This window comes from Tiliqua scincoides, chromosome 2 (assembly GCF_035046505.1).
Source record: "Tiliqua scincoides isolate rTilSci1 chromosome 2, rTilSci1.hap2, whole genome shotgun sequence".
Classification (NCBI taxonomy): domain Eukaryota; kingdom Metazoa; phylum Chordata; class Lepidosauria; order Squamata; family Scincidae; genus Tiliqua; species Tiliqua scincoides.
This window is the reverse complement of record NC_089822.1, coordinates 121,983,887-122,272,244: the sequence shown is the minus strand read 5'-3', so window position 1 is coordinate 122,272,244 and position 288,358 is coordinate 121,983,887. Positions and strand designations below refer to the sequence as shown.

At 44.9% G+C, this 288,358-nt stretch overlaps 2 protein-coding genes and 3 pseudogenes across 5 annotated transcripts; 4 read left to right on the top strand and 1 right to left on the bottom strand.

Moving 5' to 3' along the window:
* Positions 1 to 25,929: 25,929 nt before the first annotated feature.
* On the top strand, positions 25,930 to 26,496 carry LOC136641703 (twist-related protein 2-like). The gene has a single exon (XM_066617696.1). It carries the CDS (start codon positions 25,930 to 25,932, stop codon positions 26,494 to 26,496), a length of 567 nt encoding a protein of 188 aa, XP_066473793.1.
* A 31,346-nt stretch (positions 26,497 to 57,842) lies between these two features.
* Positions 57,843 to 264,922, bottom strand: HDAC7 (histone deacetylase 7). 4 transcript variants are annotated; one of them, XM_066613846.1, is made up of 26 exons: positions 264,834 to 264,922; positions 176,659 to 176,730; positions 110,229 to 110,425; positions 107,979 to 108,069; positions 101,249 to 101,351; positions 95,906 to 96,012; positions 94,661 to 94,783; positions 93,672 to 93,781; positions 91,448 to 91,570; positions 90,342 to 90,525; positions 88,866 to 89,074; positions 88,097 to 88,291; positions 86,614 to 86,842; positions 85,067 to 85,200; positions 81,949 to 82,069; positions 81,328 to 81,377; positions 79,160 to 79,267; positions 76,510 to 76,565; positions 74,705 to 74,792; positions 74,399 to 74,518; positions 69,758 to 69,855; positions 65,863 to 65,981; positions 65,237 to 65,370; positions 63,509 to 63,593; positions 62,405 to 62,537; positions 57,843 to 59,724 (listed from the first exon to the last, which is right to left on the bottom strand). In XM_066613846.1, the coding sequence occupies exons 1-26, from the start codon at positions 264,841 to 264,843 to the stop codon at positions 59,682 to 59,684; spliced, it is 3,042 nt and encodes a 1,013-aa protein (XP_066469943.1). In that variant the 5' UTR covers positions 264,844 to 264,922; the 3' UTR covers positions 57,843 to 59,681. The 4 variants fall into 4 exon arrangements, with proteins under 4 accessions (XP_066469943.1, XP_066469945.1, XP_066469942.1 ...); XM_066613848.1 differs by lacking the exon at positions 264,834 to 264,922 and adding an exon at positions 222,541 to 222,569; XM_066613845.1 differs by lacking the exon at positions 264,834 to 264,922 and having other exon boundaries at positions 176,659 to 177,087.
* LOC136642737 (5S ribosomal RNA) lies at positions 61,639 to 61,756 on the top strand (annotated as a pseudogene).
* On the top strand, positions 159,766 to 159,879 carry LOC136643529 (5S ribosomal RNA; annotated as a pseudogene).
* Positions 183,452 to 183,568, top strand: LOC136643368 (5S ribosomal RNA; annotated as a pseudogene).
* Positions 264,923 to 288,358: the final 23,436 nt, after the last annotated feature.

The following is a 288,358-nucleotide window of genomic DNA, read 5'->3' as shown; positions in this document are numbered from 1 at the left end:
CTCAAGGTAGGGCAATGTTTGTTCCCTTACTTAGGAGTTGCATTGCCCTTATGTCAGTGCTGGAAAGTTGGTAAGAATTGCAGCCTAAGCGTTACATCTGGATTGTGCATGCACTAAAAAGATGGGCCACAAGACAAACTAAGTACTGTACAAAGTAGTTCCTGTGATTACAGTAGGAGAACAAAGCATGTGCTTAACACTCTGTCCTAGTAAATGAATGGGACTTAAAATGCTAACTTTTGGTATGATGATGCCAATAACATGCAATGCAGTTCTAAGGGTGCTTCTGGATAAAGGGATGTTAAAGGTAAAGGCACACAGATTCAGCCAGCCTGCCACATTAAAATATGGGGGGGGGGGGAGAGCAATGCTAATCCCACGTTGATTTCAGTTTGTCCCGATGGCATAAAAGGGATACCAGTACAAGTCCAAAACAGCAACTGTTACAAAAGAAAATCTGTACTAGTTGGTTGGTACCTTTTACAGGAGGAGGGCACTACTTTTTCCCCTCCCACCCATTACCTTTTTTCTAGGGGCAAATCTGTGCAATTGTACAGTAGAAAAAGGAAAAGTGATTGTACGTAGAGGGGAAGGCAAAGGTTACAGTAGTTTTCACAGGCATGGAGAAAATGGGACTTTGGCAGATATGCTTTGCTATGCAGACACCTGCCTCTTGCTCTTGTGGAGCAAAGTGAAGTGGTTGACTTTGGGCACCACTAAGTGGACAGTTATTGTAATGTTGTTGGGTCTTCTTGGCAGGAACACGGGGATAGTGGAATGTTCCACTGCAAAATTTCAGCCTGGCATTGTATGTGGAAAAGAGAGAATCTGCACCTGCTGAAATATTCTCATCCACTCAAGGTGCAGAAGCCCTGACCACTTCTGGCTCTAGTCACCCTGAGTTGTGGGGCAGAACTCACAGGGACTTGCCAGACAGGAAGCAAAAGTCAGATGATGGACGCAGTTCCTTCTAGTCCTTGAGCCCATAGCCTAGGGCTGCATTTCATTTGGGATGGTGAGAAAATCCAAAACAGAGCAAAAGACTTCTAGGTGTTGATTTTGGGGGTAAAAAGTATTGTCTAGGGCCAAGCATTGAGTGGTCAGTAAGCTTATTGAGTGGTCAGTGAGCTTACAAACATTACATTGTCTAGGATTACTAGCAAGAGAGAGCCGAGGGAGACAGTTATACTGATGAACTAGAAAATAGTGGTAGAAATAGAAAGAATTAGAAATGAAAGTGACTTTAATCTCTGCCTCCATAACAGTAAAACCAAAGCTGTAAATGATGGCATGTATCTAAATCAGCCGCTTTTGCCAATGACATTTCATTTTCTTTTGTTCCTGCAGTAAAAATCCTGGTGCATTTCCTTGTCCAGATGTGCTTTTTCTGCCAGAATGACCTGTTCAGCTTTTTTCTTTCTCTGTAATAAATACTTTACTTGTATAATTGCATTTGTGCCCTGATACCCACTCCAGGGAATCTGGCTGTGTTAGACAGGAGAAGAGAATTTGAGAGTTCCCCAGGGAGGATTGATGAGACTGTCCAAAAATGCTGAACGTCTTCATGAAACTGTGATTCTTAGTAGGGACTCTTAGAGAAGCTGGACTATTACATTGGCATTGGCTTCATAATTTAGATGTAGCTTTAAGCTCAGCAAACAACCTCTCTGAAATAAAAGATAATACAATATATATCTTCTACTTTGTCTTTTGTGCTGTACTAAAAGTTCGTTACAAACATTTATGTTTATGCTTGGGTGGACCTCAGGAAAAAGGATACTCAAGAGCAGGGGAGTAAGCCCCAAGAATGATTTTCTATATACCATCACTGCTCTAGGATTGCCAACTGATTAAAAAGATTGACTTGGCTTGCTCTTGTGCCTTAACAATGTGTAGAAATCAGCCTGTAGAAATCAGCAGGAGGCAATGTTTCAGGGCAAACATTATCACCTGCTAACTCCGGCACATGAAGGTACGGTGAAACACAGGGGAGCTGGAGGTGGTAAAAAAAAATGTTGGCAATCTCATACTGTTCTTTGCACTCCCAGATGGGCCAAAAAGACTCAGGAACACAGCTGAGCTGAGGCTAGGCTCCCATCAGGTCTGACAAGGCATTCCTAGTCTTCCTTTCTTACCTTGTCAATCAGCAATTTCCTTTCCATCATCCGGGGAGAGGGGTGCTTAACCTCAGGTCCATTCTCCCACCTCTGTGTATGCCCAGTGGAAACCGTTCTGCGAGAAAAGAAACCTGAAAAAGCAGGTCATGAATGCTACACTGTAGTGCCAAATGGAAACCTGTTCCTTGAATAGGCTTTCTCTCACTGACAATAATGTTTCTAAGTATGTCACAAGCACACATAAACATTCGTTCATATGAAAATTAGACTAAATTGTAAATGAAAGCCAAAAATATCTGCAGGCGCCTGTTTACTAAGTAAAGGAAAACTTAAAATGCCGTGCATTTACGGGGCTGGGGGGGAGGAGAGAATAGTGATAATACAACAACTGTTGTGTGAATATAGGAGTATGGACTGGGATGTTCTGGGTTCAGATCTCAGTTCAGCTATAAATAAAAGTGACATGTCAAAGACACGTTTTGAAGCATGGCGTGCATCCCTATGAAGAGAGATCTACAACTTTGGCACCAGTACTGAGAAGGTCCTTCAGATGGAGAAGCACACAGATCAATGCCTCTGAGTGCCAGTCTAAGTGTGCCCTTTTCTCAGGGCTGGTGCCATAGTTGCTGGGAGACCTAGTGCAAAGCCCTGTACTGCACCCCTGTGGCACTCCCCTCCCCACCCCTTGATGGGGCACTGAATACCCTCACTGCCACCAGTACTGAAAGTTCAATGGTCTGAACCTGGCTGACCCTGATGTTGCCCCCTCAGTAGCCCTACCCGCCCCCTTACTGCTATTGCTGATGACTGTGGTCATTGCTGTATCTCGCACCACTGCCAAGGAGAGAGCAGATAGATGAGCAAATTGGGCGGACAAGGCAGCAGACATTGTTATCAACGGGTTTGCCCGCTCTGAATCATAAAATGGAAGAAAAAGCAGATGGCTGTGACGGTAGAACCCCTGCAGAGTTATGGACCACAGCGAGGACTGTGCCGACTCCTGGCACCAGACCAGCAGATGACCTAGACAACCATCTTGGACTGTCAGGCACCTCAGTCTTAAAATGTAAATGTTCCCATGTGACTGCAGGAAGCAACTGTGTTTGTATGTGCTTATGAATGGCGTGCTTAAATGCAGCTTTACATCGCCACATGGTTGGCAACCTTCCTTCAGTCTCAAAAGACTATGGTATAAGCCTACAGCACCCGGTATTCCCAGGCGGTCTCCCATCCAAGTACTAACCAGGCCTGACCCTGCTTAGCTTCCGAGATCAAACTAGATATACCAATGCATTGTTTCGTATCAATCTGGCATGTGAAAAAAGTAATGAAAGGGGCTACAAATACCATTAAAAATAAATAAATAACGCTCTCAAAATTGGGCAAATGGAGCAGGGTCACCATTTGGCCAAGGTCTGGCTGTGATCTTAACGCACGGGTAGGCGTCTCAAAAGCCAGAAGCCTGTATAGACATTTGAACAGCATGAACTAACAGCCAGATCCTCAGCGCACATCTTTGGACGCCAAGCCTAGAGATGTCGATGGAACTTACATCTGTGTAACAACCACATGTCAATGCCTGAGAGAGGAGAAACCTCTCCCACCTGAATCCAAATTCTGTATCGGTTCATACCTCTGTCCTTCTTTCTCCCCAAAGTCCAGGAGTGCCTCTCTCCAGAGTGGCTCACCAACTGAAAGCCACTTTGGCTTGACCACTGGCTCGGCAATCACACCCCGACATTCTTCCCTTCTCTAGAGAGTCGTGCCTGAGGCTCCGGAAGGGGGCACTGGTGCAGGTTGTGCTCTTTGAGGGGTGCGCGCGCCTGGACAGAGCGCACCAGCGCAATGTGGAACACGTTAAAAAGGAAGGAGACGTTGCCTTTGAAGTGTCTCTCTTTGATGTTTCTCTTTCTCTCTTTCTCTCGCACATAATAAATGGAACCTTATTTTCTCTGTCAGACAAAGGGAATTGCCCCCCCCCCTGCAGCCCCAGGCGCTTATGCACACCCCTCCTCCCTGGTCCACATGCCAGCAAGACCAACCTGGTGGGGGAGAAAGGAGAAAGAAGAGAGGGAGGGCCCACTCTCAGGCTTTGCCGTTGCTTCTTTCCTCCAAAGCCCTGATGGTGAGAAAATGTTTGCACAGAGAACATTGTGGGTGTCAGGCACCCTCATGATTGAATACTTATTATATATTTGCATTCCACCTTCTATAACAGAAGAACGTAAGAAGAGCCCTGCTGGATCAGGCCAAAGGCCCATCTAGTCCAGCTCTCCAGATGCCTCAGGGAGCCCAGAAGACCACAAGATACCTGCATCTTGTTACCACTCCCTTGCACCTGGTATTCTGAGATAGGCTACCTCTAAAATCCAGAGTCTGCATATGATCATAGTGACTTGTAACCTCATAACCTGTAACCAGTAACATTGGCCAGGGCAGATCACAAGCACATAAAAAAACAACACAGTGCCATATCAATAACAGCATGCTATAGCCATGAAACGGTAATTGACCCAAGAAAGTAGTAGTAGTAGTAGAAACCAATTTAAAACAAGATGATAGTCAGTGGGATTGAAAAGGTCTACTCTAAACTAAGGAACAGCCATTTTAAGGAGAGAAAAGAAAAAGGCAGTTGGAAGGCCAAAGAAGATGGACCAGCTTGTATGAGGGAGTTCTAGAAAAGGCCTTGTACTTTGCCAGCTGAACACCATCTCATGACAGCAAGCAGAGGTAGAGTCTCTCTCAGGGGGGAGGGCAGATTGGCACACAAATAAGCAGTCCTTAAGGTATGCCCAAAAATGGCCCGTCCATGAGGCAAAGTGATGCAAACTGTCTCCGGTGTTAGACGTTGGATGGCATTATGTGCAAGAAAGGGAGAAATACAAGTACTGGCCCATGAGACACAACCCACTAGGATGGTGGTTCTTCTGTATCTGACCCACTGAAATCGACAAAAGCTGGGTGCACATCTCTCATTCATTTCAGTGGGGCTTATGGAGGAGAACTCCTGGTGGATTGTGCCATGTGCTGATGAGGCGGAAAGAGGCTGCCTTTTAAACTTCCTACCTCAGGCCCCAAAATGTCTTGATCCTCACTAGTACAAAGTATAGGCTGAAAAATTAGCAAAGCTGGCAGCACAGTCCAAAGGATTCTTATATAACAGCTACAGGGTCTTGCTTCCCAGTGTTCCAGCTTTTCTGGTTCAGTGCTAAACTACTGTTTCAGATTGCCATTCTTGCCTAACTGAGACTCCCTAATTGCCATTATCCCCACCTTCCATATAATGCACTTTCATCTACATGCCCTGAGGTTAAATGATTATTGGTGCAGTTCAGACATCATGCCAAACCATGGTTTGAGCTTCCAAATGTAGAGGCACATCGTGGTTTAAAATAAATTCTCCACTTTTGTTTTCCATCTGCTTAGCAAACCATGATTTAGAGCTGCATGTCAGCTTTCATTTTCCATCCCTTCAGTATTCCTAATTCTGTGATGGTGATATTCTTTGAGGTAGAGTTAAAGCTGTAACTACAGTTTTTTTAATTGATTGATTAGAATATCTACAGTATATTGTGCTTTATCACTTTAAGATCTTCCAGGTCATTTATTTAGAAATCATACCAAGTCAGTGTTTCTCCCCTGGGGGCTGGGGATAAGAATAGGCCCTCAGTTTGGCTGTACTTGTCGTAAGAGGCGACTGAACAGCCACCGGGTAGATGGGACTCGTCAGCCTGGGAAGGCAGCTCATCTGAGAGACGGAAAACTCTGATCCCAAACCTCCACTGCCTTGTGGCTACATCCAGTTATGGAAAAGGCTTCAGGAGTCAACCTCGAGGCAAAATCCGGAGCTGGAGTCCCTGAGGCAGTTCATGGCTGAACACGTTCTGGCAACTCCTGCGACGCCGCTGGAACCAACCGTATTGGCTTCTGCCTTTCCATTGGACCATTTCAGCGACATGGAGAGGGGGGATTTGCTGCATGGGTAACAGCCTATCCTCCATACCTACTTTACCCAGGCTTCGCGCACTGGAGAGGACACTCTGTTCCAGAGCCACCATTCAGAGCGTGACACCATGGTCTTCCGAGACTGAAGGATGCCAACAGTGTTTCCCCAGTTTAGGGTTTGCAAATCCACTTCCAGTTTATTGGGCTGATCGCAAACTAGGGTTGGTTCATTTAGACACTAAATCTTTGTTAACCATGCCTTGACGTGATTTCTGAATTGAGTTGAGAATTGGTTTGAAATGAAACACTGAATGTTAGTAATTAGGCACTTGTTTCTAAAACGGAAATGGTTGGAGTCTCTTTAAAATCAGAACAGAAATAGGCATTTTGTTTCTAGGTTTTGTTGAGATTTCTGTTTCTAGAAGTGTCTGGGCTCATTATAGTTAGGATGGCACTTTTCACATGCTCAGAGATTATGTGTATTCATGTTTTCCTGAAATCAACTCTAGCAGGCTTAGTATTGAAAACAAGTTCTATAGCTGTGTTCCAGCAAGCTTAGATGACAATGTCTAGGGCTGCAATCCTAACCACACTTACCTGAGAGTAAGCCCCATTGAACAAAATAGGACTTACTTCTCAGCAGACCTGGTCAGGATTGTGCCCTAGGAGAAGAAAGAAGAATGATCATCTTCAGTTTAAAAAAATTGGTTTGAATTGTTATTTGTCATAAAATGAAAATTGGTTTCAGTAAAATGTCAAGTATTTTTTGCCCTTTGGTTTTTTTCCTTTTTAAGGATAATTTTCTAAACCCAGGACAGCTGTGTCTTTCACAATGGTTTTAAGGCTCCAATATTAAAAGGATTTTGTGGGGAGGGGAGAGGAAGTTTACATGCTCTGTACGTGCAAATCCATGCACGTGTGGGCAGGCAGACTAGTTAAAATTTGTTATGGGCTATTAAATTTTGTGGACTTACTTGTAAGGCTGATATAAATTGCCTTGGGAATTTAAACTACCAAAAGTAAGATGTGTTGTCCACATTTCTGCCCCCTTCCGATCTCACGAAACAAGTTAGGAGTTCTAGCTACACACGGAGAAAAGCAACTACATAGTCCAGACCTCCTCTTTGACAGCTGAACCCCCATCTCAGCAAGCAGAGGCAGAGTCTCTCTCAAGGGGAAGGGCAGATTGGCACACAAATAGGCAGCCTGAAGGTATGCCCAGGTTGTAGATACCGGATCACGTGTCTGAACACTCCACCACATCACAAACCTTCTGCACATAGAAACAAACAGGCCAAGGAGAAGGCTAAGCTAGAATATTTTGCACATGGATATATAGTACTCTCCTTCCCCAAATATTCTAAAGTGGCATAATCCTGAGAAGAATGCACCATGTTACTTTTCTGAATACAGTACATAGATTGGCCTATAGAGTCCTGTTCCCCAAGGAAGTTATCTTCAGGTCTAGACAATTCTTCCTCCTCCATTGCCATATCCCACTTCCAGTCTCCTCCCAATTCCTCATCCTGCCTTTCCCCCAGGATTCCAAATCAGGGGAGGAAAGGTTAACATTGGACTGGCACACCAGGGAAGTCTTGGTTCAGTATATACTGGTATCTTTCTGAGCAATCCTCCTGCACTATCTTCAGCCGCTGGCCCAGCAGTGGCGAATGACCCAAGGTGAATCCTTACATACACACCTAGGAAGGTAAAGGGGCAGAGGTCGTGTCAGTGCACTTCAGCTGCCTAGCTTATCTGCATAAGCCCGAAGCATGCAGAAGGCTACAGTCTGCGCAGTAAAGAATGCAACAGTGCTTAGAGTCTGGAGGCCAAGGAGATGACACTGCCAGAGTGACCCTATGACTTCCTTTATTGGTCACTGGGGGTGGAATGGGAGGGCAGACTGGGATCACTGCAGTGGGGAAGGTTAACACACCCACCCTTTCAATTTTTCAATTGATTCATTCCCCAGAGCAAGACATTCAGGAGCCTGTATGACTGTCGGTGTGACTTATCAGTAGAAGTCCCCCTGTCAAAGTCAACTTTGTTTACTTCATGTTTACTTGTTGTTCAGTCTGATTTGGGATATACTCAAGGAGGATGGAGCAAAAATGCAGCATGGCTCATTCCAAGGTTTGGAATTACTGCACTTCTCCTCCCAGGCACAGTTGTGCAAAACATCCTGGTTGGCAACCTTCAGTCTCCAAAGACCATGGTATAAGCCTACAGCACCTGGTATTCCCAGGCGGTCTCCCATCCAAATACTAACCAGGCCTGACCCTGCTTAGCTTCTGAGATCAGACAAGATCTGCTACAGCTATGTATCCTAATACATGGATAAGGATGCATGGGTAAAGATATACATGCACCATGCAGTGTCTTTCCTGCTCTCTTTCTCTGTTGTTGTCATCATCATCACTGATTTTCTAAAATGAACTGGATCTGGTACAAAATCCACCACCATCCCCTGAACCCCACTTCTAGGAGATGGTTGTAATGTAACAGCTAAGAGATTGACCTGTGAATCAGAACTTCCTCAGCTGGAATCTTGCCTCTGCCATGAACTCACAAAATGGCCTTAGGCAAGCCATTCCCTCTCATCCTCAGCTGCAAGGGGAGAATAATATGGGGAATATGGGGAGAATAATACTTAGCTGGCAGGCTTGTTGTAAGGACAGCATCAAGGTAATGCCTGTGAAATGTTATGCAAACTCAGGAAGCACCAGAAGTATTACAAAAATAAAATAGAGGATAATCCTTGCCAGCAGGCATACTGTCTGGCTAAGTCACAGGAAGGCACAGGGGCAGAGGAAGGACCGGAAGCAAGTTGTTAATAGGTCGGAAACCAGCAAAGACCACAATAATGGGAGCAAGTAATAGTAGGATGATAAAGCGAGAGTCTTGAGGAGCTTCTCAAAATAGGAACAAGCAACATAGGCTGAATTTGCCATTGCTCTGCTCCAGATCAGTCAGGCCAGTTCTCCAAAGGCAGTAGCATGGGGTGGTCAGAATACTGAGGCAGTTGAGCAGCTTGCAGCACTTCAGGCTACAGGAAGGAGTTCATCTGCTTTCAGTGGCTCTAGGGCTGCCCCTAAAGATGGTGGGCTGCTTCCAGTGGTTGGGGAGGGGTCAGTTTTCAAGAGCAATATGGCAGCCTCCTGGCCCACAAAGAAAGGCAACACAGCACTATGCTTTTTTCTTTTCTTTTTCCTTCTTAATAGAAAAGAGGAAGAGATGTGAAAGGAAGAAAGGAATTGGGGCATGTGATTGCAATAGAGAGAAGAAAAAAGAAAGAAGGGGCACCGCCACAGTCACATCTCTGAATGTGCCCCATATGTACTTTTGCAGGAACTTCTTGCAAGTACAAAACAGTCCATCAGGGAACAGGCAGGGCTATACTTGTTTCTCTGATGTGCTGGCCTTTGAAAATTTTTAAACCTGAGGGAGCATCTCTCCCATTTACAGTCTGTGATGGAATCCTATCTCAGGATTTCTGCCATGTTCATCTACTGCATGCGCAGATAACGCCTGACTCTGGAGCAGTTCCATGCCAGCATCAGACAGATGCTTCTTGGAATGCCTGGCAGTGCTGGGGAAACTCCATATGACTCAAAGAATCAGTTTTCGGTGACATGTTGGCTCAATCATGAGAATGGATGATGGCCGGACCGCAAAGGATCTCCTCTATGGAGAACTCGTGCAAGGAAAGCACCCTACAGGTAGACCACAGCTGCGATACAAGGACATCTGCAAGAGGGATCTGAAGGCCTTAGGGATGGACCTCAACAAGTGGGAAACCTTGGCCTCTGAGCAGCCCGCTTGGAGGCAGGCTGTGCAGCATGGCCTTTCCCAGTTTGAAGAGACACTTGGCCAACAGTCTAAGAGGCAAAGAAGGAAGGCCCATAGCCAGGGAAATAGACCAGGGACAGACTGCACTTGCTCCCGGTGTGGAAGGGATTGTCACTCCCGGATTGGCCTTTTCAGCCACACTAGATGCTGTGCCAGAACCACCTTTCAGAGCGCGATACCATAGTCTTTTGAGACTGAAGGTTGCCAACAATAGATGGTGCCATAAGGTGAGTCCCCAAGCATGAGAGACTTGCTGTGGGAGAAGGTAAAAGGCTGCTGATCATTCCTAAGAAGCTGAACAAGAGATGCGTGCGTGGATCTTCAAATGCCATAAGGTCCAGATATCAAAGGGACATATGTGCTCTGCCTGCTTATGAGCATAGAAGGAAGGCTTCCTGTCGGTCTTCTCTGGGCTGCCTTCCCTTCCAAGAAAGCCACTGAAACCATCTCCAGAGCAAATCATTCCAGCTGCCCTGCTTTTCTTCCTTGGTTTCTGATCCATTTCTTCAATAAAAAGCCAGAGCCCCAACAACTGCAAAAGGAGAGAGAGAGAGAGAGAGAGACCATTTCCCACCCTGCTCCATCCCCCTTCTTCCACATCAAACAAGGAGTAATTGAATGAGAATTTCCTTTGGCGAAAATAAGTAAAATCTGTTGCTTCCTCCTGCAGTCAGGCAGCAGCTCTCCTGACCTGGAGATCCAAGTGCTTTGGATGGTCTTGAAGAACAAGGGTCAAATGCTGAACCATATTTTGCACACATGCATGCAAGTACACATGCACATCCACATGCACATACACAGAAATGGACTGGTTGCATGTTAAACTGAACCCACACTTAGAATTACTTATGTACCACTTTCAGCAACATGCTCAGTGCAACCCTATGAATATCTACTCCGGGGTAAGTCCCCTTGTATTCAATGGGGCTTACTCCCAGGAGAGTGCGTATAGGATAGCAATGGTTTCCTGTTCCAAATGGTCTAAAAAGGAACTGAAGGTGGATACCAGGAAAGAGGCAGTAGAAAGAGCTCTGCTGGTTCAATAGGGACAGTTGCCCACTCCCTGCTCAGAGAGACCCCACTGTATGCCAGTGATGTGCAGTCAGGGTAGGTAGGGACTCACTTAAATCAGAAAGTAAAAAAAGAAAAAAGGACCCAACAAGAAAAAATAGCATGACTTTTGCCCTTCCCAAGCTGCTCCTTTCTGCTCTTGCTCCTGTTAAATCAACACACAAACACAAAGGGAGCAAGGAGAGCTGCCAATCAACTCAGTTGATTACAAAGGACAAAACTGCAGGGACACCTGTGCAAATTAAAGCCACCAGGGAGAGCTACCTCAATTTGCTCAAGAATAAAAAAGACAGTGCTTGTGTCATCAATTGCTGTGGAGGCAGAAGGAAGAGTTGCCTCCAGTAGGTTAGGCTGTAATCAAGGGTGTCTTCCAATCAAAAAATAGCAGCACACCTGCATCAGTAAGCTCTGGGGAGGCAGCAGGGGAGTTGCTTCTCCTCTGATTGTTTGTTAAGCCAGAAAAAAAGCAGAGAGCCTATACAAATGACCACTCTGTATAGCACCAGGAGAGGCAGCTTTTGGGTTGCTTCAAGGGGCCTGTGCTGAGCTCTCCCTAGCTCCAAGTGGGGGGAAAAGAGGTGAGTTGTTTTTTTTAATTTATTTTGGGAGAGGGAAGAGAGAGTGTTTCAGAGACTGAGCTTAAAGGTGGAGGGAGGGGGAGAGTGTTTATTGCTGCCCCTGGCCTGGATCTCACCGCATGTCACTGCTGTATATATATTCTGTTCCACCCAATATATGTATACTGCACACAGATTATTGATCTGTAAAAATTAACCCAGGTACAGCCATTTACATAGAAATGGACACCTGGGTACAGCCATTCTGTACCTGGATACAACATCTTAACAACAACATAATGCACAAACAGCTCTTCTACTGTCTCCAGTTGCGATACACGGCGCACCCCCGGTTTTTATCAGATTTTCTCAATTGTACTGTATTTTATTTATCGTGAGCCTCTTCAGGCGCCTCGACTTTTAAATAGAAAGGCGGCATATAAATATTTCAAATAAGTAAATAAACCCTTGGGACCCTCACTCTATGAAGCAGTGTCTGACCTGGAGGGAAAGAGGGCAAATTATACACGTGCTCTTTAACTGACTTGTCTGTATAAGTAAAAGGAACATGTGCATTCACAGACGCTTCACATGCAAGTCATCCCTTGATGTTGTCATCACTGAGTGCAGAACAGGCATGTGTTTCTTTATTAGTTGGGTAAAGAGGTACCTTCTCGGTGGTGGTTTTCTCCTATTGAGCAGGAGGAGAGCAACGGTTCTGTTCACCCCGCCACTGTGTCTTTCCTTGTGGCTGTCTGCGGGAGTCTCTTGCGTGTCTTTTCCAGATTGTGACCCCTCTAGGGCAGAGAACCTTTCAAAAAAGTATCTGGCTTTATAAATTGTGTTGTGAACATTTGTGTTGGAACGCATGTATAAATATTTTTAATAGTAATAATAACTTGCTCTTAGATCGATTCCTCTGGAGATTCGTTTAATAGCCTCTTTGAAGCCAGGTCTTGCTTTTAATTGGACCTTTTAGTAATACTTTAATATAGTTCAAATTTTTTATTTGTTAGTCATGGCTTTAAAAAAATAGCCTGCGTGTACGAGTGTGGAATTGAGGAGAAGGAATTAAAATCTAAATAAGTTGGGGTTGTTACTGTGTGTCTTGCTGACAAAAATACCTGCTTGCTCTGGCAATTTGGGATGGAACAGCAAATGTGAAAGCCCACCTGCTACTTTTTGTCGTGAAAATATACCACGTCCCTAAGCAGAGGTAGGAATCCCACCTCTGCCATCCTTTTTAAACAGTCCCCTAAGCTAGAGATAGCCTTCCTACTCCAGGAGTCCATTTTAAGTAGGTTCCTGAGTTAGGAGACTCCAGAAAAAGAGGAATCCAAAGAAGTGACAATGTAGCATTGTGGGTTTTTAAGTCACACAGACTCAGAAAACTTCCTGTCGGATTTCAAGAACCACGATCACTTGACAATGAATTTCCACAATCAATAAGTCATTTGAACGTGTTTCCTTCTTTTCCCTGAGGTTGTTGATTGGTACAATTCTTCCGTTTTTTTCTTAAAAAAAAATAAAATCCTTGTGGTAAGAGATATTCAGAGCCAGTGTCACAAGTTGGAAAAAGACAGCCTGCTGCGAGGAGCCTCAATCTATTAAGGGTAACAAATTGCCTGTGTTGCCATCTTTACGTTGGTATAGGGCCAGCTCAGCAGCAGCAAGTCCTGACCTATCCTGATTCGACACCCACAATGAGCAAGCAACAGAGTTCGATGTGATGGTGTCAGGGAAGCCATCCGGACCTGTGCCTCACTTGGTTCCATAGCTCAATGGCTTGTTCTCCACTTCCTTAACGGGCCCTTCAAGGCCAAGCGCCCCTCAGCTTTTGCCTCTTGCAAAGTGGGGGAAGGGGGCCAAGCCAGCATTGTCTGAGTTTCCATCCATTTCGGGCGGGGGGGAGGGGGAGTTCCAAGAAGGTGATGTCACAGTGACAAGGAAATGAATGGCGAGGCCATCATCGATCAGAGCTGCAGGCGCCAGGATCAAAGGGCCGCCACACGCTCAAGTTCCCGTTTACAGCTCGCCTCTCTGGGATCCTGCATGCCCATGTTCCCCAGGGTTACCGGAGCAACAGCACGCTCCGGTGGATGCTTTGCATTTTTATTCACACCACACATGTTTCCACTCTAGGACAGAAATAATAAGAAAAACCTGTGAACCCAAATCCGCTCTCTCTGCCCCCTCCCCCAACACACACGCTCACCTCCCACATGCAAGGGTGGCAGCTATTTCTGGCTTCTTTATGTTCTCAGTTCAAGACGTTCAAGCCGGTTTGGTCATTCCAATCAGGGCATTCCAATCAGCTTCCAATCCCTCATCAGGTGTTGTGAAAATGCTCCTGTTTTGTTCAAAACATCATAAATCTCTTTCCGAAAGGCAACATCTCTTGAATTGACATGGTGTATACTTACACTCCTAAGAATATGACCTTTGTTGGCAAGTTGTTGTTGGCATCCTTCAGCCTCAGAAGACTATGGTATCGTGCTCTGAATGGTGGTTCTGGAATAGAGTGCCCTCTCCAGTGCGTGAAGCCTGGGTAAAGTAGACATGGAGGATAGACTGTTTCCCATGCAGCAAATCCCCCCTCTCCACGTCGCTGAAATGGTCCAATGGAAAGGCAGAAGCTGGTTCCAACGGCGTCGCAGGAGTTGCCAGAACGTGACTGTGTTCAGCCATGAACTGCCTCAGGGACTCCAGCTCTGGATTTTGCCTCGAGGTTGACTCCTGAAACCTTTTCCATAAGTGGATGTAGCCACAAGGCAATGGAGGTTTGGGATCAGAGTTTTCCTTCTCTCAGATGAGCTGCCTTCCCAGGCTAACGAGTCCCATCTACCTGGTTGGCAAGTATGCACAGGTCAAGTCTAGTGTACAAGATAGAGCCACTTTGGTGTGCACTACATACTGATGTGACACCCCCCCCCTTCCGGGTGCCTTGGTATTGTTTTGCCTCTACACCAACGGTTCCCACACTTTCAATCTTTCCACATGGACTCATCCACTGAAGAATTTGTAGCACTTTGCGGGGGGGGGGGCATCGAGGCATGTCCTGGAGCAGTATATACTTAGTTCCTCTGGGGCACTTACTATCTCTATTGGGTTTCCCTGTTGCCTGGATCAAATGGAGGACCTAGTACTCACTGTCAACACTCCCCTGTATCTCCACTTTGCAGGTGATTTGGGTGAAGGTGGGCAGTGGAGGGTAGGCTATCTTTCAGGAAAGTTTCTCCATCATTACTGCTCTTCTCAATGAGGACCCCCGATCAGCTTCGGCAAATCCCCATGGCTCCCTGGATCACAGTTTGGAAACCACTGCTCTGGCCTGTTGAGCTATGGAGTGGGTAGCAACATGACACAGAGGAAGCAAGCAGGAGTGCTTCCCATTTAATGCTATGCTGTTTCTCGGCTCATAGGTCCTGGGTTCAGGTGTGTGACAAACTTCAGCTGCTGAGGCAGAGGAAGTTCTGAAGTCCACTCTCATGTAGAAAATTACTACTCCTTTGTCCTGCCCTGTATAGGGCAGCAAAAACCTGGAACTATTTCTGGCCAAAGTCCACCCAACATTAAACCTGTGACTTCAGCACAGACCCATTGTGTCACAATGGTCATGTGAGTTGACCAATCAGACTCTCTCTCTCTCTCTCTCTGTCTCTTCTGTTACTGTCTCACACCTGGATTAGAACTTAGTACTATACTTAGTACTATACAGTACTAGACCAGCAGTTCCCAAACTGTGTGTCCATGGCCTAGTGGATCACAACCCAATTTTTGGTGGTTCGCGAAACTGACAGGTTAGATTAGGCTATGTTCAAGGGTTAAACAATCTGCTACGGGTGGGGAAAGCATTGCCGCCCGATCACCATTATAGCCAAAGAAGCTTGAGCGACTGGTAAAGTGAAACTTTTTTTAAAGTGGGTCCAGATGCTAAAAAGTTTGGAAACCAATGGCCTAGACAACCTGTTCCTGCCTGGAGGGAGGGAGGAAAATAGCTTCTTCCCCCACCCCCAAGTTTGGCTAATACAACCCAGCTTTAATGGATGTGGATGGCATTGAACCAGCGGTGGGCATAAAACAACAAGAAGAGAGAAGAGCTACTTCCAAGCCTTCTCCAAAGCAAGACGAATGGGCCGAGAACAAAGCATAATGGAAACTGCGGTTTTTGAGATGAGTTCTGAAGCAAAAGCAAACCAAAATGACAAAGCAGCTTTGATGATCTCTGGCATTTGGAAGCATTGGGTAAGGAAGTGGCCAAAAATGATTTTGCTCTGAAAATTCATCATTGGGCCCCAAACAGGAATTCATTCAAAGCCTGGTCCCATCCCATGCTTTTCTAAACAGCATAGACCCATCCCCCTCCGACTTCTTAAACCAAAGCTTCCTCTCCATTCCGCTCCCAAGAGGCCACTGTTAGTTCCCTATCATCAACCTCACTGTTGCAATAAAGTTATTTCGGGGATATGAGCCTGGCTCATGCATTCCTGATGTTGCCCAACATTCATACAGCTGCCTGAAGTGTTTTGAAATTCTAACCAGTTTTCTGTGCCCTGTTGAGGAGCGACATGTTTTTCAGATTTGTCATATAGCTGCATTTCCACGAATGTTCAGAAAGTTTCCAAACAGATCCAGATCCTTGCAAAAAATAAAAAATAAAAAAAATAGCCTTTTAACATGTTCAGCTGTCAAAAAATGGCACCATTTCATAGCTCCCCATTTCCCTGAGTGGTAGGAAGTTCAGATGCAGCCACAATAAGACTGGTTTCCTAGTGAGGATGAAATATGTGGGAGTTATGGTGCTTTTTTTTTTTTTTTTTTTGTATTGGCTACTTATTGGAAAATTATGCACTGTTTGAGTGTGAGCAGGAAAGCAGAGCTTGGGGGAGTAAGAAAAAAGTATCCATACAGATGGCTCTAGTCCTGAAAGCAGCATCCGTTTCCCCAAAAGCAGTGCTTCCCAAGCTGTGAGCCTTGCCCCCCCCCCCCCGGGAACCACAGAAACCAGCCAGACGAGCTGTGGAATCCTGGTGAAAAAACACTGCCCCATACAATGTATAGGATTACAGCCCTAATGGGGAGCTGTGCCCAATGGCCCAGTAGGTCAAGGGAGCCACCTGTCGAAAAAAACTACTGCCCAAAAGCATATGCTTAAAGCCATCCTGCCCCCAGTCGGTTACATAATTCAGGTTTCCATCAGCTACTTCCAACTGTGACTCTGTCACAGCTCCCACAAATGAGGTTCTATGTTCCAGGAATGTGTAGCCATCAGTCATCAAAAGCCATTGAATCCGTATCTTTAACGCTTGGAATCCCTAGCATATATGCACTGCTGAAACAGAAACGCCTGCGTTAGCTCGGTCATGTTGTGAGAATGGATGATGGCCGGATCCCAAAGGATCTCCTCTATGGGGAACTCGTGCAAGGAAAGCACCCTACAGGTAGACCACAGCTGCGATACAAGGACATCTGCAAGAGGGATCTGAAGGCCTTAGGAGTGGACCTCAACAAGTGGGAAACCCTGGCCTCTGAGCGGCCTGCTTGGAGGCAGGCTGTGCAGCATGGCTTTTCCCAGTTTGAAGAGACACTTGGCCAACAGTCTGAGGCAAAGAGGCAAAGAAGGAAGGCCCAAAGCCAGGGAGACAGACCAGGGACAGACTGCACTTGCTCCCAGTGTGGAAGGGATTGTCACTCCCGAATTGGCCTCTTCAGCCACACTAGACGCTGTTCCGGAACCACCATTCAGAGCTCGATACCATAGTCTTTCGAGACTGAAGGTTGCCAACACAGATATTTAAAGCCTAGAGATGGTTATCTTTTCATTTGTAACAATACAGTGGTGTATTTCATGGCCAAATATTCCAATCCAGAAAGGCAAATTTGCACTTCCAGTTGTGGCAAATGCTCATTTGGGTCTCACTGAACTCTATGGATACACCTGTTGTGGCAATGGGGATGTTAACATCTGGGGCAACGCCTTGACTGCACAGCATGTGCCTCAAGGCAAATAGTGCACTCCCCACCCTCAGGAAGATCGGAGGCTCATTCCAGTTTATGGAATGATTCAGAGAGGGGTTGGTTCTTGGTATGCCCTGCTTAATTTGAACCTAGAATATCAGGCAGTGCAATCCTATCAGAAGTTAGTACTATTGAATTTAGTGGGACTTCTTGCCAGACAAGTGGGTATAGAATTGCAGCCACAGTCATATTCCTCTGCATTTATATGCATTAATAGTTTACATTTTGGGATTTTTTGCAAATAGATGGTTTGGGTTTTCATGCTGCTGGTTTGCTGTTTGTAGGTTTTTTTTCTTGTTTAAATGAAATTAAGTACATAGTTTTTCTGATAAAGTTATCTATGAATTATGTTTCTGCATTAAACTTACTGTTTATTGAATTGTTGTTGTTTTTTTACTACTGATGGCTTATTATGTTTCAATATTCAGTTTATGAATATACTGGTACATTGAAATGTTGTGTTACATTTTTTGATAGTGCTGTGAGCTGCACTGAGCTCAATTTTGTTAGAAAAGCGGCATACAAGTAAAAAATAAAATACAGTATGTCTAAAATAACACCGGCCTAACAAAAAAACCAACAATTTTTTTTTTAGTTGCCAAGGTTGTTTGAACAACTTTAGGATATTTTTGGGGTGCTGAATCCAGAAATGGTGTCAGTTTTGCCCAATTGGCTCTAGTTTTAGGGGTATGGCATAGCCACTTCCCTGTGGCTTCCTCACAAGGAAGCTACTTGAATCAGCATATAAGGTGGCTATATGCCATACCCCTAAAACTAGAGCCAGTTGGGCAAAACTGATGCCATTTTTTGATACAGCACCCCACATATAGTCAGGAATAGGTCTAACATTTATGATGGCAAAATATGTAGAGGCCTGTGTACTTTTTGGAGACATTCTCAAAATATTAACATTGCAAAGTTCGGGCCTGATTAAGCGAACGTTCAGCATTCTGAAGTTCCATAGTTCTCAAGAGGTGCATGAAGTATTTGCTGATATCTCTTCCATGGAAATCAAAGAATCTCAGAAGTGCTTAGCTTTGGGTACAACAAGTTCCTTGCTAGTCAAAGGAAACTAGATACTTGTCACAGTTGTTTTTGTTACAAATATTATGGTGACTTGGACAGATGAAAATGTACATTAAAAGAAAAACTGTCAAGCATTGTTAAATAAATGTTCCTTTGTTTAAAAATAAATATAAATGTTCCTTTGTCCTGCTGGAATAGAAGCCCCATGTACATATGACTGATGCATGCACAGGCTTCCTAGTAATGTGCCCCCAACATATGATCGGGAGCTAGATTTGTAGCACACAACAGATGGTCAGCATTGTTCATTTTGACAGCATGCATCACTTTTGGGGGAGGAGGTTATTGGAGTGCCCACAACCGGAGGGCATTTGTTTCTAGTACAGAGGAACTGGAAAGAACACAAGTAATTCACTCATCTACAGCAGGAAAACATACCTCCCCTATATTCTCTCTCTCACTGTGGGAGGATTTCTATAATTTAACTGTATTTTCTAATAGCAAACACTGTTCTATTAACCATATGAGCAAATGCTTTAAAAATATTTTGAACCAAATATCTGAAGTGCATTTTGGAAGATCAGGCTTCAATTATACTCATCAAAGTCTGCTCCAGCCTTGTGCTGTGATAGTTTTATTTCACAAGAACCATTTTCCCCTGACTTCCCAGAACTGACTTTAGTACTGGAATGAGAGACGTTTTCTTTGCTCCCCAAATCTACTGTTAGTATTAAGGCTAATAGAATTAATAATGCATGAGGTCTGGGCAGGAGGGCAGGAGGTCTGGTCTAGAGGGTAGAGCCCAAAGATAACATCAGAAGGTCGCCAGTTCGAGGACACCGGCAGCTCCCTGAACGGCTGAGAATGGTGAGACCTTGAAGCAGCTGACAAGCCCAGCTGAATGATTCCACCTGCTCCTGGTGTGAGCAAGAAGCGTCTTGGCTGCCCTCCATGTGAGAGATGGAGCTGCTTGTCAGCCTGCGTGGGAGAACCGGAGGCCAGAAGTGAGACCAAACTAGGAAGATCCATTCTGAAATGTTGCTGGTTCTTGAAAGACAGAAGCTCTATGATTGTAAAAATCCTCTTGATGGATTTAGAAACGCCTGCCTATGTAAACCGCCTTGAATGAAGTCAGAGGAGTAATCTGATGACCAGAAAGGTGGTATAAAAATACCTAGTTGTTGTTTGTTCTGTATCAGCTATTCCAGTGTTTCTCAAACTGTGCGTCACTAGATGGGTCACAAACCAATTCCAGGTCCCCATTCATTTCAATATTTTATTTTTAATATATTAGACTTGATGCTACCCTGGTAAATGACTGCATTTGGGGAAATGTTACAGATCTGTACCTTTAACAGGCTACTATGTATATGCTTTGAGCAATTATAGTAAATGGAACTTACTCCTGGATAAGTGTGGGTAGGATTGCAGCCTAGGATTGTGAAAAAATTTTCCTGCTTGATGATGTCACTTCTGGTCATGACATCACTTCCAGTGGGTCCCGACAGATTCTCATTCTAAAAAGTGGGTCCCAGTGCTAAATGTGTGAGAACCACTGAGCTACTCCATTGATCTAAGGGCCATGCTCTAGGACCACTAGTAAACCCTTTTGGAGGGTGATGGTCAAATCTAATCCCCTTTCCTCTTTTATTTAGTTTGGGGGGAGAGAAATGTACTTGGATTCAGATCCTGCCCCCCACTTCTTCAAGATCGGCAATTGCCACTACCAAAGCTGACAAAGCTACTGGTTTCCATTAGGCCTGTATATGTTTGGAATTGTGAGTGTTCACTCACTCACTCACTCACTCACAGCATCATAAAAAGCACCCCACTGAGTGTGCAGATCTCTGGACTGAGACAATGAAATTAAAATGATATTGTGATGTATTGCTCCTTGTGGTTCCAGTGGAGTATGTTTTAAACAATTTTACTAACCATGAGAACTAGAATGCTGCTTGTTTTTAAGTTAAAGCTGTCATTTTCCAGAAAGCAAAGCCTGTGCTTGATTTTAGATGCTCTGCTGTATATTGACAGACCTGGAGGTCTGCAAATGTAGTCATGAGAATGTATTTATGGATATTTGCTGCAGGCAAAGTTAGGACTCCAAGACCTCAATGATGCACAGAGTGGAATTAGCTACGCCTTTGCGAACAGGAGGCTGAACAGTGGCTGCAGATCCCCCAAAGGGCTCTCACCTTTCTACTGCCATAACCTTTGTCCTGCTGTGGGTGAATCTCAGGAAGCTGTCTCAACTTTGCAAGCTGACCTAATTCAAGCACGCTCTGCTTGCAAGAGCACGGTACGCTGATGGAATCACGGCGCCTGCTTCCCAAGCCACTGTGTGAACTTTCTGCTGTGCTGCCCTGCCCATTCAGTGGCCTTACTTCCCATTCAGTTCAGTCCTCCTTGCAGCATTGCTCATTCGGATTGTAAATTGTTAATAATGTTCTTTGTGCTCGGCAGCTGCAGAACACCAGATTAAAGCAAGACTACCGTTGCTGAGGTCAGGGGCAGCCCTGCTCCATCTCTCCCTACCACTGTGTTATAGATCCCCTGACATTCTGGAGTAGGGTCAGCCCAAGACCTCCTCATGCCTGAGGTGGCAGGCATAATGCTATCCTCCATACCCGATGATGCGCCAGCCTCTGCTCTTCCCACTGTCCAGTGTTGTAGCTCATCACTCACCTCTCCTCCACATTTCCTCTTCCTCTTTGTCCTTCTCTTCCTTTTCCAATCCTTTCCAGGGATTGGAAGGAGAAGGAGCAGTGGAGGTAAGTAGGGAGACAGAGATGGACCTCCTGAAGCTCACCTGTTGCCTGAGGAGACAGTTTCAGTTGGCCTCATGGATGGGCCATCCCTGTTGTGGGTTAGGATGATGAAAATTCCCCCCCCTCTCTCTCTCTCACACACACACCCCTACCTGCCTCCAGCCCTTCCTGCTGCTTGCAGCTGCTATGGAAAAGAAGAGGTGGCAGCCAAGGGCCACTCCTAAATTTGTGCCCAGTGAAGAAGCCTCACCATCTGCCAATGTCATCTATCAACACAACAACTAAGTGGACCCATATACCAGCTAAGCATGGCAGGGTCAAAAAAAAAAAATTCCTTTCCTTTAATTACATCTAAAAAGAGAGGCAGGTGACTATTTGATTTGTGTTGCTAGTCCAGTGATCTTACTAACCGTGGGTGATGATGACCCATGCAAATCCTGTTTAGAAACACTGACCTTTAATTGCCTGGGTCATGCAGCCCCCTCTTCTGAAATGGAAATGGGGCTTCCTGTATTAAAGACAGGTTGGGCGTAGACTGTCCCACCAGTCGCAAATTTCATCAGCATGCAGTTTCATCAGACATTCGCTGTAAGGTGCTGCTGTAGGTTGCTACCTCGGAGTACAGATAGGGTCACCAGCACTCAAGGATTGACCTGGAGTCTCCAAGCATCAGAAACCATTTTCAGTTGACTCTATTGAAAAGCAAGCCTAGAGATTTTAAGAGGGACTCCAGGAATTTCTAACATCACATTACATCACACAAAAAAGAGTTGGTGACCGTAGGTACAGATAAATAGATGACGGACAGCATCATCATTGAATTAGACATCCACATTCCACACTAGGCTTGCAAGACCACAAACTCACTAGCATGCACACATTTTCCTAGCTCGCCTAATGACATGCACCTATGCAATTCATTTGTGACTTCAGCTCCACCTATTTACGAACATTGTCATGCCTGGTCATCTGGAGTTGATTCATGCTCACTACAGATGACCAGACAAGCAGCCTGCCTTATGCTGAATCACATTTCGGAATCCCAAACATTTACCACATTCTCTGCCACAAAGTCAGCCACTAATAGGATTGCCACAGTTCTCTTAGAGGGAGGGGGCAAGTCCATTTAAGTAGATGCTGATTAAAAACATTTCTCCTTACCCAGCATTATGGCTGAATTGAAGCCCACAAATTAGCCATGGTCTGTGGCTCTTACATTGCCGTGAAGAGTTTGGAAGGTTACTCCAGTACCTGGAGACACCTGTGATGGTGTGAATGACTTTATCCATACAAATCATCATGGGTTGGAAGTCAGTTAAGCCATATTGAGTTTGCCATTAGTTGTGAGCTGCCAGGAGAAGCACCAGGAAGCTTTGGATCTTCACTCTGCTGCACTGTGTAGAGATGCACTTAGGATTGAAGCTCAGAAGCCTCTCTGGCTTACAATGTCCTTACAGGTTCCAGGTGATTCTGTCCACTAGGGCCACCTGTTGTTTTTCCCTAACCTGATTGTGCTATTAAAGCTTCCTGGTTCGGCTTGGCTTTTGCCTGGGCAATAAGCAGCCTTGATTGTGTCTGCTTGGAATGTGTGTACAAGTTTTGTTTTGTTTTTGTTTCATTTAATTTATTTATGTTTCATTGTTACGTTCTTTTTTGTTTGTTTTCCTATTTGTTCTTCTCTTTAAAACATTTTTTTAATGTAAAAGTAAACAGCATTTCCTGGCTTGGATCAAAGACCTCCACTGCACAGCTGTCTCCTTGCAGAAGCCTTTTTTTTTTTTTTTTGAAACCCATGTTCCCCGCAACACAGCTGGAATGACTCCAGAGGCAGCACCCATTTTTTCATGGTGGCGACCCACTTTTTAAACCCACACCACCCTGAAAGGCGCAGGGTTTAAAAAACAAACACACATGCTCAAAATGGCGGCCGCAAGGAGATGGTGGCATTGTGCAACTCTGGTTGGGATCTCTTTATTAGAAGTAAGAACACAGAAGTAAGAACAGAAAGAAAACAAAAATTAACAGCAATAAACGAAAACTGTCAAACCATACCCATGCTCATTTCATTTGTCTTGGAATGAATAGAGATGGATAGATATGGGGGGCTATTCCTATCCACTCTCTGGTTGGCAACATTCAGTCTCGAAAGACTGTGGTATAAGACTACAGCACCCAGCGGTCTCCCATCCAAGTACTAACCAGGCCTGACCCTGCTTAGCTTCCAAGATCAGACAAGATCAGGCATGTGCAGGGTAACAGTTGCTGCACTATTCCTATCCATTTCCATTAATTCTAGAAATAAATACACATGGCTACTGCCTGGCTGGTAGAACTGGTTCTTCTGTCTATCAGAGCTTTTCTGTACTGCCTGTCTCTTTGGCCCCAGTCCTCCTGCTTTCCACACTGCTTTCTCTCTAAGGACCCAATCCTAAACTCAGCCAGCGCTGGCACTGAGCCCTAGCACTGGCCCTGGGTGTCGTAAACTTACTGTAAAGGATGTTGATGGCATCTGGTGAGTAAGGAGCACTGGTGATGGATCTACTAATTCATGACAATGCCTCTGTCAAGCATAAAAAAATCTACCTTTTTGACCGCCTGATCTTCAACCAATGTTAAAATGGACGTACGGCTTATGTAACCTTTTTGCTACTTTTTTGTTTGTTTGTATGTCTTATATGCCAATAAAGGTGAATGAATGAATGAATGAATGAATGAATGAATGAATGGTGTTGGATCTGCCCCAGTCAGGTGCTGGGCCCAGTGCTGGCAGGAAGAGGATGCACCGCCGCAGAGGGTAACTGAAAACTGCCAGGTAGCAGCGCAGCCTATGGGTGGTGTGTGGAGGGCGGAACAAGGGCAGGGGAAAGAATCAGGGCAGGAGGGGAGTGAGACAGGCGGAGCTCTGCTCCACCAGATCCTGAACTCAGTGTTGGGCTTGAAGGCCTGACATGGAGTCTCTCAAGTCTGCTGGCAAAAGAGGTGGCACATACAGGAGAAACCCCATTGCGGGGCTTGGGGCTTTCCTTGGGAAAGTCCCCTACCCCCAGGAGCTCTTCGGCTGATTTCGGGTGCACGCTTGCCGCTTCGGTGCCTCTGCACCAGTGGGCAGCAGGAAGCTCAGGATTGGACTCAGCTTCCTGGAGCGGAGCTTCCCAGCGCTCAGTATGCTGAAGGCCCAGCATCCTGGTGCCAGGGCAGTTTTTCATCCAGGAAACAAACCTCAGCTTTTGTTTGCAACCGTTACCCTGCACATGCCTGATCTCGTCTGATCTGGGAAGCTAAGCAGGGTCAGGCCTGGTTAGTACTTGAATGGGAGACTGCCTGGGAATACTGGGTGCTGTAGGCTTATACCATAGTCTTTCGAGACTGAAGGTTGCCAACCACGTTTGAAACAGACAGGAGGCTAAATTATATTTAAATCAATCTGCATATTCCCCAAGCCTCCAATCTAAGTGCCATCTTTGAGGTCCTGAGGGAAATGGAAGATCTTTTCATCTAGTACATAAAAGCTACCACACATTGTCTGAAGAAAAGGCAATCCTTCCATTTCCTTTTTTCCATTCCTTAGTACACTAACAGGGGCGTTTGGTGGGCTGCTGTGAGATACAGAAAGCTGGACTAGATGGGCTGATGGCCTGATCCAGTGGGGCTGTTCTTATGTTCTTAACACATTGCAACCAAAATAAACTCATGTGCCTTTAACTCGGCCTATTCAATTTAGATTGACCCTTGGTTTAACTGGTTCTATAGGTCCACTAAACTAAGAGTTGCCACAATCCTATGTACGCGTAGTGGGGAATAGGCCCCTGAGCAAACGTGCACAGAATTGAGCTCCAGCACCTATCTTTTCAGTCCATTTGCCAAATGTTTTTGGGTAACCCCAAAGCCCAATGTAGTCAGCCCAATGTAGAGAGCACCTTACCTACTATTTCTGAATCTCTCATTCCCCAAGAGGAAGACAGCAACAATCGCAGCTCTCTGTCTGTATCAATGTCCTTCTCAAGAGCGGCCTGTACCGTGATAACCCCAAAGCATTGGAATCAGTGGTCAAAAGAGGCCGGCCAGCAAGGAGCACTGCACAGTTTTATCTTTGACTGAAAATGAAGGTCCTGAATGGCATCTCATCCACTTTTCAATTTCTATTGACAGGGTTGTGGGCAGGGGTCAGGCCAGCAGACCCCTGTCAATTTGCTTGGTGGGGGAAACATCCTCTGGCATCCAGGCGGCTGGCTGTAGCATCTGTGCCTAAGGGCTGGTGAGGAGGGGGGAAGGATGCAAGGGGGAGAGGAAAGGAAGACAATCTGGAACCCATAAGCTCCCTTGATGTTTTTTGAACGGTTGTATTGGTTTGTGCATGGCCCCTCCTCCAGAACTCCTTGCCCTATCCCGTAAAGGGCATTAGCACACTTTTAACAACGTCCCTCCTCTCGTTAACCCTCAAGGAGGGGGAAAGGGGTGAAGAAGCAGATCCTTGAAAGTTGGAGCAACTCAGAAAGCCTCTGGAGCCCTCAGAACGCCAGCTCTCAAAGAGTCCCATCCTTGAGGTTGCTCGGCTTGAACCTCAGTTGCCTGGCTTGGATGCACTGTGGCCTCCTCGGTCCAAGTCCCCGTGGCTGCCGAAAGGGAAGTGAAACGAGCGCAGAGAGGATGAAAGAGGAGAGCATGTGCCCCGACTCACCGGAGGGCAGCCTGGTCACCAGTGAGGAGGAGAGCGAGAGGATGCCCAAGAAAGGCCTCCGCAAGAGGGGCCAGCTGGGCAAGTCCTTGACCTCCACCCCACAGGAGTGCAGCACCCCCTCCCCTCAGGGCAAGCGCAGCAAGCGGAGCCCCGTGCCACAGACCTTTGAGGACATGCACACGCAACGGGTGATCGCCAACGTGCGGGAGCGCCAGCGCACCCAGTCGCTGAACGATGCCTTTGCCGAGCTGCGCAAGATCATCCCCACGCTGCCTTCTGACAAGCTCAGCAAGATCCAGACACTCAAGTTGGCCGCCCGCTATATCGACTTTCTATATCAGGTTCTGCAGAGCGACGAACTGGACCACAAGATCTCCAGCTGCAACTACCTGGCCCACGAGAGGCTCAGCTATGCCTTTTCCGTCTGGAGGATGGAAGGGGCCTGGTCCATGTCAGCGTCCCACTGAGATCCAGCTGGACGGTATGTCTTGCCTTGAGCTCTGTCTTCTCTTACCTCCTCACTGTTCTTGCTTCTCCTTAGGCTTCACCTGAGACCAGGGCTCAACCAGGGCTTGGGGAGAGACCATGTTTTCAGTGGCAAGAAGGTCTAGATCACTTGTCACAAACGAAAGAGCAGCTTTGGACACGTGCAGAATGTCTTTCCATCACCGCTGTGGTAATCACAAGCTGCTAAACACTTGAAACTAGGAATTCAGTTTTGCAGGTCAGAACTCATTATTCCCATGTTGTCTTGAGATCCTGGCAATTTTAGGTTTATTTTTTTTTTCACATTTTTATACTGCCCTTCCTGTAAAGAGCTCAGGGCACCTGTACACAGCTGCTCCCCTCCTTTTGTCCTCACAACCACCCTGTGAGGTAGGTGAGGCTGAGAGAAAGTGACTGGTTGCCCAGGAAGCTTCATGGCTGAGGAAGGATTTGAACCTGGATCTTCCAGGTCTAAGTCTACCTCTCAAACCACTACACCATCCTTGCAAGGAGACAATCAACTTTACAGATTATTGGAGGTGGTATGAAGGAGGCATTGCTGTGAATGGTGTACAACACGTGCACTTTTTGTCTCGCTGGTCAAATAGGTTTTGCGGGTTTGGGGAGCACGATAAAAAATGGAAAAACCTGCTTACCCAAGAGAAGACTGTGGGTTGATTGTATACAGCGTGTGCAAATTTTGCTTCTCTCACAACACATTGTATGGAAAAAAAAAAATCATCATCTGTCTTCAGCTTTTTAAAAAAAAGTCACCCCTCCTCAAGACTTTGGAAGAGGATATAAAGACAGCAACCCTAATTGCACTTTCTAGGGAATAAGTCCTACCTGAACTCTGTAAGACTTATTTCCTAGAATCATGCTGCAGGTCATGTGGATGTACTTGTGTTGTCATCCTGGGTTTAGGTGTTTTTGTATGTCAGCTCCAAAAGACACCACAGATCCCAGGTAGAGCTTAGATTTGGCCTGGACATACCAGGCTGATGTTGATTCTCTGTAATGAATGCAGGTAGCCAGCTATACTGTTCACTTAGACTCATCTTCAAATAGAAAACTACAAAGTTTTTAAAAAAAATGTATCCATATTCAAATGCCATCTACATTTGGATAGCTGGTATAAGTACACCCAGGGAAGTTAGACATGTAAAGCATTGTATTAATTAGTTTCTAAGAGAAATGCAAAACCCACATTTGCTGTAATGGACGCTTCATTTTTTCCCCCTAAATTCTCTTCCGCGTTCAAGGCATTTGCACATGACACAAAAACCATGATACAATTTCAAATGTCTTTCATAGTGTAACATGCAAAAAGGTCCTCAAATCACACATACATGTGCACACACATCTTTGATTTTCTCCGTGCTGTTATAAGAGAGGCCAGTGTTGTTTGCAGATGTGGAAGCACCCAGTTTTCAAATGTCATTCAGTGATTTAGCTGGGGGATACATACACAGTTTCCTAAGGTTCAGCTTGTGTTAGCTGAATTAAAAAAGGCATTAAATGGATCAATGATGCATTCTTCCCTTAGAAAAGGATCTCCCTAACTGTAAAACCATGTTCTGGAAATAAGTTCCACTCTTTGTTCCATACTCTCAGTCATTGACATGAATTAGACTACACAGTTCAACAGTAAGCATGCTTTTAGCCAAGGATGCCACAAATATCCAGGATTCTTTTGCTCTCAGTAATAAACTATATATTTATTTCAATGAATGTCATGAACAGGCAGGAGGTTTAAGAATATAATCATCAAATTTGCAATAGGAGATAAATAAATAGACGCATAAGCTGGCGCAGAATTAAGTCAATCGTGGGTATGATGTGCAGCGGTGATTCCAATCGGAATTCTATTGCTTAGAGAGGTGTCCATGCTTTTGAGTGGGGAATGGGATGCAGTTACATCTGTGGCAGCTAATAATGCACGTGCAGAGCAGAACAACAATTTGAATCTACATAGCAAAAATGGTATATTTGCTTTGCAGATAAGTGTTCCACATTGCAAATGTGCAGGAAGGCAGAAATAAAGGGATAGTTTTTCAGCATCTCTAAGCTCAGACCTCTGCTGTGTCTAGGAGTTTCGCAGAAGGGGGAATGCTACTTGATCAGGTCCCCCCACAAAATGCACACACATTACACTCTTGCAATGAAGGAGGAAGCTACACCTGGGAGAATGTTTTTCTTCTGTGCAAAATATAGAAGCCCGTGACAAATCGGACCCTGACAGGCAGCAAAAGGATGTTAAGGCATTATTCGTCCCCATTAAGCAGAGCTGCACTTATTCTTAAAAAAAATCTAAAATTTGGCATTATGTTCCAAGTAATGCTATAAAAAGCACAGTTCTGCAAGCTGGGTATATTATGTATGTTATGAAATCTGAATGATTTTATTTTGCAGAATTCATTCTGCAGTTTCTACTCCTTTATATCCGTTATTTGCTTTCTGCTAGTCCTCATGATGAAGCGCAAGGCATTATTACACAGCACCAAAGCCAAGCCTGATGATCCCTGGAAACATTGTTGGGCAATCATAGGGATTTCTTCACAACCGTAGGAGTCAGAAAGCTGCTTTAAAAAAAAGAAAAACAATGAAATTCAAGATTTTTGCAGTCCAATCCCGTGACTATTTACTAGGAAGACAATTCCACTAAATTCAGTGGAATTGATGCAGTCCTAGGAGACCTGTTTCCATAGCTAATGCCACCTTCTGCAACTTTTTTTTGCACTCCAGCACAATCACCACACAAGAGTGACAGTAAGTGAGCCCAAGTATTTTATTCACGCCCCATTTTTGACCTACTGGCCACCAAAGTGGCTAACAATATGTGGTCAGCACGTCCTTATTCAGCCCAGCCCAGCATCCAGTCCAGTGTCTGTTTGCTACTCTCTCCCTTATCTTCGTTTATAGACTGTGATCCCCTTTGGGAAAGGCAATCATCTGCTCTTACTTCTTTTGCCAAGTAAACAACTCTGAGAAATTTTTGTCAAAACGCAGTATATTATTATAATTATTCTCATATTCAATTTAAAATCAAAGCCAACCACCATAAACGAACAGATCGCTCCTTCTAGAAACAGGACAACGAATTCTTAACCCAGTACCTTATGATCCAAAAGCCAGACAAAAACTTTTTCCTGATCTCCTAAAAGCAGTGATGGAACAGATCTGGTGGGTTTCCCTTCTGAAGAAATGCCATAAGCAAGGGGCCACCCCTAAAACATCAACCTTACCTCTAATGGTGGTGGCACCTGGAAAAGACTACACTTAGAGACATCAGGCCAAGCCCACATGTTGGATCAGACCTCCTGCATAAAGCGTTGCACCCAGTACTTGCAAGGGATATGGGACAACACACAATGCTTCAGCAGTAGGAAAGGTGGCCGCTCCCTTGTATCGCTCAAGGCAAAGCAGTGTCCGGAAAGAGAGAGGCAAACGCTGCAGACCTTGTCTGACCTCTGACCTCATGCCTAATATCCTTTCCCCTGAGATGGCAGACTCAAAGACTTTCCTGATGTTCCTCATCTCTCTCTTAAACAGCAGCAATTGCAGTCTTGCTTGTTTCCATATGTTAAAAAAAAAAATGCTGCTCCAGGAGAAAGGGCAAATGAAGACCTAAGGAGTCAAGGACCCTTTCCTTTGGCCCCAACCCCTAAGCTGCAATTAGACTATTAGCTCACATGTAGCTCGGTCAGGAGGATGGTAAACCTTGCCTTGGTCAGTTCACAGTCAGCCTGTCATGCAGCAAGAACTGACACCAACTTGCAGTGCACTCTTATGCATGTCTACTCAGAAATTAGTCCTATTTAATTCAATGGAACTTATTCCTAATATGTGTGCATAGAATTGAAGGCTTAGTAACCTGTATAGATTTTTTTACTAGATTTCGCACAATTGAGGGTTGCCTGCTCATCTTTGTATCTTAAAAAACTTAACAGGCGTTAGACAGCCTGAATCCCATTGATTTAGAGCAGGGGTCTCCAAACTTTTCAGCCAAAGGGCCACATCAAATACCTGGCACAGCGGCGAGGGCTGGAAAAAAAATTAAATATAAAATTTAAATAAATGCATTAGAGATGGAACTTAGATGAATGAATAAATGAATGGGCTCAAATGTCCAGGACTTCTCCAAGCACGAACACAGCCCAAGAAATAAAGCACAAACTTAAATGGACCCCCTTCCACCACCCCAAAAGCACAACTCTGGTTGTGTTTGGTCAACTGGGCCAGAGGCTCTCAGGGGAGCAGAGGCTGGCCGCAGGTCGGATAGAGGCTCTCCATGGGCCACATCTGGCCCCCGGGCCGGGGTTTGGAGACCCCTGATTTAGACCAGTGGTTCCCAAACTTTTTAGCACCAGGGCCCACATTTTAAAATGACACTCTGTCAGGACCCACCTAGGTTCACCAGACTTAAAAAAAAATCTAGAAAGAAATAATATTTTCTTTATTTATCTATTTATTTATAAGTAATAATAACCAGAAAAAGACACTTAAACATTTATCTCCCTATATTTACACATGCTTGCAAACTGAGCTTTATGCAGGGTAACTATAGTATCTGATTTTTGAATAGCCTTAGGACTTGAGGCAATTAGTTATTTGATCTTTCCATCACCCTTTGGAAACCCACCAAAATCAGGTTCCGATTCACCAGTGGATCCTGACCCACAGTTTGGGAACCACTGATTTAGAGGGAGAAACTTGAGCACATGCTGAATTGTAACCACTAATTCCCATGTTGCATGTACTTAAGCCTCCCATAGAAGTCAATAGACCTTTCAGTAACTCAGTTTGGTGGGAAATGTCTAAGCCATGACTCTCATCCCCCAGATCCGTGCACTACAAAAAATTCCTGAATAAGCAAGCCTGATCATAGCCTGAATCCAAGCGTGACCAGGCCATGCATATTTTTGCCCCTTGGTGTGCAGAGCTGCAAATGACTGATGAGCGCAAAGCACTGAAAAAGTCACACTCTAGTCAGACTATGGGGCAAGGAAATGTCCACATAATCTCAGCGTCTGAGAGCTGTCTGAAGTTCTTAGGTTGTTGTCATAATTCTGAAATAAAGGCCTGGATCTGCACACTAAGGGCATAAACCACAGGAAATTTCTCCTGCGCGAGCCCCACTAAAATGAATAGCAACAGCTCAGGTGCATTTCAGATATTGTCTAGGACTTTGGCCGCACTGACTCGCCCATTCACATCCACTGCAAACCGAATTGTCATTAGTCCTGCACCATTTGCACTCTTTCACACAAGATCCCGTTATGTAGCTCTCAGTGCAACTTGTCCAGCAGAACTCCCCAACAACTGGTGCCTTAGGGCTTCTGCTGCACTGGTGGATTTGTGCGTTTCCAGCTCACATCCAGCATTCATCCATCCTGTGGCATCTTCTGTGGATAGTGCATTTATGCCAAATTCACTGCCCTGCATTTGAGATTCAGATGCTGTCTTCTGGAGCAAAGTTAATTTGTAATTGTCACACACCTCATGGTTCCTGCTTAATCAGGGACCTCACAATTGTTCCATTTCCACCATGTTCTGATTATGTTTTTGGAATTTGTATGTTTTGTTCAAACACATAAAGAAGGACAGAAAGAAGCAAAATAGTGCTTTCATTTTTAAAATGAAAACTTAAAATATGGCAAGAAAAAAATGGTAAAACCAGGACAATGTTAACTAACTATAGAGTCACAAAGCCTCTTTGCACTGGTCAATTAAATGAAGAACAAACAAGGATGTTTTCTATCATTCCAAAACACACAGCAAGACAAACAAGTTCCCAAAGGGAAAGCATTCCAGGACAAGATTACAGAATGCTGCACTACAGACGTTCATTTACTTTAATGAGATCAATTTGTATTTGCAACCCACTCTTTCCTGAATAAACCAGATTTTAAAATGTATAACGGAAGTACGGACTTGTGGAAAAAAAAAATTCATGGTGCTTGTGTGTGTTTGTGTGATAATCTTTCACACTGGGGGTGAGAGAATGGACTGATCCCCATTTCCATTGCAGTCACCATTGTAACCTAGTCCTTTTGCAGGGTCAAAAATGGCTCAGCGGCTGCATCCTCACAAGCCAATTCCTTTCCATACCTTTGGGCCCTGAGGTAAAGCAAAACTAACAGCAGTTCACTTGCTTCTCTTTCAGTCTTATTCCCAGCCCTGACTGGCTGGGGGTTCATACCTGCGCATGGACTCTGCTGTGAGTGTTCCATGGCAACATGTCTAGCCCTCTACCCCCACTAGTTGGGGGGGGGGGTTTGCTGGGGAAAGTGGGATTGTTTGGATTCAATATTTCGCTGCAATCTTGTCCCCTTTGCTTCATTTGCTCCCAACACAGCCATGTGGTCACTACTTCCTTTGCCAATATAGCACAAGATTAAAACCCCACAAGCTTGCCCCATACCAACGTGGCTGTTGAAAGCTGTCAGCAATGTACATGCTCGAGTACATTTGTCAAGGATTCAGTCATTTTTAGTCGATTATCCTCTGCACTTTAGTTCATTCATTGACCAATTAATCAACTCCATTTAAATGCGTTGCGTATTCCTAGAATCTTATTGTAGATGCCTTTTTGAGGTACGCCATACACTTCCTCCAGTATGATAGCTTATAGTGTAATGAACAGAAGCTACCTCTTGCTGCTTGAAGGAAACAATGTTACCCTGTTTTCCTTTTCACTCTTTATTAGAGCGAGAGACCAAAATTACCTAAACAAAAAACCAAAATAAACAAATATGCTCTTAATGTGTAGCACATCAGATTAAAGTTTGCCACTGATTAAAAACTGGCCCTCAGCAGTGAGTCACCAAAAGCTTTGCTTGATTAATTGACCAATTGCAGAAGTCTTAATAAGAAGCTTACAATGCTCTTGGGCAATACTTCAATCAGAGCAGTAATCCAAAAACATGATATGTGGACACAGGAGAGAAACACACGCACAACCGTATAGCTTTGCCTGTCTGTTGTACATGCAGCTGTTCTCACTGTCGATTATTTAAGCCATTATTCAGTTTGAGTAGTGGCTTGTCCCTTTGGAATTTCTGACTCGGAAACAAATGCCTCGGTTAAGCCCTGGTTTCTCTCCTGGGAGCAAATGTCACACCTTTGAATCCAGATCCTGGACTTTGGTGTATCTCTGGTGGTTAGGGAAGTTCTTTAGCAAAATGACAAAGGTTGCCAGTGCCCCTCTATATTCCAAGATGAGTATATGATTGCAACACATACCCCCTCATGATATGTATCATGAGATATGTATAAATCTCATATTTACATATGTGAGACATATAGAAGTCAAATACATATGAGATATATACATATATAGATTGGCCTCTCTGATCTGGGCTTGGCTCTTCTCAGAAACTGTGGTGTGCCCAGAATTATGCGGTGTAGACAGTGGCTCATTTCTAAAGAAAGCAATCTGATCGAAGGCAAAACCCTTTCTTTTGAAGTGAAATCCCAGATGTTTGGGAGCTGGTTGTAGTTAATAAGAAAAAGTGCTCTTCATGTGGAATAGACAATCTCATTATGTTTTCCTGGATATATTCCTCTGCAGTCCCCAGACATTCTGAACAAGTTTCAGCAATATGTCATGTGAGCTGCAGCTAATGAAGAAGTTCAGGCTGTGGGGTCAGAATTTGGTTTGATTCACATAGCGCTTAGGCAGGCAAACAATTGGAATGGGAATTTTGCATTGAGTACCAATTTTTGTTTGGTGTAAGTTCTGAATTGCAGAGATGCAGGATCCTGTGCTTCCTGTTGTAACTGACCCGACTACAAGTTAAGAAGCCAGGTCAGAAATTTCTTTGAATGGGTATTGAGAGAGAGAGAGAGAGAGACTAATCTCAGGGACTGGTTGCTGCCCTTTCCATCTCTAGCTGAAATGGGCAGCAGTGGGTCCTTCTGCCCTTTCCATCTGCGCTCATGCTGTCTGCCTTCCTCCCTTACCTGATCTTTATCACACCTGCTCACCACAGCAGAGCAGAAGAAAAATGGGGGAGGAAGGGGGACCATGGAGAGAATGGGCAGGAAGAGCAATGGCTACTTTTTCTCCCCTTCCTTTGGAGATGTCAAGGGCGACATCCAGCACCTGGTGGGGAAGACAGCCACTTTAGTACATGATGCTGTTGAGAGGACAAAACTACAGCACAATCCTATTCATGCCTGCTCAGGCTGCAATCCTCTATGAATTTTCCTCAGAGTAAGTCCTTTTGAATTCAGTTAGGTTTCCTTCTGAGTAGACATGGCTCATCTTGTGCTGCCAGCTCCATTTGGTTGAATGGTACCTACTCCCAGGCTTGCAGCCTTAGTGTGCTCCATGTCCAGAATGTGAACAAACTATTTCTATGAGGCAGAGCAACTGCTGTGCATGAGGAAGATTCTTGAGTCAGTCTCTGGCATTTTCAGGTCGGACTGGGAAAGATCCCTCCTACCCAAAAGCCTGATGAGCCACTGTGAATGAACGTATACAGGTCTGAGCCAGATGGCCTGGGTCAGGCAGCTTCAGATGGTCACATGAGAGATCAGACTATGACCACGTAAAAAGGTGGAGTGGTGAAGAGTCAGGTGGCAGTGGGGTTGCAGGGACAGTGAGGCCGCTTCTAGAATGATTTTGCTGAAGAAGCTGATCTTGAGAAGGAAGAAAAGAAGAGAGAGGAGAAACCTCGTAATGAGAAATTGTGATGCTCTCTCAGGCATTGAACCCAACTGACCGCCTCCCCATCTGACTACTGTTCTGCCACTTTAACTGCCATGGGCTTCCCCATGGAATTCTGTGACTTCTGTTTGTTGAACATTCCATAAGAGGTCCCTAGCCCCCCTTGCAGAACTACAGTTCCCAGGATTCTCACAGGAGAGACGATTACAGTACTGTTCATCTTAGACCTCTTCTATGTCTGTAGTGCAGAAAGAATTAAATACCCCAATCCAGTGCGGACATCTTCCCCACTAAGTTAATAATAAGAATACTACAAATGTCTAGAAGGCTTTAGAGTGCTCAAAGTGCTTCACAGACAGAGTCATCCTTACTAAACCTATAAGGAAGACCAAGGTGATTATAGGATTAGGATTATCCTAATAATGGGATTACCTCTATTTCTGCCTTGAATATTTTTTTGAATTAGAAAGGTGAGATACAGAATTATAAAATCTATTGCAAATGGGAATATGAGGCCGAGTGCATCAGACTTAGTTAAGGCCATCTAATGAATTTGTAGCAGGGGCAAAATATAAACTTTCCGGTTCAGAGCTCAGCCTCTTAAACGTGACACTAGTTTACGGGACCATTCCAAAAATGTACACATAAGGTCACAACCTGCAGACCAAAGCCAATGGCATGTGATTGGAACTCCCCAAGTCTCTTTTCCCCACATATACTTACATACATGCATGTTCCTCAGTTTGGATTGGGGCCCCAGGACACGAGGAAAAGTTTACCCAAGATTCACAGCCCAATAGCAATTGCCCCCAAAGCTCCCCTCAGTTGCTAAGCAAAAATATACAGTTGGAACAATGCTACTATGACTAAATTAGACACCCCATCACATATTTTCTTTCTCTGCTCGAAACACGCTGCAGCTAAGGAAAGATTCTTAAAGAAGTGGTTGCAAAAATATTCAATGCTTCCAGATCCTCTAAGACTGAAACTACTTTTAAGCAGTTTTTGTAAAGGGTGTGTTGTGGACGTGGCCAATGTTGTTTTAATGCAGTTTTAATTTCAAACTTATAGGTGTATATGGCTTATGGGCTGTTGAACGTAATAAGCGTTGACTGTTGTTGCTGAGCAAAAAGCTTACAGATAAGAGTTGGGAGGCTATATCTAATAGCAGCTTCTGCAGGGTGAATTAAATTGAGGACCTGGTGTCAGGGAAAACCGCCTCCCTTCAAACAGTGATCACAACAGAAATCAGAGCCATCCTCTCCCCCTGCGGCTGTTTTTTGAAGAAGAAAAAGATGTCATGAGTTCGAATCACGAAACTTCCCTTCCACGTCTAGCTAACATTTGTCCAACAGTTCCAAAGAGCAGTAGATCTCTTAGCATGGCATTCCTAAAACTGAGCTGCTTAGAAGTAAAAAATGTGATGCTTCATGCAGTGACCAATGACAGTTGGGTGCATAGCACATAACTGACTCCACTGCACATACTGACACCTATTTGGCACTACCACCTTGCTTGCCCTCACTGGGAGAAAGGCAGGATATAAATCTTTTAAATAAATACATAAATTACACATGAACATTACTTCCAAGCAGCTCTGCATCAGGAATGCTATGAGGTGGGGCTCAGATATCTTGAAATGTCCAAGAGCATCTCTCCCCGCCCCAGTTCTGAAATAAAGCCCTAGGTTGGCTCATAGTTTTAACCTTGATAAATCTATATAGAAAATCCCCCTAAATTGGAGAGGACCTCTCTGGATTGGATCCCTTATTTGTGGGTCGGTTTCATTTGAATTTGCAGAACCTACCTCTGGGGCAGGAAGTGTGGTGTGGAGCAGGGGTGTCCAACGTTTTTTGTAGAAGGGCCACATCATCTCTCTGACACTGTGTCGGAGGCCGGGGGAAAAAAGAATTAATTTACATTTAAAATTTACATAAATTAATATACTAGAGGTGGAACTTATATAAATGAATGAAGGTCTTGCAATAGCTCAAGGCCTATAAAAGGCCTTGAACAAAGCAAGGCTGGCCTTTTCTTTGCTGCCGCTACTGCATCACAGATGTGAAACAGCAAGCAGTGGAGGGAGCCCTCATCCCACAGCTCATGCGAGAGGTCAAACAGTCGCCCTCATGCTGAGAGCAGTTGCGTTGGGCCAGTGCAGGCTCCAGCAAGTTTCCGGAGGGCCAGAGGCTCATTGGAGACTGAGGTCTCCCTGAGGGCCGCATTAGGAGTCCTCGAGGGCTGCAAGTGGCCCCCGGGCCGGGGTTTGGGCACCCCTGGTTTGGAGGCTAAGCTGTTGCCTTTCCCGAAAAAGCTAAGTGGGGGGTGGGGAGGCAGTTGGCATGTCTGTGCAGTGGAGTGGAATATGGAGGAGTCAAGTGTCCAAAAAAAAAAAAACCCAAACAGATAACATCCTTGAGAAGCTAGTGTGAAACTTGGTTTGCAGCTGCCCACGAGACCTTGGAAAGCACAAGAGCTGGCAGCCAAGATGACAACTGTACTATGGAAGGAAACACCTGAAGCATTAGAGGTTCTGTGAGTCTGTCTCTTGGAATAATGCATGTAAAAATCTCATCAAAAAATGGATATGTGTTCAGTTCGCTTATGTAAACCACCTTGAGTCTATTAGAAAGACAATACAGTATATAAATACTGTCATACATGAATACTGTGCTTAGATTCCGAGAACTAAACCTGCAACCCATAACTAATTTCCTCCAGAGTAGTTGTGTGTTGACTAATAAAACTTTGAGCCCAGTCCAGCTCTAGTTGTGTTGTAGCTGTGTAATAGCCCTGATGAGGATGTGCACCCCATCCATGAGAAAAGATGTAATCCACCCAATTCAGAGGGGCTTTGCGTGAGCACGCTGTTGTGGCTGTGCCTTTGCAAAAGACGCTGGCCCCAATCCAACTTTAGTTGCATGTGACTCAAGGTTCCAGATGGAGATCCGTTTCAAAAGAGACATTCAGCCAGTTCAAAGGGCTCTGGATGAACATCACAATCTTTTCCCCTTTAGTTCAAATAGTGAGTAAGTTTTGAAAAGAGCTGAATTGTTCACATTTCCTAAGCTTATCGTTACCTCCCTGTTTCAGTATAAAATAGCTATTGTGCTTTTAACTAACCTAAGGTTGGGAGTCATGATTGGGCCCCTATATCTTGGAAGTGCATTATTTCATTTTTTTCTTCCACTTGCTTTAATTAATCCTAACTTTTTTGTGCAGTGCAATTCAGTGGGTCTAACTATGCCTAGAATTGCAGCCTCAGCAACCCACATTAAAATATACAATATACGCCACCTTCCCTGTAAGAAAATATATGAAGTTAGAAATGTGATAGGGTCAAAACAGATGTGATGCAGGAGACTTGAGTTCTGTGCTTTATTTAAAGTAGTTGGCTGGGGGGAGCTTTGATCTTTATTGGAGCAGTGATGCTGAGAAAGATTACCTACATGCTTTCCAACATAATGACAACTTCGAGGAGGGGCATAAGGGGAGAGCAGTTAAACCCTCCCCAGTGCTGCTACTGAAATCACAACTGAAATCCTCTTCAGTAGTCGCTTGTAAGATTTGTTCACAGATCTCCTCTGCTGTGTCTGCTTTAGCCAATGGCTTAGAGCAAGGGTGCCCAAACCCCGGCCCTGGGGCCATGTGTGGCCCTCGAGGCCTCTCAATGCGGCCCTCAGGGAGCCCCCAGTCTCCAATGAGCCTCTGGCCCTCCGGAGATTTGTTGGAGCCCACACTGGCCTGATGCAACTACTCTCAGCGTGAGGGCGACTGTGACCTCTCACGTGAGCGGTAGGATGAGGGCTCCCTCCACTGATTGATGTTTCAAATCTGTGATGCAGCAGCAGCAACAAAGGAAAGGCCAGCCTTGCTTTGTGCAAGGCCTTTTATTGTGCAAAACCTTCATTCATTCATATAAGTTCATCTTTACTATATTCATTTATGTAAACTTATGTAAATTTATTGAAATTTTAAATGTAAATTAATTCTTTTTTTCCTTGGCCCCCTACACAGTGTCAGAGAGATGATGTGGCTCTCCTGCCAAAAACTTTGGACACCCCTGGCTTAGAGGAAAAAGTTCTACAAAATTGTACATCCTTTTGAGTCACTAGTATGCCGAAATGCCGCAACAAAATCATTGGAACTTATTTTTGAATAAACAAGTGGGAGGACTGGGCTGCTGGAAAACAAAGAAGTGGCTTGGCCAACTGATGGGAAAGCTGGACCTACTTTCAAAAGCCATCTTGGGCTGGAAAAAGACCACACTGGAAGGTCCCATCCATCTCTATAAAATTCGGCCTGAATTTTTTTAGATGAAAAGATTGAGAGTTTGGCTCCTCATGCTGGTCTTATTTGATTTTGTAAAATAATATTTATTAATCAAATAATAATAATAATAAAGGAAGGAAGGAAAGATGTTTCAAGATGCACTTTGAAAGATCTTGGCCTGCCCTCCTTCCCCAGAAAGCTGCCTGTTCAACAGAGCAGAGGCAGGTGTGATTTACTGTCACTGTCACAATGTGAGTAAAGTCCTCAGGATAGTAACAAACTACGGTGGAAAAAGTGGCTGAAATGGAGCATTTTCGACAACCCAGACAGGAAATTGATGGGATAAAGAAGAGGGCCCAGAAATAAAAATTATTGGTCTGACTCCTTCCTCTCTCCAAGAATTGCCGTCCAAAAAAGGAGGGTTTTGCCAAGCTTGTGGCATCGAAGCAAGGTTGGTTTAACCCATTAGGTGGTAGAGGCAGCTGTTGGAGGTGTCGGTATTCTAGGAGCCCTTGGGCTAATTGAAAAATCTGCAAGAAGAAACACCATTTTCTGCCTTCCTAATTTGTCTCCAATCCCTTAGGCTTTTTGGATTGCAAGTGCCTTTACTTTGCTGCCCATTGATTTCTACATAGCAGGGACTTTGAATCAGTAGCATAGCTAATGGGAGGGGAAATGGTAAGTACTGCAGATGCCGCAACAAGCTGTGTAAGTGGCCCCGTTGGAGCCATTCCGGGCAGCGATGGCAACATGAAGGAGACACTGATTTGGTGAGCACCTGGGCTTTGCCATCACTGTCTGGCATGGCTCTGATGGAGAGTGGGAGGGGCCACTTACGCTGAGCGTTGTGGTGCCTGAAGCGTTGTACTGCCCCCCCCAGCTATGCTACTGCTCCAAATTAAGAAAACCCTTCAAAGTGGAGGCACAGTCTTCCATCCCAGACCTGTGGTCTTGAAGGTCTAGAACAGGGGTGTCCAAAGTTTTTGGCAGGAGGGCCACATCAGCTCTCTGACACTGTGTCGGGGGCCGGGGGAAAAAAAGAATTAATTTACATTTAAAATTTGAATAAATTTACATAAGTTTTCATAAATGAATATATTAAAGATGAACTTATATGAATGAATGAAGGTCTTGCAATAGCTCAAGGCCCATAAAAGGCCTTGCACAAAGCAAGGCCAGCCTTTCCTTTGCTGCCGCTACTGCATCACAGACGTGAAACAGCAAGCAGTGGAGGGAGCCCTCATCCCACAGCTCACGCCCGAGGTCAAACAGTCACCCTCACGCTGACAGCAGTTGTGTTGGGCCAGTGTGGGCTCCAACAAATCTCCAGAGGGCCAGAGCCTCATTGGAGACTGGAGGCTCCCTAAGGGCCGCATTGAGAGGCCTCAAGGGCCGCAAGTGGCTCCAGGGCCAGGGTTTGGGCACCCCTGGTCTAGAAGGAGGAGTGTGACTCCTCCAGCATTGCCCATGATTTTTGGAGAGAAGCTTGCAATCACAAACACTTCTGAGGAAACAAACTACTACCCCACACATTTTTACTGAGGGCAAGGAAGTAGCTTGAGCCAGCTAGCTGGCTGGAGAATCCAGTGTGGCTATGACTGGAACTCCCAGTGTCTCTTTCAAGAAGCAGTGGAGGGGGAGAAGGGATTTGGGTTGGGCTCTGATGTGTGGAAGGGTCACTAACCAGTTTCCTCCTACACTGTGATCTCGAGCCAAAGAGTTCCCTTCAAGTTGCTATGTACTCCAGAGGGGTCAGGGAAAAGCTTACAGGAAATTTTTCTCTCCACCGGTAGCATAGGGGGGTGCAATTTAAGTCAGGGATCCAGGGCAGGGGAAAAAGGCTAACTCTCCCCCGCACCACACCCCAATCCAAGTCACCTCCTCTCACAGCTGCATTTTGGAAAAGGACAAAGGAGACGGACGTCAGAAGTTCCAGTCATGGAACTCCCACGTCACGTCTCGGTTTGGCTTGAAGACCTTGGAATTTCCGTGCGCCCAAATTAAAATTCATTCTTAGATTCAGAGACTGGAGACGATATCTTTTAAGGGAGAAGGAGGAATGACAGAAGTATAATTTGCAACAGGGTACACACAGCTTGATTTTTTTTTTTGCCATCCCACTCTGATCAAGCAGGTGCTCCAAGTTGTTGAAGCACTGCAGAAATCCAAAAACAGAGGGACCACTCCAACTTGAGGTGGGTATCCGACTTGCTTCAAGGCCCCTGCTGTGGCAAGTTGGATGACTTGCAAAAGCTGTATAATGTCATAGTAGTGACATTGCAGGTTTACTGCTCCGACATTTTACCAATCGCTCCAGTAGACTGTTCAATTGTCAGCCTCTTACCCAGCAGCTGTAGCCCTGCCTTTAACAGGGCAGCTTGCTGTGTTGACATCAGGAGGCAATGTCAACATTCATTTCCACACTGGGTTATACTCCCCAGCGGAAGGAAGGCAACTTTTCAGGATTGGGATTTGCAACATGTTCCATTTGGGAACGCTAAATGTTCTGTGTGTGAAGTGCTGGTGACAAGCATTGCTTTTGACTGGGGCCAAACTAGACTTAATGTCGGAGTTCCGTACTGGGACTTCCAGTGACTTTTGTTAAAGAGCCACAGGGGGTCCATTTCAATCACAGGGGGAAGGGGCGTCAAACCCATTTTCCCAGTGTCACAACCCCAATCAAAACCAAATGATCCCTCTCCAAACTGCAATTAATCATACAAGGGAAAAACTCATGCAATTTGCAATCAGGCCCCTCTGTTGTGGCGGCTTTGTGAAAAAATAAATGAGGCCAGAGGACTTCCAGTCATGAAACACCCATTGGTTGCAACAGAAGAAAAGAGATGCATGCTTCTTAGGACACTTCCAGATGGCTTATTCCTAGCGCCAACCAGTCATTGCTTTCTCACCTGCAGTGACAATTCTTCTACCCAGTCGTAGATACGGCATGTTTTCGGGACACAGGAAACTGACCTTCCCACCTAGACTCCTTCTGTTTCTCTTGAGGTCTTCTGAATCCGGGCATGGAGCTCTCAAAAAAGGGCAGAACAGTAGCACAGACAACCATCCGTGCCTGTGTCGCTGAACTCCTTTTGCATTAACGGATTTCCCTGTTTCAAAAATGGGAGGCTTTAGCCAGGGGTGGACAATGGTGTCATGCGAACAACCCCTAAACAACCCATGGAAAAGTGTGATAAGCCCTTATTATGCTCCCTACTTGGCATTGTCACAAAGAGCGATAGGCAGCAACTCTCCCATTTTTCAGTATCATGATCAAATCATAAGAACTTGGGATCTGCGTATCTAAAGCACTGCTCCTGCTGCATGTGCCTGCTTGATTACCTTAATAACCCTCTGAGGCCCTCCGTGAACAGAAGGCAAATAGTAACTGGGGATAAGACCCTTTTGGTTATAGTGCCCCACCTTTGGAACATTTCTCAAAATTTGTATATCTTTTTATTTGGCTGGCTCTTTAAAACCTTTTCAAATTGTACCGTTCCAGTTATAATGCTATGATCATTTTACTGCTCAGCGGCACTAGTATTATTTTTATTGTTTTGTGTGTGTTTTAAATTTATTGTCAGCTGATGGGAAAAGACTCAATGCTCCAATTAAATCTATTGTGAAGAACAAATAGGCACTGTACCATGGTTTATAGAAAGACAAATATCTGCCCACAGTCTTGACGTCAGCTGGTACAAATGGAAGGGTAGCTATTAAAAAAAAATATTGCCCTTAAAGATGGGCAGTGAGAGAACTTGGAACAAAAAGATTCTGAACCAAGTACTGTATAACAACTTGGGAATTTCCAGAAGCCATAATTTATGGAAGACTTTGGAATTTTTGCAAGCACTTGGCGTAAACAAGCTTCCCACCTCTTCTCTCATTGCCACCTTTAACCCATCCAAGTGCCATGAGCCATGCATCATTTACAGCACAATCCTTATACATGTTGACTCAGAACTTAGGAAGTCCCATTTTGTTCAGTGTTGTTTACTCCCAGGTAAGTGTGTTTAGGACTGCAGCCTTAGATACTGTGGGCTCCATACCACTAGAATAAAGTGTGTGGGCAATTCAGGAGGTAAAGATCACTGGGGGGGCCACTCTGGTTGCTGGGATTCTTAGAGAATATTGGACTTTGGTCAGGCATGCTTACATCCTTAAGCAAGAGGGCAGACTCCGGATTTCTTAACAAAGAGCTAAGCTAGATGTTTGTGGGGATGCATTGTTCAAAAGTTCCTTGGGTTTCTTGCAGAAGGAAAGTTGGATAGAAATATTTCAACTAAACTCAACAAATCCTAAAAGGCAAGCTTCCCACAAGAAAGGGAGAAGTTAACTCTTTTTGCACTATTTTCCCATTGAAAATTGCCTTCTCTGACATCAACCCAACCCTGATATTTGACCCCAAAGGGGCTGTTGTTGCAGGCCAATTGAAAGCACATCTCTTGTCAACACGATCCTGCCAGTGTTAACTGTTAGGTGATCTTGAGTTGATACTCTTGGCTTTGTACATTTCAGCACATTTTGGTGGACCACAGGGATTGTAGTAATAATAATTTTTTTTTAAAGTATTGGCCACACAGGATTGAAGTTAGCCAATCTTTGCTTCAATGCTCCCATGGTGCAAATAATAAGAAGTGAGTTGGTGAACCAATCGGGGAACTGCAGCCAGAGAAAAGTGAAGAGAGAGCCTGAGAAAGTGTGCAGATATTATTGCAAAACCCTTAAAAATATTTTTATATACATGAACGCACTGAAGCCTCTGGGAGAAGTTGTAGCTCAGTGGTTAAATAAATACCTGCTTTTCCAGGCAGAGCTGAGAAAACTCAGGGAACACATTATCAGTCAGTATAGACTATGTACTGTTCTAGGTGGACCAAATATGTCACTTCGCAAAAGATATGACTGTACTGTACTTACTTACCACAGAACTGAGCAAGATTTCCTTCTAAGTAAACATACCACAGAAAGAATCCAGCTGTACCTTTAAATGACTAGCCCTAATTCAGCATAGATACATTGTTCCACACTGCCATTGTGAGCTACAACAGCTACTGACTTCATGAAGGCCATACGCTATCTAGGAGAAATTTCAATTGCTGGGGAACACTCAGGGTGGCCCGACGGTGAACAAGGATCCAACTGGGGTCAGTTAAGTTATGAATAGAATTATTTCTCCTTTAGAATACCAGGGCGCTTAATGAAGCAATAGGTTGTCTATTCAGAACCAAATAAATGGAAGTCCTGCTTCACACGATGCATAAGTGACATGGAATTTGTTACCACAGGATGTGGTGATGATCACTAGTTTACAGATGGCTTTAAAAAAAAAGAGAGGAGGAAATTTAGGGAGGACAAATATTTTTCCCAAGGTTTACTAAGAACTGTTTTGGAATCAGGGTGCTCCCCCGCCCTCACTGAAGCTCTCCATCTGTAGAAGAAAATGAGGTCTAATGGCCAAAGTAACTTGGGCTTTTGCACATTAGCTGGTTCACATCCAGCCTAAGCACGTTTAAATCATATACTGATTGCAATGGGAAAAGTTAATTATCTTTGGCTCAATCATGCCTGCAGTTTTGTTGGATGCAGTTGTAAAACTGGGTTAGGGAGAATCTTGAAACAAATTCTCCTAACTCATCTCGGAATGCAGAGATTTAAACATGTATATGTTCCCTTAATTAGGGTTTTGACAACATTCCCAGTTATTATGAACGCTATTGGGCTGAAAGGCAGGCAGGTGGGAGTAAAATACTCAGGGTATTGGAGAAGTGGGATGCAAAAAGGGAGGTTTAAAAAACACAACAAACATTTCCACACAAGACACGTATGCAATCAAACCACAATAAGAAACATAGCATTAAAAATAGACCTGGTCTTGTGTTATTAACTTCAGTTTAAATGGCACTAGGAGAAACTTTCCAGGACACGAAGCAAAGTACAGTTGTCTTTTGTCTTACATGAGAGTTGCGTTCCTGAGTCAGCATGTAAAGCTAAAATCATGTATATTCAAAATTGCCTTGAAAATCCCTTGCATCTGGAAAATGCATTGTGTCTCTTTAAACATTACAAGAGACTGGTGGGAACTGAAATCAAGCAAGGGAACAGCAGCTTCATTCTCTGATCTCGCTCTTAGGCATGCATTTACTAAGTGAAGTGGCAGACGGAACTGCCTGCATCGTTTGAACTCTTTTAAAAAATTGGTTTGCTCACAGCGTAAAGTTGAATTAGTCAACTGCGCCTAAAATGAGAGGCGACTGTATCATCTCCTGCAACTTTTTACAGATCATGTTGCTATTAAACTACTCGTAGGCACACAAGGAAGGGATGATAAAAATCCAGCAAACCTACCTAACAATGACACCACACTAATAACAATAATTCCAAATAAACTATATATAAATGCTAAATTGAAAGGTTTACAGTTGCCCACACAAAAGCTGATGAAATCAGTCTTCAAAAAAGATATCCCTTCTGGTGCCACTTCTTCATTTCCTCCAAATCCCTCTTCAAAATCTGTCTCACCCGCCCCCCCACTAAAATTTCATCTTAAGTGCACATCATATTACCTTTGTCTTACCTTGTATTTGTTTCTCCACTGCCAAACATTAGATTATAAACTCTGTGGGGGCAAAGACCTTGCCTGAGGTGGCTTTTTGTTTTTTTGCTTATTTTTAAACTTACAAGCACTATGGATGGTGGTGTTCAAATAATTTTCAAGAACAAAGTAATCACAAAGAAACTCTAGTGCTCTGTCCCTGTAAAGAGATTCTCTCAAGAAACTAATGCATCGGAGAGAACCAGTGCATTCATATTAGATAAGAACATAAGAACAGCCCCTCTGGATCAGGCCATAGGCCCATCTAGTCTAGCTTTCTGTATCACACAGTGGCTCACCAAATGCCCCAGGGAGCCTTCCCTAAGGCAGCGATTTTCAATCTTTTTCATCTCATGGCATACTGACAAGATGCTAAAATTTTCAAGGCACACAATCGGTTTTTTTGGACAATTGACAAGGCACACCACACTGCTGGCAGGGAGCTCATATCCATAATGGTCCTACTAATGAATTACCCTGCCCAAAACAGCTGCAGACCATTCTTGGCACACCAGTGTGCCTCAGCACACTGGTTGAAAATCACTGCCCTAAGAGTTTGTGGACTCAAGGTATGTAGGGCTTCAAGGGCAACCATAATCATCTTGAATTATGCCCATAAGTCAATAGGCAGCCAGGGCTACCAACAGAGACCCATATCTTTAGTACTCCTAGCAACAGAGCAGAGCAGGGTATTGAGTGAAGGAAATCAGGATGGGTGACACTGACAAAGTTTTGCCACCACACATCCTATAGCAGAAGAGAGGTTAACATGTGAAGATGGTCATTTGCAATTGTACGCAGCTCTGTGGAACAGTGTTGGCAGAAGGCTCACACTTTACATTGGCTGCATCTGTTCACAGGCAATGTGCTGAAATCTGGAAGGTGAAAATGTTATTGTAATGACCATCATCGACCTTGATTGCCAGGACACTGAATAATGCATTTTCTGTCTTTCCTGCTGCTGGTCTGCATGTGTGAAAGAGGTTCAAAAGCACTTTAAGGGTACAATTGCACATGTCATGGGAGGTCTATGATAGAATCTCCCAGGGTTTTTACTTTACATCAGAGCAGCTGGGTGGTATAATTTGAATGGGAATGTGCTGCTGAGAAAGGAGAAGTTTAAGCCTTGCTCACCATGTCATGTCTTCAACTGAAATTGTCCCTTCCTTAAAGGTGCTATTAGGAATGCTTACCTCAACCCCACCCCCCTGGAACAAATAGCAGCTTGGGGAGGGGGATAATTCTGTAAGGAAAACAGTAATGGAAAAGGGAAAAGTATAACATTTCTTTCCTAGGGCCACTTTCCCAATCAAATGTGCAGCTCCCTCAGGCTGCTCTGAAGTAAAGAAAAAAGACTTCAGGACAGATCCCTTTGCAGCTGTCATTTGGCCCACGTGGCATATGCGACAGGGCTAGCAGCAGCTTATGGGCTGGTTCAAATCCCTGGCACTCAAGAGGGCGCGACTGAGAGCCTTTTGATTTCCACCAGCTGTCTGGGGCATAGCCACAGTGGTCAGGGGGAGGGAGAAGCAACAGGCCTAAACCGGAATAATGCAAGAAAAGAGCATCTTGCCTGATCCTTGATTATGGGATATCATCTGGCTGACTGGACACTGGTGGTGGGAGGGAGTGCAACTGCTTTACTTTGCTTAGTATAACACACACACACACCTTCGGCCCACATTATTGCTACCACCAATCCATCCCTCAGTCCCGTTATCCCTTAGGAATCACCACCAATCCATTGGTGGTGATTCCTAAGGGATAACGGGACTGAGGGCACAATCCTAACCAGGTCAACTCAGAAGTAAGGCCTATTTTGTTCAATGGGGCTTACTCTCAGGAAAGTGTGGTAAGGATTGCACCCTAAGTGTCTCAAAAGGAAACCTGGAAGAGTTCCACTGAAAGGAAATAACTCTCCTGCCCCCATCACACGGCCTAGGAGTTTCAACCAAACATCCTATTTAATTGGGGGTTTTTGTACCTTCCTTTGATGATAGCCTTATATAGTACATTAGCTTGACAGGCAACAGGGAGGATGTGGGGAGTCAAGCCTTATTTTAATGTAAGAGAATGGGCTATACTATAGGTACTTAGCACTAGTTAGGAGTAGTTAAATGTTAAAAGCAAGGTAAAGTTACATAGCCTTTCCTAAGTGATCATGAAAAACAGTATCATCTGGTTTGTGATCCCTAGAAAGAACAAGGATCTCAGCTGCTTTCATTTAAACCAAAAGGAAATGCAGTTCAAAGGAGCCGATCTCCCATCTCAAAGGGTTTGGTGCATTTAATTTCCTTTGGGGAAACATATAAACTGCCCCAGAAGGAGACTGGATTAAAATAAAATAAAATAAAGGTACTGATTGAATATGTGCCAGACTAGCCAATCAGAAACTGCCACTTTTTGATCTGAAGTTTCCAAAAGAACCAAGATCTTCACCAGCAGTTCATCGTTTGGTAAAAGTGTTGCTGTTGTAGCCACTCTTTGACAGTAGTATATCAGCAAAGAATAAAAGCATAATCCATACGCAAACAGTCTTTTGTATCTTATTTTTTTTAATCTCCCTGTCTATAGAAAAGTAGGGAGAGGGCAGGATTCTAGCCTAACCTTTCCCTGGACATAGAAATTATCCACGGGTAGAGTATAATTTTCATGGGAGAGCATTAGAGCATGTGAGCTCCCACTTTGGTATAGTGAGCTGGTTGACACATTTTTACCATGGGCTGAAGTATTTGCCCAGAGACTCTCACTTCAAATGCCACGTCCACTGTTCTTGGCAGGGAGGGGTGGGTGGCTTGGCTGCTGCGGTCTATACCAAGCCCAATAGGAGTGCTGAGTTCTTCTGGATGCCTTTATTTCTCACGTCACATGCAAATTGTCTCACACATATTTAAAATTTACTTAGTACTGATTTTTTTTTAATGGTGTGAATATGTCTTTTCCTAGGTACCCTTGAAAAGAAGGCGGACTTGCCTCTGCCTCAGCCAAGAGCAGCAAAAGATACCTACTCAGAGAACCTCAGGGCATATGCTTCTCCAGCACCAATTTAAAATCAAGCCCACCACCACCATCATGGGAGAAGACAGCCCCAATTTGGATCCAAGGGTAGAGACTCCAGCCTTTCCACAATTGCTCTGGGAAGAACTGTGTATGTAGCAAAGCAGTGACCCCAGCAGGCATAGACTACTTTGCTTGTAACAAGCTGATCTCAACCAATATCTACAGAACTCTTTGAGGAGCTAATTTATTTTTGAATGTTAAAAATAATATGAGGGGTTTTTTTTTTGTGATAGCTTTTCATTTTCTTTGGGGTTGCACCTTTGCCTTCAGTGATCCTTTGGTTTTCTTCTTGGTTTAACTAAAAGATTACGTGGTTGCCAAGTCTTCAGTAAAGTCCCAAACCCACAAGAGCTTTAGCCTTCTTGAAATGACTTGCTCCCTGCCTCTGCTTTAGCCAGAGCTTCAAATCTCTTAAAGGGAGAATTGCGGGGTCACACTGGGGTTCTATTAACCATAGTGCCTTGCTCTCATCTTTCGGCAGTTGTTTGATCTGAGTATGGTTACTCAAAGGCAAAAAAAGTGCATTTTGCACAAGCACTATCTTCAGGATTATTGCTTCACTTCCTGGAAATGGAAAGAGGGGCTACTCAGGGCTCAGGACTTGTGAGCCTTAGTTTGCATCATCTTAGTTTGAGTTTTGGTCAAACAAGACATTATTTTAAGCACACAATGGCTTGGATTTTGAGTGAGTTTTGCTAAATAGGAGAGGGGGCTTGGCCATGGCTTGGGGGAGGGAAGCTTCAGCCCTTTTCTGCGGCAATGGTGCTAATGCACATTGCCCTCACCCCCAAAGCTGCTAATTGACCCCAAATAGGACACTCAATAAGTTTTCTAGTTCAAAAAATTCCAAAAGAGTCAAAGTTGCAGTTCTGGGTCTCATTGGGTATGGCATGTGCTGCCACCTACCCTATCAACTCACAGCCGCTACATGATAATTATAGGCCATTTAAAAAACCAAAACAAAAAATGAAACAACTCTAGAATGACAATTTTACACACACACACACATATCTTTTTGGCAGTGACCAGTTTGGATTTCCCACTCAAAATCCCCCTATCTACTATCTAAAACACAATTCAAGCTGCAATAAATGTTCATCTAGTTGCCAACTCAGACCACTTCCCAGCTCAAATCCAGTCCTCAATCACATGCAGAACAGTTATGCTTCACTGAGCTCCACTGAATGCAGGCACGTTTTGTTTTTTTGCCCCTTGCAAGCATAAACTGAGCGTTCCAAGTCAACCTGGATGCTGGACAGAACATGTGCGTAAGTTGCATAAAGAAAAATATCAATGATGAGAGAATGCTCTTCCGTAGATATATCAACTCTACAGGCTTAAGAGTGGTCATTCCTTCTCCCCTGGGAACCTTGGGAACTGTGTTCTATGTGGGGGTTTTGAAACCTCTCTCCAACAATTCTGAGCATCCTTACCACAATTCCCAGAATGCTTTGAGGGATTTCAAGGCTGTTAAAGTGGTACAAGAAACCTGGTATGTGTGTCATTTTTAAAGATACGCCCTTAGAGAATACAATTGATTCCAGTAAAGGACCAAAAGCAAATTGTTTGATTACTGTGATATCCAATCATTTGTTTTGTGAACAGCATCAGCCTGCAAACGGGCATCTGACCTGTGAAATGTAACTCAGTTTTTATTTGAAGTTAACAACAACAAAAAAATCTTTAGCCTAACCCTTGTCTTATTCACTGATTTTGTAAACAACCTGCAGAACTACAAAGACACCAAGACTTGGGGAACAATGTATAAGATGATGGTGGAATGTGGTAAATATACTCTTTCCAGATGGGATGCTGCTTAAGGGGGCGAGTCATCCTCTTCTAGGGGAAACACAATGAAACCAAACCAGCAAAGCCTGCTCCTGTGACATGAGCGGCAGCTGGGTCAGGACAGGAGAAACCAACATGTGAAGTTTTGCACATCAAGGAGGTAAACAGTAATTATACGAATGCATTATAATTATACCCCACAGGGCTCTTGGCACTTGAGGTAGCATGCCGAATCCTGCTCCCCCTTACCGGGTGGTTTGCCAACTTGGTCTGGAAAAGGAAGAGTGGGACATGCACACTCTAGCCCATCACTCTTCCTCACATCCCTGTTCCATGCCATTCCCTTCTTACTCTTCCAGTCTAGGAAGTCAGAGGAGAAGCAGTGGAGGCAAGTGAGCAAATGGGAGGTGTGTCCTTCCCCATCAATCTCCTGCTTGAGAGGTCACCTCATTTGGCCTCACAGATGGACTGGCCCCAGTATCACTTTTCAGCCAACCAACGCCCTCAGTGTGGCGCGTGACATAATACTAAAAACCATATAAAGTTATGAACAAGATTAAGTAACAGATCCAGCCGAGATCCAGTTTAGAACTAATTATCCCAAACTGAAGGATTGTCTTCAGTCTTAGCTTGTTAGCCCACATTCAGCCCATCACAGCCCCCAAGGGTTACCAGCTTGTCAAAACTGACCCTATTTCTCTGGTATTTTTCTCTCAGGAAGCAAAGTCAGTCTCTGGAAGATGTTGGACCACGGCTGGGCCCTGCCCTGGTACCAGGCAGCCTTCCAACTTCAGTCTTTAAACTTACCTTAGACAACCTTGTCTTGTTTATCATGATGTAGAAGAGATCCAAACAGGCTTTCCCCCCGAGCTGCTCATGTTGGTCCCTCCTTCAAGTAGGAGCTTGGCAGCACAGAAACTATTGTAAGTCATTTCACACCATACACTGAGACCATTGTGTGATGTCACAGGAAACTGAACCAATCAGGTGCATCTTACTTGATGTTACCGTCTCTCACCATGAACAGGTTACAGCTCTCTCCTGTAGCATGACCTTTCCTTCAGGGATGGAAACCTGGAACCACTGCAAGACTCAAGTCAACTCCAGAATCTCTGCCCCCCTCCCACCACAACTTGACTCATGCACGAGTCTGAATGGGCACCCTTTGCTGACTCACTCCCCGAAATTCCTTAGTCATTTTGTTTTGAATCAGTGTCTTCTGGATCAGGCATGCCAGGGTCAGGCTCGCCAGAGCATAGACCAAAAGGGACTGAGAGGTGTCTGAGCTTGGCAAGGCAGGTGACAGTGGGATGGAGAGCAGTGGCAAGCGGGAGAAGGGTTGTGTGGCAGCAGCTTGGAGGCTTAAGACCATGACCCAATCCTATGCAGCTCTACTCAGAAGTAGTCTCATTCTGTCATTCAATGAGGCAGCTTCTTCCTCGCAGGTAACAGCTGCAGCCATGAAGAACCACTTCCTGGCTTCCCTGCCTCCTTTTTTGCCCTCCAGCCAATCCTAAAGCAAGAACCCCCTTGACTGCTCCTGCCTTACAGAGAGAAAGAAAAAAAGACCATCCGTTCCTTCAGAGATGGACAAGACAGCCTGCTCCTGCCTACCACTCCCACCTCTTGCTCCATACAAAATATTAACCCTTTCGTTCCTCCTGGCTGGAACTCCCCTGCTGCTGCTTGCCCTGTCTGAAATATGGCCCCACAAGGTGTTTCACACATCACAAAGAAGTAAGCAAGCACACTCAGACACAGACTTGAGTCTGCACATGTGGGAACTCAGTGGCCTCAGACTCAAGTCAGTGCCAGAGTCATGATTCGAGTGTACACGAGTCAGCAAAAAACACCTGTTTTAGCGATGCTGACTCACCTGACTTGAGTTCCCACCCCTGCTTTCCTCATGCTGCAAAATATCTTCCTCACCCTGCTCCACGTTTGTCACTAAGGGATGGGCAATCATGTTGCTGTTTTGAGAAGTTCTGGGCCTCTACAAGCAAAAATCCAACAGTTACTGTTTTTAATCCTCAGCATAGATATAAGTGCTGGAGAAAAATTGGCCTTGCCAATCCATCTGCCAAGGAAAAAATTCTGATGAATACTGTACTATATGGGCTTCTGGAATCCTGAGGGTTCTGTTGCTGGGGTGATGCTATCAACTGAATGTGGTGGTCCACTACACATACCTTTGGGTGGTGGTGACCTTTGATCTTATCTTCTGGAACTCCTACTATCCCTTTAAGCTCAGCAGCAGCACTCTTTGGTATCTCTCAATTCCCATGTCACCATTGCAAGTTCCTTCCCCCGCTCCCCACCCCATGGCTCTTCCTTAGAACCAACCAGACCCATCTCCCCTGGCAAACCCTTCCTGAAAGCCTCACCATCTGATTAGCAGACACATTTCTGGCCATGCTAGGTTTTCTTATGCTATGCAGATGTAAGGCTAGATGGAAGGAAGTATTTTAGGTAAGCAGTATTGAAAGTGACCAGTTACACAGCCCAATCCTATCCACACTTTACTGGGCGTAAGCCCCATTGACTCTAATGGGACTTACTTCTGAGTAGGCATGCATAGGATTGGGCAGACAATGAGTTACAGAGGACTCCTGGTATGAGGTTTTGCAGTGACACTAGAAGAAAGCCTGTCAGGTGGGATCCATCATGGCCTCCTTGACCTGATGTGCTTTTTAAGCTGAACTGTGCTCCTCCCCTTCCAGAGAAACATCGTTTCTGAGGAAGGGGAGGAGGAAAATGTTTTTCATCAAACGTGAGCCACTCTGAAGGGCTCTTAGGTGTCAGCATACAAGTCAGACTGGCCAACAGTCTGAGGCTAAGAGGCAAAGAAGGAAGGCCCACAGCCAAGGAGACAGACCAGGGACAGACTGCACTTGCTCCCGGTGTGGAAGGGATTGTCACTCCCGAATCGGCCTTTTCAGCCACACTAGATGCTGTGCCAGAACCACCATCCAGAGCGCGATACCATAGTCTTCCGAGACTGAAGGTTGCCAACAACATTACAGGTCAATCAATAAGGCTTGGGCACTGGCTTCTCTTGGTGCCATACCTTGCCCCATTTCCCCCTCTAGTGTGAAGTTGTAAATATGATTAAATATTTGGATTAAATTACTTTTTAGAAAGATGAAGCATGAAGAAAGGTGTGTGAACATGTACACTAATGGACAGGGCTAACAAAAGGGGAATGGGTTAGGCTACAATGAGTTATACATGATTAATGGTCTTGTCATACTACTGATGGTAGTGAACAACATGTGTGTGATGTTCATAAGTATATGATAGTTAAAAGATCATGTTAAAAGATCATGGAACTTGGCACCCCAGATTTCAGCCCTTCCTGATTGTCTGCCCGTGTTCCTTCTGTCCTGGAGCAGTTTCTGAAAGACTTGAGGCTCCTGAGAAAAGAACCCTATTAGCTACATGAAGAGTTAAGCAGGCAGAGGACAAAAACATGCCTCCCCATTGCCCATAGTATATATATATAAGATAGCTTCACCATTCTCTAAACCAGACTTTGCTTTATCACCACCCCCTCCTCAATTCCAAAGGCTAATAACATCAGATTATATTATGCATTCATTGAGAACAGCAGTCTGGAGCCATAGTCACAAGGAGCAATGGATAGAATTATACAGGTATGCATCTCTTAATGACAGGGATATGTTCTACAATCCCCATTGTTATGCGATTATGTTGTTAAGCAAACACTCAGCCCAATCTAGTGCCTTTGTTGTGTAAACAGACACTCCCTGCCAGAAACTAGCTGGCTTCACAGGCTACTGGAGACCAATTGCCTCTTCTTTACATTAAGAGGTGTAAACAGACACTTTGCAGCAGGCTATGGGAGACCTGACTGCCTCATTAAGAGCCTCTGTGTTGTGCTTTGACCACCGTTGTATACGCTGCCTGTTGTAAAGCGGAAAGTTGTTAAGAGACGAATGCCTGTTTTGCCCAACTTTCTTGGACCTCCTCAATAGGTTGCTGATTGATTTAAATATTCATTTTAAAATAGTCTACCCCAGTTTCCCTCCCAGAGCAAGGCACCCAGAATCTCCATTCCTCACTTTGCTAGAAGGCAGCCCAGCAGAGGCCAAACGACACGTGATGTTCCGTCACATGTAGTCCTCTCCCATTTGATCTTTTTGCAAAACGCAGCCACAGACCAATCTGCCACAGAATACTACAGTGCTAGCTTGCGTGTGGGAGGAATGAATCCCTTAACCCTCTCCCTTCCAGCAGTTTCACTGTTCAAGATCGCCCCGCCATTCTCCTGCGGTGAAGCACATATGGCCAGTCGGAGCTTCCCGTGTTGCTTGGCCTCAGCTTTGAAGTGTACCAGATATCCACGACTGTTTTAGAAAACATACGCTGGGGTGACCACCATTTATGTTTTAGTATCTTTTTTGTGATTCTGCGTGGCTTACAGAAATCCCACAACTTTGGCATTTCCAAACACGGAGGCATGGCAAAAAAGCTGCACCTGCCATGGGTGTGTTAAGCTGTTGTTAATGATACAAAGTCAATGGGAAGAATATAAAACAGGCACACTACTCAACAAATGGACTTCAGCCCCCTAAATAAGACACCAGTAGGGACAGCTCACCTTGAAAAGAGGAAGAGGCATCAACTTTCTGTAAAAATTTAAATGCTGCTTTGTGGAGGCCTGTGGGATTTCATGGGCCTTAGGGACCACAGAGTTCACAGGGATAGCGACTGCTTCATGTAGCCTCCCTTTGTGCCACTACTCCTGGGCCCTGAACAGACACAATATGACAGACACAATAATCCTCAGGTGGCCCTCTTTCAGGTCTGATCAGCACTCAACCCCAAGCACTGACAATTGATACACGATGGCAAATTTGCTACCCGTATGCTGCAAATATAATGACTATTGTACCAGCTTGCCTTCTGAAGTGTTAAGCACATGATCCCAAATCCTCCCCAAAGTTGGTAAGTACATGGAAAGTGCTGGAATATTCCTAGACCAACATTTCAGCCCACATGCGGCATTGCTTACTATGAGGCAAAACGTTTGAACATTTCCACTTTCAGACTCTTTTGGTAATGAGGACGTTTTGGGCTCCACGCGCATCAAAGTCCAGCTTTCTAACTAGGGTCAAGGTATCCTAACAATTCTGACAGCCCTGTGAGTCAGTCCCTTGTCTTTATATACACAGTAGGTCTGGAAGCAATTAGCAGCCTCCAAATTCCTTTTCATCTCACTTCCCGTGGTTGCGCTGGTCCCTTCCTCTGAAGGCTGCAGGCCAATCCCTTTTCCACTTAGCCGACAGCAGGATGCCTAATACGGTCTGGCAATTCCCCTGCCCAATTTCAGCACCTGAACCTTGTGACCTCTTCTGAAACAGCCCAATTCCAGACAGGTCATCAGTGAATCAGTGGGTAAGCATATTTGTACATGAGAGCGCCGTTTGACCTAGGAAAGTCCCAGGCTGGCCAAACGCTCCTGTTTGTTGAGCATCCAGGAAACCGTTCTGGTGTTTTTCAGAAATCTGGGAAGTTCAGCTCCTGGAAGGAGAAGGCCCTCCTTAATATGTCAGCTTGGACTATCAGCTGAGGGTGTGGAAGGGCTTTCTCTGTGGTTGCCCCATTATTCGGAAACTCCTTTCCTAGGGTGGTTTGCCAGAGCCTCCAGTTTACTAAATCTTCATAAAGAGATGCAACGCCTTCCCTACCATTTTACACACACAATAACCGACACAGTGTTGACTCTGCTGCTGGAAATGAAGAGCATCTAGGATCAGAGTGAAGATCCGCCATAGAATTCCAGAGACACCATTTCCCATCCTATTCTGCACCACCTTTTCCTGTCACCATTCACCATTCCGGTCACCTGTCACCATTGATTGTGGATACAAATTCAGAAGAGGAAGAGCCCAGGACCTGTCTACTTTCTGAGCAGAACTCCAGTTGTTATAACAACCGACCCTGGAATGAAGCGCACACTCCACACACCCCATCTCACTCTGCAGCACCTCTTCAAAGGCTAGCCACTGAGCACTGCCCTTTTGATGGTTGTTCAAGGCGGATTTTGTATGATGTGGTATGCGGTGCTTGATTTTTTAAAAGACAAATGTGTGTGATGTACTGCACGTTATTTGGAAGATATGGTCAGATGGACTGAGTGTTGCAATTTATGAGCTAAAGGGGAGGGGTTGCAACTTCTTCTGGGGAAGGTAGAATCAGACTGCTGTTTTCTCGTATTTTCTTAATCATCTCTCTCTCTTTTTTTTTTTTAATAAGGGGAAGAACAGAATTAAGCTGCTCAATTACTTACTTTTTTGTTTTTAAAAAGGTATTTTAAACTCAGTTGGCTTCTTTTATCTCCCAAAGCCTTTAACCAATTAGACCACAAGTCCCTTGAGGGCTCATGTGAAAAAACCAGTAAAACCCACTCACTCTGAGCCACGGGACAGAGCAGGATATAAAATCAGGGGTCTTTAAACTTTTAGGCCAGAGGGCCACATCAAATATGGTGTCAAGGGCCGGAAAAACTAAGTTTAAATATAAAATTTAAATAAATACATTAGAAAGCCTAAGGCCTTCAGATGGCCCAAAAAGTCACTCCTGGTTTTTCAGGAAAGCCAGGAAGTGATGTTTTTAGGCCTTTAGAAGGCATTCTGAGAGGAGGTGCATGGCCTCCCCGGCCCTAAGAACACCCTCCAAAGGCAACTGGAGCACAGCTCTGGTCACATTTGGTGGTGCAAGATGCTTGCAGGGGATCAGAGACTTGCTGTTGGCTGGAAAGAGGCTTGTCGCAGGCCGCATCTGGCCCTCGGGCTAGTGTTTGGAGACCCCTGATCTAAATCAATAAAATAATGGGATGTTTTCACTTCTAAGATATTCTGTGTGTTCTTATTGTAATTCCCTCCTATTTTTATAAGAATAAAAATAAAATAAAGTAAGGTATAACAGTGATTTATTTGATAGGAATGATATTTGCTTTTAGCTGTGGATTTTTCCATCATAATTTCTTGGAGTGTACTTAATTAGCTGCCTTGGTTCTGTGTAAATTTTATAAACATAGGTTGTTATTACAAGATGACTCAAGGCAGGCCCTGAATGAAACGACTCCATGCAAAGACAGGTCTTGGGATCTGTATTTTGTGGATGGTGTTTGAAGAATGACAGCAGAGCTCAAAATATGTGAATAGCTTTGCTCTTGGCTACAAAAAAGCAACATACTTGGGCTGCAGCAAAGGCTCAATTTACTGATTGGTTTAGATCCAGCGGTTTCTATACATGGTCTGTACACTGTAACATGTTTCCCCAGTGCTGCCTGGCCTCCAGACAGCGATGCAGCCCCCTCCTCTCTCCAAATCTGGCAGCAGGCAGTGAGATTTAGGACCCTTTCAAATGCAACAAACTTCCTATGTGGAAAGTGCTTCAATGTAGGAAAAAGCATTCAAACTGCGCATGGATCGTTGTTGTGGGTGGCTATCACTCATATGCTGGGAAGCTACAATTGCTCATGCCTTTCCTGTAGACATAGACTGAACGTACACACAGAAATATAGAAGCCTGTGCAAGAGTTGCACATGGGATCTACATGGAATCCGTATGCCTTCCCCCCCCTCAACACAAGTGCTTTTTACTATAGGAAATCTGTCATTCTGACAGCAGCCCCTCAAGTGGTGAAAATTAGCTGCCCCTCCATAAGGCCTTAAAAGGAGTGACAGGCAGTTATGCAAAAGACAGGAACTCTCCCATCAGGGCAAGTGGAGCATTTAAAGAGGCACCACTCGCACATTTTCCAACACACCATGAAGAATGGAAACTTTTTTAAAAATTTAAAAAAAGAAAAAGATTTGCAGGAATCCAAATTCTAAATTTTGCTTGGGGGCATAGGACAAACTGTCCTGCTTATTTTCTCTCCCCTCATCCCTCCCCCCAAGTTTGCTCTTTGGAATGCAGCTCCCTGCTTTCATGGATGAGGGCAAACCAGCCAGCAACAAGCACCGTGGAGTTGTATATTTACATAGCACCTCGATGCTGGAGGAATGGTCATGTCAAGAGCTTGAGTCTACAAGGAGTTGCAATTTGTTCCCATAAGTTCTAAGAAAAGTAGACAAAGTCCATGTCTGGAGGATCTGTATATAGTGCAAATTAGGGAGGTCCTGGACCACAAAAAGGTGGGTTTGGGACAGTGGTTAGTAGGAACTGGTCCGTCTCACTCCTCAAAGATGCTGACAATGGTTTTCCATCAAAGGTCTTCTTCTGAAAGTTCTTGCTTTGTAAAGTCCAGCTCCCATGATGTGGGGGCAATGATGGAATAAGATGACAAGCCTTGCTTAGGAAAAGAGAGAGAGAGAGAGTGAGAGAGAGAGAGATAGAGAAATAGGGACAATAATATTCTGGCTCCTCTCCAGCAGGATCTCTCCACGGGGTGTCTTTGGTTCTGGAGGGAAAAAGGCGCTGTCCCACCGTCAGAGCAAAACACTCCAGTTTTGCAGTCTGCATCCAGTTCCCTGTGTCCCACTGGGCACTTTTGTGACGCAAGTTTATTCTCAGAGTATACAGAGGTTGAGGGTTGCTCCTTGTACGTTGGAGTTCCACATGGGGCAGCCCCCCAGGGCAGCTACTAATCCTGGGTGATCTGCCACATTGCCCCTGCTACAGAGCTTCTGCCTAGTCTCATGGCTCAGGGTAACACAGACTGCACAGTAGGTGGGATCCAGAGCTGTGATGCGAGTAGCAAGCCACGAAGGAAGTGCCTTCCTGTTGGAAGATGAAGCAGGCCTTCACTGGTTCATTGGCTCTTCTTCCATTGGTTCATCCTGCCGCCTAAAGCAGAGGAAACCGAGAAAGGCCAGTTAAGGGAACACATTCATGCAATCATAGGGATGTTGAAGTCCCACAGGGAGAGGTGGGAGAAAATGGTGACAATGAAATAAAACACCCAACACCACATTCTGCACTTCTCATTTTTGTAACAAAAAACCCCCTGAAACCTGCAAAAAGATTAAAACCATTTTATATGGTTTTTGTTTATTATTTAATGGAGGGTGTGTGGATGGGTAATGACTGTGGCTGCATTTGCTGACATTATACCACTTACCTAGTACACTTTTAGAACGATTATAATTTATAATCAGAATGTAACTTTAGAATAAAAAACACCTAACACTGTTTTCTGCACTTCTACCTTTGGAAAACACCAAAATCCATGAAAAAATAAAACGGTTTTCTCACACCTCTACCCATAGGCTTAAAGGCATACCTGCACCTCAGACATTTAAGAGCAATTTCCTTCACCCAGGGAACTGTAGTTCTGTGGACGTGTGTGTGTGTGGGGCTACGTTAACTACAAAATTACAAATTCCAGGATTCTTTGAGGGGGAATAATGACAGTTAAGTTGGATCAGGGAAAATGTAGATATGCCCTGAGATGTCTGAAACTTTGTTATGAGGAGCCTTTTAAAGACAAGCTTAAAAGTGCTGTAGAGAACAGAGACTTGGCAACTGTTATACACACACATCTGGAACTTCAAGGCTTGACTACTGCAATGCACTCCAGGTGGGGCTGCTCTTTAAGACTGTTCAAAGGGTTTGGAATGCAGTAGCGGAGGCTGCTTTGTTCCTGGCTACAGTGGGTCGAAGGTGCACATACATTCTGCATTAAATAATTCTGACACTTGCTAACTGGGCAAAGAGGCACTTTTTCCAAGTGGTGCTCCTCTTATATTTAGAAGAGTATCCCCAGAACAGTGTCTTTTCTAGTGACCTTGCTGGTGTTTCTTCAGTATCTTAAGATTGTGAGCTCTTTGGGGACAAAGGACCATTTATTTTTGATTTTCCTCTGTAAACCACTTTGTGAACTTTTTGTTGTTGAAAGCAGTAAATAAATAAATAAATATTTTTAATAATAATAGTAATAATTTTGAAAAGGCTGCAGAAAATGTAAGTGATAAATTTGTTTCCGGCCCCAATAATGGATAGACAGATGCTAAGCATATGGTCTCATATAGCATACAAATCTATGGTAAGGCCACACCTGGAGTATTGTGTCCAGTTCTGGTCGCCGCATCTCAAAAAAGACATAGTGGAAATGGAAAAGGTGCAAAAGAGAGCGACTAAGATGATTACGGGGCTGGGGCACCTTCCTTATGAGGAAAGGCTACGGCGTTTGGGCCTCTTCAGCCTAGAAAAGAGACGCCTGAGGGGGGACATGATTGAGACATACAAAATTATGCAGGGGATGGACAGAGTGGATAGGGAGATGCTCTTTACACTCTCACATAATACCAGAACCAGGGGACATCCACTAAAATTGAGTGTTGGGCGGGTTAGGACAGACAAAAGAAAATATTTCTTTACTCAGCGCGTGGTCGGTCTGTGGAATTCCTTGCCACAGGATGTGGTGCTGGCGTCTAGCCTAGTCGCCTTTAAAAGGGGATTGGACGAGTTTCTGGAGGAAAAATCCATTATGGGGTACAAGCCATGATGTGTATGCGCAACCTCCTGATTTTAGGAATGGGTTAAGTCAGAATGCCAGATGTAGGGGAGAGCACCAGGATGAGGTCTCTTGTTATCTGGTGTGCTCCCTGGGGCATTTGGTGGGCCGCTGTGAGATACAGGAAGCTGGACTAGATGGGCCTATGGCCTGATCCAGTGGGGCTGTTCTTATGTTCTTATGTTCTTATGTCTCCTTGGTTTTTGAGGTTCTTTTCCTGTGGAGACAGGAGTGGAGGAGTATACATGAACAGACTGTTACCCTGCACATGCCTGATCTTGTCTGATCTCGGAAGCTAAGCAGGGTCAGGCCTGGTTAGTACTTGGATGGGAGACCACCTGGGAATACCAGGTGCTGTAGGCTTCTACCATAGTCTTTCGAGACTGAAGGTTGCCAACCAATTGGTTGCTAATTGGCCACACTTATATCCACCTCCCAAGAAACTCAGGCACAACAATCCTGAAGGGCAGACTTGCCCAGGGCCACCCACTGCACTTCATGTTAGAGTTCCAATTCCCAGGTCCAAAGCAAATGCTGTTTATCTATAGTCCTGCTCTAGATCTTTATTCAGTGATGGCTGCTCCTGGTTCTGAAGAGTCCCAAATGCAGGATAAGAATTTCACTTCTCAATGACTGGGAAGCCTTGATATCTTCCCAGCAGATGCACTGCTGCTCAATCGCTATTCAGGACTGAACGGCTGGAGGTTCCAAAGCATTTAATGGCAGCGGAGCTGCAATGGGAATTGCCATGGAAAAAGTGTCTTTGTTCTATTTGCATGGATTTCTTTGACCTAAAAGTTCCAACAGTCAAATGTCTCTTAGATTTAAAAAGAAAAAAGTTTGGCGTTTCCGTAGGCAGAACTGTTTGCTGAGGCATTCAGCCTATAGAAATAAACAACTCAAATAATTCGGTGTTTGCAGCATGCTTCCAATCCATCCACAATGGGCAGCTTGGACACAATTCTGCAATTTGATTGGTTTTGAAGGCTGGAGGACAAGAGGCACAATCACCTTTTGTCTGTCATCACAGAAAGTGAGGCCAATGCTGTCACAGTCTCCACCTCTTCTGTGTCGTGATGCTGTGCTTTCAGGAACGAATAGTCCAAGGTGGGAGCAAAGCGACGCACAGAGCTCCAGTACTGGCCTGGAAGAAAGAAGCAAGGTGAAAGCTGTCCTATCACGCCGGTCAGAAAGGGGAACTTGGCCTGAGAAGTGCTAAGGCTAGAATTTTACAGGTGTCAGGACCCGTTTTCCAACTCTATAACTTAGGGATGCTGCCAACTGAGTTGGGTAGCCATGCGTGATCACTATGTTCACAACGGGGCTATCCTGAGCATGCTTTTTGACTAACGTCTCGTTTCCCAGACAAGGGATATCCCCATCTGGTTATTCAGTTCATCTCAAGCCTGGTCTATGCAAAGAGCTGATCACAAGGCAAGAACCGTAGCTGGACTGTACCACTTCAGATTACAGATGAAACATTGAATGCTTGGTCATAGGTAGGTAGGTGCGGGAGATAATCCCTGCACATAGCCTACTAGCATATCAAGAAGAATTCAGCCAGTTGACATCTAGCAGTTTAAAAAGCAGAATATTCAAACATGCAATTTCCCCCTCTAATCTGAAGGTGTCATAAGCTTTTGCTTTATTAAAATCAAGGACAAGGCCCTGCTCACAGTCCACAAAAACATGGCAAATGGGATGGGAAGAGAAGCAGTAGAAAGAGGAGGATGAGGGGACTCAGTCCTGGAATGCCTGAGCTTCATAAAGACATGATTGAATCCAGAAACGGTTTTATTGTATGATCTGCCACTTGTGTAGACCACCGTCTCTTACCACTTTGGTCTGTTCCAAGTTTCCACTGTTATGGACACTCTTTCTCTCTTCAGTCCCTTTTACAACCTCCAAGGTCATACTGTGGGTTCTGACAATGTTCTGAAACCCTAGGGATGCTGCTGGCCCCATTACATTAAAGCTATGCATTTCTCCAACTCTAGAATGCCAAATGACTCTTGCAGTAAAAAGGTAAGAAATGGAACCTGCCCCCAGGAATCAGTCCCAATACAGCATGGTGGGACAAGGGTTGGATGGGCGAGTGGCCTCCTCTCCACTTACTCTGCACATGGATCACAGCCTCCAAGGAGCGCACTGCATTGACATTGGGCTTCTGCTGTAGGGTCTCCTCTGGGAAGGGTTCCAGCTGCAGAATAAAACAGGGATGGTTACTTGGAACTATTGTCTTCAGGGCATGCTCTGTGCAATCTGAAATTTAAGTGCGAGTACATGCAGGCCCTGATGATGAGACTGATCAATGTGTAAGACTGGATACGGATTTGCTCAAAGACACCAAAGGTGAATTGCGGGCAACCTTCCAAAGCAATCCATGCACAGTCATGTGCCCAAGTGAATGACCGGACATGCTCCTGCACGCTCACAAATGAAACTGCATGGTGGTCACAAAGGAAAATCCTCAATGCTAAAGTGGTAGCAGCCACAGCCTTGCAACTGGAATCACTGGATTCCTTGCTGTGGAATCACTGTACTGAGCAACTTCCACAGGAACTTATGGTGGGCAATTTTTACCCTTTCAAACCCTAAAGGTTAATATTTTCACAGGTACAAGTAAAGTGTCTCCCCAATTTTAAGCCATTTCTGCCCAAAGTTGCATATACACAAAAGGGATCAAATGTGTACACCTGTGGGCTGGGTAGAAGTGGGTTAATTCAAGAAAAAAAGTATGCCTTATTATCAGAAGTTTGGGAAACAGTGGGAAAGAGTGTCAGGTTTGAACTAAGGAGGTGTGGACTCTAATCCCTTTACAACCATGAAGTAGCCTCCGGGAAGTCACTCACTCACAACCAACCTCAAAGGGTTATTGTAAGAACAAAAAGGAAAGAAAAGCCCTATTCAGAGTGCTCCAAGCTCCATCGAGGAAAGGCAAGATAAAAATGGGATGGACAGATGTGATCCCTATAATGTTAGTCTGCTTTCAGTGGAGAGGTTTTGCATTCTACTGAGCATCTCTTGAGGCACTTCCCAGAACCTTTAGCAATGTGGATTGCAAGAGAAAAACAAGCATGCATTGCCTGCGGCATGGAGGGGGAACTATTTTCCCTCTACCACCATATCTCTAGAGGTTTGTTGTTTGTACAAACCCTAAATTCAGACATAAAACCCTGAGCGCAAAAGTAGGCTCTCAGCGCTCAATTGGGCTAAGCAAGCATTCTGCATAAACGCAGATACACTCTCCTCTACAGTATGCTCTGGCAAACATTCCTCTGTTTCCCTTGCGTCCGTTTTCTATTAGGAACCTCTTGGAACATGGATCTGACTTTCAAGTTTGTAAAGTGCTAAAGGCATAGATGGAATAATAATACAGATGCCCCCCATATCCGCTGGTCCTGTATCCATGGTTGACAAATCCCCACCCATCATGCACCATCTTTGTCTGATTGCAGCCCTCCTGTAGCTGCCTCTTCTATCTCTCTGCTGCTTGCAAATGCTAACAGGAAGCAGGAAGAGCTGAAGGGCTGAAAACAACACAGTACTAAGTGTTGCATTGTTTTCAGTCCTCCAAACTGCTTTCTGTAGTGCTTGCCCAGCACAGGGACAGAGGAGACAGCAACAGAAGGGCTACAATCAGACAACGGTAAGTCATTTGCATGATGGAAGGGAATATCCGTGAATTGCTTCTTGTAGGGTTTCTAGTATCTGCAGCAGCAGCAGGAATCTAACACCCACGGATAAGGGGGGGCACCTGTCCTAAAGCTGAGGGCCTGGCACTGAAAACAAGTTCTACGTGAAGTGAAAAACCCCAGAGTGGCAGGCACAGGTTCCCCATACCTCGTTACCCAGCAGGGCAGACACACAAGCTTCTGAAGCATCACAGATGGCCGTCAGGTCGTGGCCCCCCTCCAGAGCAAGAACAACGGCCCCTCCAGCCAAACTCATCAGCTGCCTAGTCATGTAGCCGAAGCCTATAGGAAGAAACCAAGGAAAACAAAAGTGTTAGCTATAGAGGCCCAACACTGTTGGGGACGGCAGAGCATCAACCTATCCAGACAGGATGGTTTCCCTCTTCCCCCCCTACCACTCCCTGTTGAACAGATCTAACTACAGTCGTCTGTCTGTCTCCCCAAGACTTCTCTCCCCACAAATATGGCCGATTCACATGACTACGGGCATATTTTCAACGGATGGTGACTTACAGGAAATGTGCTTCAGTATTCCACAAATCATCTCATCAAAGTCTTTATAGAGGGATACTATACAGACTCACCCTAATCTTCCACTCCCCCAATTCATGGCCCAAGTCAGCCTGGAATACATGGTTTCATTTCCAGGCCATCATCCGCAACAGTAGTGTTCATAGAATCTGCATATTCCACACTGCTCTTGCCTCTCAGGTGTCGCTGGCTTTTCTGGCTAATGAGCTCCCCACAAACTCCCTGTCACTGAAGATGCCTTACATTTGGCAGAGACTTTGTAGCCTCCCAAAGGGGGAGGGTGGCCATCGGCTGCATCAAAGCCCGCAGACACCAGCACAACGTCCGGCGAGAATTCGTGAGCAATTGGCATCACGACTGTCCTGCAAAAGGGAGAAACCAGAACTGAGCCAACTTGGGTAGCAATTTTGGTATAGTGCTAGTACACTGAAAGCTCCTGGTATTGACGCCTGGCACAAAGCAGCATATTTACAAAGCCGTAAGAGCTGAAAACCTGCTTTTTACAAAAACCAGGCCAAAAACACAACCAAATAAAACAGACTTTCAAGAAGTTAAATTTCACTCCCATTACTGTATCTTGTGCTGAATTCCTATGGTATCATCACATACAGTAAATGCAACCACTGTTCTGCTCCTCCTTTTTCAGATCCTTCGGCATGTTTGAAACAGCCCAGTGAAGCCTCCATCTCCTCTCCTTGCCTCTCAGCTGAACTCAAACAGTTCCTGAGCTTTTTGTCATCTGACCTGCTTTTGAGAGCCATTTCCAGACTCTGTAGGCCTCCGTCTGGATGAAAGCAACCCATAACCTCCATTTCTATGGGGAAGCTATTCCCCAGCACTCCCCGGGGATACAAAGGGAGCAAATGGTCTTGGACCCATGCCCAGCAACGCCAAGGGTAAACTGGCAGAGACTCAAGTTCCTTCTGAGATGCCCTGCTGTGCAAGTCTTTCCCAGCTCTCCTGCAGAGAACCCAACAGGCCCCCCAGACATGCCCACTGGGATGAAAATCCCAGCCTTCTCCAAAGACCCATCCATCAGCTGGGTCATGCTTGGCAAGCAACTCAAAGAGGCACGATATCCGTAGGGCCTGGGAGCTACATTTCTGTGTGCAGTGGGGGGAAGCTATTTATAGAGCCCTTTCAAGTGCAATCAAAGCACATGTGCTGGGCAGCTGTGGGAGGGTGGCCTTTTGCCAAAGCCTAGCCTTGGCATGTCTTGGGTTTGCGATTCCAAGCTGGGGTTGCGCCAAGCGCTGTCAACCTTGCTTATGGGGCCTGAGCCGGGGGGGGGGGGGAGAGGAGAGCTGGCTCTGGCCACATGGCAGAATTAAATTCTTAGAAGCCCTTCACGCAGTCAATCTGCAGCATGAGAACCAATGGCATGCAGCTTCTTCCCATTCTGTGACTGGATCCTGCAGTACAAGTTCATGCAGATCTGCACCAGCAATTTTGGTAGCATAGGTCCGAGTAATCTCCCTAGGATTGTGGAAGCATATCGTCGGGTAAGCGAATGGTTGTCCCCAGAGGAGACCTCCTGGACTGCCCCCCCCCACCATAGGATGCAACTATAGCCATTTTGGCATTGCTGCATGGGGGGAGGGGAAATAATAAGATTGGGCTCTAAGCCACAAATTAAAGAGGTCCTTGCTTGAGCCTGCTTCTGCCATAGACTCAGTAAGTGGCCATAAGCAAGACACTCTCAGTTTCAGCCAACTCCCACAATCTGCAGCATGTGGCTAATAAATACTGATCTACCTTGCAGGATTGTTGTAAGAAATATGAAGAAAACAACGTGCATGATCTGAACACCCTACAAAAGCTACAGAAATGCTAAGCATGAGGATGATGGGAAGTCCCAGGCCCTCTTGGAAACTGGGGCAGTGCTGGCACAAGGAGAACCTTGTGTGCAGCACAGGCTTTTCCCACGTGACCAGTGTTCCCTCTAAGCTGTGTGGCCACAGGGTCACACAGCTCCACCCCAAGCTCAGTGCAGCATGGAGCTGGGCAACCAGCTGGAGCGTGGTGTCTTCACCAAACATCTGGAGACAGCATTGCAACTTTGTTGCAATATTGCACTGGAAGAGAAGGGGTCCCTTTACAGGGAATTCAGCACACGACCTGTGGCTTCTGTCATTACCTGCACAATGTGGGAGGGAGTTATGCTGCAGTAGCTCCCATGACATAAAGAAGAGATTGGACAGAACTAGATAGAACAAAGTCTGTCCAGCTAACAAAAGTTGGACAGAACCTTGACTTGAGGTTCTGCACTTTTCCAGATGTATCACTAAGATCACCAGGGGTGGCCAGAGCTGCCAGCAGAGGTGTGTGTGCAACTTTTCACAATTCAGGGAAGAGAAATTTACAACCCAATTCTACATTTAGCCATATTTACCTGGAACTCTGAAAGGGAGACTCACTTCCAACTATACATGCTCCATCTTACAGCTTTAGGTACCACTGCTGACTCAAAGTCTTTCCCGCCCTCAATCCCACACCATGAAAAGCCAAGAACACTAAAAATGCTTTCACAGTACCTGTAGGAATATTGTCTAACTACACATATTACAAAGTTTCATGTTATAGGGTTAAAATGCAGATTTAAGTTTTTAATGCAGAAACTAAGGCTTCTGTGGCTGGAGTTGTCACCTAATGAGAAATTCATTTTCAGGGTTTCAAGGCCATGCTCATCAAGTCTAGACAGTAACCTGATGTTTCGCCCTAAACTCTGCTGAACATTCTCAATGGATTAAAAAAAACAAAACAACAACTAAGCTGATACTTGGAAATCCTGAAAGCCATTAGGAGCAAGAATATCACAGTCTAATGCATGAAACAAAAAACTAAGGCAAATATCCCTGCCAAAAGTTCAAAAGAACCCTAAGCATAGATCAATTGCAACCTGCCTTCAGCAGAGCCTACTCCCATCTAAAGTTTCTGTTTATATTAACTCCCAATTAAGTTTTTGTTCTACTCAAGCTCGCAGTTCTGAGCTAAGCATCTCTTATGTAGCTTAGACTACTGTGGGCAGAAGGGGCTGGGGCACCTTCCTTATGAGGAAAGGCTACGGCGTTTGGGCCTCTTCAGCCTAGAAAAGAGATGCTTGAGGGGGGACATGATTGAGACATACAAAATTATGCAGGGGATGGACAGAGTGGATAGGGAGATGCTCTTTACACTCTCACATAATACCTGAACCAGGGGACATCCACTAAAATTGAGTGTTGGGCGGGTTAGGGCAGACAAAAGAAAATATTTCTTTACTCAGCGTGTGGTCGGTCTGTGGAACTCCTTGTCACAGGATGTGGTGATGGCGTCTAGCCTAGACACCTTTAAAAGGGGATTGGACAAGTTTCTGGAGGAAAAATCCATTATGGGGTACAAGCCATGATGTGTATGCGCAACCTCCTGATTTTAGAAATGGGTTATGTCAGAATGCCAGATGCAAGGGAGGGCACCAGGATGACTCTTGTTATCTGGTGTGCTCCCTGGGGCATTTGGTGGGCCGCTGTGAGATACAGGAAGCTGGACTAGATGGGCCTATGGCCTGATCCAGTGGGGCTGTTCTTATGTTCTTATGTCTACAGTTCTAGCCTTGAACACAGATTGCAGGAACTGATCTGAATACTGTATTCTAACATGGCTTGGTAAGTCATGATCTACTCTCCTGTGGGCAGTCAAGAACAAGCACAGGAGCAGAAATCTTGCAAGACTCAGCTCAGGTCCTGAAAGGCTTATTTAAATCTGACTTGCAGAGGACTGTACTCCCTTGGGTACATGCTCATTCTTTCTCTGCCCCCTGCTGTAAACTGCTTAGGGCCAAGATCTTTCTTTTGGTCACACTGTTCTGGAAGTCCGCATGGGCTGGCTGGCTGGCTGGCAGGCAGCATGTCCAGCCAGCAGAGATTCTTTACAGCTCCTGGTACCATCCCATGGAGATGAAGACATACAGATGTATCTAGATTAACTGCATGTTCCACTGAAAGTTTAATTACCAGCAGCGTAAATAGAAAGAGAAATTTCTGAAATACCACAAATTTGATCCCCAGGTTCTTGCCAAGGGTTATTAGAAAACAGACACTATTATCTGCTGGCACTAGAAAACAGACACTGTAGGCAAGGCTGAAGAGGCAAGGCATACCGGAATGCAGTCAAGTACTCCGGGTCCCCCATGGGCGGATCGAGGCCACCTGTCCAAGCAATGTTGACAGTGAAGCCCTCACCAGCACCAGACCCCACCTGAAAGAGAAACAACAGGGACTCCTTAGGCAGTGTTTTCCCCCCTTCTGTTTTCCCAGTCCTATACAGGCACATGAAAGCAGTTTTCACCCAAAACATCACAGGAAATGTCAGTCTTTGAGCCACACCTACTGCATTAAGCAGCTGTAATGTGAGGAGCATTCATGACTGAATACCAAGGCTAGAGCAACTGAAGTGCTTTCATGGTAGCCATGCTGAATTTCCTGATGGACAAGATAAAAATGCTCTCTGGGGACTGAGAAAATCCGATACACTGTCAAGAGTGGATATATGGACTGCTTACAATAACAGGAAAATAGTAGTACCAACAATTGCTGCTCTTAAACCCATTTTTCTGTCCTTTGCTGCTGTACTATCACATCACAGTGGCTTGGGTAGTGGATAGCCAAATGTTAATATTTTCGCATTCTTCGAAATGCAACAATTCCAGAAATGTCCTAGGGTGGGAGAAACCAGGAAGACAGCCCAGACACTGTTTTTCACTGTGACAAGAACGGGGATCAGGAACAGATCACATGTGTCTTTAAAGATCCCACAACTGTTCAGAGGGATATTAAACACACACAGAGACCATATGTGTCAACCAGACTGTTGGAATTAAACTGCCACGTTTCGAGAGGGTGTCATCCTTCTTCAGAGAGAGCCCTGCTCCCAACTTTCCTTCTCATACCAGAACCCAGGATGGGCTGTGCAGATAAGAGCCTGCTTGATTCTCAAGAGCTGGGGGTCCTCAAGGGCAGGGAATAAGTTTGGACCCCAACCCACTGATGCCTTTGAGTGACCCCTTTACTTTCTCCCAGTGGCTGTCTATGGGGAAAACTAAAGCACTGCAGATGGGGACACTACTGAGGTAAAGCAAATGACTTCCACCCTTCTTCTAGGTGGCCTGGGCCTTGACAACAGGTATCCCACAGTGTGCTGTACCCTTCCTTCCCCTGAGTTCTCGCAATATACAAGCTTTCCCTCCCTCCCATGCACACAGCAGCACATTTTTTTTAGCTCAACTTAAAAATGGCTATTTCCTGCCTAGCGTGGTGCATGGAGCCATATTTGTAGGTTCAATTCAAACTAGAGACAAAATGTTCTAAAAGTCATGAGTGAAAACAGCCTTGAAAACAAGTGGAATATTCATGTATTTTTAATATACCTTTCTAAATAGGGACACAATGTTAAGAAAGAAGCAAACATCCTTGGAATGGCAAACAATTACAGGGTATCCAAGAGCCTACTGCAGCAATATTTCAAAAAGCTTGGGGAAACAAAAAGGTCGTGATAAAACTTCGAAAGTCAATTCTTTAAAAAAAATATTATTTTATTTATTTATTATAGATACAGGTGAGGAAAATGGGTTAGCCTTGAGGCTGGGACTACACAAGTTGCACGTGGGGGTATTGGCCACGGATTACAAGCTAATTCATAGAGTGACATGGTGGGCCTCCGGGGGGTGGGGTGGGTGGGCGATGCTGGTGCCTTAGCATCATAAGAGCTAATGTTCTCCAAATGGTGGAACCTGGAGATAGGCCTCCCAAAAGATCTGAGGGACTGGCAAAAGGTTGTATGGGACACAGCTTGCCTTATAACACTTGCCAGGAGCCTTTCTGTAATCATCCAAATTAATGTACAAGAGTGTTTCAGAAAGCAACAGCAAATTTTGGCATACAATGTGGGTAACTTACTTTCTGAAGACACAACTACATGATGTGATATGCTACAAATAATTACAGTGGGTTTGCTATTTCGTACACTCTGCTTGACAATATATTCTGTGTTTCTTTCTACAGGGGTAACAGTGACTCCTTTTTCTTAACCTTGCAAAGAGGACCCAACAGGACTCAACACCAATTGGTGCTGCCAATACCATAGAAGGTTCTAGAGATCCAGAGGTGCACACAAGCCTAAAAGCACACTCGCCATACCCAGCATTTAAGCCATTTCTGGCCAATGTTGCGTATATGCAACAGGGACCAAATGTGTACACCTGTGGGCTGGGCAGAAATGGATTAATTGTTTAATGCAGGGCAAACACAACCTTTGGCAAAACCAAAGTGTGGCCTACATTAATTAATAATAAACCATACCTTTGATTCATTGGCTCATTTGATTCATTGGCTCGTAACTTGGCTCATTTGTTTGACTTAAACATTTTTAACCTGTGTCATTTGTTTGCATATTGATTGTTAGAAATGAGAAATTCAAAAGGTTTTTTTTTAATACAGGTGTGCGATGGGGATACAATCTCTGATCCCTGCTGTTATGCGATCTGATCATTAAGTGAACATTCAGTTCAATCTATTGCCTTTGTTGTGTAAACAGACACTCCCTGCCAGACAGGCTGCACAGGCTACTGGAGATAGATTGCCTCATCTTTGCATTAAGAGCCTCTCTGTTGCGCAAACAGACACTGTGCTGCAGGCTATGGGAGACATAAGTGCCTCATTAAGAGCATCTTTATAGTGCTTTGACCACCAATATATATGTGGTCCCTTCTTAAGTGGTGCGTGCCTGTACATATTTTTTTTTAAGAAAGCAAAGCAGTCCTTGTAGTTTTGGGAATTTGTGCACTTCTGATCTATTATTATTTATGCATCTCCCATGTGCTGATCATTTTACAACTAATTGTAAGTAAAAAAAAGAAAAAACACAAGGGAGACAACAAAGGAAGGGGAGAAAGTGGAAGCTTTCAGATCCATGTATTTAGACTTTATGACATAAAATCTAGGCAAAGTCTTGCCTTTGGAATGGAGACCCCCCCCCCTACCATTATCTTTTGGGTATACCCTGGGACCCTGCCAGTTTCACATATGAAAGCAGCTAGCAGGCCCGGATGATAAGGGAAAGGAGTGGAATTTTACATATTTCTAATATTGCTAGAAAAATAATAAGATTCAGGTGAGTGGGAGAAGATGATCTTTTAAGTGTTGCCCTTTTGCAGATCATGTCACGTATACAGGGTGAGCGAAAGAGATTTATGCCAGAGGCTCTGAAAAATTTGCGCCGACCCTTCATTTTGGCAGAGTTGCAACATCAAAATAGACAGTGAAGCAGATGAAGGGTGGGGGAAAACAGCTCATAAAGAGAGGTGGGGGAGCCTCCAGTGATATGCCACAGTCTCACAAGGATCCGTGCAGCATCATAAACAACCCCTCAGCCCCTTTGATATCTCCTGCTTGGAGTGGAAGATGAAAACCAGATGGGAGCCAATTCCAGCTCTGGCCACTCTCAGCGCTAAGCCTCTTTGAAAGCAGGTTGTAAAACATGATGGATTTGAAACGACAAAGAGTTTGGCCTCGTCTCCCCACCCTCCCAACTAGGAGCCCTCCCCATCTCCTTTTAGAGCTGGGAGTTCTCCAGTTTTGGTACAATGAGTCTCCCCTGAGAGCACTAACAAGCAACTCAAAGGAGGCATTTTTGCTTCTAATGTGCATTAAAAAAAATCCCAAAACAAGACTTGTGAATATAGTTGATGGAGTACATACAAACTGGAAACAGTCATTTCTTTGAATTTGGATGCTAGCTACAAACACGTGAAGATATTAAGCTGTGTTACATTGAGTCAGATCACAATGATCCATCTGGGTCAGCAAGTCTAGCCATGTAACCCTCTCCAGGGTTTCAGGCAACTGCCTTTTCCCATTTCTTCCTGGAGATGCCTGGGATTGAACCAAGGACTTTCTTCAAGCAACACAGATGCTCTACCACAGTCCCCTCCCTAACATAAGAACTACCAATAACGCGTTGCCCTTAAAATGGGAGGGGTCAGTTTTCAGATTAGAATTGAAGCCTGCCAGAAGTGCTGTGGGAGAAGAAGCCTCCCACGGCTAAGGGCTGGAAAGCTGATGGGAAAAGGAAACCTTAACAAGTAGAGGACCTAAAGATCAGAGGCAACCTGGTTAAAGATAAGGGGGCAGTAGGTAAAAAAAAAAAAAAAAAAAGGCAAGGTGAGGGCAGGTGGAATAGGAAGAGGCTTCCAGACTGTGTTTTAGGAAGCCTAAGGAGTATGGGGACACTAAGTCCAGGTTCCACTGCCCTTAAGCACTGTGTAGAAGGACTACACAGAAGTTCCAGTACTGCAGCATTGTGCCCTACCAATTCTTATGAGGCAGTGAGGACCAACAGAGGGGAGTGTTCTGACTTGGGCAGATTAATTTGAGCTAAATAAGCCACTTCTTTGGCTTCCCCTTTCATCTGAATTATCCAATGGATGCATGCCTTCCTTCTCCTGTAAACAGAGGCAGTTGTTCATGATTTGCACCATCAGTCCCTTTTGTGGCCATAAGAACACAAACCACTGGCAGAGCCAGTAGCCAGCCTGAGGCCTACTGACACAGCGACTCAAGTGTGTGTATGCATGGCTAAACTGGGGTTTAAACCCAGGTCTCCTCAGGCAAGCTTGTACTCCATTGTGGCTGCAAAGTGATGCTACTTGCATCCTTTTCCAGGTGGATGCACCTTCTGTCTCTTGCCCGTTCTTCCTGCAACCTCCTCTAGGGGAAACCAGAGACTCATTGAACGAAAGCTTTACCTCACTGGCCGCTCCGCTTCCAGGGAAGAAGTTGCCATCGTCATGGCGATGCAAGGAAACATAGAGAACATTCGGATCCCTGTAGAACACCTGCTGTGTTCCATTGCCATGGTGAACGTCCTGAGAACAGAGGACAACGGTAAGGCTGAGGAAATGATTGAGGCCTATTAGAAGGTGTGAAGACCTTGGCCACCCAGATTTGTCTGGTCCCCTCAACCTCAATATGCATACTCTACACCTCTGTAAGGATACCACCTTCAAGGATGGGAAGCCACCTTCAAGAATCAGGTGGGGGAAAGGACTCACCCAGTCTACAATGAGAATTTTGTTGATTTTTCCTTTCTGCTGGAGCTGCCTGGCTGCAATTGCCACTGAGTTGAAGAAACAGAAGCCCCTACCAAGGAGGGAAGAAAGGAAGTTGGTCAGTATCTAGAACCGGATGCACTCAGAGGTACCTCAACCATTCCCCCACCCCCAAACACATTCACACAGGACATTAAAGTCCTCCACAGTAGCACAGAAAGCTGCCTTTGCTCTAGTCAGGTCATTAATCAACCTTCCCTACATTGGCTGGCTGCAGCCCCCTCAGGGTTTGGGCAGGGATCTTTCCTAGTCCTACCTGAAGGTATTGATGCTTTGAATCAGGGTCCCGCAACATGCAAAACACATGCTCTACTACTAAGCTGCCCTTGTGTACCACTGCATCCGCAAGATCACCGTCTTCCTTCCCTTGCGCAAAGACATAATATGTACACAAGGGAGCCATTCCTCAAGTCCTATACAAACATATAGGACTAGATCTCAGGTAGTAAAATGCATGGATTGCATTTCGGCTGTTCTATTGCTATACCTCACTTGGACTCAGCAGAGGTATGCATAGATGCAATGAGAGAACTGCTACTACCGGTAACACAGGCCAACACACATTTTGCATCCTTAAACGTTAGCATCCCAAATATACCCAGGAATTGGTGTGATTCCAAAAATGGCATCCGTTTTGCCCTATCACGTCTAGTTTTGGAGACACGGCATAGCTTCTTTAGTGAATGGTTCAAGCAGCTTCCTCATAAGGAAGCCTACACCATGGCTGCTTGAACCATTCACAAATGAGGCTATACTATAACTTCAAAACTAGATGCAAAACGGATGCCATTTTTGGAATCGGCACCCCAAATTCATATCAAACCATCATAAAGTTTGGGAAAAACTTTTCTGACCCTCAATTTTGTAGGCCTGTGTAACTTGCCAAGCTCAAAATTCTGTGATCACTTTGCATTTGGGGAAGTTCTGGTGGGGCCTTAGAAAAGCATCTGTTCATACTGTACATCACCTCCTCACTGCAGCCAACAAAGGGTGAGTTACAAGTGTGAATGAGCAATCCATGACTAATCAGATCCTTCACATCATCTCAGAGGCAATGCTTTTTCATGTGTTTCAATTCACACATTAAGCCGAGATCAAACACATGTTGAATAATGATCTGAAGCGCATGCAGACCAGAACCAATGCTAAATCCTTTGCTGCATAATATTTCCAAAGTCTTTTTATTTTGTACCATTTTGATAGATGTACTGCCTACTAAGAATTTTATCACATCCTGACAGCTTGGTACAAGGTGGAAAGGAGAGGGACATACTGCCCTGTTGTCATCCTGTCTAGCAGTTGTTCCACATGGCTTTCTTGAGGGCAGCGGCTCTCACAGTAATTGAGACCCAGTTATTGTCCAAAAAGCTGCTGGCCAGGGTAAGGACAGAGCAGTGGACGCAAAGACAGCAGCCACTTCTCATCCTCCACCTTAGCCAAGGAGCAAGTGAAGCAGTTCATCACTGTCCCTGCAAGCCTTTCCTTCCCTCTCTATTTGAGCTGATTGTTCCCCCCCCCCCCAAATGGTTTTGGAGTCTTGCAGTAGAGGAGAACTTGGCAACACATGGTGTGAATTTAAGATATACAATGCTCAAGCTGTACACTTTATAGATCCAGATCAGCATCTCAAGCTGTTCCTGCAACGGGACAGGGAAACAGACTAGAAGCATGAATGCGATGAGCTTCCAGGGGCACATCACCATCAGAGAGTTGCACTGTGACCCAGGAAGGAGAGGGGTTGCCCTTACATGGCTGTTGAGGGATCCGCGTGGTGTCCTGGTGGCCGTACGACAGCAAAGCCATTCTGCAAGGTGAAAGAGATACCCACTGGGTGAACAGTGTAATGGACAGCATGGCAACATTACTGATAACAAACTAAAGGCTTCATAGCTATTTAAAAAGCTCTAAAGACAGAATGATACACATATTTGACAGTGGATTAGTCAACAACATGCATTAATGGTTTTTGAGCTCAACATATGATAGTTAAGCTGAGGAACTGGATTCTCCCATATACCATTTTTTAAAATCCCCCCATCATACTTTGTCCTTTGTTAAGTAACATAAAAGCTGCTTCTGCTCTGCTTACTTCTCTTACAATATAAGGCAGCTCACAAGATCAATTTAAAGAAAAACCCAGAGGAAAACCAGTCAAATCTTGCTGTCCCCGCTACTAAACTATATAGCTACAGAACAAATAGCAAAGTCACATAAAAACAATCTGATACTAAGAGATGCACAGCCCCAGTGAGGATCAGAAGTAGCTTCTGAGCTGAAACAGCACAGACTTTTTCAGTAGTGCCAAAATGCCTCCCCTTCCACAAATGTTTTTGGGATTGCTCTGAAAGAGGGTGGATTGTTTGTTCTGCAAAGTAAGGGCAATCAATCTGCATGTACTGTATTACTCTCACTCTCAGCTGGCTGAATTTCTTCTCAGTGATGTCGTCACCCGATCTGGCTACACAGCACTTTGACACCATTGCCACCATTACTACATGTCTACTACATGTTCTCTGATTGGTTGGTATCCCTCCATGGAGGAGAGAAGGAAAATGAACAGTTGTAAACAGATCTGGAATATGTGGCCATTAAGAGGTTGCTTTTTTGGGGCGGGGGGAGGTTAAGGACACATCCAGCTGAGCGATTTATACAACCTGAAAATCAAAACAGGTGAATATTTGTGCAGTCCTAGTTAAACTCACGCCACAATTCAGCTGCCAAAGGTATGGAAATACATGGGCTTTCCTGACAAAGAGGAATCTCTTCTGCAGCTGATGCTAAAACCTTACAATCCCAACTGAAAAAGCCCTGCCCCTTGCAACTGGGGGTCTGACTTCTCTAGAGGACACAATTTGCATGGGAACCTCCTAGAACTACTTAACAGGCCAGGCTGTTTCACTGCAAATCTACTAAAACATTCCTCCTTGTCTTCAGACCTGAACATGCTGTTTTCAAAACAAATCTAAACTCAGCTCTAGGGAATTCTAACCATGCTCGTCAGGATCAGTGATGTGAATCATATCTTTTTCTATACAGCTGCTCAGTTTTGCATGTGTCATTCAAAATTCAGGTATATTAAATAATTTGAAAACACGTGACTAGGAGAAAATATAGGGAAAAGAAAGACACATAATAGTGCTCAAATTATGAGAAGGAGGGGAGTTATACCCTTAAGAAAAGCCACAAGTTCCATCCTGACTCCCATCAATTTTAGCTAAGCTCTGCCCTCTTGTAGCCTAAAAACAGTAGCGCAGGTGGCTGTCACAAAAACTAAGGATGCTGAACCCCATCTGGCCCCCTGTCCTTTCAGCAGTGGCATGACACACTACCACTGTCACAATATGGACTGGAAGCATGCAAGACAGATACAGTCAGTCTATATATCTGCGAGAATTATCTCCTGCCCACTCTGACAAGTTTCACAGGCATAATGTGCAATCTGTGTCACATTCCACTCTCCGCACTTGCTCTTCATGCACATCTCTATGCAATCACACATGGCCCGAACAGGCACACTCCCATGCATGTGACTTCATGCAACCCATGAAGAGCCACCTCTGACATTTTTCATTTTTCCCTCTGTCACCAGTAAGCAGACAGATCTGTTTTCCACTACATATACCTGAAGGGGACAACCTTACAATGAACCTCCAATATCTACAAAGCAAACAGTGTTGATATAAGGGTATGAATTGCAAAAAGAGGCTCTAGACTACAAGGTAAAGCAATAGATAGCAATGGATGTCCACAGGCTGTTTACTATAACCTTACACAGAAACTCCCTTAACATTTCCATGAGGGCTAGAAACTTTTTTTTGCTAAATGGAACGGTTAAGCTGAATTAAACTATGTGTTACAAAACGGCCAGTGTGAGGGGGCAGGCGCTTCATAGGAGAACTGGTGAATGGGAGCAGGCTCATAACCCTCTTCCCCATCTGCTGACTTTCCCTAAGAAATATACAGCCTTATTAAAAAAAAAAATTGTTATCCCCAACTAGGATCCTGAACTAGAAGTAAACCTGGCTAGGAGAAAAATTAGCAAGTTTGCGGGGGGGGGGGGGCATTTGCAGGGAGGAATTCATAGATATATGTGTGGGATAAAGTTAAGCACCCTCCTCCCATCACCACTGCTTGCTCATGCCCCCTATTTATTTTATTTACAAATTTATATCCCATTTTATCTCCCTCCCAGGCATTCAAAGCAGGCATTCAAACACCCCCAATATTTTCATTATCTCAGCAAACACATCCTTGGGAACATGGTGTTTGCCACGATCATGCGTTTTTTGTCCCAAGGTTCTCAGAAATCCAAGTTTTGCAACAGGTACTGCATATTACTTGCTTGCCCCCCACCCCTGAAATGATGGAACAACCCTGCCTTACACTATCACCTCTTACCTTGAGTTGCCTACTGGCCACTTTGAAAGCCAGTTCAGTGACACTGCCAGCGGCCCAACGTGCAGCATTGCTGGAATGCAGCTCGTTCCATATGGTGTCACTGTCAACCTGGACACAGGAGACGACAAGCCAAGGTTAACCAGCACTGCATTTCAAAGGGGCTCCTACTGCCAACTTTATATGCACAGTAACCAATATCCCAAAACACGGCAGCGTGTGTTTGCACGCACACACAAGCAAAGGAAGGGCTTAGAAGGCTACAGTGCCAGTGGAAAGGGCAATGGACAGAGCATGAGTCTTGGACCTGAATTCAACCCAGAACACAGTGTGGGGTTCATGGGAAGGCTTTGGGCAACTTATCCTTCAGATGCCTTCTCCATTTGTTAAATGGAAATTTAAAAATCTACCCTCACTGCATTGTTGTGAGGGAGAATCACACAGCACTCTGCATGCAACAAGTGCTAATTAATCAAACAATGACAATATGGCCAGAAGGCAGCATTGCCCCCCTGCACAACAGTCCAGGTTTTGTGGGGCTTTATAGAAGAAACACCAACCCCATGTCACAGCAGTGCTTTATGCAACTCGCCTGTTATGTCCCCCCTCTAGGCAACAGGGGCTGGGAATAAGTGGGGACAGGAAGAACCCATTCTTTTTACCTTCTTGATTCTATTTGATTTTTCAAAAACAAACATCTTGGTTTGATCAGGATCACGTCATCGGCAAAGTAAGAGCCGGAAAACCTCAGAGATTCTCTTCTGATCAACTCCATGTGTGAGCAGAGCCCCCCTTCTGCCTTACTGCTCCAGGCGCGCTCGCTCGCTCGCTCTCCCTCTTTTCTCTCCGGGTGCAGGGGAAGGGGAAGAGAGGCGCCAAAGCCCATCAGTAAGGGCAAGGAAAGAAAAAAAAGGGATGAAGGTAGAGAGAGCAAGAGGGAGAGAGAGAGAAAGAGGTGAAGAGAAGGAGGACAGGGATGGGCTGGGAGGCAGAATCCTGGAAAAGAGAGCGAGAAAAAAAAAGAGAGAAAGAGAGAGAGAAAGGCACGCAGGAAGGTGATGAACGAAAGTGAACATGGCAGAGAGCCCAGTTGGGAGGGACACAAGAGACAGAGAGGAGGAGGGAGTGGGGAGATCCCCCAACCTAAACCTATTTCCATCCTGAACATGTCTCCAAATTCAACCTGGTAGCCTCTCCAAAACTGGAGAAAGCTCCGAAATGGTTCTTAGCCCCAGAGTTACTGCAGTGACATGATGGATGACCTCACAGATCACCTTGAGGTAAGGGACATCAAGGAAAAAATGTAAGGCAGACAACTAGGCTAGAACCCTTCTCCTTGACAGGCTAGCTTTCTGCATTGGGGGTGGGATTACATTTTTTCCTAGGCCCAATCATGCTATCACATGAGTCCCCATCTGCAAACTGGGGCGGCACAGGTGCCCCACTTCAGTGGGAAGTCAGCCTTGGAAATCTGGGAAAGGGAATGCATCAAAGGAGGGAAATGCCACTTTGGAGACTGGCCTCTGCAATGACCAAATCATTTGGCTCTGACCTAGAAACATTTGGGTTGAACCAGATTCGTTTTTATACCAACACTTTGGGAAGGATTCCTGAATCAATACTGCTGGCTCTGAAACCGAGTCAAGGAGGACTGCCAGGTCTCATCAAACATGCACCGAGGCCTCCAATATGTTGCAGTATAAACAAGGAAATAAAACTGATTGCAAAACACTGGGCTACTCTGCATATAGCCAAGCCCAGCATGGGGTTTTGCATCTTTTTGGAGGATGCTCTGCCTTCTCACAGATTGTTCCAGCCCACTTCTGGTCTAGAGCCAATTCTACCTGAGCTGAAAAGCACATAATCCAGTGACAATTCCTGTTGGGATGGAATTTGCAGGTATTTCTACACTTGCCTGCAATGGTTCAGCTCCCTGGATCCAGTTTAGACCACTGACCACCCTGGTGAGGCATCGCTAGATCACTGAGAGACTGACAAGGCTGCAATTCTCTCTGCGACCCAAACCTTCCAACTATTTCCCTGCGAGTTTTAATTGGATTTTTCTCCCTGCTATCCCAGTACAGTAGGTGAGTTCAGAATGAAGGGCCCCTGGCTGCTTTTGTGGGCATCTTTGACAGGAACAAGCCTGCCTTCCACAAGAAAGTGCTTACCCCAACTCCACCACAGGGCAGCATGACAAACATCCGTTGGGACAGGATTCCTGCAAGAGAGGGAGGAGAAAATGAGCAAAAGGCATGGCTGAACTTACAGGAGGGTCACATTATGTGTACAGCTATGTTATGAAATGCAAAGCATTTGAACTGTGGAAGCTTATCTCCAGGAACCCTAGGTATTATAATCCTTTGAGGAAGTCATGGGATTTACGGTGACAGATAACTCTCAGAATCAAAAAGTACAATTCCCAGGGTTCCTTGAGGAAAGTTGCGATAGTCAAATTGGTTTAAATCCAGTTTATTCCCTTTTGGTGGGCACAGCACCCAGAGGGCGTTTTGTGAGGTGCCTCCTTCCAAAATAACAGTTTTTCCCCCTACTTGTCCTCTTGTAACAAAAAGATTGAGAGCCAAACATCTGTCCACCTGCTAGCATTGGGCCTACGGAAGGCAATTATCAGTGGAGTAGATCTCTGAGTGATTGATGGGGTGGAGAATATTCCCCCTTCCCCCCATTAGGGTACAGGCAGAAATGTCTCTGCCAACAGAGACATTTTCCTCTCCAGTTCCTCCCAGTCTTGGACAGTGGAGACAATGGGACAATGGTGAACAGCTGCCTACCTGCTAGTTTCCCATTGTCCAATTTCAGGCGGCTGAGGGGGTTGGTGCCATACAGCAGCACATGGCGTTCAGTGTGAACTGACTGCAGCTCCTCCAAAGTGGCCTTGCGTCCCCGGAGACACTGGCAAAGAGACAGAGTCCACAGGAGTCAGAGAGAGCCAAACCATGGAATCACCCTTGTCCTCAATATTGTAGGAGAAGCTATGATGAGACCTCTGGGACTATTTTAAGAAGCAGAATGTGATAGAGGACTTTATACCCATGGCGACAGGAGCACCTTTAATGCTTGGAGTTCAACACCAGTATCCTGGTCTTGCTTTAGGACCATTCTGTAGCTTGCTCTAGGACTCATGGCTCTCCTCACACTCGTTCCGATTCCACAGAGGTGGCCCTATTGCAAGGAAGCCACTGCAGGTTGCAAATTTTTGGTGCCGTTAGAGTGGCAGAGTGGGACAGAAACCAATATGGCTCATAGCACACAGTCTACTGGGGAATTCTCCTGCAGAAGCTCTTCTGAATCAGGAACTGCACAAGAGTAGCACCAAAACTCTCTGTCTCCACCTCCCTCCCAACACTGGTCCTTGTGTATTTCTACTCTTCTTCTCTCTCTCTCTCCACTTCACCTACTACCAAACCCAGCTGGCCATCTTTCCCATGCCTGGAGCATGGAGAAAGCACAGTGCCGTTGCCCAGCAACCACAGAACACACCCAACAACCAGCTTTGTTTGATTCGGAAGCATGTACCACAGTTGCTAGGCAGCCACATCTCCCTGTCTACTCCCCCACCTGGGAAGGGCAAGAGTCCACAGCACCTGGCAAATCTTCGGGAGCAAATTACAGAAAAGATGTTGGGCTTTGCCTTGCAGTGACCAGAACTTAAGGAAGGGGGTAGCAAAGAAAAGGGTATGTGTGTGTACACACGTACATATGATCTATATGAAGATCTAATTGTTTGAAAAGAAATGACTGTTCATAAATTTCTCAAGATGTGTAAATACTTTGGTGAAATGAAATGCACATCTGCCCAGCATCTGCAAAAGGGGTGTCTTCATAAAATGTGGTGTTGACTACAGTGCAGGATTTACAGGGCAAGGGAATGTGAGTTGCGCAATGAGTCAACAACCTTTAAATTAACAAGGCTGTTCTGTGACACTCAACAATTTTATGTGCACACTGGGGAACAAATGTTTAATTGTGGAAAAATGCAGCGTTTTAAACAGCATCCTTAGTCACTGGCTGCCATCCACATGACAGGGAGGAGAGGGCAAGGAGCTGGCATGGATGTGAAAAAATGTAAGCGCTGTTAGGACACATGGGGCCGTACTGTACCACAAATGCCTATGTGAAGAGTGGGCCATCCATCTATCTTATCGGGTAGGTTTCCTCCAAAAGAGAGGTTCTTATATGCTCATCTGAGTTGGCTCAGATGCTACATTTTCACCCAGCCTGGCCCCATGTGATAAAAGATGTACTTTATCACAACATGTGCATGTTCTGATGCCTCTCCTCACATTGAATTCAGTCTAGTTTCCTTAAATGTGTGTGTGTGTGGGGGGGGGAGCAGTTAATCCAGATCACCCCTCTAAATGCACTGAGATCCTCACCATGACTTGGGAATGTTGGCCATACATTTCTGTATGCATTTCTGAATGTTTGCACAGGGCTTCCCTCTCTTTCAATGAGTCACTGGGGGTTAGAAAGTGTGTACACTAATTCAGGATGGGATATGGATTTCTATATGTTGTAGCTCAATTGTCAGTCAAACTCTGTAAGTTTAAAACCAATACAACCTTATCAATTAAAAAAGGAAGGGATATTTTTAACATAGGCTTAAATAGCTTTGACAACGGGCAGTTCTCCCTAGGCAAAATGGGAATTCTGTGAAAGGATGACAAGGGTGGGAAACAGTAGGGATCTTAATCAAATAATTCTCATAAACTTAGCAAATCACAATGTCCAGGATTCTTTGCAGAAAGCCATGGCAGATAAACTAGAGGATAGCCAACTGATCAGGAGAAACAATATGCTCTACTCCTGTGCTTAAACAGCACCCTGATGTACTGAACTGGTGAAGTTCTTAGCATGGTGATCTGCATTATCACCTGCACATGTCTGCATATCAAGGTACAGTTATCAGCACAGCTACAATAGCCAGTAAAAAGCTGGGAACCCAAGTTAAACTGGCACAGAACCAATAATCAGTAGTACACAAATGCCCTTTGCTAATCTGTGGGTCACTGTTCCGGTTTGCTGCTTCTTCGTAGCCCAACACATTTTCATCCCTACAACTGCTGTATGAACGAATGGTTGAAAGGCTTCCAAACTGAAATTTGACTGTAGCTTTTGTCTGCTGAGATGATAATCTAACAAAGTCATATGAAGAAGTCACTGGAAGAGCCAAGCACACAATCAAGGTTTCACTACAGTCACTAGGATAGCAGAAGAGGCAAGTTGCTTTTAGGCTTGCATTTCAAACTGAAAAGCGGGTTGCTTCTTCAGCCTGCAGTAGCAACTTTTAACAAAGCCTTCCCTTCAGCTATTCAGTATATTCCTCTATTGCTTCTATTGTGATCTTCTGTAACCAAAAGTGCACTAAGCACCGGTAGTAGTGGTTCCCAAACCACAGTTCAAAAACTGCTGCTCTACATTTTCTACACAGAAAATGGGGGCTACTCCTTCATGCCAAGATCATAGATTAATAGCTGTACAGAAACTAAAGATACTGAGGTAAAAAAAAAAAAATTTGCTTACGCAAGTTATATGCTTTAAGTTTAAACAACCCAAGTTTCTAGCTCTCATGGGTTGTGGAAGATTGCCTACTTTCAACAATTCCAAGACCTCCTTTGTTGCTTTACTGAACATTCAACAACAAAGCCTGAAACATTTAAACTGAAAATCACAATCAAGAAAGCAGAATAAATTATGAAAAGCTAGGTAAATACATTCATAACACATAAACTGGGTTTTTTTGTTACAAAACTCCCCCTCTCCCATGCAAGTGATGCAAAAACCATGCAAGTGATGCAAAAACCTGCTCATGATTTTTTGTGCCATGCAGAAAAACAGCCTGTGAAAAAAAAACTGCTATTATTGTTCTTGGATTGCACTGCCCCCTACCTCACACTGGCTGCGTAGGCCACGTTCTTGCAGACGAGACCAGATGCTCTGGATACGGCCTGCGTGTTCAGGATGATTGCTGTTGTCCCCACACGAGCACTGGTGTTTCAGCATGACAGAGTCGTACACAATTCCTGCAACCGAAGGACAAGGAGGGACTCTAATAAGCTTCTGGTTTTCTCTGGGCTTGGCGAGCACCCATACAAATGTACAGAAGTAGAAGAATGTGGTACAGCCCTTCCAGGACTGTACTTCTTCAGATATCATTTGAAGAACAGCATATCTGAATGTTTGTTCATCTTAAAAAAAAAAAAAAAAACCCATCCAGAAGTTGAAAATCTAGGGAGAAGAGTTTTAGACTAACCTTCCCTTGATGTGGTAGTTTCCCTGTGAACAGGAAGTTTATTTTTCTCTAATGTGGGGGAGCATTCAATAATGTGGGGGAGCACACATGGCTCACCCACCTGCAGCCTGGAGTAGTACAGTCTAGCATACTATGCCTCCACTTTTAAAATCAAGCTTGAATTAGCTGTAGGTATAGATTAGCTGAGGCCATACACATCACAGGAAACCACCTTAGCCTACCCCATGAAAAATTGGAGCTCCTCACACTAGCATCGACAAACAGCCAGATTTCCATTCTCTTTCATCCCAGGGTCTTTACTTGTATTTTTCAGAGCCTCCCAGATTAAGAAGCCCTGTACCATCCACCCGGTCATCCACCTTAGCAGTGGTCATGCACCTTGGGGCACACACCTATAGCCAAACAGATTGATGCAGGATGACTGCTGAGAACTTGAAATAATGTGTGACAATAAAAATCACATACAGGTCCAGCCTATTTATAAACGGATTTTTTATACACGGATTTGACTCAACATGAATGGCCATTGCAAATGAGAAGGAATGTGCTGATCACTGGAGAAGGGGAAAAATGCATCCCTTTAAAATCAGTTTAATAAACTGAACAGTCCTTTAACAATAACCTCCTTAATGAGAGAGAGAGAGAGAGAAGGCAGCTGGCTGACAATCCATCAATCCTTCTCTCTCCAGTGGACCCCTCCCTTCCCCCTGAGCAGTGAAAGAAAGGTGATCCCTTTGCATTGGTGAAGGAAGGGGCTGAGTGTAAGCTCTCAGCTCTTTGTAAGATCTTGGAGGAGGACTGATTGATGGATTGTCTTCTTAATGACTCTTATCTTACATCACATTGGTCAGCAAGGCTGTTTTTAAATCACCAGAACGAAGAAACTTTGTTTTTTAAATGGATTTGCTAAAGTGCATTTTTTTGGCCATCCACATGAGTGCTTGGAAAGGAGCCCATGTGAATAATTAGTCTCAACCTGTAGTAACTAATGAAAACAGTACTCCTGGGTGGACTTTTGTCAGCCCGTCCTGAAAATATTGCACAGGAAATAAATGTGCAGTATGGGTGACACGGAACATTACAGAGGTAGAAAAACTCTGCATGGGGCTGCTGCGGCTGGCTGTACCCCAAAGGTTTGTCACACGGGGGATGGAGGAACTCAGGGAGAATCCCAGGATGCTACCTGTGGTAAAGCAGGGCTTGGAGGATTGCTCCTGCACCGGTGAAGGGATTGCCTTGGAAGACGAGTCCTGTGTTGGTAGGGATGCTGGTGCCGCAGCAGGTGATGACTGGGCCCTAGTGAGTGGTCGATGGCTTCCTCGGGCTGCTGAGATAAGCGGTGGGTCAGCAGGAAGCTGTCTCCGGAGGAGCTGCTGCTGCAAGCGTTGTTGCTGCTCCCAGAGGTACTGCACCTGTTGGCAGAGTGACGAAGGACACCACATCAAACAGAGAACCCCCCTTATAAGAACATAAGAAGAGCCCCGCTGGATCAGGCCAAAGGCCCATCTAGTTCAGCTTCCTGTATCTCAGGAAGCACACAAGACAACAAGAGACCTGCATCCTGGTGCCCTCCCTTGCATCCCTCGTGCCTCAAAGTTCTGTTGGGGGATACTCTCTCCCTAGCATTCTCACCGCCACCCCCCCATGCCGCACCAAGTCTGCACTTTGGTCGTTGCTGCCCTCTAGTGCATCTCTGTGGCACAGTCATTCACCCCTTTTGGTGCCCAGAAGCATGGGGGGGGGGAAGGAGAAAACCAGAAAGCCTCAGAACACAGCCAGGTTGCCACAGAAACTTGTGAGGCAAATTAAAAAGATCTGAATATCTCCCCTGCATATTTTGTTGATTTCATTACATTTTAATTCCACCACTCTCCCAAGACTATCAGAATAGTGTATTCTCTATACTCCCGCTCCACTCCATTTTATCCTCATCACCGTTCTCTGGGGTAGGAGCAGACTAAGATAGTGACTGGCCCAAGGACACCCACTGAGCTTCACAGCTGAGCAGGGATTTTCCATTCGAGGATATGGCTAGTCTGCACAGACTAGCCAAGTCTAAGAAGGCTGAACTCTCCACATCAAAAAGTGACAGCCCTGCAGTGTTAGCAGCTCCCAAGCAGTTGGAGTCCTTGATGGTTGCCACACAGTCTGGAACGAGGAAGAGGTCACTAAAGGTGATGGACAGATGGAACTACGACTGAGTTATGAGATTGTCTCATAGGGGTGATGGAAGGCTTCCAGACCTCAGATATCAGGATAGAAGAACTCCAGGGAACAGATAATACGGATGGTGGAATTTGTTTATACAGTCAATTCAGATCTATCTGTTGGGGTAGGTTCCTGGAAAACCCAGGGGATACAACAGATAGCAAATCATTGATTATATGGGATCAATGAGGTTAGGGAAAGGAATAGCCAGGAATGCCAGCAGCCGATAGCTTCAGAATAGCCACCACGGATATCCAAGAATAGGCAGCAAATGGTGCGATGCACGTCACACTTTTGTTAGTGCGGATAAGAGAATTTGCGGGAATGGAGTGCATGGTTACCGAGTATTTACTGTTTATATTGTAAACCTGTGTTGCATTTTGATTTTTGCACAACACTCAGAATATACCTAACATTTTTTTTATAGCTAAGGCAGCATCTTCCCCCCACCCCAATACCTGTGGAAGGACATGCTCTTCTTGAGGCTGACCCAGCCTGGAACTCCCTTCTGCCTCTTTGGTGCTGCCCCCTACCGGGGAAGGCTCCACCTGGCTCTGAGACAGGTCATTGTGATCTCCTCCTGCTTCGGCCTCCATGTCTTCTGAAGAGGGAATCTGTTGCAGCCGAGGCTTCTCGCTGGACTTGGTCATACGCTATGGGAGAACAGTGTGGGGAAATGAGATGATGTCAGATTGCACTCAACAGAAGTCAAATGTAGGAACCTTCACAGATTACGCAAACTGCAGTGAACTGCAAAGCATTTCGTATCGTGCAAAAGTTTATTCTGTGTCTGCAAGTCTTGGCCCCAAAAAGTATTCCTTGCAAATAAATGTCTGGGGAAATTTCTTCAGCAGCTTGCCTCTAGGAAAAGCACAGTTGATTTGTTGCTGCTATCTGTTATTTAGCTTTGTTGCTTATTTACCGATTACATTTTTATTCCACCCTTTTCCCAGCGAGCCCAGGGTGGCATTCATGATCCTACGTTGTTTCACGGTGGTCCTGTGGGGTGGCCACTGAGCTGGAGCCACCAGGGAGGCTTAGGGTTAGGTGGGTATTTCAGCCTGGGTCTACCCAGGTATGGTCTGGTACTCCAGCCAGAACACCATATTGCTCCTTACCCACCCCACAACTCCACATTACTGCAACCGCACACTCAGGAGTATTGCCCTGGGGCATACAAGTGACTATGCTCCCCAACACCTGGAGGAGGCCCCCACAAAAGCTCACCTTGCCCAGTTGAGTCTGCTGCTTAAGCCGCTCAAGGAAGAGGGCATGGTGCTGTTGGTAGGCCAATTGTTGCTGCACAGCCCTGGGGCTGGAGGGCAGGGGCTCCGAGCGGGTCCGTCCCAAGGGCTTGTGGGGCCCAGGCATCGACAGTCGCTCTGGGGGAAGCAACGGCTGACTGAAGTGGAAGGGGACCGTGCCCAGCCCTGGAACTGCAAAGGGAGAAGGCAGAAGGGTGAAGGCAAGAACAGGGAAGCTGTTGGGGAAACTGAAGAAGCTGAAGTGCATGTTCACAAGTAATGCCAAAAATGCCTTTTAATCTGGAACGTGTCACTTGTGAAATGCTGCGAATGCATCAGAAGAAAGAAACTTTTTAAACCAGATGTACATCCTAGCTAATGCAGACTATAAATGGACAAAATATAAGAAAGGGATTGAAAACACCCAAGTTTTCAAACTTCTGGTCCACTATTCAAGGACTGTGTCTGGCTTGATCCAATTCCCCTCCCTTCAAAAAACTACAGTTACAATTTCTGTATCTTTTATTTTTGGAAGCCCCCATTGTGAGGATGAAAAGCTAGGGAGTTAAACAGGAAAAAAAAAAATTAAACATCACCTCCAAAACTGCTAACAACTTCTGGAAGGAGTGGAAAACATGAAGACAAGGTCAACATTTATTTATTTATTATTATCCAAACAAAAAAGCAGTTGCTAGACACCCTTATTCCAGGGCAAAAACCTGTGCAAATTAAACATTTAGTGGATTCATGGCTTAGATTAACCAGTTAAATTTCTTTCAATGCATTAAAAAGGTCCCCTTATCAATAGGACAGCACAGTGTCAAAAAAGCTGAATTTATTTTTAAGTACAAATCAGTATAAATAAGGAAGGTTATATGTGCCATCCCAGTAGAGGCCTTTCAACTTTTCCATTACACAGGAGGGAATGTCACTTCTAACATGACACCAGCTGTGAAGACTGTATTACCTCAAAACTAAGGAAGGAAGTTTTCCATCTTCAGAACGGTTTTATTCACTCACAAGTGTATGTGAAATCTAATTAAATCAATCAACCCTCAAACGATAAAACTAACCAAGATTTCTTCAATCAGGTAACAATCCTCAATTCAACGAATTCATGAGGATTTGCCTATTGTGGACAATATCCAGTTGCAGAATCGGGTATAGCACTCATTTTGTTTTTTTGTTTTTTAACGTGCAGCTCTTACTTGGGTTATGTTGAAATAATGTCACCAACTGCATTTGTTTTTACTCAGGCAGGAACTGCCATTTTTTTGACATAGTTTTTTGCTTCTCTTATCAAAGGGGGATTTGAACCTGGCTCTCCTGGATCCAAGTTCGGTATTTTAACCAATTCTTCTCAGAGTTCCCTTCTGTCTACGTGAACAGAGTCCTAAATCTTGCTAAACAAGCCTCTTCGCTGCTCTTTTTCCACAAACACAAGGGGTTGGATACACACCCGTCACGAGTGGAGCATGGGTGAGTGAGGGCTCCAGGATGATAACTGGCTGAAGCCGAGTAGACAGGGGGCTCCCGGGCTCATGTTGTTCCAAGCTGGTTGGCAGGAATACGGGTGCGTGAGCGCCAGTCAGGACGGGCACTTTGTGTGCCAAGCCTGGGAGTGTCCTGTGTTCTCCATCCCCCTGCAGAAAGAAAAACTGGAGGGGGTCAATAAGGCTTTGAAGTAACCGACTCAAAAATTCTCAAAAGGGTGAGCTGGAAACTAACACTCAAAATATCAGGATTCCGATCATGGTTGGGCAGAAGGTAACCACTCTTCCTTGAAATTTGCACACACACTCTCCAGGTACCCCACACACCCCCAAAGTGGAGTCTGTTTTTTTCAGAGCCCTGAGGACAATTTGAAGGAAAGATCGCCATTTGTGGCATGTACCCCTCATCCCATTTTGGCCTTTAATAAGCAGAGCTTGTAGTTTTTGCAGCATCTTCAAACTTGTTTGACCAGAGGTGGCAATGGGTCAAATGGGGCGTGTGTGTGTGTGTGTGTTATACATATACATGCAAGAGGGGAAGTGATGCCTCTCTCAAACCATTCCATTCTATTTAAGCTATTGTCTGTTCCTAGCTTAAGATTTCATTAACTATTGCAGTTCTCACTATCTAATGTGGTTGCTGTTTCTGTCAATCTAGATAGGAAAGGATTCGTTCTGCTTCAGGAACAAACTGTCACATTAAAAACAACAACAGAAAACTACCCCGAGCCTTTTGCCAAAACATACAAAGTTCCTTCTGCCAAGTCCTTGGTCCAGCTGATTGAGTGCTGTCTACACTGACTAGAAAACGCTTTCCAGGGCTTCAGACTAGTGTTTTTCCCTGTTCTACCTAAAGATGTCAGAATTGATCCTGGAACCACCTGAATACAAAACAGGTGGTCTGCCCTGAGTTACAGCCCATCCCCATGACCCTGAGTAAGCCCAATCACTGCAATCTACCAATAAGCCTACAGCCCCTCAGTAAGCCTAGACGCCACAGTGAAACATGACATTCAAACACCAAGTCCTTGCATTGTTCCCTTGCCCTTTGCCAAAGCTGCTTAAGACCTACCCTGGTGGATGCCGCAGAGGTGGCCGGTAGCCCAAGGGTGAGAGCCGGGAGGGAGCCAGTGGTCTGAAGAGCAAACTGGGCCAGTGAGCTCTCCTGCATTCTCAGGCGCTGAGCTAGTGGGGTCTGCACCAAAGAGGAAAACATCAATTGTAGGCACTGAAATTCAGGGAGCCCTTTCCACACTGACTTGTTTGTCAAAACTCTTCCCATCTGCTGTGGAACCCTGAATATCGCAGAGGACTTTGGTAAGTCTTCTGTATCACCAGCTCATGCAGGGTACACGGACAGACACATTTTCTGCATGAACTGAATGCGCCTTAGAACACTTCCCAAAATCCTCTGCATGCAAGGGTTCTATGCCAGACACACAAGCAGATGCAGAAAGGATTTCTCGAAACTAGAAAGTGTGGCCTGCATGGATACATATCCTAACTGAATGTCTTGGCTCCACCCTTTGAAGTAATTCTGCCAAGATGACAACACATGGTGCAATTTAGCATTTGCATATGTAACTTGGACCTGAATGTAGAATGAGGCATTTTCCTCAATCTCCCCACTCCAGCTTTTCACCAGTTTGGTCACCAAAAACACACAAAAAAGAAACTGCCATTTTGCCATGTACTTAAAACCTACAAAATTGCCCACAATTACAGGGTGAATATGATGAAATTTGGGAAAATTATATGTTTGTAGGAGGGTGTGGGTGAAATTGAGCAATTCTTTCAGGATTAAAGCAATCAATGTAGAGGCAAAGAAAGCAATGGCTGGGAGTGGGGAGACTAAGACAACACCACTTTGTGGGATTCATGTAAATAGAGGCCTGTAGAACTCCGGGTTGGCAGAGGGAAGCAGAAATTACCACCACTGCAACACATCCCCAAGCAGGGTGTTTAACCTTTTCTCCCCACAGAAATGAATGGCAGCAAATAATGGTGTGCGCCTGAAGGTACTCTGGGGTGAAGGCTAATCACAAGCCTTTGTACTGGCTATCCCAGTTTCTGGAAAACAATTTCTTCCCAACTATGCCCCAATTTCCAGCCTGTTGCCTTAGTCTTACAGAACTCAATGGGAGCCATCAAGAGCCCAGTCCATCCGCATAGTCCCATCATCCACCTTGTTAGAGCATGACAAAATGATTAAACCCAAGAACTAGCTAATGCCCATAATTGTGATTGGCAGAAGCAGGTGTGAAAGAAGGACCCCTGTATTATAAAAATCATCACAGGTGCAGTACATCAAGGTGAACATAGCCCACTTGTGGGATATCTTTCAGTGGTGCCTGGCCAGAGGCCAGGTTTTGTCTCCAAGAGCAGTGCTGTACTTTCCCCCTCTCCACATAACTGAATATCAGGCACTCAGGATAGACTAAGCAACACCACTGTGCTAAAGGCTCCCAGTTTCTGGTAACCTCTGGACCCAGGACAAGGAGTAGGTTTAGTCTGCTTTCAACTACATTCCAAACTGCAATCCACAGACTTCATCTAACAGACTGAATGGAAGTCACAGAATCAAGCAGGCTCCAGTTTGACTGGTAGCCATTCTTGGAGTCGGTGTCTTGGCCATGCTAGAGTGATGGAGCTTTTGGAACTTGATTTTATATGGAGAGGATGATCTTGCTTTAGCCTGAAGGAACATGGAGGATTGTAGCATGGATTCAGAAAAAAAAGAAGCATGTGTAACTAGACAACTAAAATGTAATAGACAGAACAAAATTAAGCTCACACTAAAACCTTAGCCAGGAGCACAACATCCTATCCTAGACAACAGCACCGCATCATCAGTCCCTTCTCAAAGAGGCTGAATGAGGCTCTCAGTGCGTGGCCTAATGCTTCAGCTGAAGGTAGCATTACTGTGGGTTTTATGCGTTCTTTGGATAGGAGATTCCTTCAAGCCCCATGTAAACGTTTGTTCAATCAATCGTTCGGGGGGGAGGGAGGGAGGGAGGGAAGAAAGAAAGAAAGAAAGAAAGAAAGAAAGAAAGAAAGAAAGAAAGAAAGAAAGAAAACCAATGTTACGGCAGTCTTAATAAAAACATATTATTTCTCTCTTAACTGAGAGCCAATGTGCTTCTTCTTTACAAACAGTTGCCAAAGCTGGTTGCCTAGAGCGAATGGCTCTTTGCAAGCAGGCTGCTGCTATGGATAGTGTGGGCTTTCTGATCCCACAGGACTGAAGCACAGAGGTTACATGGCCTTCCCTGTCTATGGTCCTATGGGGCCCATACCTCTTGTGCAAGTCCTGGGACAGGTGGCAGAGCCCCATGCTCTGGCACCAGGCTGTCATTGGGCGAACTGCACCCTGACACTGGGGTGCTGCTGCTGCTGGGAGATGAATCTGCAGGGAACAAAAAGAAACAGGTGGCTTTGGATATGGCAAGCAAAGCAAAAGAAAATGGTGGGAGTTTTGTCAGTGATGGGAGGACTCCTAGACATATACATAAGCCTGGTCTGTATGTCAGTGCATGCCTCTGTCAATTCACCATGCAACTACATGGTGTCGGTTCACCATGTAGTTGCCATTCCACTGTGCAACCAGACCCATCCCATCTTAATCCAGTTTCATGGCACACACATATTTTCTATCTACTGTTTTGATGATTTGGGGTTTAAGCCAGCAGGTCAATGTTGTCATATAGTGCAGTGCAGTAATGTCCCTGAGTATGTGGGGGTTCCGTTATTGGGCCCCCTGAGGAAGGATGAACCTGACCCAGTTCGGGAACACTTTCTGTAATATGTATAACATCATTAGTGAGCTTTTAAGAAGTTCGCCATATGTAAACATTTCAGCATCCCTTTAAGCAAATTTGCCCAACCAATACACTAGTTGAATTTTTAACTTAACAGGTCCGCATAAAAATGATTGAAAAGTTATATGGATATAGAGTTTAGATACAATAAATAAGTGCACTGGATGCTGGGTTGGCAGTTTCAAAATGTCACTGAATATCAGGAATCAGGTTCTTTGGGCATGATCGCAACACTGCTCGAGGCCACTCAAGTGCAGGGTTGCATACTCTGGGATCAGTGTACTCAGAAGCATTACTGCAATTAAGAAATGGGTGCCAATTCCTCCATATGTGGTGGATGCCACACTGTTTCCTGGCTACCCCTTCCCACCAGTCTAGTGACAATGTGTGCAGGTGAAGGAGAGGGTCGTGGTTGCTTTCAGGAACCCACTGGCATGGAACACCTCCCACCACAAAAATTTTCTTACCAATAGTTTCTGTTGGGCGCCTCTTCAAGGAGGGGGGTGCACTTTCCTTGCGAGTCAGAGGGTTTTTACGCCTGTCACCAGCCTTCTTGGCCTTATAGCGCAACTTCAGGTTAGGCTCAGATGCTGAAGCAATACAGATAAGAACATAAAGTACCAGAGTGTGGTTTGAAGGCACAGGAAGGAACAACCTTGCTGAAGCTAAGCAGCTCTGGATCTGGCTAGTGCCTCCATGTGAGACTCCCAGAGTCACCCCCCCCCCCACTCACACACTTTGAGTTCCATAATGGAAGGAAGGTGATACATGCAATAAATAAGAACTGTCATATTGGTCTGAGCAAAGGTCCATCTGATGCAGCACTGGGTTTTCAAGCGCGGTCAACAAGCTATTTGGGGACATGCTATTAGGGGATAATCCTATGCATTCTAGAATAGGAAGTAAATTAGTAGCAAGTTCCCAATGGACCACCTAGTGTCCATTGGTTGCTAAGATGTCTTGCAAGAATGCTGGACTTGTGGGCCTTAGCTTGATCCCTCAAGGCAAGGTGTATATCAGCTTCCTAAACAAGAGTGCCTACTAAGGATCACTTAATACCAGATTAAATATGCCTCAGAAGAGATACAAAGTATGTATTTTCAAAATACGTGGGTCATTGGTGGGCCACTGGGACTCTAGAAAAAAAGGAGACTCTGCAAGATTAAGTCATTTTGCCCAATGTTGCATATAAGCAACAGGGATCAAATGTGTACACCTGAGGGCTGGGCAGAAATGGGTTAAAGCCAGCCCACCCCAGAGTGTTTCAGCCATAATCTCTTCGATCACCATCTCCAATTGTTCCCATGCCCAAGGGCACTTAAAGGGAATTCTGTGTTCCTCTGAAGAGGTAAGAACTCTGCTACTGGTTGCTTATCCATTCCCCAACAGAATGCAAAAGATGAAGAGGAGGAACCTGAACGTGCAACTTGGGAAAAGGCAGGTTGCTCTGCAGTCCAAAATTCTGGGAGTTGCGGCCAAGATCATACTCTTAGCCCTGCCACACTTTTGGTGCTAAGGAACCGTTTTTAGTAGGGTTGCCAATTTGTCAACCTACACCTGTTCTTGAGCCTTCACAAGACAGGCAGGCCAGTGATGATGTCCATGCCACGAAAAGCTTCACCTGCTGATTTCTGCAGATCAGAAAGGTCATGCCAGTTTTATCCCCAGTCAGTTGCTGAATAACGCTTTCCAATACTACTGGTCCCCCTCACCTGTTTTCCTTAGTGGGAAGTGCTCTGGAGAGTCTCTGGAACTATTGGAGATGGAAGGGAAGAAACTGGGGAGTACTGGTGCTTCAGGTTCCATTGGCTCCAAGGACCTGCATGAAAGGAGGACAGCAGAAAAAGGTTTACCATTTGTGTCCTTTGGCCAATATAGCATAGTGGTTAAGAGAATGAGCTGTGAGCCGGAAAGTCCAGTTCAAATCCCACTTAGTTGCGTACTCGCTGTCTGGACAATGGCAAAGGGTCATGGAAGGGCATATCAGACAATGAAGTTATGCACCCCTTATTATCAACAAAGCATCTGGTTTAATAGACAGTATCACTTCATGTGAGGCACAGAAGGCCCCTCCCTTCACAGTCTGCCATCACCTTAATCAATATTCAATGCTATTACTAATAGCCCTAGTGATGGAGCCTGAGGCCTGATTATATCTGAATGAATAGCGTAAGAGCTAATTTAATAGACTGCATTCCTGGAAAGTGCAGACAAAATTCTAATGTGTGACATCCAATTCCTATCTCAGATGCACTTGTTCAATCAGAAGGTAGAAAGAGGAACTCCATGGTTCCTAGCAGTGGTGGAAGTTCTGGACATTCACCCACTGCAGATAGATAAAACAAATATTCATTTTTTTAAAGCTTCTGTACAACCCTTTCCCCACAGGAATCAAAGCAGTTTCCTAAAGGTAATTGGTTCTACAAACAAAATAATCATAAGCAATCAAAACAAAGGCAAACCAGCAGCTACCAAAACAACAGAATGAGATCACACAAGGTAGAAATGGGTCCAAAAAAGTCCCAGCGTCTACCAGCACTGACAACCTTTAGGAAAGTTGCCTAAAGGCGTATAATGTGGGTGCTTGTCTGGATTGTAGAGGAAAGGCTTTCCAAGGCTGGAGTCACCACTGAGAAGGCACTGCTTCTTGTGGACACCTGTCAAATTTCTGATGATCCAAAGTAGGACCTGGGATCATAACTGGATCATACATGGAAGCACATGCTGGAGACAGTAGCCTTATACTACGGTCCCAACTGCTTAGGGCTTTCAAGGTTAAAACAAGGATCATAAATTGATCCTGGAAGCATACATGAAACCAGTGTACCCCACACAGTACAAGTGATTGGTGCTTCCTAGGAAGCTGCTCCAGTTAACAGTCCATCAGTTGCACTTTGAATCAGCTGAGGTTTCTGAGTGATCTTTATAGGGAGTACCTTGTAGAGCATGTTACAGTAATCTAATCTAGAAGTGACCACAGCATGGATTACTGTGTCCAGATCTGACATTTCCACTGATACTTGATCCTTCATAAGGAGGCCCAAGTCCAGGTGCACCCCAAGCTATAAACCTGGGTAAAGTTTGACCCCATCAGGATCTAGTTTTAAGTCTATTTCTGGCTCTATAAAACTACCAAGCATGGTGCCTCATCTAGTCAGCTGCCAAACAATGATTCAGAGTGTCTACCACCCTCTAAAAGCTGTCGAGCACAAGCAACAGAGAAGGGTGCCATCGTCATAATGATGACATCTCAACTCAAACCTTACTTGTATTTCATTTCTGTAATTATTCAACGTTTCTTTATATAATACATAGCAGCACACATGATTGGACTGTATTTAAACAAAATGAATATGTTAATAATTGTTTCTCTTTTGTTGGGAGAAGGGGGAGACGACATGTCAGCTGAGTCTAGTTAGACATGCAACCATGTATTCAACCACCATGCCCAAGAATACTAGACACTAGTCCAAGGGTGTCAAACCTAAGGCCCGGGTGCCAGATGTGGCCCACAGAAGCTTTTTATCCGGCCCTCAGGCTCTCAGCTGCTGAGCAGTGCTAAGGAGTTACTGCTGAAAGGGCAGCCCACGTGAGAATTGGGCTCTCCCATATCTTGAAATATGATCAAGATTTGCGTATTTTCTCTTCTGACATTTGCAGCTAATGAGTTCCTAAGTGAGAAAAAGTGCTTATTTTTGGTTAAGACCTGTTTAATGACATCACTACCTGCCTAATCACATCACTTCTAGCCCTCAGAAGGCGCCAGGAATGCTATTCGGCCCTCTGTATGAAACGTGTTTGACACCCCTGCACTAGTCAATAGTTAAAATAAACCGAGAGATCCTGGCTTTAAAGAAACAAACTACTGCCTCCTTTAAGACAGATGGTACATTTCCCTCCTTCAGTGTCTAGGTCATAAGTCAGGACTGAGCCTGCTCTCTCAGTCAGTGCAGGTGATCAGTCTAATTAATACAGTCCTATGCATGGTCAACATAGGAGTTAGCCTGTTAAACTCCACTGGGGCTTAATTCCGAGCAAGGCTAATAGGATCAGCCCACATGTATTCCTGGAGTGCTTTTCTAAGAGCTCAAAGCACTTAACATACATTATGTCAATCAGCCTTATAGGACCCCTGTCTTGATCTGAGTAATTGCTAGATTTTTGTTTTTTAATGAGGGAACAAGCTCCTCCTCTGGCTCAAACTAAATCTGTCTTACCACTAACAGAGCCTAATATAATTAAGTCTGAACAAAATCATCTGCATTCCATCTTAAGACTGACAAATGACAGAGTTTGGGGTTTTTCCATCATGCCCAACTTTTTTGGGTTCTCCCACTCACTTTGCTTGACATCCAGTCAAACAGAGCTGTGCAGAATTCAAAAGCCTGCCACTTTGTGATATTCTGGTTAGCTTTAATAAAGGTATTACCCCACCCTGGCTTTTTAACTCGAGTAGTCTGCACAGAAGTAAGAGGCCCAAGACTGATTCTGGCTGTCACTTCCTGGAGATTCTTCCAGGAAAAAAGGCCCTCCTCCTGATTTGGCAATGTTATTTCATCGCTTGGCTTTGCAATAGCTGCATCAGCAGTTTGTGGGTGAATTTTGTAATATCACTGTGGCAGTGACGGGGGGCCAAAAAACCTTGCTTTTCTATCACCGTTGTGCCTGCACAACAGGCAGAACAGAATCATCCAACAGAATTGTTTTGAGTGGTTTGGGACAGACTACGGTTGGGCTCACAAAAAGATCTACCAGAACCTTCAGCAGTCCACTATGATTAGTTAGCTAAACACTTGGTAGATAAAATAGTCTGTATATGACACAACACAGACTCCAATTCCTCAGTAATGGTGGTAGCTCCTAGACCTCTTGCCGGTTTTTCTGACAAGAAACTTTTCAGCTTATTTCACCTAAGGAAGTGGACAGGATTCATGGATCAATAAGTGACATTAGTGTTGATACAAATTAAATACAGTACGCTTACTGCTTCTTCCAGCTATGGAGTCCATCCACTCGGATGGAGGCTCCTCCTTGTATTATTATTCCCCCTCAGCTGAGCTGTGAAGAGAGGCGCTATTTTCCGACAGACCGACCTGACTAGGGTGAGAAATGAAAATTTACTCATAGTGTCTTTGGGCTATATGACGAGCTCCCCTTTTATGATGCAACCCCTGATGCTGTAATTGGGTCAGCTAACCTTATGAAAGGGTGTAACGAAAGGCATAGCTGGCTCACCTGCATGGTACAGGCAAGTTCAGTGCCCTGTGGGTACCAAGGGCCCGAACACTGCACTGCACAAGCCAAGATGCCAGAGCGGTTAACAGGAACAGTTTTATTAGCATACTGCACGCACAGGCAATTTAGGCTTGTTCTGCCAATCATCTTCATTCAAAATTAATGGTGGAAAACAAAGTGCATTAAAAACTACTCTAACCATTCAGATTTATGAAGTATCAGAAAAGCATCACCTTACAGGCACATGCATGCATAATCCGTTTTAAGAACAACTTGCCCAGAACTCCACAAAGCACTGAAAAGCCTAAGTGCTCAGATGGAGAAAGTGGAAACCGCAGCAGCTCTCAGAGAGAGAGAGAGAGAGAGAGAGAGAGAGAGAGGGAGGGAGGGAGGGAGGGAGGGAGGGAGGACAGGTTACAGACCCAGGAAGAAGGGAAAGAATGATGCATGAAGGAACTGTTGGGGGAAAGAATGAGGTACAAACAAGTAAAAGAGTATAGAGACAAACAGCACGGCTATAACACCGAAGTGCAAAGGTCTTATGCCAGTTGGTCATGCCTTTCCCCCACAGAATCCTGGGAATTTTATTTTAAGAAGCTGTTGAGAATTCTCCGGCTCTGGTGTACAAGTTTAGCAAGCTCTCTTTCTCTTTCTTCCAAAACCACAACCAGTGTACCCTGGGGAAAGGGAAATTACCATTACACTAGTTTAATTCTGTGGCATAGATATGACCCAAAAGAGCTTTTGTGCAATAGCAAAATGCCTATTTCGCTCTCTCGTACGCTATTTGTGTGTCGGACCTGGAAGAACTATCATCAGACATACTGAAATGCAACCAGAAATTCAATTAAGTTCAAGCTCAATTGGGCCTCTTCAGCCTAGAAAAGAGGTGCCTGAGGGGGGACATGATTGAGACATACAAAATTATGCAGGGGATGGACAGAGAGATGCTCTTTACACTCTCACATAACACTAGAACCAGGGGACATCCACTAAAATTGAGTGTTGGGAGTTAGAACAGACAAAGGAAATTTTTCTTTACTCAGCGTGTGGTTGGTCTTTGGAACTCCTTGCCACAGCATGTGGTGATGGCGTCTGGCCTGGACACCTTTAGAAGGGGATTGGACAAGTTTCTGGGGGAAAAATCCATTATGGGTTACAAGCCATGATGTGTATGTGCAACCTCCTGATTTTAGAAATGGGCTATGTCAGATGCAAGGGTGGGCACCAGGATGAGGTCTCTTGTTATCTGGTATGCTCCCTGGGGCATTTGCTGGGCCCCTGTGAGATACAGGAAGCTGGACTAGATGGGTCTATGGCCTGATCCAGTGGGGCTGTTCTTATGTTATGTTCTTATGTTCTTAAGTGTAAGCTACAGCTTTTCATTAAGTAACATTAGTGTGTCATGTGAAATGCTGCCACTGTAGGATAGAAAGTAGGAGACAGAACTTTCTCAAAAGGAGGGTCAAGGCAGGTTTCCTTGTTTAAGAGCTTTCACAGAGGGTTTAGCACGCAAAATGTGAAGTCTGCTTCATCACTGGTATTACAAACATTGGAAGCTGTTGCCTATGTCCAAGAGGTGTGCCATTCCCCATTCTTGCTTCCTGTATTAGGCAGGCTGCCCATTTAGCTTCACGTTTGAAAACATAACCCAAGTGCAGACCATCATCACCTGGATAAATCAGTGCACAATCTAAGGTACAAAAACAACACATCCCAGGGGAGAACAGTAGACAAATCCCTTACACGTCTTAAGAGCTTGGGGCTAAAGTCTGGCTCTGACGGCTGCTACTGCAAACATGCATCTAAAACCAAATCACCTATATGGCATGACTGGAGCATTGGTCCTTTCCAGAGCAGCCTGCTGTTTTTTCAGGATGACCTCTGCCAACTTCTGCTTCACGACCATACTTGCTACAGCACCTGTTGAACAAAAAGGCAGATGTTATCCAACATTCTTCAGACATGATTCACCATCAGTATTCCCAACAGGACTAGGGACCATTTTCCTACAGAAAAAAACCTCAGACCCTCAGAAGAACTATCACTGGACATAATGAAATGTAACCAGAAACTCAATTAAGCTCAAGTCTAAGCTACAGCTTTTCATTAAGTAAAACGACATAAACAAAAATTAGGGGCTGACTTAAAACAACATGTTCTCCTCCTTGCAGAGAACCATAAGCTTCTGGGAGGAAATGACACCAGCATTTCTCCCCTCTTGTATTAATCACTGGCACCTGGTGCTCAGAGACACTTGGATATGGAAGTTCCATCTAATGCTCATTGGAAATAAATTATTGTTACGCTGCCCCATGCATCTGGCCAATCCTCTTCCAAAACCATGCTACCTAGGAGCTACCATCATCGCCAAAGGCCTGGGGTTTGTGAATAGGGGAGGCTAGATAAGAGCAAAAATGGCAGACATGCCCACTTGAGGCACTGTAAGTCAAGGAAGGAAAAGGTTACCAGGTATACGCAGAAACAACCTTTTAAATACCAGCTGTTCAAACACCCTAACTGGTTAATGAGAGATGCATCAAAAGAGCAAGATCTACTTTGAAAGATCACTTATGAGAGATCTAAGAGCAGAAAACTATCCATAGCAGAAGGGAGTGTAAAACACCTTTGCTTTCTTAGTATCTTAAGCTTCAAAGAAAAAACTTGGGTGAAGACTCTCTCCCTTGGGCATTCGCTACTTTTTAACAAAGAAGTTTGCAAAGCAACTTACATAGCCAAATATGAGGGTGAAAAAAGATTCCCAAAGGGACTCCCAATCTTAAATAAAAAGAAACAAAACAGGTGCCAGCAAACACCACTAATTGAATGAACAGGGACAATTAAAATATAAAGAACCACTGCCTAAAAGGTGCCTCTTTACCCAGAGAAGTGCTGGGCTGTTCTGCTGCAATCACATTTACAAGGACTAAGAGGCGTGGGAAGTGGCTGCAGGGAATTCCCAGATGGGTATCACCTGGCAGATCTTTGAACTGCCCGCTTCTGATGATCAAGGGTGTGCACAAATGAATGAGTTAGCATAAGCCTGGCAGGATCAAGGTCAACAGGTACAATGCAGCAAGAAAAAAGGTCATTTTAAATGAGGCAGGGTCACATCACCATACTGTTGGTGATCCCAGGGCATGCTCTGAGGGCATATTTTATAGCCACCTTGCTAAAGTGATGCAGGCCTAGGTCCAGTCAACAGCCTGGAGGTGTTTGGAGCCTTATATTCCACAACAGAAGAAACACAGAATATAAAGGGAAAACCAGTAAGTAAACTACCAAGGAAGCAACTGAGTTTACCTTAGATCTAAGGGACCTAGGCTTAAATCTCCCTAACCAGGGTCTAACTTGCTTCCCTCATCCTTAAAGTTGTTGCACAGATATATGGTGTGCGTGGATTTCTTAAAAATGAAAATTTTGATCAATAAGCATTACATGCACAATAGCATTACAGTCCCACTTGGTAAAGGAACTCATTCACATCAGGAAGAAGTTCTGTTATTTTCTGTTATTAAACACCCAGTGAGACATATGCAGGCACATCACCAAAAAGCAACCACCACCACATGGCTTCAAAGGTCATTACTTAGTTAAATCTCAGTGGCTACACATCATTATGAAGCCATGTCAAGATAAGATCAATGCTTTTTGCTCTTACTCTGGATTCTGCAAGTAAAAAAAAATGTCAAGAAAATGCTACAGCCCCAGGAAAATAATTCTCAGCAGCAGCATGAAATGCTCCTGCCACTACTACCAAGATCGTAAATGGGGAACAAAGCAGCATAAATTTAGGCTCTGTAGGTGTGCTGGGGAGGTGAATGCTTTCATTAAGACAAGTCCCTCTCTTCTACTTCTGAGGTAAAGAAAAAAAAAAGCTTTCCTGATAACTTTCAGCTCACTCCTGATTGTGCTCATAAATAGCCTACAGTCCAGAGCCCTGACAACTGTTTGCATGTCTGCACCACACACAAAGAAATCTTTCGCACGTACGTAAGTAATTTTATAGCCAGGCATTCTGGAGTGGCCAGAAGTAATGGACTTTTGTGGCCACTTGGAGAGGCAGCCGGGTGTTCTGGACTCAAGGCCACTCAGAATTGCTGCTGAATGCTGGCAGTTAACAGAATAGCAAAACGTAATGGGTCTTCTAGCCAATTACCGCTTAGCAGAAGTTTCCAGATCAGAAATTGCAGCTTTTATTGCCTATATACCGGTGATTCTCAAACTTTTAAGCACTGGGAACCACTTTTTAGAATGAGAATCTGTCAGGACCCACCAGAAGTGATGTCATGACCGGAAGTGACATCATTGAGCAGGAAGAGTTTTAACAATCCTAGGTTGCAATCTTACCACATGTACCCAGGAGTAAGCCCCATTGACTATCATTGTTAAAAGCGTACCAGGAGTAGCCTGTTAAAAGTACAGATCTGTAACATTCCTTAAATGCAGTTACATACCATGGTAGCATCAAGTCTAATCTATTAAAAATAAAATATTGAAATGAATGGGAACCCACCTGAAATTGGCTCGTGACCCACCTAGTGGGTCGACTCAGTTTGAGAAACACTGCTATATACCATTCCTCATCTGAAACAGAATGACTGGTATTTAGCCAAGAAGAAAAATACAGGACCCAATCCATAATTTATTTCCTCAGATCCCATGATTTTATGATGATTCAGTGATCTCAAGGGTTGCATTGCCTGCTTTTTTTGTAAAGCTGGGTGTAACTTTGAGAATCATTCCATTGTCTGCTGACGTAGGAGGATATGATGTTGAAAATGGTGCACTCGTACATAACCCTGACCGCATTTGAACACAAGCTAGAATTCCAGAAGTTATCCTAGAGCTGGTAAGCTCTGTCTCCTGTTCACATTTGGCTATCACAGCTGGTCTTAGGATGCACCTCCCTGTCTATCAAAAGTAGCACAAGCCAGCTCACTGTTTCTGAATAAGTGGGGTGGGAGACGTCGGCTGTGTAGAGCAACCAGGCTCATTCAGAACTGAAAGCAGTGTACCACGTGGGCAGAGACCGAGGGAGAGGGTCCAAACAATGGCCATTTTACAGGAAGGAGAAAATGTTTTGCAGAAAACTACGAATAGTATGGCAATATCCTGAACTGAACGCTAGGTGGCATGAAGGATAAGCATTGGAGAATAATTGATGCTTTTCTGTGTGTATGAGGAATTTGCTAGGTATTTTCATGAAAAGGTTGGACAGACAACAGGATATCCTGTCACAGGGAAACCCAGGAACAACAAGGGGCTTACATGACCCCCAATGTAATGAAAACTTTCACATAACATCACAATAGCTTCTTTATGTGATGTAGAAGTTAAGAGTTCATTGATTCCTTCATATTTCAGTAACCCAGTAAAGGCCACCAAAGTAGAGTCTCTGACCCATGGCCTGCTATCTTGAATAGCAGCTTACCATATACTTGCCCATATCATCCAGACCCGAACATACCACAAGCAAACATGCTTGTAACAAGGTGCTGGCAAAGCCAACGACAAGGCTAGATGCTTGGGTCCTTAAGGCCCGTTTACTTTTGGCAAGCTGCTCTCACCTGATTTCCAAATCTGACAAGTGTGCTAGATAGGTGCATCACCTGCTCTCTCTTTCACACACACAAAAAACTAAAATCTGCTACAAAGCAAGGCTTGGAAGGCGTTCAACTAACAAACATTTTTGCATGCCTTTGCATTGCAGGGATGGAATTTGCCCCTCTTCGAAATAGTACGGTTTGAACTGCTATGACACACCTACATGCATTCCCAGACGGGTTCTGCACTGATGCGGTGCAACAGATGAGAGCTCTATCTACCTCACATCACCGCTGCAGGCAGCAAACAACTATTATGAATGCAGACCAGCCCTCAGTTTACATGTTTCTCAACACTTGTGGGATTTTTGCAAGGCTATAATGTCCATACGTTAAAAAGCATGTATGTGCGTGTACATGTATACAGAGTGCCAGCTATTCAGTGTTCAGCAAGCTCAGAGTTTTATCACAATTCCTGCATGCCAGACAGACAGGAAGAGATGGAATTAGTGATATGAGGGTCTGAGAAAAACAACACTGAAGGGAAGGAGGGTGGTTTGCTTGTTCTCATTTTTCTTCCCGTTTGCTGGTTTAACCCTCTTATGCATCTGGAGTCACAACTGCCTTCATGGTTTATAAGACATATATGAAAAATCTGCTCCCTACCCCCAAGCTAAGCCACTTCACACTTCATGAACCTTCTTAGAAAAAGAAAAGGGGAAGGGTTAATTGTTCGATGGTGTTTCTCTCCCCCCCCCACCCCACTTTTAAGGGTTTCACTAAAAGGGCAATGGAGATAGTCCCATTAAAGTAAATGAGGGGAGCATGAAACACTGAACATTCAAACTTCTCACTGGTTTAGATGACCCCCCAACATAAGGAAAACAATAGCATGTCTTGTAGCAGTTAGGAAAAAGAGGCAATAAACCCGTTTCTAAATTAAACATGCCTCCTGATAATTCTGAATTGAAGGAAAATGGGCACATGTAACATTTTAGGGAGACCCCACAGCAACCAACACTAATTATAGATTCTAGACAGCCCCCTTTAGGACTGTGGTCTTCTACTGTAGACAATTTTTACTACTGTTTTGGATTTTTGACATTAACTCATTTTTGCCTGGCCCACAAGTGTACACATTTGGTTCCCGTTGCGTACATGCAATGTTGGGCAGAAATGGCTTAAAGTGGCATAACTGTCAAATACAGCTCATTGTTTACATAGCTTCTAAACAATGCCTATATTAACACACTGTTACATTATGACTACAACTTTTTTCCCCCTAAGCCAGTACTGTTTAACCTTGGGGTTGTGACCCCAATGGGGTCACAAAGGCTCAGTTGGGGGGTCGCAGCAACTTAATGGGAATGAAAAAGGTTGAAGACCACTGGACTAGAACACCACCAAGTACAGGGGGAGGCATCTGGTGTACACTTTCATATACCAAGAGATTGTGTCCCATTCCTGCTCAGATTCTTAGCAATTGAGCTAACACAGCTTTCACTAGTGCCAGGCTTCATGGTAACCTTTGCTGCTCTAGCTAAAAAGAATAGTTGGTTACAGTGAACAGTGCTGGGAGAGCTTAAAGGTGGCAGGGAGTGGGTGAACAGGGCTCCAAGAGGGGGGCAAGACAGATGGTGGATCTTCAGTCTCTCATACTTTATTTCTTTATTTATTGGGATTTTGGCACAAAAAAGGTTGAAGACCTTGAAGAAACCAGTAAGGTTTTTTTGGTTTTCTAAACCAAGATCTGGGAAAATCTGAGAAGGACTTCATTGAGAATATTGTCTCATAACAAAGATTGGACATTTTGCTTTCCCAATTGCTTCTCTGAATGCATGAACTTTTTTGGGGGGTGGGGGGGTGGGGAGTGAGCTCACAAAAACTCACAACACAATTAGTGTATTAGTCGTCAGGTTGCCCCAAGACATTCTGCGCAATTAGGGTAGAGCTTTCTTCCACATTTCATTTCAATATTATTTTTAATATATTAGACTTGATGCTATCATGGTATGTGAGTGCATTTGAAGAAATGTTACAGACCTGTATTTTTAGTATGCTTAGAATTGCAGCCTAGGTTTGTGAAAAATTTTCCTGCTTGATGTTTTCACTTCCGGTCATGACATCACTTCTGGTGGGTTGTGACAGATTCTCATTCTAAAAAGTGAGTCCTGGTGCTAAATGTGCGAGAACCACTGAAATTATTGGGAAAATAAAATTTATTGTATTTGATAGATTTACAACCTCACTTTCCAAAAAAGTTCAAGGCGGCCTTTACACCTTTCCAACACGCTGATAACTCATGATCAAACTGGTCTGAAATATTGCGGATTCCATGCTTCTTATTCTCTCCAGTTGCATTAACTGTGCATCACATTCCCTATTCACAAGCTATCCAGCACATTTTACCTATTTAAAAGATTTTTATACTGCTTTTCCTATGCTCAAAGCGGTATACAACATAAGAATTCAAAGATGATACAATTCATAAAAATGTCTAAATCCCACATTCCTTATTTATTGCCACTGGCAACTGGCTCAACTTATCTAATGCATCCACACACCACTATTCCATCCAAAATCTAGTATATTTTCAAAGTGCTGTCATTTATCCAGGATGAGCGATTTTCCCATCAGAAGCAAAAAAAAAAAAAAAAAAAATCAGATATATTTACAACATCTGAATGTTTTTATTCCTAAAACCAGAGGTTATAACCACAGTACCCACAGTCAAAAATTGCAAATACTTTCATGTTTGTTCTGTTTGGTTGTTTCTTGCTTTTAATTAAAAATCTTTCTTTTGCTCAAGAATTCCAGATTTTTTTTTACCATCTTGCTTAGGGATCTATTAACCTCACCCAACAGTTCACAGGAGCAAAAGAATTCTCCTTTTGAAACCTCAGGTTAGGAGAAGACAGACTGTGAAGATAGCCAGAAGCCTATTCCTAGAACTTCACTGAGACACCAAGGGGACAGGCAGGTAAGCAGGCAGAGCAACACTTACTGCGTTTGCTTTTGTCTTTATTCAAGAGCAGCCGCAGTTCCTGTTCCTGCTTCCCAGGGACGGATTCTTGGGGAGGTGGCTCCATCGACATCTGGGAAAGGAGAGCAAACAGAACAAACCAATATATCAAAGACGAGTAAATCACTTCAACCAGAAAGGAAGCGCTGGGAAAGATGAGCTGCCTAGAGTCCGATTCCAGAGGCTGGAGCATAGAGGGAAGACATTCCAATTATCAATATACTCTGGATCAGTGACAAACCCGCCCCTGGAGACTGCCATAATAATGCCCCAACAACACTGGCTTAAACGCACTGCAGGGTACAGAAGGAGTTTGAACCTCTTTGCCTCCTATTTTTCACCATCCACATGAACAACTATTCTAGAGTGGGCCTAACCGATCCTTCCTTCCCATCCTCTCCTTCTCAGCCTACTAGTTACTGTGCAAGTCCCCTACTTCTATCAGTGTCTCTTGCTCTATTCCCAGTCTTTGGTTTCTCCAATCCACTAGGCCCTTTCAACATGACTACCATTGCTGCCTTAGCCACGCTTGCCAATGGGACCCATGACTCTTCCTGTGGAAGGTTGTATTCTAGCCTGGCAGTTTAGTTTCCTCACATAAGTTGCTTCATTTGCTAATGTTCTACTGCCAGCACCTCACCCTTATGTGATGAAGAATGTTTATGAATACTCCATAACATCCAAGCCAGTCACCTAGTTAAGGGAGCTCCCAGATGGTAGGCAGCTGCTGCCTTTTAGCCTATTACATACATCACACTGTATAACATTTGCTTTGAGGAAACTTGGTTGAGGACATTGTACTTCCTTTCTGTGGCATCAAGCAAGCAGAAGTAGGCAGCAAGAAGAGAGGATAAATAGCTATGGCTTCTCCAGGGTAATTTCTAGAATAGAATGAAGACCAGAAGCAGTTCCTGTAACTAACATAGAGTCCCCTTTAGCAGCACAGCTTAGTATTGAGAGACATCAGTGTCCAAATGGGAGAAGTCCCTGCTATAGCTCCTTCCCAAGCCATTGCTCTGTTTCATGTTCTGGTGAAGTGTCATTGGCACAGGAAGGAGCTATGGGCTGGGCTCCTCCTCATGTGTGACCCAGATCTTCCAATGTTACTAGAGCTGCGTAAGAGGAACATCTGCTGTAGCGGCTTCCACATTGCTGAGGTCATGTCTGAAGGAGCTCTAGGAGAACGTGGGAGGCGATTGGTTCCTCCTGATCACTCACCACCTTGGCTAAGAGGGTTCTACCGTCTACTTAGCTTTGGCAGTGAGGGCATAAAGCTCCAAACTGTACCAGCCAGGAATGAAGATATGGGTATTCAGAAGCATGTCTGCTTGCTCAGACAAAGGACAAAGCTGCAACTACCAGAGGCAACAAGGCTTTGCAACAGAGCCATTGCCTGTCTATTTAGAACCTGGAAAAGGAAGAATCTGAAGATAGAGAATATACCAAATTTCTTCAGTACATTTCTACTTATCTTGTCAGTGTAAGCGTTATCTTTGAGAAGTGCTTCCCAAACTTGTTCGACTGGTAGCACCTCTGACCTACTGGGCCATTGGTTGTGGCTTATTCTATAGGGTGGTGGGTTCTTTGCGAAGATTCTGCTGCTTCCCTGGCTGGTTTCCATGGGGTCCCAAGGAGCCACGGCTCTCAGTTTGGGAACCATGGCCTCTGAGTAATACTGCGTTACATATTTCTGCTCTGCTTTTCACTGCTAAGATGTGTGGGTTTGCCTATAGCAGCAGATTTTCCTGCTAATCCACTGTCAACAATGGTGCTCTGACAAACAGGTTCTGTAGATATCCACATGAAGCGCTCCAAAGTATTTAATAAGTTATTTTATCAATATTATTGAAGTGTTACAAATTCTAATACGAAACCTACAACGTGTATGAACATTCCTTTTTTTTTGTGCCTCACATGGTCATGTTCCATAGCACCTGGCAATGCCATAACAAAAACAAAGTAAAGTCAGGAGCCCCTGATGTTGCCAGAGATTATCAGCACTATGATGCATGAAGCACAGGTTCAAGTGCATTTCAAGGGTATTACAGAACCATGCCACCAAATCTCTGTCAAAACGTCACTTGGGTCCATTTCGGCACCAAGAAAGACTTTAAGGAAGAAACTGAAACAGAATCAGGACAAAAGTTGATCCAAGATTGGCTACTCCTGAACAGAACGTGCCACTGCGTCACCTTTGTCCCCAGCCAACTCCAAGAAGGGCAACACACTAACCCGTAGGTGCTGGTTGGTGAGCTGTTCCACTTGCTGCTGATGCAAGCTAGCCAGGAAGAGCTGGTGTTGCAGTTGCTGTGTCTGCTTCAGGGCCAGCAAGGCAGTGTCAGGGCCGGGTTTGGCGAGGCGCTGTCCAATCCGCAGGTCCATGGGGATGGTCTGGGGAACCCGCAAGGAGACACAGAGCTTCACGGCAGCTGTTGAAAAATGCAAGGAGCTATTGGTCAGGAGCTCAGGAAACCCTTACTGCTAATAAATCAACCAGGAGATACACTGAAACTAAGCCAAATAGCCCACCTTATTTATTTATTTAAAGAACTTATATCTGTCCTTTTCACCAATAAGGGCAATCGAGGCAGCTTACAGAATTAAAAACAAGACAAAAACCAATGGTTCATGTAAAACAGTTAAAAATTACATTTGATTACATACCAGTTCATCATGTCAGCTATCAAACACCACCCTAAATAAAAAGGACTTAAGGCCCTGCCAAAAGGTTTCTAAGGAGGGAGCTGTTCTTAATTCCAAGGTGAGGGAATTCCGCAACTAGGGTGCCTCCATCGGTAAGGCCATGCTCCTCACCACCAACCCCGTCACCTTCATCAATGGTGGCATGGTTAAAAGGGCTCCCTCTGATGACTCACAGGATGGGTCTAATTATATGGAAGGAAGCGGTCCCTCAAATACCCTGGCCCTGAGCCATAAATGGCTTTAAACGTTAAAATTAGCACCTTGGATTGTGAAAGGAAATGAACTGCCAGCCACTGTAGCCACCAAAGCAGTGGCCCGGCTCAGTCAAACCAATGAGCCTCTGCAACCTCATGGATGGCCACATTTTGCACTAACTGCAGTTTCCAGACAGTCATCCACAGCGCCACATAAAGCACGTTGCAGTAATCTAATGTAGATGTCAGCAGGGCATGGGTCACTGTGGCCAGGTCTGAGCGATTCAGGTATGGTCACAGTTCTCAGATCAGCTGAAGCTGAGCAAAGGCTACCAGCTACCATCTGGGAATCCAGGAGCAGCTGCACATCCAGGAGAATTCCTAAGCTGTAGACCTGCTCCTTCAGAGGAGTGCAACTCCATTCACAGCAGGGAGATAGACCAATACCTGCACGATGGACTTCTGGACCAAGAGAACCTCTGTCTTATCAAGATTTAATTTCACCTTGTTCACCCACATCCAGTTGCCAGCTACCTCCAGGCAACAATCCAGCACCTCAACCACCCCCTTGGAATCAGGTGGAAAGGAGAGAAAAAGCTGGGTGTCATCTGCGTATTGATGGCTCCCTACCACAAATCTCCAGATGACTTCTCCCAGCAGCTTCATAGAGATGTTAAACAGCATGGGGAATATAACTGAATCTTGCAGCACCCCACACCTCAAAGACTAGGAAGCCGAGCAAACATACTTGGTACCACCTTCCAGGAAGCCAGGAAGGAGCAGAATCACCCCAAGATGATGCCTCCAAGTTCCAGCCCAGCCAACCAACTCAAAAGGACACCATGGTCAATGGTGTCAAAAATTCACCACTAAAAGCTGAGAGTTCCAGCAAGACTAACACGGACGCCCCCTGTCCAGTCCCTGGGTGCAAGTCACCAACCAACCAACCAAGGCCTGAAACCAGATTGGAATGGATCCAAATAATCAGCTTCCTCCAAGACTCTCTGGAGCTGGGAAAATAGGATCAGCTCAAAGTTGTCCAAAATAGTGGAAGGGCTAATTCAGAAGGGGGTGAACCACCACCTGCTTCAATGTTGGTTGCACCAGCCCTTCCTTTAGATATGAATCCACCACCCTTCCAGTACATTTAGCCAACCCTTCCTGGGCAAATCTAATCAGCCATGCCAGATAAGGGTCGAGAGGGCAAGCAACTTGTCTCATATTCCAAATAATCCTGCACAAATCCTCAGGTTCTACAAGCTGAAAAGAATCCCAGATGGAAGAACAGACAGGTGCCAAAAGGGTCATCATTAGAATACTCCTAATGTAGTGTCCAAGTCTTGCTGAATCTGATTGACTTTATTAACTAAGTGCTTTTCAAACTCATCACAGTGAGCCTACAGGCGTTTCTCCCCATCTCCTGGCCGGGGCGGGGGGGGGGGGGAAACAGAGCAGGCCATGGACTACATCTTGAGTTCTTTCCTATCACACAACCTCTTCCTGTCAAGCTGTGTGTTTACAACAATGCCTTTCAAGCTGTCTTCCAGGGGATATTGGAATCCCGTGGGAATCTAGGGGTTCTTCAAAGAGGAAAATCAGTCACTACATGGGAGACAAAGGCATAGCTCAGTGGTAAGGAATTTGTTTTGCATGCTGAACATCCCAGGTTCAATCCCTGGCATCTCCAGGCAGGGCAAGGCAAAGACCACTGCAGTGGCGTAGCTAAGGGAGTGCGGGGGTAGCAACGGCACCAGGCAATAAGCTTTAGGGGGGCAAAAACCTGAGCTTGACACCAGTGGCCAAAATTGTGAAAACCTTGGTATCTTCTAATAATACTATCATGTTCTATACCACTTGATGCGGAATTTAATGCAGAATGCAATGAAATAAACTGCATCAAAATATCTTTATTCTATCAAAAGTTATAGTCAAATAACCAGAAAATATAAAAAAAACACAACTGCATTATGTAACAAAAACTGAATTTTCTTAACTCAAAACTGACCAATGAGATTGTTCCGAGAGCCAATTAGGTGCTATTATGGGTTATTAGGTGTTATTATTATTATTAGTTCCCTGTTATAGCAGGGAATGAAAAAGGTGTTAATATGGGGGGGAGGCAGCAGAGCAAGTGGGCAGTGAGCTGCTGGGGGAGAAGGCAGATTTCCCCCCATTTTCTCTTTTGTAAAAACCCGGGAGTGACGTCATTTCCGGGACATCATTTTGAGCTCGGCACCGGGCTACTGGGACTCCTGAATCCCAAGCTAAGCAGACCAATATTCCAACTCAGCACACAAGAGCTTCATTTGAAAGACATGCTGGACGGCAACTACAGATCTTCACCTGCAAGCCACAGCCACAGGGAAGTGAACAGCATGCTGTAGGGCACATTCTCAGTTCACGTAGGGTCAGGGCAAGGCTCAACACCCTGCATGAACTGAGAGTGCACCTTGGGATACTTCTGTGAACACTCCGCAAACATACATATTAGTTCCTTGGTGGAAGACTTGTGGAAAGAGCTGCCTGAAGGCAGAAAGCTTTAAGACCGCTCTTCAGACAGTGGAAGCAGTTTTAGAACTGCTATTAATTCAGATTTTTTTTTTTTAAATGAACAAGGAAAAAAGCAACAAACTCAGTCCAAAGATGTTGTTTTCACAACTTGGGTGTAAAACAAACACAGAAAAGTTACTAAAATTGATTCATGCAAACTTAGAAAGCGCATTCGTAAATTTTGCACCTGCATGCCTCCTGACCACTAAACCCTGAATTCATTTTGCAAACGTGTTTGTTTAAAACATAATACACCCTGCTTTTCTACTGCAAGGTCTTCAGGGTGGTTTACAATCAAAATATCAAATAAAATCTATATAAATTAAAACATTCAAGCAAGGAAACCCACCCAGCCACCCACACAGGTAAGAAAACCAGCAGCAGCAAAATAAGGAGACAATAAATGACAAAAAAATCATGCTACTATTTGCCAAAAGCTCAAAGGAATACCATTATTTTAACTTGGTGCCTTCAGAGGAGTCTGGGGGGAGTGCCCTACCCACAAGTCAACCCATCTGCCTGTCCTCTGAAGGTCAGGGGCCTCAGATGATGACCTTAACAAGGTTCATATGTGTTGCAGTGTGATGTAAGAACAAAATATATAACTAACAATCTGAACATGCAGATACATAGCACGATTGACTAAGAACAAACAACCTTCCTGGTCGCAGCAAAATCTCTATGACACCCACCTCCACCCCCCGCCGAATCAGATGTTACTACAGATATTGATTTCACATTATCTGTTTCGGAAAATTCAGGAACTATTAAGGACTAGAAATTTGCTCACAATTTTCCCATTTAACTCAAGGATACTTAATAATCAAAGCCATAAATCTTTTTCCATAACAAAGTCAGCCTGAGCAGAATCACGAAGGGCAAACAGGGCTGGGCCTAATCCAGAGAAAGCAAGTCACACTCAAGCCAAGGAGACAGGTTGATCACAAGAGTGATTAACAAACCCCTATGGTGTCAGTGGGACCAAGGTGCAAGAAATTCCCCTCTTCTGCCGCCATATTTAGGACAAGAGTGTATTCAATGATGTTTGACTGTATCATGCAGCACATAATTTAATATCAAGGCAGAAAACATCACCCAGGGATCTTTAATTTTTTTCTCTTTTTTTAAAAAAAGATCTTTTTCATAAAAAGTGTCTCGTCCTTATGTATGTGGAGATAAACAAGGAAATGTGTGATTAGCGCTAACTTCAAAGCCAGCAGGTGGCTGAGCAGGCTTGAGGGATGCATATAACTCCCTGTTCCACCCTATTAAGATGCAAATAATGTTCATCATATGTTCCCTTTGCACAACTCAGGGCAGAATTTGGGTCATATTGGCAGAGAATGCTGATTGTGGGCGGCCGTGAGAGACACAGAGGATCCTAAGCTCTGGTTAAACCGTGTTTCCTTGTATGATCCCTAGCTAGCTATCAACTAACATCCGAGGGAAGCCAGTTTAAGAATCCAGTCTGAAAGCAAAACCACTAATCGCATCCTCTCCCTCCAGGCACTTACGAACAAGCCCACCAAAACCACCCTGACAGCTTGCGAATTGCCCACTTTTGTAGTATCTGATACAATCCGACACTTGTGTGCTAAACCAATCCTTGGGAGAAGAGCCAAAGTGAACATACCCCCACCCGCCCACCCACCCTCCCCTCAACCATCCCCAATCAGGTCAACACAAACAGGCAATTGAAAGGGTACAACCACAGGAAGAAAAACACATCAGCCTCAACTCAAGAAGTGGGTCTGCCTTGTGGCTGCCTTTGTTAAGCTATTTCAACTTGCATTGGTGCTGAGGTTCCAAAATAATAAAAAAAATTTAAAAAGCGAGAAAAGCTACTGAAGGATGGTTATGTGATCAGGGCATAGCAATGCAGGAAACAATACCATCTTCAGGGCAAATCAAGTCAATCCCAAACTCTGCTGTGGCACTAGTGACATTCCAAAAGACATAAGAAAAGCTAACACTCCTGCAAAACCAAAGCAACAATCCACAGGGGAGGCTGCCCATTGCTCCTCTGCATGAGTTCCAATAGAGGCTTGCTTCCTTCAAGTCAGGAGGAATGCTCAGAACTCATGGTGTTGGATCCCTTTGAAAAAGTTTTTTTTCATGCTATATGAAAAAAACAAAAAACTAAACATTTCAGGTATTAAGAGTGAAGTACATCTCCAACTTCATAAGGAAAAAAATGGAGGAAGCATGCCTTGGCAATCAAAAGTCTAGGAAATGATGATCAGTATCTACAAAAAATCAGTTTTATTTTTAACTTGTTTTCAGTCCACCATGGTAAACCAGGTAGCAGGCCAAACTTGCCACAAGGCTCCCAGAGAGTCCCCCATCTAGGCACTGACCAACCTAAGCCCTGCTTAACTTCACCAATTTGCATCATGTACCTTCTGTCGCATTCAGGCACAGACAGAACATAGGGGCCCCTTCTCACTTTCTGCATAAGAACTTCCTTCTCTTAAAATGGCAAGCATTTTCAGAAACACACCTTTATATAGGAACGAGTACATAGCAATTCAGATGAAAAGTGTAGAGATGTATGCAGCTAAGGCTTGGCTCCCATTTGGAACTTAGTGCTGGAGATTAGCACCAGGCAGTGTCTTTTTGGCTATTAGCTGCATGTTTGGGGTGGAAGTTCTGTTATTATGGGAGCGTGCAAATCACCTGGGGGGTACTCTCCCCCACAGTATTGCCTGACCTAGGAGACACAATGAGAAGGCCAATAGGACAACTCATGTTGAAATTTGCACAACTGCACCAGTAAGTAACCGACACCATCTCATATGGAACATAAGAACATAAGAAGAGCCCCGCTGGATCAGGCCAAAGGCCCATCTAGTCCGGCTTCCTGTATCTCACAGCGGCCCACCAAATGCCCCAGGGAGCACACAAGACAACAGACACAACCTGCATCCTGGTGCCCTCCCCTGCATCTGGCAATCAGAGGCACCCTACCTCTACCCAGCCACTGAACATTTCTTTCCAAAGAAGCTTTGGTGGCTAAGCAGATACCTGCATGGAAGGCATTACTTTCAACCAGCGTCACATATAGTACTGTGGACAGCCCTTCAAATAGAGCACAGACCCTTGTTCCACTTGGCCTTCGCAGATATATGTCTGGGATGAAGATGAAAAGTGGTCCTGTCTCATTATTCAAATGCTAAACCAAGGTTAAACCAACCTGACCAGGTTGGCATCTCCAAATCGAAGCTCTAGACCAGTGTTTCTCAAACTGTGGGTCGAGACCCACTAGGTGGGTCGCGAGCCAATTTCAGATGGGTCCCCATTCATTTCAGTATTTTATTTTTAATATATTAGACTTTATGCTACCATGGTACGTGACTGCATTTGAGGAAATGTTACAGACCTGTAGGTTAACAAGCTACTATGTATATTCTTTTAACAATGATAGTCAATGGGACTTACTCCTGGGTAAGCATGGGTAGGATTGCAACCTAGGATTGTTAAAAATGTTCCTGCTTGATGATGTTACATGTCATCACAGGTGCGTCCTGATCGATTCTCATTCTAAAAAGTGGGTCCCGGTGCTAAATGTGTGAGAACCACTACTCTAGACTGCAACAGCAACACATTCAACAAGGTTGGGGTGGGGGGAAGCCAAGTGCCTTTTGGGCCTGCAATTCCTTGCCTCCATTCTTTTCTTGTGGCCAACGCTTTCTCTGTAGGAGGCCCTCCTTTGGAAGAGGATTTGTAACTCAATGACAGAGCATAAAAGCCTTGAATGCAGAAGGTCCCAGTTCAATCCCTAACACCTGTATTTATAAATATCTTAAGGAGCAGGATGTCTGCCTGAGACCTCGGAGAACTACTGCCAGCCACAACAGGTATGACTGGGCTATGTGGAACAATAAGCAAAACCAGACTTCCACAACTGTTTGACTTTGGTTGTCAAGGCATGATCGCTGCAGCCTTCAGAGGGCAGTCCATCTCCTCCCCTTCTCCACCCCCCCCCCCAGAACTTCCCTCTCTTGCAATGGAACATGAGAACCATGATGGGACATGTTTATGCTCATCAGAGGAACCTACACTGAGCATGGCCAAGGCCTGGTCATCATTCTCACCAGAGGGTACCAGCCCAGTTGCCAAAGTGGGGGTGGCAACTGTGGAAGCCTGTTGAGGCTGTGGTTCACAAACTGTGGAAGCCTGGTCCACATATATAGGTTCACACATATATGTTCTCTCTCACACACACCCCTTCACATATAGGTTCACAAAGCAGGAGAAGCGCAATTGGTCAGTCACTGGTGTAAAAAAAAAAAGGATGCCCCTTTCAGCTGGTGCAGCAGACGTGCTCTCTCCACAAAAGGCCTCCGTAAGCTGGCTACCTGGATGCAGTCCGTGGGAGAGGCCATAATTTCTCATTATTTCAAATGCTGCCTGGACTCAGCTTGGCCCAAACACTTCTAAGGTTGCTGTTTAAATCCTCTGCCAGGGTCTCATTATCGAAGCCCCACTGAGAGCTTTGTGACATTTGCAGATTAACAGTGCCATGTGCCACTTCCTATTAGTGGCTTCCATATGAGGCCTTGCCACTCCAAGGCTTCTTAAGCATGGCGGAGTACTTTCTAATTGCCACTAAAGCACAGGTGAATGTGTGTGTTCTGAAGGATTGTTGCAGCATTCTATCAATCACTAGTAATTTGTAATCACTAGTAACTAGTAATCACTAGTAATCACCTTTAGCACTGGTTCACTACTAGCGCACTTCATCCTGAGTTGCAGTGGCTGTCAATGAGAGCAAGGTTTTCTGGCCAATCAGTGCCAGTTTCCTGTCATACCTTCTCTAGTTTGAGGTGGGAGAAAATGGTGATCATGAAATAAAAACACATAACACCACTTCCTGCACTACTTATTTAAAAACAACAACAACCCTGAAATCTGTAAAAAAAATTATTTAGTTTTTATTTAATGGGAGGGGTACATGGTTAATAACTATGGCTCTATTAGTGACACTATACCACTTATGTGTACCTATCTAGTACACTTTTAAAGCAATTATAATTTATAATTGCAATACAAATTTTGAATAAAAACACATAGTACTGCTTTCTGTACTTCTGCCTTCGGAAAACACCAAAATCCATGGAAAAACTAAAACCAGTTTCTCCCACCTCTGCCATAGTGCATTTCAGACAGTGCTCAGCTTTGGGGAATGGATTCCCCATGTTGTTGGAGATATTATTGGATAGGCAGTGCAATCTTATGTATGCTTCCTAGAAAGAAGTTCTGCCAAGTTCAATGGGACTTACTATCTAGTAAGTGTACTTTGGATTGCAGCCCTACAGGTGGGAGATCTGCAGTTTGGAGGCACCCTTATCAACAAGCATGCACTCCAGGCACACAGAAAAGTAGCCAGGACACAAGAAGGGTGCAACCCAGCCTCCTTACCATGGTAGCTCTCAATGTGTGGAGAGCTTTTTTCTACAATAGAATATTCAACAATCCCCCCCCTCACCTCTCCCCCCCACACACAGTTCCCTGAAGCAGGAAGATCCGAGAAAATCTTTTACCATTTGCCAAATGTCATGGCGAGGGCCAGTTTACACAAGGTTTAAAAGCAACAGTTTGGGGAACGAAGAGAAGCACCGCCAAAAAAAGTGCAGGAACTGAAAACGTCCATCTCTAGATCTTTCCCAATGCCTGTTACAAAGACAGCTTCTTTCTTCCAGTATTTGGTTCTGTTTTGCCAAACTGAAAGCCAGTGTGGGTGGCTTAACTAGGCATTATCTCCCTCCTGCAGATTCTCCCAACAACAGCTGCTGCCCCGGGGCCAGGGCCTGGCAATCAAGTATACACAATCTGGAAGCATTCCTGGAAGTTCATTTGCTGTCTGTTTTCTATATGGGGGATTATAGTCAGGGTAGCCAGATGTAATGGAGGACAGAGTGCCTATACATGCAAGGGTTTCAAAAGCTGCACCTTCCCCAAATTCCCTCTTCTATACAATGATTAAAGGTATAGGCACACTGTCATCCACTGAATCTAGTTACCCTGCCTATACTGGTGGCCTCCTTCTCGAAATGAAGAGCTGCATGGGTGTCTGTGGGATTTATGGCAAAAGCAAAAGACTGAATATTGAAAAAAGCAAAAGATTATTGAAAAAAGCAAAAGATTGAATATTGGGAAATCTCAGTTTTGGCGTTTCCAAAAAGAAAGGCTTCCAGGCCGTATGAGCATGGAAAAGTGTCAGCCAATGTCTGGGGACAGAGGCAGAACACAGAAAAGGGCTGGGTTTGGCTGCCTAGTAGCTTGGGATTCCAAATTCATCTCCCACCTGTTTTCCTGGCTAGGAGTGGAGCTTGGTACTTCCGTAGGAGTTTATGCAGGAGGGTGTGCCTTCCATCTGTTAAGCATATGCTGGATAAGATCCATGCAACCAAATGGCACTTATGGGTGCAACCCCTTTGCATTCTTCCATACAAGTATTTCCCATTCCACGTGGCTCCCTCAAAGGGGAGAAGCAGGACAGCAAGGTTTCCTCCACCGGCTCAGCTGGACCAAAGCTACTGGGTTCCTCCCCTCCCAAGACTGTCTGCTGCAATTGCCAGTGAGCCTGTGTGTGCTTATTTTTTCCCTTCCCTCCCTGTGCCTTTTGTATCACAATGATGACATTGTAAACCATTGGTTTAAAAACTGTGAACTGTATTAACTGTACCGGCAGAAAGGCAGCCTATAAATGTGGCAATAGCAAATAAACTAACACACTACACAGAGACCCCATGGGTGGGCCAAGGTACATGCAGAGAGGATAATGAAACACTGCAAACACCCCCCTCCCCCCACCAGCTGAAATATCCAGACACTTTCCCTGTGCACATCACACATGTCATAATGACTGGTACTGCACTAAATTCACAGAAAGACTACTGGAATGTGAAGAGGAAAAAAGACAAAGAGGGGAAAGAAAAGCATTGCCTCTCCCTGTCCAGAAAAACAAGCAGAGGGAGCATTTTGAAGAGCAGTCTTGCCAGGCTATGAAACACCAGCTGTTTCCCCCCCCCCTCCCCAATGGACCAACCATTAAAATAAAACTCCACATTCTTCAGCTAGTTTTTGGTGCAGATCTGTGAGTACAGAAGAAAGCCATGTATATTTTTGCACATGAAAGAGGCCTGGCATTCAAGCTCGGACTGCAGCAAAAGCGGCAGGGCTGGTGTCAAACCCAGCCCAAAGTCTTGGCAAGCCCCAGAGCAAGGGAGGCTCCTGCTTATGGCCTAGCCTTGACGCACTAGCAGCTCATGAAGCAAACAGCCAGGCACCTTGGGAAGGGAAGGGGAGACGGCACTTCCCCCGCAGGATGCACTGGGTTCCGACTGCAGGCTGATTACATCAGTGCAGGGAGGTTGCAGTACTGGTGCCAAGGGAAGCAGAACAAAGATCAAACGCAAAGGAGCACCTCTGTCCAATTAACACCCCTTTGCATAAGCAGGGGAGGAGCTCCTGAACAGGTTGGGCTGGAAGTTCATTCTGGGCTAGCTGGAGGGAGGTAGCCTGTTCACACTGCGCACCAGCCCCGCCATGAGAGAGACATGCAGCATGAGAGAGAATGCACCCTGGCGACACACACTGTCTCTCAAGGTGACGCTTCACCCCATGGTGATGATTCACCAGCTACAGATCACCATGAACCAGTTATACCCCCTCCAAGAACTGCCACTCAGACATAACTTTGCCAGGGGGTGTGGGGGGGCACTCTGACTGTTAGCTTTGAAGAGAGCTTTTCCATGTGAAAAGTGCTTCACTTTTTTAATATTTGAAGGGGTTCATGCACCTGTGTGCACTGTGCATGCATGGGAGATCCAAGCACAATGCAGAATTTGGAACTGGGCATTCAGCGGCCAGAGGAGCCTCACTTTTCAATATTTCATTTTTGGCAGGCTTGAAATGACAATTATGCAAAACAAACCAATACAGGCAAAACACGGTGCGCAGAATTTATCCGTAACTTACAACTTTAAAAATAAAAGCGGTTTCCTGCTTCTGCTTGAGGCACAGGTGAAACTTCTTCCACCCTGCCAGAAAAAGCTTCTTATGCTAACTGTGGGTACATCAGGCTGTTGTTAAAGGCACAGGAACAGGGCCTGGGGGGGAAACGTTATGGTTGACAATAACATATGCCTCCTATGCCTTTAAAAGGTATATGTATAAAAGGTGACATATAAACAGCTGCAATTCCCTAGGATAAGCTCAGACTTTCTAAACTGTGCAGAATCAGCACCCCGAGAAAGGCAGGCCAATAGGACTCCACGCACCAGAAGGAACCCAGTGCACTGACTCTCTGTAGCCAGAGCCAACCAGCCGATGGAGACAAGAGAGATACTCCCAACCCTACCCTTCCACACATGGCTTCTACAACAGAGAGAAGTTGCACCTGTTGCATCTGTTGGGTTAGAAAGCTTTTAAAAGCACAGGAACCCTGCAAGGGGGGAAAACAGTCAGTAACATCTGCAGACATAACCAGGCAATTAATGCTTATCTTCCCCATGCCATAAAAAGATTCACCTGCTGCTTTCTGCATGTCAAGCTGCTGTGGAACGCACAGGAGAAAGTTGGCCTATTTGCTCTTTTCTGGTCAGTTGACAACCCTTCTGGAAGCAAATAAAATCAGGGGGAAAAACACGTACATGCACACACATGCTTGTTGGCCAAGATTTGATGGTAAAGGATCAAAGCCAACCGTGTTTATCCTTGAAGAAAGAAGTGAGATACTGGCAAGGTTCCCTGTAGGCTACTCAAGGGCTGGCAGGAAGGCCAGGTGATTTTCATCACACCCAAAAGGTACTTGCAGGAGCACCTCAGCCTGCTCCAGCCATTCCAGTTTAACTGGTGAGGTACGGGAAAGAATGCCAACATCCCAAGGCCAGAAACATAAGATGATCTGCTACAGCAGAACAAGTGTTTCCCACTGGTTTTGTATCCGTATCAAAAGGCTATCATAAGCTGCCCAGCTGGCAAGGCCCGAGCAGTTTGCCAGCTTCTTAAGTAGCACATGCACCTTAGCTGCCTGGTCTGCAGGTATTAATAGGTGATAATTACCCCCCCACCCCCACAAAAGAACCTGTTCATTTCTACATACTTTCTGCAGTTGCTGTTACAGGCCAGACTAACTGGCAATAGGATGGTCTTGGATTTTGATTAGGCTTGTGCTACTTATGGCCGACCAAACTAAAATTCAGCTCATGTGGCAGCCCGCCAGTGGCTCAACAGACCCTCTGTTTGCGCTGCCTGTCTGGGACAACGAGCAGCAGGAGGGAAGGAGGTGTTCACGCACTTGGCGAGCAACATGATCCAGCTGATAGGCCCCATGCAGCCTGGTGGATCACCAGTTTGGCAGACCTGGATGAGTCTATTTCAAGTTAGCAGTCGTTGGCAAAAGTGCATAAACACATCAAAGCTTCTGGTTGAAAGTGTGTTGAGCATGCTGATGCTGTGTAACTTTTGCCAGGTGTATATTTTTAAAAGGTGGCAAATGGAGTTTAAAACATAAACATCATATTCATTCCTATTTACAAGAAGGTGGAGGGGGGGGAAGAGCAGTTGAACAAACAGCTAGGGTAAAACACCAGGGCACCTGTGGCTTCCACAGGTTGCATTTGCTTAGATGAGTTTCAGCTACTGTGATCTAGGAAGGGGCCACTGGTCAGTGACAGAGGACCTGCTGTGCATATGAAAGGTCCTTAGCATTTCTAGGCAGGCACACACAGACACTCCATTCTGAAGCCCTGGAGGATCCATGAGCAATGTAAAGTGACAATCCTAAGATAACTAGAACAATGGTATCCCTTTCAATACAAGGCAGTCTCATAGGTTCATATGACCCAAGGTGGTGCTGGGTGACTTCTGCTCTACCCCCTGGGACCTGGCCTATGGGATCCTGCTACATTTGATCATGCCCTGTCTATCAAGATGAAACTCCTGGGAGAAATAGTCTAGGGGGTTTGCGGAAGGAAAACACCTGCAATCCAAAGTGATAACAGCCTGCTCTCACCATTAGTTCTTTTTCAACAAGCTGCTGGCTGCTCTTAAGAAAAAGGTCTACACCTTGCATTTCAGCAAGCAACTGGGGCAGGGTGGGGAGGATAATATTTTAATTGCTCCCGTTGCCTGCTTTGTTATGTTGCCCTGAACCCATTTTAACATATTCATATTTTTAGGTTAAATAAATTAAAGCCACAATTATGTTTTTCTTGTGGGTGTTGTGGATTGCTTCTTACTGTCATTAGCCATCTCCAGGGCACTTACAGTAGCACATGCGTTTCAAAATTTAACAAGATGAATGAATAAAGAGGGGAAGGAGCAGGCGAGGAACGGAAGGTGAGTGCAAAGAGTTTGTACCTGGAAGACTGCACGGGGCTGTTCCACCCTTTGCTTCTCTTGAAAAGAACTGCAGATCACTAAAAGGCAACCAGGTACATGAGACAAGACGTATGATGCAGACTGGACAGTGCTGGGTCAATTGCAATAGCAACGAGTTGCTCAGGAAATATGGCCAGAGCAAATATATGCTATGGTAATTGCTCCAAAGTCAGAGATAAGATCAATTCTGAAAACCATGCTTTTAAAAAATAAAATAAAATAAAATAAACCACAACAGAGATTGGTCCAGGATGGCTTTGGGAGCTGGATATAGACCTGGAAGATCCGGATTCAAATCGCTGCTCAGCCATGAAGCTTCTGGGGCAACCTTGGACTAGTCACTCTCTCTCAGTCTCACCTCGCAGGATTGTTGTGAGGACAAAAACGGGAAGGAACCATGTATACCCTACTGAGCTCCTTGGAGGGAGGACGGCATAATGATTTTTTAAAAATCCTCTCTATTCTAATTATTCTTTGCTTTGAGCCACTTTGGATCAATTAGAAAAAAAATTTAAAAAAATGAATAAATCATTGAAATAGCAGCGGATAAAATTTTAACTGCAATAATTCAACAGCTGATAATACACAGGACCCACGATTCAAAACAAACAGCATCCAGAAGTTAAGCTGCACCAAAAGCTTTCTTTTAAATGCCGTGCCTTTACGTAATGCCTAAAGGCAAGCAGTATGGGAGCTGTTTGGCCTCTTGGGAGATCACAGAACTGGCTGGTATCCTATTTGTGCCTCCTTCTAGGCTGAGCCCATGAGGTTATGAAGCGAGTCCCAACACCTATGGATCCCCACCTGGAACACTGGCTGCCCCCTAATACTAGAACCAGCGGTGGCCAACCTTTGTGGAAAATATGCCAGAAGCCCAAAGTAGTGAGGGAGTACCACCCTTGTCCAACCTCCAGTACAAGTACATATGAAGTTGTCTTGTCCCAAGCCAAATTCTTGGCTCACCTAGCTTGATACCGTTGACACTGGCAGTGGCTCTCTAGGGTTCCAGGCAGGGGTCTTTCCCAACCCTACCTAGAGATGCTGGAAACTGAACTTTGGTTGGCATGCATGCCAACCAAGCACTCTATCACTGCACCATGGCCCCATTCCTCTGTAGTTCCCTTAGCGTGGTTTGATCCTAGCTTAAGCTTGGAAATGGGAAGCAGTGCAGTACTGAGGAGGCCAAAAGAAGAGAAGATGTAGCCAACTTAAAGCCACCATGCAGGCCTCCCTGCTCCTGTCTGGGCAAGCAAAAAGCATGTCACTTGTGGCCGCTTTGTTGCCTATCCATTAAACATTTTTGAAAGCATTTTGATCCCTGAAGATCCCACTCTACAGCCTAACAGTCTCATTTCTTCAGTTCCCCTGAGTGATGCTGTTTTTAAACCTTGTACATTAGTGCAAGTGAAGTTTCTGACTCTGTCACATTTTGTTTACAGGGACTAGCATTATCAAAACAATGCATCATTCCTTTAAGAACAAGATTATATCAAAGAGGGCAGGCACTCTCTCTTGCTGGACCATCTCCTACAAAGGTTTTTTATTTTTATTTTAGTCCATCCTGCCACTGGAGACTTGGGACAGGGACCAACCATTCAGTGAACAAGTAGCTAAGTCGCTAAAACCCTTTGACATTGTGCAACTGCCTCCCTCCTCCATCCCTTCCCCCCAAATAGAACAGTCTCATCTTGCTGCTGTTTGATGCAGTTTCAGGCTTTGCCATGGAATTCCAAATCAAGGGAGTATTTGTTTATTTAAAGGTATCTTTATCCTGTCTCATTCCCAAAATCTTTGAGATGGCAAACTAGACAACTGTCAGCAACAAAACAAAAAATAGAAACAATACAGAACAGCAGAGAAAGATATCAGTGACCAACAGCCCAATTCTATCCAACTTTCCAGTTCTGGTGTAGCCACAATGCAGCTCTGTGGTAAGGGGACACATGTTCCCACACCTTGAGGAGGCCCCAGTGACTGCCCCTCCACCACAGGATGCAGCGCACACTCCACCAGCATGACTGCACCAGCACTGGAAAACTGGATAGGATTGGGCCCCAAATCAGCAAAGTAAACATCCTAAACATACCCTGAAAAAGCCAAAGAAAATACAAAGGTAACTCTTCAAAAAAGCTCTTCCGCATGTCACTGCCTTTTGGGGGATGGAGGGCATCACCAAAAAGTCTTTCCCAGGCACCAGAGAGAGGAGGTGAGGAAAATAGGAGATGAGGAAAAAGGAATTCTTCGAGGGCCCAAGTTTAAAGCCTAGCTCAGACAGGATAGCTGCTACTGAAAGGAACAAAAAAATCACTTCCTTTTGGATGTGGGCAGTAGCCACAGGGAAGAGATCTATGCGACCTGTATCTGCAGACATGTTACTGATGCACTATGGAATCCCATCCAGTGACAAACAGATGTTGAGCAGCAACTGTGTCTTATTGCGTGGAGTTAAAATTTCTGTATTTATTTTTGTTTGACAGAATTAGGAAACAAATTAGATAACACAGACCGAGAAAGAATTAACAGCCATATCAAGCAGCATGTAGTCTTTCAGTCTGCACAGAACTCTCAATCAGGAAGGTTTTCTGCTACACTAAAAAGACACCCACGGGGGGGGGGGGGGAGTCAATCTGGTGTAAAGCTACATACTTTGATGAAGAGTGCTGCGCAACATGAAATCTTGCCAACTGCTTGAATCTTCCTGCTGCAGAGAGTTCTGTTTAACCATAGCAGAAAAACCGGAACCTACCAGCTTGGGTATTTTAAACTGTACCAATTTCACCATCTCTGATAACTAGCCCCTTTTGGTACCTTGCTGCCACTTCCTCTGAAACCAAAAGATGGAGGCTGCAAAGTCTGTTACTGGCACCATGAGCAGACTGGGGAGTTCAGTCACTTTTGCTTCAAGTTCCTGTTGCTATATCCTTGACGACCAGTCAGCAACAGTGGCTTCTGACAGAGACACTCTTAGCTTGCCAGGATACATGAAATTCATTTCTCCCCTCCCCGTATTTCAAGTGAGGAATTCATACACAAAGACTTATTTTGTTGTGGCTGCAATGCACCTACACCACCTCCCCCAGAGCCCAACCTCTGAAGTCCACAGGATTACTCCACAGGGACCTGCAGACTGCACTTCCTCAAAGACCTACAAAGAAGGATCCCTACCACATTGTGGCAAATGGCAAATCACCATCTACATTCTCAAAAACCTGACTTTGACCTGATAAACAAAAGAGTTGGGATAACTGGTCAATATTTCACCTTGGCAAGAAAAAGCTACAACGTTTCAGGACAAATTCTTATATTTACAGATTGACTGGGAAACACAGAAGTGTGTGGCACGGAAAGCATCAAGGTCAAGTTAAATGTTATGTTAAAATTATGTCACTGGCTCCAATATAAAGGGAGAGAGGAAAGAGGTTCAGCTAGACCAGCATCCTGTTTCTCCATGGAGATGAACCATTTGTCTCCAGGATGCCTAGAAGCAGGACATGTAGGCAAATGACCCTTTTCAGCTTTCTTCCCAAAAGCTAGGATTCTGTGGCAATTAGCCCCTGCAGTTAGGGGCTTCATGGAGCCATTGTGGCCAACAGCAATAGCATCCAAGAGCTAACCCTACTAAGAAAGAATTTCGCTCCTTGTCCCAGTAGGTTTTAATCACACAGAAGGGGGGGGGTATCTGTGGTTTCCAGGATCCATTGGGGGATCCAGAGCAGAACCCCTGTAGATAACGGGGCATGCTTGCACATAAATATCGCTGGTGAAATGGTATACTCATTAAAAATGCTTTACAGTTGTAAGCAACCTGGTATCTTAGGGATTGGGTGGGCCAGAAGTCTAAAATAAATAAAAGGAAGTAAAATGTAAGCAATTTTGGTACATTTCCTTCCACCTTGGCCACCCTTTTCTCAAGACGGTTTAGAAAATCTGATTGCACACGCTTCCGCCAAGTGCGCTTTTTGCATACATCTTTTATCAACCTATTTCTCTCTGCTGCCTTCGTTTTGCACATCATCATACTTCACACCTGCGGAGCACTGCTTCTGAAGCTTGCCTAAATTTTTTCCCAATAATACTGCACAGCACTTAGAACAGCCTGATAAGTTTTGGAACCGCAAATTTAGGAGCCCCAAATGCTCTTTTGTGGCTGATGTGCAAAGTGGCACTGGGCAATTTACAAAGGTGGAAGAGGGGGTCTTCAGTGCCCCTCAATGCTTTCTTTGCAATCCCCCTCCAGTTGCCACTTAACTGGAAAACATGTCTTGGAACTCTCAGCCAGGGAAAAAGTGGCCGGGGAGGGCCAGAGGATTGCAAAGGAAAAATAATGCAAGGAAAGGATTAACCCCCCCTCCCCACGCTGGACACTGGCAACAAACACATGGCTGGGGCACCTCCCTCTTTCAAACTACTTCAAAACAACCCAGCTTTGTTAACGGTATACAGTTTGAGTCTGGTTCTACCAAATAATCCAAATGTTTTGTTCGTATAATGGGCTTGATTTCATCATTTCTTTTGAATGCAACATAAAATTGTCCCCTTTAAATCTTGCTTGACGGTTTTGTTTTGACACACATCCTGCTTCTGTTCTAGGACCTACTGGCGATACAGCAAGCTCTCCAGAATCTCAGACTCACTGCATTGTCCTAGCTTTTGGACAACAGAATTCTATCTCACACGGATGTGTTAATTAACTTAACGTAGCCAAGAAGAGACCATCAATAGTGGACTGGTGTTGTGAATGTCACTGAACTGATCGCTTACATTTAAGCTTTGCATTAAGCTGCAGATTGCTCCTCATGTATTCCATAGCCCTTTGTCTTCACTATTAATTCCCCCCCCCCACACACACACACTCAGGGTTTTTTTGTATGTGAGTGACTCCAGCTGAAGATACCAATGCAGTTTTTCTCAAACTGTGGGTCGGGACCCACTAGGTGGGTCACGAGCCAATTTCAAGTGGGTCCCCATTCATTTCAGTATTTTATTTTTAATATATTAGACTGGCATGTGACTGCATTTGGGGAAATGTTACAGATCTGTACTTTTAACAGATCTGTACTTTTAACAGGCTACTATATATATGCTTTTAAGAAAGATATAAGTGTGGGTAGGATTGCAGCCTAGGATTGTTAAAAAGTTTCCTGCTTGATGTAGTCACTTCTGGTCATGTCATCACTTTTGACAGATCCTTACAGATTCTCATTCTAAAAAGTGGGTCCCAACGCTGAACGCCTGAGAACCACTGACTTAATGTATTGATGAACTGGGTCCACAAAAGCATATTCTACAGTCAGGGATGGTACCAGATGATTGGTCTGTGTGCCTGTGTCCACAACCCCCAATGAGCCCCTCAAGCTGCCACCAGGGATGAGCCAAAAATCTTGAGTCACATAGCAACTTTGCATTTTCTTAACTCTATGTGCAACTTGCACATAGGTTAAAAAAAAAAATCTAGAGTCCCCTGAGGCTAGATTTTCAAGCTTATTCCCAAGAGTTTTCTACCCGGCTGACTCTTGCATGGGCAATTCCTTCTCTCCCTATCCCCCTCCCAGCCAATCAGGTTATGCTGGCTTTCTCAGTTGTTCAGCTGACTGGCTGCCAATGTCAACTGAGGTGCATGGGCAGAGGATACCATAGGGGAGTGGAGAAGGAAGAAGAAAGAAATGCGTGGGGGAGGGGAGGACAGAAGCTCCAAGGCGCAAATAAATCCCCAAGGCATGGTGCAGCTTGATACCCACACTGGCTACGATCCATTTGTTGGTCTTTAAGATGCTACAAGGCTCTTTGACGTGTTTGCATTACTTTGGAAAGAATTGTTGTGTCATCTCCAAGTGAGGTGGGGGGGGGGTTATGATGGGCTAGTGGTTAGGGGAGCAGAACTTCATATGACATTCTTGCTGTTTGTCCAAGGAGTGGCCAGTTCCACTCCATTCAAGTAGCCAAGCTTCTCTACTCTGAGCCAGGTCCAGCCCTGGCAGGTCCATGTGAAACTCTTTTATGGAGGAACACAAGTGTTTTAAGTTCCCTGCTCTGCTTGTTCTGAAATTCCTAAGAAGGCAGCAGACCCCCTCCCACCCTTGGCCAGAACAAGAAGAGAGGGCCAAAGCAGATTGTCATTTTGCCCCATGCTTTTGGAAAAAGATATTGTTTTCCCATACCAATCTGTTCTTCTCTTCAGCAGACCTGTTGTTAGGGAGAGAGGAGGGGAGCAGAAGCTGGGGAGATAATTTGAACCAAAATATCCAGAGGGAAAAGAGTTAATCAGCCCCTTTCCTTAACCCCCCCCCAACAAGATCCCAGTTTCTGCAGCTGCTTTCCATTAAAAAACAAAATCTGTTAGGAGACTGTTGCATGCCAAGTATCATTTAGCGTGACCCTCACTGAGGAACTCCAGGATCCCTAAGGAAACACTTTGAAAAACCACTGAATTTGTGAAAGCACAAGAGAAAGAGGCTCCCCACAATCCTATAAGTATTTATAGTCACTTCCTTTCCTTACCAAGTTGTTCACAGGCAAATGCAGAGATTTGTTAATGAACGCTAATCTCAGGACAGATCAAAAGAGTGGCTCAGCCAGATTCATTTCCCCTTGCTTCTATTATTTCCTCTTTTGAAGCTCTGGGAGGTTTCCTTAGTGGCTAGTGGAGTCCTTGGCAGGAGGGCCCCCCTTTGGGGAGATGCCATTCCAGGATAGAGCTAGTGACGACAGCAGCTCTCTGAACGTCAATGCAACCTTGTGAAAAGAAAAAGGAGGAGGGAAAAATATTGCTCTGTGTATGCCTTGGCTGCCCCATCTGAAAAGTAAGAACCAGCCCTGCAGAGAAACACCCCACACGAGTCATAAAGACTGGCAGGATTAGACCAAGTGAGCAAATACAACCATCTTTTAAAAGTTACTGGAGAACTCACAGCATGCTGCGGTTTGTTGTTTGAAAATTATTAAAAAGGGGCAGAGGTTCAGCAAGGCCCAGGGATTTAGAAACCTTCAAGGCCATAAAAGGTACCATGAAACAAGCTGGTGTGGGGTCTGGGTCAGACTTAAAGATGTTACGCAGAATGAGGGGTAACATTTTCACTCAGAGGCAGCATTTTCATTTAGTTGGTTCTGGTTTCTGGTCCTCATGCATACAAGCCCTCCAGCGTTTTAACCATTGGGGGAGCACATGCTTGTCTTTATCCCAAAGACCACTTTGCAAGCCCCATCCTTCCACTATCTCACACGGCATTACTGTTGCATACCAAGTTATTTACCATCAGCAGCCTGTCCTCCAATTTAAAAACCTGAGGCTGCAATCCTAACCTCACTCACCTGAGAGTAAGCCCCACTGACTGTAATTAGACTTACTTCTGAGCAGACATGCATAGGATTGTACTATAAGTGCTGTTTTAGTTAGACATACAATTGTAGGTAGGTGTGTTGGTCCATTAGCAGGGAAAACAAATCCAAAAGGGAAAGTAGGGCAATGTCTTTATTAAGACCAACAAAATATGACAGTGCAGTCAAGCAAGCTTTTGAGTTTCACAGAACTCTTCTTCAGCCTGAAGAACATGCAGTTTGAAGAGCATTTCTGGAGACCGTGAAAGCTTGTTTGCTTGCTTGCTACACTGTGATATTTTTGTTGGCCCCGACAAGGTATTTCCCCTATTCTGACTTTTTGTAAAAGATATAAAAAGAAAAAAAAAATACTAATTCTACTAAGTGTTATAATCAACAGCTCAAAACACACTTCAGCTGCAGCAATGTGTAAAATGCAGTCTGCCCGCCCCCCTCCCGGTGCCTCCAAGGACATGAACTGGCAGTCATGTGAGGTGGTTGCACCCCTGCCACTCAGAGATTTAACTTCTAGGGTCCCTGGGGAGGAAGCGGAACCCAAAGAATGGCAAACACACAACCAGCTCACACTGACAGACTTTAACAAGGGCAGCCCCTGGTAAATAGTAGGCGCATATGGAAATCAATCACCAGCACAGCACAGTTTTTTAACCCCACCACAACACCCACTGCTTACAGGAAGCTGAAACTCACCATGTTGTATATAATTTGAGTTTTAGAAAAGTGGTATAAAAATCCTTTAAATAAAATCATTTGTTGCAATGTGAAAATGTGGGCATTTCCAGTTAGAATGCAAGTATATAATTGGAGAAGCTAGAATGATTTATTAATATGCGTCACACTTATATTCTGCCCTTTCTCCCCTGAGGAGATCAGAGCAATGTGAATGGTTCTCTTCCCACCCCATTCTCAACTATCTTGTGATGTGGATTAGAAAGAGAGTGCAACTGGTCCAGGGACACCTAGTGAACTTCTCGGCCAGGTGGGGATTTGAACTCATTTCTCTCCAGTGCCAGTCTGGCAACTCAACAGAAGCACTGCACTAGCTCACACAATGACTCAAGCATGGATACAGGGAACCTGGGCTCTATTCCTCTGTGAGCTTAAAAAAAAAAAATCACTGGATGGCCTCGGATATGTGCTGCCTTCATCTTCTCTCACAGGGAGGTGGTGAGTTAACAGACACTAATGATCCAAAGTAGTTCGCCCACAGGCTGTCTTCAAGGCTCCTTACAGATGCACCTTCAAACAAAGACAGATGCAGGATTTTCTGCTGAGAGGTGAGCTCTGAGCTCTGCTTTTGCTCCTATGGCAACACATGTAGAGTCTCGGGATCCAACAATCCCACCATTCCCTGGGATGGACAGCAGCCTCGTGCAATTATCTCTTTCATCTTTTGGCAGGAGGAGGGGATGGGGGACAATGACGACTTTTTAAAACCTGCTTTGAGAAGCAGAGCTGAGGCGAGAAAGGAAGGTGGTTTCATGACTGAAACAAGCACCAACTAATCGGTGCTACACACAGCCCTGCACTGCAAGCCAGACGTGGTTTCACATGGAATCTTTCAAAGATGTGATGCCTCTGCCTGCAGCCCCAACAGGTACATTCTGTTCTGCCACCTCATTCCACCCAAGTGCTGTGGGGAAGGTAAACCTGCAGCCTGGTGTTTGGATTACAGGATTCCCATTTCATATAATATCTGGGATCACCATCTCGACTGTAATCACATCAAGGGCAGCTCTGCCAGCACACCTCCAGGAGCAACTGTGCTAGCCTGCAACACTTCCACCTCAGCCAGCACCACTCTCTCCTTCACCCTCTGTGATTCGAGGCAAGGGTGAGGCTCACTAACTTGGAAGGAGTCTCCATGAGAGCCTTTGCCTTTTAGTCTGGCGCTGTGGAAACGCTCCCAGCAGGGACACTCCAGATCCAATTTCAGCCTTTGTTTGCATAGGACACAGCATGGGAGACAAATGGAATGTCCAGCTTTAGGCCCTCGAACTAGCTTTTGCAATCCTTAGCCCACTGGGGCGGGAAGGGCTTCCACAACCATTCAGAGTGAGAGAGAGATTAAGTACAACATGACCTTCCACTGTGCTTTGTAACCTATGCTATAAATTGGACATTTATTCCAACACTGAAAAGGGTTAGGGAAGCCCCCTCCCTGTCCATAAAATGACAAAACAGTTGCCAACAATTGCTGTTTCTTGGCAGATGGACCTGCAAAAATCAGACCAGCTGCAAAGTTGTTAGGGTGGGGAAGGGGGGGGAGTTTGTTTATTTGGCTTGATAGTGCACATTCCCTCCCTGCTGACTGGGTCACTGGCTTGCTCAGTCAGCCAACAGTATTTCTATACCACAGCAAAGTTACAAATTGAACCTTTGTCTCTTCCCTTTATTTCACACTTACCCAGCCTCTCCTGTAAAGGAACCAGATAAGCTTCTGTCCTGAAGAAAAAGAAGAGAGCTGGCCATGGTGGTATCTACACATGCACTATAAGCATGCCAGCATTTATTAGTGGAAGGACTTCAGCTCCGCAGAGCACAGCACAGCAGGTGGTGAGGCGCAACACAGTTTTGGGACAATGAATAAAAGGTAATGTTTTCGGGTTGACGGCTGCATATAGAGCACGTCAAAGACTTGAATGGGAAGCATGAATGTAGGGATGCCAGGAACATCTGGGATCTTCCAATATGAAAAACCCACACCTTTGCTGTTGTGTAAATGTTGTCCTAAGCAGGTAGCAGTTCTGAAAAATCAGATTGCCTTTCACGTCACTGGCACCCTATGTGCAAACTGTCAAGTTTTGCACATGACAGCAACTGACCATTTAAAAGTAGCCACCCACATGTGTGTGTACCTGGGAGTGAGTGAATGAGCAAGTCTGATCCCAGCAGGGGATCTGCCCATGAACCTCTTTTCTGTAACTATGGCTATCCCCCAGAAGCTATGTACTTATTCATTTATATATTAAGCTAACTCCTTACTACTTAGAAATACATGTAACACTTGATGAAATAAAATCTAAACGCTCCCTTTTGACAAAGGAAAAAACCCAGTCCACTATCAAGTAACAGTACTGTACAGTTGTAATTTCAAAATCTACTCAAACACCAAGTGCTCGAAAAAGAAAAAAAGGCTTTCCTTACTTCCAAAAGCCAAGTGGGGCAGAGGCAGAGGTTCTATTATAAAGAGTTCCAGAGACATGGTGGCAAGGCTAGGACAGTCCTGCAGCAGGTGCCACTGACAAGCATGTAGCAAGGCCACCTCTGCAGATCTCACTGTGCCTGGGGATTTGTAGTGATGTACATTCACTAATACAATGGCCTCCATTTGTTTTAATATAAGCACAGCCTGAAATTATGCTAGGCTCTCCATTGAGACCTGTTCAAACCCACTAGGCTTGCCTCCCAATTTTGTCTAAAACCACCAGGCTCCACCTCTAAGCTCCACCCAGATCCCAGAATCTTTGATTTCAAAAGCTGACCACCCTTACGTGGCCTGGTCATGTTCATAACAAGAATAAGCAAGGCCCAGTTTCTGAAGTGCCCATCAGCACCAAGCTCCACATTCATTCCAAAAACTACTGTTAAGTTCCAGAGGACAAATGTGCAGTACCTTGCATCAGCTGACCTCTCTGTCTGCACGGCAGGGTACTTCTGAACATGTACAGAGTGCACATCCATCATGACTGATTAAACTTAGCTCAATGCCTTGGATTTGTGATTTGGGGACTGTTCTGGGTTAGAGAGAGTACCTTCAGCAAGACTGAATGTTGGCACTAGGTGAATACTACAGTGTAATGATATCAGGATGCTCGTTCATTTGCACTATGTGTTATGGAGGGGAGACATCAGCATGTTTTTGTAACACATCGCTCCTCTACTCACTGATGCTAAGTATAACACAGGTCCTCAGAGCCCTGCCAACAAACAGTACGGTGTGGAGCAGCCCTTAGAGCAAACCCACATTCCAGCCTATAGGAAGCTCAGCCAAGTTCAGTGTCTACATGTTTCCAAGACAAAAGCATGCATCAATTTGCAGTGCACATCCAAGGGTTTCAGCATTTCCCATGGCAGGCAGGTGGATACTGCCAAACTTGCTGTCGGCACTTGTTGCATCGGCACTACTCGTCCTGCCATGCCCCTTGCCAAAGGGTGCCGCAGTGACGCACATCCTGGGAGGAAAGAAAATACGTTATTAGGCTGTGCCGATCCAACATGTCGAGGCTGTGCCGTCCACTCTGCCAGCCCCGTGCGCACTTCAACTGGCTTTCCAAAACCAACCTTGCGCCAGCACATCCCCCCTGCTAAGGCAAAATGCATTTTGGAAGCTCCCAGAATGGATCAGGCAGATTAATTGGAAACACAGCCAGGGTGTTGCAATCGCACATGGATGACTCTGCTTTCAGGAACAAATGTATTCATTCTCGGCACTGCAAACAGTTTCCCCAAATGGACGGGCACGTTTTTGCTGAATTAGCTCATCTCCCTCCCAACGTGAAGGCAACCAAGTGCACCGCAGGGACCTCACAGCCCAGGCTCTGGACCCCGCAGCTGGGCCTGGGCAGACGTGCTGCTTGCGTCAGAAGGAAGGCCACACAGAGGCAGTAGTGGCTGCTGCAGAGATTCCTGGCTTTAACAGCCAGTAAAGTTTGGAAGGATGGGGGAATATCTCTGGCCATGACTTAATTTGTGCCTGGATGGGACTACATTTTAGCCAATTTGCAATTTTAATAAGGAGGAATAAACAGTGCGCCTTTGAACATGCGAGGGGTTCCTTTCTCCCGCCACCGAGTACTGCAACCAGCACCTTCTCCTTTCCACATCTGGAATTAGGGAGAAGAGCTTCCAGGGCAAGAGCACGGCTTCCAAGAGAGTTAGTGCACTGAATTGGTGAAAGGCATGTTGCACTACCACCACCATCCCCCCTCATCAAGCCTCAGCTGAGCAAGAAACTTAGTGGGTGGCCTTCAACAAGTCACTCTCTCACTGTTTAAGCCCTCACCCTAATGCAGCAACACTAATCCCAGCCTTCCTTACAGGGCTGTTGTAAGAATAGGTGTATGTGAAGCTGTTTTAAGCACTTAGCATTCATATAGCATTTTAATAAAATATTACCTCTAGGTGAGGACCATGATACTTCTCTGTTCTGTACTACACTTAGCTATCAGATTACTTAATGCAACTGCATTATATTCTGCACAAGTGTTAAAATCTAGCAAACACTGAAATAAAGAGGCAGCAAAATAGAGTGTAAGAGGAGAGCTGTGAACCAACAAGTCTCTGGTTTGAATCATTTATTGTGAACTGATTTAGGGCCCTATCCTGTCCAACTTTTCTGTCACTGATGCAACTGGGGTGTGCGTGACATCCTGTGGTGGTGGGGCAGTCATGAAGACCTCCTCAAGGTAAGGGAACATTTGTTCCCTTACTTTGGAGCTACACTGTGAATGCATCAGCGTTGGAAATTTGGATAGGATTGGGCCCTAGGGGTCCTTAAACAAGGCATTCTCCTTCAACCTCAGCACTTTCATTGCAGATGATGGTTTCAATAATAATGCAGGTCTACTTTACAGGGTCATGGTAAGCTGTAGAAGGCTTGATGGGAAAAAGGTGCAGCAATGCCCAAAGAGGCTGAGAAAGGAGTAGAAATTATGCCAATCTGAAAAGAGGAAGAAAAGATGACACCCAGAAAGTAACATCTTTATCAGTCTCTTTCCTATGACTGCAGCTTTCAGCTATATCAAGAAGCTCATGGGTATCCCTTGAGTTTCCTTGCTCTATAGCCAAGGCCAGTGGTTCCCAAACTGCTAGGGAGCCACAGAAACCATCCAGGGAAGCCAGGGAATCTTAGCAAAAAACCAATCGCCCCATACAATGCATAGGGTTGTAGCCCTGATGGGGAGCTGCAGCCAATCGCCCAATAGGTCAAGGGAGCCACCAGTCAAATAAGTTTGGGAACCACTGGCCAAGACTATGCCTACTGCAGACGTATAAATAATCCCACCTGATTGTCTGCAGCAAATATGAACTGACTCAGGCAGGAAAGCTGCGGGGTCAAGTCTCTTCCGAGTCAGCCCAGGACCGCCTAATGCCTGGATGGCCCCAAATGCTGCCCTTCCTTATATGATGACGTGCCAACAATTGCTCCATCCACTCTCCAATGTCCTAGCTCAGCACTCTCCTCTCCTCTGTATTTCCTCTTCCTCTCTATACCCGTCTTCCTTTCGTAACCCAGGAAGAAGGAGAAGCAGCCGTGGAGGCAAGTAGGCAGACAGAGATGAGCACCTCCCAATATCCTGCTGCCTGAAATGACTGCTGCAGTTGGGTTCATGGATGAGCTGGCCCTTCCCCCCCCCCATTTGTCTGTGCGAGCCAAATGGCTAACGCAGCGACCAGTTGAGATGCAGGCTAATAATTTAGAAGATCTTTCTTTTTCTTTGCAACCTTGAACCTTCCCCTGACTTGTTTTGCAGTACCGGTTGGCAACCTTCAGTCTCGAAAGACTATGGTATAAGCCTACAGCACCCGGTATTCCCAGGCGGTCTCCCATCCAAGTACTAACCAGACCCGAGTCCCTTTACATCAGGAAAGGGTCTAGGAGCAGTATGGCTACTGCATTCTTTACTGATTGTCTCTTGTCACTTTTCGTCTCAGGCACTTCCATATTTATTCTTTTTTGCAATCATACCTCCAAGGAGTTCAGGGACACAAATTATGTCCCTCTGATATTCCCAGTGAGAGAAGTTCGGCTGTCAGAAAGTGGGCTATATCCAAAAGCAGGTGCTGACCACCTTCTTCTCACATTCATGAAAGAAGGGAAGGTAGTTTTGTCAATTCCTTCTTACTTCTCCTATTCCCTGCATCCCCTGAAAAACAAACTGGGGGTGGTGGTGGTGGTGGTGGTGTGTAGGGTACAGGATAAGCAAAATAAGCAAAAATTATGCCTCCTCCTCTCTTCTTCAACTGCGAGAGAGCACACACTGCTAGGTGGATATAACCCAGGGACAGGCCCAAATCAGCCCAGTAACACTCACGACTGAGTGGGGATTGAACTCAGCTCTCTCAGGGCCTCATCCAACACTACAGGCATTATACCACCATGGCTCATCTATCTACTCTCCCTCACACCTAGTTCAAAAGGGTTCTAAGGATGACCTCCTTCCCTGTTCTATTGTTATCCCCTGCTCCAACAGCACCAAATCTGTGCTCTTGCAAGAAAGAGAGGATACAAAGTCAGCCTTTTCCACTTAACTTTCCCAGTTGCACAGCCAAAGGAGGGACAGAAGTTCCCCTAGAAGCCCCTTCTCCTACACGGGCTGCTACAGATTCTCCAGCTTGGCATGAATTCTTGGAAGCCGGGCAATGCTATGGGAAATACGCACAGCCTTTTTCTTTTCTTTTCACAGCCTACTTAGCATGTTGATCCCACCCTGATACGTGGCCCCTTCCAGCTGACATTCTATGGCAACTGTTGTGTTCTCTCTCTCCTCCCCCCTTTCCCTGGACTATGAATGATATCAGTCATCTTCCAAGCACAGGCAAGCTGCAGCTTTGCCATTAACCGCTCTGCCCTCTTGTTTATGGTCCAGGAGCCCTTTCCTTTAAAAAAAAAAATTGCAAAAACTGTTCCAATCTAAGCTGACTGGAATAAATTCTTCCAATTAAGATTCAGAGCGGCATTGCCCTGTTAAAAGCTGTACTACAAAACCAAGTGAAAATGGACCACAGGGCTACAATTTCCTCAACTGCAGTGACCTCGGGTCTAACCAGCTTCCCTTCGCCTGACAAAGATTGAGATGTTATCAAAGGAACACCTCTGGGCTCAGCAACATCATGGAATTTCCACTTTTGCCTTAAAACTCAATGGAAAGTCATTTGTGACTGATCTGAAGGGCAATGTCAGAGTTCCCATTCAATCAAACTTGTAAATAGCCATTCGCCTACTCGCCTGCGGTGACTAACCATAGCCTCCAAGCAATCAACTGTGAGAAAGTTGGTTCTTCCCCCCTCCACCCCCTTTCAGAATGTAAATGTACCACTAGTTCTTGTCATGTTAGAAGTGGTACTAAGATTCCATTCTGGGTGATTTAGTTGTAGAAATGTATGCTACAAGGGCAAAGATGCACTTTTTCAATTGGTGCAAAGGGGGAGCGTAACTATCCCTCTTTGCCCCAGCAAAATGTCTTTTCTAGTGCATGTTTGCTAGTGTTCGTCTGCACTTTTTTTAGATTTTAAGCCCTCTTAGGACAGGAAGCCATTTATTATCTATTTATTCACTAATTTATATCCACCTTTATCTCCCAAGTGGGCATTCAAAGCGGCTTACAAAAAGTCAATAAATATAAAATACAATATATGTTTACTTTTTTAAAGGGACTGTTAATAATCAAAAATCTCATGCATCCATATACATGTACTTGCACTTCTACCCCATCTCTCTATCAAGATAGAACTCAAAGTATTATATGCAGGAATCCCACGCAGCCTCTCATCCAGACTCTCAACATGCCTATTGGTTGGTTGGTTGGCAACCTTCAGTCTCGAAAGACTATAGCCTACAGCACCTCGTATTCCCAGGTGGTCTCCCATCCAAGTACTAACCAGGTTTGGACCTGCTTAGCTTCTGATCAACATGCCTAGCCCAGTTTAGTTCAGCAAAGAAGGCTACATCAATGCCCTCATGCCAGACCCTGAGACTAAACACCATCCAAGAGTCTTGCACTATGCATGTTGGCAGGTAAATTTCCAACCCCTGGATAATATTGTTATTATCTTTATCACATTTTCTTTTCTTTTTCCTTGTCCATGGGGGGGGGGGGGGGAGAGGCATTCAAAGGGCTCTCAGGTGGGTTAGCCAGAAAGATGGTTTCTGGCCCCAAACCACCATGAGCTTCATGGTTAAGCAAGGATTTGAACCTGGTTCTCCCTAGGCCAGCACCGTCTCTGTAACCTACAGCACAGAAGCTTTCACCAGGCAAAAGGTAATTGTGAACAGCTATGAAATGTGGTTCATTTGCATCATGGCCCAAACACATCACACAGAAAAGAAGCAACTGTTACCCATCTGTCTTCACTGAAACAGCTCAAGTAATTTGTGTTTGCACTGACTTAGGCAACAATACAGTTTAAATTTGCCAAAAGCAACTCATTGACCTTAGACTGCTGTGACATCAAAGCATCCAAGTCAGTGATGTCACAATGAGCTGTCAGAGTTCTAGCAGAGTAGATCAACCACTTACAACCAGAAGACACTCACAGACCATAAATTATGAAAACGTGATAAAGATATATTAAACACATATATGCTTAGCCTGATCCCCAAAGTGCTCTATCAATGGAAGTACCAAGGATCCATCGTTGGTCTGAAGTTATAGTAACTACGGACAGACTTGCAATGCAATAACTAGTGGTATGCATTACTAAATCCAAAGTCATTCCTTTAAGTGTCAATTTTCATACAGATAAACCCCCTGGGCAAACAAACTCCCCACCCAGACCTTGAGTCATTTCCAAGAATTCTTTGCTGAATCCTCTCCAGTTTTCTCAATTTTAAACATACATACATGCACTTGTGAACCCAGAATGCTACACAAGCCTTGATAAAATTGATGTCTGAATCTCACAAGGATTGTAGTTGTTAAATTCAAGATGGGGAGAGGGAAAGATTCTTCAAGAAATGTGAGTAGTTGCTAGGGAAGATATTCTGTACCTATTCTCCTTCCAGCAAGAGTCTCCCCAAAGTATATGCTGTACCACCCCATGTCACTTTTTAATTTCAATCCCACTTTTCCATAAATACCATACTAAGCAACTTTAAAAGTTTAAGAACATACAATAAAGTAACAGAAGCAAACTGGTCAATGAAATACTAGCAACGGCAATAAAAATCAAACGCCACACAAATAAATAAGTTGGTGACAATACTAGAATGGCAGCATGCATTAAACTATTTTTTTTTTAAGTGCACTACATGTTTTAAGAGACATGCTCCCCCCCCCGCCCCAGAGTCACTTACAAGATAGCAGAGGATGCAGCCGCACATGACCTGAAAGCAGTGGTCGTCAAACTGAGTTACAACCCACAAATGGGTCGTGACCCAATTTTCAGTAGGTTGTGAGGCCAGTGCAACCTGGAAGATGCAAAGCATTCTGGGCCACCTCACAACCTAGAATGCCTTGCAGCTTCTGGATAGTGCCGGTGTGCAAACCAGTTCAATGGTCACATTGCACCCCAGAATGCCTTGTGGACCCAAAAGCTGCAAGACTTGCTGGGGCACAGTGCAACTATTGTGGCCTACGCAGCAGTAAGAAGTCTGAGAACCACTACCCTCAACTGTTAAAATCTAGTACAATTTTTAATGCTCCAAGAGATTGGGGGGGACGGGACAGACAGGACACACAGACAGATATGTGATGAGAATCATCTCTCAAAGTAGATGCTGCTTATTGGCAAACCTAGAAATACCAGTAGCCAAGTCACTACTTGGGTTAATTGTGTAATCAGGCCAACTCAGCTCCTTGTCTAATTTCAAAGGATTATTTCACCCAAGCATGTACATCACTTGATCAGTCTATAGATGATGCTTGGGCTGGCAAATTAATATGTAAACTGACATCATTGAAACCATGTTTGAGGTGAGATGAAACTTCAGTTGTGCCACTTTAGATCTGCAATGACCAGTTCATACATGCAAACACTACTTGGTACTGAAGCACCAAAGGACAATGAACATATAGGTGATGCCTTGGTAACCATGAGGGATCTGTTCTCAGACCCCCGCAGATACCAAAACCATGGATAATGAAGTTTGTGTTTTGGCACCTTTAAGCCCTCTGAAGCTGACCAGCTCTGGTCACCTCTAGAGGGTTTTCTGAAGCCCACAGAGGCTGTGCACATCTGCCCATGGCATCTGCAAGCTTCAGAATGGCTCCAGAGAACAAAAAAGTGACTTTTGGTTTCCCTGGGGAAACTGGACCTTTTGCTCTTATAAGGCATTCCAAGACCCAGGGAAACCCTCCAGGGTCTTTCCTGGGCCTTGGAATGCCTTATAAAGGCAAAAGGTCACTTTCAGTTTCCCCAGGGAAACCAGAGCACTTTTTTGTGCTCTGAGGCCATTCTGAAGCTTGCAGAGGCCATGGGCAGATGTGCACAGACTCTGCGGGCTTCAGAAAACCCTTCAGAGGCAACCAGAGCACCGCTCTGGTCACCTGTGGGGGGTTCAGGTTGAACCCTCCACCCTCCAGATGGAAAATCTGCAGTAAAATAGGCTCAACCTGTACATGCATGAACTAGGCCTGAGTGCTTTTTTTAACAAAAAAACCCAAAAACAGGATATGAGGCTTCCCAGCACATGCATATGCAATAGATAGCCAAGGGCAAAGAGTGCACATTACATATGCTTTATGCTGAAGATTGCACATTTCCTTGTAAGAATTTTGTAATGGGAGGAGTCTTAACAGAGGCTTAACTTGACATGTTATAATGCTGATTTCCCCGTCACTATATTTTTTTCCTCTCTCTCTAGACTAAATCTCACTCAGAGTCCAACATATCTGTAGGTCAGTTGAACATTTTTTTATTCTTGGCGAATTGTGGGAACTGGTACTAAGGTTTTGTTCAGGAGACAGTAAGGATTTTAAAAAATCCTAACACATACCACAGATGCCCCACACCTTATAAAAAGTAAGCAAATAAAGTTATCGCCATGATCATGTATGCTGCTCACAAAACTGTTGACTTTCAGACTTCATTAGGCAGATATTCACAACTGTAAGGACTAGAAACTTGTTTTAATTTTAAAGAAAAAAATAAGAACCTTGAGATTCACAAGACGCTTGTTCCAGACAAAAGTCTTAGATGCTAGTCAAGCCAAAGTGAAGTTCACAACTAGCCCTTAATGATAGCCCTGATTTTCTATCCCAGATGGGACGGAATGACCCAAATGGCAGAGTATATTTTCACCATAGCCACTGTGAAGAAGTGGAATGGAGATCTAGCTGGTAGGCAAGATTTTCATAGAGTAAAGGGACAGTACAGGTTAGGAAGCTTGGACAGCAAAGGGATAAGGTGAGGAAGAAATCTCACAGGGCCTAAGAAGCTTTATATGGAATCAGTGGTGCGGAGAGAGAGGGGGTACAGAGAGATGAGGTGAATTAAACATTCCATGTACCAACTCAAAAGAACTGATAAAACATACAGCTGCAGGCACTAGCGATTGTGCCTGCTCATTCATAAACGGATGGCAAATTCCACTATGTCTCTCTGTGACTGTGCACATTCTCCCCTTCACAATCCATGAGCTTCATCTCTCAGTCTGATCCCAGCTTGAAGTACATCTTCCACAGACACCGAATGCTTGAGGAGTTGTGCGATTAATTCCATGTGCTAAAACTATTCTTGAGAAATTCAGAGGAGAGATGTGGCTGGCCATGCCCTTTGCCCCTCTGGATCCAGGCCCTACCTGCCCACACACTGGACATTTACAACCAAGCAGCCTTGTTAAAAAGTATAACACTTGAGCAGTTGCTCACCAAATGGGAAAAACCTTACCACTGCTTGACTGAGGACTAAAGTTGCAGTTCCATGTACCTGGGAGTAAACATGACTGAACGCAGTGGGCCCTCAGAGTTAAGAATCACAGGACTGATCTGCACATCACTCAGGAAGGTCCTTTTCAGGGCCTCTCTAACCAGTTTATTGCGTAATGAGCGCACATGCTTTTCTCAGCTGGGCTATCTTTCCATCCTCCTTCAAGGCTGCACTTCTCTAGGGGGGATATCTGCATTTACCAAGTGTTCAAAGCACTATAATCCACTGATCTCGGAAGCTAAGCAGAGTCAGGCCTGGTTAGTACTTGGATGGGAGTCTGCCTGGGAATACCGGGTGCTGTAGGCTTATACCCTAGTCTTTCGAGACTGAAGGTTGCCAACCAACCAACCAATCCACTGTACCTGGGAAAATGAGAAACTGGCTGTCGGTTGCATGCTCATAGTAATTGTGGGTCCTGTGTAGAATGCAAGTGCACAAGTATCAGTGGTATGGGTTTTTTTTTTTGTTTTTTTTTTAAACCAAGCAAAACAACACTGCTGCTACCCACTCCCTCCCCATATCAACACTGTTTGAAGCATCTCCCCGGAGGCAATAGTCCCATTACATGAACACGGCGTTTCCTCAGCATACTTTTACTGCTGAGACAATACAATCCCTTCCTTGGTACAAACGGAACTGTAACTCAGTGGCAGGGTACCCGTTTTGCATGCAGAAGATCCCAAGTTCAATCGCTGACAGTCCAGGTAGGACTAAGAAACAATTTCTGCCTGAAAACCTGGAGAGCATTGACAGGACTGAGCTAGATGGCCCAATGATCTGACATCAAGAAGCTTCCTATGGCATCAGGAAGCTTCCTATTGCAAATCCGGAATGGAATGTGGTTGAGCAGGTATCACGGACACCTTGTGTGATATACAAGTGAGGAGTGACAACTTCCTCTGCCCACCAAATCTGTGCCATTTTTTAAAAGTTGCCTTCACTCTGCTTTCCCCCAACACATGCTGAGCACAACAGTTGCTAGAGACAGGTCTGAACACCTACTGACTTTTGCATTTTCAAATAAACAGAGTAGCCCTGGCTCCTTCCTCCCAGCAACCCGAGATCTTTTCGCAACAAGCACAACCTAACCTATGCCACTTGGCACAACACCCATCTCAATTTCAGTTTAAGAATGCTTCAGATGGCAGACTTCAACTTGTCCAGCAACATCCTTCTTCTCTCTCCCTACCCTGACTGTTTACAATATTTTTTTTTTTTGCTCAACGTCCATTTTTTGAAGAAAAATCCTGAAAGCAATCATATTACTTTGAGATTTCCCCCTCCCCTGGCTCTAATAAAAAGCTAGAACACCACTGCTGTTATTTGAACCACAGCACAGGAACACACTGAAAAAACTAGAAGAAATATAGGGGAGCCATGATGGGATCTCCCAATGCTTTTTCTTTATACAGCTGTGCTTTGCTTAACAGTGAGGATGCGTTCCCATGTGGGACATTAAATGATGTCACCTGATTTAAGCCTCCAAAGCTGAGGGGAGCCATGCTCCCCTCACCTCTGGAGGTTTTTCTGAGCCTCAAAGAGGCCTGAGGAAACCAGAGTGACTTTTTTTGCCTAAGGCATTCTGAGACCTGGGGGCCTGAAGAAGCCCTCCAGAGGTTTCCCCAGACCTCAGAATCCCTTATAAGGCAAAAAAAAAAAATCTCTTCCGGTTTCCTGAGGAAGCCGGAAGTTGAGATTTTTGAGCTGAAAAGGCCATTCTGGGCCTCGCAGAGGCAGCACACAGACATGCGCTGCCTCTGTGGCGCTCAGACAAGCCTCCAGAGGTGAGGGGAACATATTCCCTTGGTTCCAGAGGCTTGGGAAGGGGGACACCGATCAGTAACGGGCTGCATGAACCGTTGCATACGCGGCCCATCGCTGGTCAGAACACTGCAAAGTGACGTTCGCCTGTACTTTAAAAGCAGCTGTGCGGAATCAGGAGAGGCTGATGCCAGAGGAGGTCAACTCTCCCCTTCATACTGTTTCTCCTCAGTTGCCCTCAACACTGCTATCAGCCACAGATGGGGTGGGCAGGGCAACATCCAAGATGTAGCTGTTTCCCCCATAGGTAACACCCTGATGGGTGGGTGGGGGGAATGAACTTACACCAGGAAACTGGTGTGGGGAAAATTGTTCAAAGCCTTCCCCCAGTGCCTTTCCACTAAATTCCCCACTCTTCACTTGTGAAGAAGGAGAGAGGGAGGGGGAAAAAGATCTGATTAGAGAGCTGTGAAAAAGAGATCTGATTACAGATCTCTCACATTACATCAAGTTTCATCACAAGATTTTTAAAAAGCAGCAGGTTTTCACACTCATGAGGGATGGGGCTGCAAGCTCAGTGGTAGAGTACATTTTAGCTCTAGGAGGTCCAGGTTTAATTCTGGGCTCCTCCAGAAAGGACTCAAAAAGACCCTTGCCTGGAATCCTGGAGAGCTGTGGCAGTCAGAGGAGAAAACAATGTGCTAGATTATGAACCAGCTGACCAATCCTGGATAAATCAGCTTCATATACCTCTGCTCTGCCGCCACAGCTGCCCCACCCCAAAGCACCCAATGTTCTATGGCAGTGTTTCTCAAACAGTGGGTCGGGAACTGTTTGAGAAACACAAACAGTGTTTGTGCCAATTTCAGGTGGGTCCCCATTCATTTCAATATTTTATTTTTAATATATTAGACTTGATGCTACCATGGCATGTGACTGCATTTGGGGAAATTTACAGACCTGTACTTTTAACAAGCTACTATGTATATTCTTCTAACAATGATAGCAAATGGGACTTACTCCTGGGTAAATGTGGGTAGGATTGCAGCTTCCTACAAATGTTCCTGCTTGATGATGTCATTTCTGGTCATGACATCACTTCCGGTGGGTCCTGACAGATTCTCATTCTAAAAAGTGGGTCCTAGTGCTAAATGTGTCAGAACCACTGTTCTAAGGTACTTTATTTGGCTTAAGCTCTCTCTGCCCAATGTTGCATATATGCAACAGGGACCAAATGAGTACACCTGTGGGCCGGGCAGAAGTGGGTTTAAAAAAAAGATTCCTTACTTGTTGTGTGCCTCTGTCATTCCAAACCAGTGTTGGAGCATTCATCTAGCTCCGTTTAGCCCGCACACACCCCACTGCAAAGAGCAGCATAGGATTGCCTCCTTTCTCTATTCTGAACCCTACACTTATAATGTGAATTAGGACCAGTCTAGAACTAAGGATAAAAATCTAATGCTTGTTTTGTTTGTTTTTCCATTGCCCGGAAGGGCCCTTAGCATAAGCCAGACTTATCCAGAGGATCTGCAGACATTTGCTAGGGGGAAAGTTGCAGGTTTCATTGATTTATTCTGAGATTTGTATCTCCTCTTTCCGTTTCAGAACAAAGTGCTCAAAGTGACTAACATACAATAACAGTTCATTCAACAACAAAAAAGGGGGGAAACCACATTTAAACACTATGAATTTTTGGAGAGAAGCCTCTCTGACACTCCCCCCAGTCCAGTCTATGGGTCCAGAAATGAGATCTGAGCAGGTGCAGTGCCTTCATATGGCTGCTTTTTTTTCAAAACAGTAGTACATTTTAAGTTGGGGCAGGCAGTTAGCTTGAGAATAAAGAACTGGAACTCATGAAAAACGTGTGGATTTAAGAGGAGAAATCTGTAAAGATTGTTTGTCAGTTAGCCCACCCAGCCATCAATCACACCTATGCAGCGTTACACACCCACCCCACTGTGGTTACTACAATCTCTATCCAGATTGTCTGGTAGCATTGGAGGGGGGAGGTGATGCGTTATATATTTTATATTGCCAAGGTATTTTCAGATGTGTTTGTCCCAATCAACATGAGGGCTAGAACAGCGTTTCTCAACCAGTGGTACAGGTACCACCACTGTTATTTGAGGTGCCTGGTGATACTTGTGGGACCCCCAGGGATCCGCTGTCCAGCAGTAAGACAAGCAACGTGACGCAACAAACATCGGTAGGAACCTTGGCTCGGCAGGAAGAGCTCCAAAGCATGCTTTGCACACACTCTAGAAAGTTGTCCACCCAGAGCCTTTTACTGGCATTTGTCATGTCGCATCTGGCCTCTCAACCCAGAAGTAACTGGCAATGACATCTTGACCAGTGATATTTCCAATAAATGGATTATGCAAAGTGGTACGACAGGCGATAGACATAGAGAAATGCTGAAGCTTTGTGAGCGGGGGGGGGGGTAAAAAAAAAAGGGACAAACTGCTGAGATTTGTTAACACACTGCTCAAACTACTATTGTCTAGTGCATCCAAGGCCACCTTTCTCTTTCTGTACCCAGGATGCCCAGGCCCTCACTGCCATGAACCAAACAACTTGGCCCTGCATCAAATTCTCAATGTAATCTCCTCCCCTGCCAAGTCTGCAGCTAGTAGCATATTCCAAGCAGAAACCGGCTTTCGAAGCCCTGCTGCCTAGGCAAATGAACAGCCAAACACAGTCAGAGAACTGACTACTGAGGAGTATGCTGCCCTAGGCCCATCTGGCAAACTCATTCCTTCTCTTGCCCGCAGCACCACCTCCCCACGCCCCCCCCCTCCTGACATTTGTTTCTCAACTTGTCTAAACGGAGCAGAGAAAGGAATGTCTCTTTGGGGAGTCTGGCAGGAAGTGGTTTGGGTGCTTCTCTTTCTCTCCCACCCCCCTTCCAATGTTTACCTAGGATCCTGGCTCTTTCAGTTATTGTGGGCAGACGGCCCCTGTTGGGATGCCCAACTGAAACGGTACTCTTCCAGAGCAGGCAGTCAGGAGACCCATTAAGTCAACCCAGGGAGACAGGGCTCATTAAATGTAACCCACCATCGATGCACATCTATTTGGTCTACTTTTAATGACTGCCAAGGTTAGGGTCTCATACTTACCATTACAAGCTCCTTCTGCTCCTGAAGTCTCTTACATTTCAAAAACACTTTTTCTTTTTTAAATATACGTCAGAGGGTGGAGGGGGGGGTGAGAGAAATGTAAGCATGAAGAGGGCAGTAGAATGATGGAGATATGCTGAAGGCTGGTTCCTGGAAACATTCAAACTTCAATTGCAAGACAAAACAAAAAGTGCTATGTTATAGGACAGTTCATTGTGATATTGTTTCGTCCTGAATCACAGGAGTTATAGAAGCATTATCAACATAGGAAGAAAATAACCATTTTAAAAGGGAGCAAATGAATTTGTGCCTTTGGCATCATATTCAGCCCATTAGCTCGTTTAATCACTTAAGGATTAAGACCAAAACATTTAGTTAAGCAATCAATTAAAACCCTTGTGATCAATCAGAACACTGCTCCTAATTAATCAGGGGAGCAAATTTGTGTTCATGTAACATTCTCTTGCCTGCTGATTCCCTAGAGCTCTTCAGGAGACAGCAGAAAAGTCTAAATTCGCTCCCAGAATTTCCAAGCTGCCTTTCTACCACATGAAAGCAACGGTGACTTGCTAATGATTAGTATTAATACACCCAACAGAGATACTGACAGCATCGGTAAGGACTTTAATCTGACCAAGTTGACTTTGATATGGCCTGCAATTTGTCATATGCATTTTATTAATGCTATTAAGATGCACACTATTTTACAATTTACTGATTACACCTATTTGTTCTATCATAAATCTGCATTTACGACTCCTTTAAAATAATTTTTTAAAAACGCTATGCAACAACATCACATTTCTAAGCACTTAGAATTGGGACTTTTCTAGCCCTTCCTCAGCCTGTCCACAATGCAAAGACAGGCAGCTGTGGGGACAGCAAATCCCCACAAAGCTATTTTGTTCTCCACAGTGGGGATTAGGGGTTGGTTGGCACAGGAGAAAAGGCTTTGGGTTCTTTGGGTGTCATCTCCAGCTCACCAACCCACTCTGTTAAACTTAATACTAAGACTAAGAGTAAAGGACACAAGACAGAGACACTTCCATCTTCACAGATGCCCGCCCACCCACCCACCCCAGTACCTGAAGTCTATATTGCATTTGGAATTTTTTTGAATCCAGCCTTCTGTTTTCCCCTAACATAGATACCCTAATCCAGTGGTTCTCTAACTCTCTGGGACAGTTTGAGAGCTAGTAAGTCCTTGCAGGGGCAGGGGGAGGAGGCAGCGTGGGTGGGGGCAAGGTAGCTCAGGGGGCTGCAGGGGCTTGGGTGCACTTACCCAAGACTCCTGCAGCCTCCTTGCGGTGCAGGGAGCCCGGCGCGACTTCTGACAGGGCTCCCCACAGCAGGGAAAGTGGACGCGGAGTGATCGAGCCCCGCCTCCACTAAAGCAGAAGTGGAGCGCGATCGCTCCACATCCACTTTCACTGCTGCGAGGAGCCCTGCTGCAGGTCGCGCCGGGCTCCCCGCACCCCCGGGAGGCTGCAGGGGCTTGGGTATGTGTACCCAAGCCCCTGCAGCCCCCCTGAGCGGCGCGATCCTGGGGATCGCGCCGCTGCCTCCTCCCTGCCGCCAGGCTGCAGGGGGAGGGGGCAGGGGACCCACAGGCTGGGGTGTCGCGACGCCCCAGTTTGAAAAGCCCTGCCCTAATCTGTGCTAAGAGAAGCCAATTTCTGCAAGTGGCATCAATTGCTCAACCCATGCTTTTTTGCATAATGTGCTTTTTTGCATAATGTGCATTATGCTTTTTTGCATATTGTGCTCTGCTTCTCCTAGTCACAAAGAACTACACAAGGCACTGAAACAAGCCTCTCTGCAGAAAAAACACACTCAGCCCCTACCATTCACATGAGTCAAAGCCTTCTATTGTTGCGTGTGTTTCCTAAACTTGGATAGCAGAGACACTTTTTTCTCTGAACTAAACAGATTTTCTTCACTCTTACATACCAAGACATTACTTCTAGACTAGAGCAAAAGCAAGGGTGAGATTTTTAATTAACAAATTGAATGGGTAGAGCCTATGCATTGTGCTTCCACATGAACGAATAGCTATTCTGAGAAGAATACTCCATCAATCAAACTCCGACTCACACAGAGATTGTATCGTTCTGTTGCATCTCTGAATCAGGAGAGATTGAATACAGTTCTCTGATCATAACCACTGCAGAGATAAAGCAGAATTGCCCCATCAATGACCCAAATACTGCCTGCAGAGAGATAAGAGAAACATACAGCAAGCAACCTCCTACTCCTATCTGCAGATGGGAATTCTGGATCCACAACTGTCTTTAGTCATTAAATAACTGTATTCTTTTCTCATTGTGTACTGCAAGTCACCTTGCTGCACATGGTTCAGAAGTTACTGAGTTAGATACTTGCTTAAAAATAAATCCTTGATATTGCAGCGGTGCTGAACTCTGTACTCCACATATCTGCTTCAGTGGGGTGATCAGACAATATACAAAGTTCTGATCGTCCTGCACAGAGAACAAGGATTGTCTCAAGTTCAGGTTTTTCCTTTTATTGACACGTGTCGCTGCGGTAAAGTTTGGGTGGGCATTGGATTTTCTCCATCAACATACTTTCTGAAGAGCAAATACAAGCTAGTGGGGATGAATGGCTTTGGGAAGCAAACTGAAATGTAGCTGTCCATGAAAATGGAACATTGACAACACTTGCCGGATTCCCCTGTTGATAAAGGGAGGGGCTGGAACTCTCAGACGGCTTCAAGAGCCAGTGTGGGATCAGGGTTACGTTGGACCATGTTGGTTTTGGCCAAGAAGATCCAAGGTCAAATATCTGCTTAGCCACAAAGCTTACAGTGTGAACTTCACCAGCCACAACCTTGCACAGAATGTTAGAGCTGGAACGGACCTTAGAGATCATCTAGTCCAACTGCCTGCTCAATGCCGGCACTGGCACAGCCTACAGCCTAACCTACCTCACAGAGTTACTGGGTGAATAAAAATAGAAGGGGTGTGTATAGCACCCCAAGATCATTGGTCAAAGAGGACAAGAGAAAAATGCAATAACGTTAAAAAGCCACGCGCTGACCATAAGGGAACTCTACCCACTTCAGAATATTCCATCATTAGAGTTAGATGCCATTCAGTAACAATTGCCCAAAGACCTGCGATTGTAAGGTTGCAAGCTTATACACCCTTACCTGGGAGTAACCCCTTTTGAGCTCAGTGGGTTTTACTTCTATGCAGACATATACAGAATGCAAGTCTAATACAACTGCCATATACAAGAAGGGTAAGAAGCACCTTAGCCAAAATCCATTCAGTTCCGCTTTCTCTCTTCAACAGGGGCAAATCTGAGGCCTCAAGAAGCTCACAAAGAGGGTGTGGAGGACAGTTCCCGCTTGTTCCCAGCGTCTGCTGCTTCTGAATAAGGAGAGTCCCATCACACATCATGGCCAACAGCTGTTGATAACATTTCCGTGTATGAACTAGCCTAGCAGTTTGAAACTGTGGGACCGGAACCCACCACTTGGTCATGACCTAGTTTTTGGTGGTTCACAAAACTGACTGGGTAATTAGGCTGTGTGCATCAAAGGTTAAACAGCCTGCTACATGGGGAAGAAGCACTGCTTCCCAATAGCCACTATAACCCACATTCCTTTGGCATTTATAAATCAGGCAGCAGCCTCTAGGGCAGGGGTGGCCAACCTGTGGAATGCATAAAGTTGCCTATCACAGCAGTGCTGGCCAACACAGGGCTCCACAGCTGTGAATGCATGGTGCTTCTCCTGGCACAAAGCCCAGAAAAGGAGGGACTAGGCTTGGAAGAGTGCAGATAGCCAAGCAGAGGTTCATGCGAGCTGGTGGGACCCAAGTATGTCCCTCTAAAATAAGTTGGGAGTGGCTCATTCAAGATTCTGTATATAAAAAGTGGCACATGGCGTGTTGCAGGTTGACCACCCTCCAGGGCAGGGGTGCTAAACATAAGGCCTGGGGGCCAAATGCAGCCCGTGGAAGCTTTTTATCCGGCCCTCAGGCTCTCAGCTGCTGAGCACTGCTGAGGTTCTTATGAGGCGTTACTGCTGAAAGGACAGCCCACATGAAAATTGGGCTCTCCCATATCTTGAAATAGGATCAAGATTTGCGTATTTTCTCTTTTGTCTTTTGCAGCTAATGAGTTCTTAAGTGAGAAAAAAGTGCTTATTTTTGGTTATGACCTGTTTAATGACATCACCTCCTGCCTAATGACATCATCTCCGGCCCTCAGCAGGCATGATGAATGCTGTTTGGCCCTCTGTATGAAACGAGTTTGACATCCCTGCTCTAGGGCCTCCAAAAGTTTGAGAACCACTGAACTAGCCTAACCTTTTTTTTGATAAAGCCATCTAAACTAGCCACAATCACCACATGAGCTTAGCGATGACACTGCTAGGGGGTCCCTCTGCAAAGGACACATGGAGCTGCGATCTACTGAGCCAAAATGTTGGCCCACCCGGCGTAACTGCACTAGCCAAAAGCATCTCTCCTGGCTTTCATACAGGAGCCCATATCATTCACGTAACAGGGCCCACCCGGCGTAACTGCACTAGCCAAAAGCATCTCTCCTGGCTTTCATACAGGAGCCCATATCATTCACGTAACAGGGTCAGCCGTAGTTGGAGATGCTGGGGATTGAACCCGAGACCTTTTGCAAGCAAAACATACTCCATCAGTGAGCTGTGGTTACTCCACACCAAAAGAGAAGTCCCTGTTCCACTTTGAAATTAAGAAAACTATTATTGTGAGAACTGCCCTGCAAACACCCGCTGCATCATTGCCTGCGAGGAAGATGCCAGGATGGGAGCTGTTCCAGGGTATGCATGGGGGGCAGCGAGAGAGGAAAGAGGATTGGAAATAAAGTCTGAGTTGTAAAAAGTTATGCCTTTTTTTGCCACTGGGACAAATCAGCAAAAGGAACAGCAGAGAAGCCAGCCAAATGCAAACTGATGGTTGGACTTCCCCAGAAGATGCCCCACCTGGACTTGATCGTGCAGATATGTTCTTGGACATCTCCTACTCAGAGAGCGAACCCACTGTCCTGCCAGCACTGGGGCCCCAGTCTACTGGCCCAAGAACAGGAGGAGGGGAGTTAATGATGCTTCATTCAGGGCTAGAATTGAGATAATGAAGGAGAAGCTGCCAAGGACAAGGGGTCCTGACCTCAAGCAAAAAGTAGAGCTGCCTGATGCTGCTCTGAACAACATGGGCTGCTACTCTTGGGATCCTCTGGCCTCACTGAAATCAGTTGCTTTGTATGTAGCAATTTGTTCGCCTGGGCTGGCAGTATATATATCAAGCAAAATCAGGGGTCTATCAAGCCCCTACATCATCCAGTCTAATAAGTGACTGCTTCCCAGGTCTTCTCTAATTCTCCTACCAGAGCTACTTTAACTGGGGGAGCTTGAAGAGCCTTATCTTTGAAGCAACCCAGGTTTGGGCTGTTTTATCTGTTCTAATTAACAATTCATGCAAGAAAACAGACCATGCTATACCTAACAACTGCTTGTCTTAACTTCACTTGAACATATCTCAAGCAAGGAGATTCCACATCTACTTCAGACAGTTTACTGAACCACCAAACTGTTTTTATATCGTCATGACTTCTCCCCCACCATCTTTCTCCTTTAGGTTTACCCTAAACCTCTTTTATTGTAATGTAATTTCTTTACACAAGGGCCTCTGAAAGGAATTTTATCAGAGGGTACAAGTTTCTTTTGGGCCCCTTCCCAAAGAGGGAAGGGGTAAAATAGAGTGGGGGGGGGTGGTAATGGGAGTGGGCAGAATGGGGACAAAACAGACAGGGAAAAGTTACAACATTCTTTGGAACCCAGGTCTACCTGTCTTCCCAATGCAGAGCTCAGCTCTACCTGCCTGCCCAGTACTGGCAGCTAGATACAGTAATGCCGAAAACCAAACACACTCCTAAGTCTCTCGAAAATCTTTCAAATATAGAAAATCATTGCAGGAGATGAGTATTCATTGTGCTTAGGGTCACACTAGAATGGAGAGTGTCCTGTGTACACTAAAACTGACTTCTGCAGCAGCTGCAGTTATGCAGCAGTGTCGCTGAGCTCGTCTACACACCTTCATGGTAAGCAGATCCACAAGCCAAAGAGCTACTGCAGCAGGCTGGTTTTCTCCCAGATGTGACACTGTTAAGGAATACAGGTTGACCTGTATACCTTCACCAATGCAAAATGATCACCTTTCTTTCACGTGCTGGGGGAAGGGAGGGGTCCGAAGGAGAGAGAAGGATTGATGGATCGTCAGCCAGCTGCCCTCTCTCTCATTAAGGAGGCTGTTGTTAAAGGACTGTTCAGTTTATAAAAGAGATTTTAAAAGGGATGCATTTTTCCCCTTCTCCAGAGATCAGCACATTCTCTCTCATTTGCAGGGGCCATTTGTGTTGAGTCAAATCCGTGTATAAAAAAATCCGTGCATAAATAGGCTGGACCTGTATTCATGGGCCTTGTGGCAGTAGTTGCTGCCATTTATCCATGGTAATGCCCCCAGCAATCTGTGTGGGCAATGAGTCTGCGTGAGATTGGAAAATGTAAGATCCCAGGAAATTTCTGGGTTCCCAGGTCCCCTTTCTGACCATAGGCCCGGGTACAAATTACCCCCTTTACCCCCCCCCTGCACCGTTTTACAGCCCAATCCTGTGCTCCCCAGCAACCAGGGCTGCAGCGGTGCTAAAATGGCTACCACATTACATGGGGTTAGGAAGCAGTGCGGGGTCTACTTGGGGTACGGGGAGCTTATGTTTCCTTACCTAGTGTAATCCCCACGTGGCCCCAATGGGTCCCCTTGGATCTGCACCCGCCATCAAGTGGGTGAAGATTTGAGACGACCTGTATTGGGTCTCCCAGTCCAGGAAGGGGGTTAGGATATGGTGGCAGGCCCTGCCTCCCCCCCCCCCCACTCCTTCCCCTTGCCCTGCCTTACCAATCTGCCACTAGGAGCTCTGGGCAGTGATCATCGCTTCTCCGCCTGCTGCTGGCTCAGCACAGGCTTGCACTGAGCCAGCACAGGAGCTGGCCTGGAGGTAAGTATCACAGCATGCCTTATGGGGCATTTGGTGGGCCGCTGTGAGATACAGGAAGCTGGACTAGATGGGCCTATGGCCTGATCCAGTGGGGCTGTTCTTATGGCATGTTTGCAACACTAAACATCAGCACTGGGGATAAGGCCCTTATTTTCCTATTCTTGGAGGACAAATGTTTGTTATGTACGTATTTTAGAACCTGTCAACATCTTTCAGCGCAACATTTCTTGAGAAATGCCCAACTTTTCATCTTCTAGAACCCTGATCACCCTTGCAACTTTTCTCCCCATCACTCAACAATGCATTCTAATCAATCTAATCAAGGCTGAAGCACTAGTGCACAGGATGACAGCACCATCACAATATTTCCAAATATAAAACAAGTTCATGATTCATCAGTATTGTAGAATAAACTTTTTTCCAAGATGTCTTTACATTGATTCCAGTTGCAATTCTGCTTCAGCTGCATTAGCTCTTCGTTGTTAAAAGAATAACCACAGTAGTTTTGTCTGAAAAGCACACACATTTGCTAGCTTTGGACAGAAATTGGGAGGAAAGTAAATATATGTTTCCTTCGTGCTGCAAGGAGTGGCCTACATAGCAAAGAAAGTCCTTCAAGAGACATAAATCTCATCTTCTCCTGCGCCAGAAATGTCAATTATTCGGGGTCAAATTTTATATTTTAAAACTTGTGGATTAATCACAATCAATCTACTGAAGCTTGCGGCCAACTGTAGCCACAAACTGGTTATAACTACAAATCATTGTCATTGTCCAACAGCATCTGCTCTAAAAACAAAAATTGCAATTCTATGCCAACATTCTATGCCAAGAAAAGACAGATTTGCCTAATCTCTCTCATGTTGCACAACAAATTCAACTCAATTCAATTCAATTTGCTTAAAACCATAGGTCGTTGCAATACATTAAAAGAAAAACAACAACAAAATATATAACAATAACCAATAAAAGCACTCATCCTTAAGATTTATGGAGTTTTGCATGGATCTTTTTTGCGGCTTTGGCAAACTTTGCTACTTGATAGGTGATAGTAACATCTGTACCCGCAAGCAAACTGCATAGCTGAACAGGCAAGGGTCTATCACGCAATAGTCTAAGTATACCAGCAAGAAATTGATTCCTAGAATGTTCATAGAAGGGACAACTAAATAAATAGTGAAAGATATCATCAATAACCCCTAGTCCACATAGACAAACTCTTTGATAAAAGGAGGTATTATTATATTTCCCCTCCAACCAGGCCGATGGCATACACTGAAAGCGAAGGGCCATAAATGCTTTTCGTAACGGAGCAGCAGTTAAATTTATAAAATAATTTTCCAAACCAAAAGATGTTTTATAAACATGAAACCAAAATGCAGATGACATTTGGGAAATAAGACATAAATCCATCCTCTTAGAATAAAGGCTAATTTTTTCTTTGAGCAACTTCTTCATTAGTAATAAGAGTAGGAAGGGACTCTACAATGAGTCGCACAACAAATTCAATTTTTACGATGTTCATCTGATTCTGGTTTGATTAGTTACAGAGGAGCTATACACTCACCACTGGAAATCCTATTCAGCCACCTCCAATCAGCTCTTGGAGATTTCCACAGGCATTGCTCACACACACCAAGGACTAGCAACTTGCATTTTTTCTTAAAACTGAGACTCTTCGGAAGATAAATGCTGCATTGAGTACCAAATTTCCCTCTTTTTCTTCATTTCTACAGAATTACAGATCATACACAGCCTTGTTTAGGATGCTATAATAAGCTGAACTACCAAATACCCTCAAATGTAACTGCTGAATACCACAAGGAAATAATGAAGTTTACATGGAAATAATCAAGACTCACTTTCTCCCATGAACTTGCCAGCATGGCTGGAGGGCAAACAAGATGGAACCTGTGGCATAGGAGTTGGCATTCAGAGAATAGTATGTGACGTGGGTGCAATATTTTAACATGCGCACACCAGAGTTCCCACCAGGAAATGAGCATCACGTAATCGGTTTCCAGGATCTGGCATCACTGAAATTGGGCACAAACTCAACAAAAACAAAACAAAATCAAGAGACAAAGCCTACTGCCTGATTATTTGCTCTTTCACAGGCCACCTACACACCTGAGATTTTTTTTCCATGCTCTTTAAATCATAACATCAACATGAGAAAGAGGAATTATAAACAGTTGAGTACAATCTAGCCAAAGTCCTGAAATCACCTACAGATTAGAACAGGATAACTCAAGCACCTGCTTAAATCACTCCCATTTCAATCAATGGGATACAAGTGTTTAATCTTGGCCAAAATCAAAGGATACTTACCCTTGACTGACTGGCATCATGTGTTTAATAGTGCACAGCTTTCCTCCAATGTCTTCTTAATTGTGTGTGGGGGGGTGGGGAGCACAATTTGTCCAAACTGCTTCTTTACACTGACTGTTAAACCTAAGTTTAGCAGCAAGCATAAAGGGGACAGTGCAAATGAGATACACACACCCCCACATGCACAGTTAGGAAGATTTGCAGGGGGGTAACAAGGAGAGGGGCCAGGTTGCATACACACTCTCAACACGTATGTCGAACATGAAGGGCCACTTGGAAGGGTAAGTAATATCTCAATCGGCCCCATGGTTGGATGTTACACAATGCTGGGATCAATCCATCTCCTCTTAGGATCACATTCATCACCAAAAACCACCACAGGCAGTGATGATAATCATTGCCTTGCTTGCGTGGGGTGGGGTGGGATGGGATTTCTTACATGCAAATAAAATCCACACACAAGATGGGTTATAGAAAGCAAGGCTGATGAAGAAGGCTATATTTCGCTTAAAAAGATCTGTTTAGAAACAAAAGCAGTTCTTACCCCAGGGCACAACAGAGTATGAAACACATTCAATCAACAATATACAGCCACAGTTTATTGGGGCACCTGCAATTTCTACGATGTCACAATATGGAAAAGGATAGTCATGCTTACATTGGACCAGCTTGGATGATGCATTTCCTGCCCATCCAGCCCCATGTGATCACAGCCACAAGTTGCTCAGGACCAGTGCATGTCCTAACTCCTCCCCAGTTACCTTCTGTAACTGCGTGGGGGGGGGGGGGTTTCATCTGAACTGCCCCTCCATGTGGGCCAGGCCTACATATGTTTAGCAGCAAGCACAGAAAGGCAATTTGGATGAAGCCCACCCCAACGCAGCTAAAGAAATTAAGAAGGAAGTGTATGGAGGGATCAGAACATGCACATAGTGTACATGTTCATGCTCATAATCACATGGGGTCAGATATGTATTTTACAGTCCAGTCCTCTGTCTTCTTGAAAAAATAAAATTGGGGTGGTGGAGCAGAGAGCTTGCTTAGACAGAACGCCAACAGATGCAAAGTAAAACCAGGAGAAGCTGTTTCCACGCATGGGCTAGTTGCAACAGTGGGAGGAGATCACTACAGTTGGTGAAGGTCCTGCCATGGGCAGGAAGATAGTAGATAGCATTCATCAGGTTCCACCCTAGGGAACCTGTCCTCCCTCCTCCACAAGGCAATCAATTATCACTCCTCTCATCCCATTGCAGCGAAGGAGAGATCTGTTCACATCATCCTTATCTCTCCGTCATCAAAATCCTGTCTGAGCTGGGACAGAAGCAACTTGCCATTTAGAAAGGCAGAGGCCTCATGATGCTCACCTGGTTTTCTTGGCATTTGCACTACTTCTCGTGGCCTGCCAAGGGGTGTGCAACTATTATGCAAGGCTGTCTAGGGTTCAGTTATTCGGGCAGCGTGAAGAGAAGGAGGGTCGATGTAAGATCTCAGAACAAAATCATCCAGGCAACCTACACTGACATTTTAATTTAATTTACTATTCTGGTGCTTTTAAAGTTTTTATGAGCCACTTGAACTCCCTTTGAATGGAAAGGCATTCAAATTATTCTATTCAAAAAAATTGAACTTTTATTCAAAACAAAAGACCGTGGTCACGGTCAAGTAGTCGACACGGAGGATATTGGACTAGAGGAGCCTATTATTTGATACAACAAGAATGTTCATATGGTTGCTGCTGCCACTATCTACTGCTACCCTGCACACGCCTGATCTCGTCTGATCTCGGAAGCTAAGCAGGGTCAGGCCTGGTTAGTACTTGGATGGGAGACTGCCTGGGAATCCTGGGTGCTGTAGGCTTATACCAGAGTCTTTTGAGACTGAAGGTTGCCAACCATGTATCACACAGACCAAGAGACAAGGTGATAGCCCAGAACACTCTTTGTGCTTCATGTTTGGGAGGAAGGATTTCAAACTCATAACTTCCAGCTTCAAGTACAATCTGCTTGGCAAAGGAGCATGCTGGCTAACTCAAGCTCCACTTTAACCCCACTTTACAGACTAAGCAACTGAGGCTGGAAAGTAATGCAGCCTACCCCATCTCACTGGGCACCTTGCGGCTTGGCTGGGATTTGAACCTAAACCTACAGCATAGTTTAACAATCTCAATTATTAGGCTGCACTTTTCCAGCCTCCTTTTCCAGGTGATAACTGAAACAGCAAAAGGCACCTTATTCCCATTTTGGAAGAAGTTCCCACTAATAGCTGGTAGGGCAGCCATCAGTTTGTGACCTTTGAGTGGAAAAACTGTTTCCTCATTGGCAATTCCTGTTTTAAATTGCAACAGAGATGCAGAGTAGTATTGTGTATGCTCCGTTTTGAAAAAAGCGATTGTGGGGAACTATCCGTATAACACACACAAAGAGGCCTTATCTAGCCTTTCAGACACAGGACAATACCGTACATAGAAACTGTGACATCAAACCATCTAAAGTAGCGTTTTTCAACATTTATCTTCCACGGTACCACTTCACATGGTCTACCTATTTGAAGTACCACCACAAGCAAATGGCAATGATATCACTGCCAGCTACTTCTGGATAGGGAGGTCAGATATGAGTGACAGACACTAGTAAGAGGCTCAGGGTAGATGGGGGGGGGGGCTTTTTCGAGTGCAAAAAAGCATGTTTTGGCACTCTGCCCACTGAGCCAAGCCTCCTATCGTTGTTTGTTGGGTTGTTGTGTTCCTGGCCTCGCTGCCAAGTGGAAGGTGTCCAAGGGTCCCACAAGTACCACCAGACACCACCTCAAGTATCACTGGTGGCACCCACATCACTGGTTGAGAAACACTGATCTAGTGATTGTATGTTTAGAATTTTTATCATAGCCTTCCTTCAAGGAGCTCAGACTAGCATGCAAGTTTCACCCCATCCCTTTTATCCTCACAACAAACCTCTGAGTTGGCCGGACACCATCTCTCTGTCTAAATTAAGGGGTGCAAAGGAGCTTCAAGGCTGCACTGAGATTTGAACCCAGATCTCACTGTTTCTAGTTAGCCATTCTAACCCCTACATCACATGGGCTATCGGCAAAAAGTTACATACTGTACTTGTTGATTAGGACTGTCATCATAATGGTCACCAACAAAAGAAGATCTAAGTTGTGAACTGGACTGGGGGGGGGGGTGAGAAACATTTTCACCTCCCAGGACTTTAAGCAAGAAAAAAAATATTCCCCAGTCAAATACTGCCATGGGGTGGAAATGTTTTTATCTTTACCAGCTCCAGTGTACTGGGCTTGTCACCTTTAGGACTTGGAAAGGAGAATGCCCATATGATGGCTGTCTTTTTAAAAGGCAATAACTAATAGAAAACAGAAAATATGTTATCCTTGGTTTCTGTGATGTAAGCATAGATTAGATTTACTGGATTTACATCCTGCCTACTCAGAAAGCTCTAAGTCATTGGTTCCCAAACTGTTTAACTCTGGGACCCACTTTTTCAGGCCTCATGAGTAAACACACATGTGTGGCTTAGTTTCCACAGGGCTCAATACATTTTCCTTGTCAGCTTGGGGGGGGGGGGGGAGGAAGACTTACTTCTTGAGAATTTGTTGGGGCTTGTGTTCACCTGATCAGGACCATTCTAACGGCATTGTGTCTCCATCAGCCGGCCCTTCCAAGCAAGATTGCCTACCTGCAAGTACGCATGTACTGCTCCTTTCAGATTACATAGGGCTCAATACATTTTCCTTGTCAGCTTTCATCTTGTCAGTTTCTTGACCCATCAAAAATTGTGTCCCAACCCACTGGGGAGTCCCAACCCACAATTTGGGAACCACTGCTCTAAGTAACTTACTGCTCTAAGTAATTTATAAAGATAAACATACACATTTCATCCCTGAATTGGAAGCACATTTCACAGCCCCAAAGGCTGACTTAAATTTACCCTCCTGCACAGGAGCTGTCCCCTTTACATTTTTTGCTGATTCACTGATCTGGGTATATCTTCTGACTGAGGAAAGCAAGGCTCACGCAGCAACTCAAGCATAGGCACATACCTGAGGGCAATTGTGTTCGCCTTTAAAAAGGGATTGGACAAGTTTCTGGAGAAAAAATCCATTACGGGGTACAAGCCATGATGTGTATGCGCAACCTCCTGATTTTAGAAATGGGCTATGTCAGAAGGCCAGATGCAAGGGAGGGCACCAGGATGAGGTCTCTTGTTATCTGGTGTGCTCCCTGGGGCATTTGGTGGGCCGCTGTGAGATACAGGAAGCTGGACTAGATGGGCCTACGGCCTGATCCAGTGGGGCTGTTCTTATGTTCTTATGTTCATCTGAAGGATCCAACATCATCCAAGGTAAAACTAAAACAGAATCGCCCACTCCTAGGGCAATTACTACTTCGGAGGAGGCAACACTAGGCTGTGACTCATGCAGAGATGCATCAGAGACCCTTCATTGTGGATGGGTGACTGAGCTTTTCATTCATTCATTCTTTCCTCAAGACAGACTAAGGCATCTAACTATACTGTTTAGGGTTCCTTCAATATGCACTTCAGCAATTAGTTTAAAACAAGAGAGATTACAATTTTTTAAAACCACACTCAGGTTTCATTAAAAACAGCCAAGGCTAGGGCAGCTAAACACACACAGTCACCTCAGATTGTTACAGCAGCACTGGAGGCAGGGTGAAATAAATCCATCCATAAGGCCAACAAGCAACAATAAGGGTTGAAGTGGATAAATTCACAAACTTAAAACACTACTTGGCACTATTATATAAGATTCTATTGTGGGTCTTGCAGAGACCCAAAATCCGGTTTTGAAGTACCCATAGTCAGAGCAGGAAACGCGAGCCATAGAAGAGAGAACACTCTATAAAGCCTGGGTTTGTGGCACTCACTTAAATGGGCCCCAGAAGACTCAGTAAGAGAGACAACCCCTTAATTTATAGCTCTCCAGTCAAATGAGCTAGATGATCACAAACTTAAAACATCTGGGCTGGAATTAGGCATATTTATCTCCCCCTTCACTCTGTTTACAGCTGTTATTCTTATCTCCCCTCCCCTCCAAATTCTTGAACTCATGACTGTTGTTGGGCAATGTGACTTGCTCAACTAACTGGTGATCTAAGAATAGATGCCATCCATGAAATCACACATATCCGGGACTGGCATGCTTGGAGAGTAAAAGAGGAATGCTGTAACAGGATGTGGGGAGGAAATGGTGTGCAACATGCATCTCAGAAACTCTGGAAGGCCATCACTGGGGGGGGGGGTTCTCTTGAGAAAGCCTTTATAGTACACATGCCTGGGGGAGAGCACGTCATGTAAGATGCAACGGTTTGTGCAACTCTTGTCAGTGATGGAAAAGTGTTGCCCCACTTTGAACAGACTTCAGAAATCCATATACACTATTCTTTATTCCATGTTTGTCCAGCACCCCCTAGAATATCCGCGTAATCTGTCTGCATAGTCCTCTCCCCTCCTGTTACTAAGATGCCTATGTGAAACTGAAACTATTACGTGCTTCCCCACCCCATTCCCCTGCCTGCATCCCCCTTCCCTCCTTGCTGTCTACCTTGTATCAGTAAGTATTCGAAACTGTAAGTCCCACAAGGCAGGGACTTGTCTTTTCACTCTATGTAAAGCATCTCACACACTGATGGAATCCATTAAAAATAATCCGTAAGTCCAGAAAACAAAAACTGTGATGTAAAGCTGAGGTAGGGTTTGCAAACTCAATTCAGTAGTCCATATGGACCAGTGAAATCAGTGCCGATACTGGCACTGTCCCTATCAGCTCAGGGTGCACTGAATAAGTTGCATGCATGATGCTTGATCCACTCTGCCTAAAAGAGCATTCATTTACTGTCTGCTGCATCCCACAAGCTAATCACAAGATTCAGGTTTTCCTGTCTTTTACAGCAGTCCCAAATGTCCAAACATCATACCACATTTTGCCCCACGTCGAAAAAGTCAGACAAAAACGGAGAGCAATCAAGCAATGCAAATGAAATGCAATGCAATGAAATGCAAGTAAATCAAGAAAGGGCAGCTTTATAACAGGGCTACAGAGATGTGACAGTGGCAGAGGAACTTGCTAGCAGGCTGCTTGATCAGAAGTGCAAAGACTCTGCAGGCCCCACCTAGCTAGGAATTGGCAAGACAGACAAGAATGCACAGAAGAAGAATTTGAGCTTGCTAGATGCAGTGGTCACTTGCTCTCACCTTGAGTTTCCCTTCCAACAATTACTTTTCAAAGGCTGCTAAGGTCCCATTTGATTTTTCTTTGAAAACCATTTTGTGAGCTTATTTTGTTGAAAAGTGGTATATAAATACTATTAATAAAAATACTAATACTAATATAAAAATTATAATATTAATGATAACACATGGTTGTTGTGGCTCTAGTTTTTTTACAGTTCACTTTCTAAGCCTTACATTTAGTTTCATTATTAGTGGCTATGACAGGAATTATGCATTACAGTCCCTTAGAGAGTTTCTATACCTCTTGGGCCAAAATGTTTAACCACACCTATTTTATAGAATACCGTACATACAGGCAAACACTGGGTCAGTATCGCTTCCACGTTCTGTACAATGGGTCTAAATACCAGATTGTTAGTAAGATGCAAGTTCAACAGGCTACAGGTAGCAGAATCGCCAATTAACTTATTTTCAAGAACATCATTATTTATTGCATGCATTTCCTTGACAACTCCACACCTGTTTTATTTTCACTAGTTATTGGTAAAGAGCTGTTTTTCACACTGCCAGGTTAAAGTGAGAAAATAGCATTTTGTTTACACCCCACTAACTGGAGTACAGGTTGGGCATTCTTTGTCTGAAGTGCTTGGGACCAGAAGGATTTTGGATATTTCCATATTTTGGAATATTTGTGCATGCATATAGAACCTCATCATATCCTGGCATGAACACTATCTAACTGCAAAAATCACATTTTTGCTAAAAACAGCTGGGAGGGAGATAACCCTGATCAGGACTTGGGACACAAAGGAAGAGGGAGATTTGCTCTCTCTGGGGGCACTGTTTTTAAAGCCTCTGGATCTGCCTCGTGCACCCTGATCCAGACCCATCAGCTTGATTTAAACCAAAAAAGTGAAACTTCTTGTTAGAATCAACCTGGGATAGCACATGGTTGCACAAATGTCTAGTTCGGCCCTGAGCAAGTGTGTAAATGAATCCTGGTTAAAAGTACATGCAATCAGGCAGCATGGGAGGGTTTATCGCTCAGTGGCCAGGTACATGCTTTTAAAGTAGAAGGTCCCATATTTAATCCTCAACATCGTTAGGTGGAAAAAAAAGAAAAGGTAGCCGAATTGGAAAGACCTTGGGTAGCAATCTTAGAGAGCTAGTGCCAACCAGAGTGCTAGGGTAGGTGAACCAATGATCTGTGGACTCCATACATGATACTGTCATGGGTTCAACATGTCTGCAACTTACTTCTGGGTAACATCTCATTCTGTAATGCACATCCCTTATTATGCTGTTGGTGCTTCACAGGTATTAGTGCCATTGACAACAATAAGGAACACTTCTAATTACTCAAGTTCCTTCAAGAGCGCTCAGTTTCAAAGAATTCATCCTCTTTCACCACTCAGCTCTCTGCCGAGAACAAGAGATGCAGCCAAGGGGCTGATATGGGCTCTCATCTCCCTGTGAAATACAGAACTGGGCTCTTTAATAGCTATACAGATTGTCTGCTTCCCTGCTTTGCAGATAGCATCAACTGCCACTGCTTGGGCACTAAGCATAGATTTACACATCTCAGAATGTCATTAGGGCTGCAGGCTGTTCTGCCACGTTCCACATTTCAACAAGCCATTTAGCGTTTCATTTCTTTTTTTTAAGGCTGAGGGAAAAAAAATCACCAGGAGCTGTCAAATCAAAGGGAGCATTTCACTGGTTTTTCTGCTTTATAGAAAATTATGGATTTGAGGGGGAGGAGTAAGAATTAAGTGTTTCCTCAAAGTCGTATCCAGCTACCAGATTGCCCTTACTAGTGTCTAAAGCACCACCTACGTACTTGATGCTTTACAAAGCATGAGAGAACAGGTCCCTGCCTGAGGGGCTTACAATCTATAGGCTGACACAAGGGAGAAAAGAGGGAAGGGGTGGAAATAGTGGCAGGAGTAGAGCAGGGGAAGAATGTGCATGCGTTTCAGTTATAGAGAGGCTTGGGGATGACAGGCTTAGGTCAAAACTCCACAGAAAAGGTGGGTTTGAGGAAAATCTTTGAAGAACATGAGGGAGCATCATGTGTTTCAGAAGGCAGTTCCAAGTAAAAAAGACAAAATCAACTGAAGGAGGCTGCAGATTTTTTCACATTTTCTGTCTTCAGGAAACTACAGCTCATCTTTGAGGAACCTCTGAAACCCTCTGTATGCTGTCGAGGGTCTAAAGCATTTTCTCTCCAGAACACACTCTCAGTATGCAGGGTACTGGCAGGGCCTGTTGGGCTTCACCATTTCTCAGCATGAAGAAAAGATCATGTTCAACTCCAGACACACTTAACACTCTCCTGTGGCCACATATTGTCCGCCATGACTGATCTTCTCTTCAAAGAACCGTAGGGTATCCCAAAACAAGCAGCACCACCATTTTTATTGAGTTACTATCATAAAATCTTCCCCCTCCGACTACCTGCTCCTGACCCTAAAAGGGCACCTTCTCCCTTCTATGTATATCTTAAAGATACTATTGGGTTCTGTTTTTAGCAAGTGAATTGAGGGGGATATGAATAATGATTACATTTACCTGAACATACCTCAGACTAATCCAAATCATGCATACCGTACTTGCATATTTCCAATTACTCCCATTTCAGATTTCAAGTATAAATTTCAGGGTTAAAACTGGGTCATGGGCACTTAATATGAGTAAGAGAGAAAATGACACTTGATGATGATGATATTTTTCCCACTATGGAAGATGAGTTAAATTTTCTGCCTCAGACACCATTTGGCCACCTCTGAGAGCTCATTACTACACAATTACAGTCTCCATTTAGTCACTAACCCAGGTTTGTCTTGTCCCAGCCTGACTCCTATCCAGCAAATATTTGGATCCTCTGTAACAATGGGACAACCTATAACTCTCCTTTGCAACCTCTCTTAAAAAAGATTAGTCAATTGAGAGATCTAATCCCTATTAAATCCATCCCCATTTATAAATGCTGACTGAAGGAAGTTACTTTACATATTGTGTCAACAAGTAATTTCAGAGGAGGGCACTTGGCCACCCCCATTCCCTGGTTCTGAGCCAGTACTGGGGAACTCCTGAATTAGATAAAGAAGAGATCTAGGGCTGAGGAAAAAAAATTATGTCTCTGAAGATCATTGAAAACACACACAGCTTCCCCCCTTCTGCAAATGATCAGGGGAAAAAAGTTAAAACTTGAGGTAAAAATAAAAATTATCACTCATGTTTTTCTCACATAGATCTTCCCTCCTCCACTTTCTAGTTTTCTCTTCCCATAGTTTGCCATGACATCAAAAAACAGCAAAGTTTAGCCAACAACTTGCCCACAAACCATTATTTGCAAACTCAGTTCAGACTGTACTTTGGGGGTATAAAGCACTAACCACAGTTTGTCAATGACCAAGATTGGGGTTTCGGTTCCATTTCCTTTCCTTATACCCAGCCATTCTGTGCTCTAGATCTCCCTTCACCCCCATCCCCACTTTACAGGTATTCAAAGCAACCAGTTAGGCCTTGCAGACATTGCATCTAGTTGCATTCGAACTTTTTAACCAGAACAGATGTTTGACATTTCCCTCAAAACATCTGCTCTCCCCCCCTAAAAATACAAAAAAAAATTAAATTAAAAAACACTTAACATTTCTAGAAATGTTTTGCTTCTTTTTAGGGAAACCAACAGGCTGCTTAACGCACAAGTTTAGGCTGAAGAAAAACTTGGACCACAAGCTTGGTATGGTTTGTCAAATACTGCAAATATTCCGATATAAATTCAAGATTTGGGTATGCTTTCCTCCTCAGAGCAGGGAAGCCTTGCAATTGAGCACTCTGCGCCTCTAGGAAATCCAACATCTCTAGGAGGCCCCCCAGGAAAGCAGCCTCCCCAGCTGTCTCCCAAAGCCATTTCCTCAGCATGTGTGTCCATTTGCCACCCTTGCGTCAGTCTACTGGGAACTGCCAGTTTTTGGAGCAACTGTTTATTATGCACTCTGCTGCCTCTGAAGAGCATTCAAATGCAGCCCAGCAAATGGCAGCTGGCATGCTCAGGTGGCTTTCTGATCTATTATCCAGGCTAAAAATAGCTGCTGGAACCCAGATGCCCATCTGCTAATGGTGCTTGGAAAGTTCTCAAGTGCACCTTGAAGGGATGGCACAGACCAGTCGTAAGTTAACCCTTAAGCTCCGAAAGCAGTAAACTGCTTGGGAAAGGGAACTCTGGGGTTCCAGTTTTACCATAAAGAGGGGAGGGGCATGGATACCATAAAGAGGGGAGGGGCATGGAGATCCTAAACACAGCCGTTATTGCAGCCCTGATTCTACACTGGGATACAAATTTAAAACCCCCAAATACCAGAGACTTTGAACCCCGCTGCTGATGGAGCAGAGGATTAATCAGGCACCACTCCTCTCTCTCCCTATCTAGTCTGCACTGTAAGTGCTTTGGCACAAAGGCCAACAACGCATGTCCTATTTCAAAGGAGTTCAAGATGGTGAGAAGTCTTATGAGACCAGAGAATGACAACTTGTACAACAATAACTGAGGGAGAAGAAGAGCAGGGAGAATGAAAGCTGTGTTTTTTAGAAAAACTTCTGCCCACCGAGAACCCAGTGCACACCAATTGGTCCACAAAGGAACACTTTACAGTACTTCTGAAATTCTGGGGGTCATTCCATTCACACAAGGAGCTGGCCAAGTTGGTTGGGCCTTGATGCTAAACCAGACGAACTACAAGCACAGCTTAGAACACAACCCAGTACGACTCCATCTGTCTGCTGCAAGGAAGGATTACCAGCAAACTGTCTCTTGGGTCATTAACCTTTGCCATTTACCAGCTTCCCTTCCAGGAACCCCAGGGTTTCCCAGAACACCGTTTGATAACCACTTCACTTGAGGATGATTACCATAGCTGCCTTGCAAAAGAAGGAATACAAATGGGATAGTTGGTTTAACGTTTTATGCAAGTGTCTCACCTATTCACCCATGGAGAATAAGATTCATCTCCATGCCAAGTAAGCAGTTTAGGTCCTTGTTTGAAAATTGGATGAAAATGGATTCGCCCATTCCCACTTCTGCCCCAGATGCAGAAGCGCGACATGAGATTTACTATGGCATTCATGAGCAGGGATGTTTTGGTGGAAGGGAGGGGTGAGGGCTATAACTTTTGTGGCCATATCTGCAAGGTCACTGCAGTAGGATGGAGAACAGTTACGTTTTCAGTTTTTCAGCACCGAAGAAGGAGCAAAAAAAAACACAAAACAGTGACGCAGAGATACCCTTAAATACTGTTTCTCTGCTCAAAAACAAATTTGGGCAGGGGGAGGGAAAGAATAGATGGGTAAGGCAAAACTGACACTAAACGGCCACCAAGATGGAAAAACTGTTTCACTTCCGACTGCATGTGGGGGAATTGAATGGTTGAAATAACTTCACTTAGAGGGGAAGAAAACACCATGTGAAAACATTAGCATATCAGGGTCATCTAGTTCTTGACATTCTTTAAATATACGTTATAGATAGGAAAACATGCAATCATGCAATGCCTTCCCTTGCAGCCTGAAGTGGTCCAGGAACAGTTTTACCATCTGAGCTGCTGTTTGTGCAATCAAGGCCTCAGCCAACCAGGAAGAGAGAGCTGAACGTTGACAGTTCCCAGGGGTATACAGTGGTACAGGTTATTTGGGGACACATGATACAGCAATCTTACTGAAGGTAAGAAAGTCTGCATCTGGGTCAATGCTTGGGAAGCTCCATGAATGTCATCTTGAGTTTCACCATGCAAGAACAGTGGGATAACAGTGCAAAAAAAAAAAAAAAAAATAGATCAGTCTCTCTTGATAGATAGGACCTCTTTAATGGAAAAGATACAGGTTTGTGAGCTTGCGTAACCGGAAGCAACCATTAGAGGTAACTCCCCAGTGTATGTCCAGCAACTGCTTAGACAGGCATGAGTCTTCCTTCAAATAATGCAGCTACAAAGCACCAATATGGTGAATAAGCAGCAAACTCCTCTTTTGCTGCACTCAAAATAAGTGAATTTATCTTTGAAATTATGAGACATAATGAGAAATTATGAAATTATGAGAAAATATACAGAGACTCCAATCCCTAAACTCCAGAAGCTCACCCCAACCCTCCCCTCTTGATTTCAGTAAATGTTGTCTGAGCAGTTTCAAATACATTTTTCCCCCCACATACCCATGATGAAAGCAGAGGGTTCATAAGCCAGTTGCATGCCAGATTCCCCACTCTCACGGTGCACACAGCCTACACATCCCTGGCTATTAATACCAGCACTGAATAAAATGATTACGAAGAGGAAAGTTGAAGGGAGTTTTCCACTCTTCACCCATTCTCGGAGCTACGTTTGCAGAGTTCAGCAAACATACATCTTCTGGCATGGAAAAGCGATCAGCCCCTCAAAGGTCTCTTCGAACAGGCTCCTGCAAAAATGAACCAAGCCAGGAAGCAAGACTTCTTATAGCAGAAATCCCAAAAGGCGATTGTAGACACCAGACACAACACTGTTCGGCAGCTTCTGACGCATTTTCCTCACAGAATCACCACGACAATGGAATTCCCTAGTGTCTCTGCAGCTAAAAATCACCTATGGCAACACACACACAAAAATCAACAGGCATGCTCCCAATGCCATTTAAGGTATAGCTTCCTGCACCCCCAATTCAGGCCTTTAATATCAAAACAAAGGCTCAGTGAATATTTCTCTAGAAATCAAGCATAGAAGAGTATGATAGCAACTTGGACCGACACAGACAAGCACTCCGTGCAATGACTTCTGCTATCTCCCCACTGGCTATGCAATGCCTGACTGAAGGACCCAGGTGGCCTCTATGCTCAGGCTCTGTAAACTGCCACATGACTCACTGTCAGCCCCTGACCTCTGTCTCCTATTCTTGTTTTGTTGATCTACTGTTGATGGTAAGCCTGGCTTATAAATAGAAGCTTTGCAAGTCACGAGCCATAAGTTAAGTACTGCCTTGAGGCAAGCAGGGATGAAGCTTTACAAAAGTTGGTTCATTAGGTTAATAACCGTTGATATTAACTGCATTTCTAGCCCCAGCTTTCTTCTACCATAGAACTCAAAATGGTACGCAGAGGATTCCCAGGAAGTCTCCCATTTTGGCACCAGAACCAGGTCTGCTTAACTTCAGCAGGGTGGCTGCATCATGTGCTGGAGACCATGCCCTGGGACAAAGACAAACCAATGGTTAACAAAGGATGGTATCGACAGGGAGACTTGTAAAAGTGTTTGAAGGCTAGTAATTTTCATGAAGGTTGAACTACATGTTCTACCTTATCCTTTTGTCTCTAAACTCCAGCTGCTTTGTCATTTCCGCCCAACATTGCATATACAAAACAGGGACCAAATGTGTACATCTGTGGGGTGGACAAAAATGGGTTAAAGATTGTCTTTAAAGCTCCTATGCAAATCAGCGTAAGGAGGGTACAATTTCAAAAAACAGCAGCTTTGGCTAGGAGAGGATACTTAACTCTTCTACCACTTTCCCCCCCACTAGCTGCTTTTCTGGTTTTTCCCTCATCCCAGGTTTTTAGATCTATGCTTTCAATGGAAATGAGGGTCTGGAGCCTGGAATAGGCGAAAAGCTGATGGTAAGGAGAGCTGCAAGGGGGAGAGTTAAGCACACTCTTCCCATGCAAAATTTGTAATCTCTTGGCTCCAACATACACAGAACTAGTGGCAGCTGGGCTTTCAAAACAGAATAGCATCTGTAAGGCTGTTGCAAACATTTGGGACTATACCACTTCTGTACAGATGTAGCAGCCGCATCACACCATCACTGAAACTAAGACTACATCAAACCTATCAACCTGGAACCTTGGAAAGATTACCACTTCTACAGAGCAATATGATGGGTTCAGGGTCTCTGTTCTCTTTTGCATGTGTTCACTTTACTTAGCCACATGCTTCCATGCTTCACTGAGAGCCTGCCACACAGCCAAGTCCCAAGGCACTTATCTGAGACAAGAAGCCACAAACTTGATCTAGCTACCCAACCAAAACAGGCATGGGAAAGATTGACAGGAAGCCCAGCGGACTAAGGTCCCCAAACAGAGCAGTCGTAAACTTTCTTTGGCAAGGAGAGTGGGAAAGGGCATCAGAATCTTTAAGGGGATGCATACTAAGAAGAATTTCACCTGGTGCGGCTTTTCCCACCATACCACTGCCAAGATGGAAGAAGCAGCACTTTGGTGGAAATCTCTGAAACCCTTAAACACACAAGTACACTCTCAGGAGTGGACCTAATGCAAAACCAAAGCTCTTAAGAAATGTAAACAAATCAGAGCTGCCAGAGGGCAGCAAACTCCCGGGGACAAAAGATCCACAAAAACTAAACCTGGCTACTGAGACAGAAGTCTCAAGCACATCTGGAAACACATATATAATCCAGCAGATCAATCTCAATCCTGGTCTCATCCCCACCCACCCTGCATTAGTAAGAAACCCTGCAGCCCTCAAGAGATACAGCTTCCGCCTGGGAGTGCTGGGCATCTCATATCCCTTTGAGGTTTCCAAACTCAAAAGCAGAGATCAATCCACAACCAGGAAGTAAGATCAGTAGGCTCCCCTGAGGCCTACAAAAATAAAAACAACAATGCAGCTTTACTAGAGATGGGAACATCAGAAGGAAGGCTTTTGCATACAGCAGGGGTGACCAAACTGAGTCTAGCAAACCACATGCGGCTCTTTGACATATAATGTACGGCTCACAAAAATATGTTGGATGAGTGCCTTTTTGCATCACAATTAATATAAAAGGTAAATATAAATTTCAAGCTTTATAATTATTTACCAGGCACAAACTGAGAGTTCACTGGCTTAAAACAAATTTAATGATTATGGTGAAAACGTAAATGTTGATACTGTGGCTCTCAAACATCTGAAGTTGATTGTTACATGGCTCTTACATTAAGCAACTTTGGCCACCCCAGCATATGGCATTAAACAGACAACTGTTAAATGATAAGTGAGCCAGAGATTTCTGCCTAACTTGCAGCAAACTTTGGTCATGCCAGCTTAGGACTGAACACTACCAAATATATTTTTAAAGGTTGTTCTACTACAGAAGTGGGCTCTAAGAACTACAGAACATTTCTGGATGTGTGTGCGCGTGGGACTGTATAAACCCTGAGACACCAAATTTATCAATGATGGAATCGCATCAGGGGGAAAAAGTGTTCATGTTTCCAAAAGTGTTCCACTGATATACACCTGCTAACTAGGCAAACAGGCACTTTAAAGTGGTGGTCCTCACACTCAACAGGGGAAGATCAACAGCTCCCATTGATCCCATCATAGTACCTTTTCCGGTGGTCATAGAAGATGTCTCTTTTGTATTTCTTTTTAGCCTCTAAGCTCTTTTGGGAGAGATAAATATTCCTTTTTCCTATATAAACTGCTTTGGGAATTTTCTGAGGTAAAGTGGAATATTAACTTGCTTAAAAATAATCAGCTACCACCAACAGCTGCAAAGATCCATTTGGCCCACTGCATCTGCACCAAAGTTTATGCTTCAAAATATTTGTTAGTCTTTAACCCATTTCTGCCCAGACCATAGGTGTACACATTTGATCCCTGCTGCTTTTTTGCAGCAGCATATATGCTTAAGCTGTTACAAGACCTACACCAGGTCTAACACAGCCATCTCTGTGGAAGTTTCCAAGGTTTCAGGCTAAGGCCTTCTGGTGGGCCTTTCAACTGAAGGTATTGGGGATTCAACCAATGATTCTCTGGAGGCAACGTACACTGCTACTGAGTGATGGCCTCCTCCCTTTCACAATACAGACTGCAACATCTCCGGATACAGTATGCGGAAAGGAACAAGTCAGCCCTCCTCTCTACTAAATCACTACTGAATGCTTGCCAAAGGCCCTTAAACTCTCACGTCAATGTGAGAAGTCCTTCTTACACCATAAGAACCCTTATTCTAGACCACTTAAGATTTCAAGCAGAGCCCACTGGAGAATCCATGGCAACCTAACAAAGCAACACATTTAGCTTCTAAGTGTGTGCTTATTACCTATGGAAACCTGAAGCTTATTAGCTTTTCCTCAGCACTCAGTCATAAAATCAGGTACCAGGCCAAGATATGCACCACTGTGACAAAAAACAAAACAAAACTGTGCTAGATGCTGCTCTATCCTCTCTTGCATACAATGGGTAGACTCCAGTAAAAACTTAACAGCATGATGGATGAAGATGCCAAGAACACTTGTACCAACCCAGCACAGTATGAATTATCTCTTCACTTCTTGAGCTTTTCTGCAAGTCACAGTAAAACAAATTCTTCCAGGATTTTTCAAGACTTTGCTAACTCCAAGGAACTTTAAAAGATAAAACATTAAGTCAATTGAGCAAGCTGGAAATAACTGGAGGTCATCTAATCCCACATATGGCTACAACTGAAAGAGCATTTATCCCTCATATAACTAAGACTCAGGATATCTTCAGTCAGAGATGGTGTCCAATTCTTTTGAGAGCTGAAGAGAGGGTCCAGCTGCTGTCCTTCCTGCTCAAGCAACCTATCATTTCCCAAGGGGCAAAATTAAGTCCAGTTTTTTATCCAAGCAGAGCAGGAGAGTGGGCAAAAGAACCAAGGACAGTGCAGGAGGTCACATCCTCTCATGATGTTTCCATTTTCAATAGACAGGGAACATAATAACATAAGAACAGCCCCACTGGATCAGGCCATAGGCCCATCTAGTCCAGCTTCCTGTATCTCACAGCGGCCCACCAAATGCCCCATGGAGCACACCAGATAACAAGAGACCTCATCCTGGTGCCCTCCCTTGCATCTGGCATTCTGACAGCCCATTTCTAAAATCAGCACATACACATCATGGCTTGTAACCCATAATGGATTTTTCCTCCAGAAACTTGTCCAATCCCCTTTTAAAGGCGTCCAGGCCAGATGCCATCACCACATCATGTGGCAAGGAGTTCCACAGACCAACCAAACATGCTCAGGTGATGGGGACCTGCCATCCTTCTTCAAGATCTCCAAACCTCAACCCGTGATGCTGGTATGAACATGGTACAGTGTTTTTGAAAAGAGAAGGAACAGATTTAAGCACCCAGATAAACAATCATACAACCAGATTATTATCCAGTTCAACTTCTTTCCTGGTTCCCGCTCTCTCTCTCTCAGAAACACAATCCAGATACACATATTCAGATGAGGATGTAGAAAGGTAATTGTAACAAGATAATCTATGCAAACTGCTTTGACAGCTCTGAAGCACTATAGAAATAGTATTACTATAGTCGCCACCTCTCCCCACCTTATTAAGTTGCTGCAAGGAAAAAAAAAACACACTGATGTTTCCTTCAGGTGAGTCAAACCAGTGAGCCAAGCTATCTCATTCAAAGCAAAGCAAAATACTCCAGGAGCAAGGGAAGCTTTCAGAAGCCACACATGGTGATAATCCACACCCAAAATAAAAACTGGAAAGAATGTGTTGTTGTGGGGGATTACAAACCCAAACCAGCCAACACTGTGTGCCTGCCAGGCACACAATGTTGGATGCGGCTGGTGTAGTGCAGCATACACCTAACGGTGTGGTGCAGCGTTCCTCAACCAATGTTACAGGCAGCATCACTGGTACTTGAAGTGGTGTATGGTGGTAGTCGTGGGACCCCTGGACACCTGCCACCTGGTAGTGAGACATGACAGGCTTGGCCTGCACATGCATGCTTTTCTGTGCACCCAGAGCCTCTTACTGGTGTTTGTCACATCGTACTCAACCCAGAAGTACTTCCAGTGGTACCTAGAACAGGTGAAGTGCTACAGAGGAGGGCAAACACTGAGAGACACTGGTATTGTTGGAAAGGTGGAAAGGACACTAGGCGATGGCGATGACTGTTCGACTGATTGTATGCATATCTGTTTGGAAGTTTTAAGTCCTGCCCAGTTTAATACGACTTTACACCCAACAAGTCATTTACAACAGCCCAAGATCCCAAGCTCAAGGAGTAAGCAGGGCAGAACTTGCTAACGCCCGGTGTAGTTCCGGCTCCTGAAGTCCCAGCTCTTGGGTGTGAGCTCGTCGAGGCCTTCTCCCGTCTCCCTCCAGCGAAGGGAAGGACAGGGAAGCCTCCCAGCCCCCTTCTCTCCTTGCCCCCGGGCAATCTGGACGAGTCCCCCGCCTCGCCTCCCTCCCTGCCGCTCACACAGGCCGAGAGTCACGCGGAGGGAAGGATGCAAAAAATAGCTCCCTTGGCCTCGCCTCCCTCCTCATTTCCCTTTCTACGCCGCATCCCCGGCGAGTCACCGCCTCTCTCCACCCGCAGCCGATCCCTCCCGGGCACACGCAGCCGCCCAGATCCCCTGCCCCTGCTCCCCGCCCCTGGGCTGCAGCTGCAGCGGTGGCTCTTACCTGGCCTGGAGACGCCGCTCCCACCGGCCGGGCTCACGCCCTCCTCCTCTGCCGCTCGCCCTTTAACTCCATCTGGGGGGGAGAGAAGAGAATCGGAGTCGTGAGCGGTGCTGGAGGCGCCCAGTGCGGGGTGCAGCCCTGGCATGGATGGGCTCTGCCGGTTGGCTGCCTGCCTCCCTGGGCAGGGCGCGCACGGTCCGCAGATGCGCTGCTGAGCTCACAGCCCGGGTGCAAGAGAAGGGATCCCGGCTGCTGCTGCTCTGGGAGCCATGCGGCCAGAGGTCCCCGGCTGCGGGAGGGATCAGCAGGCGAGCCCTGCCTGCTCCAACATTGCAAGCCACGGGCGCCTCTCTCCAGGCGGCTCCACCTGCGCTGGGTCCGGCTCTCTCAATGGCAAGCGGAGCAAAGCAACGGGGGAGGAGCCCGCCAACCAGGCGCAGGGAAGGGCGACCGAATAGAACAGAAAGAAAGGAACCCGCACAGGGAAGGGGGAAAGTTGCATTGTTCGCCGAGGGCGCGCGCGATTGGCCGAACCTCAGCCAATGGCAGGGCGCACGGAAAGTTTGCTCTGCAAAGTGCTCCATCTGGTGCAGGGAGAGAAGCTTGGCTGCATCTCCCCTTTCCCCACCCCGCAGCACAGCATCTCCTAAGCTTCCAGAGGCTGCAATCCTGTCCACATTTTCCTGGGAGTAAGCCCCATGGACTACAATGGGACTGACTTCTGAGCAGACATGCTCAGGATTGGGCTCTAATGCACCACTATTCAGGGCGACCAGATGATATGACCACAAAGGAAGACAAGGCACCCCAAAACGTAGGACATGGCAAAAGAAAAATGCAGGGCATGACACAAAAATAAAAGCTGAAAACACTCATGTATATGGGTTCCATGTGGTTAATTTAAACACCAAAGAGGCAAAGAAGGAAGGCCCATAGCCAGGGAGACAGACCAGGGACAGACTGCACTTGCTCCCAGTGTGGAAGGGATTGTCACTCCCGAATCGGCCTTTTCAGCCACACTAGATGCTGTTCCAGAACCACCATTCAGAGCATGATACCACAGTCTTTCGAGATTGAAGGTTGCCAACAACAGATATCTCTTATTAAACTTAAACTTAAAACTATACTGCATATGATTCATTGCACAGAATTTATTAGTTACAAGAAGGCTATGGGCTGCCTGCAGGGACCGTCACACAGGGAAAAGGAGGATATTAAGTTCTTTTCCAGGGCACGAGGCTAAGAAAGAAGACATGTCCTGGAAAAAGAAGATATCTGGTCACCCTGACACTATTCCCCCCCCCGTGCCCCCCAAAATCAAACAGTAGACAGACTTCACTAGGATAATATTATTTCATTTTCAGATCAGGTAGGAGTAAAGTACACAGCGCATTCAAATGAATTAATGACACAAAAAAGTCGTTCATTGGCCCACATTTGTATAAAACATTAACCCAGTGTTTCTCAAACTCCACTTAGGTGGGTTGCAAACCAATTTCAGGTGGGTCCCCATTCATTTCATTTCATATTTTATGTTTAATATATTTTTTAAACAGAACTGCTTGGGAGGGTTAGGAGGGTTATTCTTTATTTTAAATAAATTTTTAAACTTAAACTTATTGTAAACTTTTAATTTACTTAAGGTGCAATCCTAACCCCTTATGTCAGTGCTTTCCAGAATTGGCATAGCGGTGCCATGGGACATGTGCTGCATCCTGCAGTTGGGTGTTACTCACAGAGGCCTCCTCAAAGTAAGGGAATCTTTGTTCCCTTACCTCAGAGCTGTATTGCCCTTATGTCAGTGCTGGGGTTAGGGATTGCGCCCTTAATTAATTAGATTTGATTTTGTTGTATGGTAGGTATTAAAAATTTTCCTGCTTGATGATGTCACTTCTGTCCCTGACATCATTACCAGGCTAAGGATATCACTTCTGGTCGGTCCCAACCAATTGTCATTCTAAAAAGTGGGTCCCGGTGCAAAAAAGTTTGAGAAACACTGCATTAACCTTTTCCGCACATCACAAGCCCAATTCAAAAGCATTGGAAAGCGGCAGGTCCAATCCTCACTCTGCTTGATTGGAAGTCAAAAGCATTGTTTCTAATTAGATGTACCATATGTACTTCCAGATCAAGCTGTGGTTAGGGTTCCAATCTTTAGAGACAAGCCCTGACAAAAATAGGGAGGGGAAAAAAAAAAACTTGCAAAGCATCCTGTTTTAATTCGTATTCCACATGCCTAAATTACCATGAGGATGCTGAATCCCCAGATCACAGCTTAAAAAAAGAAAAAAAAGAAAGAAGGCACAGTAAATTTCTAATTTTTCTTAGAGACTAATAATTATGTTTAATTTAACTATAATTTCAGCTGAACAAAAAGAGACTGGTGTGTGTTTTTCCAAGTGATAAAAAATATATTTCAAAGTCTTCTACATATATTAAAGTGTTACCCTTGCTTACCAGCACAACATACAGAACTAGAACCATGGTAACAATGGACCATCATGATCTCAGTTTAACCTGTCTTGCAAACAGTTGTGAGAATGAAAGGTCGTGGTGGGAGTTACATACACCATTGTGAGCTCCTGGGAAGATAAGGTAGGATAGAGCTATAATAATGGTCATGTAGAGATGTGATGACATTGAGGGATCAGAAGCAATATGCAGCTTTACTGACCTTGCTTCCCAGAGTGTACATTCCAATACGCCTACACAAGATGCAGCAGATTAACCCACTATTGAAAGAAAAGAAATGCACCCACATAGTTCCTGATGGAAAAGAGACATGATGTATCTAAAACAGTGACTCATGGAGAAATGCAGCAGGTGAGATCCTCTGAAGTACTGGAGACATGTGGTCCTAAAATGCCTCTCAACCCCACCAGCAGAGAAGCAAGGACAAGAGAGGAGTAAAACTTCATCTTTTGCTGGTGGATTTTCCAGCAAATGGTTGGAGGGATATGGTTGGCCAATGAGTGAAGTAGGACACTGTACCAGATGGACCTTAGTCTGATCTAGCTGGCCTCTTCTAGTCAAATCAGCATTTCCAGGTCTGGAGTTTGAGAATGATTGGCATAGTAGCATCCTTCCTTCCCACATAAACTGCTGAATTAAGTCACATTTACTATGCTATTTCTTTTCAAACTATCCCACACATAAATATCCATGCATAAAATCAAGAGAATGAGAAGATTCGTTCAAGACAAAACTTTCTAGTCCTCAAGGTGGCCGTGCAGAAAAGAATTATGTAGCAGTGGAGCAGCTGCAACTTTGTAGTGCCCTGACCCACGCTCATGCTTAGACTGGGGAAAGATTATTGTAGGGATATCAGTTTGCAATTTTAGTGTTGGTTGCCAGAAGGTAGCTCTTTCTTTATATCTCACCACCCCCACATGCCACACTCATAGTGGAGATGTATTCTTGATAAAATCCATGGCACATCTTTTTTTCCCCCATGATTTTTCTTCTTTCAATAAGTTTCTAGCCCTCATGCTTGCAGAGAGACATATTAGCTGTTTAATATGGGTGGCATCGTTAGCAGGTGCAAAGCTACAGCTGTTCTATGCAGCGCTTCTTCCTCCACCCTGCCCAATACTGTACTCTAGTTTATCACTAGCTACACCCTTGGCCTCAAGCTTTTTCTATGATTGCCGCTGTCATAACTAGCAATTTCTACAGCTTGGCAGGCTCCCAAATGTACACCCAACCAGGAACCAAAACCAGCATCAGGCCAAATTAAGAGTAGTTGTGGATCCAAGCGCCAGTGGTCCTATGGGTCAGACACAGTTTTTGTTCATGAACCAAAACCATGGCGGGGGGGGGGGTTTGCACTAAATGGGTAGCTACTGCTCATGTCTACTTTCACAAGTCTCCATTCTCCTCCTTTCCCCCAGCAATATTCAGTGATCAGGCTTAACAGCATTAGGCTGCAGGAGCAGAGCCAATTAGAAACCCCAATGGTGCTGTCTGCCTGGACTGCTGCCCTCAATAACCCTTGGAGAAAGCTAGATCTGGCTTGCCATCTACCATCCTGAACACATGCCTTGTTATTCCACGCTGACAAGAAAACCAGACATAAGCTTGCATTGTTTCGATAAGAGCCCAATTTATGCACGTCAACTCAGAAGTAAGCCCTATTATAGTCAATGGGGCTTACTCCCAGGTAAGTGTGGCTAGGATTATAGCCTAAGGTCGCAATCCTAACCAATTTTCCAGCACTGAAATAAGGACAATGCAACTCTGAGGTAAGGGATCAAATATTGCCCTACATTGAGGAGGGCAGCACATGCCCCAGGATGCAGCACATGCCCCATTAGCACAGCTATGCCAGTGCTGGAAAGTTGGTTAGGATTGCGCCCTAAATTGCCTATCTGCTCCCCCTCTGTGCCACTGCCCAGGTTTTGCCTGGGGCTGATGTTCCTATCACCCCCACCCTAGTTAGCAGTGAAATGCATTGCACCCTAACCCATCTTTAGGTTGCTTTTTTGCTCACCCCATCATTCCTCACTGCAACTGCAATAATAACCGTTTGGCTTCTTGTGAACCTGGCAGTCTTACCCACTTTCAGTAAACCAGATGTTTCCACGAAGCTACTTAGAAATAATCAATTACACATACAATGTTGCATCATTCAACTTTGCAGCAGTTCATCTGGAATAATGACAACCATTTGATTCTATATTCATAATCTCTCACTTGATAAACGTGTCAATGAAGATTAGTGAATAGCAGAGGTGGGCACCCCTTTGCAAAGCCATGTTTTTAAAATGACTTAAGGAATAACTAACCTGCATTATGAAGTGAAGGCATTCAAAATAATCAAAGGAATACAAAATAGATATAGTGATGTATTTTACTGGGTCAGCTTCTTGTAGAAGCTTATCTTGAAAAGGCCTCTGTTGACCCCCCCCCCCGACCTGTTGGCATGGCTGCATCAGTGCTGGAAAGTTGGTTAGAACTGGGCTGTGTTTGTGTTTGGCTTTATCACTTCACAGAAGTGCCAAGGCAAAGACCCTGAGAATAAAATGTCTAATACTCTCCTAAATATATTGTTGCATGCATGTTCATTAGAAATGAAAAATGACTTTTGTTCAAGGCCTTTATATGGTTTGAAAGCTGAAGATACTTGATTACTAAGCACTGATGGATTTTGGTGGCCGATGGTCTACTGAGCACCCACTGGACAGAAACTCACTTTCTATTAGGTGGAATCTATAGGAAATGGTTTGGCACTTTGCATGCAGATAGAGATTTAGGCCCAAATCCTAACCAACTTTCTAGCAGTGGCATAGTGGTGCCCATGGGGCATGTGCCGCATCCTGCAGTTGGGTGGCACTCACAAAGGCCTTCTCAAAGTAAGGGAATGTTTGTTCCCCTACCCCATAGCTGCATTACCCTTATGTTGGTGCTGGAAAGTAGGTTAGGATTGTGCCCTTAGTCTCAGTTTTGCAGCTGGCTGGTAAAAAGAGCATTGCTGGTTTCTGAATGTATGCTGCTGCTTTTGGGGAACTAAAGGTGCTTGAAAAGCAAGCATTGCCTGTCTGTCTGTGTCCTCCCCCTCGTCCAACTTGTAAATAAAAAGATAATACAAATATACCACACATCTCCAGTTCTACCCCTGCCCACCACCACGAAAATGGATTGTGTAAAAAAACTGCACCTAAAATTTCATACTGCTTGGGAAAGTGAGGACAGTGTAGGAAGGCGGCAGACTGCCACTGAAGTCAAAAGGTACTTACTTCCAAAATAGCCTGTTTTGAACCAGGGACATGATACAAAGAGTCAGTGGCTAGACCTTCCTGCAAGCCGAACTCTGCACACTTCACACAATACAGCCTGTCACAAACTGGAAAACTGGAAAGAAACTAGCCCCTAACTCCCACTTGAACCTTGCCGAAAGTATGTGCATTTTATCATAAAATGTTAGGAATATTTACAGAAAAGTTAAAAAGGTAGTTTTCAACACACTCTTTAAGGCCAGTTTCTTATGAGTTTCCAGTTTGCTCTTTTTTTTTTTGCCAAAAGGGATCACTTTTTCCCCTTCTTTCTTCTGTAGTGTCATTGCATTTACAAAGTGCTATAAAGTGAAGCAGTCCCAAGAAGTGAACTGAGCTGCCTTTACCCACAGCTTGAGTCATCCCCTGGCATCTCACAAAGGGAATTGGCCTGCCTTTACCCAGTGCCTGAGTCACTGCCTGCCTTTGGTGATGAGTTTGCCACTGCACTGGCAGCCACAATTGCTTACATTCATCTAGACTTGGAACCACCAGTCCAACTTGGAGGTAATTTCTGCAGGTGCTCAGTCTCATCCTACTCATTCATATAAAGATCAGAATCAGTCACTGATGCAAAAGACATGCATATAAAGAGCATGGGTTGGATCCAGCATATAAAGAGCTGGATCCAACCCATGCCTCTCACAGTGGGTAAAAGCCAGCCTGAGAATCCAGCTCCTTTACTGAAGATTGTGAGATGGTTATATACTGAATCAGACTACTGGCCCAACTAGCCTGGTATTATTTACTCTTACTGGCAGTGGTTTACAAGGACTTTGAGAGGGGGCTCTCTTAGCTCTGTTACAATGGGTTCATTTCAAACTGAGATGTCGGGGGTCGGGTCGGGGTCGGGTCGGGGGACCTGGGTCTTTCTGAATAAAAAGTGTGTGCTCTGAACCTTGCTGAACTTAAGAAATGGAACCGGATCTCTTTAAAGTTTGCAGTTGTTCAGTCTGTCTGTCCCTCTCACTGCCAGACTGTAATCTTGGATGTTATGCAAATACTTTTCAGATTGCCAGTACAGATGCAACTGTTACCCTGCACATGCCTGATCTCGTCTGATCTCGGAAGTTAAGCAGGGTCAGGCCTGGTTAGTACTTGGATGGGAGACCGCCTGGGAATACCGGGTGCTGTAGGCTTATACCATAGTCTTTCGAGACTGAAGGTTGCCAACCAACCATTTTGTAGGCTAAACTGTCTTCCATTTTCTCCACATTTTTGAAACTCTCACCTTAACAATACAGGCACTCTGTGCCCATATAATGCACAGTATCTCTAGAGATCATCAGTAATCCAGCCTACTCATGACCATAAACCTCAATCCTGATACCCTAACCAGTCACTAACCCGATCTCCAATATTCCCTTTCTGGGGAAGATACTTGAGTAGATTGTTTCTCTGCAAGATCGGGAACATCATTCTAGACACTATCACATGCTGCTACAAACTCTGGCTCTGAATTGGGGGGGGGGGAGGCACCATCAGAGACAGGAAGTTGCTGTGGTCAACCTTTTTCCCAGTGGAAGCTTTCCAAATCACAAGGAAATTAAACAACGAATTGTCATTTTGGATATGACAATCTCTCCCAACAAAATGTGTGCATGAGAGACAGAGTACCAAACAATGCCTGTGCCCAAGCGAGTGAGACTGGAGGTGCTTTGCTCTGCTGCTGTCATTTCCTGCCCACAGTCTCCAGGGGACTAAGTTACCAGCGACACTTCCTTTCAAGTGGTCACCTCGTTGACATGTGATATGACCCAGCTCATCAAAACCAAATCGAAAGCTACATCAGCAAGGATGAGGCACAGAATTAGCACAAGCCGCTCTCTGATGGTGCTATTTATATTCCACAGACAAAAACAAACCATGAAAATAGAACTTAATTGGAATATTACAGGCTGGCAAGTCAGAATAAAATACATACCAAGAACATGATGAGCAGAAAAGTGTCTCTAACAACATAATCCTCAATATGTTTTCTCAGAAGCAAGTACCACTTTATTCTATGGGGCTCACTCCCAGGTAAGTGCCCACAGAATTGCAGGCTTTTAAAATGGAGAGAAGGCAAAACTACAAGTCTCAGGATGTTAAATGCAATACAGGTACAGAGTAGCCAAGGTACCCATGGTGACACAGAGACTGCCTGGATCCAGTGACTAGAATCCCTGTTTCTGGAGCCCTGACATTTGCTTTTTGGCCACCTGTATTGGGCCACATTAGACATGACTTTGCTTTTTCTGTTTACTAATTTAGCAGCCCCACAGGTGCTACTTTGAAGAACACTAAAGTGAAGCACTTATTTATTTATTTATTTATTTATACATACATACATACATACATACATACATACATACATACATACAGGTATTTATATACCGCCTTTCTTTGGTCGTCAGATTTCTCCTCAAACTTTAATCCAAGGTGGTTTACATAGGCAGGCTGTTCTAAACCCCTGTAGAGATTTTTACAATTGAGTAGTTCTAGTCTTTCATCGAACTCCTCTGGATTCCTTCCTGATCTGGCCTCTCTCTGGCCCTTCGCCTCCCACGCTCCACTTGACGGCAACTCCTCACTGCCACCGAGGGTCGGCTCATCAGTATATCAGCATGTCATCAGTTCTTGGGTACTTCCGGTTGTTTCGAACTGGCAGCCTCAGATCTTCAGGTATATAAGGCAGGGTACTTAGACAGGTACTTAGACATACTTAGACAGAGTATTTAATCCCTTCCCCCTGTACTGAGGGCCTGATCCAAATCACCTCTTCAAAGCTATTATTAGTGTTGGGTAGAGGGGGGGAAAAAGATGCAGATGCTGAGTTTTGTAGCTAATAGTTTCATGGAGGTTATTTGAATTAGGGTTTCAGGGCAGGGGGAAAGAACAAAACACTTTCTCTTTCCCAGAGCAAAGTAGTCATGTGGGGGCAGCTAATGTGTAAATAAAAAGCCATGTGGTCAATAGTGTCCCCGAGAGCACCACTTTCCTGATCTTCAAAAGGTTAATTAATAAAGAAAGAACTGCTCCCTTTAGGTAGTTTTGGGAGGTAATGAGATAACTTTATGTAGATCAGGTCTGTCAGTGGCTGTTAGGCATAACAACCCAAAGGAACCTGCATATGTAGAGACTGTACCTCTGTATACCACTGCCTGGTGGATAGCATGTTCCCAAGCTCTCAAGACATGTGCGTGTATTACATGGTCCTTTTTACAGTATACCTTTTATAGGTTTTTTTTTGCGATGTGTATCTAAAAATAATTATGAAATGGGTCCTAAAGCACAGAAGAAGATGAAAAAAAAGAAAATCATGGGAAAAGTGCAAAAACAGGTTAAAGGTAAATTAGTTGCCCACACTTTGCAACTGAAGTTTGAGATTCTAAATCTCATCATGTGACACTAGAACTTCGGAAACATTTTCGCTGTCGATTCTAACACTTCACTGATGCTGTAGAATGTTGCTGTTGTTCCATTTTATTATGCCACACTACTTTTTCATTATATTAGGCATTTAGAGTGATTTTTGGGTGAACTGGGGATGGCTTTGGAATAAGTCTGAATTTTCCTTTTTAAATCAATGTAATTGTACTCATTATCTGGGTTTTCACTACAAGGACTGTTTCCAGGAACAAATTAGGTGCAGGTAACAAGCTAAGAGGCTTCAGGTAGACCTAGGGTTAGGTGAATAAGGCAGCTGTGAAACTGACTGGACTTTATCCTAACCTTGTCAGTTTCACTGGTGATGGGAGAGAGAAATAAGGAAGGACCCACTTGTGGGGCATGCAAAAAAGTGTAGCTGTCTTAGAGCTCAGACAAATACAATCAAATGTGTTTGCTGAAAACAATTCTTCATAGATAAAGGCCACTTATTAGAATGTGTTCACTTTGCCAACCTGCCCTACTTTTACCACCCGGATCCTACTCACCTTTGCTCAGAGCGAAATCCCACTTGATTCTTCGCAAAAACTCTTGGGTTAGGAGAACTGCAGCTGTAACAATTCTGCATCATCAGCAAGCCTTTTGCAGCTGATGATTCAGGCTGGCTTTCTGTAAGCTGCTTCAGCCCTTGCCAGGATCAACTTAACCATAAATATGACAACACTGAACCCTCCATTTAATGGACCTTGATTTAACAGACTTTCAAAATAATCGGCAATGTTTGTTTTTTTAAAAACTAAAGTATGTTGTCTGCATATTTGTGCGCACTGTCATAAATGCATTTGGATTTAACAGACTTTCAGCAGTAATGGACACCTCTTCCTTCTATTGGGCCATTAAACTGAAGGTTTACTATACTGAAACATTTACAGTTTGATCATGAGAATGTTTACTACAAAGTAAGTCCCAGCCAGAACCAGCCTTAGGGCAATTTGGCTGATCAGACCAAATTGGGCCCTGCGCCGCCACCACTGCCGCACTGCCACCTTGCTCCCTAGCTGATGCTCCATCATGGAATGGTTCATGCAGAGGCATGTGGAGCAGAGTGTGGCTGTGTGTGGTCCTCCCACCCACCCCTGGGTCCAAAAGGCCTGAAATGGGCCTCTTAGAAGCAGTTAGTGGTGAATCATCACATCACCACCACCTACTTCTGGGTGCCACGCTTTGAGCAGGCTGCCATCAGCCCCTTGCTCATTGCTGCATTTGTCCCAGTGAGTGGCGGGCCACAGGGGGGAGGTGGGGGTCCCACAAAAATGTTTAGCCTTGGGCTCTGTAGCTCCTAAGGCCAGCCCTGGTCCCAGCTTAATTCAGTTGGTGATTTTTTAATAGATGTTTTGCTAAATGGCTACGGGTGCAATCCTAGCCGGCACATAGGCTGGCATAAGTCCCCCGGGAGGGTTGCAAATGTGCCATAAAGCACGTTTGTGCTTCCGTGGGAGGACGCTGCGTCGGTGCATGTAGATGCGCCGATGTGCGGAGGACGGCAGAAGCCTCCGCAGTGGCTTCCTTGCCGCTACTTGTGTCAGCGCACCCGCGCCAACACAAGCAGCAACGGTAGACGTGGGGGGCGGGGAGATGGCGGGAGGGGGGAGTTTCTGGGCGGGGGAGGGCGGGCAATGGGCGGCCCTGGGGGCAGGCGCGCAGGGAGCTGGGGGCAGGGCTGGGACCCAGCAGTTATGCCGGATCCCAACCCCCGTCCCCGTGGAGAACGGAGCGGCTTCAAGTCTCTCTGCTCTCCTTGGACTTGCGCTATCTCCAGAGGTGGCACAGGTCTGAGGAGACCCATTGGTGCCAGCAGCCCTTACCCAGCGGTAAGGGGAAGAGCTTCCCCTTGCCTCTGGCTGAGCCACTGCAGCCAACAAACCTGCTTTGGATGCAGAGCAAGCCTCCTGGCTTGCCTGCTCCAGCACAGGTTTGGACTGCACCCTAAATGGCTAAATGGCCACCGTGCCGTCATCCATCCCCAACACTCAGCAGCACTCAGGGCATTCTGAGGGCCAGGGAGGCAGCACACTGCCTTCTAAAGGCCTCAGAGGGCCAAAAAACCCACTTCTGGTTTCACGGAGGAAACCGGAAGTGACATTTAAATACCATTTATTATGATGATTATGATTATGATTATGATTATGATTATGATTATGATTAATAATAATAATAATAATAATAATAATAATAATAAATTTGCTGTTTGGTAATAGAGATTTTGTATGATAGTGTTTTACTGCTGTTCGTTTTATTGTTGAAATCATTTAATTTGTAAGCCACATGGAGTATGATTTCTCACAGAAAAGGGGGCAGAAATGCTGACATAAATAATCAGCCAACGGACAGCCCAATCCTATCCACACTTTCCTGGGAATAAGCCCCATGGACTCAAATGGGACTTTCTTCTGAGTAGACGTGCATAGGGTTGGGCTGTTAAATGGAAACATATCTGCATATTCCAAATGCCTCAATCTGTTTATTTTCAAACACCTACAATTTAATAAAGCCATCAAACTTTTCTGGAAGGAAAGGGCAACGTTGGTATTTCTCTTTCATTTTCTATTCATCTATCACAGTATACTTTAGCGGGCTGCATGGTCAAGAAAGAAAAGGGAAAATGCAGAAGATTTATTTTTCATTTTTCCTCGCCCTTCTTCCAAGTTGCTGGAAACAGCAAACAAGGTTTTCCTTTCCTTTTGTCCTCCACGATACCCTGTGAGACAGGTTAGACTGAGAGATCGGTCCAAGACCATGCCAAGAGTTTTACAACTATACGGAGGTTGGAACCTGGTTCTCTTCAGTTCTAGTCTGACACACTGTCTTGTACACATTACTTGCATTGTACACCAAAACAGTCTCAACATACAAACAAGTGTGTCCTCAACTCTCAGCCCCACCAGTCCTTACTGACTGAAACTAGCCTCTGTGGATCAAGCTTTAATTAATTAAGCTATTTCTGCTCAATGTTGCATATGCGCAACAGGGATAAAATGTATACACCCGCGGGCTGGACAGACATGGGTTAACCACTCAACTGAACCAAGAAAAGCTTCCAGTCCTGCCATACAATTTGATGAATTTGAGGCAAAAGCCACATTCTCTTCAATGGGGGAGATAGGAATACATACTATATATTCCCTGCTAAAACAAAAGGAACAAAAATGCTTAACTTTGGCTGGATTATGTCCACTGTGTTTAAGATAACATAACTGAACAAACACAGGGCTCGAAATATCCTACAATCTGATAGATCACATCAGTCATGACTTCAAGTAGCTTTCTAATTTTGTCACACTCTCAACCACAGATTAATATCATTTGCTTCCAGTGCCTGGCATCTCCTGCAATTCTTATCTTGCAATACACCCCCAAGCTTATAAATGTGAGCACGTCGCATACACCATTTATGTGGTTCTATTAATTTCTAGGGTTGCCAACTTCCTTACCAGCTTGTGCTCCTTGGTCTTTTACAGCAGCTTGATCCACTGTCGTTAGCAAATGCTAGTGCTGATATCTGTGCCTTGAGAAACTTCCTTTGCTGACCTCTGCAGATCAAGCTGCTGTTAAAGGCACTACAGCAGGATAAGACCTTTCTTCTGGTCAGTTGGCAACCTCAGTCATTTCCCTTGAGTGAACTTCATTCCATCTATGCAAATAATCACATGTTTCCTCTGTTATTTTAGGATGTCAATGTTGACCCTATTTGCATTTATATAAGATTGCTGTTCCTCCCCACCCCCCTGCCACCTGGATCTCTTTTCAGTTCCAGACTCTGCCCTTTTAGCCCTATTTGGTGACAATGTGAAATGAAGCTTTTTTCTGGCCTGCAGCCTCAAGGCTGCTCACCATTTTGCAGTCTTTGATCTCTGGGTCTGTATTTTACAAGGATAGTTATTTCATCCCTGAGAATTTGCATAAAAGAAAAAAAAATCATGCAGAAGCAGAAATAGCTCAGTCAGCTAAGGAATAACATGCAGTGGTATAAGGACACTTCACTTTGGAACTCTTGGCCTTTATTTTGAAAAATGAGCTGTAAACAAAATTGCAGCCATACAACCATTAATGACAGCAGCATTGTTGAAATTGTGGTTCTTATTCTTGATTGCCTTGTGCCGCCCCTAACCCACTCCCCAACCCAATACCAATACTTTAATGCAGTGATTTTCAACCTTTTTCATCTCATGGGACACTGACAAATCACTAAAATTGTCAAGGCGCAACATCAGTCCTTTGACAGTACACTGTACTGCCAGCAGGGGGCTCACATCCTCCAAAGGCCCTAATCATAAATGACCCTCCCCCAAACTCCTGCAGCACACCTGCAGACCATTCACGGCACATCAGTGTGCCATGGCACAGTGGCTGAAAATGACTGCTGTAATCTGTTTCACAAGCAAACGCACAGAGATTTGCATGCACATAGGTCCCACAAGAACCTGTGGACAAGGGTATTACTACACTGGTACAAGAAGGGGAATTAAACAGGACATCTCTAAAACTACATGCAGAGCCCAATCATTATTAATTATTGTATTTGTACTCTGCTTTTCTTGCATCACGGACTCAAGGTGGCACGGAGGGTTTCCAAAGTCTGCTTCCCATATGGACACCTGCCAGACCTACTTAGCTTCTGCTTCTGTCTTGTGTCTTCAGGATCTTCAGAAGTGGCAGATCACAGCTCTGCCTTCTGTTTGAACAAAATAGCAGCCCGTTTCTCCCCATGTAACAAGTATAATGCCTCTTAGGAGGCCAGAGATAGGTGGATGCATTTCCATTGTCTTTACACTTTTATAGTAGTAGAGCAGGGGGGAGGGCAAAGAGGCTTGATTCAGATGTGGATTATGGGTCAGAGTAAGACAAGTTTAACTCTTTCCCTGCATCGTTTTCCCCTCGAGAATGGCACCCCTCTGCTAATTTGCCCCAGTGAGAAAGACATGCTGCCCAGAGGCATAACTAGGGTGGAGCCCAAGGGACACCTACCCCGGTGCTATACCAAGGGGGTGCATGACTGCCCCTCAGGCTCCACCCTAGTTATTGAAGAGGCACTGGTGACATTGCGGCCTCCCCTCCATTTCTTCTTCATCAAATTGGAGCCTCCAAAGGAGAAGGAATGGGGGTGGGAAGCCACCGCAGCGAGAGCTCCCTCCCCTGGGGAGAACCCAGAAGTGACATCAAGTGACATCAAGGCGCCGGGGCAGTGTGCTACACCTCTGATGCGGCCATGTATAAAAGCGTAAAGATGCAAGAACATGTCTCCATCATCATGTCTTAGCTCCTTTTTAAAGTTGAGAAACTGCATTTCTCCTAACAAACAGCATGGTGTGGGATTTCCCTGGCCACTGAATTGCACTTCTCTTTTCCTAAGAAGGAACAGCACAGACGTAAAGAACTCCCTGACACTCTTGACAAATAAACTCTGTTACCAAGAAAGTGCTCTGCTCTTTCATGGTGTTCTTCTGAAATCTTCTCTGTCACTGGAAGATATAGTTGCATTCCACTTAATAAAAACTCTGAACTTCCTACTTTTTCTTGAAAAGCAGGAAATAAATATTCTTAACAACAACAACCACCACCACATACACAGAGGAGGAGGAAAGCCCTGCACTCTTTTCAGGAGATATATCAGATCATCATAATGTTCCTTCCATAAGACTCCTTTTCCTCAGTTCTCAGTACAAACCTATTGGTAGACCTTTGCCAAAACAGTTCAAAGGGTGACTTGCAGCACAACCCTATCTTGCGCTGGAACAGGTAAGCCAGGAGGCTTGCGCTGTATCCAGTGTGAGACAGGGTGCCAAAGTGGCTCAGCGGAAGGTAAGGGAAAACTTTCCCCCTTACCCTGAGTAAGCCACTGCAGCCTCTATGAGTCTCTTTGGACTTGTGCCACCTCAGGAGGTGGCACAGGTTTGAGGAGAGCAGAGCAGCTTGAAGCCATTCCACAGTGCTCAGGAATGGGGGTTGGGATCTGGCATAACAGCAGGATCCCAGCTCCGCCTCCCTGCTTGCCCACGTGCCCCCATGACCGCCCTCCGCCTGCCATCCCACCCTAGAACGCCTCCCTCCCGCCTCCTCCCCACCCACCCTAGAGTCTTGTGTCAGCCAAGCTTGGCCAATGCAAGTCTCGCCCTGCAAGCAGCCAGGGAGGCTGGATGCAGCCTCCGTGAGTCAGCGCACCTCCATATGCTGGTGTGGCTTGCTCCCAAAGGGGCACAAATATGCTTTAACTCATAGGATTGCATCCCAAATCACAGTTTACGAGCCATAAGTGCATGGTGCAATGGATGCTTGCCCTTAACATCTTTTATTCCCCTCTCTCTTCCACATGAGGGGAGGTCACAATCCTGGAGATAATGGAGGCAACCATGAAATCCTAGCTAAATAAAATTAGGCTGGCAACCCAAGTTCGATCAATACAGTATGTGGATCTTGTATGAAGAAATAAGGCTGCCATCCTGAGATCTTTTTTGCCTCATGTCCCTTTGGTGTGCTTCCTTCCATTCTACTCTAAATAAACACTTGCATTCCTAAACCTTAAGACACTAATACTACACTAGAGTTCACTGCTGAATACTGCTGATTTGAAAGTTCTGTGTTATCACTGATTAGTGTCGGTCTATAGACTGATACAAATCTGGCTTCTAATCTGCGATGACAGCTTATGGGAATCAACATAAACACCAAGTAACATTTGAAAGCACTGATTATTATATTGGGTTGAAAGAGGATACCTTTCTGTACTAAAACACATGCAGGCACACACACACCCTTACAGCAGGGGTGTCTAAGCTTTTCGGCCAAAGGGCCGCATCAAGTATCTAGCACAGTGTCGAGGGCTAGGAAAAAAAAATTAAATATAAAATTTAAATAATACATTAGAGATGGAACTTAGATGAAAGTATAAATGAATGGGCTCAAATGTCCAGGACTTCTCCAAGAACAAACACAGCCCAAGAAATAAAGCACACACTTAAATAGACTCCCATTCCCCCACCCCACAAGCACAACTCTGGTTGTGTTTGGTCAACTGGGCCAGAGGCTCTCAGGGGATCAGAGACTGGCCGCAGGCCAGATAGAGGCTGACTGTGGGTCACATCTGGCCCCCGGGCCAGGGTTTGGAAACCCCTGCCTTACAGGAAGGTATCAACTGACAGTGCAATCCTATGCAGTGGAAAGTCCTACTGTGTTCCATAGAAGTTACTCCCAGGTATGTGTGTTTAGGACTACAGCCTAAAGCTCTGAAGGATCAATTCCTCTGGCTTTGCCTCTTTCCGATCATGCCTCTGCTGAATCTCTGCATAAGATGAGACTGGATCATTCCATTAGTCCCAGTCTAGGGATGCAGCCAAATTACCTGTCCCCAGAACATGCAGAGACACACCCTTAGAACATGTGCTCAAAACATGCAGAGACAGAGAGCAGGAGGTTCTTATTCATACGCACTTTAAAACTTTTTTAAGGCATTAAGAGTGAAAGTTTAATTCATAGCTAAATTTTAATTCTGAAGAAATAGTGTGTCCAGTATCTGCTGTCTGTGAAACACTGATCTATATTTATAGAGAACAGCCTAAAATACTGGCTTACAAAAAGGGGCAAGAATGGAAATCCAAAACTGTGGTTATCATCTCCACTCATCCTGGTTCAAAAGGTGAAGGCTATGGAGTTCCATTCCCCCTCCTGCTTGCTTACGCTTTGTGCATTTGGCCTGCGTAGTCTCCAGGATGAAAAATAATACTCAGAAGGAGGCCTGATTGCGACAGTGAGGGTGTGATCTCTGCCATGGCCTTGTTATGATTTCTTGTTCAGCACTATGCTTTTTGCTATGCTGCTAATTCATCCAAAACAGCCTCTGAGCTTAGAAACAAAAGGATCGTTTAAAACAAGCAGCTGCAATCACTACTTAACAGAATAATCATGTTTGTTGTTTATAAAGCACTCCAAAAGCTAGGGATTGCACAACAATTATGTTAAAATGTACATGTAATGGCAGGATTCTCACAAGGGATTTTTTTTTTAAGGGTATTGTCTATTTTTAAAACTTCCGCTTTATGTGCGAGTGTGTCACTGCGGTGCTGGAAATCAAGATGGTTTGCACGATTTAAAAGGGCAGAAGAAAAATGAGGCAGAGAAACCATAAAAACAAAATTGCCAAAAATATCAACAGCAAACCCTATAGCAATTTTTAAACCATCAAAAGCAGTTAAGGGATTTTTCTTTTTTTTAACCAAAACATCCAGAAAGCCCCCCCTCAAAGTCATACCAGGGGCACCAATATTTTTCTGTCTTTCAGTCCAATCCTATCATTGGGCTCTGCTACCTGAACTCGACTTCCAGCAGCGCAGCCCAACTTATGACCTCATGCAACATGATGCTCTACCGCAGGGGTGGGGAAACTTTTACGTTTAGGGATCCTGGACTTTTAACAATTGTATAGAAGTGGGAATTTGAGCAGGTGCAGCTTGTCATCTCACAGATGACAAGCTGCACCTGCTGAAATTCTCTCTCCTACGTAATTGTTAAAGGTCCCAGATCCCTAAAATTAAAGTTTGCCCACCCCTGCTCTACAACACGCAGCCAGGCTGCTGCCTGAAATGATGAGTGGTATGGCTGCACAGCAACAGCCTCCCTCGAGAGCCTGGTGATAAAAAGTCAGCAGTGGGGGCAGGCTGTGGGCAGGGAGGGGAAAGGAGCGGGAGAACAGGGGGTGCTGCTAGACAGGGAGGAGGGAATAACCAGGGTGGATCCAGTGACAATGACACATGCTGGATCTTATCCTATCTTTTTAAAACCTCCCTGCCCTTTTCCTCTCCTCTGACATACGCCACCAAATTAGGTGGCTTATGTCCAAGGAGACACATTGGTGATCACGCTGCCTACCAGGATGTTAGTGCAAAATTTTTTCACTCACCTCCAGCAGGCTGTCTAATTATCTCCCCACCACAGGATGCAGCATGCACCTTTTTTTGGCATGGCAGCATCAGTGGCGGGGGATAGGATGGGTCTATTTCAGGGGTGTCCAAAGGAAGGGCCAGATCGTCTCTCAGACACTGTGTCGGGGGCCGGGGGGGAAAGAATTAATTTACATTTAAAATTTGAATAAATTTGCATAAGCTTCTACATAAATGAATATATTAAAGATGAATTTATATGAATGAATGAAGGTCTTGCAATAGCTCATGGCCTATAAAAGACCTTGCACAAAGCAAGGCTGGCCTTTCCTTTGCTGCCGCTGCTGCATCACAAATGTGAAACAACAAGCAGTGGAGGAGGCCCTCACCCCACAGCTCACGCAAGAGGTCAAACAGTCGCCCTCACACTGAAAGCAGTTGCGTCGGGCAGTGTGGGCTCCAACAAATCTCTGGAGGGCCAGAGGCTCATTGGAGACTGGGGGCTCCCTGAGGGCCTCATTGAGAGACCTCGAGGGCCGCAAGTGGCCCCAGGGCTGGGGTCTGGGCATCCCTGGTCTATTTGGATTACTTTTTAAAAAGAATAAAAGAACTGAAGAACATATGAAAAGTCCTATCAGGCCAAAGGACCATCTAGACCAGCATTTTGTTCCCCACAGCAATCCATCTGTTGTCTCTAGATACCCATAAGCAGGAAATAAAGTCATATCCCTCTCCCATTATAACCCCCCTGCAACTACAATACTACCTCTCATCCTGGTGGTAGAATACCGCCTGATCCAGCAATGTTTATGTTCTCAAATCCTAGGCACCACCCCCTTCCCGTCAGGTTACCCATGAAGAGGATGGCCAGTGTGTGGCAGTGGTCAAATTATGGATACCTTTCTCCATAGTAACCAAATTGTGCCCCTTTGCCTTTAAAACAAACAAGGCTATAAGCTAAGATGGCAGTCATGAAAGGTAAGGGAACAAAGCTCTCCTGCCCACCCCCCCACCCCCGTAACTTGAGCTCTGTATGTGGCTTGGGAAAGCTGCTCTTCATGTGACCAAACTGACTGATTAAAAGTCATTTCTGTTCTGCCCACAGGTGTACACATTTGATTCCTGTTGTGTATATGCAACATTGGGTAGAAATGGCTTAATGGACTAGATTACAGGACTGCACAGGATCACACACACCGTAGAACTAACTCTTTGAATCATGATGAATGTCAAGTCAGGGAATCTGAGCCTCAAGCCCTAGGGATAATGTGCACATGCTCCCTCCCTAAGCCCTACTCCAGCTATTGTCCAAAGTCTACATCAGCTGCGGTTTTGAAATGATCAACCCCAGGTGGCAAGAGCTGCATGCTCATTGAGTCAAGGGGCTGACTCATTAAGACAAGGGTTGCCAAAGTTGCCAGTCCACTGGTTTCTCCACCAGCCAACTTGGTTCTTTGATGTTTGGGCTGGCTGCCAAATGCAGGAAAGCTCTTCAAGGGGGTATTGTGGGGCTTTCCTTGCTCCTACAATGAAAATTCCCTCCTCACCTGCTAAAAAAGTTCTGTGTAGCACAGCCGGCAGGAGGGAGACAGGTTTACTGCAGCCCTGGGCAGGAATCATCATTCTTGAACAAACTCCCCCCCCCCCCCCGCCAGCAATCCAAACAAGTCTTTCTATCAGGAGTAACTGCAAACTGAAACAGCAGCTGGCAGCCTTAGTTGCCACGCATAGCCCTGTTGCCCCAGAATAAACCAGTGTTGTGGGGTAGGATTTCAGTGTGGGAGCTCTGGGGAGGAAAGGAAAGCACCTAAGTGACGGGAACCAAAACTAAATCAAAACAGCAAGAAACACACTTGTCTGCAGTGCAGATGTGTCCTACATTTGGTGCCAATAAACAAGGCCATGATTCAACCGAGTTTGTGCCCAACTGCTTTGTGGAAATGGACAAAAAATGCACCTCTTCCAGCTCCTTTCAAAGGAAGGTCATTGTATTCCTCTCCTTTGCTTGATCAAATTACATTAAAAAAAACAAACAGTGGCATTCCTGGAAGGGGGTCAGGGGGGGCAAATGCCCTGGGGCGCTGTGCTTTGATGCCTGTGGTGGCAGCTCCCTGCTGCTACCTGCACCACCACCACTTACCCTCCAGATCCCTTCTGAGGGCTGGGGTGGATTTGCGCAGTGTCCCCTCACCCTCCAAAAGCCTTCTGAACCCTCCAGAGGGCCGTTAAACATGACTTCTGGTTTTCCAATGAAAACCTGAAGTAGCGGTCAAAAGCCCTCTGGAAAGCCTCAGAAGATTTTTGAAGGGTCAGAGCACACTGAGTGAGACGTTGGTGGCTCTGGTGATAGGTGGGGGTCTTCTGGCAGGAGCGGCATTCTGTGGTCCGGGCCCCAGGCGGCACATGGGCCAGGATCACAACTGAGAACAAAGCATCTTCTACCCTAGGAACTGAGGACCCCTATCAGTCCTCACTTCAGTGCTTTAGCACTAACATTTAAAAATGTTTAAATGTATTTGAATATTGCATTATGAAAGGGAGACATGGTCACATCACTGAGGACTAGTAACCTGTTTGAAATGACTAGCACAACCCCCCTTCAGTTATACACATTCTGTAAAAAGGGAGGTTATGCTGAGAATAACCTCGAGAAAGTGTTTTCAGAGAGGTAAAGGCAAACTGAAAGATGTACCATCACATTCTTCCTATTGTCATGTATGGCTGGAGACAGAAAAATCCTTTTTCTAGGACATTAAAGTGAATCTGAAAGAGGAATTCGTATGTAAAGCCATTCCACTTTTGCATCATGTAACTTTTTGCAGGTTTTCGCACCATTTCAAAAACCTACAAAACCTGTTTGACCAGAGGCAGAAGTGGGCAAAAAGAAATAGAGAGAGCAAAACGTCTTTTCCAACCCCTTGCCTCTTTCTTAAAAACTCCTGTTGGTCTTTGATCTCTATTCCCAAGTTTTCAGCCAGGCTTCAAAAACCTGCAAAGTCTGTTTGGCCAAAAATGGCAGTGGGATGGAAGAAATGAGAGCATAAGCTATGGGAAGCAATGTTGCTCTCACATCACCTCCGACTCCCTTAAGAACTATTGTCTGCCTCCAGCTGAAGAGATAGACATACTATGTTACATTACGTTAGGAGACCCAGCCATGTGTGACAGTACAGTCCTCCTCAAATAGTCAGTCTGGTTATAGTTAGGGCCTCTGACCTACTTTCTAGATCATTTACTGACGGAAATGTTAACACACTCCCCTGCCCCGAACAATATAAACCAAGACATGGTTGGATGTTCTTTTTTATGGTCAGAGGCTCTTTCTCAAAAAGTCAACATTCTCTCTCACACACAAACACACAGAAAGAGAGAGAGAGAGAGAGAGAGAGAGAGAGATCCCCGTAGGCCCTACCTGAGCCATATCTGAGTACTACTAATGAAAGATCCCAACCACCACAATTAGCGAAAGTGGATGGATAACCCCAGCCCCTTTAACCAGTAAGGCATGGCAATTATATAATTATCACATCATTAATCATTTGTAGAGAGGCCTTTCCACAGTTCTTGGGCCTTTCACAGCAGAACTAACAGCAAGAATTCAAAAGCTACAATGTTTCCTCACTACTTTATCTCTATAAAGATAAAGCTCAGCTCTATAAAGCTATGCCCAACAGGCACAGCTTTGCCCAATAAAAGAACTGAAGAACATAAGAAAAGTCCTACTGCATAAGGCCAAAGGACCATCTAGTTCAGCATCCTGTTCGCCACAGCAATCCATCTGTTGTCTCTAGATACCCATAAGCAGGAAAGAAAAGCATATCCCTTTCCCATTATTACTCCTCTGCAACTAGAATACTATCTCTCATCCTGGTGGTAGACTACAACCTGATCTAGTATTACTTCTTTGTTGGGCAAAGCTGTGTCTGTTGGATTTCTACCCGTCTTTATTATTATTATTATTAACAGTATTTATATACCGCTTTTCAACTAAAAGTTCACAAAGTGGTTTACAGAGAAAAATCAAATAACTAAATGGCTCCCTGTCCCAAAAGGGCTCACAATCTACAAAGATGCAAAAGAACACCTGCAGACAGCCACTAGAACAGACAGTGCTGGGGTGAGGTGGGCCAGTTACTCTCCCCCCGCTAAAAAAAGAGGAGCACCCACTTGAAAAAGTGCCTCTTACCCAATTAGCAGGGAGTAGCTAATTACCTCTTACCTCTAAAAAAGTGCCTCTTACCCAATTAGCAGGGAGTCATGCATTCAAAAATATAGAAATTCTGCCAAAAAGGATACATATACCGACTAATTTATTTTATTCTCTTTCATCTCTATAACTGGGCATTAGTGGGAGTTTTGTGGGTGAAGAAGGTCATTTTCCAAAGGTCATTTTTACCATTCCAATGGTCAAGGCATGACAGCACATACTCATGAAGCCTATCCTGTTTCCTTGTTGTATCAATTTTCCTTATTTGTGTCTGGTTTATACAACCATCAACCCTAAACCCAGTGGTGCCAGATCTCCAGGCTTCACTGCAAGCTAGTGAGTTTCCCACCCTGTGAAAACTCTCTTCATTCACAGTAGCAATACTCTGGCAAAGAGTCTGATGTGAATGCTGCCTCAGGCTCTGAAAGCAGCACTCGTAATTGAAGTAGCATCTCAAAAGGAAATTAAAGAACAAAATTAAAAACACTCATTCACAACTTTCAGATCAAGCTTGTTTGACTAGGATTGCCATTTTACCCAGCTGGCAGGACTCCTGTGCATTTCATGGAGGTGTGATGCACAAAACTGAACAGGAAAAACAATTCCCACAACTCTGGGTGGGGGGAACCTTCACTGGTTGAATTTCTGCCAGTCACCCAGCAAAAAATTTGAGGCCAGAAAAAAGGTAGCAGAAGGTGGCAAACTCATCCGGTTTAGAGTGCTGGACAAGGGCCGGGAACACCCAGTTTCAAATTTGACATGATGCTTCCAGGGCAACCTCATAAGAACTTAAGAACAGCCCCACTGAATCAGGCCATAGGCCCATCTAGTCCAGCTTCCTGTGTCTCACAGCAGCCCACCAAATGCCCCAGGGAGCACACCAGATAACCTCAGTAGTAGCTTCTCAGCATCCCTGGCTCAGAATGCTCTTGTGTGATTCCTGACTGTCACCAGGTGGTCACTCTGTCATTCTGATCATTAGTGATCATGTCACTCTGCTATTACATCAGTTACACAGGCTTCATTTCCAGGTGCTATCCAAGGTGGAAAGCTCAATTTTTTAGGGTTGCTTTCGGAGCCCAGTTTTTTGTTTTGAAATTTGTGTGCACCTGTGTGTATTTACTGTGCAGCTATTAGATCTATGTAAAATTGGGGGGATTCTCTTGTTTCTGCTTTTGCATCCATGTCTGATGCTTAATGTTCTTAAGCTGACTTCTGAAGTGAATGTAAGTTGCCTTGGGTGCCTCCTGTTTGGCTGGGGAAAGCAAGATAAAAATGCTTTAAATTCACAACAGAAACAGCCACCTCATGGGGAATTAATAAAATGGGGGGGGGGAAGGTATGCCCCTCCCAGGCTTCTTGAAGGAAGGTTGGGATAAAAATGCAATATATCCATAAAATATCTGGTCAGGTGGAGGATCTGCCCTACTATTTACCTGATCATTTGTTGATGCAGGGTATAAGAGAAAAACATCTTGCCGACTTCAGAATATTGTGTGCTAAATAGTCTCCACTCCAAAACACAGATGAGTTGCTTTTAAATAATGACTCCAGGGCTGCAATCCATTGCATACCTTCCTGGGAGTAAGTAACTCAGCAAGTCATAGTTCTGAGTAGACATGCCAGGAGGATTGCACTGTAGGCTCATGAAAAGAACACCCCCCACCCCCAAATCTGGCCTTGGCCAAAGAGCAAGTGAAATTGGTTCAGTCAAATGTGACTGATTGCATCACAAAAATGCCTAAGCAAACTTATCATTTCATTCTGTTTATAAATTCATTTGCTGATGTTTTGTAATGGCTAAACAAAAAATGGAACTGGACACATAAAATATCTGCAATGTTTGGCAAAAGAAAATCAAAACAAAACAAAACAAAACTACAGCATGTTTCCCTCTATAACCGTTATATATGCATATTCTCGCTCTCTCACACACACACCTGCCTACTGACATTTTAATTTATATTAGCATTTGGGGGTAGGAAAGGGGGTGGCTGCTACTCTACTCCTGTCTTTTATGTCATCTGTTTTTATTGTGCATTTATGTGATTTTAGTTGGTTGTGTATTTCTTTTTACCTGACAACATGTAAGGGTTTTAAGAATTATTATACTACAGCTGTGCTCATTTTAAATGATCTAGATCAGTGTTTCTCAAACTGTGGGTTGGGACCCACTAGGTGGGTCATGAACCAATTTCAGGTGGGTCCCCATTCATTTAAATATTTTATTTTTAATATATTAGACTTGATGCTACCACGGTATGTGACTGTTTTGGGGGTAATGTTACCTATACTTTTAACAAGCTAGTATGTATATTCTTTTAACAATGATAGTAAATGGGACTTACTCCTGATTAAGTGTGGGTAGGATTGCAGCCTATGATCTTCCTGCTTGATGATGTCACTTCCAGTCATGACATCACTTCCAGTAGGTCCTGACAGATTCTCATTCTAAAAAGTGGGTCCCAGTGCTAAATGTGTGAGAACCACTGATCTAGATTGTAACTGGGTTTTTTTTATCATTCTATGCTGTGTTTTATGTATTAGGTTTTGTACGCCACCTTAAGCTTTTGGAAAGGTGGGGAATAAATGTTTTAAATACATAAATAAATAATACTGAAGATGACACTTCATGCATCTGCTGAAGAAGGTCTTGTCGAAAGCATCTGCTACTATATATGTGTTAGGCTCTAAACATGCGTGTTAGCAACACACACACACACACACACACACACAAATGGCTATAATTTCATATGCTCTTAGCTGGGAGTAAATCTGCTGAACTCAATGGGCTTACTTCTGAGTAATGTAACTGTGGTAAACAAGTCTTACAGCACCTTAAAGACTGACACAGCTACCCTGTACAAAGTTTTTACCTTGGCATTTTGTACCTTAGCACTGAGCTAAGACCTAGAATCTCAAACTTTGATGACAAGGAGGAAAGGGGCCCCACAGAGTCGCCCTCTGCTCTATTAATTGCCACAGCACTATGGGTTATTTTTGGAATTCAAACCAGTTGATTCTAGTGTGGGTTTTGAAAGCTCCTAGTTCCTCTTCTCTCTATGAAAGTCACCACAACTGAGTTTCTCCTCACTTGGCGCAGGAGCAGCTGGGACCATTTTTAGAGCACCAGCCAGGGCTGGGGTGGTTGGTGGAAGTGCTGAGAGCCTCCTAGCCCTTCCTTGCTCACGCATGGCACAATTGTGAAAGAAAGTTATTTTGATCCTGAGAATAAGAATGCAACTCATTGTGCAATCTCCAGGATGCAACCACTGGGGGAAGGGGGAGGAAGGGGCCCAGTTGGGTAATACCTTTTTGCCAGTATCAGGTTCTGGCCTTAAACTAGATGCAATTTAGGAAATGCTGTTCTTTCTTTAAATAAGGAACAGTGTGAACAGGCAACCCAGAACTATCTCTCCTTTTGTAGTTCAGTACAGTAAGACCTTTATTGGCATAAAATACAGAGAAAAAAACCAAAACAAAACACAAATATACAATGACATCACAACATAATCATCAGTCCTTTTCTCACACACTGCCCAGAGACCCAGAATTCTGCCTGGCTATTACCCCGGATAAAAAGGAAGTGACCTTATCCAGGAACTCAGGTTCAGATGTGGAAAGGAGAAACTGGAGCATGATTGAATCCTCCCAGCCCTGCATCCTAGCTAACAATGGGCCTAGATATTTCATGCATGAAGCATCATGTAATGGGCAGTAGAAAAAGGTATGTGTTAGTGTCTCGATACAATCCCTACCACACTTGCATTTCCTCTCTGAGTAGGGGATACCACTAAACCTGCCCATTAGCAAGGCCGATGGAAGAGCGTTACATCTTGCAAGTGTGAAAGCTCTCTGAGCCTGCAGGCACTCCAGGTGATAAAAGAAGGAGGCTGGTTTCCCAAAACTAACCGGAACATGGAGATAGAGTGGAGAGCATGTGATTTTGGCAGCACTAAACAGCTCTTGTTGTTCAATGTCAAGAATTCTTTCTTTGACAAGTCTGTAAGCTACATCACGGCCCATCATGCCTAGCTCTGCGGTGTCGAGCCCTACTGACTTAAGTTTAGTTAAAAGATCAGCGATCTCCAAAGGCAGGACTGAATCTGATAGTAGTTGGTGCATTAGACCAGTAGAGGTAGGGTTAAACAAAATCCTAAACCAAAATTTCAATAATCTTAGCCATGCAGTGGTCTTTAACTGAATTAACCCCATCTCGAGACACAGAACCGGGTAGGGAACACACCTGGGTAAACCCAAAATCTTCCACAAAAAAGATAGCAGACATTTTAGGCCAATCCTAGTACGAGATATCAGTACTGCATCATCCGCGTACAGAAGTAGCAGCACTTGGCTTGCTCCAAGTTTCGGGCAATGGCTATCCACTTCCTTCAGGGATGGGGCAAGATCATTCAGAAACAGATTGAAAAGCGTGGGGGCCAAGACACAGCCCTGTTTGACCCCTTTGTTAGTAGCGATGGAATGAATTAGATTCCCACTCCATCTAACCCTGCATGAAGTATTTAGATGGAGGGACCTAATCAGCAGCAGTAATCTTTTATCAATTCCCATATTTTCCAACTTGGACCAAAGAAGCTCCCTATCCACAGAATCAAAGGCACCTTTCAAGTCAAGGAAGGCTACATAAAGGCGAGCCTTACATATCCTAACCTGCTTATGGGCCAAGTGAGCCAGGATCAGGCAGTTGTCCAAAGTTGATTTGCCTCCACAGAAGTCAGTTTGCTCGGGGCCTAAGATGCCTTGCGAAGTAACCCAAAGAATAAGTTTATTGCATAGGTGTTTAGCATAGATCTTACCTATTACAGAAAGCAAACTAACGGGCCAAAAATTTCCTGGTATATTAGGGTCACCCTTTTTATGGATAGGGATAACTGTTGCTGTAAGTCAGGCATTGGGCAATAGGCCAAATCTGCCAATCCTTGTAAAGACGTGGGCAAGTAACTGGGCCCACCATTCCGGATCACCTTTTAGAAGCTCGGGTGGTATTTCATCTGGGCCCGCGGCCTTCCCTGGCTTCAATTGCATAATTAGCTCTTTAATTTCCCCTGGTGTCACAGGAGGCCAAATAGGCAGATCCATGGAGGTGAAGTCAGGGTAGGTGTTCGGGAATTTGCTCTTAACATAAAAAAAAGTCTGTGAAGTGTTGAACCCATGTAGACGATGGAATAACAGCAGGGTCATATGTTTCTGATCTACACGAACCCGCTACAACTGCCCAAAATTGTGTTATTTTTTTGTTGAATCACTTGATGCAGCTTATTCCTTTGAGTTAAAACAATTTTTTTTCTTTTTCTCTGTCAATAAAACTCTTAGTTGTTTTTTAAGAGTAGAGTATTTAACTACACAATTGGGGTCATTGTACTTTCTAAAATCTAAGAAGCCCTGATACACGCCTTAACGTCCCTGCATTCACTATCAAACCAATCCTTTTTGTCAAATGCACCATGTGTTTGAACCAACTTGGGCCTGGAACTCAGGACCTTAAAAATGTAACCAGTAAAACCATCAAAGGATTTGATTTGAACAAACAGATCCGAATCCTGTAGAATGGCCAATAAAAAATCTCTACTTGCTGGTTCCGTTCTTAAACAATGGAAGTTTGGGGAAAGGGCACTATTAGCCACGATTTTTTACCTATATTCTAGATTTATATCTACCTCAGCTTGTAATGGAACACTCCCAGGATGGAGGTCAAGGACCAAGATTAAAGGTAAATGGTCACTAAGGGTTAGGTCCCCAATGGCAAACTCTTTCACATGATGATTCATTTTAGTGGAAACCACAACACTGGTAATCCACAACACTGGCGCCACGGGAGGATACAAAAGTAAATTCATCAGCACTGGGGAACTCTTTTAGACCGTTAAGCCAAATCATGTTAGAGCTGATAGAAAACTTAGCAAGGGCCATACCATTAGCATTGTGGTATGCATCTTTGGACTGCCTACTTAGCGCACAAATGGGGGGGAGGGAGCTGTCATCATCCACTTCCCAGGCTCTGCGGAAGATTTCTGCTGAATTTCCCACCCTGGCATTTAAGTCGCCCAGCAAAAGAATTTCAGCATGGGGGAGGGCCCTCTTAAGCTCATTCATACATGTCAATAGATCATTCCAAAGCCGGGTCCTCTGTAAGCTGTTAAGCGAAGGAGGAATATAAGTGCTGACACAGATTAAGTCAATGCCTGCAAAAGACACCTTCAGTGCTTGTATCTTACAACACACTGGAATGATGTCTAAAGAGCGTGACTTAAACTGCTTCAGTACAAGGCTGGCTAAACCCACTAAAGGACAAGCATTAGAGGTGAGTTTAGTTGCAGGTACTACAAAAGCCCTGTAGCCAGGAATATACAGATGGTCCAAAACCCACGTCTCCTGCAACAGAATAATGTCAAAAGTTCTAAGACAGCTTAAGAAGCCGCTGTCATTTTTCTTGTTCTTCCACCCTGCAATGTTCCAGGAAAGAATTCTTAGCTGGGAAGAGGTAGTTGGAGCTGGAGAAGCATTAATTAGTCAGTCCGCTTCCTGATAGACACTCAGCACCAAAAGGATTGTGAGACACGCAGCTACTCAGGGCTAAATTGGCCACAGGAGATGGTGTAAAATCCCTGGAATGAGGGGCAGCAGTTACCTCCGTGGTTGCTTCTGGGACAGATAGATGAGCTGATGCTTGCACTGGAAGGATTTCATAGGTCAAAGTTTCCGCATTGTGGTAGAGAAGTTCTGCTTTAACTCTGTCCAGGGATCTGATAATATTTAGTTGTTCTGGTCTTGTGAGTTCCTTAAAGGCACTGATGGCACCCTCCACAATGTCATCCCCCTCCAGCTGTAATTCCATTATCAGATCTTTTGCCACCAATGCAGGAGGATCTGCCCTAAAACCTTGTTCTGCTGACAAGGGGCCTTTGGGGGTGGGTGGGGGGGTGGAAGCACCCTTGCAATGAGTGTACGGTCATCAGTAGAAAGATGCATTGGGAAGCCAGTAGTTATTGAGTAAATTGATCCTGTGTTTTGGTCATCTACTTCTGTGTCCACAAGGGATCTGGAGGGTGAGTGAGAGCCAGAAGTCTCTGGCAAAGCCTTACAGGACTCAAGAGCCAATTGCAACTCCTCAACACTTGGAACGACAGACACTGCCCCTGATGGTACCCCATCCAGGGCTTTAGATAAGGTGCTCATATTAGACTGTGATGGTCTTGGGGAAGATGACAAGAACTGGGCCGAGTCACTAGGCAATTGTTGGTTAGCCACAACATGATGCAAGTTCTCTTCAGATTTAGTCATGTGGCACAGCAAACCCACCCCATTGAGATAGTCCAACTCTTTAGCCAATGACAACGCCACAGGCTTAAAGACTTCTTCAGAAGAAGAGCTATCCATAGGCTCCACTGCTCCAGTTAGGGGGAATATGCAAACGGAAGGTGACTGAGCTCCCACCATCTCAGATATCATTGACGAATGTACCTGGTCTGGTGCATGAGGTTTGGTGCTACTGCCAAAATGCTGAGCTTGCCATTCGCTATTAGAAGCTGCACTAGTTGAACAGCCAGTTGTTAAATTAGCTAGCTGAGAGAAAGTTGAAGCTTGTGGGTTATGCAGTGAAGATTTTAACTGAAGCAAAGCATTTCCTAAAGAATCAGTGGCAGCCTTTAACTCATTAACATTAGGCAGCACCAAAGGACTTGAATCAGGAGAAAAGCAATTGGTAACTTCCAAGCTCTGGGGATAGTTATCTCTCCTCTGGTGATTGGGCACAGAGCCAGCCTGAGCCAGCTTCAAGGCTGATGGAAGGAGAGGAGGGGGAGGCTGCATTCTATGCATTGGGAGCAAAGGTTTAACAATCATGTCAGCAAAGACTCTCCGCAAGAAGATGCCAAAGGAGCGAAGAAACCAACTCTTCCCATGCAGCTGGCCTGCGATCCAAGAGGTGCTAAACTTCAAAAGAAGCCAGGTCCAGTTTGGAGACTGGGGAATCCAGGGTAGTTGTATGATTTCCTGCAGATCAACACAGTCAGCCTGGGATGGATCAAGGTATAACAATCTGCATAGAGTCTTTTGCCCTCAATTTGTTGGACCAGTGCCCCTTATGGATGGGGTTGTCCTGGAATTCCAGTATTGATTTTTCAACAAGTAATAGGCAGATTTACCACAATCCAGATTCTCACGAAGCCCCAGCTGTTCAGCTTCCCCTGGTTTGTTACCAGGGGGTAACCAGTTCAAACCCAGAACTTGAGCAGAGAGGGAAGATAAGGGCGGTTGAATAGCCTTATGGAGTGAGTCCAGCTGGGCAAGAACAGTGTTAAGCTGTTTACATACCAAAAGAACCGTGTTTCCAATAATAATGTTGTAATCACCCAACAAGGACAAAAAACAGTTGCTGAGACCATTCTCCTGAGATAATGACTGCTTGTCCTGTGGAGAGGAAGCCGAAGGGCTCGCAGAGCCAATATGACTGGAGGGAGACTGGTAGTTTCTCTCTGCTTCTGTTTCGGAAACATGAAGAGCTTCATATCCGTTGGGAGAAGCGAGATTCATGAGCTCACCTACCGTGTCCGACCATGCTGGGAGGTCCTCCAGACGTAGCTGCTTGGGTGACTTGATAGGAGAGTTGCCCTGTCCAGGGGAGTGTTTATGCCTTCTCCTCTTCCCCATCGGAGCAGCTTTTTAGAATCCACTGTAATCCAAAGGCAAGGGTGCAGACTGGAAACAGCTGGTAGTATTGCTTTGCTCTACCAGGACTCAGAAAGCATCCAGAGGAGGAAAAAGAGTCAATGGATCCAATTGAAGAGAAATATCAGGGCACATAACAGGAACACAATAGCAGGGATTCTACCAGGTGGCCATCTTCCTCTCCTTTTGTAGATACCAACATGATCCATCTTCTGTGCAGATTGCATAGCATCCATGTTGCCCCAGTTGTAAAAAGGACTTATGGATTTGTACTTCTGCAGGCAAAGCTTTGGAGAGCTGCACCCTATTTATTTCAAGCACATCTATCTATTTCTTCCATTTTAACCCACCAACCTTTTCTCCAAGGAGTTCACAGATGGTTCTTCCCACTCAACCATTTTAGTTTCACAATGACCTTATGCGGTAGATTCAGCTGCGAGATTGTGACAGGCCTAAGGCCATCCTATCACTCAGGATGGGAATCAACATTAAAAAGAGATAATATATTTACACAAGTAGTTAAAATATTTGCATATTGCCTTTCCATCGGTCAAGGCAGTTTACAAGATATAACAATAATTACAAGGAACAGCAGCTGTCATTCAAAAGATTGCAAGTGTTTAAAATATGCAGCTGAAATTAATACACTTGAGTGTTACATATACATAAAGCCACTTTTTATATGTAATTTTCAAATGAAATTCATTTGAGAATGGGAATATCCATTTCATTATTTATAGTGTAATTAACAAGTGACGTAGGCACATATCTAGATAAAAATCTGACCCAAAGTTTTAACAATGCTAACAAAAATATAGGAAAAATGAATTATGTCCAATAATTTAGGGCATGTGATCATCTTCCCATTTTAGCCGATTAGTTCTTCTTCAGCTGTCTGTCCTTTAAGCTCTGCACTGCAAATGACACAATTAAAATAACGACATGCTAGCATCATCCAGAAACAAATCCGTAAATGATCCTTCAATCAGAGAAGCCCAACTTGCTAAGGTGATGATCTCAAGCATAGCATTTTGACCCAACCAAAAAGCAACAGAACTCCCAATATGATTTTTTCAACACAAGCTCTCATGGGATTCTTGTGTAACTCCGGCATTACTATGAGGTAGGGGTGCCCAAACCCCCAATCCACGGGGAGCCCCCAGGCTCCAATGAGCCTCTGGCCTGACACAAATGCCCTCAATGTGAGGGCAACTGTCCAACCTCTTGTGTGAGCTGTGGGACGAAGACTCCCTCCATTGCTTGTTTCATGTCTGTGATGCAGCAGTGGCAGTGGCCAGGAAAGGCCGGCCTTGCTTTGTGCAAGGCCTTTCATAGGCCTTGAGCTATTGCAAAACTTTCATTCATCTCAATCTTCAAGTGCCATCTCTAATATATTCATTTATGTAAATTTATGTAAATATATTCAAATTTGAAAGTAAATTAATTCCTTTTTTTCCTGGCCCCTGACACAGTGTCAGAGAGATGATGCAGCACTCTTGCCAAAAAAGTTTGGACACCCCTGCTCTAAGGCATAAACAAATGTGCCAATAATTGTATAGTTCCTTATGTTCATATACCACCAACATTCAAGGGCCATGTTTAATATTCCAAGAACAAACACAGATGTAAATTCTGCAATCAAACAAAGAAAGAAAAATGCTCTAAATATTTTACCCAAGACTCAAGTTTAGCCTACCAAAAGAAACAACCTTCACTAGCTCTTATCTGCAGAATAATTACTTGTTCATTTTCTGAGACTGCTGAGCAAGTGGGCTCCTCTTGCATATCTTTTCAGCAAACCCCTTTAAAACATATTGACTTGATTCCAAACAATAGGATTACGCATTGAACTGTTACTACTTGGTCGTATAAAGAGTCTGGAGGCCTTAAACTACTGTCAGAGTGAGAAAATCCCACAAGAAACGGGGAAGATTACTGGATGCCCATAATAGTTTCTTTGGCATCCTTAACGCTTTGTGTCAGATTTTATCTGGATATGTACTTATGTTAATCGTTGTTAATTACACTATGAATAATGGAACAGATATGCTTTTTCTCTAATGAGTTTCATTTGAAAATTACAGATAAAAAGAGATTGTGTACATTGCATTCAAGTGTATTAATTGCAGCTGCCAGTTTTTAAACAGTCTACAAGAACCCACCGTTAAAACATGTTAAAAATCCAAACAAAACACAAAGTATCTCTCTGGAAAAACACCTACAGTTGGCAGAATCAAAGGCCAAGCAAAAAGGGAATTTCCTGCTACAAGATGTAGCGACAGCCCCTAACTCTGACGGTTAGAAAAAGGGTTGGACAAATTCGTGGACGGCAAGTCAATAAATGGCTATTAGTCACTTTGGCTTGATGGAACCTCCCGATTCAGAGGGAATATGCCACTGGATAATACCAGCTGCTGGGGATTCAGGAGAGCTACTGCCTTCATGCACTGCTTGTGGACTTCCCGAGGGGAATCTGCTTGGCAAGTGTGGGAAGCAAGAACTGACTAGACACACTTTTGATCAGACCCAACAGGACCTTTCTTTTGAAGCAGTATCCCATACAGTCACCTAGTTCTGTCACTGCAGTATCATACCTTTTGATCTTTCTGGATTGTGTTATGCACCTCTCCTCGTTTCCCAGTTGCTCTCCCCACGCAGCTCAGGGAAGGTTGACCTGCCAGACAGGTGGGCGGCCCGTAACTTGCTGACATGAGCACAGAAATGATTGGTGCTTTTTTTTTTTCTATTTAATTTGCTGATGCGTGGTGCAGGAGAGAAATCAGAGAAGCAATTTCATGCCCTGCCTTGCACAATGCCGTACCTATCTATGTTGGGAAATGCCATACTTCTATTGAGAAGGGACGCAGGGCAGGGCTGGGTGTGTTTGCCAGCCCTGGGATTCACACACACAAAGCCTGGGATTTTTCGCTGCACCTTACTTGCAACACTAAATCCACCTGTGAACAGACCAAGTCCTAGACACCCAGCCTGAGTCAAGGCACAGCTGCACTCCCACAAACACTTCGCTAAAATGTTGGCAAGGAACAGACGGAGCAGACGTCAGCTGTTCTATGCTGAACGTGGGCCCTCTTTTCACAAAAACTGTTGGCCTCACGCAAAAAGAGGCTCCTATTTTGGCAATTTGGGGGGGGGGGGCACATGTAAGGACAAGAGTGAAAGCATTCACCTCTTTTCAAAGGAAGCTACAGCAGCAGTATGCACAGTTTGCTCCTCCCTGCTCTCAATTTACTTCATCTGAAAAAAAAGCTTGTATGCTGTGTGTCAATCCTTGTAGTTCCTGCTCTCTCCAAAGCCAAGTGCTTTGTGATGCAGAAGAGCTTTGACAAAGGGAAAAAAGCCCTTTTCCCACTTCCATCACAACTGAGCTCACCTGGGAGAGAAGGGGAGATGCATTATAATAGCCCTGCTGCCGGATCAGATCAAAAATCCATCTAGACCAGCATCCTGCTTGCCAGAGTGGCCAACCAGGAAGCTCACAAGAAGGGCACGAAGGAAATAACCCTCCCCTGCTGCTGCTCCTCCCCCAGCAACTATTATTCAGGGTATACTATCACTATACATGGAGGTTCCCTATTTATTTACTGGAAAAACAATCCCACACTTTCCCCTCCCATTAGTGAGGTGTTCAAGGTGGCTAACAACAACAGTAAAATTACTGAAAATAAAATTATAATGCAATAAACCAATAATAGCAGCAGACACAAGCACAGAACCAGCACCGTGATCCAAAGGGGAAAGCTAAGTAAAGCAAAAATGTTTTCAGATGGCTTCCCCTCCTGTGGGTGCGAACGCTCCTTTCATCCTCTTTTAAAGTCATCTAAGCTAGGGGCCATCACTGCATCTTGTGGCAGGGAATTCCATAGGCTGATTGTGCACATGTGAAACAAGTGTGCCTCCTTTGGTCTGCTTCGAATCGTCTGCCAAGCTGCAGTTGCAGTAGAATACCTCACCTTTTCTAATGCTACCCAGCGCTCCCTTTTCCATAGCTAGAATGTCCTGTAAACTCTGCTCCAATCTCAGCATAGCCAGAATGGGACAAGGAACGGCAGAGAAAAAGGAAGGAAGAGCCCTGTGTGTGAGTGTTTACCTGAAAAGCTGTTTGTTCTGAGCAGGAATTACATGTCCATGCCGAAAAGTGAAGGCAGGCAAAGGACGGCGGGTTTATTATTTGGCCTCGGGTGCTTTTTCTTTTGGCAGCTGCACCCAGCCACGTCTGTTGCTGTCACCTTTTCCCCTGGTGCTTGAGCAGCTCTTTCCCACGACAACAGGAGACAGAAAAGCACTTTTTCTTCCCCCTCTTGAAAATAGGAAAATGTGATTGTAGAACCACAAATTCTGGCAAACAACTGTAGACTAGAAGCTGCGAGATCAGAGAAAACACTGGCTTCCAAATCCATCTCCCCTGGAACAAACTGTTGGAATGCCGCTCTGGTGGACTCTCTGTGTCGACTGGGAAAGGTAACATGTGCCCTTGAGACCAAATGGTCTGGTGCAGAAATTCTCTCTCTCTCTCTCTCTCTACTTTGTATTTATTATAATAAAAGAGAAAGAGAAAAGAAAACACACAATAAAATAAAAAAACAACATTAAAAATACATAAAAAGTACAGATAAAAAGGCATAATGTAGCACCGGTAAAGTCGAATATTCTAATTACTTACAGTTTTATATCTTAATCATCTAAAGTCCCCCCGATATATATGCTATATGTCCAACAGCCCATTTCAAAATGTTATTTCGGAATAGTTCTCTATCCCTTACAATCTAATCTTCAAATCCAGAACTCATTAAGGGTTCATTCCTAACCCCTTATGTCAATGCGTTCCAGGTCTGACGTGAGGGCAATGCAGCTCTGAGGTAAGGGAACAAACATTCCCTTACTTTGAGGAGGCCTCTGTGAGTGCCCCCCAACTGCTGGATGCAGCACATGTTCCATTGGTACTGCTATGCCAGTGCTGGAAAGCACTGACATAAGGGGTTAGGATTGCGTCCTAACTTATTATTCTCTCTCTCATGCAGAAATTCGATAATTGGTTTCCAGTTCCTCATAAAATTTTCTGTTGTTTTCTCTTTAGGTCATCGATTAGTCCATTTATGCAAAGTTAATTTCTGCAAAATTTTTCTGTTGACAGAATATCTGTAGTTTTCCAATATTCTGCATATTCCAGTCACACATCATATATAAAAATAAAATTTCTAATCTTTTTTCCGCATATTCAGAGAGTCTCCAGTTGGGTCAGCCACCAGACCAATGACAAGGCAAACTGGTCTTTTACTAAGGCATGAACTGAAGCAGCGTAACAGCCACATTCAGAGTGGTGTAGACTGTCCTTAAATTTGACACATATGTCCAGAAAACAAAAGAAACCCACCTTCACGTTCTGAATTATCCGTATAGGAGTCATGAAGTTACCCATGTACTATTAGCACATAAGAACATAAGAGCCCCGCTGGATCAGGCCAAAGGCCCATCTAGTCCAGCTTCCTGTATCTCACAGTGGCCCACCAGATACCCCAGGGAGCACACAAGACAACAGGGGGCACAAACTGTGTCCTGGGGCCCTCCCCTGCATCTGGCAATCAGAGGCAGCCCGCCTCTAAAACCAAGAGCTTGCACATATCTACTATGACCTGTAACCCGTAATGAACTTTTCCTCCAGAAATTTGTCCAAGCCCCTCTTAAAGGCATCCAGGCAAGATGCCACCACTACATCCTGTGGCAAGGAGTTCCACAAACTAATTACACGCTGGGTACAGAAATATTTTCTTCTGTTTGTTCTAACTCTCCCAACACTCAGCTTTCATGGATGTCCCCTGGTTCTGGTGTTATGTGAGATGGAAAAGAGCATCTCTCTATCCACTCTGTCCATCCCCTGCATGATTTTGTATGTCTCAATCATGTCCCCCCTCAGACGCCTCTTCTCTAGGCTGAAGAGGCCCAAACATGGATGGATCAGACCTAAGGTCAACAGAGGCAATCCAGGTACTTCTGGAAAGTCCATGAGAAGGTCTTGAAAGCAATAACTTTCTCCCACCCTTGGTCCTCAGCAAGTGGTATTTAGAGGCATACTGCCTCTAAACATGGAACTTATATTGAGCTACCATGGTTAAAAACCATGCCCCCCCAATGTAATCCTTTAATTGGGACCCTTATTCATGTCGCTCCAAACTGCTAACAGGGTATGGCTGTCACTGTGCAATCCCTGATTGGTTAAGATCATTCAAAGAAAGAGAATAATCTTTCTCCCTCTTAAGGTGGGGGAAATGGTACCAAAGCTGGGGGAGGGGGCGAGAGAGGAAAGTAACAGCAGCAAACAAGCTGGAAAAAGTGATCATAAAATTGATTTTTAGGAAATACCAGAGCACTGTAGCTATATGTTCAGTCTCCAAATCTAAACAAGTGAACATTTATCTCTGGCATCAGACCTGAACTGCACTGCACGGGCTCTTGACACATAATTAGGAGTGTCAACTGTGGGACCTGCTTCATGCTCTGGACTGGATTTGAAGAGTATTTGCTCACTACCCCACTATGATCTAATAACAGTTCCACTATTTCACCACTAGACATTAAAGAGAGTAAAAATTATACACACGACGGCAAAACTGCACAAGCACAAACTGAAAGAATACTGTCAAGCTGGTGGTCAGCTGCAAGACTGGCACATGCTTGATAGCACTACTGGAGTGTCTTTGAACTACCCTACAGATGACCTCTGTCTCATGGTTGCGCAAGTGACAGTTTACATTCCATGAGCGATTTGGCTTTGCTATCCCTACCAAGAGACTTGACAGCACTTGTCCCCTGGGAGCTGAATAAATAGAGCAATGCTACAAACAAGGACAGAGACAGAGAACCCAGGACCAACACCCATACAAACATGGGCTTATCGGAATCCTAAAATAATTCCCTCAGTCCTACTGGGAGGGCATTTTCCAAAACTTCAGTGCAGCATGCTATATTGTGTTAGGGAATGGAGATACGTTTCCATGTTATGAGTCTCTTTTATTTACTCATAGTAGGAAGGAGGGGAGAGGGAGCCAAGACCTGAATCTGTTCAATATTCTAGGCTGGTGTTTCTCACCCTGTGGGTCAGGGCCCACTAGGTGGGTCACGAGCCAATTTCAGGTGGTTACCATTCATTTCAATATTTTATTTTTAATACATTAGACTTGATGCTACCATGGTATGTGACTGCATTTGGGGAAATGTTACAGCTCTGTTCTTTGAAGAGGCTACTATGTATATACTTTTACCAATGATAGTAAATGGGACTTACTCATAGGTAAATGTGGGTAGGATTGCAGCTTAGGATTGATAAAAAATTTTCCTGCTTAATGATGTCACTTCCTGTCATGACTTCTGGTGGGTCCTGACAGATTCTCATTCTAACAAGGGGGTCCCAGTGCTAAAAGTTTGAGAACCACTGCTCTAGGTCACTAGACCTATTCTTTAACTATAGACGTGAACTTTTAGTTGAAAAGCGGTATATAAATACTGTTAATATATAAATACTGTTAATAATAGACGTCCATCTGTTTTTCTAGAGCTGCAATCTTAGGTCTATTTAACTGGCAGATGAAACAGCAAAAGCTTTAACTGCAGATTAAAGCGAGGTCACCAATTACTCAGCAGGCCTGAAACTGAGATGCTTGTTGCTGTCTGCTTGGTACAGGTTCAGCACCAGATCATCTGTGACGCTTTATGGGCTCTGTGTTTTACGTGCCGATTTTTAGAAACAAATTTTGCAAACAAGTATCACAAACAAGCATACAACGCCACCCTGTCAACTCCCTTCACTGCCCACCCCACCCCCATCCCACCCTCTCCTGTGCCAACCTGCCCTCCCTGCCTGATCCCATCTACCCTCACAAGATTCCACCTCCCCTGCCATCCTACCCATGTTGGTGGGCTTTGTCCGGTCCACCGGCATGCACAAGGAGCTCCGAACTCCCCGCTGGCATTCTGGCAGCGTACAACCCCACCCACTGCTGGAATGGCTTTAGCGACTGCTGTAAGGCAGTTTATGCTTGTTCTGCCAGAGGGGCAACCCAATAGGATTGGGCTGTTGGTTGCTCACATCCAAAGTCACCTTGGAATGCACTCTTGAGTGCTGAGACCAGTTTTGTCTGACTTGGCAAAAGTTGCTAAGAGGTTTCTGGGGAGAAGAGATTTTGGTTTTCCTTTTGGACTCCAGGGACTTTGGGTTGCTTGAGGTCTGGCACTGCCTGTCTGTATGCTTGCATCGTTACCACAATGATACCTGCTCAGCCTGCTATAGATCTATAAATAAGCCAGCTGTAATGAAAACACTGAGGACACAATCCAAAGGTGCTGTTGAGCCAGTGCAGGCCCGTTATACTGGCTCCGGAGTGTCACAAAAATGCTGTAAGGCACGTTTGTGAGGACTCAGGAGTTGTCTGGGCTGGTGCGGAGGCCTGTGCCAGCTTTGAAGAGCCGGATCCAGCCCCTGCGCTGACCAGATGGGGTACATTTGCACCAGGCAGTGCAGGGGGTAGGAGAAAGTGGTAGGAGGTCGTTTCAGAGGTGGGGAGGGGGTGTTCTGGAGCAGGGGAAGGGCAGAATGAGAGGTGGATCAGGCCTGGAAGGGAATAGGATTTGGTGGCAGCAGTATGTGCAGAATCTTCCATTACTGGGCCTTGCAGCCTTACACAGGCTGCTCCGATTTGTGCCTGCTAAATAGTTGGTGCATTCCAAGCAGCCCCATAGGGCAAGTTGGGGCTGAACACAGGTAAGGGAAAAATATCCCTTTACCCTGAGGTGACCTCCAGTCTGCACCTAACCTGCGCTGGATACAGTGCAGGCCAATGTGGCCTGCCTGTTCCATCACAGGTGAGAATTGGGTTTTAAGTCTCCAGTTTTCTCTCCTCCAAAAGAAACATATGCCAAAACATTAGCCCTGAACTTCCTTCTGCTACAAAAAGAGGGTGCATCCGTATAGAATGAGCACCCTGCTTCTGCAAATAATTTGTCTAGTATTTAGATTCACCCATCATGTGTGCCTCAATGGAAGTTTCAGCATTCTCCGTTTAGCACTCCCAACAGAAATTAGGGAAGCATCTCTAGATAAATGAGGTGACTTTTGGCATGGGTACACATACCTCCAACGGATCTAAGCAGTTTCCATGGCTGGTGTTAGTCATAAGAACGTAGGAAGCACCATGCTGGATCAGGCCAAGGGTGCGTCATGTTCAGCTTCCTCACAATGGCCTACCAGATGCCTCAGGCAACACTCAAGATACCTGTATCTTCCTGCCAGTACCAATGAATGCCAGGTGGTATTGTTCCTGGCATTCAGCTACAGGCGACCACTAAAACCTGGAGGTTGCATATAATCACCATGACAGTAACTTGTGATGTAGTTTTCCTCCATAAATCTGTCCAATCCCCTTTTAAAGACATCTAGGCCAAGTGCCTTTCACAACATCCTGCCCCAAGGGGTTCCACAGATTAACTATGTGCTGGGTAAATAAATATTTCCATTTGTCTGTTTTAACTCTCCTGCCAGTCAATTTTAGTGGATGCCCCCTGGTTCTGGTGTTGTACGAGAGAGAACTTTTGCAACCTGGCCTTTAAATCAGTGCAAAAGTTGGAAATGCATTCAATAAAATGACCCAAAGCTGTTTTGTGTCTATTTGCTGCCTAGTTTATCTGCCAGCTGCTGTTTTTCGGACAACTCATTTTGTAAACCACAAGTTTTACCAATATCTTATGGTAATACTCTGTTACTATTAACTCTTCCATGTTTTTCAATTCTGAAAATGTGACTACCGTATTTGCAGATTTTTTTAAATCTGCTAAGGAAACATTAGGTGATCTGTCTAATGTAATAATCATTAAAATCTCTCAGTTAAGTACATATTTATTTATTTGATATTTATGTAATATTATTATAATATTATATATATATTATGTAATATTCGTTTGATTTTTTTTTTATGACTTCATCTCACGTGCTCCAAGTGATTTACAGTGTTCCCCCTGCCCAAAATAACAGTAATCTTCAGGATCTATCAGTCATTACAACCTATCAATGAAAGTGATTTAAGTTTTCAGCTTTGAATATTGCCACTGTCAGAATCACCTCTTCTCCATATCTCCTGGTAAAGTTTAATGAAAGCAGATGTGTGATGCGATGCTATTTCCTCCTGTATCCTTGCAAGCAGAAGCCAATGAAGAAGGAGAGGACATCATGTCACATCAGTAGCAAAAAATGTGCCGATCTGCAAACAGCATGCATTCTTGAATGGTGGTCTTTAATGAAAGAAGACTTAGGGACTATTATCCATTAAAATAGGAACAGGTTTGAATAGTTTCAAGAAGAGGAATGAAATTATCTTTCTGATATGGGCCCAAATGTGTGGTTGACTTAACGCACAGCAGATTTGTGAGGTTTATGTACTTTTTAAACAGTAAACAACTGATACAACAAAGAACTTTAAGAATCACCGATCTAGAACATTCAAGCCTTTTCTATTTATGTGTATTTCTAAACCATCAATTCAATGCTCATTGCTGTGGTTTCTGAGGCAGAAAGCATTCTTTCCCCTACGTAAAGGGGGGATGACAACTCATCTCTGACTATTGTTGTGACCAGGTTATCTTCACTTTCTACCACTGACCCAATGCACGCAGTTCCCTTCACAGAACATTCTTCAACTGAACAGGAAAGGTCAGAAACAGAAGGGTTTGCAAATGTCAACTGGAAATGGTTTGTTTCCTTTTAAAATACCAAGATAGTTTGCATCATGGTTACAAAAGAAAAAAAAAGGTAACTATTGTGTGTTTTTTGTTCAAAATCAAAATCATGAATATGATAGGTCTGAAATTGATACCCAAAGATTTACAGACCCCAATCCTAACTAAATTCTGCCAGTGTGAGCTATGCTACATCCTAGGGGAAACTTGCAACAAGCAGGCTAGCATTATTCATGAAAAATGCTTGCTTGTTAAGCATTGATTGATGGGTGGTTATTTTTGTATCATACACAAACTGCTTCCATACACAAATTTCCCTCTCGCTTTTTTAGTTCAGGGAGCAGGAGGAGGGGTCCGGGGACAGGTGGGCACCCCCTGACAATCTGCTGCTTAAGGTGGACAGCAAAATCAGCCTCATGAATGGGCTGGTCCCGACTAAACAGATGTTACAAAAATACCTTAGGTTTATCTTTGCAGACAACAACACTGATTCTCTAAAAGACCGCCTCCTAAAACATTCTACTGCTTGGGGAAATGGGGGATGTGGAATGAAACTGAGATGTTTCACACATCACTCAGTTACTCAATACGTGATGACTGACAGCTGAATGGGTAAACTGATTCCACCAAAATGTGGTCTGCATAAGGTGACACTGGGTGACAGGAATGATCCCATTGTGGTTTTCAATCTACCATGGCTCATTCACACTTGCAGTCCTCACTTCACATTGCAGCTGTCAACCGAGGAACACATAAGTGTGAACCAATGCTTGTGTAGCAGACAGGTGTCAGAGAGAGGACACCCCTTAGGACTTTTCCCTAAGCATCATGGGGTTTCTTAACCTAGGGCAAAAATATGATCTTAGGGACTACACAATAGGAGTTTAAAGAATTATGAATAATGGGAAGTAAGATACATTTTTCTCTCTTTTTCAGGTAGAACTTGGGGTCATCAAATGAAACTGGCTGGCAGGAAGGAAGTGCTTTTTCTCACAGTGCATAATATACAGCACTCACAGCCGCAAGATGTACTGATAGCTACTTGGTGTTTTCAAAGGAACAAATTCATGGGGGATAGGTTTGCCAATGGTTATGAGCCATAACAACCTCCATTTTTCAGGGGCAGCATGACTACTAGATGCTGAGGACAAACAAGAGACCGTCACCCTCATGCTCTGCTTGTCATCACCCCAGAGGCATCTATCAGGGCACTACTGTAAAGAGAAAGCTGGACTGGATGGATATTTAAATCTGAACTCATAATACGATTTCAAGATACATCCTTTATTTCTATTAAGTTAAGTTTCTATTTATTAAATAAACTTCTATTTATTATTATTTATTAATAATAAATATTTCTATTTATTAAGTTATCTAGGTTGCACCAAGTGAATCAAACAGCCACAGGGTCTCAGGTTAACAAACGGAATGGCAGAATAGCTTGGCATGCACGTTGGCCTTTAAACAATGGCTTGACTCATTGAAATGAAATAGCTCACATCATCCATTCTGCATCCTTCATTCAGAGAAGCCAAACGTCAATAGCAAATGACACTTCATTTTCATCCAAAGGGTTGCTTCTGAGAATGGGCCAGAACTACCAACTTAGGAGCAGCAACTGTTGCTTGTCAGAGTTTGTTTGCTCCTTATATAAACTGATCCTGGGTTTCACTGAAGTAACATTCAAAATCCGAGACAGGAATTTACAGGGCTGCGTGCAATTGCACAATCTTTGCAAAGAAACAGTGACCGCCTGGGTACGGCAGGGAAAGCCAAAGAAGACAAGGCTTACTTAAAGGGCCCTGAGGAAGCAAGGGAACATTGTGAGTGTGCGCACCATTTTGTCCGATGCTCACCCAGATAAAATAAAACTCCCTGCATATAAATAAAAAATGTAGTTACAGCAAGGGGTACTAGGTCCATTTCTTGCTGTGCAGGCACTGTCTTTGCAGGAAGGTTTTTCAGGATGCACAGAAACATTCAGAAACTCTGCCTGCCTGCCTGCCCACAGCCTAAAGTGGCACACCCTTTTGATCACCTCACTCCCATCTCCTTGCATGGCATGAGTAGACTAAGGCCAGAGTGAGACTGGCATGAGAAGTGGGAATGGTGATACCTAGAGAAAGGGCTAACAAGGTCTGAGAGACAAGGTCAACTTTCAATCTTTTTACAAGCGAGAGGAAAAATAAAATGATCCCTGCTTCCTTTAAAAAAAAAAGTACATAAAAGAGAATAAAGAAAATGGCATCCGCCTCTGGAACCTGTTCCCTGTTGATAATTTCAAGTTGCTTCACAGGCAAGCCTGACATTGCTGAAAGACAACCTTGATTAGGCGAACTCAAGGCCAAATGTGTTAATTGGGCACTCCAACCCCCCCCCCCCCCACTATCAATTTTGCAGGTCTTTCTGAATTTAGCCCACATTTATCTCTCCACTGTATCTCAAGAAATTTTCCCCATGCTGGCCTAGCTTGGCAATTAATACTGATTACACAGGCCTACAAAACTCAGAAAAGTTTTTCCCAAACTTTGTGGTGGTTTGATATGAATTTGGGGTGCCGATTCAAAACAAAAAAAAAGGCATCTGTTTTGCCCTATCACGTCTAGTTTTGGAGATATAGTATAGCCTCATTAGTGAATGGCTCAAGCAGCTTCCTCATGAGGTGTAGGCTTCCTCATGAGGAAGCTGCTTGAACCATTCACTAAAGAGGCTTATGCCGTGTCTCCAAAACTAGACGCGACAGGGCAAAACGGATGCCATTTTTGGAATCAGCACCCCAAATATACCCAGGAATTGGTGTAATGTTTAAGGAAGCAAAATGTGTGCTGGCCTGTGTTATGGAAGAAGGGCACTCCCTACTGGCAGAGGGAGCACAGTGCACTCTATTGCACCATACTGCTGCTATATAAGAAGCTATTTGCAGAGAAATTGCAGGCAGGAGGGAGATTCTCTTACCCAGCACTCTTCCCCTACACCCCCTACTCCCACCTACTACTACAACTCCTGCCTTCCTCCAGCAGGAGTTCCAGGTGCATTTCTGATTTATTTTTATTTATTTTTTCTTCCAGAAAAAGGCTGTTGGGAGGAGAGGACTTTTAAGGAAAAGCAATGAGTGGGAGAAGGATTCAGCAGCCCTTCCTCTCCCGCCACTTTCCCACTGCAAATAACAGCCATGTTTCATCCTGCTTAGCAGCTGTTTGGCAAAGACCTGGATCCGAGAACCGTATCTGCTGGCAAACCTGCAGGCTGGCCCTCAAACAAAGGACCTCAGAGTGTTCTATGGCACTCATGAGATCACTGGTTGAAATGCTCCTCAATGTTAAAACATACAAAACATATGAATAACTGAACCTGCATTTACTGCTTCCAGGTACCAGTTTTCCATCAACAGAACTCTAATGGCCCAATCCTATTTAGGCCTACAGCAGAGGATCTCTGGATCTGCTCCCTTCAAGTCCTGGTTCGGTGCTGCAAAAGCTGCACCTCTGCCATCTACTTCAAAGACGCCAGCACGAACAGCCAGAGGCCCTGCACTCATGTCACCAGCTCACCCAGCCCATACTGGATCAGGAAAGGGGACAACAGGGGCCGTTTGGGGGGAAGGGAATGGGCAGAACTAGGGGCAAGAGTGCCACATGCCAAAATCTATCCCCTCTTTTCCAAACCCAGCAACTGTTACCCTGCACATGCCTGATCTCGTCTGATCTCGGAAGCTAAGCAGGGTCAGGCTGGTTAGTACTTGGATGGGAGACCGCCTGGGAATACCGGGTGCTGTAAGCTTATACCATAGTCTTTCGAGACTGAAGGTTACCAACCAACCATGCCTCCTGAGGCTCCTCACGCTTACACCACTGAAATAGCCAGCATAGGTCCGGGAAGACTCATTGGCCGCCAGATGGCTTATGGGGAGGTAAGTAAAAATTATTTTTACTTACTTCCCCTGGGCCATCTGATCACCAGCACACCCAGGCACATACATACAATAGCAAGCAGTGCACGTTCCATTTGCACCATTACATTGCACAGGCTGGTGGGGATAGGAGTGGGCTGCCTGTCTAGCACTCAAAGTTTGGAACCATTCCTGGGAAATTACATGGGTTACCGCTTGTAACTTTGCTTTTCAATCAACATGCAGATAGGAAGATCAAAAGACGACCAAGTAAATGCCCAAGATTACCTCTGAACTTGTCCCAAGCACCGTCTGCCCAGTTTTTGGAAAGACATCCATCTGTCAATATCACAGGGGCCTTTCTCTGCCTCACTGTTTCATCTTCCTCTCTGTTTAACAAGGAAAAGCAAATCAAACAGAAACCTGCCAAGAGCTAACAGAGCTGCACAGCCAGCTGTCTCAGGCAGAGGGTGGGTTTGACGCAAGTCAATTTCCTGAGCGATGCGGATCATTTCATTGGCTGCTTGCCACATACTACCAAACACATCGAGAGAGTCCCAACTTTCTCTAGCAACCAGATCAACAGGTGAAAAAGAGCAGAGTGGAGGCTTTGGAAAATACTAACAGCATCCTCTCAGTTGGTTCTAGTCTCACTGCCTGCTACGGTCAGCTAACCTAGCACTGCACAGGAGGGGTGTGTGTATTTAGACTTTGACAGCAGCCAGACATGCAGAAATGTTAGAGGGACCTTTCCCTATCACTTGATTTCTGTGCTGGGAAAAAGTCACATGCCACTTTTTTCTGTGGCAGGGCCATCAAAAAGCAAGGCCAGTAAAGCATTAGTAAACCCTTCACAACCCCACAAATCCCAAGACAATGGAAATACGTTGATGAACTCACAGTCCTGTGGACCAGGCCCAGCATCAGCTCATGGCATCCTGGGGCAGCTATTAGGGCCTCCGCATCTCAGACAAGCACACTGCTCACCTGCCTTCAGGTCCCCTGAGAAGACTGAGCCTGGCTGCCACCCCCTTCATGCGCACACACAATGCTCAGAACCAAATTTTTCATCAGTGTCATCGTGGGGGAGGGGGGGCGCAATGGAGTCACTGCCATCATTGACCAATTAAGCCCTCTCTCTCTCAAAAAAATTAGGAGACCATTAGTTTACTGCATGGCATCTTCTGAAGTCTTCCTCAAAACTGAAGATGCAGTCCCAACCTCTCAGGGCTTGAGCTACCATTCCTGTAGCATCTGGTTACTGTGCAACAGCTAAAACGCCAGCCTATGCACTTGCCTTCCCAAACCTATTTTACTTTCTCCCACCCTTACTATAATAGGGGTCTAATGAAACACAATAATGGCACACTCTACACAACATGAATCATGCTGAAGGATTTAGAGAAGTGGCAGACAAGACAAGAATGCCCTGGTCTAAGAAAGCCAAGCAGTATCGTTACCCCCTCCTTGCACAACTGCTCTTCCAGCTCCCCACACCTTCCTCCTTGAATTAAGGCAGAAAATATAGAGCATGCTGAGATCGCTCTCCGCATGCTCAACATTTCCTACTTTGTTTAAAACGTCCATGAGAAGGAAAGAGAGATCTTGCCCCTTCCTCCAGCAGGCTCTTGAATCAAGGCAGGGAATGGAGAGAGTGCTGAGCAAATTCTTCTAAGGGTCTGCGTGGCTGTGCAGACCCTTTCAACGGCTGCACCACAGCCCAGTGACATTTCTAGACACATGACTTCAGGGATTGCCAAGCTATGTGGGTTTCCCAGGGGTTTGAGCTGTGAGGTCAGGTGGCTACACAGCTTAAAGGCAACACTGATGCTGAGAGCAATCAGAGTGTGCTCAGCATTTCCTGTTTGGCTTCAAGAGCCTACGCAGAGGAAGGAGCTAGAACAGTGGGAAGGATCGTTGCATTCCAACTCCTGGAGCACAGCAAATCTGCCCACCTGCCTTCTCCTGTGGCTTCTTCTTCCTCCGGGCTCTTTTAAAGGAGGAAGCTGAGGGAGCAGGAAATGTGGAGCAAGCAATGACAGGAGAAGGCTTTTGCTTTCATCTCCTGTCTGTAGGCTTCCCAGAAGCACTTGGTGTGCAACCGTGGGAAGCAAGATGCTGGCCTAGATGGGCCTCTGGCCTGATCTAGCAAGAATCTCTTTATGTTCCTTCTCCATAAAGTGCCTTCCTTACAGTAGGTCCAAGCCAGGAAAATAAAGCAGAGAGGATTTCCAAGGGAAATGCATAGACAGGGGAAAAGTGAGATATTTCTATCTCACCTACCCCTTGTCCACATGAAGTCACTCCCACTGCCAACTCTGTATCTGTTTCACTGTCATGTCACAATCGATGCTAGGATACTGGTTAGAGGCCACTGAGGCAGGCCTACAGCACAGCACTCAGGTTTATGCTGACTAGATGCAAGAGCGTCCTTTAAAAAGTGTTGAGGGGCAATGCGATGTACGTAATAGCTGTCATCAGACTAGGATGAGAGAGTGGTAGATAGGAGGCCCCGGGTTCAAATCTCCATGTAGAAATCTCCATGTAGAAATGAAGCTCAGTGGATGACCCTCAGTGCATCACTATCTTTCAAACTAACTTACTTTGCAAGGTAATTGTGGCACTCAAATGGATGGGGAGAGAACCATGCACAGTAAGTGCATGTGCCCCAAGTTCTGTGGAGGAAGAGTGGGATAAAAATGTAAAACATATAAATATCACTACTTTATTTTGTTGTTTTTCCTCTGAGGAGAGTTTACATATATTTCTCAGGCAGCCTCTCTCATGCAGACAGATTACAGGGCCAAATTTTCTTTGCATCAACTATATCTTGGGTTTCAGGACATGTTCCAAGCCTTCTTCTTGTGCAGAAATTTGGGGAAGGCGCAACATGGTGTACAGGGATGAGAAATTTAAACAAATACATTTGGTTAGTCAACAGCCTGCCCTCAATTGGGTCTGATGCATATTTGTGAGGAAGTTTGTGGAAGCACCCCCCCCCCCAAATCTCAACCCCGCTCCAGGTAAAATAGGAATAAGAATTTACAGAGGAAAAGGACCAGAAAAACAGAGTGTCCCTGAGTAACAAGGACAGCTGGAGTATATAACAGCAATCAAGGAACCGTGTGTATAAGGGCTATAGGTCAAGAGCATAAGAACAGCCCCAATGGATCATCTGGGACGCTTTTAGGGAGAAGGGTGGGATATAAATAAAGTTTTATTATTTTATTATTATTATCAGGCATAGGCCCATCTAGTCCAGCTTCCTGTATCTCACAGCGGCCCACCAAATGCCCCAGGGAGCACACCAGATAACAAGAGACCTCATCCTGGTGCCCTCCCCAGCATCTGACATAGCCCATTTCTAAAATCAGGAGGTTGCGCATACACATCATGGCTTGTACCCCGTAATGGATTTTTCCTCCAGAAACTTATCCAATCCCTTTTTAAAGGCGTCCAGGCCAGATGCCGTCACCACATCCTGTGGCAAGGAGTTCCACAGACCAACCAAGTCAGACCAACCAAGTCAAGTCTGGCAGTGTCTGCTGACAGGCACTTTAGGTAAATGGGGAAACAGAAACTTAGCTTAGGGTAGTGTTATTTCTGCTCCTGGTGCCCATACGCTTGACAGCGGCAGCAACATTTGAATCATCTGCCCTGCACCCTGTCTGTCTCCCTGAGGGGGTTTACCACCCTGTACATCTCATATTGTCCTCTCATGTGGTCTACTTTCTGCACTGTGAAAGCCAGTATAATTTCCAAGGCTGGTTTCAGAATGACAGCACCCAACCAGGCTGCTGATTCCTCAGTTGCTGGTTCTCTCAAGCACAATTTAGCTGGCTTTCAAAAAATAATTTTGTTAAGGTTTGGCACTGGCTTGCCAACAAAATGGCCCATGCTGGATCTCTGAAAATATGCAGGCTTATGAGTAGCTATTTGCCTGAGTTCCCTGTAGTGAGTAGCAATCACTGCACAGCAAGAGTTTGCAAACTGGAAGAGAGCTTGACACCCCCCCCTTAGGCCACCGAATGTGCTACAAATTACTCAATACAGATAATACATAGACAGATTAGGTGGTTAAAATTGTAGTGAGTTACTCTTGTGGACTTATTTCCAAAGCGGAACAAAGAAAACTGCCTTATTCTGAGGATTTATTTGTTCATCTGTAATTCATCTACACTGACTTGGTAGTGCCTCTCCAGGGTTTCAGACCCAGCGGTCCTCCCCACCCCAACCTGGAGATACCAGAAATTAATACTAGGATCTTCAACGTGCAAAAACGGTGCTCTACCACTAAGCTACAGGGCGATCCCTCCCCATGTGCTCCATGTAGACCTTTGCTAGATTGTTATTATTATACAACTTTCCAACAAGAGCAGTTCACAAAGCGGTTTACCTAACAAAATAAATCAATGATAAATCAATAAGGTTGCAATCCTAACCACACTTTCCTGAGAGCAAACCCCACTGAACGAAACAGGACTTACTTCTGAGTGGACCTGGTTAGGATTGTGCCCTAAATCAATAAAACTACTGTAGTCTCATGTGGTGGCAGATCTTGGGGAACAAGAATAGTACTTTTGCAGTTGGCTCTGAAACCTCAAAGCACACGTCTGCCAGCACCTGAAAATTCAAGAGGAAGATGACCATTCCCAAACCTACACCTGTTATTCAGAAGTAAGTCCAGTGCATTCAGTGGCATTCACTCCAGTAATCAAATTATGGAGGAAAAGGTCAAGAAAGCCCTTCATGAAATCCCCCAGCTTCAACCCATGATTCCCCTGTAGTCAAGCAGGCCCTCTGTAATTTGGGTACCGGATGACTCTCAAGTAAGTGTGCATACGGTAGGCTTTTGGCCCAATCCTATTCTCATCGGCCATCATTGTTGCACATCATTGTTTTGTTGGTGCCAACTGCTGGAAAGCAGTCAGCACTGTCATAAAAGGCGCTCTGGAAATGAGCTTAGTAGCACACTGCTGGGGATGCTAGTGGGAAGGCCAGAGCTTTCCTGCCCCTGTCATCAGCTCTCCCACCACCTGCCAGAGCAGATAATTCAGCAGGTGAGGTGGGAGTGGTGGAGGAGGGTAGAAAGGGGGAAGTGGAGAATGGGTGGGAAGGGGCAGATTGGGTTTGGGAAGGGGACGGGTTCAGCAGCAGCAGTGGCTGCCGAATCCTAACCCCCTTCCTGATCTCAAGGCATGAGTCAACACAGACTATGCCAGCGATTTAGCTAGTGCAGGTCCTAGTAGACCCCCCCATGCCACAGAAGCTTACTCCCAGGAAAGGAAGCTATTGTTCTGTTACCCAGGTGGACCTCCACAACTGCCCCCCCTGCAAGTAGCCATTTTGGCGCCACTGCAATGGGGGGGGGGGGAGAGAATAGGATTGGGCTGTTAGAGTTGGTTCTGACAGTATGATAGTGGCCCGATTCCTGTGCAGTATCTCTCCACCAATGGAATATCCTAAAGAGAATTTTTGAAATCTCAGCTTCAACATACAGTATACATTTTTCTGGGAACCACATTTTTCACATATCATAAACTGAGCCCCCAAAACCTAAGCCCCAATGAATACAATGGGACTCACTGCTGAGTAGACAAGCATAGGATTGGGCTGCCCTGAGCTCCAATCAGAAATCAGCACTCAGGGCAGCAGCACAGAGGGGGTAGAGGGGGCTGCAAGCCTCCAGGACCCTCATGGAGGCTTCAGGAGCTCCCCAAGTACGTTAGAATGTCCCTGGGTCCCTGCGGTGCTGCGATTGCTGCAGTGCTTTCAGGGCCACACCCCCTGCTCCTGCCCCGCCCCCCACCACTAATTATGAGGTTCCAAACTTCCTTGGAAGAGTTTGGGAACCTCTGGTTTATGGCATGTATGCACTGCACACTTAAGCTGATTTCAAACCTGAATTGTCTAGCCCAGGGATGTCAAACATAAGGCCTGAGGGATGAATGCAGCACCTGGAAGCTATTTATATGACACCTGTTATAATTGGGTTCTCCCAGCGTGATAACTGGGCTCTCTCATATCTTGAAAATATGAATAAGTTTGCACATTTTCTCTTTGGTCATTTGCATCTAATGAGTTTCTATGTGAGAACAAATCTTATTTCTGGCCATTATCTGCTGAACGATGTCACTTTCAGCTTAATAATGACACTTCCGGCCCCCAGCAAGCACCATGAATGCTAACTTTGGCCCTCTGTATGAAATCCCCAATCCTGCCAAACACAGTAGCTAGCAATCACCACCATCACCAACAAAAAATCTCTGCCCTCAACCATAAATCTGGGTGCCTTTCGGAGAGAAAGGCGGAATATAAATTAATAAATAAATAAATCCTGCCATTTTTTTAAAATTACCCTTACTGTTATTCCTTAAAAAGGAGACTGACACACAGACATGAAGCAGATGAGGCTTATTCTGGCATGGAAATAAAGTGACAGAAAGAGCTTCATCTGACATGCATGGCACAGGCTGTTTCACACATTATACACCAACAAATCCAGTCTGTCACTGAGTGTACCTTTCATTAGATAGCCACAGTCAAGCCTGACTCTCTGATAAGTGAACCTGGTTTTCTATACAAGTCTGTCACATCTACATCTCACATTTTTTAAGTGAGGTCTTCAAAGCCCAAGTGTACACCTAAGAAAAGCCAAGTGTACACCCTGGCTTTTTCGGCAGGCTGGTTGAGTCAAACAGGAAGCCTCCCGCTGCAGAAAGGGGGAAGTTAAGCAGAGAACAAGAGGAGAGCTCAAGCAGCATACAAGGCCTGTCCCAGTGAGCGCAACCTGCAGGTCCTCCGAACTGCTCGCAGCAAAGTCCAACAGACTGCCAGGAGATGTGCTAACGACTACTGGCTCCAGCTCTGTTCTGAGATACAGATAGCAGCTGACACGGGCAACATCAAGGGGATGTATGATGGTATCAAGCAGGCCCTAGGTCCAACACAGAAGAAAATTGCCCCTCTGAAGTCTGCCACAGGCGAGGTCATCCAGGATCGGGCGCAGCAGATGGAACGCTGGGTGCAGCACTACTCTGAGCTATATTCCAGAGAAAATGTAGTCACCGAAGAAGCACTGAACAACATTGAGTGCCTGCCTGTGCTGGAAGAGCTTGACAGTGAACCAACCCTAGAAGAACTTCACGTGGCCCTGGACTCCCTTGCCTTTGGCAAGGCACCTGGAAAAGACAGCATCCCTGCTGAAGTCCTAAAATGCTGCAAAGAGATCATCGTCACTGAGCTGCATGAAATCCTCTGTCTCTGCTGGAGAGAAGGTGGAGTACCTCAAGACATGAGGGATGCAAACATCATCACGCTGTACAAGAACAAAGGTGACAGGGGTGACTGCAACAACTACCGCGGCATCTCTCTCCTTAGCGTTGTAGGAAAGCTGTTTGCCCGAGTTGTACTAAAGAGGCTCCAGGTACTTGCAGAGAGCGTCTATCCAGAATCGCAGTGTGGATTCCGAGCCAACAGGTCCACCACTGATATGGTATTCTCCCTTAGACAACTGCAGGAGAAATGCAGGGAACAACGACAGCCACTCTTTATAGCCTTCATAGATCTCACAAAGGCTTTCGACCTGGTCAGCAGAGACGGCCTCTTCAAGATTCTCCCCAAGATTGGATGTCCACCCAGGCTCCTCAGCATCATCAGATCTTTCCACAAGGACATGAAGGGCACTGTTGTCTTCGATGGCTCCACATCAGACCCTTTTGACATCCGAAGCGGAGTGAAGCAGGGCTGTGTTCTTGCACCAACCTTGTTTGGAATTTTCTTCGCTGTCCTGCTGAAGCAGGCCTTTGGAACTGCAACAGAAGGCATCTATCTCCGGACCAGATCAGACGGAAAGCTCTTCAACCTCTCCAGACTGAGAGCAAAATCCAAAGTCCAGCTGAAATGTCTGCGCGACTTCCTCTTTGCCGACGATGCAGCTGTCACTACCCACTCTGCCAAAGATCTCCAGCAGCTCATGGATCGTTTTAGCAAGGCCTGCCAAGATTTTGGACTGACAATCAGCCTGAAGAAAACACAGGTCATGGTTCAGGATGTGGACTCACCTCCCTGCATTACAATCTCTGAGCATGAACTGGAGGTTGTCCATGACTTTGTGTACCTTGGCTCAACGATCTCCGACACACATTCTCTCGATACCGAGCTAAACAAGCGCATCGGTAAAGCAGCTACCACGTTTTCCAGACTCACAAAGAGAGTCTGGTCCAACAAGAAGCTGACGGAACATACCAAGATCCAGGTCTACAGAGCTTGCGTCCTGAGTACACTTCTGTACTGCAGCGAGTCATGGACTCTTCGCTCACAACAGGAGAGGAAACTGAGCGCTTTCCACATGCGCTGCCTCCGACGCATCCTCGGCATCACCTGGCAGGACAAAGTTCCAAACAACACAGTCCTGGAACGTGCTGGAATCCCTAGCATGTATTCACTGCTGAAACAGAGACGCCTGTGTTGGCTTGGTCATGTCGTGAGAATGGATGATGGCCGGATCCCAAAGGATCTCCTCTATGGAGAACTCGTGCAAGGAAAGCGCCCTACAGGTAGACCACAGCTGCGATACAAGGACATCTGCAAGAGGGATCTGAAGGCCTTAGGGATGGACCTCAACAAGTGGGAAACCCTGGCCTCTGAGCGGCCCGCTTGGAGGCAGGCTGTGCAGCATGGCCTTTCCCAGTTTGAAGAGACACTTTGCCAACAGTCTGAGGCTAAGAGGCAAAGAAGGAAGGCCCATAGCCAGGGAGACAGACCAGGGACAGACTGCACTTGCTCCCGATGTGGAAGGGATTGTCACTCCCGGATTGGCCTTTTCAGCCACACTAGACGCTGTGCCAGAACCACCTTTCAGAGCGCGATACCATAGTCTTTCGAGACTGAAGGTTGCCAATACCAACACCTAAGAAACATTCAGTTAATGTGAAACAGTCAGGTAACTGTTAAAGGCACAGAGTGAAGCCCAGGAAAAAAATAACACTGCCAAACCCAACCCAGAACTGTGTGCGCATTTAGATATAATGACTGCAAAGGTGTACACTCAACACTGTTTTTAATGCAGGTTTAAAAAAGAAGCACATGCCAAAAGAATTGGTCTGCACTTAGCATCCTAAACTTCTACAGACCAAGCAGAGTGCCTGCTCTCTCCTCTTCTTCACACACACACACACACACACACAATTCCCAAGTGGAGAAGCAGTCAAAATGAATCACACATTCTTCCTTTCTCTACCCCACTGTGAACGTTTTAGCTCCTACAACGTTCAGTATGAAAAACTGGAGGGAAAAACAAGAGGAGGCCGCCTCCCTTCTTGACTGCCATCCCTCCACTTCTCTCACAACCCCTCTAGGGATTGCCATTCCCCTTCCTCACGAGTCTCTTACCTATAGTAGCATCCATGACAGATCCAGCCAGGTCCAGGAAGCATGCTGCTATCAGCCTCTGTCACGGCAGCTCTTAGGTTAATTAAGCTAATGGCACCACTGCAGGCTTCGGTGTCTCAGTACTATCAGGTGTCCTGTACATGTCCAGACAACCTGCACGCAGTGAAGCAAACAGAGTCGAAAAGGCCTTCTCTCTCATTATCTGCAACATTGGCAAGAAACCTACAGGGGCCCACAGAGGCAGCGAAAGTCAAGTCAGATACATCTAGGTGACCAGACACCAGAGGACTTCTCCGGTACCTTCAGTAGTAATATAGCAAAAAGGGCATCATCAGGTGTAGCTTTTCTCACTCTTGCACAGCAAGATGCCCCTGCAAGAGAGTCCTCTGCGCATCTGTGAAAGGTACAGAACAGAGCACTGCCTTCTATTGCAATGTTTTTTTCCCCCCTAAACCATTTCAAACAGTCTGTGGTGCTTAACTGGAAAACCAGTATCGGCGGATAAGCTTCCCCAGAAGAGAAGATAGTTTACCAGGCTTCTTCCCCCTGCAATATCTGAATGTGGAGCGGCACTGAGGGTATGTGCTAGGTAGGACAGCATTTCTCAACGTTTGTCCCCCACTGTACCACTTCGCATGGTTCACTGATTAGAAGTACCACCAGAAGTAACGGACAATGATGTCATTGCCAGTTACTACCAGATTGGGAGGCCAGACGGGGAAAGAAAAGCTTCAGTAAGAGGCTCAGAATGGATGTGAGGGCTTTTCTGAGCATACGAAAAGCGCATGCTGGAGCTCTGCGCGCCGAGCCAAGCCTCCTACTGCTACTTGTCATGTTGCAATGCCGGTCTTGCTGCCAGGTGGCAGGGATCTGTGGATTTACAAAAACATTTACAAAAACAAAGAAGTAAGGATAGCCAGCCTGTGGGAAGCACAGGGAAGGGGTGGGACATGCAGTCGAGCCAGCACTGATTTGCCAGCCTGCTTGTCTGTCATTTCATCTGCAAAGTTAGGTTCACCCTGCACCTGAAAGACCGGCTGCATGCTGTCTTTTACATCACACTTGTCTTCACCGTTAGTATAAAACAGACTGCAGATCACACAATATGATGTTTTGCCCCTTGGGTAATTATGCATAATCCATGCTTCCTTTTCCAGGTGACATGCATGTCATCCTAACTCCAGCCCTGGAAAGTAGTTTGGGCTGAGAGAGCAACAAGCTCAAGGTTACTCCATGAGCTCAGGGGCTGAGCAGAGATTTGGAGCCAGGTCTCTAGGACCCAACTCTAAGCACTATGCCTCCTGGCTTTCCCTCCCCCCCATCTAGTGATACAACCTAGGGTGCAATCCTAACCCTTTATGTCAGTGCTTTCCAGCACTGGCATAGCGGTGCCAATGGGACATGTGCTGCATCCTGCAGTTGGGTGTCACTCACGGAGGCCTCCTCAAAGTAAGAGAATGTTTGTTCCCTTACCTCACTGCATTGCCCTTATGTCAGTGCTGGAAAGCACTGACATAAGGGGTTAGGATTGCACCCCTAGTTATGTAATCATTCCTTCCACACTAGAATTGCACATACCCTCTTGTCAGTAGGCAAAGGAGCAGTGAATTCCTTGGGTCCCTTTGGTCAGCATATGCAGCAGTGTTAACCCACTCCCTGTCTTGCCAGCAGCACCCTGAAAGCCGCACCCTGTCCCAGGAAGCCAGTTAACGCTGCTGGCGCTCTCTCTAGTTCTTGTTTATTTAGTTTCTGTTCTGGTGGAGTTATTTTTAGGCAGTGATGCCTAGGGTATTTTGATGAAGGATATCCGGTCTGAGCCACTTTCTGGGAACCCCGTGTGCTTTAATTACTAACAGCCCCATTCAGTTGTTGCGAACAAACATAGACCCTGGCTTTTTCGGCAGGCTGGTTGAGTCAAACAGGAAGCCTCCCGCTGCAGAAAGGGGGAGGTTAAGCAGAGAACAAGTCCAGGCAACCGTTGCAGTGAGCGCAGGAGTTTCGATGGGCCAGAGGGCAAATATTATTTATTTAAATGACTGAAATCCCACCTTTGCCTCCGAATAAACAGAGAGCTCAAATCATCAAACAATTTGCGCATAGGAAGATAATAGGAGCCTGCTGGATCTTGTCCAGCACCCCAAAGCCTCACCCAGAAGCCCATGAACATGGCAAAAAGGCTAAAACCACCTCTCACTGTTTGCTCCCCCCCCCATCCACTTGTATTTGGAGATACACTGCTCCTGAATATGGAAGTTCCATATAGGCTCATAGCTTTTCTCAGTGCAGACATCCAGAACTTAAAACTCAGTGCCTGTACATCAGTTGGAATACACTGATCTGACAACCGCAATCATTTTGGTTTCACAGAAACATGGTTACAGCTCCCATGGGTGCGTCAACAATCATGCATTTTAAAGAACATAAGACCTGCCTTTGCTGGAGCAGTTTAAGGCTGCATTGAACCCAAAGCTCTGTGTTCCCTGGTAGCTAACAATGCAAATCTGAGAAGCAATCCACTTCAGCTTTCTCTTCCACAACATCTGGCATCACCCCACCCACACTTCCCAGGCTAGAAAGGTATTTCCCCTGCTCCCTGAAGCTAGTGATTATGTGCAAACAGCCTGAGCTTGCTGCTCTTTTTTATTGCCACAGGTGACAAAAGCCTTTTCAGGCTGGATTCCCTATGGATGAAATGACTGGCTTTGTTTTTAAAAAAAAAATACATTATCCCATTTGTCATAGCCATCAGCTACAACATGGAATAGAAAAGTCGCCCATGGGCTAAGTATATGCATAGCTACCAATTATGCAAATAAAGCAATAAAGCTTTCCAACAGATGACAACAGCCACCATGCAACGCATCCATTAGACAAATGGCTGGACCCATGCCAAATCCCACTGAAAACCTGGCCCAAATGAAAAAAAATGGGCAACAGATCTGTTGAACATATAAAAAGTAGAGGAGAAGATAGAAAGAGTAGGTGGAGGAATGATTAACTCCTTCCCTGCCTGCTACTTTTCTCCTATATTCTCCATTTCCCCCTCCCCAGCTCCTTTTGCTTGCACCTCCACAAGTACATGCTTGGGAGTCCTGGCTGGGGGAAAACAGCCTGGGGAAGATGCAGGGCAGAAGTGGCAGGCAGGCTGTCTCAGACGTAGACTTACAGTTCCGTCTGAGTCAAGGCTCACTCAGCCGTGTCCCTAGAACCTGATTTCAGTCTCAGGGCTCAGCCCAGAATAATGTAAAGTAACAACAAGAGGGTACCTTTGTACATGTACAAAACAGTTCCAGTCACTCCCAAAGTGACCAACCCCCCTCCCCATACATCCAAGGAAGGTCTTCTTGATCAGAGAGAACAACTTCTGGGCAAGACTGAATCCTGGCACCTCTGGGTGCCAAACAGAGCGCTTGGGAAAGAATGGTACCAGAGCAGGAAACCACTAAAAATCCCAGCTTCCTAAATAGAAAAGACAGTGTGGGTATCCACCACACCTTTCAGTTTCATAGGTAAAAAAAGCCAATAATATCCAGATACACAACTAAATTCTGTTCTAATGAAATGTGGTTGGGTGCAGTGGCGGTCTGACCAACACAAAGGAAGTTGAGACAGTTGCCTCAGGATTCTGGAAATGCCTGGGGTGTCATTAAAGGCAGCAAAGGAAGTAACAGACAGATCAGACCAGCGGGATGCCATCCACCAGCAAGTTTTCCTACAAGCACCCATCTGATCTTTTAATCCCACTTTTCATTCAGACAACTGAGGGGGATATGCATGGTTCTAGAAATGGGCTATGTCAGAATGCCAGATGCAAGGGAGAGCACCAGGATGAGGTCTCTTGTTGCCCCCTGGGGCATTTGGTGGGTGGCTGTGAGATACAGGAAGCTGGACTAGATGGGCCCATGGCCTGATCCAGTGGGGCTGTTCTTATGTTCCCTTCTGCCCTCTGATCCTTGCAGCAACACTGTGAGGAAGGTTAGACACCCACAGTGATATAGTGCTAAATTATAAAGTGCCAGGGCTCATCATAACACCTTTCATACCAGGATTGGGAACCCTAGTCAGTGACTTGGACTCAAGTCACGAACTCAAGTGACTTGGACTTGAGTCACAAAAATGTGTGATTTGGGGGGACTCAACGACTCATGAGTCACATGCATGGAAGACTCTGACAAAGATTCAAATCAGGGCCCCCCTGACTCGGCACTCATCCCCATGCATGCTGACTTGAGTCTGCCCATGTCTGGGTGTGCTTGCTTACTGTTTTCACCATGTGAAAAACCTGGTGGGGCCAGCATTCCAACCAGATGAGCAGCAGGGAGGTTCCAGCCACGAGGCAGGGAAGGGTTAATGCTTTCCTCATAATGAATGGGGGAAGATGGGACTGGGTTCTCTTTTCAGATCTCAGATAGGAAGGAAGGATCATTGGTTCAATGATCACTGGACAAAGGATGGGCATTCTGATATGTTCATTAGCTGAGGGAGGTCAGAAGGAGGAGCCCAAGGCAGTTCTTGCCTTATGATTAGCTGGAGAAGCCCAGGGAGGGGGAGGGAGGCATGAGAAAGCTATTTTCCCCATCTCTGATAGGAAGGAAGAAAGAGATGATCATTAGACAAAGGATGGGCATTTTCATTGGTTGAGGGAGAGCAGGAGGAGGAGCCAAGGGGGTTCTTGCCTTACAATTGGCTGGAGGAGGCAGCGAAGGGTGGAGGGAGTTCATAGCAATCACGCTTTGCACAGCATGGCTGATGGGGGGAGGGAGCCTCATTGAATTACTGGCTACAGTGGGACTACTTCTGAGTAGGGCTGCAAAGAATTGGGTCATCCTGGTAAGCCTTCCAGTTGCTGTTCATGACCCTCCTCCCTCTCGCAGCTTCTGTCCCAGTTCTCACTGAGTTCCTCCCTGTTTGCAGAGGGACAAGGACAGCAGGGGAGTGTTCAAAGAGAACTCCGACACACACATAGAGCCCAGCAACAGCTTTGTTTTTTTTCCACGGCAGGCTTTATAAGGTGGGGGGGACTTGACTGAAGTCCATTAGGGTCACTAAAGGGTGTCTCGTAGACTCAGAAAATGCCCCCGTTATGACTCTTTTTTGAGTTGAGTTGTGGGGGACAGTGAATTGTCGACTCGACTTGAGTCAAGCCCCTTTGGTTTTTCCCATCCCTGCTTCATACTTGTCCAAGACTCATTAACAGCACAATCCTATTCATGTCTATTCAGAAATAAGCCACACTGTGTTCAATTGCACTTACTCCCAGGTAAGTGTATGATTACAACCTAAGACCATAACCATCACCACCATTAGAGCATTTTCTTCACCAGGCACTTATCACTACTTTGAATCTTATCATGCTCCACTGAAAGACTCAGCTCATTCCATCCCAAATTCCTGGAGTGGGTTGAAATAGTTTTAAAGCAAGGGCATACAACTGTTACCCTGCAGATGTCTGATCTTGGAAGCTAAGCAAGGTCAGGCCTGGTTAATACTTGGATAGGAGACTGCCTGGGAATACCGGGTGCTGTAGGCTTATACCATAGTCTTTCAAGACTGAAGGTTGCCAACCAACCATACAAATGGAAAAATGGGATTAAAAATACCCTAGATAATTATAAAAATGTATTTACATGATAGCCTATGCTTATTTACTCAGAAGTAAGTTCCACTGTGTTTAAAAGGACCTAATTCCAAGTAAAATTGCATAGGGTTGTAGCTTTAACGTAACAAGAGCTACACACTGTCTCTTAGGTAGTCCTTGGGAAAGATAACAGCCAACAATAAATAGGCAAATTTCCCAGTTTGCCTCCTGATTCACTTGAAAAATGCTTCTACTGATAATGTCACCACTCTAATCAAGAAAGAGTTCCCAGAGAGATATATTCTCCCTTGTCACTGATAGGCCAAGTCACCTAGTAAGTTTTATGGCGAGTCAGAATTTGAACTCATAACCCTACAATCTAAACTCAACAGCATAACCACTACACTGCACTGGCTCCCCACTGCAATTTGCTTATTTCAATAAGATTTGTACTTTACAATCCTTTATACATTTACTCAGAAGTAAATTCCATTGTATTCAGTGAGACTTTCAGGATTGCAGCCCTAGAAGATGATGATGATGACTACTTATAATTAAAAGCCATTTCTGCCTAATGTTGCATATACACAGCAGGGACCACATGTGTACACCTATGGGTCAGGCAAACATGGGTTAATAGCAGCATTCTATGCATGTTTACTTGAAAGAAAGCCCTAATGTGTTCAGTGGGGCTTATTCCCAAGAAAGTCTAGGACTGCAGCCCAAGACATGTTAATTAGTGGGAGATTTTTTGGTTAGGCTTCAAAACATCATTGGTCAGATCTGGTGGTGATGTTGGTTGTTTTTTGTGTGTGGGGGGCTGGAGTTTAAGAATTAAGAATGCAACACACAGGATCCTGAAATGGGGTGAACTTACCATATTCCCACTCCCCCAGTGAAATTTTGTCTGCCCCTGAAATGTTTGCCTTAACAAGGTAAGCACACAATGAAACGTCTGTAGCATATCACTGTCCCAAGATTGAAACACAACACGTACGCACACAGTTATGCTATCCTCTGATCTGACTAATTTCTGCATCTCTAGGGGGAAGAGCTGAGTCTGATAAACAGCTCTCTGTTTTCCCGCCTCCACATTTGCTAACTGAAAATCTGGTGTCTATTTTTAACCCTCAAACACCCACGCCTTGTGTGAGAGAGCACAGCGGGGCTGCCCTTCTCCCTTCTCTCTTGGGAGTTTGCCAGTTTCTCTTTTACAGCTGGCACCAGATTCTGCTTAGCAGGGTAACAACAACACGAGCAAAGGTTGAGCAGAGTTTGCAGCAGGGAACTGGGGAGGAGATGACTGCTTCCAGCCCCTGTGTATACTACTTGACAGATTACATGTGCTGTGTTGCTCAAACTTCTGGTAACCTCCAGAGATAGTGTTTTTTACCCCTAAATTAAAACCAAAAGGCTGTTTCATGTTCATACCTGAAGGGGTTTACCTTTAGAGTATGAATTAGCTGCCCCCCTCTTATGTTTCTACATGATTCAGTATTTTGCCTGTACCTCCTCAATGGAAGGAATCAAGTAATAACTCAAATAGAGATGCAACGGGCAACTCCCCTTGTAAAGAACTACTGTGGATCTTAAATTAATGTGTTTATTACAGCACATCAGCAGTTTTCTCACAGCATAGCATTATACTGTATCAGTTCAGAAATTACTGCTCAACCTTTAAAAAGCATCTTTATTACATGTATATCCTACCTTCCTTCCATTGCGAAACAAGCAGTATATATGGGCCTCCTAGACAATCTACCATCCAAGCACTAACCAGACCCAGACCTGCTTAGTATCAAATGGTTGCTGCAGCACAAGCCAGTGAAGGGACACACATGCACACATCTCTCGTAAATGGTTGGCACCCAGCGTATCTGGAGGTCCTTCTACACCCATATGAATCCATCCATCCATTGTGGTCTTTAGGATGAACTCTCCTCCATGTGCCAGTGCTTGCAGAGATCGATCTCTCAAGCATGTGGGACAGAGCCTTCCCAGTAGTAGTACCCAAGTTCTAGAATTCCATTCCCTGAATGTTTGGAACGGCTTCATCCCTCCCAATATTCCAGTGCAATTATTACTGATGACCTATCTGTTCTTGGTCCTGGTGGTGGTGGTGGGGGGGTTCTAGGCAGGGATTTTCTTTGCAATACTCTAATCGCCGAATAGTTTTAAATTGCCCAATATATTATTGGTGTCACCCTTTAAAAAAATGCATTGTACATTGCTTGGAGACATTCTTATACATAACAGCTTATAAATTAAACAAATGAAAATAAATAAATAAATTTCACTACCTGCACAGGCACAATTCAACAACAGCAGCAATAGAAGTTAGCCCAAATAATCCAAGGGTGGGTTACTATTGAAAAAGAAATACTTAATGCAAACATACAATTCAAAGTACTGTGAACAAACACAATTACTGTATACTTTTGAGAATCTGGATTATGACAAGGTTGCTTGACTAATTTCAGAAGATCCTCATCAAAAGTTAACTTGGACACAAAATTTGGATGAAAAGTTTCAGCAACTCACATAAAAAAACAAGGAACGACCAGCAGTGGTGGTTGAGGTGCATCACTTTTCCAAGGTTCGTAAGGTGCATTCATCAAATTCAATCTCTTTTAAACCCCAAACACCACTGTGGAAAGATTCCTCTTTACAGATCTACATATATAAGCTTCAGTGACTGATACTGCAACCCCCTGCATCCTTAGGCAATAATGATGCCTGAACACAATGCCGTCAATGAACAGTAAATGCTCATAGAATTGAACTGCACCAAGTGCTTAGTTTAGTCAAAAAGCCAGCAGGAGCTTTTTCTACTTTGGACATATATTAAAACCATTCTGTGCGTGTTATGCATTTTGGAAATTCCATCCCAAATAGCTCCTGGGTTTTCAGTCTTGTGTATATATGTCAAAAGAAATATGTGTGTTCATCTTGTGCAGCATTGGATGTAACGGGCTACATGAATTTCTTACGCGGGTGGGATGCTCATATAGGAAGAGCCAGTGACTAGAACTTTGGCTTTAGAGTGGGTTCACATGCTGGGTTCTAATCTAACTGCAAAAACTGGAACCTATCCTAAACCTGCGTTGATGCAGTGAGGCTAGTGTGACTGAGCAGGCTGGATGTCTCCTTGGGGTAAGGGGACACTCATCCCTTCCCCCTTATAGGTAAAGCTCCAGACTGTTCAATGGGGCAACCTGGATCTGCTCCTGCTAAATAGCCCACAGAAGCCTCGTGTTGGCTTTTCAAGTCCTGGGATAGGATTTGACAAGCCCTAGCGCTACAATATATAGCTAAACCATATATCAAACAAAACAAAGAAAGGCAACTGTTAAAAGGAGATCAATTCAGAAAATCTTGCAAAAACAAACAAATCAGTCACTTGCAGGAGGCAAGCAGCAAACTGAAACAGACCAACCAAAGGAATAAAAATATGGGAATCTCAAAAGCCTTCTGAAAAACCTAGGTTTTGACAGGTCATCAGAAGATCCATAGCAGAGGTCCCCAAACTTTCAGGAGCCAGAGCCACATCACTCGTTTTTGCTTCCAAAGCGACCCAAAGCACAGGGTTCTCAGGTCCCAAGCCATTCAGGGCTTTAAAGATCGAAACCTTATGATGATGCCCAGCACCTATCACTGAAGACACACTGAAATGAGTCCGGAAACGTAACAGATAACCAATGTAGATCACACAATCAAAATAACATGCTCCAACTGCGTGGCTCCAGCCAACCATCTGGCAGCAACCTTTTGCACCAGTGGAAGTTTCCAAATGCTTTCCAAGGGCAGCCCCACACAGAAACACGTGACAGAAGTCATGCCCAATGTCAAGGTGACCGGGCCTCGCTTCTCAAGGAAAGGGTGCTGCTGGTGCACCAGCCAAAGCAGATTCACTCATTAAGATTGACACAGTTCTAAGAACCACCAACTAGTCTAGCCTTACCTCTTGGAGCTCTTATGATCCCTGGGCTGGCCCTGATATTTCAGTGCCTTAAGTGGAAACTCCAAATGACACCCTCCTTCCCTTATTAAAATGGGACTGTTTCCCTTTACGTATTCCACTAAAATTACAGTTTCAGTGCATAAGAGATAGGGCAGACTAACCTGTCTCCCATCCATACCCCCTTGATGATGCCCAGCACCTACCCCAAAGGCATCCACCTCCTCCTGCATCATGCTAAGGTCACCTCTGAGTTGTACAGACATAGTAAGCATTCTGAGGGCTACAAGAGGTCCCCTTCCTTCCCCATCCTTGCCAGCTTTTCTCCCTTTGTTTTCTCTAAAGTGTACCACCTCCAGGGATCTTTGTTTGGCTTGGGGCGGGATGCAAGCCGGGGGAAGGAAGGAATATAGGGGAAGTAAGTCATATTTTTGTAACATGCTTTCAAGAATGCTGAATAATTTTTTTTTTTCCCAAAAACATGGTTTATTTTAATCTGAGAAGAAAACATGCTATAAAACAAACTGATGATAATTTTTACGATGTTGCAATCTGTAGATCAGGTCCGACTCATACAAATATGAGCTTCCTATTAAAGGAGAACATTTTTCCGCATCTCACACAATACTCCTCTCCCCTACCCCACACAATTTGGGATCTTGCTGCAGATAATGGACAAGCTAAACTTATGCACGTTTATTCAGAAGGAAGTGCCACTGATTTCAATTAGATTTATTCCCAAGTAAAGGTCAAACTACCAGTTACTCTTAAGCATGCTTGATTTCTTTAATGTTAAATAGCAGCCAGATAGAATCCTCTCCACAGAACAATTATTTAACCCCATCTTCTGCCACAGACCTTACCCAGACTGGTCCATTTCAAGGCCTCCATTCACAACAGTGGAAGCTTTTTTCCCTCATGGCAAAGAGATTGAGATCTGAACTGCAACACTGGCGCAGTTAGGAGTAAGGGCCCAATCTTATCCAATTTTCCATTGCCGGTGCAGTCATGCCAATGGGGCATGCACTGCATCCTTTCATGGGAGGTAGTCACAGAGGCCTCCTCAAGGAATGGGAACACTGGTTTCCTTACCTCGGGGCTGCATTGCGACTGCACCAGTGCTAGAAAGTTGGATAGGGCCCTAAGCCCCTACCACTTCCCATGGTCATAATGTACCCATGGGCCGGGGGGAAACACACACACACACACACACACTTGCAAGGCATTTTCGAAAAGTAAGATGTAGTTTAATCCATAGGCTGAAATCCGATACTGTACACACTTATTTAACAACACTGTGGGACTTACTTCCAAGTAAACATGTATCAGATTCTGCCATAAGTGTGTGGCGGATTGCAACCTGAGCCAATCATTCCCACAGGCTTAAGGCAGGACTCAGGAGTCAATACACAAAAGAGGTAGGGAAGATTTCCTCCCTATAGGTACTGCTGATTTGGATTCTGCAGATTAACAACTGGCATTCCAGTTTCTGTGCTGGTGCAATATCGCCTCCTGCTCTGAGTTCAAATCTCTAAAACTTGGATCTGGCATATCTAAACGACCTACTCCTTCTCTTTTAATGGCTTTGGATAACAATCCAGATTTGTAAATAGTCATTTGCATACTCCCCTATGATGAGTACGAATTCTCTCCAGGTGAGCAGATGCTTTTGTAAACTGGAAGAGAATGGGTTATTTTTTTTTTTCTTTCAGACTAAGGCTCTACTACAGTGTTTTAATCTGTGGGTATACAGGGTAGGGAAGAAAATCAGACTAGTAGCTTTGGTGGACTGATTTGCAAGATCAAGTTAATGAATGTAGGAAGCACATGAGAGAGTTGTGCTTCCTGTATTTACACGTCACACTAATACTCTCACTAATACTCACAGCCTGCCTTTTTTCCTGCACTGGTTGACATTTACTGCATGGAGCACATTTTGCATCCAGAGAGTGGGTATCAGAAGTACTGAAAACAACTGAAATTGCTCTTTCTCTGGTGCATTAAGCATCAGCCTGACACACACCCATGTAGAAGGCTCAACTTTTGATGGCAAGGAGATAAATTATGAAGAAAGCACTAATTGCTTGATTTAGTATATCTACATCAGACTGCTATTTAATACATAGGAGCAGGGTCAGAAAAAAAGATGGCAATCTAGCATCCAGATGGAATACTCTGTATAAGTTGGCACCTTTTCAGATTTCTGTTTGGGGGACGGGGGACAGGGGGGAAATATTTGAGCGTATATACAGCCAGCCTTTGGGGCCAGGGTTGTTCCTGACAGCTTGTTTCCTAAGCTCTGTCCAACCTGGTTTCAAGTGAGTCAAGCAAGAAGGTTCCCACCCATCCCATGAGGGAACCATTCTGTGGCCAAAGCCCATTGAAAACAGCAGGGCTTTTTTCATCATGACATTCAATCTGCAGGCTACTTTCGCAATGAGAGCCCACTGATCACATACCAGTGACCCTGAACAAACAGCTCCCCCTTTGGGAGTTTGAAAAGTCATACAGCTGAACTTGCAAGACTCACCAGCCAAGATGCTTAGGCCAGTGCAACCTCCTGGTCAACCAAAACCTTTTATACTGACCAGGGCTTCTCAAACTTCATGGTATTGAGTCTTCTGCAAGCCAACGAGTTTCCTCATCTGTGACAAAGTGTGCAAACAGCATATCTGAACTTCCTTGTATAGAGGCAATGTGGTGTAGTGGTCAGAGCACTGAACTGGGAAACCTGAGTTTGAATACCTGTTCAGTCAGAAGCTCAACTCAGTCAGACCCCCTCTCTCTCTCTCAGGCTGCAATCCTAACCACATTTCCTTGAGAGTAAACCCCATTGAACAAAATAGGACTTACTTTTGAGTAGACCTGGTTAGGATTATGCTCTCAGTCTAATAACTGGATAAATGCATAATTAGCCCTTGTGGATCAATGAATACTTTAGCCTTTGTTCACAAATTCATAATCATCACTTGATGACTGTCATTAAGGAATGGTTTTCATGTGTGAATGGACCACTGTAGTAATAACACCATAGCCAGAATTGTCACATCTCTTACAGAGCTGCTGTGAAAATTAAATGAAGAAATGGCCCTTAGCTCCTTAAAAGGTATGGCACAATGCACATGAAATAAATACATGAATGAACTCAAGTACAAAGGTATGGCTGGTCATCACTGTTCCAAGGTTTGACCCTGCTTGAGTGTCACACCCTCTTACCTGAAAGCCTTCCCTCAATCCCAGAATTACAAGCTGCTTTCAGGTAGTGATATTACAGTGCTGAAAGTTTATAATCACCTGAGTGCCATTTGCTCACCACCAATGCATTCTGATCTGCCTCAGAGTTTAAACTGAGCACCTCTCTCCTTTGCACTATGAATGCTGCAATGGTAGTATCCCAGGCACCAGGGAACCTGGGAAATGTCATTTACCAGGGCACTCAACTCCTAACGTCAACATTGGTTACCTTGGAAAGCAGATATCCCAGGGCTGCTTATGCCTGGGACAGTGTTGAGCATGCTCATGGCACAAGAGATGAGGAGCATTTGGGGCCCTTTGTCTTCCTGATAAAAACATTCAGAAAGCAATGGAACCCAAATTTTAGGATTGCACTTGGAAGAAAACAGACTATTTTTCAAATCAGGGAGACTTAGCTCAGCTTGCTAAGTCCATTTATAAACTGAGCTGATGGTAGTTCACCCACCGCTAGTCAAGGGTATTCCATGTCGAGGGGAAGACATGTGGCACATGCTCAGAGGGACGCCATTAATAGTTACTTCACCAGGCATGAGTGAGCTTACCTGGAGTGAGCCCAGGCACTATGAAAGCATTGCATGTCGGAATTCCAATGTACCTCAACAAGCCCTGGTTATGCTCTACCCGAACAACGTCCTATGAAAACCATCTACTTTTGGGGAGGATGAAACCATAGGTGGGGTCCTGTTTCTGAAGTGCTGCTGTATCCCCTAGCAACTAGTGGTGATGCTGCCAAAATATAATCACCAGGAAGGGCTTGGGGAGTGGGGGCCTCTTGAAATGTGAGAGGTGGGGTCCATGCTGGCCTGGAGTATAGTCAGCATTTTTTAACAGCTGGCGCAGCCCTGAGAAACACAACTCAGGAGATATTTTCTTTGGACAGCGTGAGGATGAGGGAGCCCCAACTGCGCAACCTGCCTGGGCAAAAACATCACCTGGGCTGCTCAGAATGAGGCAGATTTAAACGATTCAAAGCAGGGGTGACGCAAAACGTCTCAAGTTTCATGACTCATAGTGATTACAGAGAGACAGCAGCTGAATTAGCCTTCAGAATCAACTTTGGCTCCAGTGCCTCTTGCCCTAGGGTCACCCTCATCAATGCTGAAAAGATCCTGGATCAGAAGTCCTCACTCCCCAGTAGTCTGGCAGGGAATTCCCAGCCCAAGGATCCAGGCAGAAGGAAAACTATCCTCCCTTCTGGCTGCTTAAGAGGGAAAGCTTCAGCTCCCTCCTGCTAGACTGGTTCACACATAAGAAAAGCTCTGCTGGATCAGGCCAAAGGCCCATCTAGTCACCACTCAGGAGACAGAAAAGTGCCTCTAGAGGAGTGGTTCTCACACATTTAGCACCGGGACTCACTTTTTCAAATGAGAATCTGTCAGGGCCCACCAGAATGCAATGACCGGAAGTGACAGTCAAGCAGGAAAATTTTTAACAATCCTAAGTTGCAATCCTACCCACATTTACCCAGGAGTAAGTCCCATTGACTATCATTGTTAAAAGAATATACAGAATAGCTTGTTAAAAGTACAGGGTCTGTAACATTTCCTCAAATGTAGGCACATACCATGGGAGCATCATGTCTAATATATTAAATATATAATGTTGAAATGAATGGGGGCCCTCCTGAAATTGGCTCGCAACCCACTTAGTGGGTCCCGACCCTGTAGGCAACCTTCAGTCTCGAAAGACTATGGTATCGCGCTCTGAATGGTGGTTCTGGAACAGCGTCTAGTGTGGCTGAAAAGGCCACTTCGGGAGTGACAATCCCTTCCACACTGGGAGCAAGTGCAGTCTGTCCCTGGTCTGTCTCCCTGGCTATGGGCCTTCCTTCTTTGCCTCTTTGCCTCAGTCTGTTGGCCAAGTGTCTCTTCAAACTGGGAAAGGCCATGCTGTACAGCCTGCCTCCAAGTGGGCCGCTCAGAGGCCAGGGTTTCCCACTTGTTGAGGTCCACTCCTAAGGCCTTCAGATCCCTCTTGCAGATGTCCTTGTATCGCAGCTGTGGTCTACCTGTAGGGCACTTTCCTTGCACGAGTTCTCCATAGAGAACTCTTTCTCTCGATACTGAGCTAAACAAATGCATCGGTAAAGCAGTCCCAACCCACAGTTTGAGAAACACTGCTCTAGAGAGATTTTTAAATTGCTATCTCTGGCTTGTAAACAGCCTAGTCACCTGCAACAAATAAGAATCACCTAGAGGTGACTAAGCAGGGAAGGTTTACAGAAGTTGATCTTTTTCTGTAAGGCCATAAATAGCCTAACATGGGACTCCTGGGACCATACAGGCTAATTTTGTTGTTGTTGTTGTGGGCTAGTCATTTTGTGGACTTACAAACACACACTATATTTGTTTTGCATAGGAATATAGTATATAGCTATAGCTATATTTCCATTTCAGTGCAGTGCAAATCATGTGTTGCTTCCAACATTACAGACAAAGTCTTTGGTACCTTTCATCAGTCATGGATGTGGTGATGGTGTTTCTTAAAAAAGAGCATCGGGCCCTATTCACGCACGCATGCTCCTCACCTGATGAACACCATACAGCGATCACTTGCATAGGCGAAGAAGCAAATGCCAATTAGCTGGCAGAGAAAGGTTTTTGTACCCCCCCCCCCCCACCTCAGTATTCATACATTCAGCAGTGAGACATCAAATGCTGGGCAATCAAGGGATGGGATATGTGATGAAAAAAGTGAAGGACGTGTACATTTGACCCAGACATCAGAGGGTCACCACAAACAATTGTTTCACAAAACACTTGCAGAGACTGGAAGTCTAATTTTACAGAATACACAAATAAACTCTGGAATTTATTCAGCTGAACCCCCAAACCAGACTGCAGTCAGATTTTAATCTGAATCCAAAAATTAATGTTTATTCTCACCTCTTCAGATCTACAGCGGTGAGTCAGTGGTAAAAGAAAAACAGCCTGCGCATGCGCAGAGGCACTCTATTATGTCACACATTTCTAAGACTTGACTGATAATGGGTTTGAGAGTCACATTCTGACTCTGTTTGAACTATATTCAGGGCTCTCCTGATGTCACGCAAAAATAAAATGACTTTTTGCACCTAATGACATTTCACCCTAATTCTCAATCAAGGAAAGATGGATCCTGTGACCAATATAGATTATGCAAAATTATGCAATAAACCTCTTTGGTTGCATACTTGATGCTGGTTTTGTTATTCATGGGGGGGGGGGGTTGCCCATGCATGCAAGAACCTCCAGCTAGATCAGACCAAAGATCCATCTAGTCAAGACTAGAATGTCTAGCATTCCATTTCCAAAACTGGCCCAAGAGATGCTTCGGAGAAGTGCGCAAGGAAGACAAGCCCTCTCCTGCTTTCTGTCACGAGCATCTGATATTATTATTGTCTGTATTATTATTATACTGTCTCTGAACATGGAGACACTTATTCAGTTATCAAGATTTCAAACACATTCAGAAGGGCTAGATAATAGTTTTATTTAAAAAAATAAAGCGAGATTTCCATCAAGGTGAATTCAGTATCCTGCACTATTTTGTAATCCTGCAGAATGACAGCATGTACACAACATGGCTATATCTCGCAGGTCAAAATATCCCAATGATCTCAGAATCTTGCTTCTAGTATTTTAAACCCCAACCAGTCGCATGAAAAGTACTGTTGTCACTTGCTTTCTCTATTTCTCATCACTCCCATGAACATCAAAGGAGAGCAGAGGTTTTAGCGATAGAGAGGAGCTTTGCAAACCCCAGACATCTTGCCTTTCCTGTCTGCTGGAGGCATAAATTTCAGCTGAAGGTTTCCAGAGGGATAGTAAATATTTGGGGCAAGTTGCTAGGACCCCTCAAGACTCACTAATGCTGTTTGATGGTTGTCACTGCTGATGGTTCCCCTGGGAAGCCGAACAATGCAAACCCACGTTCACGGTGGATGAAAGAGAAAACAAAACACACACACAAAAGCACAAACATAAAGAATTTTTCCCCAAAAAAAAATGTGCTTGTTCGAAAAGTGAACACTCAGCACAGCCTGGCTTCCTGCGATGGGGAGAGTGAACAGGAAGGTCTGGCTTCCTGCCTGCCGCACATGGGCCCTATCTAAGGCCTCTGATCAGAAAACAAACACCACTTTGATTAAACAAACAAAAGGGCCAAAAACTTCTCCAGCACACAGGCCTGGGTCAGCCCAAGTGTTAGGGAAATGAAGCCAAAAACTGGAAAAGAAAAGAATAAGCAAGCTTGCACCCTCGTAACACAAAAAAATCCCTCATCCTGTTTCCTCTCTTTGAGGTTGCTCCCCCCCCAAATAAAAAAATCTGTAAGGTATGGGATAGCCTGGCCAACCATAGACATTCATCTCCAAATCAGAATAAGAACATGAAGGGGATGCTACAGCCCTATGCAAGCCCTCTTCAAACATGACTCACGCCTAGAGAAATTGCACTAGGGTTGCAATCCTAACCAATTTTCCAGCACTAACATAAGCACTGAGAATCCAAGATAATGGAACAAACATTGATCTACTTTGAGGAGGCCTCCATGACTGCCGCCCCCCCAAACTGCAGGATGCAGCACATGCCCCACTGGCACAGCTATGCCAGTGCTGGAAAGTTGGTTAGGATTGTGCCCTCGGAGGGGCAGGGAATGCACCCATGTTAACCCTGACCCTTCACATCCAAATCCTACCCCCACATACATATTCAGCATTTGTCTGCACCAGCAAACAGCATCTCTCACTGAGTACCATGAAACGTGAAGAGCTGCACATTAAATGTGCAGAGGATCAAGGTCAGGCTTTGGGAGCACAGGGATACTGGAGTGGAGCTAAGTAGCACACCATTTCCCCTCCCTAAACATGGACTTGGCTAGCAACTAAAGAAGGCTAAAATTGAGTGTTGGGCGGGTTAGGACAGACAAAAGAAAATATTTATTTACTCAGCGTGTGGTCGGTCTGTGGAACTCCTTGCCACAGGATGTGGTGCTGGCGTCTAGCCTAGATGCCTTTAAAAGGGGATTGGACAAGTTTCTGGAGGAAAAATCCATTACGGGTTACAAGCCATGATGTGTATGTGCAACCTCCTGATTTTAGAAATGGGCTATGTCAAATGCAAGGGACGGCACCAGGATGCAGGTCTCCTGTTATCTGGTGTGCTCCCTGGGGCATTTGGTGGGCCGCTGTGAGATACAGGAAGCTGGACTAGATGGGCCTATGGCCTGATCCAGTGGGGCTGTTCTTATGTTCTTAGGCTAGCAAATCCATTCTATATCAACATTCCTGGTACAAGCCTTATTTTTTTAAAAAAAATTTCCCCCAAAAAAGGGACCATTTTGTACTGAATGTTGGTGCTTTTATCTGCATAGGACTCATTTGGTGGGCCACTGTGAGATACAGGAAGCTGCACTAAGATGGGCCTATGGCCTGATCCAGCAGGGCTCTTCTTATGTTCCTATGACCCTGTTTCCTTTCACAGATAACCCTTTCTGGCTGGTGATATGATGACCAGTAACCAGTTGGAAAGGAAGATGGGTGTCAGCACATTTCAAGTTTGTGTTGAAGAAAGCATGCTACCAGGGGCAGCATGTCAATACGTCCCTTTCCACAAAAGCGAAAGGCACAGGAAACCCATTCTCCTTGGCACCTGGAAGTGCCATGGAACACATTCACATGACAAGTAGGAATAATGAAATGTGGGGCAGTCATAGGCATTCCTAAGGAATGGTAGGGGGAAAAAAATCTTCCAATAACTACCAGGGTGCAGTACAAAGGCAGTTGTCCCCACATGCCATGGGAGTGTGTAGGAATCAATGCAGGTGGCCATGTGCTTATTCTTAAAGTATCTTCCTATCCTCCCCAACAACTTGAATAGTGGCTGTAGTTCAGTGGTAGCTGTACTTCAGGTATAGTTCGCCTGCATTATATGCAGAAGCTCACAGGTTCAATCCCCTGCATCTCCAAGCAGACTTCAGGTATAGTTCACCTGCATTATATGCAGAAGCTCCCAGGTTCAATCCCCTGTATCTCCAAGCAGACCTGGGAAAGACCCTCGCCTGAAATCCTGATGCTGCAAGCAGATGGAGATGGCATTGGGTGAGATGACTTGCTTCAGGATAAGGCAACTTCCTGTGTTCTAAACCCTTCCAGGGTATGCATGATTAGGAACACCCAAAGCAACACAAAGTTCTGAGCAGCACTGCACCATTTCCTCATAAAGCTATCTAGGCTAGTCCCTTTTTTTCTTCTTCTTATGGATCAACACTGCTGCATATGCATTGGTGTAGTGACAGAAGGGTGGTTCTACTGGCCTGAAAACCGCTATCCACACTAACAGATCAATTTCTACACTACCGGATGTAGTCCATCTAGGTCCAATATCCTGTTTCCTGCAGAGGTCCACTAGCTGTCTTGGTCTACAAGCAGGAAAAAAAAAGGCATGAATTGCTCTCACCAATGCTCCCCTTCAACTGGGATTCAGAGAGAGTTTGCCATTGAACCTGGAGGTAGTGCACAGTCATCGTGACCAGCAGTCAATGACAGACCTGTCTCCGTGAATTTGTCCACACCACTTTTAAAAGCGTTGAAGGGAGAGGCCCTCACCACATCTTGTAGCAATGAATTCCATAGACAAATTACACCCAGTGTGAACAAACACCTCCCTTTGTCTCTCCTAAATCTCCCTCCTACCCATCCATTTCACTGAATGACACCTACTTCTACTAGTACTGTGCCCATCCATCACATAACTATAATTCCAGTGGTTCCCTAGAAGGAGGGGGATGACTGTTACACTAATTTAAGACTTTAGGGTGAGTATGTCTTGTGCTGCTAAACCGGTACATCCTGGATGTACTTTCACTGTACTTTGCTAGAGTCAGCATCCTGCTAACTGGGCAAAGAGGCACCTTTCAAAGTGTTGTCCTCTTATATTTAACAGGGGAGAGTAACTGCCCCTCTTCCCCCTCATAATGGTGCTGTTTCCAGTGGCTGTTGCCGGTGTCTGTGAGCCCTTTGGGGACAGGTGCCACTTATTGATTTATTTTGCTATGTAAACTACTTTGTGAACTACTTTTTTGTTGAAAAGTGGCATATACAGCAAATATTCTTATTAATAATAATACAAATATGTTGATGCTTGGTTTTTTTGTTTTTTTACCTGAATGATATTTATGCTTAAAGTTATTTTTCTATCTTTGAGAGCTGGGAACCTTTTCTAGGCTGCAGGAAAGGGTAAGGTGCAAAATCCTCCCCCTGCCCTGGTCTGCAATCATATTAATTATGACTTCTAATTTGTTTTTTAATCCAAAACCTTGCAACGACTGTGTTGGCGTGCTCATCTTTGAAGCTGACATGTGCATATGCTGGAAAATTACAGTCACCTCCCTATTTGCATGTGATTGTTTGCTTGAATTGCTCTAGCTATTATTAGTGCGCGTCTATTTGAATGGCTGCTGGGTGCAAGGCACTGTAGAGAACATGCACATACTGACCAATGTGCTCAGAGGAGACCTTCCTAGCTGAGGCAAGACAGAAGTGGTTGTGGGGAAATGAAGGAAGAAAGGACTGACAAGCAGGTGGGGTGAGGGAGAGTCTAATGAATAGGAGGGTGTAGGTACAGCAAGACGAGGGTGATTCCTTTGCAGAAGTAAGCCTTGAAGGAGGTTGAGGAAGTCTTCTAAGACGTGAAAAAAGAATTCAGTGTGGACAGTTTTAGCCTAAGAGTTGAATGATGCTTTTAGAAATATCGTGATATTTTCCTCCTCCTCCTCCTGATGAAACTGTGCTGCTTCAGAAGGGGGTGGGGAGAAGATTTCATGCATGTTCCCCCATGCAAACTCTCTGCATGCAGAATAGCACGTCTAGGCAAAGGCAATGCCCTAGGTTTCTATGCATGTAGGACTTGAAGAGAGGTGTTAAGTCTCTCCTCGTTACAGCTGTATCATATATGACACAGCTGTGCACCTGAGTTTACCATCCATATCCTTCCCAGGGTAGCCATGGAACAATATTCAGATCTATGGACCTAAGACAACAGAAGGAGGACATTTGATATGCTCAGAGAGATGCATGTTCACACAGACAAGCACTCTCAGGGTCATTTCACTTGTTATGAAGTGGCAGACCCAGGTACACAACTGAGGGTGAGCTTGATAGAGCGCTGAAGACAATCCCAGCTCTCTGATGAGTGTACCTGTATGAATACACTAGTTTTCAAACACCAGTTGGCCATGTTCACAATTTTCACACACTGGTAGATGCACACCTAGAGAATGTGATGTGTGCAGCAGCCCTAAGTACCTTCTGATGGTTACCACAGATGTCTTTTTGCACTCTCATGGGGTCAATTCCTATAGCTCCTCTCCTTTCCTTTCTGTTCCAGACCATTTGCTCTGTAAAGTGTGCAAAGAATAGGAGAAAGCCCAGGCGTCAGGTCAAGGGTGAGTTGGTCTGTCTCGCACAGTACCAGTTCACACTTATGAAAGCATGATACTGAACTATCCTGTCTCCACTATGGGGGTGAGCTACTTTAACCTTTGAGAATCTGGATGTTCCATCCATGTTTCAGGCATATGGAGAGACCACTCACATGATCTCCACCCACTCCTTTTTGTGGGGGGGGGGATCACAAAAGGTTTGCCGCCCCAAGTAATGTATAAACTGGGGCATAAATAGGAGGAGGAGCTCAGGGATCTGCTAGCACATTTACAGATTTATACTGTACATAGCTCATTGGATATGTCAAAGTTGGACGGTTAAGTTCCCATTTTTGAAAAGCAGAATGCCTTCCTCTTAGAGAAGCTGAATGTGGACACTTAACCTTCTGGCCTTCTTGTGGTTGCACATGCAGCTGCTTGACTTTTGAATACTGAAGGACAACATTGTAAAAAGGAAAGAGGGAAAGAAAAAAACCTCAAGCGAGAGACCAGGAACGCTAACACAGCTGCTGTCTTGTCTGCTTGAGTCTGACATGCAGAAAACTCTTTGGGAAAACCCTCTTTCACCTTTCAAATCCCCTTTCTAAAATTTGGCCAAGGGGCATTGAAAAAAATTACGTGACACAGAATACAATACGCTGACTTGGAGCTGATTCACACAGACATGTACATTCTGTTTGCTAAACTTTGATTATCCAACTCACTATTCCAATTTACAAAATTATATACAGCTCTGGAACAGGGCTCTTAACCCAAGCCTGAAACCCAATGTCTATCCTAATAAACTAGAAGAAAGGGAGGGAGGAAACTAGACCAGGCTGTATTTAAGGGGATATGCACACTTAATTCATTGTGCCTGAATGCAGTGGTATCACTAGGGTTTGCATCACCTGCTGCGAGAGGCCAGCACATCACCCCCATGACATACCTCCTCCCATTCAGTGGGTGGAGGAATGCCCTGGGTGGTGGGCGTGGTGATGTACCATGGCTGTCCCCCTAGTTTTTTGGCCATAATCTTCGACAGAATTGAGATATCTCACTCCGGTTTTTTTCATTGCATTCTGCTGTAAATTATGCATCGAAAGGTATTAAACATTATGGTATTACTCCTACAAATCACGATTTTAGCAATTTTGTTCATTAGTGGTGTCACCCCTCTGTGCGTGTCACCTGCAGCCCGCACCCCCTGCACCCCCTAGTAACGCCACTAACAATGCCACACATACACCACTCAGGATTTCATCCAGCTGCAACATGCAGGCAAATGTACAAACCACATCTACTGAAGATGTTGCATTTGAGGTGTAGACAGGAAATATTGGTGATATTGGATATGCAGTGATGGCTTTGCACCTGCCAATCAGTTACTGAGTTACAGCGCTATCCACACCAGCTCTTAAGCCAGGTCAAGTGGCTTGTGCCACCTTCCACATGCTGTGAACGTGCAGTAAAATACATCCACACCACTTTGTTAGTGGTTAGACACCCCTTATGTTAGTGGTTTCCATCACTGGCATAGTGGTGTCAATGGGACATGTGCTGCATCCTGCAGTTGGGTGTCACTCACGGAGGCCTCCTCAATGGAAGGGAATGTTTGTTCCCTTACCTCAGAGCTGAACTGCCCTTATGTCGGTGCTGGAAAGCACCGACATAAGGGGTTAGGATTGCGCCCACAAACTGTTTACTCCGCACTCTCACAGGACTGCTCTCATCCTAAGGCCTTTGGGCCATGCCTAGTACTGTATGAACAGCACTATCAATGCATACCACAAGACTTGCTATGGCTCACTGTTTAGTAAGCGACGTAGCTTATGACTGCATAGAACAAGAGACACCTGGATTAAATGCTCATAAAATGCAAACCGTGCACCTGAAAAGAAGATCAATATCTGTCAGTTGCAAATGTTACAGACATTTGCGGTCTGCATAAATTTATGATTATTTTTTAAAGATATTAAACACTTAGGACGTGTATAAGCCAAATTCAAATGACTAACAACCCAATCCTAAACAACTTTCCAGCACAAAAGCAATCACAATGCAGTCCCAAGGTAAAGGAACAAATATTCCTTTATAGGATGCAGTGCCAGCCATGATGGCAAGGCTGCATCAGCACTGGAAAGGTAGTTAGGATTGGGCTGTACGCAATGTAGTGTTCTTTTGGCTGCACTGTTCACCACTGTATTTGAAAACAATGGGTCAAGCTACAGGAGCACCCAAAAGCATGGTATTAAGGCACGCTTCAAATTGGAAGTACCTCTTTTTTCTTAAATGCAGGCATCAAGGCAGGAAGGGAGCAATCTCAGTGCAAAACAGGGTGCATGGGGAGGGCAAAGATCAGTACTGCATTTCCCTATGCACTGTCTGAATTGTGAAAATCCCCCCACAGAAGCGGGAATTTGCCCCAAAGCAGTAAACTGAACATCAGCAGTTCTCACCTCTCTCTGTTCTTTCCACTGTTTTTGGCAACCGTTTTCCTCAGCCGGTTGGCCTTCCCACTCACTTTTTCCTTTGCTTCATTTGCATTTAAGGGGCACTGATACTGACACCCAAATGCAAAATTGCAGGTACATTCCATCAGATATGAAGGGCACATGAGCATAACAAGTGTCACTTTTTCCTTTTAAAATATTAAGACACAAGCACATTTTCACTCCTTTCCCATTCCCTGCTCACATGCATTTTACTGTGGCAAGGAGCAGATTTGCACAGCCATGTCACCTGATTTGCACAATATGCACAATATGTGCATATTTTTGTGCACATATGTGCATAAGATTTGCACAATATGTCAGTTATAAATGGGTACTTTATACTTGATGACTGGAAACCAAATAAAAACTGCCACCTAAGAAGAAGCACTTGGATTCTGCTACTGCTGTGAACTCTTTCAAAATAGCCAAGAACTGTGGAATTCCATCTTTGCTCATGCTAAAATAAAAATCTGTGCTGAGGTTCATTACATTCAGTTGCTGGAGGTGCAGTCCAACCAGCAATCACAGAGACAGGGCACTCTGTGGAATGCAGAGGTATTTTGTTTAGCTTAAAGTAAAACGGAAAGATAATTTTTGAATCTGAAAATTTCCTTCCTTCCTTTCGTTAGTTAGTTAGCTTGTTGGGCTAAGCAAATGGCACCATGTAACAGTATAATCCTATGAATGTCTACTCAGAAGTAATTTCCACTAAATCCAATAGGACAGGTGAGTGTGTATACAAGACCTTCTGGTGTCTGAGGCTGCAGGCCAAATGCGGCCCCTACCCTTCCCAGGTGATGTGTCAGCCTCTGCTCCTCCCACTACAGCCAAGAGGAGGAGCCAGAGGTGTGTGCCACTTGCCAATCTGCTGCCGGAGGCAACTGCTTTAGTTGGCCTCATGAGTGGGCCAGCCCTGTGTGTATGGGAGTAAAGTCTAACTCACACAATAATTTTATATGTGAGATGCCCAGGTAAACAGCACTGTAAAAAGCTAGTTTTGGTGGCAGTGAGGTGAGGCAGACCACCCCAAATGGTGTACTGCCATGACTCACTGGTGCTCATCCACACTCATCTTTCCCTCTCTGGAGATGGCAGTTGAAAGGGCCACATGTAACTCCCAGGCGACCACATTTTAGCCAGTGACTGCCAGTTGCTTGACCTGGGCATGCACAGGAAAAAGTCTCGTGGCACCTTAAAGACGCCATAGGGCAGAGCATGCCCTATGAAAGCAGAAGTGACTCACACTAAGTTTTCAAACTTTTTACTACCACGACCCACCTCATTGGCCACAGTGGCTTCATTGTACCCCAGAATGCCTTGCAGCTTCCTGCTCACGCCCCATGATGTAACACTGCAAGGCATTCTGGATCACAATGCGGCTCACAATGCCTTGCAGCTTCTGGGTAGCGCCGGCCCCGCAACCCACCAAAAATCAGGTCACACCCTGACCCACATCATCATGGATGACCCACAGTTTGAGAACCACTGGACTAAGGAATTCAAGGCACAATCCTTAGGATGGTCCATGCCCTCATCACGCTTGAAGCAGCACATCTGCCTGCTGCTCCATATGGGGGGGGCTGCTTCCCCCACTCACTCTTAGTCCAGCCACTGGCAAACAAGCAGAAGAATCAATGGCAGTAGAAGCTGCAGCTCTTGCCAGGCTGAGTGTCAGCCAGCTATAGGCTTCAACAGAAGCAGCTGCCATCGCCTCCTCTTCCCACTCACTTCCCTGGGAAGTGAACAAGAAAAAAAAAGATGGAAGGTCCAGCTGGGGTTAGATGAGCAGCTGTTCGGGCAGGTGGCAGTGGAGGCTGCAGGCAGGTGTGGAGTGCACACAGCGGACCCCATTCTAGCCCACCACCTAAGACGGCCTCCCCATTCCACCTCATGATCAGGCTGGCCTTGATACAACCTCCTTGTTGAGGTTAGCCCAAACAATTGTGCTGCAGGAAGCTGAACATGATGATCAAGTTCTGAGGAACTGAAAAATGGTTACACGTTTTTTTCTCCTCCAGTAAACAGTGCTAGTCATTCTTGCAAATATCACAGAAAGAAAGATAGCACAGGACTAGCCCAGTATGTCTTTTCCCACTGTTTAAATGTCAAAACATAAACATGCCCTTCTGTTGCAACCGACCCACCCAAGCAAGGCATTTTGAGGCTTCCACTTCTCAAGATTCTCAGATGTCTCGACTTTTGTTCTTGGCAATCAAGAAGAAAGGCTGACAAGCGTCATCATTTCCTGCAGGTCAGGCTTCTGTCGTAAGACACATCAGGGCTACAGTAAATATTTGGCTCTGGGCATCGTCTTATCAAGAGGCAAAAGAAATTAGTGGCAGCTCAGAGAGAAGCAGTACAGTAGCTAGAGGGGCTGAGATAGGAAGGGAGATTAAAGAGTTAGAAATTACATGGGATGGTTCTGCACAGCCGTGATAACAAATGGCTTTCTGCAGTAAAGTTCTGGGTGGAAGGAGGGGTGGTGTGGAATTTTGTTCTCCAAAAATCTGAGCAATCCCTTGGAGACACGCCACAGCTCTGCACATAGCTCAAGACAAGTCCACACAAACAGCAAGTCCAGCTTTACGGCCCTTACAGTTGGCTTTATGTTGGGTTTCCACTCTAGATTGCCAAGTGACTAAAAAAGAAATCTTTAACCTTAATCTTTTAAAAAAAGAAATCTTTAATCTTTAAAGAATTGGCTTTAACACATAAATTCTGAATTTGGGATTGGGTGCCAGAATTTGTGGAGCTCAGCCACAGTGCACATGCGCATGTAAAGAACTGTAGGGTGCCTAGACACACTTCTTCCATAGCTACTTCTTCCTCACACACACGGTTCCGTTGAGCCAAGGAAGGCAAAGTGGGTGGCAGCGGAGCTGCCCTACAACTTGGCGGTGGTGAAAGTGGTAGCCATGGGAGGGTCCAATCCTATCCAACTTTCCAGCACCGGTGCAGCTGCAATGCAGCCCTGAGACAAGGGAACAAATGTAGAGGCCTCCATAACTACCCTCCCACTACAAGATGCAGCGCACACTCCATTGGCACGACTACACCAGGGTTGAAAAGTTGGACAGAATTTGGCCCGGAGTTACTCTCACATCCACTCTTTTGCGCAGCTCCTGCACCCCACACTAAAACCCGAGCACAGAGCCCACCATACAGCAAGCTCTACTTTCTGACCTATCTCTGACTCTGCCACCTGGCCCAAGCTAAGTACAAGATGGCTCACTAAACACCAAGTGCCTCACAACTTAACCATAGGCTGTGTGCATCAGACACAGTTGGATGAGGGAATGACAAGCCATTCCAATCAGTAGTTTGACAGAGAGATGAACATGCTCATCTGGAAAGGCAGAAGATTCTGGAGAGCCAGGTAACTGTGTAGAAGCTTTTAGGCAAGGAAGGCAGCAGAGAATGTTTTGCCCTATGTTAAAAACAATGATTGTGTAATCTGCCACCTTTTATGCCCTTTACATATAAGCATGTATCAAGGACTCCCACAGATTGAAGTCCTGTTGCATGCAGCCTCCTCTGATCTTGTATTTACCAAACGAGAGAGACATCTCTCCTGAGAGGCTAAGCACAAAATTGTGCAGGAGAGGGGGGAAACCAAGTATTTCAGTTTCCTGGTTATCAAGAGGCTAAGCACAAAGTCATACAGGGGAGGGGGGATGCAAATATTTTAGTTTCCAGGCTATCAAAGAGATTTATGAAAATTACAGCTATGCAGCTATTGAAAATTGCAATAGTTTGTATACATCATAAGATATGGGTGACTCAGGAAATTTCCCATATTACAAGCCTTCTCCTTCCCATTTTTTTTTCTACTTTCCTTCTTAATCAGTGTTTTTGTTCTCACTTTTTTCTTCCTTTTTTTTTCTCCTTCAGGTGCTTGCTATCAGCCTCTTCATAAAGAAAATAATGTACATATTTGTGACATCTATTTTAAAATAGAGGGGGCAATCTCTCCTCTTTTGGAAGCGAGTTGAGTTTAATTTAGAATGCTTCAATTGATATTTTATATTTCAGTTTCAGTAGCTATTTTGTGCATTGTATTGGCTGGGTTAATTGTGTGTGTGTGTGTGTGTGTGTGTGTGTGTGTGTGTGTGTGTGTGTGTGTGCATATATATATATAAAATTTCCATAAAGGAAAGAGTATTTCTATTAGAGAATGAATGAGCTCAAATTCAGTGTTAATTTGAATTTTGGGGTATACCTAAATTTAAGCATTTATTTATATGCCTCACTTTACACAAAGAGGGGGGGGCTTTGTTGTTGTTACTGTTGTTGTCATCAACATGTACCAACTCCATGTGCCACTGAATTGAGAGAAAAACTGTAGTTCGGGTCACAGTCAAGAAAGTTTGGGAAACACTGCCTTAGAGCATAGCTACTGCCAAGCAGGGCCAAATGATCAGTCTTTCCACTTCTGCAGACTGTCAATTGATAGCATTCAACTTGGTCATATGGGGAAGTTCACATGGAGGCCAAGACAGCAATATCCATTTCTCTGTTCTCTCTTTCCAATATTTGGCAATCACTGACACCAGTTGGAAATGTGATTTTCTAGGGTGTGTATTTTATATTTTTGTGTGTGCATGCATGTATCTCTCTCACACACTCCTTCTGTTCACAGCACTTGGGAAGGGAACTACAGGATGCAAGGGAAATATGGGGTACCCAGCCCTGGGTTTGTCTTATAACATGAATGCAGGGGGAGGGCTGGAAGGAGAGTATTTTCAGGGGTGAATTGACAGGTTAACCTTTGATCTCTTCATGAATCTTTTTCTGCAGATCCCCATCCCCATGCACCAAGAATCAGTGGCGTCAATAGGGTTTGCATCACCCAGCGCAGGAGGCTAGAACGTCACCCCCATCAGGAAATTCCTCCCATGCAGTGGACATGCCAGTGCCCCAGGCAGCGGGCATGGTGTTGCACCATTGCCCCGCCCCCACTGGTTTTTGGGCTATAACATTTGATAGAACAGAGATATTTCAACAGTTTATTTATTGCATTCTGCATGAAATTACACATCATATGATATATAACATAATGGTATTATTCAAAATACCGAGATTTTAAACATTTTGGTCAGTAGTGGTGTCACCTCCCCCATGCACACCACCCAGTGCAGCCCACACACCCCTAGTGACATCACTGCCAAGTATTATTGTAATCAGTAGCGGACCTCCCATTCAGTTGATGGGCCAAATGCCCTGGGCGCGGAGCCCTGCACGCCTTTAGGACCCCACGAAAGCCTCTCCGAGGGAACAGTTTAAAGCATCAGGGAACCTTCAGGAGGCTTCCCTGATGCGTCCTGGAGTCACACGAGGCACCATGTGCTCTAGGTAAGTAGTGGGGCGGATTTGCGCACGGGGGTGGTGGCATCCCACAGGGGGCGCCATAGCGGACCTTTACGCCAGGGCGCGGGGCCGGGGAGGTCCACCACTGATTGTTCTTCCCCCAGCTGGGCTCTGAAACCAGGACAATTCTGGCTGCAGTGGCAGGAGCATTTTCAGGAGAGATTACGCAGGGATGGGAAAGATTAAAGGCTTCAGACCATGAGAAAAAAAAATCCATTGACATAAGAAGGAGATTAAAGAAGCACAACCAAAAGCCATAGGACATGTTTAGGAACATCTGAAGCTGCCCTCCACTGCAGTGGAGCAATGCTCAGCATTGCATCCACTGACTGGACTCAGTAGAGCTCTAGAGGTCCAGACAGAGGTCTTTCCTAGCTCTACCTGGATATGTCAGGGATCAAACCCTATGCAGAACAGGGGCTGTACCACTGAGCTATGGCCCTTCCTGCATAGGCTTCAAAGACTGAGGCTTGGTTCTGTACTTTAATTTGATACCTTCTTAACCTCTCCATGACTATAGCATCTACCCCAAAAGATTATCCAAAGCAGCTTTCACTCTGCAAACAGACACAGAAACTGTCTCAAGGGATGGAGGTTGCCCTTCTGGATATTGTGATTGGCAGTCATCTACAGACCTATCCTGAATGCATTCTTCTAATCCTTCCTTAAAAGCATCCCCTGCAGTCAAACAACAGTTGGTTAAGAATATTCTGTGCAAAGCAGCACTTACTTTCATTTACCTTTGGCTTGCAGTCCCTCTACTCACAGAAACAAGTGGGCTGAAAGGGGCCACATGAAGAGCTTTCCATGTGTTGCTTTCTTCTTGTAGTTTGCTTCCTCCTGCAAAGAGCTGCCTCCCTTTTAATGGCCCCATGCCTCCCCCACCCTGCACTATTTCAGGGATCAAGCCCTGGTGGAGCCCACCAGGAAACTCACCACAAAGAAAGAAGTAAACATCCTTCTCTTTTTGTCCAGCTTCCTTTCTATGAGGCTGATCCCTAAAGAATGTGCTAAACAGTGTAGAAATCTGGCAATGGACACCTTTTATACCTAAAGCGGGTCAATTTCCGGCCCCAGAGAAATCCTCACCCATGGCACAACTGAAACCCAGGAGAAGACAAGCAGACTGGAAAGGGACTCTTTTTAGTAGACTTTCTGTCTCAGTATGTACTAATGTGCTGGGTATCTTACAAGGCAATCCTTGGTTGGGATGCTGAAAAAAAACAAGAGTGGTCTGAAAAAACAGCCATTTCTCAGGTTGCAGTCCTATGGACACTTGCACAGAGTAAACCCATTGAACTGATGGGTCTTCTCAGTAAATGCGCATAGGACTAGACAGTAAATGACATTTAAAGGAATTCAGTGACTGCTGACTAGACAGCATGAACTCTCCTCTATGTGTAGCTCAGGTAAGATATAACTAGCTCATTACACGCTAGAAAAAAACAATCCAGAAAAAATGTATAAAGGCTTTCCCTCTGCTCATACACCATCTTGGGTAGTTGTGAGTTCATTTTTCAATAAGGGTTTGCACACTCGCTCAGGGCTCCAACAAAATAAAGGAGCAAGACCCACATAGAAATAACTGTGACCCTACAGAGTATCCTGGCAAGAAAACAGTGTTCCACCTGTTCTCTAGGCACATCTGCACACTGATGTATACACGTCTGTGTTTCAGGTTCAGCTGATATTCAGGTACATGTCACCTGCATCTTTCTGATGGCTTCACTATATGTCCACACCAGATCCAAAACTCTGGGGAATGAATGGCTATGATACTGAAATCTAACTTACTAAGGTGGCAATCCTAACCAATTTTCAAGCACCAAGGTAAGGGCAATGCAACTCAAGGGTACAAACATTGCTTTACCTTGAGGAGGCCTCCATGACTGCCCCCCCAACTGCAGGATGCAGCACATGCCCCACTGGCACAGCTATGCCAGTGCTGGAAAGTTAGTTTCCTATGCACACATTCCTGGGAGTAAGCCCCACTGAACACAATGGGACTTACTTCTGAGTAGACATGCATAGGCTTGTGCTGTAAGACAAGACCTATACAGTACAACTTTTCTGAGAGAAAGCTCCACTGAACTCAGTGGAACTTATTTCTGATTAGACATGCCTAGGAATGGGCTGAAAGCAATTGAATGCACACTGTTGTACATTACTTGGTAAATGGCCATCTGTATTCATCATTCAGCACAATGCCTGCAAATTTCAGGCCACCATGAATTTGGGAGAAGAACATTCAAGTGCATTCTCAGTCTATTTGCCTGGAACATAAATGAGGATTTATGTTTTCCTAATTCAGGCTCTCTCCCACCACACTTCATTTTCATATATTAATATTATTAATATATTGGTATTTAGGATCATTTAATAAACACAAATGGTATAAGGCCCTGAATTTTGCAAGGTTAATCAACAATGTTAATTGATAACATCTGACTAACCAACAATTTATTATTGAAAAAGTATTCCCCAAAGCCCATTCAAAAGTGAAATCTGGACATTTTGAAAATTCAAACAATTGAATTTAAATTACCCATCTTGCCCCCTCCCCCATTTCAGGAACCACAAATTAGACCAGCCATTTTCAACCACTGTACCGTGGCACACTGGTGTGCCGCGAATTGTCTGTAGGTGTGCCGCAGGAGTTTGAGGAAGATCATTTATTAGCAGGGCCATTGGGGGATGCGAGCCCCTCACCAACAGCATGGTATGCCTTCCATGCTGTTAGAAAAAAAAAAAACTCATGGTGTGCCTTGATAATTTTAGTACCTTGCCAGTGCGCCCTGGGACAGAAAAGGTTGAAAATCACTAAATTAGACAGCTCCACTGCACAGCAGACCTGGTTAAACCAACCAATGCAGTCACAATCTTACTGTCTGCAATAAACCTCTCTCTCTCATACACATACACTCACTCACACCCTTCATTGTTATATGCATAAATGCATCTAAGCAACCTAAGAACTCTGACCCCTAATGTTCCATTCAGGAATCCCTGCATATTTCCAGTCTCCCTCTTTTGTCAGTTTTAGTTTAATCTCACAGCCTGAAGTTCTTTTACCAAAGGATAGGATTCATCATCTACCCTGGAGCCCCTGATAGATCTGATAGTCAATTGCAGTAATTAATTATGAGGAACTCTCAAGAACAGGTAACAAAAGTGAGTAATTAGGGAGAAGACTGAACAGAGTGGGGAGAAGAGCGAACAGAGGGAGAACAGTATTTTACTTCTGGATAAATGTGCATAAGACTGAGCTGATGAAAAAAATTAAAGATGACCATTTTTAGAAATTAACTTTCTGTAGCCTTTGCAGAAGACACTCAGCAAAGCCCCCCCCCCCACCTCTTAGTGGCCTCTTTAGATTTCCATCTAGGATTCCACCTTGCCTGGAGAAAGATAACCCCAGACCATTTCAGCTCACACTGGGTTGAACAAGGAGAGGAAGACAAGAAAGAAGTAGATCACCAATTCAGGTCAGTGCTCCAGTAAATAGGGTAAGATGACACACCAACAGAGCACAGCCCACAAAAGGTACAGCAGCCTGTCACATAGAACTCTAGTATCAGACAGAACGGCAAGGCAGTCAGCACTGAAAGCTGCCTCTCTCAAACCAAGCAGTTGGCTATCTTTCCATTCTGCTAGATGGAAGCATTCTGTGTAACCTGTAAAGCCACATACTTTCAAGCCGAGTCAAAAGTTGGCGGAACAAACAGTATCTCACTTTCACTGGCATGCGTTCTACCCGTTGATCATTTCTGAAGACTGGAATTGCTCTTGATTGCAAAAACAGCAAAAGAAATCCAGATTTGTTGTTGTTGTTTTCGTCGTCCTTTATTACTAAAGCCTAAATCTGGAGGCGATTATGGGACGCCCACAGGACTGTCACAGCAAGCAGGCCACAGAGAGATGCTGTCCTCTCACCATGTTCAAGCGCGAGCACAATGGCAGGCCATGCCTCGTTTGGTGGCTTCCCACCGCCATCCCTCCCCCCACGTGCATGTGTCTGTCGACTGTGACAAACTAGGAAGCCACAGATAGACAGGCAGCAGGCACTAAGACCAGTTCCAACCTTGTCTGGTCCCACTGCTTTTCAGTCAAGCCAAGCAACCTGTGTACTACTCACCCCCACGCATCCAGGGTCTTCAGTGCAATCCCTGAAGACCAGATCTCATCGTTCAAATGGTACAGGGTTCTTCTTTGCCTGGTTCTTCTTGGAAGGAGGCAGTTGCTTTCTTAAACCACAAGATTGACTGAGGTTCAGTGAGAGAGAGGGGGGGGAGGCAAAAGGGGAGGGGCCACAAGGGGGGAAAAAAGGGCCTGGATGCTGTATAGAATCACAATGGAGGGAAATGCTTTATCAAGCCTAGATAGCCAAGCCAGCTCTGGGAACCAGAGGTGGAGGGTGGGCGGTTCACACACACACACACAGAGAGAGAGAGAAGAGAGAGAGAGAGAGAGGAATGTCCTGCAGGAGAAAGAGCTCAAGTGGTGTGGTCCCCTCCCTTGGCAGCAGATGTTCTTGCTCCCTCCCCAAGCCCTTGCCCCACATGCAAGGCAGCGACCACAGGCAATCGCAACCCCCCCCCACCCTTGTGAACTGAGGTCTAGTTTCTTTGCGAACTTGATGCGCGGGGTGGGGGGTGCGAGAGGGAGCCGTGGAATCCGGGCTGCGCTTCTCACCCACACCCTCCCCTCCCTCTCCCCTCCCCTTCCATCCTTCCCAGCGCTCGTGAGTCAAGCCTTAGCAATGCGTTCCCGTCATGTTACCAATTTGGAATGCGGGATCGGAGGGGCGGACAGAGCGCCGGCGAGGGATGCTGGCGGCGGCGGCGCGGGGGGGGGGGGGCGGACGATCGGGCTGTGTGGTCATCAGGGGGCACTTGGCGCGCGTGGGCGGGTCGGTGAGACCGAGCACGTGGGTCCTCCGCGGGGGTTCCCCAAAGGCGCAGCAGCCCCAAGAGCACAGGGCCCCATCTCATCCAACTTTCCAGCGCTGATGCAGGCGTGCCATGGGGCATACACTGCCTCCTGCGGTGGGGAGGCAGTCACAAGGGTCAGGGGGCGTTCGTTCCCTTACTTTGGGGTTGCATTGCAGCTGCACCGATGCTGGAAAGTTGGAAGGGATTGGGCCCACAGGCTCCTCCCCAGCAGTCCCCACTGAAATGGGGGCATTTTCAGATGACTCTGCTCTCCAACGGTGCAGTCCTAAATGGTCTTACCTGGGAGGAAGCTCCATTCAACCCAGTAGGACCGACATCTGAGCAAACGTGTGTAGGGTTGTGCTGCACAGGGGCGAGATTGTGTTTATACTGCCCCAGAGCAATTTTTTTCTCCCCATTGTGCATCCTATATGGTTAATGAGTTGCTTTTAAACACCACCCACTGCCTTGATGGGAATGGAAAAGAGGGATATAGCTACATACATTGACAAAGTAAATAAATGCACAGGACCCTCACACATCCATGCTCCAGGCAGGTCACCCTAAAGTGGGATAGAATTTCCTGCCCAGGCCACTCAGGTTATGCTCACGTGAACATGAGTGGACATGATTAAGGCTGCAATCCTATACACACATTCTTGGGAGAAAGCTTCACAATGTTTCTTCTGAGTAGACACGCATAGGATTGTGATGTATGTTGCACACGCATTTCAATGTGATGTGAACACTCTTCCACTCTTTCTGCCACCCCAAGAGAACACATTTCATTGAAAATGTGGATGTCTTAGAGCCCAATCCTATGCATGCAAATGTGGATGTCTTAGAGCCCAATCCTTACTCAGAAGTAAGTCCCATTATAGTTAATGCGGCTTACTCCCAGGTAAGTCTGGATAGGATTGTAGCCTTAGCTCAGAACTCTTTTAAGTTTTATAAGGCAAGCAATACCTTTATACCCCAGTGTTTTCTGCATATCTATGCAACAGGTTTAAACTAGTTGAAAAGTCGTTTTCACTATCCAGAGACTCCTGGGACCAACACTTGGTGGTGGTGTGTGTGTGGTTCTCCAGTCAGAAAATTCTCAGCACCCTTCTCAAACTACACTTTTCATCGCTGATGCAATTTGGATCCCAGAAACAATTTCGTTAAACGTGATAAACTTTTTTAGGGTGACTAGAGAAGGCTTGCTGTTGCTTGTTCTGTTTTTATAATTGCCAACTGCCCTAATTTGTTACTTGTATCAATTGGCATTTCTAAATACTGAGGCTATGTGTTGGAGTATAATAATTTTTGGCTCCCGCATGAGTTCAACTAGAAATATTATACTTGATGTCCTTAATGGGAATGGCAAATGCTGACATCTGGAAATTCAAATGAGAGATAGGGTTTACCATTCATGCTCATTGCCCCCAGACAAAGCTGGCAGACCTTAGCATACATGTAGACAGATAATCGCTTGTAGGGGAGGGGGAAACGACTCTGTGGTAAAATTGTGCAAATTCAGGAGGATCCATTTCAATCCAACTAGATTTGACTTTTAACCAGACCCTCTATGCCTAATAAAGGTTTGTTGAGTTTTAACCAGACCCATTTATTTTCGGTTATTTGGAGTAATTCAGTACAGTGCATTGGGAATAAGCCGGTGATTTGGAAAAACAGGGCGGAAGCTGGAATCCTTGTATTACAGGAACTAATGAATGAGGAAGACACATTACTGCCTTTTCGATCGTTTAAAAATACAGTTCAGCTCGAGTCAAAGCATAGCTGGCAAACGTATGCAATTATGATATCTGTTAACGGCAGTATTTGGTCCAGATTCCTGCCTTGTCTCTAGGATCGTACCTGATGGAATAAGTGTTAGCTATAAATTTAAAAAAAGAAATATAATTGTGGACAATGCTTGAAAGAGTTCTTAGGAACCATAATTAGATCCCTGAAGGAAAGTAAGGGCGAGATGGAAACTGGATATTACTGTACAGTAAATTGCTGTAACAGAAAAAGAAACTAAGGCTCCACGGAACTTTCTGCATGTCATGTCATGTCATATATAATAGTTGGTTTTATAGTGTGAAACCTCTTCAGATTCTATTCTGAATGATTTAATCCTGCCGAGTTTCTTTCAGTATTGATTTTGTTTTGTTTGTATATATTTTGCTGTCCTGATCCTGATAAAAATCCTGATGTTTTTATGATTTCATTATTTTCACTTTACATTTCTTTGGTAGATGCTTTATTTGGTTGTCATCTCATGCTGCAGTTGAAAAAAAAAAGCAGGTTATAAATACTTAAAATAAAAGTGTGTGTATGAGTGAAAACAATGAAAAATGAAAGTGTGCCCACATTTTTATCTATATTAGTTTACCATAGACAATAGAAACAATAGAAAAAGATAACCATGTTATGGTAGTTGGTGCAGTTCTATAGAACATGGTTATCTTTTTCTATTGTTTGTGTATAAGACTCCTCCTCTTGTTAGGATCTCCTTTATAGGACAATAAACCTGTGTGATGTATGCAGTATTAAGGAAAATTACCCAGCATTTGTTCTCAAAAGAAACTGTTCCAGTTCAATGATGTAGTGTAGTTATGTTGAAAATGATATAATGTAAGTGGGCACTACAAGAAAATGTTGTAATGCATATCTAACCCCACCAGGAATGCTACTGTTCTGGGCTCCAGCCAGCCCTGTTCAATCATGCTGTTCAGAGCTCATATTCAGAGCCCAGCTGGTGGTCCTGCCATTCCCCCTTTTAATTCGAACTCAGTGTCAGTGCACAAGCAAAATCTTTGTCTGAAGAGAAGGGAAGGTTTCAGGAGAGAAGAACGGGAACATTTTTTTTCCTTTCCCACCCATTCTGATACCTTTCCCTGGCACTGAAGGGCCCAGAATCAGGGCTGCCCATGTAGCACAAGCAAGAAATCTTAAACCTTGTAATGTGCATCGCTCCAACCCTAATCCCTACTTCCCCATCCTGTATACTCATTTTCCATTTCTTTTTTCACTAACAGACACCATCAATATTCTGTAACTCGGCAGCCCTCAACATTGCATAGATTCTGTTTAAGCTATTTCTGCCCAACCTTGCATGTACACAACAGGGACAAAATGTGTACACCTTTGGGCTGGGCAAAAATGGGTTAAAAATTAATATACAACTTTTTGGATTCTCCAAAGTATGCAGAAATCACTACTTCTTTTTTCTTTTTGGTTGGGGACTGACAACAGTTATAGCAGGTGTAAAATGGGTATAACAATATTTCTCCTATTGTGGGTGGGTTGCGAGCTAATTTCAGATGGGTCTCCATTCATTTCAATAGGTGGCTGCATTTGGGGAAATGTTACAGATCTGCACTTTTAACAGTCTACTATATATATTCTTTTAACAATGACAGTAAATCAGACTTACTCCTGGGTAAGTGTGGGTAGGATGGCAACCTAGGATTGTTAAAATTTTCCTGTTTGATGATGTCACTTCTGGTCATGACATCACTTCTGGTGGGTCCTGACAGATTCTCATTCTAAAAAGTGGGTCCCGGTGCTAAAAGTTTGAGAACCACTGGTATAGGATTGTAGAGAAGATATGCCCTTTGAGGAGCACAGAGACATCCCAGGAAATCCAAGTGAGCCCCACTGAAAAGTGGCATTAGAGCTTTATAAGGCATATTTTCCACTCAGCAAAGCGCAAGCAGTTTCAGAGGGGACAGATGCGCATGCAGCATCCAGCTGACTTCTGCAGTCCACGTAAATCCAATTTCATCCTAATCCCTATCTATTGACACTGTATTAAAACAACAAAATATATGTAGACTGTAGGGTTTGATGGGAGTCTATGAAGAAAAGTTTTTTTCACATAATCACTCCCCATAGTTTAGCATGTGCTTACCAGTACAAAGGCATATGAAACTGCCATTCTAATTCTGTGCACACGAAGCATTAGTGGATGTGGCTTTCAGATCCAGCTCCTGCCAAGTAAGCAAGGGCTTTGTGGAAGGGGGGGATTTCTGGACCCCCTGAGAAAGGACCAGAAATAAGCTGCTTTCTTGTTTACTTGTCACAGGAGTTGGCTGAAGGTCTGTCACATTGCTTGTTTTGGCCTATTGGTCATTCATATGACTCTTGTATGCCTGGCTGGTGGTCCTGCCATTCCCTTCTCTAATTAGAGCTCTGTATTGGTGCACAAGCCAAATCTTTGTCTGAATTTCCAAAAAGCCAGGATCTTTTGCTTTGGGTTCCAAACTCTGATATCTGTCATGAAGCTTTAAATGTACCAATGCATCAGGAAACAAGGCAGCCATGGCTTCCTCTCTGGTCCTGGTAGCCACCAACTACTCCGTATTACACTTGGGAGTCCTGATTCTTAGAGCAGGTGGGGGAAGGGGCAGGAAACAGGGCAAGGGAAAGAATGAGCTGGTTAAGCTACAGCTTCCCCTGTTTTCATTTGCATCAAAGAGTGTAAAGTTACTGTGCAGATCTCTGAGATGAAAACTGGCAACCCTAGGTTCTAATCCTATCCAACTTTCCAGCACCAATGCAGCTGCACAGCAGCCACAAGGTAAGGGAACAAGCATTCCCTTACCTTGAGGAAGGCTCCATGACTGCCTCCCCACCACAGGATGCAGTACATGCCCCATTGGCGTGGCTGCTTCGGTGCTGAAAAGTTAGATAGGATTGGGCCCCTAGTCAGGTACTGCTTCCCTTCAGAACAGAGCCTGGATCTTGTGATAGAGGTCCCTCAACATGTTGTCAGGCTTGGGAAATAGAACTTTCCAGGCTTTCAATATGGAGGTAGAATCTCCAACACACCATCCCTTTGATGGGCTGCATCAGGCTGGCACTTGTCCTGAACTGTCCTGTTGGTGTACAATCCATTTATAGACAGCACACCAAGACTATTAGCCAATCTGAACTGGCCTTTTAGGCCTATAGGTGGCCTAATTACAGAATTAGCTCTGAATTCTGTTGGACCCTGAGTTCTCTGCCATTCCCCTACACTTTCACTGCTTGGTACTGAGCTTACCTGTTCCAGGACATGCTGGGTCCTTCATTGATGCCAGCGGGATGATGCAGACCTTCCCACTGGCACTGCTAACTCCAGTGCTGTCTCAGTGTGCTTTATGGCATATTTGTGACAGGCCAGTGGAGCACTTGTTCTACAAGGGAGATCCTAAGGACCCTGTTAGGCAGACACCAATCTGCTAATCCAGTCAGTAGATTCAGAGTCAAAATGCCAAAGATATACACACCTGAAAAGGTGTGTAGATATAGATGTAATACAGGTATTCAACATTAAACTGAAAAAAATATATTTTAAGTACATTATTATGAGCATTAGTGGTGTGTGGGTTGCACTGACATTGCCCTTGTGAAAGCAATGTGCAAAGCTGTAGTAGCTGAAGTAGCTACTACATTGCCTTCTTGTGCTGAGGCCTTCTGGGTTTGCCTCCTAAAAAGACAGTATGCAACCGATGTGGAGCCCTCCATGTGTGAGAACTGTGGCAATTGCCCATGTTAAAAAGGCTGTGGGTTCCTTTGTGCAAATGCAGCCACAACTGTGATCCCAGTTGTGGTCTCACCAACTCCCATAGGAAGGCTTGGTCACCATTTCTGCACAAGAGCTGAGAAGGCATCACAGAAGCAGAGGCTGGGTTTCGAGGCCTTGTCAAAAGAACATCAGAAAGAACCCGGCGGGATCAGACCAAAGAAAGAGAAACCCATAAGCAGGCCCCCTTCTGCTGCTGCCCTCACTGCGGCTTCCCTTTAGCCACCGTGGCTAATAGGTCTTGAAGCCATTGTGTCACCTTGGCACACTGGAGGATCTTGCTTCAGGGGGCTGAGGGAGCCAGCTCTTTGGTGTTACCCTCCCCCAGCCCAGACAGGTCAGAACTTCTCATGGGAAAAGGGCATTGGAGAAAAGCCTATTCAGACACAGAACAGAAGCGGCAGTGCTAAATATGGAGCCTGCAATCCTCCCTCCCGTCTTCCCGCCCCGCCCCCCTGCACAGGCTGTTTTATGCTGATGAATGAGGCTTTGAGCATCCCCATGAATACAGCATGGAAGACGCTGCGTGTTGCTTTTCACCCCAAGGGGATTCCCTTATCAAGAGCTTTTTTTCCCCCCTCTGTTTTGCAAGAAGCTTGCTAGACAAGAGGGTTGGACAAAGCAAGGGTTTGCTGCTGCTTAGGGCAAAGATGAAACCATTCCCTCTTGTGTTCATTGTCTTCCTTTCAACATCCCTGCTCAGCTTACCTTCCCTGGTATCATGTGCCACACTGCATCAAAAGGCACTGTGTTGTTAGGGATCAGAAAAAGGGCCATTTTACTCCACCTCTCCTTCAGATACCAGAAAGAACAGGTGGGGCATTGCTCTGTCCTTTGCTCTTACTGCACTGCCTACACGCCACAGCAAATCTTTCTGTGAAAATGTGAGGATGAATGTTTGCTTCCATGTCTGGAACTAGGTAAGGAGCAAAGAGGAAAGACAGCATTTCAGAATAAGAGGAGGCTTTTCTGTGCAAAACTGGAAGAATTAAGATGATCATATGCTCATGGCCAGGCTTGCGAATGGAGCTTTCATGTGGGATAGTCCGAACTATTTATTCAGTGACATTACTGGTATACAGCTTTTCAACCACAATGGATCTTCAAGGCCCTGTGCAATTTCTCAATCAGACTGATAAAAAGGTGTGATTGCCTTCACAATGAATTAGTCAGAATACTGAGTAGTATCATCAGTGTCAATGATGTTGTTTATTTTCATGTTATAAAAATTCCACCCTGTCTTTTTATCATTTGGTAGGGACTCAAGGCAGCTTCTAATCTCAATTAAAAATCACAGCCAGGTCAAAAATCCAATTAAACAAACAGCAGCAAATGAAATAAAATCAGGGGAGGAATAACAAATTAAGCAAACTTTATAAAGAGCCATGTCTTCAAATTGCAGTGGCATACTGGCAGGGAGGGAGATCACCACACAATATCAGGCAAGGTTGAGTGGCAACCTTCAGTCTCGAAAGACTATGGTATAAGCCTACAGCACCCAGTATTCCCAGGCGGTCTCCCATCCAAGTACTAACCAGGCCTGACCCTGCTTAGCTTCTGAGATCAGACGAGATCGGGCATGTGCAGGGTGGGTTCCATATTATGGGGGTGGCCAATGAGAAGTCCCACACATTTACTCCAGCTGAACCTCAGCAGGCTGCAGCACCCACAAGAGGGCTTCCCTTCCTCATCTTAAGCCATTTCTGCCCAACGTTGCATTTATACGTACAAGAGAGATAAAATGTGTACACCTGTGGGCTGAGCAGAAATGTGTTAATGAAGTGATAAGACTCATATATGGAGTAAGGTGATCCATTGGGTATCTCGGCCCCAAACCATTTAAAACAGCAAAGGTAATAACCAGCACCTTGAATCAGTCCCAGAAACAAATTGGTGCAACTGAAACAGTGGTAAGACATGATCAAACCGCCTTGCACATCAGTCTACTCTACACTCTGGCTGCTGCATTTTGTGCTAGCTGAAGTTCCCAAGGGATCAACTGATGACTTAAAAAAAATGGAACTGTACTGTAAATATCATGTGGGGATGACTGGGTTAGGAATTACAGCAGGGACTAATTGCTGAAGCCCCTCCCCCCCACCCCATCACAGCCTTTTGCACCCTCTCTGTGCAATTAAAAAAAAATTAAAACCATCAAACTCACACATTCTTTATAACATGTTGTTTGAACTTGGGAGTAAACAATACTGAACTCAACAGGATCTTTCAAGGAAACCTGCACAAGATCAAACTATGGGTCTACAGATAAGGCAACTGAATGGGACCTCCCTGTTCAGGGGCAATGTACCTGAATACCAGGTGCTGGGAATTAACATCAGGGGACAGCAGCAAGTGCTGTGACCTAAACCCAACCCTGTAGGTCACTCTCAGGTCCAACATGAGAGGAGGCGGAAAGGCAGATCATGGCTTCAACCTCAACATCATTGGAAAGGCAAAGGTACCCCTTCCATGAGTTCTCCCCTCGCTGAGATTCACATGAGAAAGTGCTCACAACAGTCTGGAGTCTGGAGTTTAAGATACTCACAAAATTTCTGGTTGCCACAGCTTTGAATGGCGGAGAACTAACCACCAGCGGCCACAGCCAACATGAGGACTCCCCAACGGACCACCAGAGAGGGCAGAGATCGGACTGCCTGCAGCCATTAACAAAAGCAGCAATGCACCAATCCTTCTCTATAAATAACTACCGTATTTTTCGCTCTATAAGACGCACCTGACCATGACGCACCTAGTTTTTAGAGGAGGAAAACAGGAAAAAAAATTCTGAACCAAATAGTGTAATAAAATATGTCTCTCCACTGCTCTGTTTCCATGCTCCTTAGCATATTTTACTACCTCTAGTTTGAAAGGAATTTTATATGCTAGCCTTTTCTGCTTTATCATCCTTGCACTGGTAGAATGAGGTACTGTAGTATTTTTCTGCAAGTGCATTGACACTAAGCATTACATTTGCATTACCATTGAGCGCCTGCATTTGCATTACAATTTGCATTTGCATTACCATTGCATTTGCATTACCATTGAGCGCAGGCAGGACCCTGGTCAGGGGCAGAAGCACCTGCCAAGGAGGCTCTGCTGCCCTGAGAACACCTGCAGCTTTGCAGTATTCGCTCCATAAGACGCACACACTTCTCCCCCCACTTTTTTTGGGGGGAAAGTGCATCTTATGGAGTGAAAAATACGGTAATAAATATCTAATAATTCTTTAATAAATCTCAAATTATTACAAATTTAATTGTATTTTTTGCATGCAGGGGGTGGAGGCGGTGTTGCATGTGATCCATGAAGATTATAAGATTATAGGCAGGAGGTCTGGTCTAGAGGGTTGAGCCTCCATTTGCCTGAAGATAACATCCGAAGGTTGCCAGTTCGAGGCCACCGGCACCGTGCGACCTTGAAGCAGCTGACAAGCTGAGCCGAGCTATTCCATCTGCTCTGAGTGTAGGAGGATGGAGGCCAGAATGTGCGACCAGATCAAGAAAGAAACATCTGAATGTTGTGGTTTCTCGAAAGATAGAAACCTTCTTTTAAATTGTAAAAATCCCTACGAGGATTTAAATTTGCCTGCCTATGTAAACCGCCTTGAATAAAGTCTAAGTAGAAATCTGAGGACCAAGAAAGGCGGTATAGAAATACCTGTATTATTATTATTATTATTATTATTATTATTATTATTATTATTATTATTATTATTATTTTTCCTCAGTGGCCCACAGGTTCCTAAAGGTTGGGAACCACTGTTCTGAAGTATCTGGTGCTGCTGGGTCAACTAGGGACATGCTTCACTATTTGATGCAGTCTGGCAGCAATGAAGTTCTTATTTGGGATTTTGGCACCAGGACTGCCTCTCTCCATAGATGGCAGGTAATGCACACGATTGTGTGTCTTCAGCAGAAGTACATCTTTGGCAGACTTGCAGCAGCTCGCAACAAGGCTTGGACTAAAGTTTAAACAACCCAGGAGTTCCCTAGAGTGGAGTGGAGGTGATGAACGCAATCACTTTGCAAGAAGATAAGGCAGAGATATGTTCACACACTGCATCTACAACATTCTGCACTAAATTATGTGCTGAGACATTCCCCAAATCCTTCAACTTGGTAAATGGAACATGACATAATATTCAAGTTTGTTTTTTTTAAAGTGCTGGCCATCAATAGAAGACAAGATCATCTTTAGAATCCTCATTTTCATTCATTTTATAGGAACACACTAGAACCAAAAGAACCTCAAAATAAATTGTGTGCCCTAACTCACAATTCCACTGCTTAAAAACAGACCCTACTAAAGTCCAGCTTTAGTTGACATTCTACCAGCTATTGTCCACTTTCTGGCAAATCAGATATTCTTAGCTAGTGCTTTCAATTTCACTAAAGAGCAGAGGAGGGGACAGTAAAAGGAACGGTGGTAGGACAGGCTAGAAAGATACTTTTGAATTGCATTCCAGGATGGTATGGGTCAAGAGTAGGGAAGTGTCTTCTCTTGTAGTAGCTGGAGAGAATATAGGGACATTTAACACAGGAAAACATTATCTTGTGAATGCTAGATATGCAGAAATACTGATGCAGGGCAGGGCCAAATTAAGCTAGTGCCAGGCCTGTAGCATATGTTATAAAAGGGGCCCTAAATTACCTGTTCCAGTGCATGCTGGTCTATGGATGGACTTCTGCTGTAACAGGCCTTCCTGCTGGTGCCTTGAACTCTTCTACTATCACAACTTGTGCTCCCTCATTGCCGAGACACAGTAGAATTGTGCCGACAGTAAGGTTGAATTTGAACAAAATTATTTATTTACGTTATTAATGATATCCATAATGATTACATGGTTGGCAACCTTCAGTCTCGAAAGACTATGGTATAAGCCTACAGCACCCGGTATTCCCAGGTGGTCTCCCATCCAAGTACTAACCAGGCCTGACACTGCTTAGCTTCCAAGATCGGATGAGATCAGCAAACCAGTCCTCCAACCCTGCAGCATACAGCTCCCCTGACATGTAAACCACAGAGTTGCCAGATTGTGAGATGCCAATTTCACCAGTGACAGTTTAGTGTGGGGCACTAAAAAAATGCAGGGCCCATAGCATATGCTACTTTTTGCTGCTAGGTTAATCTGGTACTGATGCAGGGGAAGATTCCAGAGTGATAATCAAAGCATGTTTAAAAGTACCTGTGAGTTTTGAGGCCAGTGATATAACAGTTATGGTGCTTAGCAAAACCTTTGTCATTCTCAATGTATGTTGAAGAAGTGAAGTTGATTAGAGTGGATCTCACCTGGATATGATGCTTTTCAAAAAAAATTTGTTTCTTCAAATCTGCATGCACCCCTATGTTCAGGACAGAAAAACAAGAAATGCCAATAGCTAAAAGAATAAACAGTGTTATGTACTCGGTGTCCCACCTCCCCAAGTGGTGAGAAGTCCTTGAGGCACAGAGTTCCCTGGGTTCTAGTTTCAATTACAGGAGAGGTCATGGGAGGCTTCTGGTTTCTTTGTACTATGTACTTTCTTTAAAAATAGTAACACCACCAAATATACATTAGATAAGTGATTTTCAACCATTTTCATCTCACGGCACACTCACAAGGCACTAAAATGGTCAAGACACAAACATCCGTTTCTTGATGATTGACAAGGCACACCATGCTGCTGGCCAGGGCTCACATCCCTCAGTCGCCCTACTAAGAAATGATTCTTCCCCAGACGCTGGCAGCACACCTGCAGACCATTCACACACACAAATGTGCTGCAGCGCACTGATTGAAAACAACTGATTTAGATGGCTAGGAATCACGTTGCTCAAAACAAAACCTGCCACGTGTGTCTTCCGAACATGTCTGCAGCCATTAGCCACCTGCCCTTCCTCTCTGCTTCCATTTCAGTCTCTCAGCCCAAATCCTGCCTCTTCCAGAATCAACAGCACATGCTGCCTTTGTCTTTCTCACTGATCATACAAAGGGAGAAGTGAGTCACCAGACACCCACACCTTAGTCTTGTGTGGACTCAGGTGTGAGTGTCACATCATAGTTTTGTAGGGCCTCAGGTGTGAGTGTCAAGTGACTCACTTCTCCCTTTTTGTGGTCACTGGGCCTTCAGAATCCCGTACATAGAAAGAGGGTTCTGACAGACCCTCCCATTCAGGACCATCAGGGAGTAGTTAAGCACCCTTAGCTAGCCTCCTGGCTTATTGGCTTAACCAAAGCCTGCATCCCATCCTGTGCCTGTATTCCAGATCATTGGATTCTTAGCTTAACACAAAGGACTAACCAGAATCACATAGGAGCAGTTGATCTAGCAGCGAAATTACAACTCCCAAAACTCATTTCCCTTATCCTGTAACAATGTGATTCCATTCACATTCCATTCATTATAACCAGTATTTCAGAGTCCTGGCTGAACTCTTCCAAGCCTTGGTGTGGAATTCTGACCCTCTGTCTTTTCTTGTCTAGAGCCACAGTGCATCAGGCTGCAGGAGGTCCTGGAGCAAAGCCCGGCATTCTCCCCTCCCCCTTAGCAGGCAGCAGAACCACCACCTCCTCCCCACCAATCAATGGGAGTATCCCCTAGACTAGAGACCCTACAGTGAGAGAACTCCGGGAGAGCCACCCACTTGTCACTGGCACCCTAGTGCCAGTGATACAAATTGCTTGACAATTGTATGCTGCTGCTGCTGCTACTACCACTGTAATACAGTTGCTGCTGATACTGGGGGGATTCAGAAAAGTTGGCCCAGCCAGGTGCCCATAGGTCCTTGACTGGTCCTAACCTAGCTGGCTCCTGCTCTACACGTTACAATAACAGCATTTTGACTGGCATGCTTAAAAATTACTCTTTTTAAGAAAAACAAAAAACAGAAAACAGCCACAGCCCTGCCCTCCCAACCCACATCAGAACCACAAGGAGATGTGTTAACCTTTTTGCCTGTACTAGTCTTCATGTGAAAAATCCCACGTCCCAAAAGTGCTATTTGTGGCTTAGGGTTATCGTTTTTCTCCTTGGCAGAACTGTTTTGCATTTAACAGTAGCATGCCCACAAGAATTCAAAAAATGAGACACCTTTTCCATCCACTGCATTTCTATCCTTGTCATTCATGTTCCTTGTCTACCATGCAACCAGCATAACCAAGCCCAAGGGATGGCCCATCCATGAGGCCAAGTGAAACAGTCACTTCAGGCAGCAGATTGGTAAGGGGCTCCTATCTCTGTCCACCTGCTTGCCTCCCCTGCTCTTCAATTCTCCTTCTACTTCCTGGTTTGGAAAGGGAAGATGAGAGCAGAGAGGAAGAGGAAATGCGGAGGGGAAAAGAGAGCTGAAGACTAGAGAGTGGGCGGAACAGAAGCTGGCACATCATTGGGTAAGGAGAGCAGCATTATGTGTACTACCTCATGTGGCAGGAGGTCTGTACAAATCTATGGTAAGGCCACACCTGGAGTATTGTGTCCAGTTCTGGTCGCCGCATCTCAAAAAAGACATAGTGGAAATGGAAAAGGTGCAAAAGAGAGCGACTAAGATGATTACGTGGCTGGGGCACCTTCCTTATGAGGAAAGGCTACGGCGTTTGGGCCTCTTCAGCCTAGAAAAGAGACGCTTGAGGGGGGACATGATTGAGACATACAAAATTATGCAGGGGATGGACAGAGTGGATAGGGAGATGCTCTTTACACTCTCACATAATACCAGAACCAGGGGACATCCACTAAAATTGAGTGTTGGGAGAGTTAGGACAGACAAAAGAAAATATTTCTTTACTCAGCGCGTGGTCGGTCTGTGGAACTCCTTGCCACAGGATGTGGTGCTGGCGTCTAGCCTAGACGCCTTTAAAAGGGGATTGGATGAGTTTCTGGAGGAAAAATCCATTATGGGGTACAAGCCATGATGTGTATGCGCAACCTCCTGATTTTAGGAATGGGTTATGTCAGAATGCCAGATGTAGGGGAGGGCACCAGGATGAGGTCTCTTGTTATCTGGTGTGCTCCCTGGGGCATTTGGTGGGCCGCTGTGAGATACAGGAAGCTGGACTAGATGGGCCTATGGCCTGATCCAGTGGGGCTGTTCTTATGTTCTTATGTTCTTGGGCTGGCCCTGTCCCATCTTGTACCGTACATGAATACTGCCAAGTTCAATGGAGTTCCTTGCCATAAAAATAAACATAGGATTGCAGTCATAAAGGCACAAGCGCACTGACAAAAAAAAGAAAAAAAGATGGCAACTCTGTAGTTTCCCTGCTTAGACCACAAGTGAAAAGTTTCCAACTATTATCCCTTGTTATTTTCCCCCTCCTGGACAGAGAAACATTCAGACCTCAAAGCCTGGGATTTGCTCTGACAATGTATATCTTGGAGGTGTCGCACAGGAAGGGCACTTGTTTGGCATCTCTCACTCACAGCCTCGGCTCTGAGGCAACTGCAGTGGCAGCAACAGCTGATCTCCATTTTCTGATGATTAACCCCAGTTGCGATTCCTGATCTTTGTCTGCCTGGAGCTATATATAGCTGCTCCAAATAGCAAAAGGGGGCATGGGGATGGGGAGAAGTATGTGCAGCTGTTTGCCCCCCTTCCTACCCCAGTCCCTGGAGGGGAGATTCAAATATTCCAACAAAACAGGAAGACTGTAGAGGGGGGGGGAAGGTGAATGAGGAACAGCTGCTGAAGGAAAGAAATGAAGTGCACCCCATAGGGAAGGCCCAACAGACTTCAGGAAATGGACAAACATCCACAGATGCTTTTTGGAAGAGACTTCATTAAGATTCTACCTAGGGATGGGGGAAGCCTAAGCCCCTTTCTGTGTTTAAAACAAAACAAAACAAAAAAACTTTATTCTGAAAGGGGATGAACTTAGCAAACTAAACAGAGACTCAGCAGGGAGAGATGGTTCTGATTTAATGGCCTAATCCTTGTCACCCTCATGCAAAATCACTGCTGTGCCCCCCAACTTGTAAGGAAAAAGTCTCCCACTGTTTTTCACAAGGGCCATATCTGAGGTCCGTGGGAGGAAAAAGACTGGAGAAGAGCTTGGGTTCCCTCCCTGGGTTTGTATTGGTAAACGCCAGGACTGAATTCACCTTGCTGTGATGTGAAGCAGGTACTGGGGTTGCTGACTTTTCAGCCAGATTCTGTAGCTGGGCCTTTAACAGCCATTATGTATTCAGACATTCGTTGGTGATCATGTAGAATTGGATACTCATGTCTGCGTCGCAGACATAGGAGCAGATTTGCTTCAATGTTTTCCTTCTCGTCAGTTGGAGAATGCTACTTACCTGCACTGATTCTACACTGTGAACTGGTCCAGGGTATTTTGAGGATGTTCCTTCTATATAACTTTATTTACTTAAATCACTTTCCTCCTCCTTCAGCTTTTGCACTTCTGCTTTCCATATACTGCACAGTGTTCTTCCCCATTTCAAAGCCTTTTCAAACCCCCCCCCCCCCAAAAAAAAATCTGCAGCACAAAACTGACTGTGTCAGTGCAGATGTGAAGAACCCCAATAGAGGGGGTGAGTTGGGCTGCTGCTGAAGACCTCTCTAATTGTTGCAGTGGGAGAAGAGAACGTGGAGGGAGAAGCCCAGAGTCAAACCCAGGGCTTTTGGCACCCAGGACAGCGTTGTAACATCAGTAGGGTGCATGTGTCCAATTGCTTCCCCACTCAAGCAGCAGTTGAAGTGCATGCTTTGCCACCCCTCTCCAGCTGGCACCCATGTTTTGCCCTGAAGAAGCCAAAATGGAGAACTGGGGGAGAGAGAGTTGAGATTGACAGATGAGAAGGCTCTTTTCCGAAGACACCTTAAAGTTCTGAATCTGCAAAGTGTGCAAAGAACTTCACATGTATTATTCTTTAAGTTGTTCTTACAACAACCTTGTAAGGTAAATACCACTATTATCTCCATATTGCAGCTGACCGAGAGGGAGTAGCTTGCCTAAGACCACTGAGTAAAGGAGAGGCATGGCAAAGGCAAGATTCAGGCAGTTCTCATTTGCAGCTCCTGATATTCTACACCAGCTCTTTGTATGAAGTCTTTTTTGTAATTCAGTTTAACAGCATCCCTGGTGCATCTCCCAGCTTGGGGGGAAAAAAACTGTTCCCAAGAGTGGATGTAATAGACTCCAAACTTATGAGTGGTGAGGAGACAGTAAATAGAAACTTTTCTCATTCATCAGAATAGCCTGATGAAATTGATCAGCAGTACAGACAGAGAATATAATTAATGGGAATCTCTTCCAAGATGTGATGACGACCACTTTTTAAAAATATGAGTCTGGATAGCTAAATCAAAGATTATCAGCCATGATTGCTAGATAGAACTTCCATGTTCAGAGGAAGAATACCACTAAATTTTAATTGCTGAGGAATAACAGCAGGGAAGGGAATGTTTTCTTTATGCCCTGCTAGTGGGCTTCCTAAAACCATCTGGCTGGCCACTTTAGGAAGCAGGAGGCTGAACTTGATGAATTTTTTGTGTGACCCAGCAGGCTCTTTTTGTGTTCTTAACTCCCACAGAGAACCATGAAGTGCAAGCAACATCCTTACTTGCATGGGGTTCTAAGGGTTAAAGGAACGAACTGAAGCAGGAAGCAGTTGCATGGAGGAGAAAGTGTAAAACCTCAGGTCTGCGTTGCACTTTTCCCCCTTGGCACCTGCACAAGGGATGCTTATCAGATTAAAGGCAAGCCACATTTCCTCTGTCACTTGCTGATGCGCCAGTCTTTGTACCCTTCCCCAGTTGCCTCTTCTTCAGACATCTACTACCTGAGCAGCTACTGCAGAAGAAGGTGGCATGTCATTTGAACGTCTCATTTAGGAAAGAAGAAACCCCTGGAAGAAAGTCTAGATGGAGAGGGAAAGAGGGTTTTTATAAAATCAGTTTAGGAATGCCTTACATAGGGGTTAGGCAGCCGAGTGAGTTGAGTTCTAGAATTAGGGTTTTCAGTTCTTGTCATAAAAACATTCCGGTTACCAAGGAACAGAAGCCAGAGCCCACAGCTTGGTGGTAGGTCCAGAGTTAGAGCTTGGTTCAAAAGCTGCCAATTCACCAATGCCAATTTAAGGCGTAAAGCTAGGAAAGAAAAATCTATTCTGGCAACTGGTGTGAAAACAAGAAAACATAGTCAACAATTCATTAAAACAAGGTACAGTAAGTCAAATAATGGTGGTTGGTTGGCTTGTCTAAATCCATCTGTTGTCTAATGTTGAGCAGCCCATCAACCTTTTCAGAAAATATATGTTGAATCTGATTAAAGATGATGGATATCTGAGACACTTGCCAGAGCTCAAAACTGCAAGTGTATGTGCCATAAAATATAAGGCTAGAATGTACAAATTTTAAAAAAAACAAAACAGTTAATTTTTTGAATTCAATTTTTACCTAAGAAGTTAGTTCTACCAAGATATCAGGGACTATACCAGTTGAATTGCTTCACTGCATCATGTGCAGAGTCAGGAGAGCACATGGAATACTGAAAACCAGGTTAGATAGCCAGGAGTTGCCCTGAACTGTTGTTACCTGCTGTCCTTGATTTTTCTATGGAATATGGTGAATGCACCATGGATTCAATTTTTTTTTTTTTTTAAAGAAATTATTTGAAATGTTTTTATGTGGGAAAAGAGCAGAAAACTCTTTTGGAAAAGAATTGTTAGAGAAAGAGAGAAGAACTTGCCACATACTTAGTTGTGAATTGGTCAGTACACGAATATAGAATGTCAGTTCAAGTAACATAACGGTAAGAATATTGATCGGAATGGCTGATACACCAAAAGTGGAGTTAACAGTCTTCTTACACTGCTCAGTTTCTCTGAGGCAAAGTCGTCTTGGCTGTCCAGGTCACCTTCATCACTATCTCAAGTACATTACTACCCAGTTGCTCTAGATGCACTACATTGTCACAACCCTCCTCATTGGTAATGCAATGGCTAGAAGTGTTTGAAAACAGTGTTATTTATTTTACTCAGAAATAAGCCCATTGGGTTTAGTAAGGCCGTAATCCTATTTTACTGGAAACACCTCTAGCAATGGCAGGTCTCCCTACAAGGCAAAGACTAGTTGGAGTACAAGTTGGAGTTGGACAACTTGGGCCTCATATATGCGTTGCTTTGCTTGCTGTTGGAGCGATGACCTCTATAACGAGGCAAACGTCATGTCATGTGTCATGTCATTGGATGTTAATTGGCCACTTTCTGATTTTTCTGGTAATCAGGACATCTTGGCCCACATATATCTTAACTTTCTGCTTTCTTGCCCATGAAGAAGTCTTTTAAATATAGTGGAAGATAATTCCATTTCCTCCATTTGGGTAGTGATGGAACTTGGGTGATCTCTTTGACTCTATTTGAATCAAGTAGACAGTGACGAAGTTAGCATAATCAAGTACTGGTAAACATCACCAGCAAACCCTTGCAGTCCTTTCCACAACGTGTGAAGGGTTTCAGATGCCGCTTGGGAAATGTAGCATGGGTGCAAGAGAATGCAGTGTGTGGCCAAGCCATAAGCAGATGTGGGTAAGGATTATTCATTCAGCACCAACCAGGATGCTTCTTCCCCCAACCCCAAATGACCGATCATACATACAAGCAAAAGAAGCATGACAGCAAGCAGTTATGAAAGAGATACAAATACTGTAATCTTCCCTTCAGTGAAATGAGGGGCTCTGAACGCCTCTGTTCTCCAGGGGTTTTTGTCTGATCTAGCCTGATTATGGCTTACCTAGGGGAAGGCGGATTAGAACTGGATGTGAGAACGTAAGAAAAGCCTGGCTGGATCAGGCCAAAAGCCCATCTAGTCCAGCCTCCTGTGTCTCACAGTGGCCCGCCAGATGCCTCAGGGGGCACACAAGACAACAGGAGACCTGCATTCTGGTGCCCTCCCTTGCATTTAGCATTCTGAGGTAGCCTACTTCTAAAATCAGGAGGTTGCACATACCCGTCACAGCTTGTAACCTGTGATGGACTCTTCTTCCAGAAATTTGTCTAATCTTTTAAAGGCATCCAGGCCAGATACCATCACCACATTCTGTGGCAAGGAGTTCCACAGACTAATTACATGCTGGGTGAAGGAATATTTTCTGTCGTCTGTTCTAACTCTCCCAACTCTCAATTTTAGTGAATGTCCCCTGGTTCTGGTGCTATGTGAGAGGGAAAGAACATCTCTGTAGCCACTTTATCCATCCTCTGCATAATTTTGTATGTCTCAATCATGTCCCCCCTCAGGTGCCTCTTTTCTAGACTGAAAAGCCCCAAACATTGTAGCCTTTCTTCATAAGGGAGGTGTCCCAGCCCAGTAATCATTTTGGTTGCTCTCTTCTGCACCTCTTCCATTTCCACTATATCCTTGTGACCAGAGCCGGACACAATACTTCAGGTGTGGCCTTACCATGGAGACTTTGAGGACATCTCCATGACTGCCACCCAAATGCAGGATGCATTCCATGCCCCATTGGCACAACTGTGTCAGTGCTGCAAAGTTGGTTAGGTTTTAGGCCTTAAGCAGTCATCTACTTTCTTACTGCATTTGTTTTAAGTAAAGACACGTCAATTTTGCTTAATGTTTTTTGAGGGGTTGGGGAGGTAGCTAGAAGGTGAGAAAGAGAAATAGTGGGTTTTTTTTATATAAACTGTGGTTGCAGCAGTGTCCCGAGAACACTCAAAGTGCCCCCCCATCCTGTGCCCTTCACAGAATCAGGTGCAGCTGTAGAGAGACCGCAGGTTGACGCAGAGGATGGTGGCAGGTGACAGCGGTACAAAGGAGAGAGCAAGATCAAGGGAGAACAGAGCTGTGAAAAACAGGGCCTCCATCGCTTACCAACTCTTAAAGTAGCAGATCTAAATGGGTCTCTTCTTTTCCCTTCCTCATCTACTTTCAAGTACTGTAAGGGAAAGCTCATGAAAGCGTCTCATGCACAGAGAAGCTCATGAAAGGGAACGCAAAGGGGCGGGGGGTTGTCTTCCTAGTCTGTTTTAGAAATTAAAAACAAAAATTCCTAACTCCCTGTAGAAAACCATTATATCTGTTTAGGCGTTAATGAAACTGATCTTACGATGCCTATTTATTCCCAGAAATAGCCAGTCCATCAATTCACACAGATCGCAGCACAAAACAACCGAGTCTGCTTGTGATACCATCCAGGCCACCAGTTCTATTGTAGCAAAATCTTTCATTTTAATCTTTCATGGGCCAGAGCCCACTTCATTATGTACAGGAAGTGTCACCCTCAGTGGTACCATCTGTGACCATGTAAAGCTTAAATATAAGAGATAGGCACAACAAAGGTATACAGCATCAACAACATTCGAGAAAGGAGTCTTCTTGCAATGCTAAATGAGACTGTTACCCTGCACGTGCCTGATCTCATCTCATCTCAGAAGCTAAGCAGGGCAGGTCTGGTTAGTACTTGGATGGGAGACTGCCTGGGAATACCAGGTGCTGTAGGCTTATACCATAGTCTTTTGAGGCTGAAGGTTGCCAACCATTCAAATGAATGAACACACTCCGTGAGATAGATGTTACATTGGATTTTGCTTTTCATTTCACTTGCATTCTTCATTGTGCTCCACACAGTCCTGTGACACTTATACAATTGTATTGCATGACCTTTGGGCCTTTTGTAAAAGACAAGCACTGTTGTCCTTCTGTCTGTACTCAAGACGTCTATACCTATTGACCATTGCAAGCACCTGATGGAGTGGACTCTGGCCCACCGTTAACATGGTTGCCTTCAAGGTGCCATGAGACTTTTTGTGGTTTCAGCCAAAGAAACAGGAGATGTCAAGAAAAACAGGTCTGGCCCAAGCCTAAAGTGCCTAAATCTGGCAACAAACTCACAGGGCAGACTGGTAGAAGTCTGGTTGGGTCTGTAAAAGTCTGGCAATTGCTTATAAACAGCCCCAGCTCCTAATTACATTTGGGAAGCTCATGCTGTTCTCATGGGTGGACTCTTGAGTTTTAGAGGCCAGGTCGGAGTGAATAGCTGTGGTGTCGTTTGCAACGGTAAAAGTGGGCAGCAAATGTATGCGTGGGATTATAGGGGAACATATGAGCTGGCTATGTAGGTAATAGCTATTTGGCAGGCTGATTTCCAGAGAATGTATGAGCCTTAAGTGCATTTCCACTCTTGGGTTTGGCAAGAGGATGCCTGAGGATTGTAGCAATCCTTACTCATGCTTTGCATAGTTCCTTTGTGGTATTCCGAAGATGATGATGATTATTCCATTTGTGTATATAAGTGAATCCAGAAAAAAATTGGATTTCGCTAAACCAGGATCATTGAGATGTTTGGCTACAAGACAGGAATTACAGCTGAACCATCAACACAAAGGGCATTTCCCTTTCTGGATAGGGCTCCGGCCAAACAAAACAAAACTTTTTCAGGCAGGAAGGAAGTCTCGCTCAGAGGCTTTTGTTGTGATCAAGCGTAGAGACAGATTACAGACAGATTGGGAGCTGTTTTGGGGGAGAATTATCTCCAGGAAGAATCCTCGGCTTCTAAGCCTGAGCAGAATCTTGTCAGCTGTACTAGTGAAAAGAACTGGCCCCAAATTTACAGTAACAGGGCTTATGCTGACTTGGAGTTGAACACGACTGGACTCTGCAAGCTCATTACAGGGCCAAAACACAGTCCTGGAACCTGCAGTGGAATGCTATGACATTTGTTTCCACCTTCCCTAAGGAGCTCAGGGCTGCACACACAATTCTCTCCCCCACCCATTTTAGCTTTGCAATAACCCTGTGAGACATAAGGAACAAAGTCCCTTGGGGAGCTGTGGCTAAGCAAGGATTTGAACTGGATTATCTCTGGTCTTCATCCACCACTACACCATACAAGCTCAGAAGGTCCTGTGGCATGTTAAAGATGAACAAATATATCGCAGTACTTGGGGGCTCCTGTATCCATGGATTCACTTATCTGTGGATTGAGTCCGTGGGGTTCTCTGTGCTCCCAGGAGCCCCTTCCAGAGGTGCTCTGATCCCCTCGCCTCCAGAGGGTCCTCTGAGATGAGCAGAGGCTGCACATGTCCATCTGCGGCCTCTACTGGGATCAGACTGAGCCCAACAGTGACTTCTGGTTTCTCAGTGAAACCATCAGACTTAGTTTGAACCCAGCAGAGACCACATACAGACACCCGCAGCCTCCGGAGGGTGGGGGGGAGGCATTTGCCCTTATCCACAGTTTCATGGAACTGTGGGGGGTTCTGGAATGGAACCCCCACAACTACAGGGGCACGCCTGTACTGTATAAGCTTCTGTAGACCAGAGTTCACTTTATCAGATGCCTGAAGTGTTATCCTCAGTTGGGGTGTATGTGAACACACAAATACACACCCTGCATATGGTTGTAGGGTAAAAAAATGACATGCACATTTTGTCAATGATGGGATTAAATGGCTGTGAAATGCAAATTCCACAGCCTGTGATAATTCTATGCAATCTTATAAGTACATCAGATAAGCACAGTGACAATTCACTGCAGCAGAAATTGGTGATAACAGAATCTTCTTAGGTTTACTTCCTAGTTTTTGGAGGAAAACATTGTTTAGAGACGCCAGCCCTCTAGGATTGGTCTGGAGTCCATACGAATAAACCTCAGTCTCCAAGTGATATTGAAAGCAATCCTGGAGATTGTGTTATTATGAGATTTTCGCACAGTCAGGTAGATGTTATTGATGTCTGGATAAAACAAACTAGTCGAGTCCTCCCCAAGGACCTGGGATGCATGGTTTTGATCCTATAAATACCATTGCAAAATGTAAGCTCTTCCCAGTAAAGCTGCTTTTTGTAGTTGGTGGGTGGCAATTTCTGTGGCCCCAATGCTGTTCAGGTGCTCTTCAAGGTGTTTTGGAATAGCACCGAGGGATGATAATGATGGTGACGACGATCATGATGATTAAAAATGTTTATATACTGCTTTACAACCAAGAAGCGGTTTACATTGCTAAATACATGTCCCAGAAGCATTCACAATCACAAGATACAGAAAAGACACTAGAAACAGGCCCTAGAAAAGACTCTCTGCTGGGATGAAGAAAAACTATTGCTCTCCTCGTGCTAAATGGAAGAGGAGCACCACTTGAAAAGTGCGTCTTGGCTCAGTTAGTGGAGGTTCCTTGGCTAAATGATATTGCATCGAGTTGGAAAAATGTTTTTCCTAGGGATAGCATCAGTCAGAGTCGG

Bases quoted from the DNA above. Each gene is read 5' to 3' on its own strand.
- LOC136641703 (XM_066617696.1), top strand. From the start codon at position 25,930: ATGCACTGTGGCCTCCTCGGTCCAAGTCCCCGTGGCTGCCGAAAGGGA.
- HDAC7 (XM_066613845.1), bottom strand. From the start codon at position 176,803: ATGCCAGGGCTGCACCCCGCACTGGGCGCCTCCAGCACCGCTCACGAC. The intron at 101,352-107,978 runs GTAAGTGTTGCT...TTTGTTCAACAG, and splicing joins TAAAGACAAAAGCAAACGCA to GTGCTGTAGCAAGTATGGTC. The intron at 74,793-76,509 runs GTAAGGGCAACC...CCTCCTTGGTAG, and splicing joins GCGGATCCCTCAACAGCCAT to GGGCTTCTGTTTCTTCAACT.